At 38.6% G+C, this 288358-nt stretch overlaps 4 protein-coding genes and 2 pseudogenes across 7 annotated transcripts in view; 1 reads left to right on the top strand and 5 right to left on the bottom strand.

The window, feature by feature from the left end:
- Positions 1-13510: 13510 nt before the first annotated feature.
- On the bottom strand, positions 13511-42068 carry GPR63 (G protein-coupled receptor 63). Its single transcript, XM_077174734.1, has 4 exons — positions 41700-42068; positions 26234-26319; positions 21613-21690; positions 13511-18537 (listed from the first exon to the last, which is right to left on the bottom strand). The coding sequence occupies exon 4, from the start codon at positions 18393-18395 to the stop codon at positions 17136-17138; it is 1260 nt and encodes a 419-aa protein (XP_077030849.1). The 5' UTR covers positions 18396-18537; positions 21613-21690; positions 26234-26319; positions 41700-42068; the 3' UTR covers positions 13511-17135.
- Positions 42069-63461: 21393 nt separating this feature from the next.
- Positions 63462-70970, bottom strand: NDUFAF4 (NADH:ubiquinone oxidoreductase complex assembly factor 4). 2 transcript variants are annotated; one of them, XM_054629567.2, is made up of 3 exons: positions 70793-70970; positions 70093-70190; positions 63462-67970 (listed from the first exon to the last, which is right to left on the bottom strand). In XM_054629567.2, exons 1-3 carry the CDS (start codon positions 70917-70919, stop codon positions 67656-67658), a joined length of 540 nt encoding a protein of 179 aa, XP_054485542.1. In that variant the 5' UTR covers positions 70920-70970; the 3' UTR covers positions 63462-67655. The 2 variants fall into 2 exon arrangements, with proteins under 2 accessions (XP_054485542.1, XP_077030848.1); XM_077174733.1 differs by lacking the exon at positions 70793-70970 and adding an exon at positions 70640-70725 and having other exon boundaries at positions 70093-70186.
- Positions 70971-83350: 12380 nt separating this feature from the next.
- On the bottom strand, positions 83351-84396 carry LOC143693679 (kinesin-like protein KIF11; annotated as a pseudogene).
- Positions 84397-84538: 142 nt separating this feature from the next.
- On the bottom strand, positions 84539-86965 carry LOC129118351 (kinesin-like protein KIF11; annotated as a pseudogene).
- Positions 86966-87104: 139 nt separating this feature from the next.
- Positions 87105-210226, top strand: KLHL32 (kelch like family member 32). Of its 3 annotated transcripts, none has more exons than XM_077174730.1 (11): positions 87105-87411; positions 113868-113950; positions 116482-116662; positions 135918-136025; positions 147718-147816; positions 170648-170863; positions 192118-192844; positions 202299-202357; positions 204751-204943; positions 207001-207095; positions 208880-210226. In XM_077174730.1, the coding sequence occupies exons 2-11, from the start codon at positions 113928-113930 to the stop codon at positions 209039-209041; spliced, it is 1863 nt and encodes a 620-aa protein (XP_077030845.1). In that variant the 5' UTR covers positions 87105-87411; positions 113868-113927; the 3' UTR covers positions 209042-210226. The 3 variants fall into 3 exon arrangements, with proteins under 3 accessions (XP_077030845.1, XP_077030847.1, XP_077030846.1); XM_077174732.1 differs by lacking the exon at positions 87105-87411 and adding an exon at positions 87996-88012; XM_077174731.1 differs by lacking the exon at positions 87105-87411 and adding an exon at positions 101863-101915.
- A 7274-nt stretch (positions 210227-217500) lies between these two features.
- Positions 217501-288358, bottom strand: part of MMS22L (MMS22 like, DNA repair protein) — an 88527-nt gene continuing 17669 nt past the window's right edge. Inside the window, exons 10-25 of the mRNA XM_054629919.2 lie at positions 287878-288057; positions 282394-282456; positions 276973-277092; positions 276333-276553; positions 273395-273904; positions 242290-242480; positions 239725-239875; positions 236852-236994; positions 235941-236083; positions 235632-235791; positions 232570-232739; positions 225670-225881; positions 223209-223375; positions 221773-221869; positions 220476-220643; positions 217501-218211 (exon numbers count right to left, since the gene is read on the bottom strand). Coding sequence (XP_054485894.2) covers positions 218127-218211; positions 220476-220643; positions 221773-221869; positions 223209-223375; positions 225670-225881; positions 232570-232739; positions 235632-235791; positions 235941-236083; positions 236852-236994; positions 239725-239875; positions 242290-242480; positions 273395-273904; positions 276333-276553; positions 276973-277092; positions 282394-282456; positions 287878-288057 — 2781 coding nt within the window. The 3' untranslated portion in view covers positions 217501-218126. The remainder of the gene's footprint in view (positions 218212-220475; positions 220644-221772; positions 221870-223208; positions 223376-225669; positions 225882-232569; positions 232740-235631; positions 235792-235940; positions 236084-236851; positions 236995-239724; positions 239876-242289; positions 242481-273394; positions 273905-276332; positions 276554-276972; positions 277093-282393; positions 282457-287877; positions 288058-288358) is intronic.

The following is a 288358-nucleotide window of genomic DNA, read 5'->3' as shown; positions in this document are numbered from 1 at the left end:
TGCTGTTTTAAAAAACCCAACAAATGAAAAAATGAAAAGTCAACCAACTAAGTAAACAAACAAAAACAATACAACCCCCCCACACACAAAATTTCTGGACAATTTGATTGCTTCTTATTTGATTTGGACAATCCAGTGTTCACTCAAAATATTCAGTTTAATCTAAGGGAGATAAATCACTCCAGCATAATGCTAAACACTGCCTGTGGTTTCAAGCAGAGGAATAATTATTGCTTTCCAGGTCTAACCTAGATGGGGATATTAAAACAAGTAAATTTAGACTAGCATGTAAAGCAGAAAAGTTCAGTCATCCTGAGGCAGACCAGAATAGCTTATAAATTAGGAAGACATATGCACTGATTTAACATTTTCTGCTTCTGAGACTTTCAGTTATAGAGATTGCCGTACTTAAATACGTCATTACCATTTCATTCACTGCTTAAGATAAAATGTGGCCAAAAGCATCCATCTGTTCATCTTTAGCACCCACCCAGACAGAAACTATAGTGCCAATTTCTACTCAGAAGTACACTGAGGTAAACCAGTAATAACTACTTTGACAGTAATATATTCAGGTTTAATATAGAATAAAATTTGTTTCCTGTTTGGCAGCTCTGGAAAGACTAGAAAATCTCCTTGGAGCCCTATCTAATATTTCTTCTGAAAAAATCTCCCTAGAGACCTTCCTATTACTTCTGGGAAAAATAATGCTTATCTGCAATAGTGTTTAAATCATTGTTTGGCAGATCAGTGCAAATGCTCTGACCATTGTTTAACTGCTGGGCACTCTGCTTTAAGGCATCATATTTAGAAAAGCATCATATAATGATTCCACAGTTTATTAAATATGTAGGAAAAAACCTCCAAACAACATTTTCTCCAGTATCAGGTTCTCTAATTAGACAATAAGATATCTGTGGGATATTATAAGAAGTTTTGAATGTTCTTTTTCAAACATCCAGTTTCACCCTGCATGGAGCAAAGCTACAGAGAGTTAAGGTCACAACAATCTTCAAATCAATCCACTCTGTGTCTCAAAGGGCTTCATAAGCATATGAAATCTCACATGAGACTCTGCACTCTCATGTTCAATGGAGATCACAAGTGAAATAAAGTTGAGAGACCTTAGAGTGCAGCTAAAAAATCTGTGATCATTTTCAGTCTCCAGCAAAAGCTGGAGTCTGTTTCTTAGTAGAAACATATTAAAGAGTGGAAACAAGATGAGTTGATTCTGTTGCCCATATCAAGATCTGGGAAAAACCATATGAAAATTCCATTTTGGGATTTTTCTAGTAAGAGTAGTTGGAACTCATTATCAATTTCTGAGAACATTAGTGGTTGCTGAAAGCCCTCCTTATCTTGGTCTTTGATGCCTCTAATCTAAACTATTCATACAGGTTCAAATTTATAATCCTAATTAGAATTTTGTTTCACTTCTGCAGCTTTCAAGCTCTCTCAAAGGCAATGGCATTTCTAAATGTTAAGAAATAAATGTGTTTGTAGTAAATGAGTGCATCTCAAGTTCACTGCTGTACTTTTTACTCGGCTACAGAATCTATATATGAAATGAGTATTAAAAATAAATTGATGTTACATTTGGAAGGCCCACCTGTTATTTGATAACTTCAGAAATCTACTTTGAAACCATGAAACGTATCCACTACAATTCATTAAAAATTTATTAAACTCTGTTCAGCCTGAGTATTAGAAACACAGTCACCATTTCCTGATGAGCTGTGACCAATGGAAATGTGTGCTGTGACACAGTGTAATAAGTGAGGTTAGAATGGCAAGGTCTGGAATTAAGAAACTATCCTCACTGCATTCCTACAGGGTGACTGTTGCCTTCAGTGGGAGTCATGCAGCAATATCTGGCAAATGGGTTTGTCTACACATTCCCATGGCTGACACTCACTAATAGGATTGTGCCCACAGAAACATTGATTATCCTATTTTATTATGATTCTCCGATATAGCAGGGTAACCATAATATAATTTCCATTTCTGGATAAATAATTTCCATCTTCACACTTACCTTTGCTCAGACAGTAAAGCTACACTGACAGATCAGAAACTGCTTCCTCGTGCACAAGTAGCTTTCAAAACAATTTACTTTTAGCTTCCACACTTTTCAAATAATTGTACCAGTTCTTGCATGAGCTAAAACCAGTCAGGCCCTCAGCATCTCTAGCAAGGAAGAAGCTCCTGCCGAGTCACTGACCCCCATTTTGACCTCTAATCAACAGATGAAGCCCTGCTCAGTGCCCTGGACAGACCTGGCAGGAAACCATTCTGATGTGTCTGCAAACATGTTGATGGCAGCTTGTTAAAGTTTAGAAGGAGCTGTTGGAAACTCATCTTGCTCACCCCACACGCTGCTGGGAATAACTCTCTGCTGTGATGCTGGACAGTCTCTCTCCTTCCTATTTAACACAGCACTAGGTTAAAGCAACCTGGGCTGAGCACCACGGTCCCAGAGTACATTACAGCAACTATTATGGTACTCTTGTACCACAGTACATCACAAGCTGTGTTGTAGCTATATTTAGGTCCTGCATTGTGAGGACAATTCTCTGTAGGTGGAATTGAAAGACTGATTTGCTGAAGATATCAAAAATATCATCAGAGAGGGTGGATGAAAGAGACAAGTGCTGCTGGACACAGCTTGGAGCTGAGAGAAACTTTTAGACAAGTTTTCCTCTGGGCTGTATTTTATATCAATATTAAAAAAAAAATATTTTAAAAATTATCACATAACTGTACCATAACAGGGAGAAGTACAAAACAATCTAACTAAATGTCACTAACAATACAGTTATTAGATACAGAACATGACAGTAGCAACATTTTTGTTATTATTATAATGCTGAAATATCTGCCATAACAGAAGCTTTGACTTATTTTTTTTAGCAACTGAAAGTCAAAATCTTAAGGTAATGATGCAAAGATACAGTAAGTCAGCTACAGGTAAAATTAATGGATTGAGTTACTGTAAGAAAGTAAAATATGATGAGTACTGAAAAAAGGGTGAGGGTGAGTGCAAGGCCTATCATAAGAATCACACTGAGGAGTCTGAGAACTCTCGCCTAAAAATTTGAGGGGTCATTTGCAAGCTTTAAGTAATGTCATACAGGAGGAAAACAAGGTGCTCATTATTTCCGCTGCTGACACAGAAGCAAGAAAAAACAATGATGAGACAACACTGGCCAGTCAAAATTTGAACTAAAGCAATTTACTGCCTCTTTATACCTCTGAGTAGAGGGGACTATTTTATATATTCAAAAGACAGTGGGAATGCCATATCAGGTACCTCATTTGCCTGCTCACACAGGATTGATTCAGTAAAACTATTAATTAAGTACCATGGGATAATCACCATGGTGTAATTCTGTGCTTCTCTCTTTCTGAAACAAACACTGTGATAAAATAAATCACAGATGAAGAGAACCAAACTCTTAACTTCATCCTACCACACTTTGGAGATACAAAAGTTAAACCCCCCCCAGTTTAAGTTTACCCTGCTCAAGGGTGACTGGAAGCAGGTGGACATTTCTGAATAATGACTCATCCTCCTAAAACAAGTTTCTTGGATAGAAGAGATGATTCACCACCTGAAGACACCTAGAGAGCACATGGGAGTAGTTTAGATTAGATGTCTAATCTTTTAGTGCTGAAAGTTAGGCAAAATGAATCCATAATACAGTAACTATCTGATATTTCCCAGAATCAAGAAATAAAAAAAAAAAAAAAAGCCAAAAAAACAACATAAAAGATTCATTAATTTGCCTCACTCTCCTAGACCTACATTCCTGCATTGCCTTTCAGAGCTGGCAAATAGTTACAGTTCATTCTTGACAAAATTCAAAGCAAACGCTGTTGAAAGACATGTACTGAGCAGATAAATGCAGTAACAAAGTAAGATTTTACCATTTCTTTTATTTCTCACATTGCTATTGTGTAAAGGAGGCACACAGTTCAGGAAACCATAATGAGTCCTATTATTAACTTCCAAATACAAACCTCTTAATGCAATGCGCATTTCTCTGTAAGACATAAAAACCAGCACAAAATCATGCTGGTCCAAGACACTGGCACCAAGAACTTCAAGCAATATCCAGCCTGTCTGTAAAACCCATCAGCCTACACTGACTGAAGAAAAAAAATCCAAATTCAATTCACTGCCTTGTCAAATGAATGTGTCAAAGTGGTAGAACTGAATATATACCCCCTGCAGGTTTAACAATGGTGGATGTTTCCCAGCCCCTAATCCCTACTGGAGCTATAGGGCCTTTTTTTTAAGCAAAATATTTCAGGATATAATATAGAGAAACTGGAAGTAATAGGCCCTTATTCCCAAAATGAAGCATCCTCTGTATTAGGTTCACACGAGGATATTTCATAGCAATGTGTGTCTTGAATTATTTCTTCAGCAGGAAGAGGTTTCATTGTACATGCAACTCTTTTCATGGGACAGGAGTGACCTGGCACCAAGAGGCTGCCACAGTCCTTGTGTTATACTGATCCTCCTGGAGGCAAGGAAAGAGCAGAGACATTAAAAAGTCACGTATTTGTTGTTTTTAATATTCCCTTGAAAGACTATAATCCCAATTTCTGGCAAACATGTTTAAACTAATTTCTCAGATGCACAGATGCAGGGGAGTATCAGGGAACAGCAGGAAACTCTGGGCAAAAGCATGTTCTGACAGGCATATTTAGAAAAAAGTTTATTTTTCCAGAAGTTCAAGCACATTACTACCTAAGCCATAATTTCATTTACTCTCCATTTGTCAGGAATGGTTGCATTCTTAGTATTGAATTAAAGGTTCAAAAAAGCAATAAAAGCACAGATTTTACTATGCATATTTTACTATTTTACACACTTGTAAACCAAAGTTTTCTATTGCACTCAGAGCTCAGCAGAGTATCTTACTGTTTGAAGCACAGTTCATATAGAAGCCTATTATTAAATATTCCTGACTGGAAATGAGTTACATTAAAATAGCACTGGCTAGATAAGTTCATTGGAAAAAAAAAGTCAAAATTTGATTTCTTGAGACTTGTTCACTAAGAAATTGTTATGAAGTCTGGATAAGAAAAGTGATATATAGGTCATGAATGCATTACAAATACCAGGGTTTTTTTGCTCTACAAGAACCATTATACCTCCATGTCAGAAATATCAGTCAGGTTCATATTTTCTTCAGCATGCTTGCTTTTAGTCCCTCTGTCTAGGGCAGGCCTCAATCAGAAGATTGGTTCTAGGGGGTAAGAGCACAGTGATCATTATATGATGATATATCATGACATATCATGATATCATGATATTATGTGATAGCAATTGATCTGATATGATGATTCAGGCTCTTTACCTTCCACCCCAAAATAGCTTGAGTTTTGCACATCAGGTCATTTGAAAATGGTACCACCTTCCTTGGGCAAGACATGCATTTAACATCACCATGAATGATGGCTTTGTCATTTTCCACTCCAGCTGGGAAGAAGGCCAGTACAAAGGACTGTAGTAATCTCATTATTTTTACATATTCAAGATGCAGTAAGAAATGTGTAGCAGTAGAGCCTTCCCTTTTCCACTGTGGCTGCATCTATCTTTGAAGACCAATTCTAAATTATAGGATTAATTTTATGGAGCTTAGTGTAGATAAGTCTGTAAACATAAATGACAGCGATGACATTGACAACAACAACAATATGTAAGTACATGCACACTCAATCACAGGCCACAGAATATTCTGATTTGAAAGGGATCCACAAGGATCATCAAGTCCAACTCTTAAGTGAATGGCTGATATGAGGATGGAGCCCACAATCTTGGTGTTATTAGCACCATGCTCTGTGTACAATCATCCAAAAAACTATTTCGTTCTGGAGAGTGTCATACCTTTTATACTGGCATCTGCTTAAGTTCAGAAAACTAGGACCTACTGCAGAAACATAACCCAAAATCCTCCATGCCAAGTTATTTTTGAGAATAATTACTCCACCAGCAGCAGAAATAAGGAATTCTTGTTTCCCAGTTTACAGATTATGCATGCTTATGCACTTCCCTCCATATTAACTACATATTTCTCTTTGTTCCTTATAATTTTGGATATAACAAAATGTACCGAAGCCAGTAAAAACAATAACTGCTCTATGTCACTCTTACACTGATTTTAAAGTGGTGCTAGTATCAAAATTTTGAAAACCAATAATTTTCTCAACATTTTAATAAAATACAAGCATCATTCCAGATATGCAATTTGACCTGTGGGAACACCACAAAAATCTTTACTGCTGTAAGATAGTTACTGTAATCAATTAATCAGACTTCTCGCAACTTACTTATTCCAAACCCTTGCTTAAATGATTTATAGCCAACAACATAAAACAAAGATACAATTAAAGAAGAGAACCTATTTCTAACAGCATATTCATTTTTAAAAGCCTTCCAGTCACCTGCTACACATAATAGAAGCAGAGACAGTGGTGATCTTTAAACTGAGCTGCAAAATTTCTGCATGGATTGGGATGGGAGAGATATAATGGGTTCAGATTCCCAGGCATTTTGTCCCTGATTATTTTAGGTTTATATACTCTCACAGAGAAGTCATGGGGAAACAGATTGCCCTTTCTAAAATCTCAATCCCTTTACACTGAGTAAGGTTTAATATTCAGAATCAGCCATCTGGAAAAAATCCATCATGCAAAAGTTATGTACAAGATATAGAACGCTCTGGAAAAGGTGTGAGCCATTTCAGGTCTGAAATGAGAATAGACCTGAAGTTGAGCATAGCCCTTATCTGCAGCTTCAGGTCAGTCCAATTCTATTTTCAATTTATTTACCTGTTTGAGTACTGAGATAGTGCTTCATGGTGGTATTGCCATTCTCATGTGACAAGGCATCTCCCAGAACAGCCAGCCAAACATGAGCTGCAGAGTATTCCTGGGACAGTGCTGAACTGTGCTGAGATGCTCATTAAGCCCAAAACCAGTTATTGCTGCAAGGTGTGATGGCTGCAGGGGCTTTCTGTGGAAAGAGAGAGACGTGTATTTAAGTCCTTGTGTAATGAATACATGTGTTTTATTAAAGTCCTGGGTTCTTGAGGAAAAGAGTGGGCATAAGAGAACTGTACCACCTCTGTAGGCAGGAGTTGCATTAAATGCCTGGACACTGGCAGGGCTTTGCTGTGACTTAAGCACCTCCATCACAGCCAGATGAGGACACAGCTGCTCCTAGAAATGTCCAAGGAACCTGCTTCGCATAGCTTGGAAGTGTAGACACCTACTGACCCTCAATACCTCCAGGGACCTCAAGGAAGCATCTAGCTAGAGGTTCTGTTTAGTTCATTTCTCTAAAAATTAGTGTCTCTTGTGCCTCACTGGTCACTTGATAAAATTCTGGATAATAATAAACCTTTCTTTCATGGTGTCAGAAGATATATTTTGAAAAAAAACTGTGAATGTAATGACCAGAGCAGATAGAAAATACTTGGATTTCTCTGCTAACGACTGCTTTCTATATTCTGTTCCTACCTTTGGGGAGACATTTTTAACTCAAATATTTAGAATATTTTACTTATTTCCAGATTGTAGATATCCTACGTGTACCAGGATTAGTGGTTCAAGTTGCATGATATTGTAAAGTTCATTAATTCTATTGATCAAATATTGAAATTCACCTCATGCAAATTCTACACCAGTAAATTACACCACTTACAGAGTCACCCAAAGTGAACACAAGAAAGAAAAGAACAAGACCAAATGAGCTCAGTCAAATATTTAAAAGGTTATTGGAAGTAATCGATGGGTTTGGGGTTTTCCCCCCTTTATCGTTTGTACCTTGAATTTAGCTAAGCTGGTGGATAAAGGCAAATTAAGAGGACAGAATGAAATTTCTATCCTCAAAAAGCTGAATATCCAGGTGTGCTTTTTTACTTAAGCAAGGTGCAAATACATATTTCTACTCGGACACAAAGCTGCATAGAAGATGACACCATCTTTTGCGACTCAAAAGAAAGCACTCCTGTATTTCATTTCCCTCTGCTCTCACAGCTGGAATAATCCTTCTTCTTTTAATATCACTAAAGTATATTACAGGTGATTGCTTTTCTCCAAAGAATAATGGATGCTGAAATATATTTGAGACTCGTTCTTTTTTCCCCTTGGTCATGCTCTGGTGTACCTCTACATTTGAGTACAGGCTGAACCTTGCATTATGTTCACCACAGATGGTGATATGGTTTATGCTGATCTTTTGCTCCTGCAGGAGCTTTCCCATTGGTCAAAAAGCAGCTTTCAAGGAAGGATACTCTAAAACAGGCCCTGGCCATGGTGCTATTTGTGGCCTCTGTGTCTGGGGATAGTATTTCATCATTTTTTGTGCTGTGTTTTGCTTTACTCTTTGTACATATTACAGTTTCAGCCCCCCAGGAGACATTCTGCAGAATCTGTTGCTTAGTAATAGTAACCTTGATGGAAATTAGCTGGAACTTCAAAAGAACAAAACATCTTTCATTAGTCACAGGTTTTCAGTTAATGAATTCCTCTGAGAAAGTTGATTAGAAAAGCAAACTTTCCAGAATCAAGTGCCACCAATGTTCACCTAGGATGAATTAGCCTCTCGAAAGTGCAATTTCTTTGTCCTCTTTAAATTATGTTTGAAATTCTTTCTATCAATAGTCAGGCTTACCTTGACAATGGCTCTAATAAAACTAAGTTTCCTGTAGGTGGAATCAGGCTCTCATATAGAATACAGCCAGAAAAAGTTACTACAGTCAGGTAGTCTGGCCTCCTGTGTAATATAAATTACATGAATTATTATTTTGCTAACAAAAGCACCTCTCAAATTATCTAAATGTAAAATACTTATAGAAATTTTCTTTTTTCTTGAAGACCTGCTTTAGTATTAAAAAAAGTCACCTGTCGTATGATAAAAGATGAGGCATTAAGGACCAGAAGGGCACCAGAATTGCTGCAGCCTCCTATTGAGAAGGTCAGAGGTAGGGACCTACAGCTGCTGCCCTGTGAGTGAAGTCAGCCACCCTTGAAGGCTGTCTCAGGTCCTCCAGGAGACAGAAAAGCAGCTGTCCAGCAGAAATAGCGGGCAGGACTGACACCTTCCTGCTGAAGTCCTGGTTTCCATCCCCCACAGCAACTACCTGAAACCCTACATTTCCAGTTCATGTGGAGGAAGGCAGGGATCTAATGACAAAAAACTCATCTCTTTTAAAACACAGACACATGGAAAAGGACTCAGCAGGATGGTTCAGCAGGAAGCAAAGCAAGATCAAAGTGCCTCTCCCACGACTTACCTGGCAGGCACAGCACAGTGCAGGAGGCCACAAAACTTTGTGGGGACAGAATGAGGGGAACAGGAGTGAATGAGATGCTGGTGCCTGGAGATCAGGACATGTAAAGCTTCAGCTCCCACTGACATTTACAGGATTGCTCCTGCAGTTCACATCAGGTAATACCCAAACAAAATCTGAAATCAAACGGGCTGTTAAGACTGTCTCCCAGGATTCTGACTTGCCCAAATTAGTAGGCTGCAAAGTCAAGTCCCCTCAAGAGAGTCCCTTGGCTTTGTTCTTACTTAAATTTAGTCTTACAAATCTTCCACTGCTCCCTCTATCTAGTCTAACAAAATAGATCTGAGAGCAGCTCAGCCTATGCAATGATGTCTTCTGGATTTTTAAATTTGACACAACAGAAATGGTATAATTTAAAAACTCATGCTAGAAGGCTGGGTAATTTTAGAAGTGACTTTATAAAGTCTTGTCTACATTGGAACATAAGGAATCAAAGACCAAGTAATTAAAGGTACAGGGGCAATGCATTCTAGTTTAACAATACTAACTCTCATTGCAGGGCTTCTCACATAGAAGCTAAAGGGCTCTAATTCCTTCTGAAAAATTAGACCAAACCAGGCCCAATTTAATTTTTCAGGAGAAAATCCAAATCATGGTTAGAAGTACAGGAATTTGCATCTCATCTACAAAGAAGCACTAGAGGAAGTGCCCAATCTTTTAATCTTTTTTTCCAGTGAAATTATCACTAGAGATAAAAAAAAAAAATGTTTAGGCCTTTTTCATGCAGTTTCTCTCACTCCTTTTGGAAGGCAGCCTTCCAGAGGAGCTGCTTAAAACTTCACAGCATCAAATCATCACCACTGGCTGCAAAAGAGCCTCAAGTGATTGGTGGAGCTATCTATGCTGTAGATAGCTGAAGTAACAGAGATGTATCTCATCATGTACACCTGCTTCTGCCTATGTCCTGAAATGCTGCAGCACTGATGGCAGTAAGCCATGCCCATCTCAAACTAGAATTTACAAAACAGGCTTTACATTATCTATGCCACAGAGAAGATCCAACCATAGGCATTTTCAGAGCTCAACCAACAGCTTAGGCTGCAAAAAAAAGCCCATAAATTAAACAGTAAGTCTTGGTAGACCACACTACTCCCTTAACCTAATAATTCAGTAGTGAGAATATTAGGAAGATGTGGTTTCAGTTGTTCTCAGGATCACAGGGGATTTTCAACAGTCTCTCCTCACCTCTTGAATCAGTGATAATCCTATTACCTAATCTCAGTTAGGAACAGAAAGGGCACCCTCCCTCACCTCTGTAAAAGCTGTTCCAGTTTTAAAGACTACTTAAAGGTTCAGCAGAAGGGAGACACCTGGGCTGGGGTAGTTACTGCACTGATGGAGAGAGCCTGGCTTCCACTGCTGCTCTCCCAACAGCCAAACTGTGAAACTCTACATTATCTGGTACCAAACAGTGGCTGGAAAACATCCCCCCACTCTCCTCCCACAGTCACCCTTTCTTTCCAGCCCAAGGAGTGCTAAGTGTGAAGGAATTCACAGGAGGAGCTGATGGTACCAATCCTCTCCTCTAGATCAGATGCAGAACACAGCCTGATAAAGGACAGCTTCAATTCCCCTTCAGTGAGGAAGAGAAAGAAACCCAAGTCCAGGGAACCAAATTTAAAATTACTATTCTTACAGTTAAAATGTCAATAAAGAAGCAAGAAATTATGTAAAGAAGCAAGAAATTATGTAAGAGATGCCATTTCATCTCTCTTCCTTTGAAAGAAATTACTCTTACAGGAAAAAGCAGCACTGACACCCAAAAGCACAGCGGGGCTCAAACTGTAGCAGTGAGATTTTAACATGGGCTTCAGTGGCTCCCTCTTGCCATCCTGGGTGTTCAGGCAATACCCTCAGCCACCAAAAACTTCCCTGACTTTGACACAGAGCCTAAGCCAAATAAATCAAAGGAAGATATTGTTAAATTTATTACAGCTGTGATTACATCCCCTCTGGAGTTCAGATTAACTGACTCTTGGAGGAATTGTCATTTATTTCACAAGACCTTCTCTTTCAAAAGACAGGGAAATGTTAGTGAAATTTCTACTCATGATGGCAAAAAGGCTTAATTTTATTTCAGGTCAACCACAGAGGTTTGGAGTGCAGTAACCTATTGAAGGCAGAGCACCGATTAAATGAGGAGTATATCTCATTATTGCTATGTTCTGTGCCCGCACATTGCCAAAGCTGGTTATGCAGTCAGGAAAATAATATAAGCCAGAACAAGTTCTACTTTGGTATTTATGAACACTATGTTACTTACCAGCAGTACTGTAATGATTTGGTATAAAGCTGCATTCACTGTCACACAATGAGGCAGAACAACACAACCCAAGAGTCTGTGCATAAATATCCATACATCAATTTTAAAAACAAACACCATCTCTGTAAGGGGCACTTAAGAAGTCCCATCACAACTCACATTTTCCCCCACCATACAGTGCAGCCACTGACTTATGACTGTTCCACCACTTACATCTGAGCAGAGTTGTGGTTGTCTCCATGTATGCCATTTTGTTTTGAGAGCAAGCTGCAGGAGCTTTTGTTATGCTGGAAGCTCACTGGTGGATCCCGTGCCCAGAACACTCAGAGACACAGGTCAGCTCAGGAATTATTATTCAGTTGTGAACTGGCTGAGGATGGATGAAGCTCAGTTGCTGAAAGATGAGGTAGAATAAAATTTCTAACACTACTGGGGATAAAACAAGGATCCTGCACTAGCACTAGAGGCAAGCCTATGTGCTCCTGTAACCTCTCCTATCCTGGCATGATGTTAAAACCAGAGGGGGTAAAACTCATCCTCAGCCTGCCATTGATGGTCCAACCTGAACTCCAAGACAGGAAAGGGTGGCATGGGGTGAGAGGTTTTCTGCCTCCACAGCTTGCCCAGGGACCTCCACTTCCTCCTGCCACCACTGTACCAACCTCCTGCAACAGAGCGGTGCAGAAGGAGCCACCTTGGGGACATGGGGGGCACCAGGAGAGGATGAGGGAGGAAAAAGTGGCTGTTGCAGAGGTATGGAGTCTCAGAATGAGGCACTCCAGTAGCTGAGCACAGCCATTTTCAAGCAACCAGAAATATCTATCCCCTCTCAGGCATTCTTTGGGAACATGTCTTTTTTCATTTAGAGAAACTACTCTAGCAGCATTTCTGCTAAGTCATTGTCAAGCTGAAAGTTTTCCCCAAAACAGCTGATATGCTTTTTCACTCTATTAATATGAGGAATAATCCATCACATACAGACATGCAGCACTTGAATCATAAAGGTCACTGTCTTGTGTTGATATGAATCATGCCCTGCAGTACTACTGCCTGCTTTATTTATTGCACAGCAAGATGATCTTAATTACTTAGTGCAAGCTAAAAGGTGGGACACCCAGTTCAGGTAGTATTTTAGGAAAGTTACTTCCTTATTAGGCTCTCTCTCTGCTTGCTGGATACTATTCCAATTGTTCTAGATATCTTGACACGTCTCTACCGCAGTGTCTCAGAAAAGAGCACTTTGCAAATGCTTTATCCAAGAAATATTTTGGCTTAAACAAAACCCCCTATTATCAGGCAATCCTGGTTATTTCATAGACAGATAAAAGAAGTGTTTCAAATTATGCAGGTAGGCATTAAATACAAGAAACAAGTTCATGTACTAACAAGACAGTCAATTCTAAAGACTTCTGCTACATTTTTGAGAATGTTTATTTTTATTTTCTTTTTTTTTGTTGTTGTTTCTCAGGTATTTTCATGGGTGTATTATATACAGAAAAGACAATGCAATTAATGCAATTCTACTTAACAACTTTTTTTAAAACAATAATTCAAGGTTTCTCCACATCAGAAAATGACTAGCCAAAAAAAAAAAAAAAAAGAAACCAAATTAGTGGCAAAGTAGTGGCTCCTGGAAAACCGGACTTAAGATATTTCTCACCATTCCTACCACAACAAACTTGTGCTCTGAATTTTTTGTTTTCACACTAAAATAAATTAAAATCTCTTTCAAGGAGGGCATTGTTGAATGATTTAGGAATTAAAAATCTCAAATGGGTTCAGAAAGATCACTGAAATCTCACAGTTATTTATGCATATGCCCAAAATAAAATATAAAAGCATTAAGCATACAAGTGAAAAAAATAGTGACAAAAAGCCATAAGAGGCAAAACAGTTTTCTTCTCTATATACAGAAATATCTTTACATAAGTAACAAGAAATGTCAAAAATACACAATTTTGAGTACAAAAGAATCATTTCAGCAATAGATTTGTACAATTGAGACCTGTGTAAGTAGCATGCTTTGACTAAATGAATTAAACTGCAACATACTTCAAAATACATTCATTTAAATCCTCCATACTAAAGATGTCTGAAAATAGAACATGGGGGAATACAGATTAGTAATGACTATCATCTCTGGAGAGGAAGAAAATGATAATTTCCCTTTAAAGTCAAGAAGGATCAGTCTGAGTTTTTAAATTCCTTGGTCTTGGTCAAGACCATTCAATTGCCTCAGGAGACCCACTTCTGCCAGTATGTATGTGTTTTAACATTACAAATCTCAGTGAGGTTATGCAGGATTCTTGGCAGGATCACAGACAGCAAGACTGAGCAGTTCAGAGGTCTTCAACTTGGTCCTAGGACTTCAGCTGTAATTATCAAGGCACTGCTCTCAAGACAGTACATAGACACAATAGCTCAAATGATTCTGTAAACACATAATTACCCTGGGGATACTTCTACACCACACCTTGTTTCTTTTTTTGAACACACTTTTGTTCACTATATGCTTTGATCATCTCAAAAAACCTGGCAAGTGTGAATACTGTATCATTCTGGAAACCACCTCTGAATTTGAGCCACACAATTTGGGTTTCTTTTCTCCAAGGATCAGTAGATGCAGCTTTGACCAGAAACCTTGTTACTGTCAGTGTAAACAAGTGCTTAATTACCAAGACAAATTAACTGTCTGATGTTTGCAATTTATACTTCACAGACAGTACATATCAGAGATCACAAAAATCCCACAAAATGTTTTTCCCTCCTCCTTCAGGAATGTAATTTCATTAATTTTCCTGTATTGCTCATCTTCTTTCCTTCTTGAATTACTGTGTTTTACAACATTCAAATCTCTTGCATCATAGAGCTGGAAGACAACAAAAATACCTGTTCCTGCCATTTAGACAATGTACACTCACTCTGTTACATTAACTCTAAGCACAATTTTGCTGCTTTCAGAGATAAACATGTATGACAACTTTGAAACAGAAAAGTCATACTAACCAGGTCATAAACTTGTGCTATCAATGTAAATGTAATTGAAAAACAAAAGCTTTACTGCAAAGACATACTAAAACATTCTGCATTATAGTGGAACTCCTTTAGATCAGAAAAATCTATACCATCATCAGTAAAACTGACAAGAAAGAGAAAGCATGGCCATCAATAACACTACCACTGCCAGATGCCTTTACACATAATCCACAGTCTCAGCTGGCAGTTTGTTGGGTTTTTTTAAATGAAATTACAGAATTCAAAATTGATCCTTTTATAGTCCTAAAATTTAACAACAACAGCTTTACCAATAGCTGTCAATGAGAAGAACAGAGCTAACTTAGCTTAAATTAGTTCTTTATTGAAGACCTTTAAAAAAAAATCTGGGATTGAATGCTTTGCTGCTGTCAGGAAGCAAGCAGTTCCTGGACATCCACATAGGACATTTCCTTCATACACACATGTACTGTGCAGATACACAGAAGCAGATAAAATTGCTATTATTTTTGCTCCTCTGGTACAAGAACAACAGAGAGCTCCCCATGCTTTGGGGCACTGAAAAACAGATGGAAGCAAGAGAAGCCCAAACCCTAGCTCTGGTTGTTCTTTGTTGTACATCAATCCCTCTGCTCTTGGTCACAGCCCCAAAAAGCTGATTCTGCAGGTATTCTTCCCAGCCCCAGAGCAACTGGGGATCTGGCTCCAAAGCCCAAACCTAAGTCTTAATTCTACTTGTCTCACAATAAGTATTTATTTAGCTGATTGGAAAAAAAAAAGTATCTGAGTTTGGTTTGCTATCATCAAGGAAAATCCTTGTTTTTCTGCTTTCCAGGAGGATACCAACACAGTCTGACATTAATCAGAAAGATAGTTTGGCATTTTAGGGAGAGAAGCTGATACCTAATAGATGAGAACAGTGAGTAAACCCTTGAGGCAGCAGCCACTAGAGAGACAAAGAGGTAATGAAAAATTCAGTGTGAAGTAGTATCAGAGGAAAAAGGGGAATTTAACTTACATCCCCAGCAAACTCTGCTGGCTGACTGTTATAAGGGGTAATGGCTGAAAGAGAGTAGATTTAGAAAAGATATAGGAAGAAATTCTTCCACGTGAGGGTGGTGAAGCACTGGAACAGGTTTCCCAAAGAAGCTGTGGATGTTCCATCCCTGGAAGAGTTCAAGGACAAATTGAATGGGGCTCTGAGTAGCCTGGTCTAGTGAAAGGTGTCCCTGCCCATGGCAGGGGTATTGGAGCAGGATGATATTTATGGTTCCTTCCAAACCAAGCCATTTTATGATTCTGTGACTGTTTATGTTTTGAGCCAATACTTAAATTGCAAAACACATCAAGAACTCTTTTTCTCCCTGCAATTACTATGTAGACTAAATGCTAACCTCAACTATGGTTCATTTGGTATCTGTGTGCTGGTTTACCCTACTATTTCTACTCTTATTCCAACAAATGCCTGACAGCATGATTTCAGCTGTGTAGAGCACACCTAGCCTTATACGAGCTCCAAGCAGAAACAACATTACAGCAACACAGTATAAATTGCAGGCCCAAAAATCACTATTTCAGATAGGTTTTCAGGCACATCATGAGGTTTGGATAACTTGTAATAGCCTCAAGTAACAACTGCAGTCACCCTTTACCCTGCAACAATTTTAACACGAACACTATTCTTCTAAACCATGTGTGAGCCTAAATCTCAGGTTATAGTATTTTTCTTTCTTTCTCTTTCATTCCTCTGTTTTCTCCTTCTACATCTCCCAATAACAGAGCAGGTAATTTTGATCAATTGCTAGAAAACAAGAAAATCTATGACTGTACATGTAGCTATACCAACATAAATCACCATCCTAGAGCTTACATGGGTCTTTCATTGAAATTCACTGACTAAACAAATAATAATAAGCAATAATAATACATCTTCAATACAGAACAAAATATTCAAATGAACAAACTATATAGTAAATTTTGTAAAGTGCACAAAAATATTAATGGAAATATTAAAAAACCAGGTTTTTAATGTTACCATGAAAACTTCCGAAATATCATTAAATTAGATAGAAATAATCTAATGAGACTTTTTGGCTCTAATATACTGGCAGACAGCAGCAATAGTTTTCCAGAAAATTACACCAACTAAATACACCGTATCTTAGCAGCATAAAAAAAGTTCCTACAATTAGGTAACATTGTAGGCCTAGTAAGCATAAACCTGACAAGATGTTCCAAATATAGTTTTCATTAAAATAATGGATTTCCATGGAATCCTAGAGGTAACATTTGTTATTCTGCTTACATTGTATTCTGGTAGTAAGCCCAACTATAGCCAATCACATTCCCTCCCTCTATCTTCCCAAAATTGCACAAAGTACTGAAAATTTAATCAAGTTATAAGATATGGCCACACTGAAAAAGCCATATGAAACAAAACAAAATTCAACCTAAAGCCTAAAAAACAAACTACCCCAGCAAACAACAATCATTGTCAAACAACTGCAGTTTCAAACCACCGACCGATGCTCCCCACACACGTAGATGGCGCTGGGCCGGATGCGCCGCCTCGTATGGCCAGGGAGCTGTGGCAAGAACTTGAAGAATCTGGGCATCAAGTCTAAGCATGCATCATGAAACTTCTTAATCCTCCAGTAGTAAATCAGTGGGTTCAGTGCAGACTTGAGGTAGCAGAGCCAAAGGAGCCAAGTGCTTATCTCAAAAAAGTTGTGCTTGTAGTAGAAGTGGCTGTTGAACGTGGCAATAAGGCTGTAAGTGGTGAATGGTGCCCAACAGACTATGAAGACAAGGAACAAAATCAGGATGGTTGTGAAGGCACGAGTTTTAAAGCTCATATCAATATTCATCTGAAAAGGTCTCTGTAAGCTCATGAGACCAAGTTTGCTGGCCTGGCTGAGACATATGCTATCAGGGTGGCTATGGATACGAACTGCGTTGTGGCGGACAGTGTTGAGTATGCCCATAAAAGAATACAACATTACCAGGAATGGAATAAAAAAAGCAATCAGCAAGATAACTATCACGTAGGCTCGGTAACCTGGGCTTGTAGAGTAGCCAAAAACACACTGAGGAGCTCTCGAGGGTATCTGCAGATTAGGATTCCCTACTGATAACGGAAAAGCAACAACAAAGGATGCTGCCCAGGAAATCACAATAAGAATCTTTGCACGGTAGGGGTTCAGTTTATCTTGCCTCTGTACTATGATAAGAAATCGGTCAATACTAATAATAAGAAGAATGGCTACCCCCTCTACAACAAAAAGCCAGAAGAACATGGCAGAAACTCTGCAAAATATATCCCCAAAAATCCACTGAGTGGTAATGATTGTTATCAGAGCAAATGGCATGTTCAGCACTGCCAGCAGCAGGTCTGCAAAAGCCAGGCTTGCTAAGAGGATATTAATTGCAGATCTCATAGCTGCCTTCTGGTAGACCATCAGGCAGACAACAAAGTTTCCAAGGAAAGAAACCAATAGGATAAATATCATAGCAGCAGAAAGAATGATCTGGAGTGGCAAACTCAAGCTCCTGAAAACTTCTTGTGACGGCAGGGTAGCTGTGGTGTTTACTAGCAAAGTACTTCTCTCAGTGGTGAGCACAGCACCTGAACCATATCTCAATGGCTGTGTTGTGCCACTACGAAGCAAGAACTGGGGAGTGGTAAAATTCGTATAGGCATTTTCATAAACAATGAAAGTAGCATTTGAGGTCCCAGAGTGGGCCAGCGTCAACATTGCTGAGAAAACCATTGCTTCAAGAAAAATGAAAGCAGAACCAAAGGTCTTCAAGGCATTTCATCTTGTTCAGGCAGTATTTTGAACTGGTCATTTAACAATCAAAATTCAAGGTTTGAAAGCATCAAAGTTCTTAAGTTCATGTCACTATTTCCATCTGAAAAAGAAGAAATAAATGTAAATACACAATATAAAACTCTCTGAAACCAGTGGTAACCTAATGATTGCTCAGCTTTCCTTAATGAGAATAGTATCCTTAATGTATGTTTACACTTCAGGCTGACAAAATTTACTTAAGCACCAAATATAGGAGTCTTTTAATAGTTGGCCTTTCTCTCATAGGTCCTACTCCTGCAGTCCTGCTGATACTGTACAACACTCTCAAGTCACCATGCTTTTTTCTACCATAACCAAGGCTGGAGAACTTTTGTGTTTGAAAACAAACTCTACTGATTAAGAATAATTAAACCAAAAAAGTATTTTTATTTGAATCTCGCAATTTTTGAACTAACTTTATTTTGTTTTGAAATTTGCCTGCAGATAGAAACTTTAATAACATTTCTAAATAGCTTAAATGGTATCAGTATATTGCCTATTTACCTGCTTGGTAAGCACTGAAAGCCTATTTATCTGAGTTATTGCACATAATACAGAATTCTTAGTTCCATGTCAGTCATCCACATCAGACACCTCAGGAAAAACATGTAAAATATCCTAACCTGTTATTATGAAATAACTTGTCCACAGGATACAAGAATTTTTCTATTTGTTTCATTTAGGGGCTGACTCACATTCAGGTGCAGGAAATCATCACTTCTTTGGTTACTACAACTCTTCCCCTGGCAGTAAGCTTTTCTGCTTCCACTGGTCTGGGGATGTTTTTGTTAATTCATCTTGGTATCCCATATAATCTAACCATGTGCACTCTCTTCTTCCTTGTAAATCTAATCCTCACACATCCTGCTGAACTCCCTCCCTTGTCATTATAGCCATAGAATGGTTTGGGCTGGAAAAGCCTGTAAAGATCTTTTAGTTCTGACCTCCCTGCTCTAGCAGTGACACTTTCTGCCAGACCATGTTGCTCAGAGCCCCATCCAACCCAGCCTTGAACACTTCCAAGGATTGGACATCACCAACATCCATAGGCAACCTGTACCAGTGCCTCACCAGTCCCACAGTAAAGAATTCCTTCCTAATATCTAGTGTGAATCTCTCATCCTTCAGCTTAAGACCATTGCCATGACCTCACATAAAGTCCTTCTCCACCCCTCCTGCAGGCCCCCTATAGGTACTGACACAATCCAACATTTCTTTAGTTCCAAGCACTGTCTTGTTGCACTATTACTACAAGTATTGTATTGTTACATATATTTGTATGTACATATTCTTAACAAGTAAAATGCTAAGGAGTTGAGAGTTCCCTCACCTCTTCAGTGCTAGCTTCTCCCCTTTGTCTTGGACTACTAAATTAAACACTCTCAGAGCACACTGGCATCTGATCAAGCTGGAAACTAGAAGGATTCAATGCCCTTTTCAAAAACGATCACTACAGTCAGAAACATAAAGTGGGCTTCACCTCATCCATTCTGGATGACTGCAATAGTCCCTTCTGGCTGTTTTCATGTTTATCATTAGAAAAGGGATAAAGGCATCTTCAGAGGGCAATCTCCCTCCTCCATTTCTGCACACGATGACAAGCTTGGGCTACTAACAGAAGCAGCTTATGGTAGCACAAATCCTGCCCACAGTATTTATGCAGGTTCTGTTTAGTATCAATGTCAGTCAAAAATAAAGGGAGAAAGTAATATTTTTATGAATTTACACAAGAACCACATGTTTTGTGTAGGATAAAAAGTTGACTTTTTACTGGATAATACTTCACCAAAAAAGAAATTAACTGTAAGACAACAAAATCTGATTTATGCCCCTAGTTTGGACTTCTAGCAGTCTGAAAAGAAACCTGCTGAGGCTGCTGTCAGGAATTCATCAAGTAAAATCAGCACTATGACCTGCTCCCTTCATTCCCTGACTATCTGCAAGCTCTATCACTAGATGATTTCCAGGGCCAGACTACCATCAGCATTTTTATTTCAGATAAATGATTAAGCTCTCTGTGTCCTTAAATTTTCAACGGTATCACAAAAGATATTGTTATAAACATCCTAATTTAATTTACTCTTGTAGTGGGCTAATCCTGCCTGGACACCACATGCCTACAAAGAGCTGCTCTTTCACTCCCTCCTCAACTGGCCAGGGGAGAAGAAGTATTGTACAAAAGGCTTGTACGTTGAAGTAAGAACAGGGAGATATCACTCACCTGTTACTATGACAGGCAAAACCTCAACTTGGGGAAATTAGATTAAATTATTACCAATTAAATCACAGTAGGGTAATGAGAAAATAGAGCTCAATCTTAAAAACACCTTCACCTCATCCCTCCCTTCTTCCTGAGTTTAAGCTTCTGCCTAATTTTCTCCTCCCCACCAGCAACGCAGCAGGACAGGGAGCAGGAGTTGCAGCCAGTTCATCACACGTTGTTTCTGCTGCCCCTTGCTCAGCAGGGGGAAGACTCAAACTCTTCCCCTCCTCCAGTGTGGATTCCTCCCATGGAAGACAGTCCTCTATGAACTTCTCCAATACAGTCCTTCTCACTGTAGGGGTGGGAAGGCTGCAGTTTTTCTTGAACACTCATGTGTGGGTCCCTTCCACTGACATTGGCTCGATGGGTCACAGAGGAAGCTTCTGGCAGATTCTCACAGAAGCCACTCCTGCTACCAAAACTTCGTTACACAAACCCAACAGAGATTCACACAAATTCCACTTTCTAGAGGTCTTACTGCTTGAATGAAAGTTATAATTTTCTATTCTGTCCTATTATATTTCAAAGATTGTATAACCCATCAGAAGTATATAAAGTTATGTACATTGACATTTTTCAAAAATGACCAATTCCATTAACTTAATTATAGATTTTTCTTTCCCTCCATTATCTCTCTTTATATTTTATTTTTACACTAACTCCTTTAGAGAAAACCTCAATGTTAATTACAGATTACAGGCTAAAGCATATATACTAGCCAAAGCTCTTCTTTCTTTGATCTATATAAACTTTTCCTCTACTAGTCTTCTTTAACATTTTTTTAGAATAAAGTATGTAACCAACAGGAAAAAGGTTAAAAGAACTTTCCAGAATAAACAAGAAATAGTTTAGCAATGAACAAGAAAATCTCACCCAAAGTTCCACTGAGGTTTATGACTCCACAAGCTGAGAACACTATGAAGGAAAGGAAGCTGTAGCATTCTGCAGGAACTGCAAAAGAACATAAATTCAACAAATAATTCTGGATTTAAAATCTTGGAGCAAGAAAATTAGATCCCCAGGGTAGTATCTTTTAGAGCTGTGTAAGCAATAAGTCAGCAAAAGCAACTTCTGTATTTCTGATTGGCCTTGTACAGGTCTTTCTACCAAGGCTCTAAAAGAAACTAATCTGCCCTTAGATAAATGTAAAACCCTCCTACAGACAATAATAAGTTTCAAATAGGAAACAAAAAAAGGGAGTGTTTAGTTTTGTAGAGAAAAGAGGTCACCAGAATGATCCTAAAAAATAAAATCTTTACCAGGGCTCAAGCTCTTTAATCTATAGAGGAGAAGAGGGAAATGCAAAACCATGACATTTGCTGATGATGAACATGAACTGTTTTTCAGGTCAATTTAATAAAAAAAAGGTCAACTATAAAAAGGTACAGAGGGATCTCTCAAGAGCTAGTGGCAAGCCAACAGTCTACCCCATAAAATTCAGTGCTAGAGATAAAGCTATGCCTGTACTGAAAACAGTTATCTACACAGTAACAGATGCTAAACCAATAATTACCATCCAGAAGAAAAACAGATCTTCAAATTTTCATAGTCTGCTCTATGAAAACATCAGCCATGTGCTCAGAATTGTTAGCAAAGGAACTGAGAAGAAAACCAGGAGCTAGCTATATACACTGTATATTTAGATACACCACCTGCTACAATACACATCTATGGCATCTATCCAGTACTATGCTCAGTTCTGCACCACTTGATCTCTATTAAAAAGCAACTGAAAAAAGCTATCATAGAGGTCTACCAAGTTTTTAGTGACACTTAAGGGAAAGTGAATGATTGCTGTCTCTAATAACAAAAGAACAGGAAAAGTCAAAGAAATCACAAAACACCTCTGGAGATCATCACCAACCTCTCTGCTCAAGCAGGGCCACCTACTAAAGGGCCACAGTAGAGAAAAACTGTCTCCAGATATTCAGGGGAATTTCCTGTTTCAGTTTCTGCCCACTGCCTCTATCACCTGGCACCACTGAAAAGATCCTGCCTCTGTCCTCTTTGTACCCTCTCCAAGTATTTATAAACATTGGTAAGATCCCCCTGAGCCTTCCCTACTTCAGGATGAATAGCCCCACTTCTCTCAGTCTTTCCTCACAGAAGGGATGCTCCAGCCTATTCATCCTCTTTGTAACCCTTTACTCTCTTCAGTATATCCATGTCTCTCTCAAACTGAGGAGCCCACATTTGGAAATTATTATTTCACAAGTAATTATGAAAACACTTGTTACAGGATGTTGTGGATGTCATCGAGCTTCTGTGAATTCATACAGCATTTGGGACATATTTCATATCATTATACAGATGTCCATGTAGAAAGAGGTGAATCACCCATCTCTCTCTGCTGACTGCAAAAGATACATGGCCTTCTGATTTGAATACAGACATCTGAGCACATACATGGAGTTACCTGACTAGCTTTAAATTCACATAACAGAATTGGCTTATCAGGTAAAGTTTACATCCATTATGCCACGCAACCTCACACTCCGAAGTATGAAGTTCAGCAGAGGCTTAGATGATAACATGTATCATAAAAGTTTTAAAGAGGAAAACAAATCAAACAAAACCTAGAGAAACTACTGCTAATGTTTTATAGTAAACAATCAAAGCTTCAGAAAATACTGCTATATCCTAAATTTTCCTTCTTAACAGAAGGAACCAGACAAGTGGAGAAGGAGTAAAAGTGTTCTGCATCCTTAACTAAGCTGAAAAGATTTGTGCGACCCTGCATTTCTCAAGTCAGTAGCACACAGTATAAAGCAAAGGACAAAGGACCCGCAAGTGTCTATAGTTTATTCCTAACAAACACAGAAAAAGAAAGAAAAATAATCTCACATATGCTCTCTCATCATCCCAGCTCTATGCAAATAGCTACATTCCCTTTTGTGCTTTGTCCCCTCTGTGTGATGTTTGCATGTTTCTCTATGCAGCATTAAGAGAAGAGGAGGACAATGACCTCATCCAAGCTGCTGCCTGGACCCAGCCTAATGCCTAAAGTGGAAAGAGCACCAGCCATTGGGCTGTTGTATAAGTCATCAGCCCTATATTTTCAAGAAGGATGAGAGAGTGAGCACTGATCAGCTCTTGCAAAGAAGACACCTAACCTAGTAAGAGAACTGCAAGCTTTGGATCCTGTGTTGCTCCTGTGCTCCTTTCTTCCTGATGGTTTCCAGCAGCCACCATTCTCCAGGCTCTGTTTATCACTCTGAGGATGAAATATCTGTGTGCAGTGCAGACAGAATCAGCATGTTCAGATACTGGTTTGGATTTACATTTATTTAACCTGCAGGCAATGCTCTTTCTCGGCTATCATCCTTCATCAAAGTGACTGACCAATTCAGCCAGTAAACTCAAGAGGTTCCCTTCTGTTGCCAGCACATAAAATTTTTTCTCCTTTTTTTTTTCTCCCTACTTAAAGGCCTTCTTCCATGAGCATGTACATGATTATTAAACACGTGCCTCCACCCTTCTTCCTACCCTTCCAACTTTTCCAAAATTATGTAAAGATAGAAATATAAGATGAAAGAAACCAATAAGACAATTTCAAGTGACAGCACTTCAGTCCTCACTCACTCTTTGAGAAAGGCAGATCCTGTAATTTCAAAGCCCCAGTCCTTGCTGAATGGTAATCACACAGCTTGTAAAAGACAACCATGCTTTGATAGTTTAAATGGGTAAGTCTACTGATGGTCAGGTACTCAAGCAAAAGGCAGATAGGCACCTTTTTCTCCCAGCATTCTCACTTTTGGAACATGTACTCTCACAGATTCTTTTCAGCTGCAAAAATGCTTCATACAATCACTTTTTTCAATTTCAGTGCTGAAATTTACTGTGTATGCACATTTTCTCTCAAGCAAGGTTCTCACTCATATACAACTTTCTTTTTATGGAACATAATAGACACAATTATTTCAATGAAGTACATACTTAAAGCTAAATAACACACAAATTCCATTCATCAAATATAATTATTGCTAGAACTGGGTCTGTTTATAACAGCTTTAGAAGCTAAAAGGTTCCTGTTCAAAATCTGGATAGCATGCTCAACTGAAAATAAAAGATTATATGTTATATGCAAAACTGACATCAGTCAAAGCCAGGAACTCCAAGAAAGATAAAAGAGGGAACATAACAGTGTCATAATAACAGTGAAGTTTAACGCAGATCAGAACACACTATGAACAGCTGCCAAAATGTTCAATGACTTCATCAATTTGTCTGCTAGAATCAAGCATATTTTGGCAATACTGACCACCACCACGATTTCATCCAGCACACAAAAATAATTCAGAAACCTGAAATCAGCACTGCCTGGTACAGTGATCCTATTTCTTTGGGATATTTTAAGTGGTCCCAGAAGCTTCTGCATGCTTTATAGCTACTATCAATGGTTTTATTTTACAGGCAAACTTCGGCAAAAAAATATTTTTTACAACATAAAAAACATTTAAAAACCAAAATATTCTTAGGGGAAAAACAGTAAAAATAAGCATGAAGGACATGGGCTTATTTTATTTTCAAGAGAATTTATGTGCCATGAGAAAAATACTCAAGTATGTGCTCTCTGACACCACATTATTGTACAAATAAGCCCAGGACACAGCCCTCTAAATACGAATCAAGCATTGCTTCCCTTGCAATTAAGCAGAGGCAGGAACATGTCACAATGGAATCCTTTCTGCTAACACCAGTGAAAAGAATGAGTCAGAGCACAAAGCAGCAGGGACGATGGTCTTACTCACCTAAAAGAAACCAGCAGTTTTCAGTTTTAATACCTATTTACATATAACCTAAATTGAAACTAATCAACTACACTGCATGAGCAGATGACCCATAAAACTATTCACAAGAGGCATTACTTTAATTTAGGAAATTGTTCTTTTTTCCACTCTATAAACACTGCTGTGGCAATTTTCATAGGAAAGTACTGTGGGAAACAGTCACCTCTGCCTTGGGTCATTTAGTACAACTAATTGGTCTCTCGATGATATTTCCTTATGACCTTCATTCAGAGAGCCATTAACTGTCAAGAAACGTTAGTCATGGTAATCATTATCACCACTGTAAACCACAAATATTCAAAACGTAAAAAATAATTCTGTTTTCTTAGCTCTCAGGAAAAATCATGTTCTCAGTTTGCAGATCATGTGAAAGGACTTGGGCAGTTCTAGGTTCATTTCTAGTTCTGTCATATTTCCCCTGACTTCTAACTTTTCCACCAGTTCAATGGTCACATTAACCATCATCATGATGAAGAGCTGAGCGAGAACTGTAGTACCTTGGGTAAACGTTGAACATTTTTGAAAACATACTGAAAACATTCATAGTCTCCACCTAGTTATTAACATGCAACTAACAAGTTGGTTGAAAGCTTCCTAAATTCCTAAATTTTAAGTGAATCTATGTATGTAATCACTGTATGTCAGTGTAGCAAAAAAAACCAAAAAACCCCAAAACAATTCCACACAAAAAACTCAAAGCATACCAATCCAGACAGGCTCCCATGAAGAACAGGAATCATAAGTCATCTTGTGCTGTTTTGTTCAGCTAATTATTCTCTTCCCAAATAACCTAAAAAAAAAACAAACAAAAAACAAAAGTGACATTCACATTCACATTCAAGGCAGGACAAGAGCAAAATAGCAAAATTTTTCCTTTAACAAAACTTTATTTTTATTGGGAGAAGTAGAATATTTTGTGTCTCTTGACAGAAGGCAGACTGCATGCCCCCTTTCTGGCAGAAGGTACTAAGGCATCAAAGTTTCATCAAACCAAAGAAATCCTCAGCTACGTCATCTATGGATGGTAACAATCTCAGCATTTCATACTAGGATCTGTCAGGGCTGGAGTAACACCTTGTTTCAGGACTCATTCAGCTGTGTTTATTTCACTTGTAGACAAGCACACAGCAGCCAGCTGCTGTAAGTCTTACCGCATCTATCAAAATAAATTCTTACCCTTAACCGTCAGGATCCTGATCTTTAAATCCCTAAAGCAGCTCAAAACAATAACATTTAAATCTACTACTGAGCATCATAAAGAAGACAAATAAATTTTCCCCAAACAGCAAAGATAACAGCATTGGACAAAAGACAAGAAAACAGGTCTAAAGAGAAGAATAAATCATTAAAGTTTCAATGCAGGATCTCAGCACTTCCTTTATGTATGATTTTACCAATCAATCATCATCACACTGCTAATATACCTCAGATAGCTAAATTATTTCTGCAAACTGGACCTAACATAGCTAAAAAGCTGCATATTCTATCACAAGTTCATGACAGAATCAGTTCTCATCAGATATCATCACTTCTTATCTGAGAATGTCAATTTTCGAGGTAGCTTTTCCTTATACTCTTAGACAAAAGCCATAAAATTTCAGTGAGCCTTGAAAACTGAGTTTATGTCACACTAATAGTTTTAAGTGACCTAATGAATTTATAAATATCTATATATCTATATCTATATATTGAAATCTGTATCTATCTACATCTTTATATATATATCTAGATACATATATAAAAAGGAAAAATATATGAGACACTTTATATGCTTGCTTTTAAAAGGCTACACAACTTTTAATTTCTGCAAGAATAAGCTAGGAACATCTCTAAGTCACCTCCACACTGGAACAAAAGATACCAGGATCCTTCAGGAACAGATTTCTAAATAAATGATGCACACAGGGGCTGAAGGACAAACCAGCCAATGAGTTTACAATGGCCTTCAGCACGGGAAGCAGTAACAAGCTGCACTCCAAGACCTCCCATAATGTACTGACCCCTGCAATCACTCAGTGCTGAGTTTCTGTATCTGCAGCCAACTCAACATGGACTTCAAACACCCAAAACATAAGGGTTGATTTGCCAGACTGGAGTCTGCTGAAACATCTGCCTTCTGCAGAACACATTATCTAGCCACAAGGGAAGCTGGTGTCTAAAAGATTTTTCTGATAATCTACAAATACAAGTTGTTTTCCATGAGCACAAAAATTTGATCTTTGCATTTATTCCACAGAACAAAGAGGGAAGGAAAACAATTCTCAGATATACCTCGGTATAAAAGAGATAAATGCAGCCATTGGATTATTATAAACTTTCTCCATTTGGTTTGTTCCCTCTTTAGTGAGGTAAGGAATATAAACTGGTAATCTTCCCTCTTCTGCTTTTTGAAGTGTCAAAGAAGTGAATAGGTCTGCAAGGAGGCAGAAAACTACTGGGAGCCTGGACAAGATTAAATACCTCAATAACCTGTAAGATCTTCCCACCAGACAAGCATATCCTCTGACACAAGAGTCCTTTCCAATCTCTACTTATATGATCACAGAAAATATTCCTAACTCTCACTAAAATAAAAGTATCTTTAAAATCAATTTAGACAAGTATCTGAAACACCGTGATGAAATTCTTTCACTTCCAACCTCCAAGAAGAAAAAAAGAGAAGTACTTTTCCAAAGTAAATCTGGAAAATTTTATTAAATTGGAGTACATTGCAGAGCTTGCTGGGCAAGACTGCTTTGGGTAGTTTTCTGTTGACAGCTAGGGGTTAAAACTGTTTCGTAATGAAATTCCCTTTTTTCCACTCCATTACAAATTACTAATCAGGCTTTTTTCTAAGAACAGAGGGGAAAAGCTTTGTAACCCTTCATGAAATTTGAGTGCAAGGATTCCTGACCCTGCAAAGAGCTCCACCTGTGGAATTACAACCTTGATGATATCAGCATTTAGACCTGGCAGAGCTACTGAAAGGGTAGTCCTGACCTTTTCCTTCTTCATTCACTCATTCCTGAACCCAGCTCCCCAGTCCCAAAGCAGAAGGAATAAACTGAACTAAAACTGACCCTGGCAAGCAAATTTAAAAGCTTCACATTTCTGGCCTGAAGCTGTGAGATGCTGGGGAACACAGACCAAAGCTTAAGATGTAGATTTAGATTCTACATACTAAGAGATATTTTAATTTAACAGTCAGTCCCGTGCCACAAGCAAGAATGGTGCAAAACCTGTACTTACAGATGATCATAGAAAAATCTGCACCTTTGATTCCCCAAATCAGGAGCTGTCATTTACAAAAAACTGAAATAGTGGAACTAAAATCACAAAGATTTTACACATAATTAAACTTTAAGGTGTTTCCCACAAATACCCAGATTACAATAAAGACTTAGCAAGAGTCTAGAGAAGATCAGAAATATTATGAAATTGCTTTTCAAGTGAGTTGTAATTTTGTTACATACTTTACTGACAATTCTCTATGTCTCTTCATGCCTAGTCTATAGCCATATTTTATCAAATTTTTCTAACATTTTCTTGGGATACTAAGTCAAACCACAGGCAACAATGAAATGAAATACTGAAAGCTTACTTCCTTCACAAAAGAGTCAGTCCATCAGAAGATAATAAGGAAGTAAAAAAGTCTGCTTCAAGTCAAAAAGCTTTAAGAGAGTTGTCCTAAGGCTATTTTGGCTTTTCAACTACAGAAACTTCTCCACTATATTCTCTGAGCTCTCTGAAAATGTTTCACCTTCATATACCTTAAGGTAAAGATCTAAAGGCTCCTTGCATTACATCATTCTTACTTCCTCTGTAGTGCCCCAGTATACCCAACATACACTATTGCATTGCCTTCTGCTAAAATCAGGGGAAGATGAATTTTTCTGTCAGTAGTTTGGACAACAGCTGTTAGCACACTGTCTTCTTTTGTAAGCAAGGGCTTACAAAACTCAGCCTATAAAAATGGTAATGCCAGCAGCAGCACTCTACACTGGTGGAATTTAAGCTGTATCTCCCACAGAAACATACCTGCTTGTGAAACAAAATTTATTTTAACAAAAATTCATCTCTTTATGAAAAGATGCAGGGATGCTAATGAAAAAGTGATTAGAATGGCCAGATGTGTGCACTCTTCACACAGTGTGCTGCTCACAAATTCCTGGGATTTGATTTAGCTCCCAGAGCAAAGCCATCAGCCCTGCTTCTGCTTTTGCCTCAGGGATTCAGGCCATGCTAGAGCCAAGTTCTGTGCCTGCCCAGGATCCTGCTGCTGCAATACAGGTGTTATGGGTCTCACTTCTTGGCTCCCATGAAGAGATGCTGGTAGCAAGTTAAATGAGGCCACTCCCACTCACAGCATTCTGCTCTGGGAGTGCTCAAAGGCTGCAATGGCAAGATTCAGCTGAGAACTAAGCAAAGATTTACTTTATATGCCTATTTATATTATAACCTTTCTTCTCATACATATACACACATGTGCATATATTGCCAATAGTTATTATCACCTCTATTCAACCAAAGATAAACATAAAATGTTTAATACAAAAAATCATCTAAGTCATAAGGTTCCTCTGATTCTTTCCCCAGATTTACCCTATACTTTGCTTTTAGACTAAATTAATCTATTAAAAATCAGCTGCATGTTACAATAGTAACTTATTTTTCCTAATACAGAAACGGAGAATAAATAAACAATCAAATTATTGATAGTTATCTGTGTCATCTCATTTGATAGCTTCAGAATTATTTTTGGGTCATGTCAGCCAACTGGAATAAAACTTCTAAGACAGCAGCTATTTTGGAGATACAATCCTAGTCAGAAATCTATTCATGCTAGGAATTAAAAGACAGTTAAATTAAGAGTTCCCATCTGGACACTTCTCAGGGTGAGATGACATATTGCAGACATTCAGACCCTATGCAACGCAGGCACTAATAATTTCTGTTCAGACCCAACAAGCAGGGCTTGTAACATATATCCCAAAGAGATAAAAAAATTGATTACATTTGCAAGCCAAAAACATTTAAATGAGCTAGTCTAATGATTTTTAAAGCACACTTTTTTTCATGTAATACAAGAGATCAGTACTTAAATTTTTTCCAGGCTTTTTAATCATAAAAATGCAACATAAATATCAACTGAAGAATTCAAATCCTTTCTAGGAATGATTTTTTAAAGTACCTTATAATCCCTTGTTACAAATAAATTAACAGTTAATCGAATGGACTCTGTACTACTAATTAGTTCTGTGCTACTTGGGACCTTTTAAGCAAACAGAAGACCAAATCAAATGCCTTCTATAGATAGTTACAGCAGTTCTGAGTTCATAAACTTCATATTTAAGAAAGGTTTTTTTCCATGGAAAAGCTCCTTCAGTAGTAAGTTAGGGATTTTCACACTATTTTATTTCTCTACTAAAAGTAGAGAAATAAAAAACCAAAAATCTGAAAAAACACATACCTCCAAAAAGAACAACAAACCAACAAAAAAAACCCCAAAAACCCAACAACAACAACAAAACCAAACAAACCCAAAAACAAACAAACAAACCCAAAAAACAAACCACTGAAAAATTAAAACATCCCAAATCCCTCCAACCTACCAAGTATTACCTTACCAGAAAGGTGTAATCCATTAATTCCTGTTGTCTTCCACTTTGGTAGCTAAAGATCATATCTCCCTACTCCACCAAAGGCTGTTTAAATATGCTCAACGAATGAATTTTGCAAATAATAACAATGTTTCTTCTGTTACAGAGAAGTTTATTCAGTCTCTCTTTAGACATGAAATTGACCCTGAGAAAATACTGTATGGAATTTATCATCCTGCAACCAGAATGACTCTGAATAGCATAAATGTAACATATAATTGTAACATACAATTTCTAATTCAATTACAGCTACTCAGTAACAGCTGAAAAATTCAGACCAAGGGAGTTGTACCAACCTTTTAAAACACACAAAAGTTAGAAATAACTCAAAGTTATAGGCATGATTTATAGGAAAACAAGTGCAATGACATCTGCCATGAGACCAGAAAACGAAACCCTTGTCTCCATGCTCTCTGTAAACCTCTTTACAGACCATAATGATACTGCTGAAATTAACATTTTTCAGCCTAAGACATCAAAAACCAACTCACATAAAATCAGAAGTGATGCTTCTCCTGTATTTCCAGCTCAGGAGAAAAAAAGAAAAAAACCTCTTTATTGACACCTTTCTCATGGGTCCTACTGCTCCTTCCACCACACAATGAGCACAGAGAGAGTGACACAGGAAGATTCAAGGCATCAGGAGCAACCAGCCACCAGGACAACTGAACCTGCTCAGTTCCAAAGCCCCTCAGCAAAGGAGTGATTTTAGAGGAAAGGTCATGAATTACATGCCATGAAATTCTAGTCTGTGCCTAGCTACTGTTCCAGTGAAAAGATCCTGATCTGTATGCAAACTGACAGCACTCAGTTGTCAGTACAAACCCAATAAATCCAGTCATTTGACAATCACGGAGGGAAAAGTTATAGTGCTTTAATTCCATCTCCACAAAGACCTCTGTTGCCTACCTGGCAGAAAAGACCAGAAACAGTTCTCTCAAATGTACTCTAAATAACAGTTCATATGCTGCATGTTGAGAAGGTTTTACAGTGCTGGAACAAAGACACATCTTCAAGAATGTGTTTTATTGGAAACAGTTTAATTTCAATTCACAACACATAGAATGGAAATTCTACCAACCACCTGTACATACTTGAAAACCTTCCTTAGCCTTCCACTTCATATTTAGCTTACAAACTATCTTTGCTTGGCAAGCTCTTACCATTTTCAGTCTTACTAAGAGCTCTCCAGACCTTTTTGTTACAGAAGTAGCTACGGCAAGTTTCTGAAGCTCCACAGACTGAACCACTGCCTGTCCTCCTCCCAGTCCACCTTATCAACAGGAGAGGTTGCTGTCTGTCCTGCAGGCTCAGCTTACTTAAGTCTTTATCTATTAGCTGCATGCTTAGCTAGAATGGCTCAGGTATGCTTGCCCTTTTCACCGATAAGGAAAGAAAAACCAAAAACACCACCTCTGATGTATCAGTCATTAACCCTGGTCCGGAAATCTGATACATTTTCATTAAAAGCACTAGGAAAAAAAGAGCCAGGTATTTTCTTGGGCACAGCAAGTATCAAAACCACAACTCAATTCCCTTGCTCTGAGCAACCTCATGTATGTGTATCAAATAGCTATAATATATATGTTTATACATGAAGTTCAAAACCGGTAACTTCACCAGGTCTGTAGAAGCTCTGTTCTTTCCCAAGTACTCTGAAGCAACTCAGCTCACTTCCTTATATCAGTTTTTCAGTCAGACCATACTGCTGCCAGGTCTTTATACACTGTTACCTATCCACTAGTCAGTAGTTTGAATGATTATTTTAGAACCTGTGTCTCTGTACAGCTTCTGTCCATTTTCTAATTCCCATAGCAATTTTTTGTTCAGTGACCCACATGCTAGGTAGTGTGAGTGGGAAGTTAAGGTACCTTTTGTAAATACTAATAAAGCAATGAAAATTAATGAACCATAAAATACAGGAAATTAACTTCTCATCACATCATCTAGCAACCCACCTAAATGAGTTTAAAATACCAGCTTCAAGCAGTCTGATATTCTAGGGACACCCAGTTGCCACTTCATTTATAGTCTGTTTCCTTAGCAACACTATAATCCATCTGGCTGCAGAAAGCTAAATTCTCAAACCATATCCTCCCGTACACCGGAAATAGGCTCAAAACCATTTATATTTTAAACAGTCATCGTGATTACTGAGCATATAAATGAATCTGAAAAGGCAATAATGTCCTTAAAACACACACGCAAGTTCTCACTGCTCTAGTTTGAAAAGCTGGTTCCCATACTGAGAATATCTTCCACCAAGAGTTTCAGAAATGAAAAGACTTCATCTTTGTTTCACCATGTCCAGCTGAAGAGGCTTTTAGAATTGCACCTGGTCAATCAGTTCTCTTAAGATTTTTCAAAGAGAACTAATTTGCAAGACTTAGGATGCAATGCCATTAATGATGGCCAAAAAACTCCTGATGAAAGTTGATCACATTATAAAGTAGAAGCCACTTGTCTTAGAATTTCTTACTCTTCAACTTTTTGCATCTAAAACTATAAACATCATCTATACAAACTAAACTAAAAATCCAGTCCACAACAGTAACGGTGTATAAATAACAGGGTGATAATATTCAAGATATCCAGGTGAAGAACTGGATAGTAACTAGCAATTTCCCAATGAAACTGGATAACATCAGACTTTCTATCACAGATGAATGGATACAACTTAAAATCACAGAATGCATCTTAAACATACACCATTTTGCATGAATTTGGCAACTTCAACCTTGCAAAGTTATGTAGAATAGAACCACCACTGCCTCTATCTCAAAGGCTCATCAACAGCAAGCCAGTCTTTAATTCACAGAATACCTCTGGCATGCAGAGAACCATTTCAGTTCTTCATAACTTTGCATGACTCAGCTGTACAGTGGTGGCACACAAGTCCTCATTGCTGACCTGCTGACAGCAATGAAAAGAGATTTGAGCAGGCTGAGCATTGAACTGGGTAGCCCTTTTGGGAATGTGTGACAAAATTGTAAGTGCTTATCAATATGAAGCCCCTACCTCAGACCTTAGGGAATTCCATTTCCTTACCACCATCTGGTTTTACACACACCATCCCCCTCCTCCTTTTCTTCCTACTAGGCCTGAGACTGATCCCACCTAATTCAACACAGTTTTGAGGTAACCACATAAGCTTACTCAGCAGTCAGACAGAACATGCATTTCTGGAAAGTGAATTCACCTAAATAATTTCATGTACCTATTTTATTACTCTTCTTTTGTAACAGTACTGTATATGAACACCTCTAGGTACCTAAAATGGTACACACATCTGCCTGAAAATCTGACTCAGGATTCCATATAAGAGTAGCATAATACTTAATAGGTGCATTCTGCAATTCTGTAGTTTCAGCAAACTGCAGAAATTGCCCTGTCAACAGCTGACACCAGCCTCCCCAAGGAGTGATTCACCAGGCCCCACTCCCTGGAGTTCAGATGCTGAGATCCTTAGTGTGCTCTGGAGCTTGCCAGGATCCCACAAACACTGTAACTGAATCAAGATAACCCATCTTTCCCATCATTTCAGAAGCGTGAAGTCTTGGAAGACCACCAAAGCGACAGGTGAGTCTCTGAACCAATGCCTAATTCACACTCATTTACACTGGCATCAAGAAACAAAGAATCTGATTGTTTATTCAAATAGCTACATATCCAAGAACAGAGACAGACTTTGCAAACAGTGCAGAAAAACCAGAGAGAATATTCCAGGGCTATTTTATTTTCAGCCTTGCTGAAAATAGCTTGAAGTATATCACCATATTGGCACTGTACCATGAAGATGCTTTTTCAAGTCTATCATTTGTGGCAGCCTTGAAAACACATTTAATCCAGTTCATTTGGATCTAACAGTTTAACAGCATAAGTGCTATTACCTGAGATTTCATGCTTTGATTTGATATCTCCAGAAAAGATGAATGCAGTCGGAAATTGCCTTCTTATCAAAATGAATGGAATGGAGAGGGAAAACACTCCTAACTTCAGTCAGCAAATGCACTCAACCCCATTCCTATTGCCATAATAAATGCAATGGAAATTTCTGACAGCAGATGCAGATGTCCCAATATCAGTAATGCATAGTACAACTTCTCCCTGTTATAAATACTCTCAACATGCCTTATGAGTCATTATTAAATATTGCCAAATTTCTTTTAAATGTCACCTCCTTATCATAACTGACACACTTGGAGCTTGAGCAGACACGCTGAATGAATTCAGTTGTGTAAAGGACAGAATTAGCTTTTCTCAGCTCTACCAACTCACAAACCCTTCAAACCAGAAATAAGGCATGTGGTGGGAGGCCCTACTGCAATTCAGTTGATTTTGCTTCAAAAATAAAGAGGAAGTTCCTTTGCAGGCCACATGATTTTCCCAGAGTACTCAAGCATATGAAGGTCTGGGGTACTAGTGGGCATGTGTGCACTGTTGAGAGAATGGAAGCACAAATACACCACACTCATTTCTTCTACATTTTATAACGTGTCATTGGCTAGATGTGGGAAGTTTGGATTTTTGTTTGGATATTTTCTTTGGTTCTTCAAGTCATTTTGGTAATAGGATGAAGCGCAGGAAATTTGGGTATGAATTTTAAATCATTATTTGAAGCTTATATATGCAAAAGCATATGCACATATAGTTAGTAATATCAAAATATGTGTATATGATGTACAGTGCTTTTAAACACATCCACAAGTCTCAAGTAAGACTCAAGAAAATGGTCTAGAGAAAATTCAGAAGTGACAACTGACAAAAGAGTCAAAATCAAAATGATCACGTAATAAAAGGCTTGTTGGAACATCTACTGAAAATAAGAACTTAATCAAGATATATAATGTGTTTCCAAATTACATTTCAAGTCTTTGACAAAAAGAAAGTAATCTCTATTTTTCACAAGATATCAGTCTCTTTCTATCATTATACAAAATGAACCTTGTACAATCCTTTGAAAGGGATAATTTTATGAACTACACTACTGATGTGGAAAACGAGTAGCAATAACCGCTTCTAAGTAGTAGCAGGTTTTGAAGTTCTAAGACAGCATTAGAAAGATAGGATTATTATTTCACAATTTGCATTAAAAACACGTTTTTTCTTCTGCTTTGTTGCACAGTTTTCCCCTTGTGCTCAAAGCAATCAAAAACGCTTGTTTGTGAAATTTTCTGCCCTCGTCCCATCAACTTTTTGCCTTTTTGAAAGGCAGGATAACTGGCACAAGACAGTAGGGTAATGAAGATAATTTAACTTTTCCTGAAGAACTAGGATACAGAGATGAACATCACCACAAAAGAAATACACATTGAAGTTAATTATTAAGCATTCAGAATTGGCTGCAAGTAAGACATGTGATCATATATTGAGCAATGATAAGAAAATAAAGGACTGGAAAGGTGCTCACTAAGGATTAACCTTGCCTTAACATAGCTGGATAGAAAGGCTAAGAGCCATTGAGACTCTAATGATACAAAGCAGAGAGACACTGAGCAAATAATACAGCCATAGGTAGAATAAACTACTTTCTGAACAGACTCATTTTCTCCCCACTGATTGTGCCTGAAAGGCTAGTTGAGACTACTTCAGTGTCAATGTAGTACTCTGCAGATCATTTCTAACAGAGCCCTCAAAAGTAGTCAGTGGGTTTAAATTTGCTATGCAAGGGGTCCATACAGCTAATAAGGTGGAAAAAAAAAATCACAGGATGACAAAGCTGTCTTTCAGAAGTCCAGCTTGAAGACTTAAATTTACCTCCTAAACCACTGGCATCTATTCACTACACACAATGAGGTAGTCACCTGATGGAATATACAATGCACGGTCATGTGTGAGAAAGGAGAAATTCCAAACATCTCATCTGATTCAAAAAGCAAGGCTAGCAAAAGACTTATTTTGACCCCATAAACAAAAAAGTAATCCAACTGATTTGATCAGCCTGTTTCTGAATAAGGTGTGCAACCATGGCTGGAACAGAATTGGTTTTTATGTACTTGGCCAAAGTTATCCATATTCCTAACAGAAAGTGAGCTATTAAGCATTAGAAAAACATCTGTTGCTTTTAAGAGCACCAGAACCTCATTCTTCTTGGAGGTTCATAGCAAAGGACCAGGACAACTGACACAAGCTACAGTATGGTAACTTCAATTAGGCCTTAGGGAAAAAACTTCAGTGACAGTGGTCAAACACTGGAACAGGTTACTCACACAGACTGTACAATTTCCATCCTTTGTGATTTTCAACACTCAAGTGGACAAGACCCTGAGCAACCTCATCTAACTTTCAACCAGACTCATCTCTGAGCATAGAGGTGGCCTACATGACCTCCAGAGGTCTCTTCCAACCTCAGTTATTCTGTAGTTCTGTGCCACAGCCTCAGTTCACCTAGGTTATAAAGTGATTATTTCCTCACTACAGCCTGCAAAAGCCAAGCACTGGGTCTGAAAGCCAGTTTCCTCTTTGCTTTCTAGACCTGATCTGCTTGGCCAGCTTACCTGACCCATGCAACTACAGGGCTGCACGCTAGATTAGGACAAAATAGTCACACTGGACACATGAAGTGAGTAGCAACTACAATTTATTAAACCAACAAAGAAAAGGATGTATCAGAAAAATGTAGAAAGCAGCAGGGCAATAAGATAGCCCAGGAAGAAAAAGGTAAGTAGAATATTGCAGGGAAAACAACAATAAGGTCACCAGACAGACTCGCCCACAGAATGGGCAGCCAACAGAATTGGAACTGGGCATCAAAGCTTCAAGTCAGTTATATTACATGACATAAAAAGTAGGAGGGTTATTTCATAACAAATGTATAAAGGCTGGTATCTCTCTTAATTGCCAATCCACCTATGGATCGTGACCTACCACTACATTTTAGACAGTTACAGCTGAGCTGGCATTTAGAGGTTCTCACTTTGCTAATGATATCAGAAATTATCAAAGATACCCCAGGAAAAAAATACATCTTTTGCTTCTATTTCTTTTAGGGATAAGGAAAAAAAAGCACTGAGAAAATTACACCCAAAACTACATCCAAAAATTATGTTAAAAAATTAGTCAAGCTCTGAAGACTTGAGAAGTAGCAGTTAAACCTTGTGACTTCAATTAAACCCTGTGACATAAGCTTTAACTATGTGACTTAATTCTGCTTATCCACACAGAATCCATCTTCTTTTGGAAGGTCACCAAGACAAACAAGAGTTCAAAACCTTGCTTTCTCCACAATTATTGTATGTCACCATGTTACATTTCATCAACATGATTCAAGCCTTGCTTTAGTAACTACAAGGAGGAGAAAATCCAGGAGAGATGCAAAAGTCATAACCAGTCACTAATTTTGGTTGCCTTATTCAAGATGCAAAGCATTCTGAAAAAAACTGGGTCCTAGATAGTATAAGGCACAGTTCCCATAGGCCACATCAGCATTACTTCAAAGCTTTAAATTTCCAAACTCTTCTGTGCTTCTGTGGTCTTGATAATATTCTTTTAAACACAGCTTGTGTATAATAAACATCTAGATTGAGGTAAATTAGGTTACAGTTATGCAAGAGATTTCTCAAAGTGCCATTCAAGCCAGTGGGACTCCTCAGATACCTCCAACACTATTTAAGTGTACTACACCTTACTGAAACAGTGCTTTTATCCAGGCAAGGAAAAAAAAAAAGATAGTTCACCTTTCTCCTAAACTGCACACAGAAATAGCTCAATATTAAGAATTGTATTTTATGAGGTTTAATTCTAATGAAATCAACAGGAATTTGACTGTGTCAAGCTGCCTGTTTGGGAAAGTACTTTAGAGCATTAACCCAGTCCCATCACATACTTCAGGCTTACATAAGTATCTAAGTATTAACCTCAGCTGGAAATGAGATGGTTAAGCAATTTCACTATTCAAGTCCAAACTGTGCTACTATCTAGGTTAGCAAGATAAAGGTTGACAACACATTACAGAGATAAAAAGTACACCATTCTATTAAAGTATTTTGTATGTCTATGAGAGGCAGCATGATCTGACAATTTTTGACCTGAATTCTGGATACTACAAGCAGTATTTCTTAGATGGTAGATACACTGCCTCTTGCCTCACCTCATTTTTAACAACTAAGTCTGACATCCTTTGAAGCATTAAAAAAAAAACCCCAAAAAAAGAACAAACCCAACTTGCTCTGCCCAACTTGCTACTTGTAGCAAAATAATTATGGAAGTTCCATGTGACTGCAGGCCAAGGACCTTCACATCTAGCCATCAGGATTGCTTATGGACATGCATTGCCCTAGGAGTACATTCCCAGACAACCAGAACAAGTCATGTAAGCCTCTTATGGACAAGTGGGAAAACCACCAAGCCTTCACCTACTCCATCTTCAACCATATGCACAAGCAGAGAAAAAAGGAAGAGAGCAGTCCTGGCACTTCTAAGCACTGACTATGAAAAGCAGCATTGTATAGTGCCAGAGATCCTCAATGCAGGGAAATTAAATCCCTACCATTGAGTACAAAGTTAAGGGAGGCTACCTGCAGATAGACAATGTTACAGATAGACTATGGCCACACCAGTAAACCCAGCAATGCCAGGAATCGCTCCCTGGAGATGGAATTCACACAGACTGCTGAGCTGCCACACACCAGCACAGCATCCTTCTAACACAGGGCAGCTACAAGTCTCTCATGCAAATTTCCTGTTCTGGAAGGCAAGAGAGTTAAACAGCATTGACAAGGGCTAACCTACAGCACTTAGCTTCAGAACCAGAAAATGGTCTTGGGTGCATTCCATTAACTGCAGAGAAGCAATCACAGCCTCTCCAAGCTTTATGTGCTACTATTCCTAGAGGAATATTTTAGAAGTGGCAGATGCAATGATGAAGCACACAAGCAATGCCTGATCAGCAGCACCTGACAAAAGTCACCTACGCATTGTAGCGCACAAGAAGAAAATTAGAAACTTGGAGAGCTCATCTTGCCTTCTTCCTGTTTCCTCTGAGTAGGCAGACACTGCATGTGAACTAGTAATTTCCAGAGTCTCATTTATTTTCTCACTTAAAAAAAAAAAGTTTTATACATTTAGAATATGTTCTTACAGTAAGGCTGCTTCTAACAAAGGAGTAAGGTAGAACAGCTAAGAGAATGTACTTTAGAGTGCTGATCATTTGTCAGTAGATATTTCAAAGGGAAGTTATTTAGAAATTACTCTACTTCTAATTATTAGTCATTACCAAATTTGCTTCTGTAGACTAGGAATGTCTAGTGGGTCTATACTGTTATGCTGGAGCTACAGCAACATTGGTAAATACACTTTTATAACAGATAACAAAAACCCCCATTTTTAACACCTGACAATACGCAGGTATTCTATGTTACCAATCTTGAAACAATTTCTTTGACATTTCTTTACATTTTCAGTTAACTTGAAATGGTCTATTTAAAACTGCCCTTTTCATAGTCTGATGCCTCTGACGCCTTTGCTCTAATGTGCAATATGTCCCACAGAAAATGCGTTATGTAAAACCCATTTGCCACTGCTTAAGCATTCATTATCCATTTCAGTAAGGACAAACAATTTTATTTAACAAGCTTCTTGGGCACAGATCTAACTTTCCAGCCACGCCTGGCTCTGACCATTGAAAATTCCTATGTTATCTGTTTCTTTCTGTAAATCAACTGTTCCCTTCGAAAAGTGTTTTTGTTAATTTACAAGAAGAAGTGTTTTTGTTAATTTACAAGGAAAAGTTTATTGTACGCTTTGTTATATACATATATATGTATATATACATATCTATATATATATATCTCTATATATCTATACCAGTACTGTATCATTTGACTTTTACAAAACAAGTTTGGAACATCATGTGGCACACCCAAACAAAAACTACATACGCTTTTAAGTAGATAAAAAAACAATCAAAACCCAGCGAGGCGTTTCTATTTCTTATTTGCAGGAGCGACACGCACACACACCGTACCGACACCGGCGGGCTCCAGAGTTGAGCAGAAGCAGCAGCCAGATGAGCAGGTGACAGCAAGCATTCAGCTCCCCCGTGCCTCTGGGCAGTGTCCCGGAGAGCAGGTCCCGGGAGCCAGGGTGGTGGGAGCCGGGCACCTCCCGGGACGGAGCCCCGGCCGGAAGCGCGGCCCCCGCCCGCCGCCGGGGGAGGAGGCAGCCCCCCACAGGCGGCCCCACGGGCCCCGGACGCGGCCGAGCGCGCCCACCCGGCTCCGGCAGCGCTCCTGCCCCCGCTGCCCGCCGACGGCTCCGGCGGCTCCGCCGGGAGAAGAGACGCCCGGTGCCCACGCAGCCTCCTCGGGGCGCCGACCCCCGAGCAGTCCTGGCCCACGGGCACGGATCCCCGGGGCTAGGACGCCGTCCCGGTGGTGGGACCGCGGCCGGGGGAAGCGGCACAGCCGCGGGCGCTCCCCAGCGCAACTCTCTCCGCGCTCCCGCCGCCCGTCCCGCCGCCCTCGGCCGGGCGGAGCAGCAGCCGGTCCCGCGGAACGGCCGCGGCGCGACGCCGCCGCTCGCCTCGCCTCACCTCACGGTGTGGCCGGAGCCCTGCGGAGCCCGGCGCAGCACAAGCCCGGCCTGAGCCCATCCCTCCGGGAAGTTTCCTGCCATCACAGCGGCCGGGGAAAACAAAAGCTTCAGAGCCGGGAGCGGGAGGAGGAGGAAAGGCAGCGCAAGCAGAGAAGTGAGGGGCATTGCTCGCCCGCCGCGTCGCTGCCCTCGGCTACCGACTCCCGCGGAGGGCAGCCCGCTCAGCGCCGCCTGCCCATTTGCTTCGGCGGCGGCTCTGCTGCCCGGGCAGCGCCGCGGAACCGGCGGACCGAGGAGCAGGCGGGCGAGCCAGCGCCTCCCCCGCTTCCCTCCGTCCGTCCCTGCCCGCCCGCCGGCAGCACGCCCCGTCCCGCCCGCCGCCGCCGCAGAGCCCCGCCCGCGCCGCGGCTCCGCCTCCCGGGGGCGCGCGCAGGCTCCGGCCGAGCGGCTCCCGCCGCCCCCGGGGGCCGTGGGCGCTTCCCGGCGGAGCGGCCGCGCCACCCCCGTGCCCCGCGGGCTGCGCTCGGCAGATCCGCAGCCGCCCCGTGCCATTTCTCATCGCCCAGCAGGCTGTTCCTGTAAAGTTGAAGGCGTCTCCTTAAAAATCCAGGTAAAAGATGCTGAGGAGCAGGATTGGCAAATGTAGAGGAGCGCCAAGCCTCCTGCCGGGCAGGTACATAAATATGGTATGCGCTTAGTGGTACTGCAGTCCTGGTGTACATAAAGGGAAAATTAATTAATTTCTGAGCATGGCTTTACTACACAGAGTTGTTCCAGCTGATTTTTAAGGACCAACACAAGGCGTTGTGTCTCCTCGTTGTCCACACAGCTGACTTGGTAAGGAGGATCTTCCAAATAAGATGTAGTTGCAATGCTAAGGTTGTATAGTATGTGGCATTGGTAGCCATATCACTTCCAAACTGGGATAGGGTGACTCCTGATTCTGAGAAGGGCAAGGCCATAGATGGTCATTTCCGGCCAAAGTCTACATGGCTCAGGGTAGCTAATGTAGTTTTAAGTAATTGTTTTAATATATTATTATGTATTAGTGCCAAGACTCACTATATCATACTAAATGGCTATAAAAGGATGCAAACTGATACGAAAGCTATCTTTTCTTACAAAGCCTGGTGTCTGAAGGAAGAATCTTTCACGATCCCTATTCCTATTCAAAGTGCATTTACCTGATTGCCAGCAAACACCTTTCTCTCTACATCAGATTGCAACTGCACAAAGCAGACTCAGACCATTAAAGAAGAGAATAAGGAAGCTTCTCGTTCTCCCAAATGGATCTGTTAAGCACACAGCTGATGGGACGTCAGCAGAATGCTAGCAGCTACATCTAATCAAAGCACTGATACTGCTTTGATTTTTGAGGAGTTCAACTCTTGATTGAGTTCAGCAGCCCTGCACCCACAAGGCTATGGCTGGGAATTTCAAGGCAGAGAAAAAGCAATTCTTTCTGTCTTCTTTACAAAATTCTTGACTGAGTAAAATTATTTCTTTATTCTTAAATTTTCTTTTACAAATGGGTGTGAGCACTATTTCTTGGTTGCAATTTCCCACCAGAGTCAAGTTCAGTTCTCATCACTGTTAAGTTTTGCTGCTCATTTTGAATGCTAAAGACCTAAAGGAACCTGTGGGCTTTGTTTTTTGGGATGCACTCTGAACTCCTCTCATCTGAAATAGCCACAACTAACCTGCCCTGCGGGGGCTTCTGATTTGTCTTGCTGTGGTTGAATAAAGTTTTGAGAGGGTTTTTCTAGCATAGGGGAGACATGATATATTGATTCAATTTGAAAATCCTCAGATATTATCACTGCACTCCATCTTGTGGAAGAGAAAACAACATGTTTTTAAATGATTCTGTAGTGGTTTGAGTAATTAAACCTGACAATGTTTGGTTCGTACTGCCAAAGCAAAGAACTACATATAGCAATGGATATGAGAAGTTGCTTAAGTCTTAATTTGCCTAATTGTACCCAGTGGATTTCTGTAAATGTCCCTTGATTTTAGATATGAGCTTCATGTATTCTCTGTTTTGGAAAGGAGCTTTAGGAAAGCATTCGAAGAGCCTAATTTGAAAAGTGGAACTGAAGAAGAAAAGACTCTGCTTCCTAGGTGAGGCTGCCAAGGAGCACTCCAGATTTGGGAGAGATTTGAGGGTGGTGATCCATTGGCAATATGTGGCTGGGGTGAAGACTCTGCTAAGCAAGATTGCTCTGTAGGGAACTTACTGGGTTTGGGGTTTGGTCTGTGTGGTTTTGGTGGGTTTTTGTTACCCCTGTATTAAGTACAATAATCCAGTTGTATCTGGACACTGTTTTGAGGAACACTGTCTTACCCAAGGAAAAAAAAAGAAGTGATGAGATTCACTCATGTATTCCTGAAACTACCTTTCATGGCTTGTGACCTTTTTCCCCTTGATGTCTAGTGCTGCTTTGGGAAATCAAAATAGGTATTGAGGCAACAACTGTGAACCATCGCAGGGGCATAGTCATACATACCTGTGTCTGACCAGATTCAGAGAAAATTGAGAAACTTATCTGAATTCACTGCTAGAAAAAGGTTAACCTTATAATAGTTGCCCTAGGACAAGCTTGAAGATAAAGCCATTTAACTTTAATGAATAACTTAAAATACAAAGGGCTAGTTATTCTAACTGCTCCTGGGGCGGAAGCAAAAAGGTTTTATTGAAAAAAGCCTGTAGAAAAGCTTAGTCATTCAGACCCAAAGAAGCAGGGGCAAACAGGTCTTGCATGGGAAGGATTTAGGAGAAAATTCTGTTGTACAAATGAGAATCCTCTGAATTACCTCACCCCAGAAGTAGGTTCCACAAGGAGACTGAACTTAATTAGCAGCCATGAACTATGCTTTTTGTTTTCTTTTTCTTTTTTTCTCCCCCATAACTCTCCAATTTCTTGCAGTAGCAGCAATGAAGCACTGGCCTTTCCTGTATCATTTACCAGGGAGGGGGTTGGACAACAACTTGCTGAAGGCTGGTGTGCTTTACTGCTCCAGACTGAGCTGCCTAGAAAGGTTGAATTGATCTAACTAATGCCTCAGTGCAAACAAGGCCTTGAAGGTGGAGTGTCTATGTCTACTATTCTAATAGTGGAGACAGGTCTCATTAATTCCTGATGTATACTAAAGGCAGGCAATCTTCCTTGCCTACAATGTTTGTTAGCCTTTTCCAGACTCCTTGGTCATTTTCCTAAAGCAATGACTCACTACTCCATCACTGCACTGATTACATTAAATCCTTATTATTATTACAATGAAAGTAACATAATGTTTATGTTAATTCACTTTGTGCGCAACTGTCAGAATTCTTGTAACAGTCCTCAGTTAAAAGAAACCTACACAAGCATTTTGGCATTTAGACTCTTTCAGATTATATTTTTCAATATTGTAGGTAAAAACTTGGAGCAAATAACCAGACCTATTGGTGAAACCACTAGTATTGTGTGAGGGGAAATCAGGACATTACTGCTCTTGAGCATCTACTCCGGTTCAGCCTCACAGATTCATTTTGCTTTCTTACAGAACAGGCCAAGAGTAATGTTGGGGCAGGGGTAACAGGGAAGATTTCCCCAAAATGAAGTCTACTTTTCCAAAGTATTCAACATGGATGATAAAACAATGAAGTTGTTTGGGAGTATTTCCAACAGTAGCAAGAAAACATGCAGATGAACAGAACAAAAGTCAGATGTTAAGCGAATTTATATTTGCATTTATTTGATTAAGCAGAGAGTTGTACACAATCCCAATAGAGTCTTGAGTTTCAAAACTGCCTCTGAACTCTGTGCCCAGGAGAGTAGAGATTTTAAAATGTAGTTTCTGCTATATGTAACATAAAAAAAAACCACCTTATCATCCTTTTTGCCTGCTTTTTTCTTTGTAATGGAATGAATTTGAAGACATGAAAAAACACGGTATAGTGTAACAAGGGAGAGACAGTACTGAGGTCTGACCTTTGTGGATTATTCATGTGCTTGAAGTTACACAGGTATTTTGTTCTGCTTACCACAGTAACTGGAGCAAGGGAAGAAAGACTGGGTGAGTAAGGATTGTTGTGGAAAAACAGGCTGCTATTTTGAAATGGAAATTTATGGCATTGACCTGAGCATTGGTGCAGAAGGCTGGCGAATTGGAGCTCAGTTTGAAATGTTGCACGAAAATGCTTTCACACCTTTTGTCTAGAAAAATTAAATCCTCTAGAGCTGTGTTTGCAATGGAGCACATGTCAACTAATCATTTCCTCACAGCTTCATTACTTGTTTTCTATCCTGTTTTCAGTCTAGAGGAAGAGAAAGAGAAAGCATGCCAACAAATTTTTTTCTCATTGCCAAGCAAATATGAGATAGTTTAGTATACAATTTCAGGTATTGCCATACATTCAGAGTCTCTTGTCCTCTTTTGGCCATCTGACTGCTATTGAAGTAATTCCTCTTTTATTTCTTATAACAAAGATGAAAAGATGGTCAACAAACCTCACAAACTCACCTGCCTCTCAAAGGCCATTTGCTGCTTCAGCTGCTACTGTTTGCCTTTGAAGCAAGGTAAACCAAAGCTCTGTTGCATCTGTGCACCATCCACATCAGCACAAAAAGAATGTTTTGAGAAAATTCAGCGTTCAATTTCCAGTCTACAAGACCCTGTAATGTTTGGGCTGTAGCTTAAGTAACTTAAATCCTTCAGTAATTATAATAATTTAAGGAGCTTGGGGAAGTGGAGGACATAGCACAGAATAGACTCCAACGTGATATTTTGCTCTTATTTTTTTTGCTCAGTTCTGAGAACCATGTATATTCATCCCACATCCTAGTTTTAAGGAAGGAATTCATCCCATATCCTGGTTTAAGAAAGAGACTCACAACACTTCTCTTCATTTGAACTCTCCCATAGTAGAACCAGCAAACTTCTTCTTGCAGTTAATATGCTGGACAGGGAGGCTACATCCAGTATTACTGAAACTGATAAACTCTTTTAATTTGTTTCCTTTTGTTCTGTCATACAGGAACTAGGGGCAAATAATATTTCCTGGATTTCCTAGAGAGAAAGTATAAACTTCTTTCCCCTCTCTCTGCCCTCCCCTCCTCCCAGTTCAGTGTTTTCCATGCTTCCATGATTAGGGTGTAATAAAAGCAGTGTAGTCTTTTTCCCATTCCAATTGCATCTGTGCCTGGGTTTGGAAATTTGCTATTGTGTCACTTTCAGCCTAAATTTATATCTACTTCAGTTACTTGATATAATTTTCTGTAGAATCTCTATCATACATATTGGTATCTCTGTTTCAAAACAGTTTTTTTTTTTTTTTTACTGATAACATAGAAATTAAAATTAGCAATGTTAGTTTTCAGCAAATCCTTTGGGATCCTTACACTGCAGACAGTCTAGTGAAACTGGCTGGAATGATTTTCCAATGTCTTTGTGAAGGAGAGTATTTACAGTGTAGTGTCTGAGCGTGTCCAGTTTTTTATTCAACTACACTCTAAGAAAAGAGTAACAAAATAGGACTTCTGCCACAAGCACCTTTCTCTTGTCATGGCACAGATTTGTTAATCTAATTCTGTGTGTGTTAGAATTGTTGCCATACATTCATCAGCAAATTTGACTTTTAGAAGAGGCTAGAAGTGAAGATGGACAGCATAGATGATGTTTATTAGAAACATTTTCTTTTCTTTTTATTCAGAACCAAAATCAATGCCCCATGAACTTAATCTTATGAAGTTATCTTTATAATAAAAGAGGTTTCTGAACTGAAGGTTCAATGACAAATCCTTCACAGATCCTGCAGTTAAATAAAAATAATGGTGAAAAACTAATTTATCATTGAAAGAGATTAATACATGAAATAATATATTATTCCCATTTACCACTGGAAAATACCTGGGTTGGAATCCCCTTTGAACTGGTAAGTAACTTCAGCAAAGAATGAGCAAAACAAAATTTTCTGTTCAGTCAGTTTAATGAAAATATAAGAATTTTACTGAGATGTTGCACATAAGTTTTAGTTCTCTCTTTAAAATAGTTGCTACCCTATTTTAAATGCACCTGGGATTATTTAAGTTTTCAAATTCTCTGTAAGTTCTCTTTGTCCTAAATATGCCATACCAATTTTTGAACAGCACTAGTAACTCAAGAGTGATTTTCACCTGTGGAGGCCTTTACAATTCACACCCCTCAAGAGGAAAGAAATGTCCTAAGAACATCCATGAGTGGAGAAAATGCCCTATTGAGTTGGACTGTGGTTCTTTTTTTCTCAAAGAGTGGCAAGAGACCTTAGCACACATCAGGTATTTTGAGTGTACATCAAATGCCATCTCTCTTCCAGATATACTCATTGAAGTTCCTGCTGTGCTTTTCCCTCTGCACTTTTTATTTATACACTCCCTTACCAAGACCCTTTCAAGTTGCAGAATCTCCTCATCAACCGCTTCCAGGTCCTGTTGGTTGTTCGTGTCACCAGAAGAGGGAAGCTGGATGGAGGGATCCTGGTGACAGTGGAACCTGTGTATGTTCATGTCATCATTCTCCCACATCTCCAGGCAGAGCAGCACTGGGCAGCATCCACCTGCTCCTTGGTTAACCTTCAAGAAGTGATGAGTGATGTCTGGGTTTCTCTGCTTCGTGCCCTCCTCCAGTTCCTAGCTCTGTATTTTCAGTGCTGTAACTTTTCCCTTTCTATCATTTGTTGTTTGTTGTCTATTCTTGTCCTTGTTTTCATTACCTATAGCCCTCTCCTTCCCTTGGGGGTCTTCAAAGTTTTGCTTATACAAAATTCTGTTTTTCTAAACAGAAAAGTAAATAGAAACAGCAGCAGTAGGAGAAGCTATTTACAGAGTGCACACAAGTTTGGACACCATCCTCAAACTCTTTTCTTTGTACTCCCCTAGCTTCTGTGGCTCTTACAAAGGTAAATCCTTGCCTAGTCCTTTCACTGTCCTTTTCTTGGACTTGTTGTACATGAACTTACCTAATTCCTGTCCAAACTTATTGCTGGGATCTGCTTCCACAACATCTTTTGGCAGCAAGTCCAGAAATACGCTAGCCACTGTAAAGTAATGTGTTCTTTTTAGCTGTTTTAATTTAATTCCACTGAATGAGCCTAACTCTGAAATTTGATGAAAAATATTCATCCTTATAGCCACCTTCATGATTTCATAAAGCTTGAACAAGTTTCACCACTGCCTTCTCCCAGTTGAAAATTTTTGAGTCTGATCTCCTAAGCCAGCCTCTCCCTTTAATCCCTTTAATAATTTCAGTTTTCTTCTATGTATCTTTCCTACCTTTTTCATGTCCTATTCCAGATATTGAGACCAATTTCTTTTTAGGTCCTGTGAACTTTTACCATCTTCTGTAAAATGCATGAACATGACTATTGATCCCAGTGCTGTAAGTCTTCCAAAGGAACAGCTTTACCTGGAGTGAAGAGGAATTCTTATTCAAATAAATAATAACGTATCTTTGTTATAAGGTAGATGAGGTGAAAAAACAGTAGGTTCCAGCTAGGAAGACAGTAGAGAGAGCAAATTTGGATTAGTACCTGAGACCTAAGATTGAAAAGTCAGCTGCTTATTTTGGGGCTGGTTATCTCCATGCTGAGTATGGAAAGGGTGTTCCTTAAGCATCATTGAAGTCTTCATAGATTCTGGGTTTTTTTCTTAATTTCATTTCCAATTTTTAGATGCAGAAGTGCCAAAAGTAAACAACTGGGAGAGGTTTTTATCAGAGATTTCATGATATTGAGCTGTTTGTATATGTATGTGTGGAGATATCTCTCATATGATTCACTCTTTGACTTGACGGCCCTGCAGTAGAGCTCAAACAAAGAGGTAAAAGAATTTTTTTTTTAAAAATCAATTTCCTTAAAGTAATTGCTTTCTAGAAATGAGACATTTTGCATATTACATTTTTCTTGGCACATTAGCTCTTGTCAATTCACTATTCATATAAAATAGCAATGTAGGGCACCTGTAAAGGCAATTGCACAGACAGCAGACTATTCTTTTATAAGGTTCTTTGCTATTTTAGTTTTGTATTTTAAAAATCCAGACATTTAAAATCCCATTTTATAATAAATAAAAGAAGGTACTGTCTTTTGGGGGTTTTTAGGGCATATTGTAAAACATCCAAAGAATACATAAAATACCTATTTAAAAATTAATATTTTCACACTGTTCTATTCTTATGAATGCTGATTACTGGAGAGGAAAGGATTGGTAATGTGAAAGCCCTGTGTCCTTTTAAAGCAACTCTGTGTTATTAAAAGTAAACAAGTTTGAAGAATGAATTTTTTACTAATGATCAGCATACCCTCTCCATTTTTGTATTTAAATAGACCAGCTGACACCAGATCTTATTTTTTTTTTTATGCAGGGAGGCAATGATTACAGCAAAGTTGTGTTTTAACTAAAAAACTTGATAAAGCCATCCTTTTTTCAATTTCAGATCATGTCTACTGAAGCATATTTCTCTGGATTGCTCTACATAAAGTCCTTTATAGTATTATGATTGATGCCTGTAAGTACACTGGCAGTGAGATGGCAATCACCAAAGAGGGAGAAGAGCTATGAATAAATTTAGAACGTTTCTAATAATCAGAAGAATCAGGTTCTGGAATAGTTTTTCTGCAGAAGTCTTGGTGGGATGATCTTTCACTACAGAGATGACATATGTGACTTCTAGCTCTGCCAACTTAATCACAAGACTGTAACACAGCCTGCAGTCTTTATTTCTTGTGCAGAACCAAAAAATAAAACCCCCAATCCTGAATTCCACAGCCTAAGCATCCTGCTGTCTGTGTGGGACATAGCTGCATTTCTAATTTAGGGATTGAAAGGAAAAAAAAATCCATATTCTTGTCCACTACACCTTGCCTGTGAGCTCTTCCTGAGCTGTGGATTATTTAACGTAACTTTGGTGAAAGCGTCGGTGGAAGTTTTAGACACGATTGTTTTTCTGCTGGAGGGCACTGCCATCAGAGTAGAGCTGGCAGAAAGGCTCATACAAGAGTTTCTTCTTTTCTTCAGCAAAAGGTCAGCCAAGATTAGATCAAAATACATTAAACAGTAGGTTAAACTATGCCAGCTGACTTTGTGCAGAAGTAGATTAGGGGTGCCCACAAAGGCCATTCCACAGCTGAGCTCCAGAGGCAAGTGAACTCAGAAGGAAAGGACAGCTTCTGCCATTTCTGTGGTGACTGACACAGCTCAGTAGCTGTATCCATGCAACCAGTTATTTCTGCTTCAATCTGAATTACAGTCTCCTTGCAGAGAGGCCATTGAAATATTAGGCTTGTAACATTTGTGGACAGGTTGAAAACGCTGTGCTTCCAGATATATGCATTCTGAGATGCTTTCCTGTGGTGCACTGAGAAATGCCTGATAGATGGAAGGAAAAATCAAAGGGCAATACAGACTTTTGCTTGCTTCCTTGCTGCCCTGATGCCCATTTCTTCTTGGCCTGTTGGGATGGTTCTGTACCACACTGCTGGTCCTTGCAAGTGCTGAAACACTGCTGAAGGGATGCTTGACACCTTGACCAATGAAAGTCAGTAGAAATTTACTGGAGCAAGATGTAAGAAACATGTACCAAATGATAACATCTGCTTTCCAGCAGTGAGTGACTTATGAACTTCTAAACCACTTGTTCTTCCTAGGAGTTACATCCCATCTGCTGTGTTTATTAACTACACATGAACTTCTACTTCAGTGTTGATTTTTTGGGATGTTTTTCTGCTTTGTTTTAAATCTACTTACGCTTTTGACCTCTGTAACATCTCATGGCAATGAGTCCCACAATTTAATTACACATTAAAAGAAGGACTTGTTTGCAGGACTCGCAATGCACTGTAGCTACACATTTCTCAAAGCCTGTTTGCCATTTTAGTGCCCTTGTTGCAAAATTCCAGCCTACAGGGACACACAGAGAAACTAGAAATGGAAAAGGTCTGTTGTATCACAGTGTTAGCTCCAGCCTTAATAGAAAATGTTTCAGTCACAGCTTGACATGATAACATCAATGTACTTAAAAGATACAGCAGGTCTCAGAACAGTCTGCAGGGTGTGAAAACAAAGACTTCTACAGCCTCCAGGGTGTTTTTCCTCAACAGAATGAATAGGGCAGGATTCAGTCAACAAGGCTAGAGCTGCTGTGAACATCTCTATTGGAATAATTGATATTTTGAGTAGGCTTGTCATTTTCCTCACCACTGTAGTTCTAAAGATATTTCCTGTCCTCCTTCAACAGTTGCTAGACTAACACTGTGTGCATTTCCTTGTTAGGTAGTACAGAAATTACATTAATGTATTAATGAACCACAGATTGTAAGTATCTTCATGGAGAATACAGTTACTTTTCCATACCATAAACATTGGTTAAAGAAGAGGCAACAAATTGGTGACATTTTACCACAGTCAGTCTAGAAGTAGATCTCAGTCTTGAAACAATGAAGGTAGTAACTCACTATGGCAATTTTCTAAGAATTATGCAGGATTGTTTCTCACTGGAAATGACTTGATCAATAGTGGGTTTCTTTTCCCCCAAGCTTCTTCTGTATTTCAAAAGAAATGGGAAATTAAGGAAGCATTACATCACTTTATTTTAGATCACATTAGAGTATCACAGTGGTCATGTCTAAGATTATATAAATTATGAAATAAAATCAAAATAAGAACTCAAAATAACAATGAATGATTGAAAACCACAATTTCCTCTGGAATAATTCAGAATAAATAAAGATCAGCTAGTTTAAACAAAAACTCCTTCAGTAACCTACTGAGAGCTTTTCCTTACAAACAACATCAACACTGCAGATTTATATAATATGTTAATTTAGTGCAGTCCAAAGTCGTATACAGATGATGTATGGGACTATTTCATACATCTCTAAAAAGCAATCTCTTCTTGAGTAGAAAAATTGTAATTATCAACAGTAATACACTGTATTCTGGATCAGCAGTGTGATTTCTGGGTATCTGGATAATTCCATCTGTAGGCAAAATATATGACCTGCTGTCCATTCTCCTCCTCAGAAAATAATAGGAAACCAATGTTGAAGAAAATGCCTCACTATATGCTAAAAACATTCCTCCAAATCAATCCTCAATATTTGATTATGATATCCTAGATTTTACATTAACACAGATTTTTTTTTCTCAAAGATGAAAACTATATTATGGGTTTTTTTACTCAGGAAGTTTTAAATCTTTCAGTCCTGTTATTGGATGAAAAGTTTTATTTCCATCCTTTTTTAAATGGAAGCTTCTAAGCCTTATGATTGTAGAGAAAATATAAACCTGCAGCAAAGGTTCAGTAATTGTAAACCAAATAAACCCTAGGATCCCCATACTTCTTTTAAAATTCTTTGATGCTTGAGGGCAGTAATACAATTCTTGACAGCTGGGACAAAAGCCTTTTCCATGCTTGGAACTGAACAATATTGTAATTCCTACCTCTTTGTAGCCATTTGTTGTAATGAGAAATTACTTAGATGGTTTTATAGCCTTACTTTGCATTCCAACAAACTCATACAGATTAGGTGACTTCAAAGTGAAGATGTTACTTATTTTCACATGTATATCCTTTGTTCCAAAATGCTCTCAATTAATGGGAACATTCAGTGGTATGCTGAACAAAGACAAAAAACTTATGTAACAGATAAAATTTTGAAAAACTCAGTAATTCATCACATCACCTGCCTGAGTTTATTTTACCTAGATAGAAATGTCATACACATTTTAATTAGCACAGTATATATTATTGCTACATTTTAAACCAGGTTCAGGTTTTTAATATCTGATAATATATGTAGCAGGAAGAATAAATTGCCAGTTTGCAGTTAGCTGAACACAAAATTGGCAAAATTTGGTACAGGGCAGTTACTTAAAAGAACTCAATTCTATTGACCCAGATCTTGAAGCTCATCATAGGCTTTTTATACACTTTTAACTGTTATAAGTGGCTCTGATTTATATACATTTCTAACTGAAGCAAGCCTTCCAGACTGCACCCTCATGAAATCCACCTACCAGGCATGTGGGGACTGTGGAGCAAATAAGATACAAGCAGCTCCACAACTGTGCATTGATTGGAGGAAAAAATGGATGCCTAGTGAACCATTAGCATCACCACAATAAGTTCTGCAAGTCTGGTCAAAGCTGCCCTTCTACACATCCACTGAGAATTCACATAGTTAAAAATAGTAAAATGGTTTTATCCAATATTCCTATTCCTTTTTTTTTTTTCTCCGATACTCAACATTAATTTTCGGTGTAATTCTCTTCCAGGTGTTTGTGTTCTACAAAAGGTTTTTGTTTCTAAGTACATGTTCTGCTCTGGTAATTATCCCTCCTGCACTGTAATTCAAGCCTGAAAGTTGATTTATTCTCCATGTGTTCTTTTTACAATTAAATGTGTCGCCTTTGTAACTGACTTACATCTGACAAAGCTGATCTAAACAGTTGCAGAAATGTCTCATTGCCTTCACAGTTATGAGCCCAATTAACTTGTCAACATTTTGCAATGGTTATTTACTACAGCTTTACCACAGCTCTAATCAGCCACAGAGGCAGGAGAATGAAGGACAATTGGGGTAGGGAGTGTCTTTCCTTGCAGTTTTCTAGTAACAAGTGGATCCTCATGATGCAAATATTCTAGGATCTGTAGGAGTCAAAATGGTGATGGGTCAGAAAATCACAAAGAGGTTTCTTCAGTGATTTTGATCTGACTCTGAAGCCTACTGAAATTAGTTTTTGTATGAATAATTATTTCATTCTTGGTTATTTCTACAGCCACATTTAAAAATGAGATTATCCCATCTGTCTTAGCATACTTCAGATGTCACTGGCATGCAGTTTGCTACTTAAAGAACAGCTTCTGCTATCTTTGTTCATCATATCTCAGAATACCACAGCTGCATAGAAAAGGTGAAAACAGAACAAAATGACAACATAAACTATTGTTCTGATAGCATTAATCCCTTTTATAATTTGCTTTTTGCATGTATGCTGTATCACCCAAACTAAATTACTGTAGATCCTCCTAGGGAAGTATCACAATTAAAGTTGTGTGATTTAAATATACCTAGAGACAGCAAGGCACCTTGCTAGAGAGCAGGTCAGTGCACATTGCACTTTCTGCAGATGTTGAAAAGTGCAGAGATCAGAAGCTGTTGATCTAGCCTGACACCTTTACAACAAATACTGTGTTCAAAGCACTTTCATTCTTTTATGAGACAACAGCAACTACTCCCTTGGAGAGGGCTCTGCTCTCACACTGCAGATCATCAGAGCAGCAGAGCATTCCCTCCTGCCAGGGGGCCAGGAGCAGCAGCAGCACTGGTGCTGCCAGAGGTTCCCAGCAGCCTCCTCCAGCTCTTAGGTCTGTCCCTGCCCACTAGTGACATGATGGTACCATGGTGTTGGTGGTGCCAGATGGATTGGGAAACACATTGGCTGTCAGGGTTCATCAAAACCTGTGATGTCCAGAAGGTTTGGCACTCTTTGAAAAAATGTGTCTGTGAGTGTGGTTGTTTTCAAACCTTGCTGTAGTGAGAGGAGATGCTTTGGGTCTGGGAAAGTATATTGTGTTCAAACACAAAATCATGTTGATCTGTCCATAGATAGGGCAAGTTGTTATTCTGGTTTTAAGATAATTTGAGTTGTAATTTTGGTTTTAAAATACCTAGGAGTTATATGTAATGAATATAAAACTAAAGTTGTTTCTTTTCCAAGAGGGCGCTGTGGCTGAGTGGAAACCATGGTAACTAGGGTGGCATAGTGCTGGTACCTTGCTCCTGAGTGATAAAAATGCAGGTAGAGTAGGTTTTGGGCTTAGCAACAAAAAGGTTGGGTTTTCAAATAGCTACCTCTAGCCCTCCATTACAGCTGCCACCCTTGTCCTACGCAGTATGTATCCCAAGCTTCATACTTTGATGTTCATTAAGCCTTTAGGCATTCAATAAGCAGCAGAAAATACATTTCACACAAAAGAAAGTAATTTAATTTTTTTGGCTATTGCTTTAGAAGAATACAAAACTCAGATCTCTTCCCTGTAGAGCTGTTGTGAAGTATGACTCATCCTTGCCCAACATGTTGGATGTTCACTTTAATTAGATATGTGCATCTAAAGATTGTTGTAAACACTTGCTGTTAATAGCATATTACTCCCTGATTTACAATGGGAAGAATAAGCAATCCTAATGCATTTAATACATTAAGCTGTACATTTTAAGTCATGTTAGGGCAGCATACTTTCAGAAATTAATTAGGAAAATTCTCTAATTAGCATATGTTGGCTGCCTTACAAATCATGTTGGCATGAAAAATTGGAATAATGCAAATTTTATTCTACAATGATGCTTAAATATTTTATAAACACTAAATATTGTTACACAAATCTTAGATATCTACCTATGTGGTAAATCTGGATGGAGATCCAGTTTATTTATACTAATGAGTGAAGAGATAAAGTATTGCTACTTTCTTGTTGGTGATGGTACATGTGAAATAGGCTAACCTTTATAGAATCACAGAGTAGTTTGGAAGGGACCTTTAAAGGTCATTTAGTCCAACCCTCTCCAATGAGCAGGGACATCTTCAACTAGATCTGGTTGCTCAGAGCCCCATCCAACCTGACCTTCGATGTTTCCAGGGGTGTGGCAGCCACCACCTCTCTGAGTAACTAGTTCCAGGGTTTCACAGCCCATGTCCTTATATCCAGTCTACACTGACCCTCTTTTAGTTTAACACCATTCCCTCTTGTTTTATCACTGTCTGCCTGTGTAAAAAGTCTGTCCCTTTCTTTTATACAGGCCCTCCTTAAGTACCAAAAGGCACCAATAAGGTTTGCCCAGAGCCCTCTCCAGGCTTCCCCAACCCCAACTCTCTCAGTATTTACTCATTAGGAGAGGAGCTCCAGCCCTCTGATCATCTTCATGGTCCTTCTCGGGACCCATTATAACAGGTCCATGTTCTTCCTCTGCTGAGGACCCCAGGCTGGATGCAGTACTCCATGTGGGGTCTCACTAGACTGGAGTAGAGGAGTCCTCCCTTGACTTGCTGGCCTCACTTCTTTTTCATTTCACATACACATATTTTCCTCAGTACAGGCAGGTGAAATGTCTTTATACTTAGCTGGGATCTAACCAACCCACACACCAGTGCCAGCATATGACACAGCACAAATTGATGATCCAGAGATTTTACAATCTCTCTCTTGGGAGATTGTAAAAAAAACCAGGACTATTATGTCTTTCCAAATGTGGCTTAGCATACTTGAGTAAGCTTGACTGCTCTCAAAGTCTAATACAACAATGATAAAACCATGTGGTTTTTTGTGTATGTCTTTCTCTGTTGTGCAGAAATGAATCATACTTGTCTGTAAGCAACATATCTTTTTTTCTCTTTTTAAAGTTCACTGACATTTACTGACTCAGGATGTACAGTATTTCATAACCATAATGCTATATCACCATGTGTTAAAAGGAAGGCTCTAGGGTGTTAGACTGACTTTATTAACATCATTTGTAATTTAAGAGTGTTTTCACATGGTCAGATCAATAGCACATGATTTAAACATTATTTTGCCTTTTACTGCTCAGAAATCTTCACAGGGTACCACTTCGCACTTCACAGAAGAGCATATTTCAATGTTTTTATCTGTCAGCCAGAAAAATCCCTGAACAAAAAAATCTGAACTAGTCTTATCTCTGAGAAATTTATAGACACCTTAGTGTTAATCTGAAGACCTAATTGTACATACATTTGATCACATGCATCATTTGTTTTGGTGGAAACCTGACCATTTATGTAAATAAAGACTCATATCTAAGCTGCACAATCAGGACTTGAGAGTCTAGGTCATTCCATTCATTTAACGGGGATAATGGTGCACCCCTGCACTTCACCTTTTCTCCTACAGCCTTTCTGTGGCAGGTCAGAATTTTTTGGCTTTCTTTTACCTTTAGTTTGCACTCAAACACCTGCCAGAAAGACAAATGTGTATATGTCAGAGGACTATCAGAGAGTCTTCCTGGAGTGATTTAAGTGACATGACAACAATTTAGTGTATGCTCCTAAGGCATTGATCAAAAAAATAGCAGCCACATTTCTTCATGTGTCTGATGTAGACCTGAGGCATTAAGAAATTGTGGATTTTTTTGTGTTGTGTCATTAAGAAAATGTGGGAGAACTTGAAAGTAAAACGTCACCTCACTTATGCCTTTCAGTACCATTAAAACATAGAATCAAGGCATCTTAAGTCTGTAACAGATTTGTTTCCAAATATCTCATTAAGTTTGATGCCTTAGAAAATGAATAACAACTATGGATCTTTTAAGCATGTAATAAATGGAAACAATTTCCAGAAAGTGTTGAGACTGTAATGTGGATCCTGTAACCTTATTACCAGAAAATGTTACTACCGAGGAGTTGCTAAGAGAAGAGGAGCAGTTGTGAGCTTATGTATAATTTTTCTACATTACTGTTCATTAAATAAAATAAAGCAATATTATCTCCATTGGTAAACCACAGAGAAAAAACAGGGACAAGTTTTGCCTGGATTTTTGCTCGTTTCCTTGTTCACCCACCCACAGCCCTGGCTGCTGCTTTCCAGAGACAAATGCATTGCCTGGTACTAAGTAGATGTAGAGAAAACATGCAAACTGACAGGAAGAGTGATGGTGTTACTATTGCAGGAATAATCCTTAAATTGTATGTTTATATTCTGTTGAATAATTTCTTTGTCTTTTAAGCTACATTATAGTGCCTTTTCCATCTATTCATGTTTTATAGATGAGGTGGTAGAGTTAGCTCCCAGTAGAAACAGGAATTGGAAAGATGACATTCCCACCAAAGGAGTAAAGCACAGACGGATGGAACCACGTTTCTGTCTGATAATTGTTAATATTCTGGTGATGCTGAAAGGTATTTGGTCAGGCATAAGCAATATGGAGAAACTCTTCCATCTTCCAGTCTTCTAGCAGAACAACAATGGGCAACAGTCACAAGTTGCAGCAGGAAATTTTGCCCAGCTGTACAGAAATTTCTTTTCCCACAAAGACAGTTAAGCCCTGGAATGGGTTGCCTGTATTGTAGAATCTACAGGTTTGGAAGTATTCAAAACATGACTGCACAAGATAAATTATTCCAGTTATTAAAATCTAAATTACTCTGTGATTCTATGAATTAAAAAATGTTTACAACACAGTGCCTAGTGTTTTGGGGTAGCAAGTGGTCTGCCTCATTCCCAAATGAAATGCTCAGTTCTTCTTCCAAGATCATTCCTCCTGCCATTAGGTCCCACCTCTCTCGATGGTGTCCTGCAATTGACTTGGAAGCTGCCCAGCCATGGTTAAAATTGTCACCTGGGTCCTGCAGGTCAGTAAGACCCCAGTGCTCCTTATTCCTGTTGCCTTTGTGTAACCTTGATGGAACAAGGACAAGCTTTGAAAGTATTACAGACCTTATAGATGCTGTTAATGACCTGCAACTTTCTGAGTAAAATTAAAAAGTGAAATAGAAATATTTTGGTAGCATGGCAAGAGATGCATATGTAAAAAAACATGCCTAGGAAAAGTCTATATTGATTTCTCATACCTGTAATTTTTTATTCCTACTCTGCTGCTAGCAGACCTCAGAAAAAATAGGTAATATTATTCCTAACAGCAAAACAGAGAAAAACATAGCAGTAAATCAAGTAATGTTTTGTGTGATAACTTATCCCAGAGCTATGGAGTGAAGCGTCCTTGCAGAAAACAGAGAAAACAAATATTATTCTTGTTATCATAGTTTACATTTAGTAGTTGATCCTGGTAAGTTACCTTCCCAAATGATCCAGACAGGTCCATTGAGATGTCCCTGCATAAATTTAATGATGTTCTTATAAAAATCTCTGGCCACCTGCAGCACATATAGATTTGCCAGGGCTTTGGGGAAAAGTTTGATTTGCAGAGAGGGGTTATTTGCAAGGATTCAGCAACAAAACCATCTGCCTGCATCTCCTCCACAGCCTGAAACTCTATTTTTGTCTAGTGTATGTACTGAAGGGACACAACAGATAAGCTCTTTTCTCATCTTCAAGCCACATTTTTTCAGCTGCATCTTTAGATAACCACCCTGCAACTCCAGAGACAGTTTGACCAATTGGAATGCACACTGGATTTTTATCTCTTAAGTAACCATTTTTTCTTATCATGAAAATAGCTTGAAAACCAATAGAATGTGAAGGTAGTTCAGATTCAAGCTGTCTTCCATTTGAAACAAACCTTTGATGAAGACTGGAAAAATACAGGGTATCCATGTCTAGCGCCGGGTGTCGAAAGGACATAACATTTGAAAATCCTTCATGACACATTCTTCAACCTGACATTTGAATATTTATCTACCATTTCCCTCTCTCTTCTCTTGAGGAAGCCAAGATAATCTGTGCAGGAGAAGGCGAAGGAGATGCTATCATTTCACCAAAGACAAAAGATGATTTTAGAAAAGGCATTTCATGTTGTTAAAAATTAAAAACAAGGGAAAATGTCACAGAGCCTGTGTTAAATTCAAGACAGAAAGGAGTAGTAGCACACATCAAGAGCTCTATGTAATTTATATCAGTATATCCTGCATTTTGACTTTAACTACATTTAGGTTTTCATCTTTCATTTTCAGAAGTATTGAGCAGTTAAGACAGAAGAAACAGTTCATTTTTCACAGTGTGTTTTAAGTTGCAGCAATCTCAAGAGGATTTGAGTAAGCATGGCTTACACTCATTTCAGCTCTTGTTTTTGATTGAGAACTAATTACACGTTTTGGCAACATTAAACATGTTATGCTAGAGTGCAGTGTTGTAGCAAGGGCTGAATTCTGTAACAAGTTCCACAGCAGCACCATGGTAGCACAAATTCTTGAGCCTAGAAGTCTAACAAGGGTTTCTCATACTTCTCTGTCAGTAAAACTGCCTATTTCCTTAGCCTCCCAAACATTGCAGTTTCACTGCTTTCTGAAGGCCAGAGAATTACGTATGTATGTATAGGGTCATGGACTGTATGCATCACAAGCAGGTATTTATGCTACCTGTTGAAGGAACAGACTTGCTTTTAGTACCATCTTCTCTGCTTTTAATCATAGCTATGTGTCCATGGTAAAATTCAAATAATTTTATTCAAAATGTACTCAGCAGTACATTTATTTCAAAGGGTTAAGAAGCCATGATTAAATGTCAACCTATTAAGAGAGTTACAAGAAAAATGGCTCCATTTCTCAAATTGCTACATTAATGACAACTTTGCAATATAAAAAGGGTTTAATATTGAAGAATTGCATGTGCTGAAGTGAGCTGATAGAATTTATCTTTGTTAAGTGATGACAGCTGTGAATTTGTTCCCACAAAGGAAATCTTTAACTGGTGACGCCTAATTGAGAAAGGCAGAACACAGTATGAAATTTATTTCCACTTTCCTCCTCTGCAGAGAAGCAAAGCCAAGAGTCTGGCATTATTTCCTCCTGAAGACATCTTCAGTAGCCTGTTTTACACTGATTCATTGCTATTCAATGCACTTGCTTTCTATTTATTCCAGTTTCACTATAGCTTTAGGTAGACAGTAAATCAGCCTCACTCGATGTACACAATTATTGCCTATCTATGAAACAGGACTAGAAACCTACAGATGATGCTAGTCAGCAAAGTAGAGGGGTATGAGGAGGACTGGATTTAGGTAAGGGTAGGAATGGTAGTAACTAGAATGTGACAAACTTCGTTTAACACAAGTCTTAGCATTTATTTTGGAGATTGACCAAAGGAAAAAAAAAGCCTCATTATTTTGTAAAAAAAACCAAACAGGTGTCTGAACAAAATATTTTGTCTTCAGTTTGAACTGTTCTTAGAAATAAATGTTATCTTATACCACCACACTTAAAAATTTAAATTAAAATTAAAAAAAAAAATGTTTCAACAGTATGCTTTTCAAATAAATAACGTAGGATAATGCATTTCAAAAAATTTGTAGCAGCATTTTGGTGCCCCTAAATTTTGTGCAAGAAAAACATACCCAATTTTAATAACTTGCTTCTCTCTTGTAGATAAGTCCAATAATACAAGCTGAATATATGGTGGCTCCAGCCAAAGGATAGCCACTGATGCTGAGAATGGTAAAGACTTTCTTCTTCTCAGTTATAAAAATATCTCTTTTGCTTTGTTTTCTGCCATGTTAGTGAATTAAAGTGGTCCATCAAGTGGAGTGGCAATTGCCTGAGCTAGCAAAAAGAGAGGAGGTGTGCTGTGGTGGGCTGTAGCACTGGAAGGGGGTGGGTGGTAAGGAAGAAGGCTTCCCTCCCTGAGCAGCAGTGAGCCCCTTCCTCCTCCCACCAGGCTGTAGCCCCTACCAGTGCCCCACCTGAGCCCACCAACAGGGACTTGAGCCCTGCTATGTTTGGTTCTCATGAAGAAAATTCATGGAGTGGAGGAATTATGCAATTGAGATGCACAGGTTCCAGCTTTTAGGGGGCATGGAAACTGCTAAGATAGGCTCTATCTAACATTCCATTTCTGCTTGGCCTTAAGAGGGATGGAAATCCACAACCCCACTTTACAAGGGGACACCTAGGTATCAAGCCTGTGGCATCCTTTAGGCCACAGTGTTGTCCTGTGAACCCCAGAGGCTGGGAGAGAGGGCAGGGAAGGGTGACATGCAATGCACAACTCCTGTACATATGGCAGCTGAACAAGGATCTGACTGTCCAGGCTTACTGTGCTCTGCCCCTGCTTCATTGCTCTGCCTCTATTTCACACTCCACACATTGCTGAAGTTCAGTCATGAACTGTGTTGATATTTTTTTGGAGCAAAGCCCTGTGCAGTTAACAAAAGGACATACCTTAGGTCAGAGAAAATGTCTCAAAGAGACTCCACTTTTATCTCTTTTCCCTCTGCCAACACAGGCAATTATAACCAGCTCTGCACTCCCAGTGCACCTAAGTTACCAGTGCTATCTGTTGTCCTTTCTCCAGACCCCAAGCTCTGTGTAACTAGAGCTTCCAGTTGTGACTTTACACTCAGGCTTCCAGTTCCAGCAGCCCTGGCAGGACTGACTCTAGCTTTCACCAGCACCACATGCAGCTCATCCCACTCAGCAGTGGGATTCCTCAGTCCCTGTGTGATCCCAGCTTCCAGGTGTGGGTGCCACTGAATGACTTTTGAAAAAGTAGAGATTGATGCAACCACACCATCATTTTCCTCAGCTTACTAAAAACAGTGGCTTCATGCCACTCATGCATTTTCATTTCCTGTGTGAGGAATCCTTATAGGAGATATCTGTGTGGTCTGTCTGGCCCCACTTGCTTCCCTCCAGGGCAGTGCAGCACTACTCCTCTCAGGAGGCCAAAACATCTCACCTAAAACCAGCTTCTGCAGTTGAAGTAACCCACACTGAAAGGAGATTTTGCAGAACTGTCACAAAGGAACCATCTTGGCAGACTTTTTTTAAAAATTCTTTTCCTGGTGGCAGACACATCAAATCCCACCCCACCTTGCAGAGGCACAAGAGCACCACAGTGCTCTCCCTCCAGCATGATACAGGAGATGTGCTGCTGTTACCACTGCTGCTGTGTACATCTAAGTCTCTGTTTCAGACCAAGAAAACCAATGTTAAGTTTCTAAGAGACTTGAATCCATGGGATTTGTGGCTTTTTTCAGAAGAAAAAATTTAGCTCTGGTAACAACACAGCAGTACCTAAATTATGAAAGGTTAACAGAATTCATCAGACTTGTAGATTGTTGGAAAGAGATTTAATAACAAGCACCAACAGGGTGATTTGCTTGCAAGTAGCACATCAGTTGGTGTACAACTTGCTACAGTCTCAAGTACCAAAATCTGTTTGCACCTGAAGCTCCCCTGCTCTGGTCATGCTGCCCTGTCAGTTCAACAGTGGCACCATCTGATTAAGAGCCAGGAAACTCCTGTATAAAGGGGCTTCAGAAAGAGCTGTGAAATGTGAAGCTTCATGCAATCTCAAACATGCAAGCATGATGCTCACATGTAACAAAGCGAGACAGTCACCCTTTTTTAAGTTTTGCATTTTGATCCTGTTGTATGACTACTTGAGCTTTGATTTGATTATCCAATACAGAAATAAGATGTTCCATTTTGTAAGTTTAATACACATATCACACATACGCTCTTCTTTTCTCCTTGAGCAAAAAAGGCAGCTTAAAAGACAAGTTCCCTGTGCTGGGAGGCTACAGAAAATTCACATTTTGTACAGAAGGTCCCTCTTACTAAACTGCATGGGGAGCAGAGTTAAAACTCACTCCTGCCTCACAGCTCCAACCTTGCTATCTTGCCATCGGTCTGCAGGAACCAAGCTACAATTAATACGTATATGGTGAGACAGATTACTTACTAGGTTCACATATCCCTACAGAGTAGCTTTTGAAGATGTCAAAGCTAAATTCCTTTTGAAAACCTGTCCTATTCATAAGTTCTGCAGTGCAAAATATGCTCAGTCTTTTCATCTTTATCTCAGCAGATGTGCTACTCTCAGAAAGCAAGAGAGCTCTGCAGAAATAAAACAGTTGTTACTGAAAGGGCAGAATACAATCAACATTTGCATGTGATCTAGAACAGAGAAAGAATGCAACTGCATGAAGTTTTCATAGCAGCAAAGACTGGCTGCAGAAGGCTGGGAATAGACTTATAGATAGAACAAGAGCACAGAAAGAGGAGTATGTCCAAGAAAACCCAGGTAAAATAGGTATTTGACTACCCCTAAAGAAATTTTCTTTAAAAAAATTCAAGCCAGGAATTCCAGTATACCTGCTGGAACTCCCTTGAAGACAGTCAATTTTATGACTCACCAGGAATGTAACCCTCATTATCAAATGAGGCTCAGCCTGCTCCTGTGTATTCACTCTGCACTGGTGCTCAAAGTGGTCTGGGGTTTATTCAGTGATGTTTGAAGGACTGGTAGAATAATGTCACATGTAAGAAGTTTGTCCCACACTAGAAATGAAACAAATCCGCTACAGGATCACAAAGTACTTGCAACACATTGCATTAATTCCATAATAACAAAGCAGTCTGAGTGAGACAGGTTGTTCTCTACCAAATGTAATGTTTCTGCATGGTGGCCATAACCACCTTAACTAAATTTGTTTCACAATATGCATGGCAATGAGACATGAAAAATTCTTCACATAGAAGTACCTGAAAACTGAACTGCATGTTCCCAAAAAATCCCCATAATTAGCTCTTCAAAAAAGAGTTGCTTGAAGAACACCTATTTCTTAAGCTGACAGCCAAACAGGAAAGGGATATAAAGGGACACAGACAAAACCATGTTTCAAGTGTAGAGAAAATACCATTATTCTTCCAACTAGAAACTAGTAACCAGGCAAGATAACTGATGTGTAAAATGTCCCTTGAAACTGGAAGAAAGGATATAAGTAGTTGTAGAAAAGATGCAACAGTGGAAATAGTCTTGTTCCATACATCAACCCTAAAAGACAGCATTACCTTCAAACACATACTGGAGCACTGCAGGCACACACACATGCTGTGGTCAGTATCCTACATGGGACAAGATTGTAGTGTTGCAGAGCTTCATCAGGCTTTCCCACCAGATAAAGATCCATGCTCCTGGCTCTTGTGAGCTTTGGGGAACTCACATGCCCCATGTTGGAAGACACAGTGAAAGCTAAACATTCACACCTCAGATGATTTGAATAGATAATGGTACAGATTTTTACATGATCCTGTACCATTGGCAATACCCTTGTAATAGTGGTTTGACACTGCCCAGCAGGTGGGGCAGGTGACCAGCAGAAGAACCCTTGCTGACAAATTGCATTGCATCCAATTTTCCTGGGGTGAACACACTTTGCCAGAGAACTACCCTGCTCCAGAGAAGCCTTCTGGGCCACAAGTTCACCTGCTTGCAGGGAGCTGGGATCCCTACACCAACTCTTCTGTGGGACATCTACTTTCCCACTGTGGATAATATTCTGAGGAAGAGATCCTGGCTGCACAGAAACAGGGCACAGCTTTGCAATCATCACAGTTGTGGATAGGATTTTGTCCTGAAGGTATGGCTGGGGCACTGAATGTGATGACACCAAACATCCCAAAGTACAAGCCTGCTCTTGGAGGGTGTAAACACAGTAGTGTACCATGAAGTGAAACAGAGCACTGTGATGGTGCAGCCACATCACAAGACTTTTCATGAACACAGACAAAATACATATCAAGGTGGTCAAAGGGCATGGTTAAACTGTTGTCTGGTGCTGGTTGTAGTTGTTTTTAATCAACTTCAATCCATAATAAAATTCATTTTACAGGAAATTGCAGCATCTTTTCAATATCAACAGTATCTGTACCAAATGCATTCCACAGCTGTTTTCTGAGTGTTACCTTAAATATTACATTGTGTTACCTACAATATTATATTATAACATTTTATAAAACAGTATTTTGTGCAAAGCAATCTTAATGTGGTGCATACCTCAGATGCATGAGTTTCATAGTGCAGCTCTGTATCCCATTGTATTAGACGATAAAGAATAAGCCACACATCCTAAGACTAACAATTTTGAATTTTTATACAATGCACATAGTGACATCTTCCACTATCGTACAGCGTTATGTACTTCAGAAATGAATCAAACATAACCTTCAAATACACTGTGGCAAACTGTACTGGAGATACTGTGTTCCAACTCAAAGAAGGTGAAGGAATCTTGCTGTGAAATAACAAAGTTGATTATCTTCTCGGCAAGACATTTACCAGACTCCAAATCAAAGACTTGGCAGAAAGGTTCATGAAAAGAAAGTTACATTGTAAGCCTGGCACAGACTTATACCCTTTAAATTCACCTTCTTTGGTGACAGGCATAAAATTAAAGATTCTGGGTTTGTTTTTTAAAGGAAGGCAACCATAATGCATTTTCAAATATCAATTCTGACCACATTTTGCTACAGGATTAACCATCAGTGCAAAACTTCTTACCTACAGACATGACTAGTCACAGTATCAGGGTTAAAATCCACCACTACCTCACAGTTTGTGTTACCCACATGTCATCTCTATAGATGCATGCTGTGAGTAAACATGACCTGATCTAGCCCACACTTGGATCAGACAAGGCTTCCACAGGGAAAAAGGACTGTTGTAACAGGATGGGCAAACATTCACAGAAGTTTTCCTAGTGGGTCTAATTAGTACATCCAGTTGTATGTCCTTGCTACCTATTAATATGAAGCATTGCTCCTCATACAGCAAATGCCATGGGCTGCTGCAAGACACTTATGCCAGAAGACCATCACTACAAATTCCCTGACTAACAGCACCTGGAGAGGTGCAGGCATTTAAGCTAAATGAGAATAGAGTATAAGAGGAGTTACATATGAACCATTGCTGTTCCAGCACCAGAAAGAGGCCTTCTTGCTGTTCACTTTCTTTTTATTTTATGTTTGACACAGCTGACTTTTCCTTGTGGTTAACCATCTTTACAAAGTATAAATACCATTCCGTTCTTACACAAAAGAAATACAGCTGTTTGTTATATCCACACACCTTGACAGCAATTCCTGGAAAGAGCAGTGCAACATGAAATTACAGAGCCAATGCTCACAGAGCACCTCTTGAGCTGCAGGCCAGGAAGTCTCTGCTGAGAAAGGCAATCTCTTAAGGTAAAATGCTTTAACTGAGTTCATAACATTTGAATGGGGTAGTCAGAACTGTGTGACATGCTGTCATATCATCAATTAGTCATATTCTGGTTTACAAACTGTAGTTGCTGCACTTCACTGAAGCCATCCAATGCAGAATGGAATTGCTTGAATCCATCTCACTGGCATGAGGAAGTAGCCTTGCTGGATGACACGTTATCGACTGAATTTTCAGACATGGAATATACTTGACAGTAAAATGAAGACACGAGTGAGATCACAAAAGGTTTTGGCAAATATTTTTATGTTAACTTTTTTGGTTTATGGCTTGTTATAGCTTTTTTGCTTTCTTTGGGAAATTCCTGCACAGCGAAAGGAATGAAGAATTCCAGAAGAGAGTTGACCTCCTTCAGTTCCAGACTGTATTCTGCTGCTATTTTCTCTGCAGTCCATATTTGAGGTTGAAGTTTATGATTATTAAGAAGTGTCAGAGCCTCCACAAGGGAAATTTTGCCTTTGGGAACTTTCTTAACATCTAGACCTTCCAAGTGGCCTAATTTTGTAAGTCTCTTTTCCTCCTGTTTACTTGGAAGATGTTCACCACCTCCATCTTTTACCTAATTGAGGGAAGGAAAACAAAAAGAGCTCAACAGCAATTCTGTTTACTATGCATACTGTAAGCAGCTAAGCTGCTTTCCTAAATATTTTTTCTGTTTAGCTTTTCCCGTTAGCTTTCCCCATTTTTTAAAAAAAAACTTAGCCAGCCTAGCTTCTTCCACAGCCATTCTACACAGAGTGTCAGCTCCCAACCAAATGCTGAAAAGCTCCTATTCACTGCACTCCAAGTGTTGTATTGGCTTGGCAGCCCTTCATACAAGGCAAACTACAGATTCTGGTAGGCAAATGTAAATCCAGATATGCCAATATTTGGTACTGATTCATTGGAAGGGACAAAAAAAAATCATACAACAAATCGGTATCCTTCTGATACCACTGGAAAACTTTTTTCATGTAGTCTCTCTCCCCTTCCTTTTGTTTTCAAATTTTACTTTTCCTACTAAAAGAAATTCCTTCTTTTGCTCTGTCTAGAGAACAAGCTTTCCTGCTATTTTGCAGCATCATATGGAGTTTAATTGCCATGACTACTGCAACATGTAGACACACAGTGTCTTCTCTAAAGTCCCTTCATATTTCCAAGTAATCTCCAAAACAGCTCTCACTTCCTCATATTTCCTTTTATTAACATTTAATCAGTGAATCACACTGAAAAAAATACCCAAACAATTAATCTTAACTTAAATTTAGAAGTATTTATATAGTAATCAGAGCCCACAACCACTGATTATTACACAGGCACTCTGTATTAACTCAGATACTGAGAAAACTGATGTGGATACTATAGCACCTCTGTGTCTGTTTCTGAGCTACAAGGAATGTCTGGCCTGTACTCCATGTCTTCTACTTTTTGCTAAAACTGTGCTTGGATAATGAATGATTTTTCAACTCTTAATTAGATCATCTGTCTCTGGGACTCTGCCACTTCAGGGCTCCCAAGCTGGTGCTTTTCCACTTACCACAGGCAGACACCCCAAACACACACAGAGGTGTGTACACATCATGTACACAATGCACAAAGTCAACAGGATAACATCAGGCATGGGAGAAAGCTTTTGTATTGCTCTGCCCACAAGTCTCTGTGATTACACTTCAGTTGTGCTCTAACAGCTGCAAGCAGACACAGCACAAGGGCAAGTCTGTGGCAGCAAACTCAGAGTAGGCATGGAATCAAGCAAAGATCCGTTCCACTTTGGCTTTTTCTCAAATCTCTCCTGACAGGTTTATACATGAATATTGAAAGATACTGAAATTAGACCTTCAGCACTTCAAAGAGTCCTAACCTCTGTGATGGACATTAAGGATAGAGATTTCACGTAAAGACTGAAGAAATCTATTTGCATTTAAAATATTTTTAGACTTGAATACCATGTAAGTGGCAAATTAGAGAGACTTAGGGATTTTGCTAGATGACTATAAAAAAATTTACTGCTGAATAAAGCAGCTGGAATAAAGTGGTCCTATAATGAAACAGGTAAAATACACAAGCCACAGCACAATATGATGGAAAAGAAGATACTGAACCCCAGTCTGCATTTTACAAAGGAGTATGCTTTGCCTTTCAAGTAAAAGATTGCAGCCAGTGGCAATAAGGAAATGATGACCATACAACCCACAAGATTATGTAGAAAAAACCTAAGGCGCTTCCATTAACTGGATAAAAAGAGTCTCTGCACTGTATAACATTTAATGGAGTTAAAGACTGCATTAAAGAGTAAACATCTTTGTCCTCAACCACATCCCTGCTCCCTCAACAGTCCCAGTCTTTTTTAACAACTCCACAAATGATCTCTGGCAAACTATCTTTGCAAAAAGCTTGAGAAGTATCCTGTCTCACAGGAAGCAGAAATAGGAATTTAGGTGAAAAACAATATAAGAACAACACAATGTTAAAAAGGAAGACTCTATCAGCATTTAAAACTTGCATAATAATTACGATTTGTCACACATTCAAAACCTGGGGTCAGACACACTCGGTGCTATTGATGTATAGAAGAGTAATAAAAACACCACTTTTATCTACTGAAAAAAGGTAGCTTTTATGCACAAAGAGCATTTTTCTTGACCTAGACTTTGTGCTGAGTTTGAAGGCCACTGGTATGGCTGGTACAGAGGTGCACTCACCCGCACCGGTGGATCTCTGGACTCGACATAAACGTCTTTGAGCAAGGTGAGGAACCTATCGTCCTTTCTGAAAACTTCTTCTTTTATCTCTGGGCTATCTAAAGGCAGTGAGAAGAAGGGAAGGGAGAAAAAAAAAAGGAGGAAAGATTGATCTGACTCAAATAGTTTCCTTTTTGTTAGTTCTTCCCCAGCGGCAGGCATGGCCCCCGCAAATGCACCTGCCTTCTGGGGAAGGTGTCGTCCCTCTCACAGCCCTGACCTCAGCGACACGGCTTCACAAGGTGGGGCTGGGCCCGCCACCTATCACAGCCCGGCGGGACACAGTACCCACACGCTCGGTGCTGCTCAGCCACCGCTCCGTGCCACCATCCCTGCCACCACCGATCCCACCGCCTCCTCCAGCTGTCCCCAGAACCACCCGCGCCATCAGCTGTCCCCAGGTCCTGTCCCCACCAGCCACCTCCACCGACCGACCGTCCCCCCCAGCCGTCCCAGCAACCGCCCCCATCTGCCAGCCCACCAGGCCACCTCCACCAGCCTCCCTCACGCTGCTGCCGCTGTAATCGCCCCGGTCCCCCACAGCCGCCCCATCGCCACCGCCGCCGCGGCTCCCGGCATGCCCCGCGCGCCCCGCACCGCTCTCAATGTCACCGGTGCCGCTCCGGGAGCCGGCGGGCGGGCGAGGCCGGCGCTCACTCACCGGCCATGGCGTCCAGCCGGGCGGTGCGGTGCCGCGGCGCCGGCGTGGGCTTCTCCTTGCTGATCTCGCGGCTGGCCCGGCTCTCCACATTGAAATTCCGGAACACGCGGGTCACCCGCCCGCCCATCGCCGCCGCGGGCCGCGCCTGCGCACGGGGCACGCCGGGTAGGGGCGGTGTGCCGCGCCGGAGATGCACCGGAAGGAAATGAACCGAGTACCGCGGGCAGGCAAACAAACAAACAAACAAATAAACGAACAAATAAACGAGTGAACGAGAACACGGACAGCGCGGTTCGCTTGGCACTTCACGGAGCCCCGGCGGCGCTTTCTCCTTGCCCTCGGCGCTGCCGAGGCTTTTCTAAAGGCGTGCGTGAGGGAGCCCCGGATCGGGCGGGTCCCGCCGGGAATGCTCCCGAAGCCGCGGGCTGCCCCAGAGTTTCCTTCTCAGCCGGGGCGTGATGAGACCCCGGACACGTCATGTCGTGACTGGGGCTGCTTGTTTATCGGCGGGTCGAAAAATAAGCGGCGAGGGACAATTCCCTAGTGCTGCTGAGAATTTGTAGGTTACACAATGCTTTCAGGGCGCACACCCTCTTTTTTTCAGCTCAGCCAAATAACCTTTCTTCTGACTTTGCAAAAATTGCAAAAACTACTTGTGAGAAAATATTGAAAAGGCCTTAAGCCATGCATGATAAGAAAGATTAATTTGTCGACAGAATCGAAATTGAGATAGAAGCAGCAGTTCATAGATTCAAGTGTGAAAAGATACAGAATCTGAGAAAGGAGAAAGGAAGGCAGAAGGAGTAAGAGCTACTGGCCTGATGCAAAAAAGCAATAAAGCCTGATGGTTGACTACTTTATTCAGCCACGACTGATAAGGTGTCTTACCAATAGAGATTAATGACTCGTTCATTCCAGCTGTTGTGTGAATTAGCCAATAAGTAATTCCCTTATGGCTTTAAATTGTGTGTGTGCTGTTTGCAGAGTCTTAGTGCCTTCTGGGCCGCTAGCTACTTCATGGTAGTAGTTGCCTGAATGAAGTAATAAAGTCACCTGGAGTAGGAGTGTTAATGAAGGACAGAGAAAAGACCAGACTTCTTGTGCTGCTTTTTTTTTTTTTTTTTTTTTTTTTTAAACTGGGAACCTAGGGTTTCAGAACTTGGTCTCCTACTAGTAGCATAATTTAGTAATAATAATTATGATATGATAGTTGTCAAGGGTACAGTGTGCTTTAATGCTGGATTAATGAATGGCTGTGTTTTCCTTAGAGAGAAGCCAAATGGATTTTGAAAGGCAGCAGAAACAAGGCAGCATAAACATGGTGTGTGCTGGATTTCTGCTCTCTTTGGGAATCAGGAAGATGCAGTTTCTCCACCTGTTTATTTTACAGACTCTCACAGTCTGTAGGAGAATAGAAACATGTTTTTGCTCTCTGGTAATAAGCTTACTGACCCTGTCTTATTTTAGACATTGCATGTGAGTGTTTAAGGAGACCAGTGATAATAGGAAGCTGTTAAAATGTGCTGAAGTCAGACTTATGATAAGTTTAATTCAATATCTATAGTCAATTACTTGCTGCCTAAACCTGTGTTCTTGAGTCCAGGATTTGATACTTTTGTAAGTGGTGAGTCTGTGTGGTGTGGCTGTAATGGAGAAATCCACATGGATGCCTTTGGTGGTTGTAGACCTTTCATAGGTACTTTAGATTTATATTCTTACTGATCCGTCTGCAGATCAACTATTGTGGCAAATTTGAAATAAAGTTTCTCCTTCAAAAGCTAAGAGCTCCCAGCTTGTGGAATCAAACTCAGCACAGGGCTTCTGTCTTTGTAAAGCCTGAATGTGATTAACACTGCTGTAATATGTACTGACAGCAAAATAAATTCACCAGAAAGGAGTCAGTTAAAAATAAAAGTGATGTCATGCTCTGCCTGTCATTTCCTACGACTGAGGATGGCACAAGGCTGTTCTTTTCATGTATAAAGATGCATCAAAAGTCCAAGGTTTTTATTCTGAAGAATCTTTCTTAGACTGTAGCAAGCAGAAGAACTGAAATTGAAAACAATATTTTTAATACAATTTGGTATTTTACCAATTTGACCATGTTGATATTAAATATCAGTAAGCAAGAGGTTGGATTTTTTTTCCATATAGAGCATCTGCAAGTGAGATGATTAAAAAATGAATGTATGTGTACTCAGCTTAGATAGAGTTTCAAATGGAATGCATTTTTCTTCAACGAGGAGTCTGAATTTTTCCAGGGAATTCAAAAATAACAAAACAGCCCATGAGAAGAACAGAGACTGTCCAGCTGGATTCATACGCACCTGTTCTCAACAGGTTCTCATAGCAGCCTGTTTCAGAGAAAAATACTGTAAACCCTCATGATATATGTCTGCCATAGGCTGCCACACTAGATCTCCTTGTAATCCTTTCATATCTCTTAAGAGAGAAATTTCTAAAGCTACTGGATATCTGGGAAGTAAAAAGTACATTTGTGACTATTCTTTGAATCTTTTTTGTTTTCCATCTCAGTTTTGATTATATGTTGTGTGTATTTTTTTTTTCATTAGTTCTGTAGCTGAGTGGAAAATTAAATATTAATTTTTGTATTTAACTAGCATGAAAAGTCTGATTGACCTATTGAAAATTCCCTTTAGAGAAGGGAGAAAAGGAATGTCTGTCACTAACTTGTGTTACTGTGTGGTACTACTAAAGTTTCTTTGCTGTCTTTACTACTCAGAAGATCAGGAATCAGAATATGAGTCCAGATGGGCAGGTAATCTCAGTGAAATAAGAGTCTTTTTATGTAAAAGGTGCCCAGCTGGAGAATTTTGAAGAGGAGGCAGGTGAGGTTTGCTTTGTGATTTGAGGTCTGGGGATGGCACAGCAGTTGACCACAGAGGAAAATGAGGAATGCCCTCATACAGGAGCAGCACAGGTTTACATTTGATTCTGTCCACATTTTCTACCTCTGAAACTGTTTTCCTATTCTCATCTTTCTGTTGTTGTTTGTTCATAATTGATGTCAGTCGAAATGGATGCTTGAGCAAATTCATGTACCATTAGGATTCAGGGAATTGAGTCCTCTATCCTGATTACTGGTTTAGCAGCAAACACAATGAAAGCATTGATCCTTTTGTTCCTTATCTCATCAGTGTTAGGCAGAACCAGAGAACATAGCATTAGCAAGAATTGATTATGAGCCAAGTAAAAATGACTGTCCTGCACTTTGTAAAGATGAACTCAAGAGAGATGGATTTACTGATGGGTCACATTCACCTTTCAGTGATTTTTGGTTGTTCTGTTACCTAATTCAGATTATTTCTCTGTTACCGGTTTCAACTGATCCATCTTTTACTGGCTTCTGAAGAATCTACAGAAAGATCTACATTGAAGGATTTTGCTTAATTCCAGTCTGTGATCAGAGTATTCCTGAACACTTGCATATTTTCAAGGCTAGGTGGCTGCAGTGCTTTATTTAAAGCAGTTTTTATCAAGTCCTTATGTGGATGAAGTTTATGGCAAGTGCAGCAAGCTCAGTGTTACAGACTCACACCAGCCCAGACAGATCACTAGCTCCTTGTCAGATAATACTAATTTCAAAGACATTGCACTTAAATTCTCCTGATGGACTGTGGCTTGATGTACCTGACATCATCTTCCATATTTTCCCTGTTTGATTGTTGTTTCTCAATTAGCAGGTTATTTTGACTTGGAAATGCTCAGTAGGAGCCAGCATATTTGAGAATGAGGCAGCCTGGTACTGGAATTAATTAATTTCATCAGTTACTTCATTTTACTCAGAGGGTTCAGTACCCCCTGTTCTCCTCTCAGCTGCAATAGTAGTTGAGACAGCTGACATCCCTATTATTTCTTGTAACCCTGGCTTCAGTTCATCCCTCTTGCCAGCATGAGGGTGTAGGAACACCTCCAGAGCAAACAGCATCACACAGATGGTCTGATTTAATAATTTTTCTAAGCTGTATCAATCACACAGGAGGAACAAAAAAAAAAAAAAAAAAGAAAGAAAAAAGCCTGTGACAGGAGGAGCAGGAGGAGTATGAATACTGTGAACTGCTATTGCTGCCTGGTTGGTTGGTTTGTTTGTTTGTGAGTTTGCACTTTGCTCCCAGATTGTTTCCCTGCAGCAGTGACAGAAACAACTCTACCAGCTCCAGTGAGGAGGAGGAGGTGAATCAGGAAGAGACTGGATGGATGGAGTGGTGGCTGCCTCATCTTGGGCTGGCTTTGCTGGTGCTCCAACAGCACCCAAGACAAACAACATCCTTGTACTGAGTCGAGCTGTAACAGTAGCCATGATTTTACTGCACTGCCCCTGCAGTAGCTCTCTGATAGTCCAGAAGAGAGTTGGTGAATGGATTCAGAATATTAGCTATCTGCTGGAGTTTCTTTTATGAAATATAACACATAAAAAATAGCAAATGTATAACCTAAGTGTGCTGACAAGATTCTCTTCTACAATAATGTAATATTTTTCCCTCCCCAAAGGATATTTCTAGTCTCTCTATATGGTTTTAATTTATGATTATACATACATATTTATACAGGGGTGATGCATTTTTGCATATATAACTTTATAATTTAGTTGTATTGTCTGTGACTTGATGTATCAAATTGATTTTCCATGCTTTTATAAGTAGTTGCAGAACCAGTTTTATTTATTCATTTTACACTTTAATTGCATCCATCTGCAATTTACAAATTGGGTATTGGCAGGTGTGAATTACATGAAAAAGTCAAGTCTTTTATTTACCTGTGGGGAGCCAAATTTTCTGTAGAACAGGAAAGCCAAAACGACCTCCGTGAACACTACTAAAACCATTTTATATATATCTCAGTCCTAAAGAAGGCTTATATATAGATCTTAAGAAGCTGGAGAAGTTACAGTGTGGTTTAATAGCTCAGTGGCTTAATCAGTGTTATGCTGGGTAAGTAGCATTTGAGTCCATGTCCTATACCTGTATTTTTTTAGATGCAGTAGCTAAAAATCTGCCTGACACGTGCAAAGGATTCTTTGCAGATATTCAAGGAATACCATACTGAGATTGCATATCTTTCTTGGCAGCTTCCACAAGTCATTTCAAGTCCTCTAATTTCTAAAAAGCAAATATATCTTCACTAATTCTGGAAGAGGATTCTATCAGGGGAAGATACCAGACTGCAGAGCAAAGAAAATGTGACCATAGGATTACAACCTACAACCTTTAATTAAAGGCCTTGGAGCAAAGATGAACGTGCAAAATTGCATTACCAGAAGACTGGAGAAATACATTAAATTCATTTATTTTTTTTTAACATTTAGTCCAAGAAACAAATGAATATTCTGAGATGTGCAGTCTCCAGTAGAGTTACAATATTAAAGTCTGGCTGATTTAAGCACAATTTTTCCTTAAATTTCTGGTTGAGATAACTTTATTCTAAACTCTAAGTTTAGGAACTGATCATAAAACATATAAAACAGATAAATTCCTATTGACTTCAATAACATTTATACAGAACAGGATAAATAAGAATTAAAATATTGGGAAAGAATCCAAAGCTCTAGACAAAAATGTTCATTTGAAACAAATCAAAAATTCTTAGAATTTGGAGTGTAATTCAGTGTGAGTCAGAAAAGAAATCTACAAGGGAAGATTTTTCATAATTATGTTCTGTCTACTACATGGGTTTTGTTTCTTTTACATCTTACTGTGAAATACCCTGTGGAAGCCCTTATTAGAGACACAGTTTTAGATAACATGTATTCAATATTGATGATTGGGGAAAATAGATTTATTATCTATTTTTATTATCTACTTTATTTACCATAAAATATTACATTTTATTTGATTTAGGATTATAGCAGTATGGATTATTGTAGCAGTGTTGTAACAGGAATAATGTCCACTACAAAGGATTTGGTCTACACCTAATACAGCAGTACCCATAAATGTATGCCACAGAGAAGGATATAGTTAAGACAAATAATGCAGCATTGTTTTAGTTAATTTTGCATTGTTCCCTAATACTCTATGTACAATAATACAGAAAATTAATTACATTCTTCCTGGAGCTCTTCTGAGTATTTTCATTTGTGTGTATCCCCATTTACCTGAGTGATTACATATCCAAATTGTGCTGGTAGAAAATGCATTAAAGGACAAGAAAAGGTTTCAATGATACCAACACATGACTACCAGTATTAGAGTTCAAGTGGAAATAATTACTGAAGTTAGAGAGCCCTTTTGTGTGCCTCTTCTTCCCACAGCATCAATAATCTAGGGGCAGCATGTGGGACACAGATGTATTTTAAACAGTTACATTTACTAATTATATAGAGAGATACAGTGTTGAAGTATGCAAGTGTCAGGTTGCTCTGGGGGCTACTAAAATAGACCATTAAAGAGGTCCCCAAATATTTAAAGTATTACCTCTATATACTAAAAGTTCATTTTTAGATTGTATAATAAGGACAGGATTAAGCTTCAAAGCTCCAGCATTTTAATGTAGACTTACTGAGACTCCTTGAAGGCAGAGTTCTTTCTTTATGTAAGATGTCTTTGTGATCATGATGAAGCTACCACACTTTCCTGTATACATAATAAAATACAAAACCAGTGTTCTCAAGCATTAATTTGGGAACTCTGTAGGTACTATTGTACTTTTTTGGGCTAGAAAATGCTGAAAATGGTCACGTTCTCTTCAGTTAATAACAGTTTGTCAGAATGTCTCATGTTTTTCAAATATAAATTAAGGAATTCTCTACAGAATATATGATGAGTGATAACGTGACAAATTTCACATGCACAAAATTGGTAGAAGTTGGGTGCTCAGAGAGATTTTTGTAACTTTCTGTGGGATTAGGTGTCAGCATATAAGAGCTGCTGGAAGATGATGTTCCTTGCTATACCTACAAGTAGCAGGTCTCAGCCTGTGGATGACAGAGACTTTAAATAATTCAGTACACTGGGTTACTCCAGAAGAAATGTCTGTTGATGGCCTGTCTGAATTATGGCAGCAAAGCTTTTCTTGTCAGAAGTACTGCCAGACTCTCATCAATGGATTGTGACATGGGCCAGTTCCACCCTGGTGCCAAATCTCCTGTCAGACTGTAGAAATGATCCCTGCAGGGCATTTCTCTTTGCAGCACGAGGAAATTCACCTCTCACCCCAAGAACAATTGAGATTTTTAGATTTCTGCAAGCTGTTCCTGTAGTCTTTCAGTTTTTGTTCAGACATCAGAGGAAACATGCTAAGTTCTTTGTTCTTGTTTAATACTTTAATCTGCTTGGAAAATGTGGGTCATCTTGTAGTGGTTAATTGCTACAACAATGAGGTGATTTCAATTTTTTATGACACCCCTGTGGATGGACTACACTCTGTTTTTTGGGTATGGGGTCAAGAAGCAGAACTAGAGACTCTTCACATGGGAGACAGAACAGCATTGATTTCAGAATCTGTTCTCTCTCTCTTCAAGTGCTGAAATGCATATACCAGTGATCTCCACAAGCTGTTGCAGCTCTCAGTAACAAAGCAAGATATATTCTTCTCTTTTTAATGGATGGATTATTTCAACCACTGCCTTTTTCCTTTCTAGTGGTTCACGTGTATTTCAGGCTCTTCCACAATATCCTAAGACAGTAGTCTTTGGATATTGTGGAGTGGAAAATGGAGTGGAAAGTAACACTGCAATATTTTTAAAAGAACAGTTACATTTTTTGCTAAAACTAAATATTTTTTGTAGTGCAGTGTATAAATTGAAAATAGAGAGTAAGAGGCTAAAGTATAGTCAGCAAATGTATAAGAGCTAATATGAAAAATTATAAAAAATTAATAAAATGTGTTCCTGTTTCCTAATAATAGGGGAAACCTGAAAGGTTTAAATTTTCATACTTTTCACAATTTAGCATTTTATTAATGCATTTAGTGTGTTTGCCAGAGGTGACCATCCATATGTTATCTTAACTGCCCCTGTAGACTGGGGCTTAAAAGGAAACAATATTTGGTTTAATGATAAATTTTTTTCTGGTGTTTCTAATTTTGCAGGTTTTTCCCACTGGGCAAAACAGAAGATGGCTTCAATGACTCTTCTGAAGGCATCTTGCTCATTTGAATTCTGTTCCTTCCAGACTATATACATAAACCCTTTTTTGTCTGGGCACAGCAGGAAACAGGAGACAGTTTCCATGTTCAGTGCCAGGCCTACCAGGCAACATTCACACACACATGTACACAGACACACAATTGGATGCTATTGTTGCTTTTGTGGACAGGAGGGGCTGTTGTCATCTATAGCCCTTGCTGTCACAACCCTAATTTTTCATTTAATGACTCCATAACCTGTCTCCATCCATGCTGCTTTTTGTATCTTCATCTCAGACCTACAGAGTGACTCCCCAGACAACACCCAACCATCCTGATTTCAGACCAGATTATTCAACTTCCACTCCATGCCTCTCATTCTGGTGAATGATTTGGGCAGTGACTTCAGTTGTTTTGGATAAAATAAATTTTAAAAACCCCAACAATATTTGACAAGATATTTGACTGTAGCTGGAAGTAGGCTATCATTCCTAGTAACCTTAAATAGGATTTAGACTTTTCATAAATCAGAGGTGCATTTTGTGAAAGTTAGTTGCAATCTGCCTTTTAGTGTCTCCTGCACCATTATGACTTTCTGTCTATTTGAGAAGACAAGTGCCTGCTTCCCAGAGTGGAATCCATCATCCTGAAATTACTTTTGAGCATCTTTTTTGTGTGTTTACCAGAAGCAATTTAAGTCTGCAGTCTAACAGTGCATTGTCTCTAAAGGAGAATCTTCACCCCTCAGCCCCCTTGGTAAGAAGGGCTCCTCTGCCTTCATGGTAAGCCAGCTCAACCTACTGACTGTGCAGAAAACCTCTCACTTTCTTTCATTCTATTTTTTTTTTTTTCAGATACCTCTTGTTTAAGAAGACGAGTAAGAAGCATAGCACATATGTCTTCCTCAAGATCTCCTTCAGGAAACTATTCCTGATTTCTACTGTTCCTTAATTAAGGAGTTAAGGATTGGAATGTCAGCCTTTGAGGGTTCAGTTATGCTGTGTTAGGTGAATCTTTGGTCTGAATATGTATAGTCACTATTCTGCCACCAGTATGACTAAGAAAGCTCTTCCTCCACTGACTTAACAGCACCAGTCATGCACATGAAAATAACAGGCTTTCAGAACTAAGGTGTTCATATTACCCAAGTACCACTGTGAGTGGACTCATCTATTCTGTGAATGTGCTGACTAGAATATCTTCTGCTTCCAGTGCACAAATCCTGACAGAGCTGCAGGGGTCTTAGTCCAGACACTGAGGAGCTCAGTAAGCTGTGACCTCGTATTGCTGGTATCTACAGAATTTCATTACTTTGGATATCTACCTAGCCTTCCTGCCACTGTCTATGAATTCATGCTCTGACAACATAAAGCCATACAGAACTTTCAATAATGCCCTAAAAACCACAGAGAACTGTTAGAACACATACTGAGAAGGATAAAAGGCTGGTAGCATTTGCTGAAACAACCCAGAAGGTAATAAACTTCAAACTGTAAGTGCTGGGAGTAACAGCCTAAGATTTCTGCAGGTGCTTTTGCATGGGGAAATAATGGATCAGATCCTTGATCAGATAGGGAATCAACTATTCTTGGGATGGTGCCTGGAAAGTGAACAGTCCCAGGCAGAGGAAGATTACACATGCTCACTGTCCCATGTTGTGTTTCTAATGTGTACCTACTGGCTCTTCTTATTCTTTTCATCCTCAGAGGGTTGAAACTGGGAGAGTTTTATGATTAAACAGTTAACTTTTTTAACTTCATGAGGAAGGAGTTGCTGCTGTGCATAGTTAGCATAGTGAGGTCAGCTCTGCCAGCTGTAGTTGTGGAAGGGATGATAGAAAATCCTTTGGTTCTGCAGACAGACTAAGCTCAATAAATTACTTTTATGAGCTCTCACTCTCCCTGCAGATTTCTAACACCTGCATCCTCCCTCTTATGAGGAGGAGGACTGGTTGTCTAATTGTCCTAAAATTAAAAGTGAAGTAAACATTCAGTCATTCTTTTAGATCTTCGGTATCCCCATGCTACTTTCCATTACAGAAAGGACCTGAATATAAAAAAAGGCTGAAGGAAGAGTAATCTAAAGGCACTGTTATACAAACAGAAGTCAAACATTAAAAAAAGAAAGGAAAAACTCACTGGTTTTGAAAAGAAAGACATGCAGAGTGCTCTAGACAAAGGCCTACGCTTTTGTTAGCAGAGTGGCAGTGCCAAGGCTTGCAACAGACTCCATAAAGTGCTACATATACAAGCTCATCACAGTGTAAAAAGCACTGCAGGAGTGCATGGTCCTTCTCCCTCTTCCTGACCCCAGGTTCTACCCATACTCTTCCTTTTGCAGCCATGTCATGATCCCTTTCATCTGATCATAGAGGTATTCACACATCAGAGCCTCCAGCCTGATGTTCTTGCAGCAGGCAAATGCTGAATGGAGCAGCTACATTTTCAGAGTACTGGCAGTAAAAATGTTTCCTTGATGTTAGAAACATACCTCCTACTTCACAGAAATAAAATCTGTGGAGTATCACATCCAATGTGCCAGACTATTTTGATTTCAACAGTTTAGAAGTTGAGAATGATTTTGTTTAAAGCAGCCTCAGGCTGAGCCATGCTCAACTGTTCTTTGGGCGTAGGGGGATCTGGGAAAGGAGATGGAGGAATAATTGTTAACATTCAGTGGCCAGCAATTTACCTACCAAAAGTATTACACAAGTTGCTTAGAGAACTGTTTTTTTTTAGTTTCTTGTCTAACCTCCACTTTTTCCCTTTCTGTAAATGTTAAGGGCTGCATCCAGGGCTGTATTCAGGAAAATATATGTAGCAGAGGAAGCATTGCAAGGTTCAAGCAGGACCTTTCACACCCTGCTACCTGTCAGGAAGTTTCTTTCCTCCTGTAGGGGATGTCACCTCATGTGACTACATCTGTTCCAAATGAAAGAACCGGGTCAAAGCAGTAACCTAGACAACTTCAATGTTACAGCTAACACTACTATTTATACAGCTTCTACTGATAGGGGAATAGTTACTCCCTTACCTCTTTTAATTTTCTTTTGCCCTTACCTGTTTTTAATTTTCTTTTACTGGGCTTCTTTTATGCCGATGCTCTCGTGTAGTTTGTGTTTGTTAGCTCCATCAACAAGCAGAAAACCCGAGGCACTTAAGGGTTTTCTCCTGGCTCCAGTTGCAATGAGGATAGAGGGTGGGATTGCAGATACTATGTTTCCTTCCTTTTTAAAGGACTTTTATTCCGTTTGATTTTTTTAGAAACATTTATTTGTGGTACTGACATTTGATGTTTGTGGTAATGACATGTAACCTAGAAAACGCTCAGCTGAGAGAACTGCACAGAACATGATGTAGTGTTTGATGTTTTTGTGTTTTTAATCAAAATAGTGGTGCTGGGTATACTTTCAGATGTAACCATGAAATGCCTGTGTTTATCTGGCTAATTTTCAGAACGTTGAGATAACATGCACCACCTGTACAGCAGGTTTCCATTCAGCTTTGCAACTCAGGAAGAGCACTGTAAGAGGAAATGATGGGTTAAGTACAGATGAGTTGGAAAAAACCTCTGAAGAGAAGGTTTACACAAACATTGATTGCATACGATCGATCAGAGATTGCTGTAACTTTTGGCTATGTGGGGAACTCATCATAAATCACCATAAGATGAGAATCTTGTGAACCCATACTGGAATCTGAACTGCAGAAGTTTTCAGTACAGATAGCTGAGTGATACATGATGCTGACACAGTGACTGTTAATCATTTTAGATGTTATCCAAAAACTAGACGGAAAAAATACTTCCTAGAGTGACTGGAATCCCAAGGCACTGTAGTGTTCATAGAGGTTCCAACAACATAAATTTTATATTTACTTTTCTTCATAATGTCTGAAGGGGTAACACAAAATTCTGTATTTGTGTTTGAAAGCAGTCTCAGTTTTAAGTTCAAGCCAGCTGTACCCTGAGGCTGAAACATGGCCATGTTTTGGCAGCAGGGAAGACTGCCATATGTTGCAGTGATAAAAAAATTACACTGATGCCAATCTCTGAAGTCAGTCTTCTAAAAAATATATAAGAGAGCATATTTGTGGCAATATAAGCTTTTAGAGAGAGAGAGTAAAAGAGCTTTACAAGCCTTTATTTAATGATAATTTTTCTGTCTCTTTAACAGTAAATGCTGCAAGTCATAATTCACTGTTGTTCTTGAGAGAAGTTGTATATAATACATAAATCCATTGCATCTCCCCGTGACATAGCATTGCTTGCTGTCTAGCTCCCAGCTTTCAATTGCCACAGGACAATTCCATTCATTGAATAAGTTCTTACTTATTGACTGGCTTTTAGTGAGCACAAACTGGAAATCTATAAGAAGACCTTGTTTTTAGGAGTCATTCAGGCAGGCCTCTAAATGAGAGCAGGGATGTGGACCCTGGACCTAGCTGGCAGCACCATGACATACTCTCTCCTTTTTTAAGGTCAGTATAGGCCATTGGTTTGTAGCTCTCATGGGTGAATTCCAATGCTTTTAAAATTGGCAATTAGTTTGTTTTAGTTCCAGCAGTATGTCAAGGATCTTTGAACACAACTATTTGTATTCTTGGTAGGCATATAATAAAATGTATTGTAGGATATATTCTCACAGTGCAGTAGTTCCAAACTGCATCTACTGAAATCTTAATGCAGAACATAATATCCAATAAAAAACACAGATCTCAATCATAAACCTTCTGTTCTCTACTGCAAACACTGAAGCTGCTGTCTCTTGTTGCTGAAGAAGGACTGTTACTGATCCATAAAGCTGACTATCTGAGCAGTTTTAAATTCCCTCCATTTACCAGTATCCTGAGATGCATTTTTTAGATTGCTAAGAAGTTGCTGAGAACAGAATATGGATTCCACCAGCATCTTCTTCCATGTCCATGAAACATATGGCCATAAACTACCATTTATGTCCTTGAGCTTTTGAAAGAAATTATCCAGAGATGCAATAAATTTGTTTTGAAGCAGAAGTTTTACTATTGGCTAAGTCAGTGGTTTCCAGATAAACATTTTCTTGCCCAGCAGTGATGGTAGTCATCAAACCTGCATTTTTTGGCAGTATGCAAGCTAGAGTTCTTCTGCGCCTCCTGTGCCAACAGGTTCAGCTGGCTTTGAAGTGAGGACACTAATTCATTCGCATTCTTTGTATATACATACTTTTCCATTTCCACTTCTCCTAAATTCCCACAGTACTTTGCATCTGAGAAAAAAAAACCACAGGCTGTTTCTGTATTTTTTTTTCAGAGTGAGACAAAGATCTCCTAAGAAGATATTAATTGTTTTTATGGTCCTCGATCTCATCAAGCAGAAAATTTCCTTATGTTATTCTGAAACAAACAGTTTAGTTCCAGGACAATTTCTACCATTGCTGTCAAGATATTTAATGCTCCTCCTGATCCAGATATTTGCTTCTCAGTCAACTTGACTGAATGGCACAGCTTTACAAGCAAATAGCACAGTCCTATTTTGTTACACATTTTCAGGCACTTGAGAAAGTTCAGTGGTCTGCAATTTTTAACAGAGGTAAAAGACCCTGATACAACTAGTGCAAATACATTATCTGCTGAACAACTGATAGATAGGAGGACACCTATAAATTATGTGTAAGATGTTGCTGCTTCAGATAGTTCTCACTGAGTCTTGTACTTTATTGTCCAGAACATGAATTTCTCCTGCAAATCCATTTGGATGATAGCACTGTGATGATCAACAGCTCTCTTATGATACAGTTTTGTAAGCAAAACTGTATTTATCTTAACAGTACTGACCAAATGGCTAGCTGTGCCGTGAAGTTTTTTTGTATTCAGAACTGAAACCATAAATTCTTTTGGAGCTAGAGAAATCTTGGTTTCTTGCAGATCTGCCTGTGCTTAATTTCAGTTATTTCTCCTTGAGTTGCAGATCTGTTTTCATTGTTTCATTGCTTTTATTAATTGAGAATGGTTTAGTGATTGTTTTCACTACTTTTTCCCTGTTGCTCATTATCTCAATATCCTCTGTAACTTGTTCTTCCCAAACTTTCATCTTTCCTTTTAAGGGCTACACAAATGAAAATACAGATTCCATTTTACTCTTGTGCAGCAGAGGTCTCCTTTCAGGTGCTTAATCTCTTCAGTATCTTCCTCAATAACAGCTCCTTTTGGCAGCTGCTGGTTAACTTAAGGTTTCATCACATTCTTTGCTCTGTGAGCATACTCCACTGTACCCTTGGGATTTATAGATGTGGGAGAAACTCTGGCTATTACTGATGTCCTTTTTGTTCTCTTAGAGTCTTGAAAGGTCCTCTTAGGATGTCTTCTGTGTCTTCATCCACAAGAGCAGCAATAAGTCTTTCATGGTTTAGGATAGATCACTTGGTATTTCCAGCTTCATAAACTCTTTTATCAACTGCCCCAAACTGAAGTGTTTTTACCTCATGCAAGTTTATATTCCCAGTTCTAACAAGCTCTTGTTCATCTGCTCAAGTTACTTTCACACAAATGGTAAAGGAAAAACAGGGTCATCATTCATGTAAGTAGCTGCAATAGTTGTTTTTGCACCTTTTTCCAAGATCTGGTAGGCTTAATTTTTGTTGTGTTCAGGTATTTCTTTGGAGCCTTTCACATTTACATGCATCTTGTGTATGGGATCATCGAACATCTGCAGTCTTTCTCTAGAGCTGGGAATAGAAGTAAGATAAAAAAGCTCTTCGTTATATATTTCCAGAATAGAGAATTTTACAAAAAAAAAAAAAAAAAAAAAAAAAAGAATAAAAATCATTGTCAATCTCTGTGACTTTTTCTAATACTTAACATGTTGTATTGCCAGACTCCTTTCAGTGGTGTCCAGCAACAGGACAAGGAGCAGTGACCATAAACCAAAACACAACAAGTTCTACCTCAACAAGAGGAAGAACTTTACATTGAAGGTGGCAGAGCCCTGTAGGAGTCTGCCTAGGGAGGTATCCCTCTCTGGAGACATTTGAAACCCACTTGGATGCAATCAAGGAAAGGTACCGTAGCCATAACAGTTTTGTGTTGCACATGAATTAACTGGTTCTAATGAAGCACTGGCCGTGCCTTTATGCCTCTGTTTTGTAACTAAAATGGGCCTCTCCCTGGTATTGCACTGCAGAAGCACCAAGCTGCTTGACCCTGGACCTGGGGAAGATTTGCATAACTACCCAAAACACTCCATAGACTGCATCTGGTGCACTTTCTGAACTAACTTTCCAGATGTTACTGTCTGCTCTGCAGATGAGGAATTGGGGCATTTCTAGATACCTTTCACAAACACCTTACAACAGAACAACTGTTCTGTCAGTAGGATTAACTGATGGCCCATATGCTGTAAAAGGGTCTTAAGGAATTGTCATCTGAAAAAGATGTGAACTCCTCTGATGTGACACGTATGTAAAATATAATACAGAGGTGTGTTGGAGATGGAGGCAGAGATTTTTGGGATCTACTGGTTTTGTATTAACTTCACAGATCAGAAAACAGAAACTAAACTCCTAAGAATATCCAGTAGCAAGATGAAAACTTCTCAAAAGTAGAGGTACTCTGTGCAATTCTCAAAATTGTATTTTCTCCTATATATTAAAGGACATTCCAGTTTTGCTGATTATGAGTGGATTGCTAATGATCAGATTTATGTTTTAATTTTCCTGAATGTTCTTCATAACCATGGGATCAGTTAGAGGGTGCAGGAAGAAAAGTTCTCACCACCTGTCAGTTTCATGAGGTGAAGCTGAAAGAACAGCATTGTTACTGAGCCTCACTGCAGAGCTGGATCCTGCGTCCCTGCAAAGATGGCATTTGGAAAAATACACAGTGGCACAGCACTTGTATCTCAGACAGATGTTCCTCATCACTTTCACACTTAAGATTTTTAAAAATTCACATTAAACCCCATAACAGGATGATAAAGCAGTGATGCCTTAATATCCTAGGATGTAGTGCTCTGATCCTGACGCTGCAGAGACCTCATCCTTTCCAGCCGTATCTCTTGTCCTAAAATCCTTCTTCCCAAATGCCCCCCTGCCAGCCCTCCTGACCCCGTCGTCATCCCGCCTCGCAGGTGCTCTTCCTACAAACTTAGCGCTACTTAAAGGGCTCACTCAACCAGGCCTTTTCCCCTCCAGCGCTCCCGCAGGGCCGTGGCCCCGGCGGGTGAGCAGCGCTGGCGGCCTTTGCCTCACGGGGGCACGGCGGGCTGCGCTGGCGGCCCTCCACGGCCCCGGGAGCGGCGACACACCGCCCCTGCCTCCTCCTCCTCCTCCGGCAGGTGCGGCCCTCCCGGGCCGCCGCTGCGCACTGGGCGGGGCGGGGAAGCTCCTCCTGCTCGGGCACCGGAGCGGCACAGCCGGGACGGCGGCTCTGCGGCGCGGGAGCTGCTGGCCCGCAGCTCGTCCCCCCGCTGCCGTCGGAGCGGAGCGGAGCGGGGCGGAGAGGAGCGGAGAGGAGAGGCGGCGCCGCCGCCACCGCCGTGCGCGGCCCCGGCACCTGCCCGAGGTGAGCGAGCGGCCGGGCCCGCGGCGGCGCCCGCGTTACCTAACCGGGACCGGGGCGGGGGGCGGCCGCCGGTCGTGCCCTGCGGCCCCGGGCGCTCAGCCCCGCTGCGCTGGGGAAGGGGGCTCCGCTGGGGAGCAGGGGGTGGCGAGGGCGAGTGTCCCCGTTGCCAGGGAGACGGGTCAAGCGGCGGCTCCGGCCGCCGGGGCGCCCCCGGGCAGCGAGCGGCGCTCCCGCCGGCCCTCGGCTCCGCGTAGGAGGCGGCGGGGAGCGGCCGTGGGGGGAGGATGAGCCCGAGCCCGAGGTGGCTCCGGGACGCCGTGAGTGCCGCTCCCGCGGGGTTGTGCGGGGACGTGCCGCAGGTGCCGGGCTGGCGGCGGCTCGGTGAAACATGGATGGCTCTGCCGCCGCGACACGGGCGCTGTGAGGCAGCTCGGTGCGAGCTGCGCTCTCGTGTGCCGGCACTCGAAGCTACTCGTTTGACTGACAAAAATCAACCTCTTGCTCCTCTCCGGCGTTTAAATATGCGGGAGCTCGCAGCTGCAAATGATCCAGGCACCCTGATTGCTGGAACATTGGATCTGCAGCCCTCGCGATTGAAAAGGTGCTGCTCAGGTGGTTGCAGCTGATGGTGGGGAAAGATTCGGTTCCCGGCAGGAAATTTCCCGTTCGTTCGATCTGGAGCAGTTCTGCCGATGCCGCAGGTTGCAGATTGCTCAGCTCGCTGCTGCCGCTCTCCCCGGCCACCGGTGCGGGGTGGATTCCGCCCGCGGAGCCAGCGGGGTCGGGGTGACGGCTGATCCGTGGCTGTCACACCGAAACACGGGGCGGCAGCGTGCTTGGCACCAGACACCACAATAAAATGGGAAAGAAATGGAATTATGGTTTGAGTCTTACCGCGGGGAAATAAGCTACAGACGTTGATCATAGCAAATCGCGTGACTATAGTTTTTAAAGCTTGTCATGAATTTTTCCAGTTTTGTAGGGCTGGGAAAGTATCTTGCAAACGTTTCAGAAGAAAGTTGGGGTTAGTCTTGTTTGAGTAAATGTTCATGGCAGCATTTGTTCAGTCGTGAAAAGACCAGGAGCAGACCCAGAGGCCACAATCCTGTTAACTGTAGCACATAGGGTAAAGGATTACTGGAGCCCTGCCAATTCCTGTTGATTCTGGGATCTGCCTCCATAAAGCAGTTGGCAGGAGCAAGACCGCTGAGGCGTGTTCAATTCTTCAGAGTTTTTATCTGAAAACCGTATTTGTTGTTTAAATAGATCCTACAGAAATCCAGTGATGTGCTGAATAAGTAATACAGTTACCACAGATGCTTAAAAAGCCACCCATATATATATAGCTACTCAGTCACATCTCCTTGTATTATCCAAGTTTACAGATGATTACTGAGAAATTTTTTCTTTACTTTGGAAGTGCTCCAGAAAAACTCCTTTAATCTTTTGCCTGTTTTTCAGACTGTGAATAATTTGACACTGTGACACATTTGACACAAAGCACTTTACAGTTATTATGTACAAAGTACTATGCTAGGTATGGGTATTCTCAGAAACTGTTAGAGAATAATAAGCTCTTGATTAGTAGGACACTAAAAATAATACAGTTGTACCAATTAGCATCTCCTAAGCACAAGATCTTAAATTTTTTTTAGGTGTCTACAATGTTTATAAAAATATTGTGTTATACTGTACATACAAGCAACAAAAGGCCCTGTTAATTCCTGTATAGGCATGCATGGACAAAATGTACATTTGGGCAGCTATTGAATTGGCAGATGGGGCAAAGATTGTACTCCTAATATGTCAAGAGGGAAAGAAGTTGCCTTGGGGTTTCTTTGAAAATGGTCCAGTTAGATTGGCAGGTATACCTTTCATTCAAATCTAAACGGGAGAAAATGCTGTTAGGGAAGGGAATTTTAATATGGAAATTGAAGTGTTCTTTATTTAACACTTTGTAGCTCAGCACGAACCACACACGAGATGAAATTAACCACTGTTTTTAGTGTCAGAATACAATGGAATATTTTAAAAGTAAAGATGATCATGCAGAAACTTAATTTATGGATGTGTTTTTATGAAGGCGAGCTTGGAAGTGACTGTGCTTCAAAGTGACTCTGAACAAATAGAGTAGAATCTTGCCTTGGACAAGAATTATGAGATTCCTCTGATCTTTTAGTGGAGTTGTAATCTTTCTTCAGTCTTGTCTTCTTTTTAAAACAGGACATGAGCAACTGTGTTTAAGATGGCAACTTCTGTTGAAAAGTCTGTGTATTGCTGATTGTGTAAGTGAATTTCACCCAGGATTTGAATTTGAACATACAAAGAAATTTGAGTAGCATCAAGGGAGGTGGTTTTGTTTTGGTATTTTTCCCCTTTCTTTTTATTAAGGGGAGCAGTAACTTTTGATTTTACAGTAAGGAGAAGTATGGTTACAAGATCAGTAGCAGATGGAAATTTACGCTGGCATGGGTCATTTCTTCAGTGGGCACTTAAAAAGTAAAGTAAGTGCAATTTGAACAGAGAAAATGCTGTGTTCATTTTAAAAAAAGACTTTTTTGTTGTCTATTTTTGATTCAGAATATATTTCTTTTGCCTGAAAAGTCAGAACTTGGTGTAACAGCTTCTGACACTGATGATCAGCTTCTACAAAGCAGCAAAAAGGAATGTATTTAATAAGAAATCCATGGCACTGCTGTGGTATTTTTGATTGATTCTGCTGACTGGAATATGATGTGCTTAATGGTCAAGAATGACGGCAATTTAATGCCACACTAGCATGGGGAAGTGATGATTATAAATTGAACTAGAAGTGGAAATTGGATTAAGTGAAAAATGAAATTAATTTAATCACTTGTGTGAGAACAGATGACAGTTATTGGGAAAAACTAGCAAAACAAAAATATCATGCAGTGTAATTATACTTACTTACAGCAACCATGTATTTGTTGCATTTTAATTCTTTTATTGAAAAAAAGAATTATCCTTCATATGTCCCATCTATCTAAGACTTTCATATGATACTTGCCAGTGTTCTCTGCTCTTAGGACTTCAATTACTCTGACTACTCTGATTGCAGAAGTGGAGAGAGTCTTATGTTTGAATTTTTTCAAGGCTAAAAATTATAAGATTTTCCTAAGAAATTATTGAATTTTTATAAACCTAATTTTTAATTTTTTTACAGTTTATTCCCCACACAAAGAAAAAAAAGCCCAAACCCACCCTCATATTACTAACTGGTAGAAGCAGTATATCCCCTCAAATTTGTTGAATTAACTGATGCTTATACTTAGTAGTGAAAGTCAGGATCCTTGACATAGTGATTTCTAAACCCTCATTTCTTTGTGTTCAGACTGTGATGGCTTTTTGACTGCTTATGAAATAAAATGAGGTCTGCTGCTCTGGCATTCCATGTACACACTATATTGCATGACTGTCTGCTTGTAGATGGGATGCTTTTATTCCCAACTGATTTTTGAAATTTTAGGATCAAATTCTGATTACTGAAAATAAGTAAAGAGTAGAAACCCTTGGGTCTTGTGATTGTTTTAATTTTTTTTTAATTTTGTCTCGTGTGTGGGTTTTAGCCCTGGCTGAATTTTGGACTTCGAACAGTTAGAACCTTCAAATTGAGAAGAAACCTACTTAGGAAACCATTTTTTGAGGGGCATTCCTGCTAAGCCTGAAGAAATTTCGGTGACTAGAGGCTGCTCTGGGAGGTAGCTTCAAGAGAAGGAAATGAAGCAATTATGTTGGAGTTTGACAGTTTAAAGTGGGAGACCAGGAGAGCTTTGAAATTCCTGGTTCTGTGTGTTCGCATGTGGATCAGCCACCCCGAGTCTGCCTGACCTTTATAGAAAGGGAAATTCCTAATGTAGGCCAGAAAGGATCTGGGCAGGTGGTAGTCTGTGTTCTAGATGCTAGAAAAATGTTCTGTCAAGATTTATTGGATATGTTTTAATTGCATTTTAACTATAAAAATTTACTCTAAGCTAAGATTCAACACTGGAGTCCATTGCTGGGCTTGCTGTGGACCTGCAAGGTTTGTCTTCCTTTCTGGGGCAGGGGTTTTCACAGATGAGGTACCTGCATTAGGAGACCTTTTGTGCTCCTTGCTGTTAGTGGCAGTGGGGTCGCTCAGGGCAGAGAGCTTGTAGGAACTGGGGCAGTACCAGGGGGTCTTTATGCCCCTCCATCCACTGTTAGATCTTTGAAATACAGCTCTCCTTTGGCTTGAGACGAGAAAGATGCTGTTTCAGAAAGTGACATTTCAGTAGTGAATGCTGTGCAAATTCCAGTCACACTCATGCCAGTTGGAAGCTGTTGACCTTGCTATTGACAGTTGGATATTTCCCTCTGATGAGAAAGCAATGAAATATGTAAATAATTATGAATAAAATAAATCAGAGGCTTCACAACATCAATAATATTTGAGAATGCATTATTTTTCTTGCTCGAATTTAGGTGACTACTCTCAAGAGTTATGTAAATTAAGGATTTGTTCTGCCAAAATTTCCGTAGCAATATGCTGTGGCAGTTTAGAAGAGCTTTAATTGTAGGGAATGAGCTCTGTAGGGGGATAAATATTGTAAATATTTTGATTCGTCAGTACGTGAAAGTTAAGGTTGTTCTGAAGAGTGTCTTTTTCTACAACCATCTGTCTTTGTTTTTCCTGACAGGAATGATACATATAGTGGTGGTATTTGACAGTATAGATATTGTAATGTTGGAGCCTAATTTACTTTTCTGTTTTTTCTGAGTGCTGTGATTGTTTGGGATGGATCTTAAGATCGTGGATTTTTCCGCTCAGTAGTCAACTCTTCAATTTTTTTAACCCCTTATGGCTTGAGAATAACCTTTCATTCTAATCTTCTGTAAGAAACCTGTTGGAAAAAATTCTCGGCATCACTAGTTTGGATTACAGGGGGGTTTTGTTTTGAAGGTATCAAATCTCAGAGTTATTGAGGTCCATTTCTGCATTGTTGTTAAGGCTTGATTTCCATCCTGTATGCTTTGTTAGTTTTCTTAAAGTGATTGTTTAAGTGAAAACAGCATTACTTAGATTAATAACACATTTTGAAGAAGATGTGAGCAAGCTTATGGCCTTATTCTGTCTGAAACATTTTCCATCAGGTTTCACTTCAGGTCAAATAAAGTAAAAGGGCTGCTGCCCTTTGTAAGCTAAACTGTGCCTCTACCTGGCCTATTAAGACAAAACAGATAAAAACCTGTGGTTGAAGAAATGTCATCAGGATATGTGGAATGTATATTTCCCAGGTTTATTTTTGAAGTTTTCTAAAATTGGTCTTAATGTTTTTTCCCCCAACAACTACATTTATAAGACAGTGTCTTTAATAATAGCTTTTTCCTGATCTAATACAGATTTTAAAATTATGTCTTTAAAACAATAAGAAGATGGTTCTCCTTTTGAGGGGATACATCTCCGGTGATTTTTGCCTTTTCTCTGTTAGTTTTGAAAGCCCCCTTTCAATCAGTGACCTATATTTTAGTTGCATAAACAACAACGAAAAAGAAAGAACTGAGGTGATATTTTCAGAACAGAACTGGGACTTTGACTTCAGTGATCTGTGGAGATCAAAATAGAGGTCTCAAGAGGAAGGCTGAACTGACGTGCTGCCTTCTTGTGGGGATAAAAGTACCTGTTTTGTGAGTTTGGTGTATTCCTTAGCTGAACTTATTTTTTTTCAGTTTTTCTTTTTCTGTTTCTGTAGAAAACTCAGACAAACAAACAGGAAGGGAGCAGAACTCCTTTCTGGCAGGGCCTTAGTGCATCAGCACTGTGGAGTGCACTGGAGAGTGTGCCATGCCCCTGCTGTGCTGGGCTTCCCAGCCCCAGTGAGGTTACATTAAAGTACACTCGGCATTTCTTGTGGTCTGGGGTTACTTTTGCATATAAATGCTGTATTTGCTTGTAGAGAAAGTGTGTAGGAAATTGAATGATGGCAATGCAAGCAAAGTCTTGTCCATTTGCATTTCATGTATGTGGCTTCATCCTCCAAACACACAGAATGGCAGAAACTTACATGTTGCTGAAATGTAAATAGAAGAACTAGATGTGCTTTGCTTGCTTGCTTGCTTACTTAGGGAGGGTAACTATGAATGGAGGCAAAACAAAAGTAGGAATTCAGCATTAGAGAGTAAGTCAAACTCCAAAATGTTTCGGTCGCCAGGGCTGGCTACCTATTACAGGAGGAAACTCTCCTGCACCAGTGTGACTGGGTCCTCAGGTATATATTCAGTTTGAATTATGCCATTTCTTTTTTTGTTTGTGTGGGGTTCTTTTTTTGTTTTTGTTTTTTTTTTCTTGGTTGTTAGTTTTTTGTTTTGTTTTGTTTCTTTTTATTAGATTTGTTCAATATCTTTAAGACCTTTTGATCAGGTCTATAGTGCACAATGGCATCAGATTCCATGCTTCACATCTCTGCATGTCAATGACAGCAGATGAGAACAAGTCATACACAAAATTAGTGGAGTTTATATTCCTTGCAGCTGTTCACATTTCCCCAGGCTTCCCAATCCACCATAGTGCAACTTTACCTTAAAGGCTGGAAAGCTGCTAAGACAGGCTGTTTGAATTTACTGTCTTTGCTAATTAGAACTAACACTTGCACTATGGACTTGCATTGATTTTTAGTGGTGTTGCTGGGTTGGTGAAGAGAGTTAAGGCTCTAGTAGCAGAACCTTGTCAGTTGTAATTTGTAGCAGTTTAAGACATAAATACCTCCAGCCTTCCACCTCCCTCTGCACACACTGCAGAGCTGGAGGAGCAGAGCAAGTGCCTGCACTTTGTCTGGTTGTGGGCACTGTTGTGGGGTGTCACTTTGGGTTTGTACCATGACACCAGTGGCAACACAAGTGTCACCTGTGCACTGGGGCAATCCTATGGGGCATGCAGGGGAGAGGAGTCAAAGCATCTTCAGTGGCATAGGCTGATTCTGTGAATTACACATTATGTTCCTACATTTTGTCCTGTTACTGGCCTGTGTACTTTGAGTGTTGAAAATCGTTGTGGGAAACCCAAGGAGTGAATTTTCATAGGCTGTGTCTTTAGTTCCTGATGTATTTATTCTTTGGCCCTGGTAGTGAGGGAGATTACTGTGTGATCACCAAGTAGCCCATAGCAAACCAGATCAAGCCCTGAACATCTAAAAGGAAGAAAAAAAACCCCCGTGGTAATATAACTACTGGGATCTAAAGATATTAGAGAGAAAGCTGGGGTTCTGCTGTTTGTTTGGGGTTTTGTGACTTTGTTGTGGTTTTTTTGTTTTGTTTGGTTTTTTTCTGAGCTAGCTGGTATAGTCTATGGGAGGAAAGAAAAAAGTGTGGACAGAAGTGTTTCTTTTGCTTAGACCTGGAGAAGGCACAGAAGTCTGAACACTTGTCCATTCTTTTTATAATTCAATTTCTGCTCCTAATTAAAGACCAGAGATTAAAAATTATTTAATATCTTCATTTGACGTATTTCTCCTTGAAAGAGCAATTTTTCTCTGAGTAAAGTTGTGTCTCAGACTAAGGAGGGCTAGGGAATGGTTGAAGAAAATCTTGAACTGTAAATTCAGAACCTTCTATTTGAACGGAGGAAAAAGCCCCTCTATCTGTTGTCGACTAAGGTTATTTTCCATCTCTTTATCTCTGTTACACACATTTGAAAACTGTCAGAAGAACCAGACTTTATCAGAAAATTCCATCTAATGGATTTATGACACCTTATGCATCTTGTTTTGACACAAAATATTCTGCAGCTGTACTGGCTTGAGGTACTCCTGGTCCCTCTTTGCTCCTGCTGCGGCTCGTGTGCTTTGCTGGCACCACTGTTTGTGGAGGCACACTGGGGATTGGATCACCAGCCTGTCTCTTAGAGCTTTAAGAAAAAATAAAGAAACCCTCCCCCTAAAAATTAAAAAGCAGCCCCACAGAAGTCTTTCTTACACTCTCAAACCAGATCAGGCAAAAGAAGGAATTATGGAAGCTGAACTTGTACCCATTCTATCTTGAAAGAAGAGAAAGTTGCTTTGACCTGTGATGAATATATGCAGACTAGAGAAAGGCATGTGGACTGTAAGTGTTTAGTTTTCTTTTATATAGTCGGGGGTAAAAGGTGTTAAAACAGTGGGTTTATTTAGCAGTTTCTGGCACTGATTTGTAGTAAGCAAATGTTTACACTTCAGCTTGCCATAAATAAACAGAAGGGTGTTTGGAAGCCCTGACCAGCTTTTGTGTAGGAGAGAGCAGTCATAACAAACTGGTTCTGTGAGAAACTGAAAACAAATAAAAGATGGGCTGTTATTCATGCTTTGCAAAGGCAGAAGAGACTGTGAACAAAAGAAGCAAGTAATTTTCAAATACTGAAAAACATTGTTTGTGTACCTGGGATGAATTTCCGTAACATTTCATGTTCTCCTGTTTTCAATCTTTAGAAAATCTAAAGAGAAGAAGGGCAAATGATTTTAACCCACTCCAGCCTCAGAGAAGGGTGAAAATCTTCACTGCATTCAATACTGCTGTGAGTCTTTTGTATCTCCCCAAGATATTCCCAAGAACATTTGCTCCCTGTTTCTGAGTGTTAACAATCTTACAGTCACTTAATATGTTGTATTAAGTGTGTAAAAATGCCCTAACAAACCTTTTCTCACAAGGAAAGTTCTTCTTTTAGTGCTTAATGAGATTATTACCCACTACAAGGAAGTTATTTCCTTATTATTTTGTTTTCTTGGGATTTTTTGAGTCTAACATTGCAGTATAATGAGATAGGTAGGCAATAGGGTGTTTCCAGTTGGGTAGCTGAAGGATAGATTTATGGATTTTTTAAAACAGTTAAATAGTACCAAACCCCAAAATCAATATTCTGTTTTTATTTGTACACATAGTTTTTGTGATTGAGTAAAGTCTGAGTATCTTAGTAGCTGATAACTCATACTGACTTTTTTGCAAATTTTTTTGTGGTTTTCATACAACTACAGCAATATACCAAAGAATCTCTAGCCTTAAAAGATAGACTAGACTCAGACTTGGAATGGAGCTGACAAAATGGTAATAAAAACAATGGCTAAGGCTGAACCTTTTTCTTAGTAATTCCTTGTGTGGAATGGAAATATAACTTCAGCAGTCTTAGGGTCTTCACATAGAATCTCTTGGTTGTAGGGTTCCACTGGAGCCAAGTAGGCAGAGAGATTGTATTAATAGCTCAAATCAAATGTCTTTGTGACTGTGATGGTAGGAAAAAGAAGTATGTTTTACAGAAGGAAGAGATGAGATGAAACCTTCTATATTAGGGCATACAAGTTGACTGTGCTCTGTAGAGATACCCACTAAGCTGGGAACAAATTAGCAAAGTATGTAGGAACACTATTTGTGGTGTAGTATTTTGTGTGAGTAACGTGTTGAGAAATTACTTGTATGGCTGCAGGTCTCTGCATTGGGCTATGTGGAATGCAGGTGAGATCCCTTGGGAACTGCAGGTCAGTAAACTGCAGTCCAGATTCAGAAATTTTATTCTCTCTCTCTCTCTGTGAGAAATAGACTTCAAAGGCCACACTTACATGGTAATAAGTTGGGGAAACTTTTGAGTCCTAATAGTATTGCTGCATCAGACTTTGATTCATCTTTGAGATGTTTGTGTTGTCAGTAGCACTTACTGAAGGAACTTCATAAATAGCTTTTAGTTCTAGTTAGTGTGCAGATTGTGCTCTTTCTCTCCTGAAAAAAAGGTGGCAAGAGCTTTTATTTGATTATCTTGAAATTGGTATAAATACAGAGGTAAAAACTTGCATCTGTTTTTCAAATATAACCAGGAGTTAGCCTGAGAGCAAGCTAGTGGTGAAGCCAGTCCTAGTGGTGATGCAAGAGCCTCTATATGCTCAGTGACTGGCAACACTGTCAAATCAACAGGTTAAGGTGCTTTCAAGGTGGGGAGAGATCTTTCTGACTTTATTTATTTATTTATTTATCTATCTATTTATTTATTTATTGGAGATCAGTTGTCTCCTGATTCTTTCTGGGGGCTGAGTAGTGTTGAATAACTGAGGTAAATGAATAAACCTGGCTGAAGTAGTCCTGCAATTCTTGGCTGCATTAGGCACCTTACTGTCCAAAGATGGAAAAGAAGCAGTGAATGTGTGCTTAGAGTGCTGGATCATGTACAATGCAATGGCTCAGTTCCTTGGCAAGGTGAGGAGCAGTCTGTCCCCTGCAAATTCTCTGATTCAAATCCAGCTTCTTGTGTGTGTGTGCCATTTGGTAAAGAGAAATCAAGCACAATTTAATTATCCTCTTAGTCCTTGGATGTATCTGCAGTATCCTTGGGCTTTGCCATTGGAGGGAAGGAGGGGGTGCTTCAGGCCATCTTTATGCCAGGCAGCAATTTTTGGGCCAGTGTGTCTCTGTTCCCAGCTCAGGACACTGATGAATAGCTTCTGCTTGTTATATCATGGAATGGCTTTTAATCTTAGCATTGTCATTCTCAAGCATTCAAAGTCTAAAAGTCAGTTCCCAGACATAAGTAATCACATTTATTCAGACATTCCCCAGAAGGAGTCATAAGCCTGGTGTTAGATTATGTTTTCAGGCTTCTCTCAGTAATCTTCAGCCTTATAAACTTTATTCTTTCTTGTGAGGTGAGAGCTTCAGGTACAGATTAATTCCAGGAGATGCATTTGGTGACAGGGAAGGAAACCACTATGACTGGTTTATTTTGGCTATTTCAAAACTTAAAATGTGTATATTTTCTGATCACAGATTACCTGTGGTTGCAACAAAGCTATTCTCTAGTGTTAGAGCCTGAATTAGAATTTTCCTGCCTAAATCAGTCTGTGTCTAATTTTGATGTAGAAATTCAATTGATATTAAGGATCCTGTCCCATAGAGGTGTACTAACAGTGATATACTTAAATTGTATTATTTGCTGTGGTCCAAATGTAAAAGCAACCTAGATAGCTTCCATGTGGGTTAGAGGCTGGGAATCTAAACTAATGAAAACTAATGAAAAAGTAGCTGGAGTAAAAGTGATGTGGAAGTGTTCTGATACATCTGATTCTGAAATAAGTCAGAATAATATAGGAAAATACAGTAATTCAGATTTCTCCCAAGCAAGTTAACTTTTTTTGAATTTTGCCAAGTGTGTAGTATAGAATAATACTGTTTTGTTGGACATAGGCAGTTTAATTTTGTCACCAGTCTTTTTTGGAGTTGGTTGTCCCTTTTATGTCAGCAAATGTTGTTTTTGCTTGTTGAAAAGTTCATAGCAGCTGGAATCAAATGCTTTGCTCTCAAATGAGAGTGATTATTAAAAAGTTAATCTCTGATCTTAATGTCTTTTAAATAATTTAAGATACTAATGTGAGATCTTCTACATAAAGTGCGCAATTAAAGCAATAAACAGCGTAAGATCTAGTGAAATGAATTGTTTGATGAAAGATCTCTTCCACTACCAAAAAAATCCAAACCAGCCAGCACTGAAGTGAACACCCCTACCCAAACCTGTGTAATACAAGCTTGGTAACTCTGTGTTCTGCTAAATATATTGTGGATATTTTGATTTGAGTTAGAGCTTTGACTTCTTTGAGTAGTTTAATAACATTTTTTAGGAATTAAGGGATTATTTTGGCCTTACAAGTGTCCATGAAGAAGAGATTTGGAAGAAGAAATCTCTTCAGGGCTCTCTTTTAAAGTTTTGTTGCTACCATATCCAGGAAAATATTCATTGTTTTCTGGGATTTGGTAGTAACAGTAATAGGCCACTGTTGTCCCTTTGGTAATTCATGGTTTCATTTTGTTTTGATTTTCTTCTCTACCTGGCAGTGTGGTTTTGATGGAGATGTCCACTGTGACCTCTAAGAGCAGTGGCTTTCCCAGACATCATAGTTAGCAGAATTATCTTTCCAGAAGGCTTCTTAGTGTGACTCAATTCTGGTGCATTCTAATTCGTTGCCTTAACATTTGATTATCAGAAGCATTACATTTAAAAGCAAAAATTTTATTGATTGATGGAAATTTATTCAAGATGTTTTAAATTGCTTGGGTTTTTCTTGGTTGATGACCATCTGTTGGAAAACTTTGAAAATACCCTCAATGGAACTTAGTTAAGGGAAATAAATTCTTTTGCTCTTTGTCAGGAGTCATTCAGGGCTCAGCTTACTCTCTGGAATAGGAATGTCTAGTGCCACTTGAGATACTGATGCAGAGGGGACTGGATGTCCTGTGTGTCCTATGTCCTCTTTCTTATCTACCCAGGAAGATGTCTTAGATACTCTACAGGGTCTGAAATAACAGTAAATTTCTGTATATTATCAACTGAATTCACGTCTTATTTGAGTTTAATTGGAAAAGTTTTTTAAAAGTGCATGCTTGTATTGCTTACAAAGTATTATTTTTGGTTGTCAAGTGAAATAATCACCAAACTTCATATACAATAGTTGCACATGTATTGCCACCAAGTTTTCCTATCCTAAAAAAAACCCAAAAAAAACCAAAAAGGAAAAACTACGCGCTTATGACAAAAGAAGTGTTTAGTGCTACAGTACATTTGGTTTGGATTGGTATTATTTCTAGACGGGAGTTTAAAGGCAGTACCAATAAATGGAAAAGACTGAAACTCATAAATGTGCCCGACTGGGACACCTAACAGAGATGTGGAGGCATGTGTATTTGCTATGGTTTTGATAGAATTTCCCCCTTTTGCCCCTTCTGTTTCCCTTTATGAGATAAAATGTCTTCAAGAAGATTGGAATGTGGAATAAATAGGTCATATGGGACTAATATGCTGTTGCATGCATGCTGTACATTCGTAGTCTTCTCAGCTGTGCCACTGAGAATCTCACAAAGAACAGAATTGTCTAGGTTGGAAAGGACCTCTTGACATAATTTAGTCAAAGCAGGGTCAGCTAGATCAGATTGTCCAGGATGGTGTCCAGAGGTATTTTGAATATCTCTAAGAATGAAGACTCCACAAGCTCTCTGGGCAACCTGTTCTGATGTTTAACAATTCCTCACAATAAATAGCATTTTCTAGTGTTCAACAGGAATTCCATGTCTGTTAATGTGTGCCCATTAAGTTATAGAAAAAACAGTGTTTTAACTTGAAATATAAGTAGCTATTTGTAGCACTTCATGTTTTTAACAAGGTAATTATTGCCCCTAAAATTAAAAAATAAATGTTATTTTAGAAACAAGGAAACAAATGCCTTTTTTATTTTTTTTCCTCCTGCTTGGCACTGTTTAGCTTTCTCAAATAGGGTGGGATTCTAGTGATTGCATTCAATTCACAAATTTCAGTGAGGCATGTAGGTCTGTCTTAACAAATCATCTGATGTTTGGTTCTAGGAGCAGTAGTCACAAACCCTAGAGACTTGCTGAACTCACCAGTTCAATGTCCTGGTAGTGATAGATGTTCAGAACAACAACTCAACAAGTTGCTTGCATGTATATAAAGGGAAGAACAAGATGTCAATTTAACTGATAAAATCAGAAGTGTACAAGTATTAAATTCTTCACTTCTGCAAGTAAGCACCTAACTGTAGCCTTATGCAGTCTTTCATAGGTTCCCCTGGGAATTTAAACAGCAACTTGTTTAAAAAAAAGTTTTTACTTCTGTTTTGAAATGTAGCTTTTGGTTTGTTTGGTTGGGTTTTTTTTTGTTTTTTGTTTTTTTTTTGTTTTGTGGTTTTGTTTTGGTTTTTTCATTTGTTTAAATAAACTAAGAAGTATTGATGCAACATTTGCCTAAAAATGGATCTGAGTCTGTCTTTGAATCTGTGTGTACCCAAAGGATTTAAAGTATGATTTCTTGGATTGTCTCTGAAAAGCAGAGAATAGAGTACATTTAAAAATCTGATGTTTCCAAGCAAGAACTTACATGTTTCTCTATTAACCTATATGATAGAGCTTAATTAGAGGCGATATTTTTCTTTAGGAAAAAAGCATTTCCTTAAACTGAATTTCTTAAGATGATGTCAAAGTATGACTCATGCTACAAATATATGCATCTTCACTGTGAGATTTTTTAGACTGTATTTCCTGTCACCTCCCCTCCCTGTCTGATTTGTCCCTTCTGCTCTGAGGGAATTTTTATTTGTTGTATTGACACTGGGTTTTAATGACAGTGGTCAATATCAGAACATTTTCTAGGTAGCTGGTCTGGTGGATTGAATAAAGTCTGTATTAGAAATGAAATTTGTTGAGTAAAGGATGAGAGAAAAAAGGAGATCTCCTATTTCAGTAAGATACTATAATATGAAATCTGGATTCTGGATAAATCCTTGGAGAAAAGAATCCACTAACTCTATCATCAGCTTGGTCAGGGCATTCAGCTGTTTTCCAGCATGTGAGGTTGGGTGTCCTGATGTTTCCCCTTGTGTTCCCAGCAGGTGTGTGAACCACAGCTTCCTCTGGTAGGAACTGTACCATTCCCAACTGTCCTAGTGCTTCAAAAGCTCACACTCTAGCAGATTGTACTCACAGGGAGCAGGGAGAAGGCCACAGTTCCTTGAGTAAGTCTGCCAATTGATATCCCTCTTGAGCTGAGAGCATTTTTCCTTCTAATATGGTAAGAGCTTTCTCCTTTGTCCAGGTAAGGTTTGTACAGTCCTGTGTGTGTATAGCAAAGCTCCTGCAGATTTTTGTTTATGGGTCAGAAAATCCATCTGACATTTTCAGTGCCACTTTGCTTATCCCAGACCAGGCTTATCTGTGTACTTGTCTAGGTTATAGAGGTAGCAGTGACTGTGTAACCATGTTGCTGCTGGTGAATATAAGAAATCATGGTCTTACAGTAACAAAATATGGACATGATGGAAATTCTATCTTTCCTAAAATACAATTTTTTTTTTTTTTTAAATCTGCAGAAGGCAGTGTAAAACAGGGTAAAGAGTTAGAAGCAGAGGTGACTGTGCAGGCTTCACTGCTTATGGCTTTTGTAATTGCACTGTATAATAGAACTTGGAGAAGGGCAACCCTCTCCACTCTCTCCCACTGCTTCTCACCCACAAATAGAATTTATCTGTAAATATTATTTATCCTGGTCATCTAATTAGTTTTGATTTTCTCTTTCAATCTAGATTTCTTTAATGCTTAAATCAAATATATCTTTTTAGTAAAGAAGTGTTTCAATTGATCTGAGTCCCTTGTAAGGAAAAGGTCTAAATTAGATGGATTCACTTCAGAGCTCTAGCTAACTTCAGGTCCTGTCACTCCTACTTAAACTTCTAAGTCAATTATGAAAAGCTACATGTAGAAATTCCTTTTATACTTGAAGCACCTTAAAGCTAAGCAGTAACACAGGCATCCCTGTAATACAAGAGTTTATGCTGGAATGGCATTAGTCAGGCTTTTAGAAGTTTTGATGCAATTCAAGTGTAGAAAAAGGGCCCTAAGGGAGTTCAAACATTCATGTTTTAAGAAGTGATGGAATTAGGAATACCTGTGCTTTTCCTTGTAGTAAGCTGATTGTAAGGGACTTCAGTTTTGGTATTGGAGCACATAGGTTTTTGCCTTTTCTAGCATTCTTAGTTTCATGAGCATGTAACCCTTTGACACTTTTTCAAAGGTAAACTAACTAAAAAAATCTTGAAGAGCTGTACCAACTGAATGGAAGAGCAGCATGATTGGAACCATTAGCACTAAGATAAGTAAACTGTCAGGAATTATTCACTATGATCCATCACAGTCAGCAGAAAGGGAAAGCAAATGTTCTGCAGCTGTTTCTCCACAAAAAAAAAAGGTGCAAAACTTGGTGATCTTGATTTCTAGTCCAAAATCTAGATGGAATGGACTTTAATAGACATTGATTCTTTTATTTGCATTCTTCTAAATCTGATGGTTTTGTCATGCACACATTTTAGCCCAGGATCTTCCCTGCCCTTGTCTCTTTGCCTTTGTTCTGTGTGCTTTCACAGTCTGCTCTCCTGAGCATTCAGTCTTCTTGTCCAGCAATTAGAATTGTTCCCTGATGACCTCTGGCTTCTCTTCCTACGATTGCACTGTAGAAAAATCCATTATTTCTACTCTATTTTCTCAGATACTTATCTGATTTTAGTACTGTGTACTGTTTCCCTGTTTCCACTTCCCCTTTGCAAAAGAGGAAACCCAGGAAATAACTGTAGTTGGTCTTCATCACCAGCTTCCTCCATTCTGTTTTTATTTCCTCTTCCTACTTCTTTCCCACTTGACATCTCCCTCTTGGCCTCATCCAAATGTATTTCATTATCAAGGTGAATCACACTCTGCCCAATTTGCTTAAAGCTGTCAGAAATCTTTTGATGCCCTTTTCTCATAACAGGAAGGAGTTTGCAAATATCTTTGTTCTCTTACATTGAAAGAGTAGAGGAAAGTCCATAAGCCAATTATGTGTCTAGTTTTGAGGTCCTTAATACAAGGAATGATGACTTGTTAGAAAGGGTCCAGGGAGGGATCACAAAGGTTGTCAAAGGGCTGGAGCACCTTTCCTGCAGAGACTGGCTGAGCCAGCTGGGATTGTTCAGCCTGGAGAACAACTTGGAGCCTGGCCTCACAGTGGCCTTAGAGTAAGAGGCTTTATAAAAAGAGGGAGATTGACTTACACAGGCAGGTAATGATAGAAGAAGGGGAATCAAGGTTTTACAAGGTTTAGGTTAGATGCCAGAGAGCAATTCTTTATTCAGAGGGCAGAGACGTATTTGAACAGGTTGCCCAGAGAAACTGTGGATGCTCCATTCCTGAAGGTGTTCAAGGCCAGGTTGAATGGGACTTTGAGCCACCTGGTCTAGTGGACTCTGCCCATGGGAGAGGGGGTTTGGAACTAAATGATCCTTAAGGGCCCTTCTAGCCCAATCCATTCTGTAATTCTTTGATTCTATATGGGGGAAAAATGACTGGGATTTTAGTGATCAGTTACTCTATGACTTGAATATTTTTTCAAAATAGAAACATGGAGGTCAGTAACCTGTTGCAGTGTTTTGGTGTTTATAGACTGTTGTGTAGTTGTACTTTTATGTACAGACATTTTTTTTCTTTCTGATTTCTGGTTTTGAAAGCACCCACTGGACACTGAGCAAGTATTTTACATTATTTTAATTATGCTCTAAGGGGGGAAAAACCCACTCTTTGAAATACTGTCACTGTCCTGGAAGTACAAGTTATATTGAAGTATAGTTCTGCCACCCTGTGGCTACTGAAGGCCATTTTTAGAAGGTATATGTTTACTTAACTGCTGGTAGTCACAGCCTTTTAACTTCATGAAAGCTATTTCACAGAGGAAGTTGAAGGGCTATTGCAGGTCCTGTAGAGATGTATAAACTTTCTGTGCTTTTATTGAAATATATAAATAGTTTTTCACTGGAAATGCCATGTAGACACATAACTGATCACCTCAGTTATGCAAGACTATACACTATTAAGAAATAATACTTAGTATTTTTATGTGGTTTTTTTTATGCTTCAGTCATAGATGTGAAAAGGCCCAATTGTCAAGATTGTAGACTACAGTACTGTATATTCCTATCTGATGTAGTCTATATGCAGATTTGAAGTAATTTCAAAAACATGTTTATGTATTTTTGACTCTTAATACTCTAGAAAGGAGTAATTGTTGTGTTAAATAAAAGCATCTTGATGGTTGTGAAAGTTGAAAATCTAAGGCTTATCTGAGTGAGGTTGACCCCATTTCCAATCACACCTCACTATTGTATGTCCCTTTCCATGTTTGTTTCTAGAGCATTTTGTTTCTATCAGGAGAAATAGTGATGAGCTTTCTAGTTAAATTTCTGTTGCATTCCACTGTAAAACATTCTGACTTGCTTTAGAGAAACCTTCCACATTTGTGGACCTATTAGAGCAGATCCAGAGGAGGGCCACAAAGATGATCAGAAGGATGGAGCACCTTTCCTATGAAGGCAGGCTGAGAGCTGGGGCTGTGCAGCAATGAGAAGGCAGAGTTCCAGGGAGACCTTCTAGCAGCCTTCCAATACCTCAATGGGGCTTGTAAGAAGGTGGGAGAGAGGCTTCTTACAAGAGCATGTAGTGACAGGACAAGGTACAAGGAGCAAAAGGTTTTAAACTGCAAGAGAACAGGTTTATTTTCGATGTTAGGAAGAAATTATTTACTCAGAAGGTGGTGAAGCACTGGAACAGGTTGCCCAGAGAAGTTCTGGTTGCCCCATACCTGGAAATGTTCAAGGCCAGGTTGGATGGGGCCCTGAGCAAACTGGTCTAGAGAGTGGCATCCCTGTCCCTGGCAGGTGATTGGGACCTAGATGATCTTTAAGGTCTCTTCCAACCCAAACCATTCTATGACTTTGCAACAAACATGACAAATTTTCTAAAAAAGTAAGTTTAGACTGGAAGAATGGGGTTCTTGGATTTTTTTAATCTAATGAAAATGCAAATCAAATTCCAAAATAATATGCAATTATAGATTGCAAACTAATAAAGTCCCCCTGTCTTTTATTTCCTTTTTATAAGATCTAGAGGAAAAATCTTGAAAGCATAGTTTTGCAAAATAATAAAGATTTTGGTTTGTGCCAGCAGTAGAATGCCTTAAAACTGACCAGAGACTTTTTGGCTTGTCCCTTAAAACAACTGTGAACTCAGTGTGTGGATTAGATACTTCATTTTGAGATTGCTTTGCATATTTGTTGCCTAACTTTCAGGAAGATGAGAAAATAAGTTAATAGAAAAATAGAATAATTTGGGTTGGAAGAGACCCTTGAAGGTCTTCTAGTCTAGTCTCCTGCCATGAGCTGAGATTTCTTCAATGAGATCAGGATCAAGTTGTAATATTGTTTTCCCAACCATGATAAATGAACCTGCTGGAAGTTATGTCCTGCTCCTTTCAGCAGGTGAGTAATTAATATCATGGCTTAAATGACAGCAACAGTGAGTGCTCTGAAAAGCTAAGATGATAGTGCACAAAGGCTTGTTACTACAGTTGTATAAAACTGTCATCTTTTTTCAAATGAAATGAGTGAAACTGTGTGCACACATCCTGGAAGCCAACTTTGTCTTCAAAATCACCAGACTTCATCTGTGTAGTTTCCAGTTAGTTACATGTTTGTCTATGGCTTTATCACTGGAATGCTACAACCTCTTTCTCAGGTGGTAGTTTAGGTAAAATATGCCTTAAATTACACAGCTGACCATGAACCTGGTTTTTTATTTTATCTGAAGGTGTATTCAGAAGAAAATCTTCTGAATGCTGATACATTGAGATATGTCAAAGATATAATGCCACAAAGAGGATATAAAGACATAAAGATGTTGTTCTACTCATACAGCCTTCAGCCTTGTTATTTCATTTTATGGTTTTGTGGCTTAAAATCTTAATTCTTCTGTGAAGTCAGATGGTAATTTGGTAGTAATATAAAATAAACCTCATTATTCTAATTGACTATAGCTGATGGCCTGAAGATAGCAATGACCTTGCCAGTCTCACAAGAAACTAGTTTATTATTAATCAGAAGACTGTAACAGTTTGAATTTTTTGTGGTTTTATTTTATATTTACTTTGCTGAATTTTTTCTTGAGGTGTTTTGACTGACTTCTGTTTTCCCAAACAAGTCCAGGTTTTCAATTTTTTTTATTCCCATAATTTTATAGTTTACATTAAATCTAAGGGGTTTTTCAGTACTTTGAAAGCTTTTTCTTTAAATTCACTGTATTGAGGCTCTAAATTAGTTGAGCAGCTTGTGTTTGAGCTTAGTGATTATTTCACTGACAACATTGAGGAGTGGCAGAGTTTTTCTCACACTTGACATTCTTGAACATTTTTATGGAATGAGAAAAATATTTCAATTCTCAAAGATCCCAATGAAAAGAGGAAAAAGTCTCCCAGGCATGTGGGAAAAGTGTATTAATATACTCAAAAAAACAGGTTTGCAGTCAAACTTTAAATCTGTTTCCAAGTGTTTTCCTTTTGATAAATTAATCCGGCAGAGATGTGATTTAAAAAAGTAGAAGATAATGTTGTCCATTATTTTCTCTGAATACTAAATCCACAGTTTTGTTTCTGAAGAGACTCTGAGAGAAAGTGAAGCATTGCCTGAAAGGATGATTTATTTTGACTTAGTAAAACCACAGGCAGAAGCAGAAGCTCCTGTGAATAAGGAGCCAGGCTAGAACAGAGAATTGCCATGGGTAAATCTTAATGGTCTAGTTCTGTATCCATGGCAGCCACTGTCAGGATGTGTTGTGATGCCATTCTGGAATGAAATTAATATAGTGTACTTCTGTTAGCTTCTAAATGTTGTATTTTCTTTTTGAAAAAAGGCCAAATTTAAACCTTTTTTGGAGCTGTCAAAGTGAAAATCCAATTTCATCTTCACAACTTATCCAGTTGGTTCAAAATTCTACTTTTTTGCAAGAAAGAGCTCATGATCCCTTCAGTTTGTCCATGCATCTAACTTAAAGTGATGTGGGTTTAAGTGGAAATGTTTTCCAATACTTAAAATACACACTTGGAAAAGGAGTGACTAGAAGGAAAGAAGATAAGTAATTAAAGATAACTAAGATAATTAATTAAGTTAATTAAATAATTAAATAAAATGCAAAATATCTTTAAAATTATTTATATATTCAGTATTTTTAGTCTTTTTAACCAGTTATTGAGTGTGAATTTAAATAATTTTCTATGTAAAATAGTTTTGCACACAACAAGTTTAATGTAAGTAATGTTGAGTTACTATTTTCCAACATATCAACAGTCATAATTAAGAATGTTAGTAAATATATCAAAATGAAATATTGCTATCTGAAAAGATACATTATCTGTACCCAGAGAAATGGAAAAAAATCCCTACATTTAATGTGGAGTTTTATGAATCAACAGCTTTTTATGGTTACTGACAATTAAAAGAAGTTTCAGAATGTAACTAATAGCTACTTATGTGAAATGAGATTAAAATCTGTGTTTAAATACTCAGGGTTTGGCTTTATGGTTAAAGTGTGAGTTAAAGTTAATTATTTGAAATATATTTTTGATTAGCAGCATTGTTTGAAGTAATGTGGTAATCGATAAATGAGTAGCTTTCCCATTCAAAGTAAAAATTTAAAGAAATTAGAAGGCTTTTCATACACTGGAGTGTAAGGAGATAGAATATAAGAAAATAAAGATAATGTAAAAAGTAATCTTACCCCTAAGGAGTTGCTGCTGGGCCAATTATCAAAGATAAGGAACAGGCCTGACCTAACAGGCCACAGCTGTAAGCAATGAGAAGAAGAGGGCCATAAAAGAGTGGGGTGGGTGGTTAGGAAGGGAACTGGAGTCAGTTGGCTGCTTTGTGAAGAAGAAAGAGTCAGGGCTCTGAGGAACTGCCCATGAGAAACACCAAGAAGGTATGAAACTTTTGTGGTAAGGAGACAGCAGTATGGAACCCTGCAATAAGGTGACAACATTGGAGGACTTTAAAGGGAGAGCAGTACTTAATAATGCAGTGCTATTCTCTGAAGTTTAGTGGTAAACAAAAGATCAACAACTATGGAATATTAATCCCAGTATTTCTGGGTGGGACGTGCCTAGGCCCGTCTGACCCTTGCTGCTGGGCCAAAGGCGGCAGCTGTGGTGTTTCCCCTCAGAGATCCCTCTGGCTGGCTGGGTGCTGCAGCTGGGCACTTGGAACAAATCCAGGCATAGTAGGAACTCAGTTTACCTCTGGTGGAAAAGGTTCAGGTGACAGTGAAGAGAAAAAGGAGAGGATTCTGCTGTAGAGTTGTAATCCAGAGTTTTATTCCAGGATGACAGACCTCTGAATGTGGTAACAGCTCCCAGTAGAATCCAGACCGTATGGTCCCGTCTCCTTTTAAGCCCAGGGACAGGGGAAAGCAGAGGTTGGCACACCTGGGATAGGAAACAGGAAATGGCATCACACTGCAACAAACAACTTTATTTGTGATCAACTTGGTGAAAGTTGCCCTAAGTGGTCCCAGGGTAAAGGACTCCACAGCTCCCAAAGCCAGCCTCCTGTCACTCTGTGAGGGGCTCTGGAGCAGCAGGGGCTGTTGTGAGGACCAAAGTAGTGGCTGTTTCAAGACATCCCCGGGGGTTCTTGGTGCTTCTACCTCCCTCCAAACGTGGATCATCACAAGAACAAAGATGGCATCTGGCTGCAGTGGAGATTTATGTATGTTGGCTGCCTGGATCTCAGTGAGCAGTTTGAAAGATATTTAGCTCAAATTTTGTGTTGCAGCTTTTCACAGTTAAGCTATTTTCTTTATGTGGTATAAAAGGCACCAAATGCTCTGTAATTTTCCACCCTGTCTTTTAAAGGTGTTCTGATCCTGGCCATGTTTGCAAGAGAACATTTCTTCTGTCTACAAAAGCATCTTTTAGTATCTCTTGAATCTTGTATTAAGCTGAACTCTGTGAAGTGGTAGTTGCCTGTGTTTCACTTTGATTTTTCTCACTTTTTTATGTCAGTCTTGCCAGAATATCTGAGGAGGGCAGAGTCTCACCTCTCTCACCACAGCACAATGTGTTACCCAGAACCATGGAGGCAGTCAAATGGGTTTTTTTTGACTCCTACATAGGTCATAGAACCCTTGCTTTCCCCTAAACCTTGGCTGGGGCTCAGGAATAGTGGAGTGGAGTGGAATAGTTTAGTAACTCCTGCCAAAGAAGTAACTACCTTAGTAAAGCAAAGAGTACAATCTTTTTGTCCAATGCTATTTTATTTTTGTATTAAGACACATTTAAAATCAGAATTTTTAAATAATTTCATTATTGACCTAACAGAAATAATGCTTATATCATGTTTTGTGAGTTCACTCTGAGGTTCATTGTGACTCTGTTCTTATTTACTTAGAGCAAATTGGGAAAATTATTGATGAAACCACTGAGGTGGTAATTATTTAATATAAGCTTGAATTATGTAGAAAACCTGCTTGTTTTCAGGCATTATTAATAGATTGTCATTTCCATTATGAATATGCATTTTTTACTAGTTTGCAAGACAAAGCAAGCATAATTAGGGTGGAAGAAATGTTTCTTAGGTACCCAGTATAAAATACAGAGCCTGTTTATGCAACAGAATAAGTTTTGTGATGATCTGGACTATAATTTGGGCAACTCTGTAAAATCAGATATGTGAACTAGAAAAAAAAAAGCTTGCTACATCAAGGGGGAGGAAATAGTGGCTTTTGGGACATTTAAGTTATTTTCAGAAAGTAGATTGAATATGAATTTTATTTTGATCTCCTACACCCTTCCCCCCTTAATCTAATCTGTATTCTGGTGGTTTGTATTTTCAAGAATTAATCAAAAATATGTTATTGCCTTCAGTTTGTTTCTAAATGACACAAGAAAAACAAATAAAGCCCCCCAAATAAACCCACCGAAAGGATAAGAAATGATGTAACTGAAATTCTTTAATGCCTCATGTGTTCTGTGTAAACTAAGAACGTGGTATTGGCTCCTCAAGATTAACTTAAATGAACAAGACTTTTTCTGGAAAGGGCAACATGCATTCTGCCAATAAATACTTTTGGATACTAAAGTACTTTGTCTAATATTTCCAAACCAGTGTTATATCTGATTAAAATAAAGGAAGAAATACTGCCTGCTTAAGTGCTTTTTATTTTAGTGATATTTGAACAAATAATTCCTGAACTCCACTGATAATTTAGATTAAAGCAGTGGCATAGCCTAACTGTGCAGTGGATGTGGCAGAGTGACACTTCATTCTAAGATTTCTTGAGAGTGCACAAAACCTACTGTTTATTTTGCTGTGTCATAAGACTGTGACAAAAATATGTATAGAAAGACTGACATTTCATCAGGCAAAAAGAGCAAACTCTGTTTTGATGTATTAGTTTGTCATAATCATTTGCATGGACAGTGTGATTTCTTTTGAATTGCTTACCTTTGAAATCTTTAGGTACACTGTGTTTACATAAGGAAACTACTGTTTTTCTTTTTTCCATTTAGGAATGGTGCACCATTCCCTACCAAAATAATATGTTCTTCCAGTGCTAGCTAGATCATTGCTAGTTTTATTCATTTGCAAATTTTTAATTTTAGCACTTTTCTAGGATGTGAAAAAACTAATGGAGCAACGAGGAAATAAATTTTAGTTGCGAAATACTATGTTATTGGGAATTAGTGTTCATCACAAAATCATAAAGAGTGAAATAATATATTATTTTTAAAAAACGCTTTTTGGCAATTTTAGCATGTATCTCAAACCTAGGATGTAATGAGCATTTTCTGTCTGGCCTGTATTTTTCCTGGTAATTTCCAGCATTAAGGAGTATTTCACTATAACAGAAGGATTTATGTGGATATAAAGTTTTCCATTTAAACCAAAAGTCTTATCCTTAAGTTTATAAACTAATCTTTTAAACCGATTTGATGACTTAAAGTAGTTAAATAGAAAGACAATAGTATGTCTCAAACATTCTAATGCAAAGAATTTTCTTAGGTACCAATCACAGTTTATATAATGGACATGTATCCAGCTGTCTGAAATAGAAATAAACTCTTGGTGCAAATGATTTTAGAACTGTTCTGGCACAGCATATGTATACAACAGGTGGAAGTGCCTCCTTAATTTATTTATTTTTTTGTAAGAATAAATAATTCTTGCAAATTTCCTGTTATTAAAGATGTTTTGCTGCCTTAATTCTATATGGCTAAATAAAATCAGTGCAGTATTAGTTTAATGATTTACACACTGTACATGGTGTACATTTAAGTGAGGCATGCAGTGCTGGAGCTTTGGAAGAGAAAGGAGTGCTGAAGTTTAGGGAAGATTGATTTGTTAGGGTAAAACTACTAAATGCAGCATGGGGCTGTTTGAATATCTTGTAATTCTTTGATGCATGTGCCTTAATTATTGTAGAAGGAATGCTTTTCCCTGCAGGTCTTCATCCTTCCTCTGCTTGCTCTCACTGCTGCTTGTGGTTGTTTTTTGTTTTGTTTTGTTTTTCCTGTGTATGGGCCAGAGAGTTTGGACCTCTTAAAGGTTGAATTTGTTCTCTACCAGTCTCTGGATGGTGTAGGATTTCCAAGGGGCAGGCATCAGTATTGATGTATGGGTGTTTACAAGAGCAGGTGTGTGACCGTGGTCACAGGGGTTTTCAGGTGAAGGAAGAGACAAGAATGTTGACTCCATCATCAGAAGGCTTGATTTATTATTTTATGATATGTATCTATATTACATTATAGCTATACTAAAAAGAAAAAGAAAGGAAAAGGTTTCCTCAGAAGCTAGCTAAGCTAAGAATAGAAAAGAATGATAACAAAGGCAGCTCTCTTGGACTGTGTCTGAGATAGCTCGGTCCTTGATTGGCCATTAATTATAAACATCCAGATGGGCCAATCACAGGTGGTCCTGTTGCATTCCACAGCAGCAGATCACCATTGTTTGCTTTCTGTCTCTGAGAAGGAAAAATCCTAAAGAAAGGATTTTTAGTGAAAAGATGTCTGTGGCACAGGTAGATTGATCAGAAGTGGTTTTGCTTCCTTAGTTGACAATACCAACTTAATATGCTGTGTTTTTCTGTCTCTTGAAGGGTAAGGTGAATTGTCTTAACAGAACTAGAATGGTGATCATTGATGGAGAGAGTGATATGTTCTGAAACCACCATTGGAAAGCACTGCAAACCCATTTGCTTAGTATCCCACTGAATCATCAGAATAAGTTTTCTATGACCTCACCCATTTGCCCAGAATTGCAGTCTTTTTGGAAAAGAGAAAAATATGGAAATTCTTCAGATTTTGCTGCATTGTAATACTTCAGTGTTACTGAGTTAAACAATCCACACATGGTTTAAATAAGCAGTCAAAGTAGTGTACTTTTCTTTTTTGACTATTCAGTTAAAACCTATTTTTTCTTTTATAATTCTTATATGAAGTTTAAAGGTCATGTCAGCTGTGCTGGCTGCTACACCACTGAAAAATTTGCTGTACAGCCCTGTTTTCAATAACTTAGGTCTTTGGACACTTCAGCTGTTCTGTGTTTGTTTATATGGTCACTTTAGTATTTTGTCTTTTAAAAAAAGAGCTGTTGTGTTTATAAAAATGATTGTACTTTACTACTTCTATTTGCCAGAATGATTATAGCATCATAGAGTCATTTAAGTTGGAAAAGACCATTAGGATCATTGAACATAAAAACTGTGTGTTATTCAGGAAAGTAAGCAAACACTAATACATGCCTTTGGCTTGCTCTTCATATTGAAGGAATTTTGGTACAGTTACTTTCCTCCTCGTCTTTCTTCAGCTTTTTTGAAATTATATGTGTTCCTGAGTTTGTGGAAAGTATTCCTCAAGGGCAGCAGGTGCAGGACATTCAGATGGCAGGATGTGAAGCTCTAAGAAAGACTAGAGGAAAGGCCACTTTCCTTACAGAAAGACTGTACTCAATTCTAGACAGTGAAAGTTGCTTTTGAATTGCACATCCTGAAAGTATTGATCTTAAAGGCTGAGGCTGTGTATGCTTTGAATTTTAATGTTCCTCTCCATTCTCTTTTTCTAGCTGGAACACTCACAGCTTTCCCTAGAGGATTATAAGTTTTGATATTCAGAAGACTGAAGGATGCCATCTGAGAGGTGCCTGAGGTATAGTACTTGGTAGTGTGTAGGAAGTTATTAACATTTAGGATGATGTTTACCAAAGATTCAGTGAAGAAAGTAGAAAAAAGTAAAACTACTAGTTTTGTTCGTTAGATGGGAATTCACATTATTAAATACATATCCCTGTTATAATCTGCAAAATATTACCTTGTTGCTTCTTATCTCAGGCAAGGAAAACTGTGCCTGGGATCGATTGGAGCCCCACAGGCTCCTCATACCTTATTTATGCCTTAGTCTATACTTGGAATTTTTGATTGTGGAAACAACTGGCATTTTTTGCATCTGGAACGGTGGCTGGTGGTAATTTTGGGTCTGTGCAGTTCCACTGTTCGGGACATATTACTTTTCCAGTTATGTGAAATGTCTTCCAAGATTCTCTCCAAATTCATCTTTCTGCCTTCCCTTGTGTCTTCTTCCCAGTGTAGCCTTTCTCATTTGTTTGTACTACCCATTCTTGCAATAGAGAATTTGTCATTTATAATTTAATTACTTTCTGGGAGCAGAACATGGTTCTTTCAGACAGAACACTCTGCAGAATTTATTAACTGAATTGGTTTTCTGCAGAACTTTGCAGTAGTGTGAAATGCTGGTGGTTCTGTTTTAGAGTAGTTAACACTCTGATCTGGTAGCTCAGAAAACTCCCTGATATGACTGGGACACCTTATCATTCCAGTTCTGTTCCCCTTTCCCTGCCATGCTTGTGCAGCAGAAGAGGATCAGAACTTGCTTGCTTTTATAGCTATTAAATTTATCAACTGACAATATCACTACAAATAATCGGTCATGTTAGGTTTAATTACTCTATGTATTTTCATTCATAAATTCCAGTTAAGTTGCCTTTCATGTGTATTCATTCTTCATATGTGATTAGCACAAGGGTTACAGGCAATTAATTTTTCACTTTGGTCACTGAATTGAAAAATGGATTATGATAGAACTCAGTTTAAAATCCCAGCTGTGTTCTCTATTGAATGAAATAGTGCTCTGGGTAATGGTGAAAAAAACAAGAGGAATGAAGGTCTTGATTTACAACACTGGGAGAGAGACTAATAAAAACAGAAGAGAAACCATCTCAGGGTATCATTAATGTATTATACTTGCCCTAGTTTTAGTCACTTTGCTGTAGAAATTACAGAAGAGAAATAACCGTTAAAAACAATTCTCTTGTGTTTAGCAAGTTAGATTTCTTGATAACTGTTTTTTAGAATGAGTTGGGTTCTACAAACAGAACAGCTGAAGAAAAAAGAGTAATTTGAATGAGTCCTTTTGAAATGTATTTAGGGCATGTCCATATGTGAAACCTGAACTGTCAGAGGAGTAGTAAAATTCTTCTGTTCACTGAAAATTCTTCTGTTCACTGAACACTCTGTTCCTGTGTTATTTCTCTTTGGCCAGCCTTCTTCTAGAAGTAATGTTTTAGTTGTTGACTTTCTAAAAGAGCAGCTTAGATTAGGGCAAACAGTCTGCAAGGCAGGTCTGCAGTAGTTTGCAGGTGCCCAAGGTGCAGAAGTAGGATGGGCAGAAAAAGGAGAATATCACAGCCACACAGCTGCTGCATATTACATGTATGCAGTGAATTACATGATTGTGCTGGAAAAATGATGGGTTATTCACCCCTTTAAAAAAAAATCTTCACTTTGATTTATGCTGAGATGACTCTCTGTAAACTCACCTTCTATAAACACACATGTGGATTCTCTGGCAATTTAAATTGGTAGTCTCACAGAGCTCAAATCAATTGCATTGTTTTGTACCAAAGAGGATTTGCTGATATATTTTGATTTGTTTCTATTTGCATGAACAGTTGTCTTGTCTCTTCCTTTTACTACAGAGAAAGGAAGCTGCAATCAGGCAGTCCTAGCCTGGATTATATGTGAATCTTCTATTTGTACATGGAAATATTGAGGTGGAGAAGGCATTGGCATTTTAAAATAGAGCAAACATCCTCTCCCTATCCCTAACACAAAACAGACAATCAAAAAAACCACTACAACACTTCATAAACATGAATAGTCTGAGGTGGTCTGAAAACATTCAGTTTTCAGACTTAAGCATTCAGCATCAGACTTAAACAGGCCACCTGAGACTGTGAAGCATCATATTTTTTAGTAGAACTTCTTGCATACATACATATACCCTCCTTTTCATCAGTGCTTCAGTTTGAACCACTTAAAGTTTTCTGGTGGTCCATTGACCTAAGCCCTCTATTGTTCTCATTTAATCCTAAAATTAATCCTGTGAGTTCAGCTGACTTCTGGTACAGGAAATGAGAAATCAGAACCATTGAGGTTTTTAAATTTGAGTATATAATCAGTTTTCATATGCTTTGTTATATTGAGCTTTTTTTCTGATGTCTATGCTGTGTAAAGGTTTTTGCCTGACAGGGTTCATGACTTTTTTGCTTTCCAAGAATTATCAAACTATCTTGTCTTGTTCTGTATTCCTGACAGAATGTGCTTGTTTTGTACTTTATTTTTTTTTGTTTTTGACAGAGTGTTTCCCCTTTCCCCTCTCAGTGTTCAGGAAATGCTGACAGGTCAGAGGCTCTGTCAGTCTAGCTCCCACAACGATGCTGTCCTGGCAGCTCTGAACCAGCAAAGAAGTGATGGCATTCTTTGTGATATTACCCTTATTGCTGAAGAGCAGAAATTCCATGCACATAAAGCAGTCCTGGCAGCCTGCAGTGACTACTTCCGAGTAAGTCCCAAGATATTTCTATTTATATAATTATATTAAAAGTTGTCATTGTGGAGGATGGAGATAATTATAAATATAATTATAAATATCATATTGAATAAGATTTAAATCTGAACCTTTGTAAAATGCAGGATTATTGCACACTCTGTAGAGTATGCAACTTTAGATATCCATAGGAAAGAAATGTTGAGAACATAAATCAGATTTTTTTTATAATTATTTATGGTAAGTCTTCTTCTCCCTTTGCCCCTAACAGAGATAGTCAGGGCACATCTTTCTATGAATGTAATGCCCCAGTAAAGTGAGAAAGTGGAAGATATTTTAATATGTAGAATTTTTTGTAGAACGCACGAGAGCTGTGATTAGAGGATGGTGAAGAAGAGACTGAGGGAAGACCTCACTGTGGTTTCAGCATCCTCACAAGGGGAAGCAAAGGGGCAGGCACTGATGCCCTCTCTGATGACCAGTGATGGGACTCGAGGAAATTGCATAAAGCTGAGTTGGGACATTTAGGTTGGATATCAGGAAAAGTTTTTCACCCAGAGAGTGTTTGAGCACTGCAACAGGCTCCCCAGGGAAATGGTCTCAACACCACACCTGACAGAGTTCAAGAAGAATTTGGACAATACCCTTGGGTATGTGGTGTGACTCTTGGGGTGTCCTGTGCAGGGCCAGGAGCTGGACTTTAATGGTCCTTATGGCCCCTTTCTAAGTCAGCATGTTCTATGATTCTATGATTAGAGTATGGAAGTATGGAGTGAGGGAGTTTAAATTTGATATTTACTATAAGGCTGCTGAGGCAGTGGAACAGGCTGGTCCGAGAACTTGTGGCTGTGGAAGTTTACAAGGCCAGGGTGGATGGGGCTCTGAGCAACCTGGTCCAGTGGGAGGTGTTTGTGGCAGCAGGTTTGAAACTAGGTGATCTTTACCCTTTCAACCCAAGCCATTCTATGATACCATGATAAATACAATTTATTTCAACTTGAGATTGGATTTTTGTCAAATGTAAATGGTTGCTCTCAAAGAGGAAGCTATAATAATTTTAATAATTTCTTTAATGTGATAAAACTTATTTTCAGAAACAAGTGTTTCCAAGACATAAAATAAAATATTCCCTGGGAAGTGTGATTCAGGCAATTCCAGTCTAATTCCAGTCTAGAATTGGAGTAACTGAAAAATCGTGTTTGCTCATAGGAAAAGTATCCTTTATATGAGGCAGTTCTACTAACCTTTATTACAATGTGCCCACTCAAAATATTGGACCATCTGTAGCTGTGTAGTTCACTGGTATTTTTAAGTGTGAGTCATCCTGTTGTTAATCAGAGACTAAAGTTGAAATTAATTTAAAGGTCTGTTTTCTCTTACAAAGTAAATTTATTAAATATTTTGTCTACACAGTAATTGTAGCGTGATGAACTTCGTTATTAGGATCTTTTTGTCTTGTTACAATAGTAATACAATATATGACAACTTCTCTATATCTCTGATTACCTAAGCAGGCTTTTTATCTTCCTGTCAGCTCTCTCTGACTTTTGGTTAGAATTTAGACTTAATTTATTCTGTGTATTTAAGAAATGTTATTAACCTTAATGTGACTTTTGCTGTGACGGTGTTGAGCCAATTGATTGCTCATTTTTTGAGCTTATCTGCATGCTTATGGGTTTTGCTACAGCATTGTTTGTACTGCCACATTGCTGATGTTGCTTCATCATGATGCCCAGGCCCTGCTGTAACAGAGATTGCTTTGCTTTTTTATTTCCTTTAAGCCCAGTGCACAGAGAGGGATTCTGGACCTTTCTACTTGTAGCAACTGCTATGTATACTTGCCAATTATAAATATAGTTCCTGTTCTGGTTTGGTTGAAATATTTTCATAAGGGTGCCATATCATCTGTACCTGTGACACTCTTTCCAGAGCTTATGGTTCCCTGTGCATAGAAACATCATGGAAAAAAGAGCACCTCTGCCCGGTGTTTCAACAGTGTGGTAGGAACAGCTTCTACTTTGGTCACTTATTGATTGATGTTGAGATTTGGGGCACTGTGATTTATCCTGTTATTTCCAGTTGAGTTACTTGGTAATGAGTGGACAGTAATTGCAAGTTAAAATCTTAATGCCCTTTATTGCTACATAAATATTTTTTATTTTAAAAGTGTTGAGAGAATGCTTTATGCAGCATTGAGTAATTTGATCTGCCTCTAAACTTCTGTGGTTTAGTAGGATGCATTTTTCAGACTTTAGATATTAGCTATAAATATGGAACTTGTGCTTTCTGAAATCAGGAAAACAGGTTTTTATAAATAGACAAAAATCTTTTTTTAGAATATTGTGAAGTAAGATCTATATTGTGGAGGAGGATGGCAAGAAGGTCACACTATGTTCCTAATTCTAATAATTTAGAAAAGCAAGAGTCAATTAAAAAGTAATAATGTTTTCAGAGAAGTTATTGATCTTTCTATATCTAGGGAGATTTTACCTAATTTGAGCTACTTGCGTATTCTTTTTCCAAGAATTAGAAGAATTAATCAAGCTTAATTTTAGAGTTGGTAAAAAGAAAGAGGCATTTCCAGAGGATGATAAAGGAGAATAGCAGATTTATTCAGAATGACATGAGTGATGATCTGGAAGTGCTGGATCTCTTTTAAGTGGTCATAAAGGCAGGGTCACATGCTTCAAACTTAGCTGTTATTATTATATAATATTTTTAGATAATAATATTTTTAGCCTTATTTTTTTCTCTGGAGGAATTCTTAGACAAAACTCGAAGGTTTTCTAACCCTAAAGTCATTTATTGCCATGTGAAACTTGCCAGGATGGACCTGCTGCTGGCCCAGGCTGAACCAAGCAGGGGAGGATAGTAGCACCTCTGTAATCTGTTAAGGGGAAAAAAAGGTACTGTACAGACGTAATTGTGGCCAGAGAAGAGCAGGGTGAGAATATGGCAGAGGAAATATGCACAGAAAGAGAGGCAGGAGGTGCTCCATGTGCTGGAGCTGATGTTCCCCTGCAGCCCATGGTGAAGACCATGGTGAGGCAGCTGTGCCCCTGCAGCCCATGGAGGTCCACGAGGATGCAGAGATCCCCTTGCAGCCCCTGGGAGATAGCCTAGCCAGAGCAGGTGGATGCCTGAAAGAGGTGTGTGGAACCCTGGGAAACCTGTGCTGGATCCTGGCAGGGACCTGCAGACCCGTGGAGAGAGAAGCCCATGCTGGAGTTTCCTGGCAGGACTTGTGACCCTGTGGGGAATCCAGGCTGGAGCAGCCTGTCCTTGAAGGACTGCACCCCGTGGAAAAGTGACCCACATGGCAGCAGTTTGTGGAGAACTGTTGCCTGTGGGATGGACTAACACTGGAGAAGTTGATGGAGAGCTGTCTCCCCTTGGAGAGACCCCACAGGGCAGCAGGGGAAGGACTCTCCTTCCTGCACAGTAGCAGAAACTGCTGGTGATGAACTGACCATAACCCCTTCCTTGTCTCCATGCACTGCTGGGGGAGGAGGGAGAGCTGACAAGGAAGAAGAGGTGCAGGGAAATTGTTTTTAAGGTTTATTTTACTTTTCACTATCCTGTTCTGGTTTTGTTAGTAATGAATTCTGTTAACATCCCCAGTTTGAGTCCATTTTGCCCATGATGGTATTTGCTGAGTGATCTCTCCTGTTCCTTATCTCAACTCATGAAATCTTCATAATATTTTCTCTCCACTTTCTCTCCATTTATGAGAGATGCTTTCAAATGCTTTCTCTCCATTTATGAGAAAGCAGCTTTGGTGGGTACCTGGCATCCAGCCAGCATCAGTCCACTACAGTCTTTTTTCCAGGTCTCCAAAAATATGTTCAATTCTATGCAGGACTCTATCAAAATGAATAATTTGTTTTTACTTTTTTGCCACTATTGTAAAATAGCTTCTATAAGAGTCTGGATGTTTGCTTTCCATGGAGGGTTTGTATAATTTTCTGCAGTTTTGTTCTGTGTCTACTTTGATTAAATTGTAGTGTTTTCTTGAGCAGTATGTTTTCTTAGAAATTGATACTTATGTCTTTCTTTTACTGGAAAGAAAAGTTTGTTAATGCTTTAGAAGGATAACTAAATGTTATCCTTCTAAATGTCATTTTACACACTGGGGCTGTTGGACCCACTTGTGTGAGGAAGAGTGGACAGAGAAGGCCAGAAGTTTCCTTATCAAATTTTTTTTGAGATTATAGTTTGGAGTAAAATCTTTTGCTTTTCTAAGACAAGCTGGAGACCTGAGTTTCAGCAAAATACTTAAAGGCCAGCCTTCTAGGGTACCAGCAGGCCTTACATTCTTCCTGTTGGTATAGTTAGTCTCACAGTTCCAGCTGTGCAGAAACATTGACATTTAAATCCTAAGAGTAACTCCTTGTTTGGATGTTTGTTACATTTGTACACCAAAATTTTGTGGGTTTTCTCTTCATGAAAAAATCCCTTAGGGTATTGGATACAAAGACACTGTACACAAAGTTAAACTGCAAGATTAGACACTTGAAATTTAGGAATTTAAATTTATTTTTCTGCTCCTGAAGTGCTACTTCTTTCAAAAGGTCCTACGGAATATAATAGTTATCTCCATACTCTAAAAGACTACTATAAAGAATTGTAAATATCTATTTTTTATGTGTTCTTTTTAAAGCAAGAAACATAATTTTAGACAAACTTTTCCATATTGACATGCTGTGATTTGCCATTTGTCTCAATCTATTGCACTGAGACAAGGCAGTTGAGTTAATATGTGTAACTGTGATAGCTCTAGCAAGCTAAGTCATTTCCAATTAAAAGATTCCTCTGCTTTTTTCCCCTCTGGGAGCAAGATGAAATGTTACTGCATGACTTCATTAGTAGGCATTTACAGTGTTGGCAGGTGATTATATAACCTCAAGATTTTCTTCTACAAAATGCATTGGTTTTACAGTCAGAAAAACTCTTCTTCCCTGCTTTTCATTTGAGTGGGTTTTTAGTTGCAGGACTTTGATCTTTCTCAAAAAGATGCAGATTTTTCATATAATTTAGATGAACAATTATATCAATTATCTGGAATAGATTTTTAAATGTCAATAATATTCTGATTCTTTTTCCACAAGGAGCATGCTCAACTCTTAGAAGAATTTTTCTTATCTGAAATGAACTAGCGATAATAATTTTGCACACAGACTTTGTACTAATAACTGCCACAGTTGGTTCTTAAGCAGTTTCTTCTCAGGGCTTTTCTGTGCTCTCTTTCCTGCCCATTATCAGATAGTTTCCTCCTTTGTCCACAACATTGCTGATTGTTCATATTTGACAGTATATTGCATTGTTTCATGATAAGGCTAAGGAATTAATTTTTATAAACCAATCCCTGAGGACTGAAAGGGTGATTGATGCAAATAGCTTTTGTAGTCCTATCAATCATAAAGAGGAAAAAGCTCTCCCTGATATGTCTTAGAGATAGATCTACAGACCCAGTTCTGAGAAATCAGGGTTACCTGCTGCTTTTGCAGTATAGTGTAATTTTGTCTTTGAGTATTTTACAATTGCTATGTGTCAACTAAAAAAACCAGTATCTTCCTTTCTATCATACCCTGAAAGTGATGCTACTTAGACATTGTCTTTCCAGATAACCTTTAAAAATGTAAGCTCTTCCCATTGGGCCAAATCAGCTCTGTTCTTCCAAACAAAGAGTAGTTCTGCTTGCAGTCCTTCCCTAGCCCCAAGCCACATATGGATAGGTATGGCTGCTTCTAAACTTCCTTCCTGGAACACAGGATAAGGAACAATGGCCAGAAATTTAAATAAGAGAAGTTCCACCTCCACCTGAGGAAAACTTTTCATTGGGAGTAGCACTAGAATGGGCTGTCCAGGGAGGTCTTGGATTTTGTGTCTGGTTTTGTGAACATGTTACTTATATGCCACCTGTTGAGAGTGAGAACTCAGTGCTGCTTGCTTCTCATTAGAAAGAAAGGAACTTGTCTAAAATAGGAGGAGGCCTGGAAAAAAATGGAGTTAATTTACTAGGATAATATGAAAGTTTAAATACAAATTAGAATGTTACTACTAATTATTCAGTTATTCCAGTTACAGTTAAGTGTCAAGAAAGCTGCACATTCCTTCACTTCTCAAAATATTGTTTGATATAGGCAATTCAATTGTTTTACTACGTTAAATCAAAGCATTGGAAGTAATATAGCATGGACAGGTGTGAGGTGTCTTTTATAATGTTCATCTGAACAAACTCTTTTACTTCTGCAGTATATACAAAAATGGTTTGCAAACTTTTTTAAGGTTTCTAAATAAATACTTTAATATTCTTCGAAATGAAAAAAAAAAAGGAAATGTATCTGGGTTATATTATTTTGTTCATCCTTATCTTTGTATTTAATGAGTTTTTATTCTGTGAGGCTCTGAAGCAATTTTTCTTTGCTGCAGACAGAATTCCCACTGCTCAGCAGTGTTGGTTCTGACAAAAACATCTACAAGAATATTCTCTTTTCTGAATTCTGTGTTCAAATTCCCAACAGTTTTTATTCAGCCTGTGTAAATATGTTTCTGTTGCAATTCTCATAGTTCATGAATTAATTCATTGCAGTTGTGTTGGATGATAGCCAATATGTGGTGGTATCATCTTGGGTTTTTTAACTTTTCCTTTTTTGAAGACCCTGTATGGTAAGTGTGTGCACCATGGCTGTATATGGCAAATCAGCTCTGCAGTTAGTGAGATAAGCCATAGCATAGCAGGCTGTGGCTCAGTGTCTCAGACTGGTGTGATAACAACATGTGCTGTTTGGCTACTGAACTGATGCCTTCTCTCAGTTTAAAACCAGGAGAGAAAGGAGTCATTACCGCCATGTTCCTCTGGTTGTCCATTTTCTTCACCATGTTCTTTGCTTGCTTCAGGCTACCTCAGTTCAGTTTTGCAGTGCTGCCATAACAAGTATTCTGACTGTGGGCTGGGCTCAGCTGCATTTCTGTGTGGCTTAGTGTTTGCCCATGAAAACCAATTTATTGGCCTGTGGCAGAGAAGCATTTTGTACCTGTGTTCTTCTCAGTCTCTATAGTCTGGTGAGGAAGTCTTGTGTTTCAGAACATTGTTGGATGCAGTAGATGCTCTTGTATATCTTGTAGTCTCTGTCAGTATCTTCCTACACAACCTTGGGAGAAATAAAATTATTCTGTGGGTGTACTGAAGCTGAAAATACCCGAGGGAATTATTTGGGCAGCATATCACTTTAAGCTTCAGTGACTAGGACCCACATACCATTTTGATAACATGAGAAGTATCCAACAAAAGAGACAGAGAGGTGTTAGAATTTTTTAACATTCTTGAAATAGCTATTTTTCTTTTGGATACCCCCTCAGGGAGTGTTCTAGTCTCCTCTGTTTGTATAAGAAGCCCATTACAACGCAGTTCTGGCTTTTGTGTTGCACAACATGATTGTTTGAAGTTTAGAGGAGATACCTGTCTTTTAATAAATTCTTCAGTTGCTTCATTGTCAACAGTGCCATTATTTTACATCCTTTTAACACCTTCATTTTAGTAGACTGAAATATAATGTTAGCTAATTGAATTCATGTCACTGTAGGCAGTGAATCTTGTAAAAGGTTGGATTCACTTTCACAGTGAATCTCGTGAAATCAGTGGAACCTTTGCATTTGACTGTCCTGAACAGCTTTGTAAAGTTCTGCTGGTTGCTTATCTTTGGCAAGAGTTAGTCTGTTTGAGTCAGCCAGGTTGCAAACTTTAGACATCAAAAACTTCTCTAAATCCCAGTCCTCTCACTGAATGACCTAATGTGTGAGTGGTGAATGGATCAAACTGCCTTTCAATCTAATCTCAATCACCTGATAGGTAATAGGTCAAAGGAGAGAGATGCCCTTAGCAGCCTCAGGTGAGAGCATAAGAACAGCCACACTGAGTTGGATCATTGGCTTCTTGCTTTAGCAGCAGCTCTTTGTGATGTCTGGTGAAAAAGAGTAAATCCAGGGTAAGTGTATGTGGTCTGTTCCAGAGAATTCCCCAGCTGTTTTCATCTCAGGGATATTTCAGAGCAGAGTGTGATTCCTGTCTGTTCAGCAGTCCTTAATAGGTCTTTCTTCTAAGCTTTTATCTTCTTTCCCATTGGGCCTGTGTAAGATTTCTCATCCACCTTACAGGGTGGCCAACTGCCTGCTGTGTGAAGATCTACTTATGTTTCTAGTCAATCTGATTTCTACCAGTTTAATTTGTTTCCTTCTAGTTCTTCTATTGGAAAAGATAATCATTGGTTCTTCTCATGTCACTAAGTCATCTCTTTCCCTGAAAACTCTTGTCTTAATCAGATCTATTTAAATGCAAGCTGTGCAGGATGCTTGGGGAAGCTTCTTGCCCTTCTCCAAAGTTTTGACAGCTCTGGTATATGTTTTGTGAGCTGAGGGTAAGAGAATTGCATGCAGTAGGCAAGGTATAAATTTCTATACAAGCATAGGATTGATTTCTGTTTTGTTGTCTCTTGCAAAAAAAATTTCTAAGCTTTGATTACCTTTTTAAATTTTTTTCCCATTTTTATTGCTGAGGACTGGGATGATTTTTTTATTGAACTCGTATGTTCATTTTTATAATTGCCATTTTAGAAGCCAGCTGCTTAATCCATGCAATCCTTTTACAGTTTATCACATTATCCATGCCTTTACTACTTTGCACAGCTTTGCCTCGATGGACTTTCTACCTGCAGTGCTCTTGCCCTTTTCCAGAACTGCTCTGCATATGTTAAACATGAGTTGCTCCACAGGAATCATCACTCCCTGTGAAAACTTTCCCATCTTTCCTTGTTCACTGTTTTATGTATTCAGTCATTATGTACCCAGGCAAAGATCTCTCCTCTTTTCTCTCTTGCTTAGTTTGCCTTCCAGGCATTTAAAGGCCTCTGTCAAAAGCTTTTTGTGAATCCACATTGTGAAAAAGCAATGGTTACAGCCCAGCATAACATACTCTTTGCCATTAGGTTGCATCCATCACTTCTATATGTATAGAACACAAGTTTGTGTGTGTGTGTGTATGTGTGCAAAAATCAAATTATCATCTCCTCAGACATGTGGAACATTCTTAGCTACTGATGAAATAACCTGCCCTTCCAGGGCCACAGAGTTCCAGTTTTGCAAATAGGTAACAAATGCACACAAAGCCCATTTTATATAAAAATTAGGAATATTAAGACAATGTATTACATGTTCATCTGCATTTTCAGGAGCTCTTGTACCTGGCACTTAATCATCTACCTTGCCAGGGTTAGCTTTCAGCCAAGAAGGAATAGGTATCAAGCCTGTGGAATTTATGGGAATAATTAAATTAATGTTGTTGTGGTCTGTTAGCTAGGAAGCTCTGTTAGCTTGTTTGTTAGAGTTGAAGGAAAAGCCAAAGGATAAATGGGAATGGTTAAGTGCAGACAACTAAAAATAAAGTGAAGAGATGATTTTATAGAGGCATTTTTTCCAAAGGAAGTAGCTGATGGAGGGTAGAGCTTAGCTGATGATGAAAACTACTGTGACAAATGACTGCAACATTAACACAAGCTTGGTTAGTCAGGTCATTCTTCTTTTATTTTGCAAATTGTTAAAATGTTTGTTTACTTTTTAGGTTTTTATCAGTAGAAGGGTATGAAAGAAACAAAGAAAAATAGTCAGTAAGCTGGTTTTATTACTTTGCCTTTGTATGAAAGAATTTAATAAATATGTTGGTGGGAATTAAGGGTGGCACTTCAGCAAAATTGTACTATATTTTTAATGGAAAACAAGATTTAGAATCATAATGGAAAATAGAAATATTTTAAAGGATATGAAGGTTATCTAGTTCAAACCCTCATAAAATGGGCCAGATGGGGAAGATATGTAGTGCAAACTCTCATAAAATGAACCATTTAAAATTTCAGCATTAGACTTTTCACATAACAAGTGTGCTTTTGCAGTTAGGATGCAGAAAAGAAGTAATTGCCATAGTTTACTATTGCTTGGAACATTTGGATGTCAGTGCCTAATGACATTGGCATCCCATTATATAAATGGCTTCTTAAAAAGGTAATTATAATAACAACTAAGATTGTTACTATAGTTCTGTTAGATTAAGCCTTGCTGTACAACTGTTATAGTAGAGCCTGCATTCACTAAGGTGGGACACTTGTTCTCATGGTATTGTATGAAATATGTTTTTAAAATGAAGTTCCTTAAAGGTGTCCAAGCTTGGATCATGGTTTTTCCTTGGAGACAGGAAAAAAAAAATCACAAGAAGCTTTGCCTTCCTGAATTAAATGTATTGTGGTAGTTAAAATGCTCGTTCATAAGCTAAGTGACTTTTATTGCAATTTTATTCTGGGCTTGCTTTTGATATCACTTGCTAAAATCATCGAAGGATGTGAACAATAGGCTTATGCATTCACTGGGAAGCATTAAACCAATTTAGGCCAAAATTTGCAAATGTGACTCATGCCTTTCTGTGCTTGACTGGAAATGCTGGGAAAAAAATCTGGTTTTAGTTATGCTGCTTTCTTCATTCTCCAAAAGGCAGGCCTGCTTATGGGTGTCTGTTGTTAGGATAGACTGTACCTTATTGGCGTTTTATGCAGTGCTTTGCACAGCAGTGTCCTTGCAATTCAGTTTTCTTGCATCTGCCTTAAAATAAACAATAATCTTGATATTCAGGACCACCTGTGGTGACTTATTAATTTTGAAATATTGGGACTAATCACTTTATTGTATCCGCAATAGTTCACAGTTTTGTGTGGTTTTTTATTCAGATACCATGTTGCACATGGAAACTGTAGAATTATTTTGTTTTTATGGAACTACTTAGATTTTGAATATAAGTCTTTTACGTGATGATGCAGCAACTCATTATGAGTAGCATGCTACAGAATTCCTTCTTCCATGTGGCTTAAATTACATTTGTGTACCTAAGCAGAGCTTGGGGGAAGACACATGGCACTGTTAAGCTCTGACTATCAAAAGATGAATTATGTTTAATGCAGGTTCAATCAAGGATATAACTTGCTAGCAACACATTTTCGGGGATTTTTTTTGTTTAATTTGAAGTTTTTGTTTGTTTGCTTTTGGTGTGTTGTTGTTTCAGGTTTGTTTTGGTTTTGGTTGGTTTTTTTTTTTTTTATCTTGAAGCTTTTATTTTGTCCAGGAATAAAGACCCTCTGTGTTGTTACAACCAAGAAAATCACTTTGTTCTTGATGGAATGTCCAATATACAAACAGGAAAAAAGTCTCACATCCTTAGGTTCTCTAAACAGTAAGGTAGTTCTTTATTGCAATTTTCATTACTTATTTTGAAGACTACTAAGAAAGTAATATCTTTTTGTATCCAGAGTGTGACATAATAAGTGCCTTGTACATATCCTTGATTTGGTAAGCTCTTTGGGGCTCTGTAATTATGTATCACTGTCTGACACTGACGTACTAAAAGAAACACCAAAGGTTCAGTGGAATTTGCTTTACTAACGGTAATATATGACACTTGAATACTGTGTATAAAATTGTATTGTTTGCTGCTCAGTTTTATTTCTTTAACTATATATTCTCTTAAACTATGAATGATGGCTGACCTTTCCATTTCATAGGATTCATTTTAGTTGCTTGGCAAATGCTTAAAAACCAATATTTAGGTAAATTTCATAGAGCAGATGAATTATTGCAGGCTCAGATATCAGTGACTGATGTTATGTGACATTTTCTTTGTGAATTTATATGGAACTTTTTTCAGAAGAATTCTGTAATGAGCCTCTTAATCATATTTCATGCAATTGGTATTGATGGATATGTTTTTCAGTGTTCAAGAGACTCCAGAGGACATGGCTGATTGGCAGATGATTGATTTAGGATAGACAGGCTTGAACTGGGAGGGAAACAAAGCTAGTTATAAGAAGAACAAGACACGTTTTTACATGCTGTAAAGAAACATTTGCATATTAAATTGGTTATTTGGATAAGTATACATTGCACATCTAGAGCATAGTTGATATTTGATGTGGGCATGGTCATCTGTCAAAGCAGTGTTTTGACTCCTGTTCATAGATTCTGAATGTATTCTTTTTTGTTGTGATAGGTGAAAACAGCAAAGGAAAAATGACATGGCTTATGTAATGAAGAATAAGAACATGAAGCTAAGGACATCCAAAGGTTATTTCAGGAGTGATGGAACAAAGTAGATGAAATAGATTATGATTTATTTATTTAATATTACTGTTACATGAACAGGGAATTGCTATCTTTACTACAAACTGCAAAGTGTAATGTTTTGACTCGAAAAAGTTTATAGCCCAGATAGAAAAGAGTATGTCAGGACTGGATATTTAGTAGCCCAAGTGACAGATAAGCTGAGGTCCCAAATCAGAAAGAATGTGCCACTGATCAACAGATCATTGATGCCAGTAAGATTTCTCACAGGATTAAAGTTATACATGAAATGAAAACAATCTTGAGGTATCACATCATAACTGAGTTCCCTGAGCAGTATGGGAAATTGATCTGAGGTCTCTGAAGTGTTGGTTTACTTTCTTCATAGCTTTTCTGATGTCCAAGATGAGAAGTACAATCCATTTCCCGTTAAAAAAAAGGCTATGGAAAAGATGAATGTAGAATTAAATGCATTCCCCATATGATGTGGAAAGTAAATTTGAATAAAATACTGCCCTTAATGAAGATGCCAATCTATTTTAAAATATTTTTTGAAAGCACTCAATCCAGTATCATTTAATTGTGGAGGTAGAAATTTGAGATGACAAACCAGCTCATTCCAGAATAAAACAATACTAGATAGTGTTAATTACTTAGAAAATTCAATGCAACAAGATGAATAGCTAAGGAAAACCTTGGTGACTTCATCGATCAGTTCTTTAGCAATTAATTTGCAAAGTGGAGGTAATTCTGAAGTATCCCAGGACATTATTATTGTGCAACTAAGTCTGTGGTTGAGCAAGAATTTGTGTAGGTCAGGGCTATGCTTTGGTGGGAAGATCCAAATGTTTGTTTTGTATTATAGTAGACTTGGATCTAGGGCTGCTGGTTGTTACCAAAGCTGTGTTTGAGAAATCAGAAGGAGGAAATGTTACTCTCGGAGTTACTGTGGGTTGCTGTAGCAAGCTCAGCTTACTTGTCTGTTTTTGAAAGCTTAGCTTTCTTTTGAGTGTTGCATTTAAACTTGAATAAAAAAAAATGGAAAGTGATGAACCTCTCTTCACAATCTTGCTGAGGGAACTTTGAGATATTGTAGAGGTTATTGCTATGCATTGATGCCGTGTACTTCTTTACTCCTAGAAGAGGGAAGGTATTTCTTGAAAGCCTCAGGTCACAGCAGGTAGTTACTTATGATTTCAGTTACAGAGCTGTCTTTTTAACAGCATAAGGCATAACCATTTGTTCATTTAACATAATTTACCTGTCTCCTGACACTGCATATGTTTTAAACCGTTTCTTGCCTTTAAAAGGCCACTAAGATATGTGGAATTCACTGGCAAAATTTGCTTGTTTAAAGTATGTACAACTTGGTTAAGTTGTTTTGTGGTTGTTTGCTGTTTGCTATGACTGACATGGCTGTAAGGCTGATGTGTACAAATGAGGAAAAGCTCATTACTCTCATGGATATGGAACACCTGAGTAAGTAAGAAAATGACTCAAAGGCAAGGAGCAATTTGTATGTCACCACTGTGACAGTGAGCAATTTGTATTTTGGGGATTTTGACACACATCTTGTGTGTCTGTTACCCACGTATGTGTTCCTGGAGTGGTATGTTGTGAAGGAGTCCATATATGTTGCTGCAGTGCTACCTGACTGGTAAAATCAATGCATCTGAACATTTTAACAGTAATACATTATTCTGATTTGGTGTTATTTTACAGCTATTGTGCATTTTGTTTCTGAAAGCTAAACAACATGCTGAGCACGGGAAGTCAGATACAATGACTGTGCTAAACACCTTTTACTTTGACAATTTTGCCTGGTTGCATCAGATCTGCTCACATCTAAGTCTATACACCCTGTGGTTGTGTGTCATTCAGTTTTGAGCTCTTGTTTACTTTTGTATCCTATGTTTGTAGAAGACATTGTTTTTATAAAGGTGCCTGAGACTGCTCAGGGCCAAGCAAATTGTGTAACTACAGGTGTGCTCTGTGTTAAATGCTCACCAGCTTGCCACATTTCTTTGAAGTCAAGTTTTCAAGAGTCTGAGAATTTTTTTATGGCTTGAATATTTTTATCTAAGGACTGTGTGTTTTGTTTTCTTTTTCCTTTGGGAAAAGGAAAAAGCTTTGTTCTGTAGCTTTGTTTCTGTTTCAGGCCAAGATTAGAAGAAGAATGGAGGATTGATTCTTTCCTTCCTCCAAAAAGAGGAGCTATTAAAGTATCTGCCTGCCTCACAAAAATAAGGCCATCCAAATCTGTAGCAACTGAAATAAGTGTGACCTCAGGTGGAATTCCACAAATGGAATACATCCATTTGTGTCAGCATGTTGAGACCTGAATTTTGGAGGTGGCAAGTGGATTGTACTTACTTTGCATTGGGGCATTTGGTTTACTTACTTAAAATCTTAACTGAAATATCAGAGTATAAACAATCAATCTATTTACCACAATGTTGCCTAATTATATGATTGGGTGGCAGACCTAGATCTGTATTATTAAGAAGCCAGAAAAAATTGTAAGTCCTCTCATCAGTGGGTTTTATTATAAAAGGGATCTTTGGTTAACAGTGGCAACTTGTACTTTCAAGTCTCCTGAAGGTCTTGAAGCAGAAATGAGGCATAATCAAATAGATTTTATTTCAAGCTGAAATGCTTTAAAGTAAAGTGTAATAGCATTGTTGAATTAAGCCAATAAATAACATTATTAACATTTCATGCTTAGTCAAATTTGGTAGCTTTTCTGATAGGGTTGACTTTGAGTTGTGCATTCGTCCAAATATTTTGTATTTCATTTGTTTTTCTTGTCTGTCACTTCTGCATTCACCTGAGATATTTATCTTATTGCCTTGTTTTTAATGTACCCAAGGGAAAAAGAAAGTAGTCTAGTAACCTTGTATTAAAAACATGACTGATGGATCTATATAAGCTCACAAAACCTTAGAGTGTTTTCAGGGATGCGTCTGAAACTGGAGTTTAACAGCTCAACTGTAACTCATTCTCCAGATATTGGTGAAGTCTCAAATCTGAATGTAATGGTCCATATTTTTTTTCAGCTGAAACTACAGTATTCAGGTACAGGAGTGCAAATTAAAGGCTGAGTTTGAGTTCAACTTCTGCCTATGGTAGAACAGATTTTTTTTCATGCTGGATTAAACCTCAAAAACTATCAGGCTAACAAGGAAATTTGCCTGCTGGTGAAGGCAGTGTGGATCAGTGAGCAGTACAAAGTTCATTTAAGTGGGAGATTACTTTCCTGGAGGCTAATCAAGTTCAGCTGAATGTGAACTGTCTGAGGACTGTTTCAGGCCTTGTCTTTTGATCAAATTCTTTGGCCTTGTTTCCTTAAAAATAGATGTAGCTCCTACTCAGTTTCAAAAGCCTTCACAGAATATTTGAGGTGTGACTACCCCGGTGGACAAGGGAAGAGCTACAGACATCATCTATCTGAACTTCTGTAAATCCTTTCACCCAGTCTCCCACAACATCCTTGTCTCTAAATTAGAGAGAGATGGATTCAATGATAGGATTGGTAGATGGAGGAGTAAGTGTTTGGACAGTTGCTTCCAGAGGTAAATGGCTTAGAGTTTTGATGGGCATCAGTGACAAGTGGTGTCCCTCAGGAGTCTGTATTGGGACCATAATTATTTAAAACCTTAATCAAAGTGATTGAGTGCACCCTTGGCAGATTTGCAGATGACACCAAGCTGGGTGTTGCAGTTAACACACCTGAAGGATGGGATGCAATCCAGAGTGGCCCGGACAAGCTTGAAAAATGGGCCCATGGGAATCTCATGTGGCTTATTAAGACCAAGTGCAATGTGCTGCACCTGGGTCTGGGCAACCCCAGTATTAAGGCAGGCTGGAGGCAGATGGAGAGCAGCCCTGCTGAGAAGGACTTGAGGGTGATGAGAGGCTGGACACGAGCCAGCAATGTGCACTCACAGCCTGGAAAGCCAAACATGTCCTGGGCTGCACCCAGAGCAGTGTGGCCAGCAGGGAGAGGGAGGGGATTTTCCCCCTCTATTCTGTTCTCATGAGGCCTCACCTGGAGTGCTACATCCTGCCTTGAGGTCCACAGTATATGAAGGACTTTGACCTGTTGGAGTGAGTCCAAAAGAAGGCCACCAAACTGATTGGAAGAAAGGTTGAGAGAATTGTGTTTGTTCAGACTGGAAAAGAGAAGGTTTCAGGGTGTGTGTCCTTTCATTATGTAGAGGGACTCTTCAAGAAAGCAGGAGGGGGGACTTCTGATAAGGGCATGTAGTGATAGGACAAGGGGGAAGGCTTTCAGTTTAAGTGAAAGAAAGTAGGTTTAGATTAGATATTAGAAGAAATCCTGTACTGTGAGGATGGCCAGAGAATTTGTGGGCACCCCAGCCTTCTAAGTCTTCAAGGCCAGGTTGGGTGGGGCTTTCAACAAGCTGGTTTAGTGGAAGGTGCCTCTGTCCATGGCAGGGGGGTTGGGACTAGATAATCTTTATGGTCCCTTCCAACCCAGACCGTTCTGTGATTCTCCACAAAGCCACAGTTTTGTGTCTTACTGGCAGCTTCTGATAGCCCACTGTACTCTTAGGCTGTATCTGTAGTTATAAATAAGGTGAATTGAGGGCTTGTTTTCTGGCCCTAAAAAGACTGGCATAACATGGCTTGAGACAATATGGCCTCTGTGAACATTTTGGCTTTGTCCATGCTGCCTATTTGGAACAGCCATAGCTTGAGTTATGTCCTGGGCCATAGTCTGGGCATTGCCTGGGAGAGTGCTAATTGGCAGGGGTCAAAGCTCTGCTGGAACTGTGCTTTTATGCACTGTGGGTGATTATGGACAGTGACTGAGTTAGTTGTCTGATCCTGCTGAGTTTACTAAATTATGTGTAGTAATAAATCCTGTGTGAAGACCATGTTGGAATCTCTGGGTTAAAATAATCTCCTTAAGGTAAAGTTAGTAAATGTACACAGAAGTCATATAGGAATGATTCCTGGTTTACAGATAGGATTCAGTCAAGTGTTTCTTTGTATTTGTAAGCTTGACTCATTGTGTGGAATATTATCCCTTGACCAGAATAAGAGATGTATTAGTAACCACACTGTCTTTAGATGGTTCATATGCACAGGTCTGTAGTGTGCAGGTTGTTTCTGTAGCATGGTTGGAAGACATAATAAGGCACAGAGCATCTTTTACCTCTCAGCATTCCCAGCCTTTCTGCAGGCAGTTGGTGTTGGGGTTGAGGGTATAGAAGGTGTGCAAATCTACCCCTTAGCAGACAGGTGTTCCTTTGAGACTTTACTCTTTATTCAGGAATTGGTGTGTGAAAGGAATATTTTCCAAAATACTTATCTAGTGGTGAATTTCTGAGAAGAGAAAGAAGAGAAGCTTATCTCTCCCAGACAGCGACTGCAGGTCTGCTTTTCCAGAGTAGGTGGCTGATGAGTACCTTGCAGCTCCTGGCAAGCTCTGAAGCCTCACATTAGCTACTAGATGACAACAAAATATTACATTTTTAATGGGTAAGAAAAGTGGCTGAACTTGTTAGAAGTTTGGGGTTTTTTTTTTCTCCCTAGGTATATTTCATGGCTGTGTCTTACTGTATCTGTTTGATAAAGCTTTTAAACTATTTGTTGCTTCTTTTCTGTTGCCAGTTTGGAAGAAGCCCTGATATCACTTTAATTCAACAGAAATTGCAAAATCAGAAGGAATGACTGTGTGATAAATGTCATTCTTGTTTATATTGGATGATTTCCAGGAAACATATTTATGCCAAATTATGGTGTTTTAATGATGAAAAGTACTAATATTTTCTGAAGAAATTACCTATTTGCAGGAAGCACTCAGTTCTTGCAATCACCTGAGTCTAGGTGAAACATGGAATAGTTTGGGTAAAGATGATATAGTCATTCATATGCGCTAAATAGTTATAGAGGGTAGGGCTTATTTTTTCCCTTCAAATTCAGCACTGCTTCTGGACAGATTGCACATATGAAATCCAGTGAGCTTGTTGACTGTCTCAGCTTCTACAGGTATCAGCCAGAGTATAGAAAGAAGATAGCAGACACAGTTATATCCATGAGAAGGGCTTTGTTACTGGAGTTCCCCAAGGTGTAGTGTGGTAGCCTCCCTAAAGACATTGAGTATAGCACAAAACCTACTGGGGATAAGTTTAGACTTTCTTTAGTAATGGCAGATGGCAGAAGTGTTCAGTTTATTTGTTCACAGTTTACTGCTTAAAAACTCTGAGTGGTGTGTTTTGTTAAAAAAGTGTGGGAGGGTGTCAAAGAATGGAGAATGGGGCTGATAATTAGGGAAGGAGTGGTAAGCAGAGGAAATGCAGCAGGAGTGCAGGTTGGGAGGGAAGAGTGAAGGGTAAAGAAGTTTAATGGGGATGAGAAGAAAAAGATTCTCACAAGGATTCACAGGACTGAGTATGATTGCTTCATTCCAGGGGGACAGGGAAGACAAATGATCTGGAAAGTAAGGCTGGATGAAAGGGAGAGTTGCTCTCCTCAGTGGTATATTCAGGGAAATTCCATAGCACCTTGCCTGTCTTCAGTTTAGACTTTATGATGTGAGAAACTGAGGCAATAACAAATAAAGGGAGGTTGTAAGTTTGGTGTCTGCATCTCCATCATTCCTCTTCATTTCATAAATTGACTACTGCATTGCTCATATTGCAGTCTAAGATGCTGATTTGAAAAGGATTGCTTATAAAAGATGGTTTTAACTGCCTCTTCTTCTCAAGTGGTTGTGTATGGCCTATTCCTCCTTATATACAGTGATACTATACATAAGTATTGCTTTTAGTGGTTCTTGTGTAGATTATTCTTTTCCCAGAGTCCAGTTACCTTTTTTATTGAATGATACCTTATTGTGTGACTGTTCTCACTGATTTCACCTGAATTACTTAATTAAGAAATATACGTATATTGAAGAAAATTATTTCTCTCAGTTTATCTAGAATAAGTATTTATATTTCTTTAATAATAAAAGGACTGAGTTACAAGACTGATTGCTCTGGTGTTGCTGAAAACTTGGTATAGATCTCATTCTGACTCTCAAGGCTGTTGCTATTTGGAATTCTTATCCAAAATTGCTTAATGGCATTTCTGTTTTTTCCCATAGGCAATGTTCAGTCTCTGCATGGTTGAGAGTGAAGCTGATGAGGTGAATTTGCATGGTGTCACAAGCCTTGGTTTAAAACAAGCCCTGGACTTTGCATATACTGGACAGGTATTGTACAGTTCTTCAAATTAAGCAACACAATCAAAAGCAACTACATTAAAAACTGAGTATGACCTTTTCAGAGATACTAGAAAATATTTTTCTTGTGCACTGCTCAGTACATGCTATTTTGATTTAACAGATCTTCATTTTCATGTACTGTGGGTGGATTTTTTCTTTAGAAGGATTGTTTAATAAAAACTGCTTTATGTGCATCATTGTCAGGTAGGAACCATGAGCTTGCAAGCCCTTTTTATGGCTCCCTGACTATTCATAAAATCTTAATGTGAGTTGAATCTCCTTGCTAAATTAAATGTAAAGAAAAGTGTCTCTCTTACAATAAATATTTATAAACTCTGCTGTGTTTGACAAATTATATAATTGAGGGGAAAAGTAGTCTCTTATTCTCTGGACAGATGCAGTTGAGGCATCTTTGTAAATGCTTATAGATACTATATATCTGCATTTTGGCCCATTCATTATGGTACTTTAGAAAATGAAGAGTGATGCTCCTTTTCCCTCTGCCTCTTACCAAATAAAAGCTGCCCAAAACAAAAACAAACAAACAAAAAGAAATAGAAAAAAAGAAGTATTTATGGCATGCCATATCTCTGCACTGCATGCTTGGAGAGTGTTGCTGCGTGACTTTGTCTCAGTTCAGAGTTCATGGATAGTGAGCTCAGAACACTCAGCTATTTTTGCTTTGGACTTGAAAATTCTAGATAACCAAACTATTTCTGGAATATCACTACAGCAGTTGTGTCCATTGACGCACTAGTGACGTTTATTAGTTAATTTTGAAAAGGAAGGCTTTAATCCATACTGTGATATTCTGAAGAGTTGTTGGGTTATAAAAATTTAAGGCATCTGCTTCCATATTGTGAATTGAGTATATGGCCTTATGTGGGGCTTTTTGTTTTTTTTCTGTTTTTATTTTTAAAGGAAACTAAGTAGAAATAAGGGGGGAAAAAAATTAAAGGGGCTATTTTTGTCACCAGCCCAGAAAACAGTTATGCTTTAGCATTGGTCTTGGAGACTAGCACTTGAATTTCTTTGAAAGAAAATTGAGTTTGTTCTGCTTTGGAAAACATTGTTTATTCAAAGATATCTTTGATATCAATGATAAACAGAGATGCCATACTATATTAGTGAATTAACTACTTGTCATCAGTATGCTTTTCTTTCTTTCAGTTGAAAGCTTTTGTTAAAAATGGAGTGTCTGATGAAAATGTTAGGTACTTGTACATTGTCATATTAGTAATTTAAAACTATAGGTTGATTAAACTCCCGTTAAATGAAAGTATCATTTTAGAAGACGGGTTGTAATTGATTTCTATCTGACCCATCCCATCTGCTGTGATTAGAGGCATTCCCCATCTTTCTGCAAAATACAAAGTCTAACAAACCTGTGTAAAATACATTGAGAACCTTTGAAAGGATGGATGTGGCTTTTATGTAACCCAGCAAATGACCCCAGGTTGCTTCCAAGATAAAATCGTCAGATCCCTAGGAATTATGTACCTTCTGTCATTGGTCCTTAGAGACTTTTGAGTCTCTCATTTTCAGGCATAGCCTACTTTGAATAAGTGAGTGGGTTTCCTGAGTCAAATATAGATGTGCACGTATGTAGCTGCTCATACATAGAAGTGATTATAAGGCGAGGCTGGCTCTGTCGTGTCTGTCAGATGCACCAAGTTCTACTTGGATGCAGAGACAGGTGAGAAGGATTCTGTAAGAGTTGTTCAAAGATGCCTTTGAAGCACAACTCAGTGAAATGTGGGTCTGAGAATTAGCAAAGTCTGGTTTCCCTTTCATCCTTGGAATTCTCTTCTGGCACTGTGTTTGTATTGAGCATTGCTTGGGGTCTGACTCAGACTGACAGAATCTGAGTAAATATTTCAAGGTAGTGAGTGGGAGTAATCCACAAAGGCTATTAATAAATAACTGGATTACTCCATGTTTATATCAGAGAGTCCTGAAAAAAGAATTGTCTTTAGCTTGGTTTGCAAACTCTTCCTGTTTTTATAAGACAAACAAAATCTTTCTCAGTAATCCAACAGTCACTCATGCCAAATACAACCTTATATTGCTCTGAAAATATGAGTATCAAGATGTGAAGAGACTCTTAAAAGCGAAAACCATGAACTCTCTCCTTTTTTTTTTTCCAGTCATATTTGGCCAAAATGTTAGTTCAAAAAATTGGTGTTTCTCTAGGTAACTGTGGAACTCCCTAAAATATCCATGTCTAAACAGAGAAGTAATTAGTTGCAGCTTTCTTCTCTTTACTTCTTTAATATAGTATGCTTATATTTGGCACATTACACTTCAAATTGAGTGCAGCTTTCTGTGTAAACTAATATGCTGGAGACATCTGGTGGAAATATTTAATATTGCATGATGGCAATATTTGGTGTCTGCAGTTTTTGAAAGTTATTAAAATGAAGAAATTTAATTTTTAGAATGACCATGAAATCTGTAATTAAACTCTGTCATCCTTGCCTCTTTTTGTTAATTTGAAATCTTCCTGCAGACTTCAAATACAACCTTCATCTTCCTGTCCACTTAGGTAGACAGTACCTTATTGTAATTACTCTTGAAAATATTTTGCTTTATAGGAAAAATTGATTGTTCAGAAGAAAAGAATATATCAAAAAGATATCAAAATTCAAATTAAGTATAAATAATATAACTCCAACTGAACTAATCTATAACTATGATCCTTAATAATTACAAAGAAAGAAATTTTGGTACAGAAATAAATAAAAACTGACAAAAGGAATGGCAGTAGACTTTGATTTTGTTCTTTGCATGTATGTTCTCAGTAATACTTCAATAATAAAATCTACAGGAAAAGATGTCTTAGATATGTTTCATCTTGTCCATAGGCATTTTACTATGTAATCCCCATATTCAGAATTCAGAGATACAGCTCTTCTTTTTAGGTGACTCTTTTCCTGTTGCAGTTGCTGTATCCTTTCTTCCCAAAAGGGCTTTTAGGTCATTCTCTCTTTTCCTTCATAGCTGGCAGTGGTAAGGCCAGGCAAGAGTCTCAGCAAGTGGATCACTCTCCCTTTCTTCTCTCAAGGGCATTTTTTGAGTGTCAGATGTGCCTTGGAAGGGAGATTGATCAAGTTACAAATCAATTTACAAACTATATGTTTTAGAATACTCATGTAGAGAAGCAGTTCTAGGCAAAGAGTTTGGAGCTCACAATTCCTGCTGTCAAAATAAGAGCCTATGTCACTGTGTCAGAGACTCATGGGCATTGTTGTATACTCTTTTTGGCTACTTCTTAAAATTCTAACCAATTTGTTAGAAAGAGACATAATCTTAGAGGAATGGAGTAGCCACTAAATAGGCCAGTGTGGTTGTCTGATAAGTCAGGGGAGCACTGGCTTTAATTTGCAGTGGATGATTGTGATCCTAATTCAACAAAAATATAAACTAAGTCCCATGCATACTGAAATGCTTCAGACTTGGATCTTGCTTCTTTGTTAATATATGTTCTATCATATGTCTTTAATCTATGGTAAAAATATTTTGTATTTAGTTAGAATTTTATTTGAGGACTTCAGAACACATTGCAAAAGCGAGTAATCCTCATCCTTATTTTTTTGCATCACAGGCAGGAAATTAATTTGGGAGAAAATAACTTTCCAAACACAGCACAGGACACTTGTGGCTTCTTCGTACATAATACCAAGTTCTCCTAAGACCTATTTTCCTAAGTGTTTATTCCCCTAAACTCTAACTTTTGTTTTTGTATTAATAGAAATTACATCTTCCCTAATTTATAATATTATCCTGAATTAGTAAAGCAGAAATTAGTGAGGAAGAATTAGTGAGGAAGCCCTTATACATGAGGCTTTTTATGTTCACCTCTTTCTCCCATAGTGGATTTTGGGGTAATTTGTCCTGTGATGCCTTCTTAGCCCAAGATTAACACAGCCTTGCTTCCTAACTACGGCATGTTGAAATGTTTCCTTTTATTGAAAGCCACATACAAAGTTGCACTTACAATGATTCAAAAATAGGCTTTAAACTTTGTTATTAGCATATTTAACAGGTTTTCTTTTACTCACAAAATGCTAATGTAGAAGCAGTGTTTCATTAAAGGTAATATCAGTATATTATTCCAGTTGCAAATCTAGAACTTCATTTTATTTTCAGGTATGTTGCTCCCAATATTACTTCAATGCATTTCCAGTGTGATCCTATTTAACTGTTGCCTTTACTTTGTATTCAGTTAGTTTGAAAACTCTCATTCTCCTAACAGCTATTATTACTTTACCAAACATGTTTCAGGTATTGGTAGAATACCATCACGTGATTTTTCAAATTCATGCACACAAACCCCTGGTTAGTTAAAGTATTATCTTACAGCTCCTTTTTAAAATTGTTCATTTAGCTTTGTTATTTCTTTAAAAAAAGCCATGAAATAGTAAAAGATCTTAGATAGTAAAGAAATAGTAGAAATAATTATTATTTCTAAGTACCACTATTTCTCCTTATGATTTCTTGGATTCCTTTGTAGAATCTTGGCTTTCATCTCTCATCTGCTCCCCTCCTCATCTGATGCTGGCAATTTTTCTAGCAATCAACCAGTATTTCATCTGCTATTTTTAGTTAAGACCAGGGTGAGGCAGCTGTCAATATCTTAGTGCTCCTTATTGTGTTGATCCTCTCTAGTGGGTGGAGGTGTATTGTAAAGCTGTATTGTGATGGTTGATTTTCTTGGGTAAGTGACCCACTGCATCCTGTGCACAGCAGTTCCACTGGCTGCTTTTAGAGTAAAATGATTCAATTCAATTACCTGCTGTCCCTAGCAAAAGTGAATTCAGTTCTTTTCTACTGGGGGACAATATGCCAAAATGATGTATAACTGAATACAACAGGTCTGTGTCTTACTGTAAATACTTAATATAATTTTTCAATGCAATTTCAAAGCAAAAAATGTCAATTTGATACTTAGATTTGGACACTTCATTTTTCACTTCTCTCAGGATAATCTTTTTTCTGTATCTAGCAATAGGGGTTACAGCTACTAGGTCCTAGGTTCATAGTTCAGCTGCAGAGTGCCTAAAAGGCTTAGACTAATACGGAGATGTAATTAACTCACTTTATGCAGTTCATTGTAGAGAAAATTAAATACTTCACTTTTTTTGCTCTGGACATAAATTTAGCTAGGGACAAGACAGCTTTTCTAATGCTGAAAGTGATTAAAGTAATGAAACACCTTCCCAAAGAATAGTGAATTTGCTTGGAGTCTTGCTTATCCAAACCCTCTTTAATTACAGCAATGGTACTTAATGGTGGTGTGAAGCTATGTCAGGGAAAGTTCAGGCTGGACATGATGAAAAGGTGACAGGTCACTGGTACAGGTTCTCCAGGGAAGTGATCATGACACCAAGCTTGTCAGAGTTCAGGGAATGTCTGGAAATGTGTTTAGTTTTGGATAGCCCTGCAATTAGCAGGGAGGTAGGACTAGATGATCTTTATGGGTGCCTTCCAAATTGATATATTCTATGATTTTATGATGTGTATTCTGTGCACTTAATGGATTTTCTTGGATTTGCACACATGGATTTTCTTCTAATTTTCTGGAAAAATATTATGATGCATCAGAGAAATGCTGATCATGATGCTTTCTGGCATTGGCTAATGAGACATCTGGATTTTGTAGCAAGTGCTACCAAAAATTGTGTGTCAGGGCTTTGGGCAGTTGCCTGCAGGGGACTAGGACTTTCTTTCCTCACTCACTTTTTTGAAGCAGCACTTGTCAATGTGCAAGGAGCTCAGTATTCAACTGAATCATGAATGAGCAGGGAGACAGGCAGAAGTGCTATCTGGTTGGGAGTGAAATGCAGTCTAAATTACTTTAAAAGAAAAGTTAAGGTGTTTGATTGCTCTTAAGCACATGGAATGATCTCCATCAGGCAAAAACAACTGATACTTGTGTTTGATGCCTGTCTTGTTTGAAATGCTGATCACTGCAAGTGGAGTTAAGGAGGAATTTTTTTTTTTCATCAGAGTGGCCGGAATCAGAAATTTTTTTTCTTGTTTTCTGTGTTAAATTCCATACAGTTTACTTTCTAGAATTTTCTGACAGGGCTGCATCTTTCCTTATTCATGGAAAATGGGATTTAGGAGAACTTGGTATTAAGCACTAAGAAGTCACCAGTGTGCTGTGCTGTCTTTGGAAAGTTATTTTCTCCCAAATTAAATATGGCTGCATGTTTCCTTACTGTTACAGCATAATACTGGGGTATTTTTAATGTGAATCATGCCACCATCTCACTTTTCCATTGTCCCACAAACAGCTGTATGGAAATGAGAAAAATATGGGGATATATGAGTAGCTGGAATGAAGGTGATAAAAGTGCACTTCAACCTGCAGTTTAGCCTTCTTGGGCCTAAAGCAGCTATTGTTCAGTGTCTTTGAAAATGTGTGGATAAATATAGTGGCCTGCAGTATTCAGGGAATAGAATGTTCTAGTTGTTCTTTCCAGATATAAACCTCATGAGACTCCACAGATGTGACAGTTAATCTGGATCTTACCTTCTCCCTCAGGCTCTAAGTTGATTTGCTGGAAAGGACAGTTTAAGGAGTTTCCTTTTAATTCTTTTTTGGCTGTTATTGCCCTCTTTGCTCGGACCTTAATTTTTTTTTTTTTGGTAGACCTGTAGGGCTTTGTTTGCTGTAGGAGGGTGGGTTCAGGGGGCATTAAAAGAGTAGGAGGACATTTTTGATCTGGACAATGTGGAGGTGAGACCTGAGTAGTTGTTCTTAGGAAAGGGTGGTGGTTCTTTGTCATGGTTTGACACTGGCACAATGCCAGTGCCTCCATGAGAATACCCTCTCCCTGGTTTCTGCTGTGAGATGTGACCAGGAATAAGCAAAGCAGGCTCCCACCTAGGAAAAAAAATAAAATTAACTATACTACGAGGGACAGGGAAAAAGAAACACACAAGGAAAATGAAAACTTCACAAATGCATCTTCTCCTCCTCCCCACCAAATTCCCAATACAATACATCCCCCAAATCATCGACTCTCGGTCCAGCACCACCCTTCAGAATACTCAATCCTCAGTTCATCAAGAGGAGAAGGAGTCCTTCTTGTGCCAATGGTGACCTCTTCCTTTCATGTCCAGCGCTCTCACCACTGAACACGGACCAGAGCTGCTTCTAGGGTCGACTTTTAAGGATGCTTCGTCCCACTCCAAAAAGGCACAGTCTCAACTTTGGGACATCTGTCCCCCCATATTTTTCACCCCCTGGGGCCGAGGGGTACCCACACCGAACCCTTTTGGTCCTGAGGCATTGCCTCCCCATAGAATGCAGTCCCTGTATCACAAGGAAACGTGGCTCTGTCCACGGCTACACAAAAAGAGTCCAGCATAAGCTACTCAATCATCTCTTCCACCTGAGTTCTTCTCTATTTCTCTCGTGGCCCATTTCCTCTTATCTCATCTATATATCTCTTCTCATTCAACTCCAGGAGGATCAGCATTTGTAAGGTTTCCATCATCCAAGAAAAGGGTTAAAAATCTGAGGCTCTGTCTATCCAGAACTCCCACGGCAGCCCAGCTGGGCACCTTCTCACACCCCCCCTTCTCCTTCTTGGCCGGCCACTATTAAATTTCAAGGTGGCACAAGCACAGGCACAGGCTCTCTCTCTGTCTCTCCTGGGGGGTGGGCAGTGGCTGCCCGATGCCTCTCAGTGCCCCCTTCCATCCTGCAGGGGCCTTCCCCTCCCTTCTGTCCAGGGCCCGGCCTACCTCACCCGGCCCCATGGCTGCCCCCAGGCCTACCTCACCCGGCCCCATGGCTGCCCCCAGGCCTACCTCACCCGGCCCCATGGCTGCCCCCGGGCCTACCTCACCCGGCCCCATGGCTGCCCCTGCCCGCCCAGCCCGCAGCCGGGCACGGGAGCTCTGAACCTTTCCCTGACTGGAACCCAAGAGAGCCTCCCAGGGGAGAGCCCTGCTTTAACCCTGTGTTCTCAGAGGCAGATCCAATGTCCCAATGACCGCATTAGGTGCCAATATTAAAATCTGAGCATCCATTGGCCTAACCCCAGCATCCCAGAAAACATATTTCCTGTCAAACCACCACCTTCTTATACACTCTGTTGCCACAAGTCTCAAAGAAGATTGAAGAGAGAGAAAAGATACATGATACCAGTTAAGTATTTTCCCATGTTTACCCATTGTCCTAAGGTGTTGGAGGGGATGCAGGTTGAGTTGGGAAAGGAAGAAAGAAATCTTGGGCTAAGAGGGAATAAATTCTAGTTTTGAACTGCTGGCTGGAGGGTAAAAATAGGGGGCAGGGTGTTAAGGCCCCTGTGTTTCTATAACAATGGGACTGGTTATAAAATTTCTGTTTCTGCCTCACTATTGTGCCTTACAAGGTCAGGTTTAATTTACCATTTTCTAGTTCTTGCAATTGAAGAGAAGCTTTCTGCAATATATAAGTGGATAAGTTTCCAGATGGATAAATATTGTATGTCTAAAAATAGTGGATCTAAGAAATTATGTAATCTGCCTTTCTGGATCTTGTGACCTCAGCATTCTGTTACAAACAGACAAATTTTGCATTGCTTCAATCTCTCGGGCTGTGGGTCTGACTGCAGTAGGGACTGTATTTTATGCATCCTCTCTGGGGGGGTTTGTGGCATGATGAAGAGTAGAAAGGCAGCTTTGAGGAACAGGTTTCCTGTTTGAAAACAGTCATTGTAAGGGCAAAGTAGTTTGTCAAAGTAAATCAGTTTGCAAACGAGCAGTATGTCAGGCTTGATGGCTTAAGAAAGGAAGTTACTCATGTATCACAAGATCTGCCTGTTGTGTGCAGGGAAAAGGTGCTTAAGGGGATTTTCTTGGGTACCATCATATGCCAGAAGTTGAAAGTATAATGAAAATTAACCCCTCAAAATAAGGATTGGATACAGGGGTGATTGTAAGGTGCAGCCAGGTGCAGTACCTGAATTGCATCTAATGTAAAAATACTACAGCAACCAGTCTAATATAGCCTGTGTCATGAGAAAGCACATTCTTCACTGGTGAAGGCTGCAGTTTTTGTCTGAATTTGATGAGTCCAAATTACTCTTAAGTTTCTGCTGCAGTAATTATGCCTCATAATGCTTGGGTTGAGGATGGATTACAGAAAATGATTAAGCTTCTCTCTATTTTTTCACACTAAAATTTAAGATGAAGTTTGAAGTTATGAATCCAAAGTAGACCTTAGTTTCACTCTCCTTAATTTGCAATAAGCATCATTCTTTAGACCTCAGGTCAATTGTTTTGAGATTTAGACAAGCAGAGGAGAGTCAGTCACTGTTTGTACTGGTGGTGTGCATTTGGTGGTTTTTATGTGCATTTACTGTTAGTACTGAGCTGGAAGGCCTGTATGACATATAAACACCTATGCTGGTAAGTAATAAAAACCCAGCAATTGCTTTAGTGTATAAAAGCTCAAAGGTGTGGAATTATTGTGAATTACCCCAGTTTCAGTAGAAGGAAGGCTTGCAATATTTTCTTCCTTCTTTAATTATCATTTTCTTTTCCTTGTGGATTTTACCAGCCTGCAGTTTCCCAATGGTGAACATTTAGCATAGGTGAGTTAGTATTTCTTGCCTATATCCAAATGAGTATTGAATAAAAGTTCAGATAGTTCACTTTAAAGCAAAGTTTTGTGAAAAGATAATCTAGACTTTCTTCCCTTATCTTGGGAAGCACAAAAAGTGATTCTGTTTTCTCAGTAGAATATAGCTTGCATGGTAAGGAGGGCTGTAAAAATGGAAGACCATGTAGGAAATACATCTGCCACTTTGATATGAACTTTTGTTGTTAACTTTGTGCAAATAATCTCTAGACAGTAGCCAGCCACCCTCCTTGCCTCTTGTCCTACTTCTTATCTCAGAGTGCTATTAGTATTATTTGTAAATAGATTGCTGTAGCTTTAAAATACATGAATATTATCACAGTTAGATTTAGTTTGTCTATGCCTACAAGGTACTAATCTGCTAAGGGTTCTGGTTCTCTGGCTGACACTTAGTAAGTAATGTGCCAGAGGATGGCAGCTTCCTCAGTGTCAATCATGTCTGAATGAAAAACACTGCAGGGTCTATACCAGCTTGTTTAGTCTGACCTTGAGTTCTCACTTGAAAATACTTGAGAGTGACATGCTTTTATTTTTGTTTGTTTGTTTTTAATATCTGTGTCTGTTGGAGATATTTTTGTTACTGAAATCCATCCTAACTTTCTATTCAGCTACCTCTCATCATTCATGGCAACCTCAGTAGCACCAGCCAAAAACCTGGAATGTTCTGGGCCTGCTTGTTGTTTACAGTAGGATCCTTACATGAATTTCTGGCTAGATAAAGAACCTTCATGTTTTATATAGTATGTAAATGACATATAATGTTCACTTAAAACCTAGTATTAATAAATGTAGTGATTTTCACAAGCATTAAGGATTTCATATGTTGCCAGAACTCAATGTAAATGAGTTCTTGGTCTAAGCAAGGGTCAATCGCCTTCTTTGCTCCTCCTAATATATCCATTATGTTGGAGATATTCTGTGGTTTTGCTTGAAGAAATGCATACACTTTTTTTCATTTTCCCTCAAAAATAGTTAAAGTACAAAAGATGGAGTTGAGTATCTTTCCTTTTGTTTTCCATTTTCCTTATTCCACTGCACTTTGAGGATGCTGTGAGATGAAACTGAATTGTGTGAGCAGAAAGAAGAGACTCTGAAAGCAAGCTTTGCTTCCCTGTGGAGCAGTGAGAGACTGACCTCATGTGGTGTGAAACCAAAGTTGCCAGGGGAAGTACAAGGATAAAATTTAATATAGCAAGCAGCTTTGAAAATTTAATTTTTATCATGCATTTCTGATTTTTTTTGATGTTGTGCTACTTAAAAGATTTTAATATAGATAGTTTGTAGTCTGATTGCTAATAAGAAGCTGACCAGTGTCCATATTCCCAAAGGCATTTTTGTGTCCCAAAAGGAATGCTCTAACAAGCTGACCCCAAGACAGCGGTCTATGAGCTGTGGCCCAATTATCCTTACTGCTGCCTGTACATGATTTTAATTGAAATGAGTAGGAGTTTCATGTGAGCAAGTAACTGAATAATCAGTCTTGGTTTCCATGCCCTCTCTGGCACTTCCCCAGCAACATGCTCATTGTGCTTTCAGAGCCCTGCTCTCTAAAATGAAGACAGTGGTTAGGAAAATTATAAAGTGGCGCCATGCAGAATAGGCAGGGTGTTCCTAGTCTGTATTTGTTTTACATGCATGAATAATACTATTAGTGAAGACTTCAGAGTCAGTTCTGTTGGTCTGATTCATCAGTATATGTGGAAGGATCTAAGTATACAGATAACAAAAGGAGCTTCTGTTATTTTGAAAAGTCTCCTTCTTAAACAGCACACAGTTTCAAAGGATTTAGGGGGTATTGTGACTTTGGGACTATCACAGGAAAAAGAAAATAACAAAAAAAAAGTTTAAAAATCATTTGAGAAATTCAGATGAACTTTAGAAAAATCTGTCCCTATTCTGTAAAGACTTCCCTATATGATTTATTGTATTCTGTTCTATATGTTGACTTAAATATCTGAAATAACAAAGGTCTTTAATATACTCTACAAGTACTCTAAGTACATCTTCCAGATGACAAACCTTCCATTTTCTTCTTTACAGATCCTCTTGGAACCAGGGGTGATACAGGACGTCCTAGCAGCTGGGAGTCATTTGCAGCTGCTGGAGCTTCTCAGTTTATGTTCTCACTATCTCATTGAGGTGAGGCTTTTTGGCCTGATCAGCTGTTTCTGTTTGGTACACTTTTGTTTCAAGCTGAATTTCAATAGGAGACTATTAGTACAATACTTGGTGTAATCTAAATGGAAAAAACTGGATTTCAGATCTGCCTTTTGGGTGTAATTTGGGTTTCAGTTTGTGGCCAATGCTTTATCCCTCCATCCATTTGGTCCATTTCATTCCTGAAAGCAAGAATGGTCCACAGCACATGATTCCCCCTTTTACCAGGGAATTTGCCTTCTTCTGCTTCAGTGTACTAAATGTGAAGATATTTCCCTATTAGGATCATGAGTATTGTGACAAATTCAGATGTGTAATTCACAACAGAATATTGACATTTATTCCAGGGCACTACAACCTCTCACTGAAGGAACAGGGCTTGTTTTAATGGCACCTTATTCTCAAAGAGCCTTATGCCTGTAATGCCAATGCCTTTATCAAACAAAAAATTTGAGTTGTGGTAAAGATTTTTTTTGTGTGCTTGTCTTGTATAGGAAATGGTAGCAAGAATGATGGTAGGATGGTAGCAAGAACATGGCTTTGACGGGTATCTGTGAAAAGCCTTCTAAAAATAAAATGGCAATAGCAGTTCTACAGAACTGTTTGCTCCTCTCAGTAACTTTTCATCACTGTTTCTGAAATGGGATGTGTTAACTGCACCCGGGCAGCACTTGGGCATGGAGATGCACATCAGCACAGTGCTCTTAGTGTGCACTTGCCTTCCCACAGTGTAACTGCCTTTGAGCAGTGGGAGTGTGCTTGGCAGCATGCTGAGCGCCAGGGGCATGCAGCATCTCGTGCTAAGAACTTCAGGATGTACTTGAAGGCTTTGTGTCTTACAGGGAAAGAATCTGTTCTTTGAGTTTTAACCTTAGGAAACCCTTCAAAATGTATATTCAGATAATAAGTTGGTATTAATTTGTGCTTTATATTTAATTGATTTAATTTTTTGTTTAATTGATTAGAAAGTTAAAGGAGCTGACAGAGGGCTGCAATTGGTCTAATTTTTTTTTTTTTAGCAATGCAGGAAGAGGTTTAATTTTTCTGAGAAAACAGGCATGGGTTGTGATGGGAAAGATGGTTGGTTTGAGAAATAAGAACTGCAAGATACCAAATAAGCCACAAAACCATTTGACCTACTGATTGTCAGGCAGGCATGGGAAGGGGTTACTGTAATGAGAAAGATACAAATCTAACACTGGTAGTCATATACCATGTATTTGATGGTCCTCAAACACACCAGTCAGTGTGAGTATGTCTTTGATGCTTATGTCGCTCTTACTTTGTCAGAAATTGAACTAAAGAGATAATTACAGCAAAGAAGCTACAGAAAATATTAAAGAGTAGGAAAAAGGTTGTTTGTTGTGCTCATCACGTAGGGATGTGAGAGGATATAGTTATATACTCAGCATAAACCCTTATGCTAACTTTTTCTGTTTAGGCTAAACTAAAACTTCTTTTCTATTACCTCTGTTGAGTAGCTTCTGGTATTTATAGCTCTTCTCTTAGCACCACCTTAATACTTTTAATCCAAAGGCCATTGCAGGGGAAAGACAGACAACTACAGAGTTAGCAGTGCTTTGAATCTCTTCCTTAATATGCAAGCTGTAGTCAATTATTTAGAAATAGATTGCTAATGAATTTAAAAAAAAAATGAATCAACCCCAAAATCACACTAGCGCCATAAATAAACCCCAACACTTTGGAGTTAGTAAATATTTCTTCCAAATGACTCTGTAATTAATAGAGCAGTGAAAGTTTTCTGGACATGACAGTCAGAGAAACCTTTAAGTTGGAAAAGCCCTTTAAGATGAAGTCCAACCACAAAATAACTTGGAAAAGAATCAGAGGTGTTTTAATTCCTCTCCTTGTTGATCTCATGTCTTTTGATGCATTTTGTCTCATGCATATGTTTATTTGCATGTTTTTTCCATTTCTACAACTTACAAGATTACTGTGTCTTTCATGAGTCATAGAAACCACAACTTTGTGGTCTGCAGTTGCTGTGGGATGTGTGAAAGATGTGAAAAAGCACTGTTGTGCCTTGAATAGTGTGCCAGGGTAGGACAACTGGAGCTACACTGTGCTAAAAATAAAGAGGAAGTGGGACTCAGTGGGACTCAGAATCAGATTTACAGTAGTGGAGGTAGGGAATAAGGCAGTGGACGAAGGGGAAAAAAGAGGAGAGTATGTGTTGGAAGACAGAAAGCAGTGCAAGTTCTGTAACCTATTTTTGAATCAGGGTCTCATCATAAAGGTTTGGAATCTGCCTGCACGTCTGTGAGGTGGCTGTAGCTTATACCACATTGGGATTTGGGCGGTGTTTTACTCTTTTTACAATATTTTTTTTACCAAGTTCACCTCAGCAAGGCATACATGTAGACAGATCTGCAGTCTGAATAGATCACAGTAAGAATTTACCTGTCTTGTTTGTATGGTTGCAGTCCATGCAAGTAATCAGCCTTGAGTGGTTGCTGCAAGTCTTTTTAACAGAGGTCAGCAAGGTACTGCGCGTTAAAACTGTGATATGTTTCAGGTCCAAACTAATTAAACCAAATATCTGTTTAGGTTTTACATATTATTGTGGGACTTTAAAAAATAGCTCTTGCTTTATTTTAATACTATCTGCAAATAAAATCCAAGTAGATAAAGAAGGCTTCCTTAAAACTATTTATCCTCTCTGCAGTTGGTAACTGGGGTATCTTGTCACCCCATGTGCTGTGATACAAATGCTGGAAAGGGAATAGTGCTTGCCCTTTCCCTTCTCTCTGATGAATGAGTGTGCCAGAGTTCTTCATTTAGTGCTACTGACTTTCTTTCATGCTGTTTTGAATTGTTCAGATATTATGAACTTAGCTTAGTTTAGCCTGAATTCAGGAAATACAGTGTGTGGGATCTAGCTGTCATTTATTGTTGTGTAATGATGACACAAAGTTTTAACTTGTTAGGATTGTCTTTAACTGTTTTGATTAGACCAAGCTTTTCCTGTGTGAGTGCTGCTCTTATTGTTAGCACTTGTTCCAGCTCTTCTCTAGATGTTCCAGCCTGACAGTTCATTGGAACTGTCTTGAACACTTTCATCTCTTTTTGATACTTTTATCTGGGACCTGTAATAATGCCATGCATTTCAATAAGGATGGATTTTTTTGGCTACAAATGCAATTGGCATTACCTGTTCATCTATCTGTCTCAAGGCACACTGTTAGTCTATGAGATTCCAAAAAATACTGTAATGATCTGATTCATCTAAGGTGATTGCTGAAGTATCTGATTGTCAAGAATTATTTCTAGTTCACTGAGGACAGAATAATTTCCAGCCAATGCTGACTTTTATATTGACTGGTCTTTAAGGAATTTCCTCTTAGTTGTCTCAGAATAAACAAAATGTTATTTTGACTATGACAGATCCTCTTTTTTACAGACTAAACAGCTTAGAGGACTTTAATATTTTGATGAATTAAAAAAAATTCTTTAACAAATTGTTTAAATTGTATTTATGGCATTTTTTAGAAAGAGTTCTCAATCAAAGCAAAGACAGGAAAAATGAGAGGAACATTTTCTCCCTACCCTCAATTAGGCAATGCAGTGGAGGTTTCTGACAACACTGCTAGTTTATTAAATGCATTTTATCATCTATAAACTTCTCATTATCAAACGTTCTGTGGCATCTAATGTTGATTCAATATTTTCATTTGAAAACTCATGCTCATTTTAGATTTGATAATTCACTAGTTTTCATTTTAAAACTATGATTTTATGGTAAATAATATTTTTATGGTAAAATATTATTATGGTAAATAATATATTCTTTATTTGCAAACAGAGAAATGCCCAAGTATTCCTTACTTTTGGTCTTAATTCCAGCTTTGTGTAGTGCAGACTTCTCCCACCACATCAGCATTGTCATACCTTGAATTATGATTATTCCACAACTGCTGCTGTTTGGGGGTTTTGTTTCTAGCTTCATTTGTAGAAGGGGACTCTTTTGAAGCATGCTGATGTATTTTATTTGAGATCCATACATATTCATGAATCTCTCATGTCATCTGCATAATTCTCAGGTACATTAAACATTGAAACAAGGCTTGTAAGAGCACACATCTGTCTCGGGCTGAACAAACGGTAAGGCAATGCATTTTCCCTAACTGCTGCAGAGGTGTGGGAGAGCTAAAGACTTGAACTTTGTGTACCTTCAGTGGCACTAAGGTCTGTGATCACTCACACAGCATTTGCTTGCAGCCTGCACATCCAGTTCTCTTAGGTTCTTGTGTCCCAAGTTCCTCCTCCAGCTCAGGTTGATTGTCAGTTTTGGCTGAGGTTTTTCGAAGAGAGCTAATGCAGAGAGCTGCAGCCAACAGGCAAACTTTGAAATATAACAGGAATGGGTTATCTGAATATCTCCTTTGCCTTTTAAAAGTGGACCATATTTGTCATGTGATATAGGAAAAAGCAAGAGATAAGTAGTTAAAGGCACTAAATGTGGTGGCCATCTGAAAAGGGACTTTTTAGATGGAACTGTAGAGAGCATGGTATTAGGTAATGTGTTTGTGATGACCTATTTTGCACTTTAAAGCTTGTGAATGTTTTTCTGAAGGATACGTGACAACTTTATTCTTATGCAAGAGAATAAATGTGTTAAAACATTTATTCAGAACATAAAAAATGTTTGTTTCATGCGTATGTCTGAGTTACATAACTGGTTGTAGATCTAAGAAATTTTGTCTTTTTCCTCAGCTGTTTGTGTATTCAGTACCAAAGAGCCACAAACTGCAAATTATTTCAACAATCAAAGAGTTTTGATAAGGAGGGAATGCTATTGAGCATATAAGTTTTTAATGGAATTTCCTTCTACTGATCAACAACAGCTCAGTATTGTGTGTGTAGTAATTGGTTTTTAAAGCAGAGGTTGATTTCCACTGGCATTCAGGGATCTGGGATATTGGACTGCCCATAATTGAAATCTCAAAGCTAAGTGATTTTTATGTATATTCTGAAGTACAATATTTTTTTTTTTAGTGGAGTTCTAGGTACATCCTAAATTACAGTCAAGGTATGATAGTTGTGGGTGAGGAGTTTAGAAGTTGCAGAGCAATCCAAAGCAAAGCTTAGACTCATTTCTGAGAGGCAGGATGTGGCATTACTGCTAGATTGCATGTATCCCTTTAATTTTCTGCTGCCAGATTAGGCACCTTTTGTGAAGAACAAATTAAGTTTACACAGTGGACAGAGTCAGGGATGTAATTTATGTTATGTATATTGGTTGGACAGCAGCATAGTTTCAGTACAGACTTATTTGAAGTGACTGTACTTGTACTTAATTCTGGAAATGATTTCTTATTCTCATAGTTCCTTAATTCTGGAAATGATTTCTTATTCTCATAGCTCCTATGAGGAGCAGGTATGGTAGACATGAGCAGTGATGATCCTGATTGCCACTGAAGTTATTCTGACTTGTAAAAATTCTTATTGGGATCCTAAATGTTTTTTGTGTCAGGTGAACTTGAAGCTTTGATGCCAATTCTCCTTTTAGTTTTAAGTGCTTTAGTTTCCCTGCTAAATGGTAAATGTACCAGATTACTTTTTAGAAGCTTCATGACTTTAAATGGAACTCTGCTTGCTTGCTACTGATGTCAGTCATGCCATCTTTGAAGACAGCTAATTTAAGATAAAAAGAAAAGAACATTTTAGGTGAGTGACTAAAATAAGCCTGGGCCCAGCATCATACAACAGCAGTCAACTGGAATTTTTTTGGAACTGCCTCTGTGCTGTCCTGCTCTAGATTCTTGTATACAAAAGTAGACAGTGAGGAGGATCAGACCTGGGATACAAAATAAGGTTAATCAACTGACAAATCCTTCTGGAATAATTCATAGTAATAATTGGAGCAGGCAAATTGTCTTGGGTAGGGCATTTGATTTTTAACCTTCTACTCTAATGGTCAATTTAGGCTTAAAGAACAAATTTTTCTCCTGGTGTACAAATTCCTAATGATCTAAATATTTTCTTCTTCTAATTTTAAACTATCTGAATGTGTTGTAGATTGAAATATGTTACTGTTTTTAAACAGAAGAAGCTACAAATGAATTTGTGTGTGGCTTAAAAGGAGTGTGCATTGTTTATTTATGTGGGTAAGCCAGAGCTTCAAAGCTATTTATTTTTCTTAAACCAAACTTCTCCATTTGGAACGGTGCCAATGACAATCCCAACTTTCACTAAGATAAACTCCTTCAGAGATGAATTAATTCGTACAACAGAGATTGAGAGCATCACCTTTGTATTGCTAGAAGCCCCAGATCAGTTGGGATTTTAGCTCCTGGGTTTTTCATATAGAGTGAATTAAACTGCTGGAAAGAAAATCTAAAGGTCATCTAGCAACCAAGGCTTGCTTTTTTTAACTAATACTGAGTTTTTAATCTAAGTACATGCATGCACACTCTGCACGCTCCCCTCAATCCCCCAGAATTAGTCACCACCAGCAAGCTTAAGTCTACCAACTTTATCCTGTGGTGAAGTAACCTTCCCATGCTAAGAATACAAAGTAGACAAAAATAATGTCTTACATTTCCCTGGTTTTAAGTGTTACACAACCAGTTGTTGCTGTGCTAGCCTGCTATTTTTTGAAGGAGCAAGTTTTTTCAGCTGTTGTCATTGAGCTATTGATAGTCATTAGAACAGTTCTTGGACAAAACTCAAAAATAACTTGGGGATTTTTTTTCTGTTATCTCTTTAATAAACTGATACATTACAGAGATAATAATCTATAAATATGAAACATGGTTACACTAGTGAGGATTCCAACTTAAAATGAGACTCAGGAAAAAAATGATGGTGGTTTTTTTTTTCCATTTTTCAGTTGGTATCAGTGAGGAAGTTGAAAATATACCAAAGTGACAATACCCAGTCACTTTGAATCCCATTCTTACTGTAATCCACTTGCTGCTATTTATCTGCAGTGCGTATTGAAACTGATGATGGATGTGTAAAAAAGTGATGCTGCAGCATCTAGGTTAACTATTGCTGGCAAGATCAAAGCTCCCAAGCTGTCTAGGTAGTTGTATGGATACACATTGCCAGTCCCCTGCAGCACAGTTACAGGAGAGGTAACAAGTTGGGAGGGGACAGTTAGTGCTGGATCTGCCATCTCTTTGCAGGTTCTGTCCCGAAGGGCAAGCAGCTTTAGTGTGTGCTTTAAATAGGAGCAGGGAAGCTGTATTGCTTCACAATTTCCCTCCCTGCCCTTCTCACGTTGTCATTTTAGCCAGTGTGGACTCTTTAGATGACCTTTCTGTCCATCATTCCCTGAAAGATTTCTGCTTCTGGAATCTTTCCAGTATTTTTATAAAGCTGTAAACAGTGGCTGATGAATGCCAGAATGCTTAGTGTACAAAATTCTTCTTTGGTTTTATTGCCATCTGATCGATACTAATGTTTTATGTTCTTCCTGTCCCTCCCTGTCCTCTGTGTATTTCACTTTAAATTCTCCTTACAAGTTGAGGCAGTTTGGATGCACTTCTAAAATGGAAATATTTGTAACTGGGTAGTGCAGCTATCTTTATCTGCTTGTGTTTTCAGCGACATGTCCACTTAGAGGTCTGGAGGAAAATTTTGTTTATTGCAAGAAATGACACCCAGAATGGCTGAACTGGACTTGAAATAAGGCAGTCGGGGCCCTTCCTACCCGGGCCTGAGCAGCAGGTGGCAGTGTGAGTCCATAACAGTTTCAGCAGAGAAATTCAAGCTAAAATCAGAAAAAATGAAAAGAAAAATTATTTATTTTTACTCCGTATTAGTCTTCTGACCTAATCAGTAAAAAAGTCATTATTCACACAACACTGGGCAATATGCATTGTAATTTTTAACAAATAATAGGAAACTGTTAATGTTTTCAAAGGAAATACAGTTCTGTCTTGTGCAGCAATGGTCATTTATCACTGCACTTTGTGAAATCACTCATTTGTTCTAATTTGAATGTAAATGACTCTAAGGTTTTACAAATAAGGTGACAGACTCACATAAATGTAATTGCAGGGTTCATCTCTCTCTTTTTATATATCACTCATTAAGTTATGAATTAAATACATCGTATTAAACCAGGGGCATGTCCAATGATGATATTGTAATGGCAAATTACTCTATGCTATTAGAGGTGTATTTTTTATTCATGGACATTAATTTGTCATTAAGCGGCATTAGTTTAGCACTTTTATGTGGAAGACGTGACCTGAAAGAGGAGACTCACAGCTCTAATGTGAAAGAAGAGGAATATAGCACCAGACATAGAGAGGGGTTTATTACCTCCTGGAAAAAAAAAAAAAAACCTTTTCTCTGTTTCTTCCTGGAAATAAACAGAGAAAAATTTTACTTAAATTTGTTTTCATCTAAAGCACTTTGAGTTGTATTAAGCCAATTTAGTGAAGGTATTTCTGAAACAAGAAAATCCTTTGATTTTAAAGTATTATAAAATATGAGAAAAGCCAGAATGCTAAGTATGAAATGGTGACTATAAATCATTTGTAACCTATGAACCTGAAGAGAACACTAGACTTGAAGTGAGTTACAATCTGATTTTATCTCAGAAGTATCACTGTGGTAGAGAGCTAATTGTTCATCTTTTCTTTCATCTATACAAGCTTATACAAAATAGAACTGATATTTTTCATTCTTCATTATGAAGTAAATAGCTTTTACCTCGTCTCTACTCTATTTTTAGGTACACTATTATTATTTTCATGGGAGTCACTTTCAAATTCTAAATGAAATAGCAAAACCTTTCTTAAGAAAATGAATGAGAAAATGTATTATTTCATGGAATTTTAGGAGGCAACTTAGCACCTGAAATATTAGGCTAAGGAAAATAGTGCATGATTCAGTCTGCTCTATCTTTAAAAGATGTCTAAAAGACCTTGTCAATTTAATTTTAAGTTTTCAGTCAGTTTAATAGAAGAGACTTTCAAAACCGTGTTTATTTAATGGTGAAAAAGGACAGAAGTAATGAAGATCCAAGTTGATACATTCTCCAATTATGCAGTATTTGCATTTTAAGTCTTTTTTGTAGACTATCTCTCATTAAAGACATAAGAAATCTGAACTTGATACAAACCTATGTATTTGGCAGTTGATACCCTGACCCACCATTTCTTATGTTTTTCTGATGGCTTAATTGCTACTATGTGATCCATCTACCTGAACTGCTGACAACATACTCAACTAATTGTGCTAGTTAAGAAGAAGGGTTTATAAGGAAAATAACCTAAGCCCACATTATGTATAAGTAGCTTTAGAAATGGAAGTATTCCAGATTATCATCTCTTTTTAATTACTGTTAAATACTGTTAAACTATTTGTGCTTATAGGGGACCACAAAGAAAGAAACAAGTTCCATATAAGGCTGTTGATGTTTTCCAGTAGATCTTGTAGCAGCAGTAGATGAAGCAGCATTTTAACACATTCCATCATTTATGGTATTTTGTTTGCACAAGTGCATTAGTAGAATTTGTATTTTGCTTTAGATTAGTGATGTAGACTGACTCCATTTAGAATAAAGAGACCCTTCTGGTCCAAGATATTGAATAGGCCTTGAAACCAGAATGAATATAAATGTATACATGCTGTAATGACTTACTGAATCTTCAGCCAGTATGATCAGAGCTTTAAAAGTTATAAATTGTCCTCATTCTTCTCACAAATTCTAAAAATTAAAGATCCACGCCTAAAGATTAGTGGCATCAACTTTATAAACCATCAATAACATCCCGTGAATGTGTTATTTCAAACATGAAAAACATCAGAAATGCCCGTAACTTCATTCACCTGTTTTCTTGTGTAATATATTCAAAACATCTGTTTACTAATTTGGAGGAAATTTTTGCTAAATTTCCCATCTGTTTAATCAGTTTTATGGAATTTGTGATTTCTGTCACAGAGTGTGTCTAGCTGTATAAGCAGTATTAGATCTTGAACCAGGACTTTTATTTAGAGTTCAGTAGGAACTGAACTGGTAACACATAGAATTCTTTCTTCCTTGTAGAATGTTTTCTCCTTGATAATTGGAAGCACTGTCTATTCTAATTATGTAAGTAAAGGGCCTTGAGCTTCCATGGCATCTCAGCACACCTGATTATCATGGGAAAGTATTGTAATAACCTCAGGTATGTTCAGTTGCCAGTGGTCACTAGGATTGGAAATCCAACTGACTTGGAATGTTGTGGACATGAAAAACACCAGGGGGACAGGCCTACTGTAAAACACCACGCCCCAAATCATGTTTATATGTATTTGTATTTGGGTTTGCCTGCCTCTCAGTATTTTTACTCATATTTGAAGCATTACCATCTTTGTGGGGAACTGAAGCATGTAGGAAGTACATGTATGCAATGATGATGTCCAGGACCCCCAAGACTACTATTGAAAGTTTACTGTAACCAAACACTTGAAATTATTTGACTTTCCTAGGTACTATTGTGAGTCTTAACTTCCATGTATTCCTAATCAAGTTCTGGACTCACATTGCACCATTCAGCCCTGGACCAAAACTTGTTAAACAGGTTAAAAAAATTCTTGAAAAGGAGCAAAGCAAGTAGCAAAAATGATCAATATATTAATATTTTGAGGTGGGAGAAAACAAACAGTATTAGACATATGTAACCTTTTATAAGCTGTTGGTAGGGTTTTGCTTATAAGTGTGGTTGAAATCTTTTAAATTTGAATGTTTTAGCAATGTTTCTTACTGAAATTCCTATTTGAAAAGGACCAACTTTTATAACATTGCATGGAACAATCATTGGCTAAAAACTTCTTTGGTAAGCTGTAGTTAATTTTTGAAAGCAGTGACTTTTCTGCAGAAGTACATTCTTTTTGAAGCAACTCAGCTATGTCTTATTTATAAATGCCCTTCTAAGGTTCTGTGAAAGAGTGTTACAGAATGGGTCAGGTTGGAAGGTAATGTGGGTTGTCTGGTCCAGCCTTCCTGCTCAAGCTTGGTCATCCTGCAGCACAGGGCACAGGATTGTGTGCAGACAATTCTCAAATATTTCCAGTGATGGAGACTCCGCAACCTTTCTGAGCAACCTGTTCCAGTGCTCAGTCACCTGCACAGTACAGAAATTTTTCCTCCCCTTCAGGTGGAACTTCCTGTGAATCAGTTTGTGTCTGTTGCCTTTTGTCCTATTGCTTGGCACCACCAGAAGAGCCTGGCTCCATTCTCTTGGCACTATCCCTTCAGATGTGTTGTTGAGGTCCCCTCTCAATCATCTCTTCTTTAGGCTGAACAGGCCCAATTCCCTCAGCCTTTCCTCATAATAGAGATGCTTCAGTCCCCTAAACATCTTTGTAGCCCTTTTCTGGGCCTGCTCCAGGAGCTCCATGTCTCTCTCTCTCTCTGAGGAGCCCAAGACACAGCTCTCCAGATGTGGCCCCACCAGGGCAGAGTAGAGGGATAAGATCACCTCTCTTGACCTGCTGACAATGGTCTTCCTAAAGTACCCCAGGACACCGCTGGCCTTTTTGGCCACCAGGACGCACTGCTGGCTCATGGACAGCTTACAGTCCGCCAGGACTCCCAGGTCCTTCTCTGCAGAGCGTTGCTTTGCTTGATTCTATTATGTTTAAAGGGAAATGCTGGAGAGGTGCCTTTCAAACACCACAGGATTGAAGTCCTGGCACGTATCTGTAGTTGTGAACACTTAAAAACTGAGCCTACAATGAGTTGTTCAGCTTATAAAGGTGGTGTCTTTAAAGTGAAATCTTGAAGTCAGTGAGAATTTTGTCATTTGGTTGTGTTAAATGTAAGGTGCATTGATTAAATGTTCTTATCTTCTCTGTGGAAAAAAAAAGGCTTTATGCTAAACAAGAGATTCTGACTGTAAGCTGTTTGAGATTTGAAAGCGACTGATAGAATTATTTTTTATTCTTGGTAAGAACTGCTAGAAACAAATGGACCAGAGTCATCATGATCTTTGAAGGCTCAGGCATTCCTGCTGGTGCTTGGCACCTTCAGCAGTGTGAACATGCACAATTGTGACTTGTTTAGCACTACTGAAGGTCAGATGTAGGAAATCAAACTGGATATTGAGTCAAAGCCCATTTTTCACATTTGGCCTTCACCCTTTCCAGGTTTTCTACTTTTGAAAGTCAGACTTTAAATAATTTCTGACTAAAAGAATGACAGGTAAACCCCTAGTCAATAATGCTTAAAATGTGCTTAGCCTGGAAAAAAAAGGAGGCTTAGGGGACACCTTATCACACTCTACAACTACCTGAAAGGAGGTTGTAGCCTGCTGGGGGTCCATCTCTGCTCACAGGCAACCAGCAACAGGACAAGAGGACACAGTCTTAATTGTGCCAGAGGAAGATTAGGCAAGACATTAGGAAACAATGCTTCATAGGAAAAGAGATTTGCTGTTGGAATGGGCTGCCCAGGGAGGTGGTGGAGTCACTGTCCCTTGAAGTGTTAATAAAAGTCTGGATGTGGCACTTAGTGTCTTGATCTAGTTGACAGGGTGGTGTTAGTTCATAGGTTGGACTTGATGACCTCAAAGGCCTTTTCCAACCTAATGCTAATGCTGTGATTTTGTGAAATACAAGCAAACTCCTCTTGATCTTCACATGTCCAGATTTTTTTTAAATTCAGTGATTCTTCCAGATTTTTCTCATTCTTTTTTCTTTTCAGTCTATTTATGGTCTACCACTATCCCTTTTAATGCTGTATATCTCCTGAAATCACTTTTGATTAATACATTGTAATCCTACTAATAACACAGCTCCTAGTTGTGGGAAAAAAGAGATGTTCTTTTCACTGAATAAATCTGGGGAAAGAGAGTTGTAGAGAGTTGGTTTTTTTTACTGGGGGTATAATGCCTATACAATACACATTGCAGACATTTTGCTAATATATTGAACGGTATATGTAAGTTAAAATTCTGTTAAAGTTGGTAAAGACAGGAATTATCTAGCTACTAGAGCACTGGAGTAGGTTCCAGGCATTTGAGGTTCTCTTCTTTGTATATTCTGCATCATGGGAAATCTTTTTAAATTATTTGTCTGCTTCTCCTTTTCTCCTCTGTAAAATGAGAATTTGCCTTGGTTTAGTGCTATGAGCAACAAAAATAAAGTTCTTAGTGATTTTTGAGCTGAGGTCAGATATTGCAGGAGCACAGGGATACCTGAACAAATAACAGTTTTCCAAATAAAATGGAAATGTTGCCTTTTTATCATTCACATACTTACAGTCAGGTTCTTTTAACTGCTGAGTACTCTCATATCTTCCTGCAGCTGCAACAAGTCCCTTGCTTTTGAAAGGAATGAGAAACCATTATAACCCCAGCAGTCAAATTGCACAAATATTTCCTTCTTTACCTGTACAGACAGTTGTCAAAAGAACTAGTTTTATTGCAGTCATTTTTTGTTAATGCAGAGCTGCCAAATGTACATAATCCCATGAAGCCAATGCAAACAGTCCTGTACTTTCTAGTTCCTTGTCCAGGGAAGCTCTGATCCTACATTCATGCACCAGAAACTATTTTCTGAAAATTTAGTCAGTGCTATTTTTCCTTTCATTTATTTTCTCTGTGTTATAAATATCTTTGCTCAAGATCAAATCCTCCAGGAGTCTTTCTTTAAAAAACTAAGTTGAGCACCTGAAATCTTGCAAGGTTGGTTTTCCAACCTGTAGGTTTTAAGTATCCCTAAAGTTTGGACTTCAGAACTGGGACCAATAATTGAAGATTAGATTTAAAATGTAATATTGAAGCAGCAAGAGGGCTTGTTTCTTTTATTGTGCAGAACTAGGTGTGCATTTTATGACATGAGCTTTTTTCTTTTCTTTTTTTCCACAGCACTGTTCTGAGAACTGATGTTACTATTTATGACTGCTTCTTAGTGCCTCCTGATGGCTTGTCAGTGTTGTTCCAAATAGAGCCTGGTATATTTTCTATATTATGTTACTGGTTCCCAGATAGCCTAACGATACTCATGTTGTCTTTGAAGAGTCTTCTGCAGACTCTGCAGACCAAACTTATCATTCACTGCTTCAATTAAACTGTTAACAGTATTGGATCAAAATGGATTCCTTGAGGACTTTTGTCTATCAAAGTTATACTCATTATTGAGTTATCCTGCACTGGATTCAGCGTTTCAGCACATGGAGTATCAAATACTGCCTTAAAAGTCTAAGGAAGCTTTGTTGCTTTGAGTTCTTTTGCAAACATTTCTGAGACTTGAATTGATCTGTGTTAAATAACCTGTTATGCCACATATTTTAGGCAATTTGTTTAATTCTCTGATGTTATTAGATGACCAGCTCACTATAGTTACCCTTTTCTAAAAATGTGATGGGATTTTGGACTGAAAAGTTCAAACAAGGTGTTACTGAGCATATCCAAATTATTTTTCTAGAGGCTTAATGAGGGGTGTCAGTAGAAGTTGTTCACAGGGTTGGCAGCTCCTATGATCTATTTCCATTCTGAATATTTTTAATATGGAAGAGCAATGGTCTTTTCCTGTCAGCCTCATCCTTAATAATGTATAATATGCTTTTAGGGATGTTTTCAAGAGGTTTCAAGTGATTCATCTTGAAGCTGGAAAACTTCAGCCTAACTTATTAAATGTTGGCAAAATAGCAAGTTATTTTTAAAAAGGCATTGGAGAGGGAAACTGTCAGGTACACTAATACCTCTATTAACAGATATATCAGGAATGTTGATTTTTCATTTTTTTTCCATCTCTATCTGTCCTCCATGCTGGTAATGGAGATATGAATTAAGAGTAAAAATTGCACTTTAATGTACTGTGAATTAGAAACAATTTTTCTTTTTCTATTTTCTATGTCTAAAAGTTTTCATACTTAATACTGTTTTAAGACTTACTTTGGTTTTCAGTGTATTAAGGAGGATTTACTTACCTACTTTTCACAGAACAGAATCATAAAATCATTAAGGTTGGAAAATACTGACCTTTGACCAAACACCATCATGTCAATTAACCATTGCACTAAGTGCCATGTCCAGTTGTTTCTTGAACACTTCCAGAGAAGATGACTCCACCACTTCCCGGGGCAGTCTGTTCCAGTGCTTTCAATGAAAAAATTCTTCCAGGTGTCCAACCTGAACCTCTCCTGCTGCAGCTTGAGGAAATTTCTTCTCCTGTCACTGGGAGAAGAGACCAACCTCCACCTGGCAACACCCTCCTTTCAGGCAGTTGTAGAAAGTGACCCCCAATGTAGAAAGTCACCCCCAAGCCTCCTTTTCTCCAGGCTAAACACCCCCAGCTCTCTCAACCACTCTTCCTATCAGTCACTCTCTACACCCTTCATCAGCTCTGTTGCCCCTCTTTGGACTCTCTCCAGCCCCTCAATATCTTTCTTGTGAGGGGCTCAGAACTGGACGCACCCCTCGAGCTGTGTCCTCACCAGTGCTGAGAACAGAGGGACATTGCCCCAGCCCTGCTGGCCACACAATTCTTTATCCAGGCCAGGATGCCACTCACCTTCTTGGCCACCTGGGCAGTGCTGGCTCATGTTCAGCTGCTGTTGAGCAGCACTTCCAGGTCCTTTTCCACTGCACAGTTTTGCAGCCCCCAGCCTGTAGTGGTGCATGGGGTTGGTGTGGCCAAAGTGCAGGACTTGGCCTTGTTGAATCTCATACTGTTGGCCTCAGCCCATTGATCCAGATACAATTTGAAACAAGTTTTAAAAATCAGTGAAATAATTTCTCCCCAGTAACTGGTATGGAATGGGACAATTACAAGATCAGTTAATCAAAGACACAATGCAATTAAAGAAGTGATTGGAAAATATTTTCTGAGCGTCCTCAGTAGAATCTAATCATAATTTCCATTTGTAATATGTTGCATTATTTTTGTCTTGCCTGCCAGAGTGGCTCTTTCTGAGTGGCTGCTTCTGTGTCTCACTTGAGGACCAAGTTCACAGACTTTTCATGTATTAAATCATATGAGCTACTAAGAGCTAGTAGTGTCATGGCATCAAGAAAAAGGCATTTTGACTTTCATACAAGTTAATTTATAAAGCTAAGGAAGCATTAATGCTATTTTACAAGGTACTGCTGAAAAATCAGGAGTACTGGGAAGAGTTTGTCCATATAGAAGAGTAAGTGAAATCAAAACTGTGAGGTGTAGAAAAGGTGAGCTAAGATGATCAGGAAGACCTACTGTAGATGAGGAGATTGGACCTTTTCTTATTTAGTCTAGTAAAATGAGGGCTGAGGAGGAATATCATTGTTTTCTGTAAATATATCAAAGGATTTAATACTGAGGGAGGGAGGATCAGGGGAGAAACATTGTGCTGTTAAATCTAAAAGATCATTTTGGCACAGAAACAAAGGTATATAAAGTGCTTGAGTAAATGAAATGAAATTAAGAGATGAAGTCTCAAAATCAGCTGAGCCTTCTTGTAATACTAGTTGGGAACAAGATAGATCTTTCTTAATTTATGCTGAAGATGTTTTAATGAGTTTGTGGCATAGTAGAGGAATAGACTCCCACTTCTGTACTCTCATGGCCTTAAATAGAAGCCTGTAACAAAAAAAAAAAAAGTAATAGTATCATACAGTCCTATTTTTTTTTCTTCTTCTGGTTTGTAATTTTTTATTTTGGCTGCTACTCCTGTAAGCTTTGGGTTTCTAAGGGACAACACTTTCTGGATTTGTCAATATTAGCAACAAAACCAAAAAAATGAGAACACTCACCATAAAAAATTACTGCTTGTTGATGCATTAGCCAAGTAGTTTTCAGCTTTCCTCTTACAATGTAGCAATTCCAAAGAGCTAGCAAAAATATAAAATGATAAATCATCTGTAGAGACTATATTCTGTGACTTCTGCTGGAGTAAAGGATATATGAATGTGTATGAGAAATGTTATTCCTCACAACATTTTTGAAGAAAAGGCAAGCTCCTATAATTGGCAAAAATGGTAAATGTTGATAAATCTCATCAAATCCTTGCTTTGTGTTTCTACTGTGTGAAATGATAGAAAAGTGCCAGGTCAAGGGTTAGAAGATCCCCATGTTCCTTCATCCTTGTACTTTTATTTGCTAAATACAATATATTGCTACATTTATATTGCCAGGAGGAACTGGTAAGATGTGAAACTTTTCATGTAGGGGGTTCCTATGCCAGGGACACTTAAAATAATTTTAAAAATTCTTATTGCAGCATCTGATAACCAAGGGAAAGCAGCTGTTGAAACCTCTGCAGAATCTTACCTTAGTTCTTCCACTGGTAGTATGAAAATTAACTGTGTAGTCTTAATATTCCATTATTTTATTTCTTTCCATGATACACATAATTGTATATGCCGATTATAAAAGTTATATATAATCAGTGTCACCTAAAATATTTAATTGGATTTGCAGTTGAAGATATTTGTACTATTTAATAATATAGATCAAACTGAGCTTCTAGAAAATGTTTTCTTTTTTTAGTTTTACATATGGCATGCTTCACTTCCTTTTTTTTGAATACCACACATTTGTGTCATCACATGAGCAATCTGAGAATGTCATGTCTTTCCTCTGTGCTTGTGAAGCTCACAGGCCTCCTCTGTGCCTTCAGAGAGGATTCTCACTAGCAGCAGCCAGCAGGATTAAACCTGAAAACTGAGCAGATATAGAGAAACAAGTAGTGAGAAGGGAAATGAATTCTCATAGGGTATAGGAAAAATAATATGGCTGAAATGTTTCGATATTGTTGGTCTTTTACTTAGCTCTAGACCTACTTTGAAATAGCAGCAAGGATGCAAATTACCTTTTCTTGCTCAAAGGAGAAAACAAATGCAAGAATGACAGGAAGTGGTGAGAAAGCAGTGATCTATCAGAAAAATTAATTGTATAAAACAAGTCACTTAAAGCCATCTTTTACTTTGTCTATAAACACATCTGCAGCCTGCACTTATTTCATAATAAGAGTAATCAGTTTAGTACATTGAAAAATTCTGATCCAGCTGTTCCACTGTGACCAGGCTTCAGAAAAATGCTTTTAATGACTCAACTGGATGACTTTGGTGCTTAACAGAGGCAAATTTCAAATAAGATCTAAAATATACTTTTTGTGCTTATGCTTATTATGAAATGTTTGTGTCTGTTGCTGTGCTGTTGAGAATGTGCCTGATCTGTTAGCTCTTAAGTAAATGTGTGAGGTTTTGCAAAACCAGAACCTTTGATATACAAAGAAAGAGCTAGACCCAGCAGAGCTGATTTTCTTTTATCTTAAAATTGTGTTGATCCCTTTTTTTGTCATTACTATTTTTCATTTTGTTACTATCCCTGATCTATTTAGGGCCCATCTTTGCTATGATTTTTGTCAAGGATTTTTTCTGAATGGTGCAGCTGGTTCATAGTATTTAATGTGGCAGAGAACCTGGAGGTGTAGGGTCAAGACCTGTGCTGCTTAAGGATTTTGAATAGCTATGTCCCTCTCTCAGAGACCTCACACTTGGGCTTGGTTTTTTTTTTTGCTTTAAAGAGGCTGAACCCCTTTTAGAAAAGGGGGGAATAGTGTCACCATGCAACTCTTCCCTGCTACAGCAGCAGGGCTAGTCATTTAATACCTTGATTTATAACAGTATTGTAATCTAGGAAGCAGGTGGAGTTACAACTGGTTACGGTACTTTGGATATTAATGGCTTGGCTTGGCAGTGGAATTCTAAAGCTGTATATACTTTTGCTGTTTTAATTATGCATTCATTAAAAGCTTTTATACCCAACAGAATAAAGTAAATATTGTTTGATCTCCGTAGTGTGCTCCCAGACTGTAGATTTGCACAGCAGGGTCTTGATAATCTGAATAAATTGTATTTCCCCAAGGAGTTTATCTTTCAAATAAGGTCATAAAGAAATGCATTCTTTCCCCTTAGTTCTCCTTGTGCTTTTTCTGCTATTTATAACATAGAGCACAGGAATAGAGGTATATTGTAGTCTGCTGTGTACTTGGTTATGATTAACTCTAATTTATCAATCTGTTACATCCTTTTCTGTGGCTTGTGCAAGGCAATTATTCTTTAAAGTACGAACGAATAAAGATGGTTTTGGAAGCAACTTAAACACAATGTTTATATCTATTTTTCCTGTTTGACAATTTAGCATATCTCTATACTGAAAAACACCTCTGTATCAAAATATTCACACTGTCACATCATTTATTTTGAATATTTAATATTGTCATCTTTCAGATTGTTTGTTTGTAGAAGATATTTTCTTTTATGAGGCTTTTAAATGTCAGCTCATTGTTGAATTGGTTTGGCATCTAAAGGTTGATACTACTGAATCAGAAGACCCTTAGTGAGGAATAATAGATTCCCTTGCTTCAGTGGGGGGATGCACACTAAGTAGAATGCATGGCATCTAAGGTGGTTTCTTATTTTAGAAGTAGACGCTGATAAATAATTTGAACAACTTACTAAATTGGTTTGAGTTCACTGTGAGATTTCAGAACTATTTAAACTTAGTTTTAAGTGCTGTACCTGTAATTTTATACATATTTTCTTAGCCTGAATGTGTTTCAGCAGTGTAACATACATCATATTAGAAGAGATAGGATCACTACCTTCAGCTCTTAGTGACAGTTCTGCTTGTGCCCATATTTCATCCTTCAGTTCAAAAAAAGATAAGTGGCATATACATAAAAGTTTATGAAAAAGGGGTTAAAAGTTTCAAAAATTTACATAAGCCTGGTTTGTAATGCCTGTTTTCAAAGAACATGTACTGCAGTACAGTACCACAAGAAAGTCCCATACTACTTCAAAATTTTGTAGTTGCTCAGTTAATGCAATATAATAAAATCTGTGGAAAGCAGAGACTGCCAGTACTCTTACTCATGAACACACCTAAATTTCCTGTTTAGTAACCTATTTCACCATTTACCAAAGTTTTTAATTCAATAAAGGTTTTAGCGTGAAAAGTTTATTCAAATCAGATTGAGCTGACAGTGATTGCTTTGATCATTTCTGGGGGACTTTTTTAAAGCTAGAAGATAAGGTGCATTTTTCTTGCAACTAATTTTATATACTTAATTTTAGACTGTTTTTGAAAATTTTACCACTTGTAAGAGCAAAGTTCGTGATCTAGGGTATATATGGAGCAGTCTTGATGTGACATTTTTGCCTTCTAGGATCATAACTGAGGCAGTAGTGTATAGTACTGTATAAACCTGATTTTCATTTGTAAAACCTAATGAAATATGTACCTCTTCTTCTGTGAAATACAAACCTGTAGATCAACTCTAACCTTAAAAAATCAGAAATTAACATTACTGATTCCAGGCCAAGGCCAGTTTTAACAAAACACACTTTCAGTATTCATTGACAAGTAGACTGTAAGTTCAGCAGGTAACTAACATTATGTTAGGAAGCATCAAAATCATCTGAAACTTAGCAATGAAAATAAGTTAACACATAACCCCCCCCCCCCCAAAAAATAAAACCCAAAACAACCCACATACATAAACAAGCATCTGAAATAAGTCACTACATGTAGTATAAATAACTGGTGAAATTTAATTATACATCCATAAGTATATTTGGCCTCTTCAACTGTAAGACAGCTTCCATAAAAACAACTTTGATTTCTTCTGATTTGAGAGGATAGGGGAGTTTGGAGCTCATGAAAAATATCTATACCTAAAATGAAGGCTTACCAATGTCTTTCAGATTTCACTGAAAATGTGAAGATTTTTCAGGGGTAGATTGCATTTGTGTGTCTCATTACTGATTCTCTCTAATAAGGATCCTGTTATGTTATCTCCAGTATTTTCCTCCTCTGAAGTCTGCTAAAAGCCACCTCTCCTTCTCAACCAACATTTAGTGGGACTGTTGATCTTCAGCTCACAGAGCTTGATTATTTATTTATTTATTTATTTATGTCCCTAGACATAGCCATTGACCACAAAAGAGCTCAATAAATACACTCTGAGCTCTTCTAAATTTCTTTCTGACATTTGGGATTTATTCAATCAGTGAGTTCTTTGAAGAGATAGTTTTCTGAGCCAGAGACAATAAACTGTGGTTGCTGCTTGTCAAATACTGTGTTGTTTGCTTGGATTAGACTCCTGTGTGTTGTTGTCACCATTGCATGGCCATCACAGGAGTGGGGTTGTGAGGTGCCATCTGTGATCTGAAGATACTAAATCACCAAGCAAGCACACAGACCAGATACTTTTCACGTAGAATTCATTCTTTTATCTTTCTTTCTGCAACTGCAGATTTATTCTTATCTCCTCTGTGTTAATGTGAGGAGGGGCTGACACTAGGATAGCTGTGGCTTTTGGGATGATGGCTGTTAGTGCTTGTTCTGACAATGTAAAGATCTTAGTTCGTCCAAGAAAGCCATGGGAAGCTCTTATGCAGAAGTCTAAGTAGATAATGAGTAAGATTTATCTTTAGTGTACAACTCTGCTGGGAAAGGTGAACTGTTCAGACTGGGAGATTATGTAACAAGAAGGAACCTCCACAGGAATTTGGTTCCATTTCCTCCAGTACTGACTCCTCTAAGCAGGTTAAAAAATTCTTTCTCCACTCTCCATTACATATGCATAAACAGCTCCACAGTCATCGGGACAGGCACCCAATTCACACGTTCAAGATGTAGTCCATAAAACATTCCAAAAAAACCCCTCTTCGCACTTTCCCATCTTCCCTGTTGCTCTGCTCTATCTGCCAGCCGTGCAGCTCATTTGACATTTACAAGATTTCTTGTCAGTTTCATTTGGTGCTGCCATTCCATCCAGCAGAGCAGTGAAAGTGAAATTGACTTAATTTAGTCTGTTTCTCTTCCTTGCTCCAGTCCCTGTGTTAACTCACCAGCAAAGTGAGACTGACGAGGCTCCTTGTCATTCTCACACATGGGGCTGGTCAAGGGGAAGGCGGCTGATAGGGAGCAATGCGCTAAATTGGAAGATGAGAACCGGGATTGCGGAGGAGAGGGGAGGAGAGGTGTGAGCATGCAGCAAGAACAGAGAAAATGGGTAAACATGATTATTATTTCCCAGGTGCCCTGGGTGCTTTTGTCTAATGGAGGTGAATTCTTGGGCTGTTTCCTGAAGGGAGCAGTGTGGTCTAGAACAGCAGTAGTTAGTTGTCTAAGTACTAATTTATGAAGGATGCCAAGCTGAAAACATTAGCCCATAAATACTGGTCATCTGTTAGCTGGATGGGCAAAGCTTTCTGCCTTGAGCTACTATGGCTTTTATCTCCTCACATTTTCAACTGCTAGAAGGAGAGAGAGAAGGAGTAAGAGGCCAACATCCGCTATATTTTGATGACAGTGGTTGGAGAAAAAAAAAGGGTTCATTTGTTCAATGAAGAAAAATTCATACATAATAAAATGTTGCTTAACATCTTGTATTTTGTGAGGTTTCATAGAACAAAAAGTTGTGCTACACAGGTGCTCTAGTTCAATCAAAACAGTAAATAATGAACAAACAATTGCTTCATAACAAACCATTGTAGTTAAAAAATGCATTTTTTTAGTCCACTTGTTAGCTCCTGTCAGCTCTTGTCATACAGTGTAAATCATGCTGGTTTATTATATTATGTACTAATCCATATTTCTTACAGATACTTTATGCATAAATAACCTTAGGAGTTGAAATATAAATTAGTGCTATCATATATATTTGCATATGCAATGGTAACACATATACATTTTGAATGAGGCTGTGTTAATTAACTTCAAGTTATATTGCCTTCCTTCTCCACAGCTCCAAAAGAATAACCTTTTTTCATTATCTGAGACCTGTAGATTTTTATATTCTCTGTTTCATCTTTGGGATATTTTTGTGACATGTATTTTGTTTGCTTCATCCATCTAGGAATTAAATAGTTTTAATTACTTGGACCTGTACAAGCTTGCGGATCTTTTCAACCTCACTTTGTTGGAAAATGCAGTCATTGGCTTCTTAGTAAAGCATCTCTCTGAGCTATTGAAGAGTCATCCTGAAGAAGTTCTGGCACTCCCGTACTGTCTTCTTCGAGAGGTTTTTAAAAGCGATAGACTCACTTCACTCAGTGAAGAACAAATCTGGCAGGTAAGAGGATTGGTGAACAACCAGAATGTGTGACACTCTATAAACCATAGCAGTAATCTGTTGTTTTGAAACCCTGGAGCAATCTCGAGGGAGAATAAGCACTTGAGCAAAAACTGTGAATAACAACTGAGGGAAATTTCTAAACGAAATTCTAAAAATGTTGTGTTGTGTTAATGCAATTACTTTGTTTGAGAGAGAAATTTGTCATGCTGTTTAACTTCTGCTACTTAAATACAGACAGAGATTTTCCTCCAGATCCAACTTCTTTGATAGGAAGAGATGGCTGATGCATACAGCTCAATTATAATTGCCACTGATGAGGCTAGTGCCATGAGTTTGGTGGCAAACTTGCTTCTGCAGTCTCTCTCATTCACTTCAGACAAATTTAGCTGCATAACTTAAATAGTCATTGAAATTGTTTGGGCCACCTCAGCTGACTTTGCCTGAAGGAAATGAGAGAATCATCATACAGGCAGCACTGCTCCAAGATGAGTGGAAGTTTTGATGGAAGGTTTGTGGTACGAAGCCTGAGATCACTTCCTTTTAAAAAGCTGGATCTAGAAAAGGACCAAGTTGCTAGCCATAAAGTATTAACAAGATAAAAGCATTTTGTTGTGACCTTTAGTGTGCATGAGCTGGGAGAAAACCTAATGTGAGAAAAACACATAGCCTGTTAAGAGAAACACAAAAACTAAACTAAAATTTGTCCTTGGAAATGTTCCCATCGAATGTCTGTAAAAATTCACTATGGAGTGGAAGGAAATCTCTGTAACATTGATTACCCAAAGATATATTTCTGTTTCGTTTTTGCTGTCATGTTTTAGAGAGGAAAATATTTCAGTGTATTTCAAGGTAGAAAGAAACTTGCTTAAAAGAAACCTGTGCATTCCTTTTAGGAAGTGGGTTATATTGGTCCAACAGAGAAGACTGTGATTCAGAAAACTGATTTATTTTTCAACCCCTATTACCTATTTATTATCTATTTATCTTTTGGATTATTCTAAGGAGATAACTACTTTTAGATGCTATCAATTTCTCAAAGTGTAAAGTATATATTCATCAGTGAGATGCTTTATGTTCTGTGGATGAATAATGTCATGCAGAATAAAATATTTATTCTTTAAAAAATAAAAATGTCAGGTTAACCAGTATGAAGATGTAACATAACCCTTCAGTTATGTAGCAGGCATATTTTTTAAGTCTTTACATTATAGAGTGTGTTACAAAGGTGATATTTTCTGCAAATACCGAAATGAAGTTTGACTTTTTCCTGTCCTAGTCCCTGGAGGATGCCTGTACAGCAGAACCTGCAGTACACTACACATGATGATGGGTTGTGTTTGGTTTAGGTTTTTAAGGCACACCACACTACTCTGGAGTCCTAGTCTATATTCCCTTTATCAGAAGCAAGTTTTGATGTACAAGTTTATGCATGGAGCATGGATGATTGGCTGATTGGGTTTCATCATCATTTCTCTGCAGAGCCAGTGGAATCCCCTAGCTACATGCTTGGGTATGCTTCTGCTAGAAGAGTTTCTGTGGGAATACATACAAGTATAACTTAATACTCGCTCAAAACCTGCTATAATGATGTTTGGGAAGTGGGAGTTTTCAAATCCTAACTGTCCTGTTTTGCAAGACTCAGACTCAGAAGTAATTTTCTTAATTGTGTGCACCCCAGTCAATGAACACTTCATGAGGCAAATATGACAAAGCCTCTGTTTCTGTTGCAGGGTCATACTGGGGAGAGATAGGTAATATGCTGCTTTCTGAGTGACAACAAATTCCACACTGTCCATTTAAGTGTTATCATAATAGCCTCTCTAAAGGTTACTACTGCTGTTCCAAAGAATTTTTTTAAACTAGGTTTCTGCTGCAGGCAAAATGTGCATGCATCTTTTTAATTCAGTTTGTAAAACCAGGAATAAATATATATTTATAAATATTCCAGGTTCCCAGAATGGATTAAAAGACATATATAAATATTTACCAATTTGGGCATTCAGAAGGCAATAAGAAACTGGTTTCTTGCTTTATCTTAGTAAATAAGTAATTCCCTCATAGTCAACCCAATAGAAGAAAATCAAATCAGACCAGCTATATTGCCTCAAGTGTAGTTAAGTTCATCATTTTTGCTAAGGTTATAGTGGTAATGCAATATACCATGGAAGAATCTAATATTCAGCCCAGGGTGAAGATTGGGTATGCCAGAGGATTAGTGTCAGGGTGCTTTATAGACGTGAAACTTGATGGACAGGCTGGAGACAGATCTACAGAATCTCATTAAATTGCTGAATTGTTCATTACTGAGCACTCTCACTGTAATAAAGTGCTCATTGACTTTGACAAATCCCCATCCCATATCTTAAGGAAGAACAGCAAAGCAAGAGGTGTTGGGGAAGCTGGAGGAAATTTGTACAAACTGGGGCAGATAATAGAAAAGCTGATGGGGGGATGCTACCATTTGATTTATCTGTGTTACCTGTGACTAGTGTGGCCTCTGCACACACACATGGCTGCATGTCACAGCAGTATGAATTCAGCATGTCCCCAAGGCACCTTTGCTAGTAGGGCTGCCATGAAGCCCCAAGCACAAATTAAAACTTCCCTCAGAGAACCTCTGGAAAGGGTGCCACTGTCTGCAGAGTTTTTTATGCCAGTTTGAATTCCCAATGTCCACCAGGTGATCTGATCCTAGTGCACATAAAGATTAAGGTGGTTATTTTAATGAATCAAAAGGTGTACATGGAGGGATGCTTGAATTTTATTTAAATGAAGTGATCGCAGCTCTTACCTGTCATACTTTGGATTTTTCTAGGCTACCAATTCACAATTGGCTAGTTCTAGTGAATATGGTGAAATATAACTGTGAACAAATCATGTCTGAGAAAGTTAAATGGTAATATTAGTGGCAGTGTGCTAGGCTGTGGGTTACTGCCAACTACTACAGAAATTCCTGTTGATTTTTCAGACTCTTTGGCTTGATGTGTCTTATTTTAAGTGGACTATAGTGATGTGTTTCTTAAAACAAATAAAAACCAAAAGCCCCACCAGAAAGCTTGTTTAGGCTGTGAAATTGGATCAATTTGTGAGCCTCTTCAAACAGGTCTTTCTTAGGTAAGCTAAGACAGTGATTATGATTATTCATTGACATAAGATGTGTTTTCATGTTGATTTTTACATTTTAGTAGCACATGAGATTATGAAATATTTTTTTACACAAGAAATTTTTTATTTGTCAGCTGCATTAAAGTGTGTAAAGTTAAGTCAGTGACATGAAAAAAAGGATTAAATTAAAAAAAAAAAGAAGAAAAAAAAAAGGAAAGAATCATGAAGAAGATGGGGAAAAGAAACTTTTTCTTCTGGTTTGTTCTTCTTCATCATGACCTGTGAAGCACCTTTCTTTTTTTCCACAGGAAGCAGTCATGACAAGGACATAAATGTCTAGTTTATTGTGAAATGAAAAGTGAATCTTTTCATATTTAGCCATTATAAGAAAGATTCATTGGCTGTACTTTAGGACGCAGGTGAATTCTTTGCCTTGGTAATTGAAAAAGTAACCAGCCCTGTAAGATGGAACAAGTTTGCCAGAGAAATATAGTGGTAGAGGGCTTGTTGTTGGAACCTTAGCAAGTAGAAAGCAAGACAAAGATTTAAGTAAAAAACTAATTTTAGCTTTAGATATAATTATGCCTTATATTTGTTATTAGAAACTTCAGTGTCATGAGGCTTAAATATGCATATTTCAAATATCCTACTAATGCTTAGAGAGAGAAATATTTACTGGATTATTCCGTCTTCCTGCAGTAGATTGGTCAAATGGTTCTGTATTAAATACTGCACTCAATCCAAGGTGGACTCCTAAATCATATTTGGATAAAAATCCTAAGTGAGATCAGTATAGATTAGTTTCTTCCATCCCTGCTTCTGTTTAAGTAGTTGTTAAAGGATACATATTATTTTTAAGCAGCTAACAATAAAAGCAGGTCTGTTTTAGTGTTTGTCAATACTTCTTCAGAAGCAAGGTTAGAAGTTTTCCCTTGGCTTTCTTTGGCTTCTTTTTCTTTTTTTTTTTTTTCCTTTTGCTAAGCAACTTGGTTACTTGGTAATCAACTGATAAACATGCAATCTAGGAAAAGCTGGTAGATAAAACTGCTTGAGTGGTTTATTCAGTTAGGATGCATGCAAATATGTTGTGCCTTTTCCAAGGCATTCCTAAGACATTCTAGCCCTGTTAAATTCCTTGTGTGAACTTCTGAACTTGTGTTCATGAAGTAATATGTTCCATGTGTCAAAGTGTAATGCTAGTTATTCCTTTTATCCCTGTGGATGTGCAAAAACAGTGTTTGGTCTCTGTATTGGAGAAGTATTCTTTGCTTGAATAAATAGAAAAATGAAGGACAAGAAGACTGCAGTGTTACAGGTCAATATGAGCTTGTAGTGTATCTTTTATAAAAATAATAAGTGTACAAATCCAGTTTTCTTATTACAGTTCTGTTTATCCTCTTCTGTGCCCTATTTTCAAGAGCCTTTTCTTACAGTTGAGCTTGAATTTTAGATTTTTTTACACTTGAATTTTGGATTTCCTGATGGCATTTGTGAAGGGCCAAAATTTTTCTTCTGCAGAAATCCCACAGTTCAATGCTGTAGGAAATTTTGTGGTGTACACATTGTGGCAGCCTGCCATGATGGAACAGTTCTGTGCTGATGACAGATCCAAAGACATCCATGCATCTCCAATGGTGCACACATTTACCTGTGCAGAACAGCAGTGTCTAAAGTGGATTGTCATTTTCTGGTACAAGCTTGCCATTCCTTTAGATCAGTACTTCATTTTTTCTTCTGTCAATCTTTTGGTATTGCAGAGAAATTTTTCATATGGAGAGAGCAGAAGTCATTTTTCTCAGGGGTATATATATATATTTTAATGAAATGTGGCCTAAGTGCCTTGCTAAATGTGAACTTAAGTTTTACTGCCAAACAAGTAACAACATAAAATATATGTGAAGGAAAGCATCTCAGTAATCAATGTTGTGTTTAAGCAGTATATTAGCCTTTCACTATTCAAGAAATAAGCTTAAGTGCTCTCTTGGGCAATAAGTGAAATAATGTCTATTCTAATGCCTGTTCCTAGTGAGTATTTACCCTAAGCAGAAAACTACCTCTCTAGAATGTGGCTGTCAGCCTCTCATCAAGAAGGGCATAGAAGAGAGAAAAGGGGCTTGATGCATATCAAGGCTGAGGTGAATAGGTGGGGCTAAATGAGAAAATTAACATATTACCCATGTGTGTTTTGCTGTGCTTTTACCTCCTCTTTTGTACCCTTTTCATGAAAGTCTACATAAAAATGCCAGAGAGAGCCTGTGAATACCAGTATCCAGTGTACTACATCTGTGATGATTGTGCTATGTGTGTCATGACAAGCAAAATCACACAGTTACCCTCAAATAAAATTAGTATGGAAATATAACCTCTGATAGGCTGCAGGTTTCCTTTTCCTTAGTCTAATCCTCATAAACATAGGTATCTCACCTGAATTGACTCTGTGCAATGGTGTATTTCTCACAATCTCTCCAGACTGGGGGGATTAATTTTTATAAGGAATGTGCAGAATTGGTAGGACATCCATTATAGGTAGGCCAGGCTGGTAGTTGTGACCCAAGGTCTGCAGGAGGTTGGTGTCCACTGGAACTGCAGACTGGCCAGGGTTCATGCACAATACAGAGGGTCAAACAGTGGATGTAGGCAGCAGGAACTCAAACTGTTCAGCTGGTGTGCTCAAGTCACACACTATTTTCCTGATATAATTTCTGTATCGTTTGTAACAGTGATGGCACTTTGGCTTATAGGGAAAATGAATGCTGTCCCTGCTGGCACTGTTCCCTCATTTTATGAAACACCTTTCCCCTTTGTCTACTTTGGTTTAATTCAAATGGGCTCTTAATTTGTCCTTTACAGTAATATCTTGTGAACGTTATATATGCTTTTGTTCTGAACTTTAAAAAGTTTCCTGTTTTTTGAATGCTAGCTAATATATTTACTGTTATTTATCAAGTATAACAATATAGAAAGTGATTTCCAGTATTAAAGCTATGCTAGGAGCAGCTGTGTGTTCTTCTAATGTTCTTTTTGATACATGTCAGAAAACTTGATTATTTTGCTGCTGTTGTTGTGAGCATTGGAGAATTACTGGAGAGCATTACTTTGGTCTTGCTGTCCTACAGTAATGTTGCCTCAATTTATTTATCCCAGATTACCTTCAGAAGTGCACAGAGCATCACACCAGTATTTAGGAAACCTGTGTGCTCACAGCTCTTGGATTTAGGTCAGTTCTTCAGCTAAGCAGTGGATGTGCGTTTTGATTTAGAAAAAGACACCAAGGTGTCCACACAGCAAGACTTCTGTGTTACTGCATTCTATGTTTGAATTTGTCTGCTGTGGGGGGATTTGTATTGACTGTTGCACTCTTTGTGGCTCAGATCTGTTGGATATTATCTGCAGTATAAGTGTATAAACATACACATATATATGGTTACATTAAAAAAAAAGTTGCTGAAGCTCTTTTGAAAGCCAAGTATGCTTGAAAATATACATCAATTTTTAAGTTGAAGAAAATAACATAAAGTCTAAAATCCACAGATACCATGGATGATCAAATATGGCAAGCTGTTGTTACTATCTTAGTTAATGTCTTCCGTTCAGAGATATAAATATTCGTAATCTTTACTCTTTCAAAATCTTAGTAAAGCTGTTTAACGCTGTTTCCAGTGAGTTTAAGCTTGTGGAAAATGATAGGAAATTAGAATCTCTTCTGAGAATTCCCAGTTCTGTATTTCAACAAATTTTCCTTTGGGAGCTGATAGAAGCATTACTTTGTAACCACAAAGCCAAAGAAGACGGTGGAAGAAAATTGAATTCCATGTTTCCTGAACCCGTGCACATGGTCATCAATGTGTTAAGATAACCCCAGAATGAGATTCCAGCTAAGGGCCCAAAGTGTGCCCAGTGAGATGTGGTGAAGTCTCACTTGTGTGTCTAGACCTGCAGCAGGTGTGTTGGTTCAGCACAGCTGCTGAGATCGCAGTACCTGGTGCCCTGTGCTACTGCTCCTGCCCCAGGATCAGGGCACCGGTGGCTCCAGGAGGGTGAGGAGGCAAGGAGATGGAAAAGCGGTGTCACTCCTGCACAGCCTTTCTTACTCCAGCTGTGGGACACCCTTGGCAACTTCCAGATGTGCAGATGAGCTGCAGAGCTGGGGGTTTCCTTGCCTTGTGACGAAGGGTTCCTTTTACTCCTTTGATCACTTTGGACTCCCTCATGCCAGGGAGAAATGGAAGAAATTATGACAAATACACTTGTCAAAAAGATCTTAAGAAGATTTCCTGTGAAGTGGCTTCCAAGCTAAAGGCCTATATGGGATAGTAATGACAGATTGAAAGATCACAGTCTCTGAAGTGAAGATCTGTGCTGAAGAGCTTTCAAAGTGCTTCTTTAGGGTGGAGCCTATTTTGATTTTTGAGTGAAACTATAGGTCATAATTTTACAAGGTTTGTCTTATAGTAGTTACAGGTGTTTTAGTTTGCTGCAGGTATTATTTAGTGGGTTTATATAATAAATTCTTGTAATCTTAATCTTGTAGTGGGGAAGCTCTGACATTCCCAATTCATTAGATACTTTTGGGATCTCAAATACAATAACAAATGTGGTTCAAAATGTTTAAGTCACTTTTTGAAAGAAATAGCTTTCTTAGAACAATTAGTTGATTTTGAAAAATTAATGCAAGACTCATTTGTTTAAGCAGTGAGTTAAAGCTGAAATCCATCATGTGGGGATTAAATCAAAGTCAGTAAAACTGACTGAGAGAGTGGGGGTTGTTCAGCTTGGAGAAGGCCTCAGGAAGACTTTATAGCAACTTTTCAGTATCTAAGAGGGCAGACAAGAAAGATGGAGAGGGACATTTTTGAAGGACATGTGGTGATAGGACAAGGGGAAATGGCCTTTAAACTGAAAAAGGGTAGGTTTGGATCAGAGATACAGAAGAAATTCTTACTGTGAGGAGGATGAGGCACTGGCAGAGGAGTTGTGGATGCCCCATCCCTGGCAGTGTTCAAGGTGAGGTTGGATGGAGCTTTGAACATCCTGATCTAGTGGACACTGCCCATGACAGGGGGTTGGAAGTAGGTGATCTTTAAGGTCTCTTCCAACCCAAACGTTTCTGTGATTTTGGTTGGAAAATTTGACATCAGAGGTTTTGCAGTAACACAGTGTGTTGAACACATGCATATTTATAAACCAGCTAAGTAGAGCATGTACTTTGAAGTACATTTTTGTGCATGACCAAGGATATTGATGACATACAAGTCCTGTATATCTGTTGTAAAGATTATTATAGAAAATTATACATTTTTTGTGATTTGTTGGATTTGCTTATTAAATCCCTAGAAAATTATAGCCTAACAATAGGGAAGAAAGGAATAGGAATCCTTTTACATTCAAGAACCATTTAGACTAATTTTCACAGAGCTGAATTGCATTTTTATAGAATTTTTTCAATTTTGTGCCTATTTCATTTTCTAACAATTTTTTACTGATGAAAGCTTGTAGATTCTTGTCTCTGGAGTGAGCTGCTACACTTCTAAAATATATTTCAGAGGGGAAAATAGCAAGAGAGGAATAGCAATAAAAATGGTGTGTATCAGATTGTAAAAATTGTCTTTTCCACTTATTAATTATATACCAGCAACTTGTTTTAGTGCTAAATGTGGCTATGTAAAGTTCCAATACATTTGATGTCAACCTGAGTGTTTTCTTTAAAAATAAAAATGAGCAATTCCAGATTTTGAAATGATGGCTGCTGGAGGTAGATCCTTTTCCACCTCCCATGTTCTCTGTTCTTTCCCTGTTTCAGAAAAGATAAATCCTATCATAAACCCTAATCTCCTTAAACTGAAATCAAATCACATTTAAGATCCCTAGTTAAACAGCTGTGTTTATGAAGAGATAAATAAACTTCTGTTCTTTACATCTTCAGAAAACTTATCAGATATAAAGCACCTAGCAATGTTGGTTCTACCATCACAACAAATGATGGAGGATCCAAACTTGAGCATTTTTTGATGCATTTGAAAAGGGACAGCAAGAAGTTTTTACCTCGAGCTTCTTGCCATTTTATCCATTTATTAAAGAGAGGCAGGTTTTATGGATTTATGAAGCTACATTTGAGGAATGTTGATGTGACAATGCAGAGCAAAGGAGAGCTGCTTCATTGCAAAAACCTGGCCTTTTTAAGCACTTTGGCCTTTATCAGCTACACAGTTTTAAATCATAACAAACAGAATTCAACCAACCACCATACACCATGATGTGAACTCACAATGGTTACAGAACTTGTTTTTCTACCTCTAATTCAGCTGAGTCACTTTCCCTTTTCTGCTTAGCCAAAGTAACAGGCCTAAGCCATGGTTTTACCAGGCCTTCCCTTTGTAAGGTTTTACCTAGATGCAACATGTTTATGGTGACGAGATTGATTTCCTTGTCAGTTCTAACTCTCTGTGGCTGGACTTGTTTCAAAGGAAAAAGTTGAGATTGTGTCTCTGGAAAAAGCAAGATTGAGTCTCTGGATGCCATATTTTGGATTTGGTTTTATTACTTTGCTCTGGTTTCGTTGGCTTTGCATTGTCACTCTCTGCACTCCTTTTTGATGATCTTGTTTAAAACAAACAAAAAACAAAATTTGCCTTGATTACAAGAGTAAGCAGAGCCTTTCCACTGTGATCATTCCCAGCTGATTTATTTTATGTGTGTAGACTCCCAGGTGTGACAGCCATTGCAGTGCACAGAAAACATAGTGGCTGTGATTGGTGGGGTAGCTGTGAACTCTGTTGCAATAGGAGCTGCACACAAGCTCATACAGCTTTTAAACACAAGCTTGTACATGTGGAGTGTCACTGAGAAGGATTGCACAGGGCCTTGCTTGCCCCTTCTATCTCAGTGGAAGAACCAGTTGGGTGTGAGAAGCACATTTGTAAATTTGCCTTGGTAGAGAAGTGCCAAGTGACTGTGGAGGAAACTCCTCTGTGGTTTGAGGACCTGATCACACAAGAGTAGACTTCTCTTGAAGCACACTGTGGGACAGTTTTGTCTTTGCTGCTCCAAGGTTAAGAAAGGATGCAGTGTTCATTGCCTGTATTGCCTTGCACTTTTCAGCTTCAAAAATATCTCAAGTATTTTTGGAAGATGATACTTTGGGAATTGTTTTGTCCCCACTTTCAGATACCTGCATATCACCAGACTTTGTTCTGTAGCATGAGCACCAAAATTTCAACTGGATTTTTGGTTGTGGAATAAAGAGACTCAGTTGGACAGACTGAGGGGACAGATTTTGATTAAGACACCTAATTTTTCTCTTAGTTCCCATTTTGAGATAGTGGTTGAAATGTAAACTTCTCCTGGGGAAGCCTGGATTTTACCTATAATTTGCTCCTAGATACTTGGAAGGAACGTTCTGTATAATTTTGAAGTTCAGATTACCCAGAAGGTGTAAAATGGCAAGCTTTCATGAGCTGTGATAATTTACAACAGCTGTTTACCTTCTGTCTGTACCTTACTTCACTTTGAACTCCAGTAGATGAAAACAGTTTTTCTATTATAGCAACTCATTGCTTTAATAGGATTACTTACCATATATAATGTTATATATTAATGTAGTTCAGCTAGCCTTTTGTAAAGCTGATTTGCTATCATAGTTATTTTATTGTAAGTCTAAAAAGATGGAATATCTTTATTGAAATTAATCAGTGTCTTCTAGGTAAACTTCTTACTCTCATGACCAGTAAATATAAGAAATGGAGAAAGTGTGCAAAAGAAGTGAATACAATTTTGAATGCATAAATTCTATTTTTACTTTTATAACAAAACTGGCAATTTTTTTTGTGTTTCATAGGAAACACATACATAAAAAGATGAAACTAGCATTGTCTTTCTCTCAAACTTTTTTTGTGAAACAATGTCCCTTTTGAGAAGGCCACTATAATTATGTAGCACTAGGGGTGAAGGAAGCTTGCAGTAAAGCACTGAACTGACAATGCAAGGGACTGTGCTGGGTTGGTGGAGTTTGTCTTTGGATAAACAATTCCTCTCTTTCTCACAAGGATGCTGGGCAGAAGCAATTATTAAAAATTTCTGAGACAGAAATACAGGTGTTAAAGTTGTTACTCCTGAAGCTGTTTGATTTTGAGTAAGAAATCTGCCAAAGATGTGTGTGTTGTGTTATCCTCCTTCACCTATTGAAACACTGTGCAGGACAACATTTCTGTCCAGCAGCAATTGGTGATGGATGCTTTACTGCTTAAATGCTTTAAGGAGATAGATATTATCAGTGGTTATTATTAGCACTTGAGAAAAATGGAGGAGTATTTTTAATACATTGTGATTTGCTTTAATGCTGTGAATGTCTTATAAATGTGTGTTTTTAATACACCTGCATTATCTGTCTCTGCTTTAATTACAGCATAATATCATGAAATGCATAATTTTTGGTACTAGAGACTTTGACCAATAACTCTGCTTGCTGCAGTGTTTTTCAGGTGAAAGATCAAAATCAAATTTCTGCCTCTTGCAAAGTGGCTCACAGACTGCAGGGCTCATGTTCTGAAAGTTGCAGGTTGTCACCATGACATCACGTAAATCCCAAACCAGCAAACCAGCCAAGAGATAGAGCATTTCTTATTTAGGCCAGCAGTTCCCTGTGAGTACTCTGGACAAATCCACTGCAGCTTCTGCAGAGCCTGATCAGAGGTCAGGAGGACATACTCTAACAAGTGCTTTCACTCTCCAGAGATGATGAACCTTGGTGTACTTTAATCTTCCTTTGGGGCTGTGTATTTCCTGAAGTCAATCCATTTATATTTGGCTTCCCTCTTTATTGCCTAAACCAATCCCTCAGTCCTCCAAGCCCTGTCCATTTGTGAAGCTGAGAGTCTGACTGCATCACAGTGATAATATCTGGGTCTGGAAGGATTTATATTTTTTCTTTCCTGCCAGCTGTGATCTCAAGCTTCAGTTTGGGAGCAGACTTCAGGGGCACCCATGTACACAATGCCAGTGCCACTGCTGAAGCAGAGTTCTAGCAATAGTGTTGGGCTTGGCTGGGTAGGAGTTGGGGGCAAATAGCAGATGACAGGATCTTAGATTGTGTGCAGTGGTCCCCTGTGGTGGGGAAATGTGAGTCTGACACACCTCTCTTTATGTAGAGAAATGTTTGCTTTGGAGTCTTCTTTCTGCTGCATCCAACAAAACACGTGTTGGCAGCTTTCCAAACTCTTAGTTTCCTTATTCACTGGTTTCTGAGGAATGTCTTGGGTTTATTCCCAAGAGTTCTATGTATATATTTCATAAACAGTGTCTTTATACTTGGAAAAGTGTAGACTTCAATAATTGTAAATAGCACCCTGCGTGTCAGTACGGATGTGCAAGCCTTCTCACAGCTTCTTTTGCTGAGGGCACTTCCACTTAGGTGAATGTTGTGCCTACAGTCCCAAACTTTTAAGTAAAACTTCCCTTCTGTAGTGTGAGAAGATATACAGGACATGAAATTTCTTAAAACTGTTCAGATCAGACTTTTCTATCCACTCATCTTTCAGACAAATCGTAATCTTTGCTTCTGGGCTGTTTGTTTTGTGGTTTTGGTATGCTGACGTGAACATTGGTATGAATTTTGTGATACTTGACAAACTAGAAAACATCTGATGATGACCAAGACCTCAGAACAAAAGATTTATCACTCACTACTTGAAATTCTTGCTTCTTTCAGAGGTACAATTCAATTAGATTATTTTTATTTATCTTACCTTCCTTGCAGCAGCCTTGTGAGAAGGGGAAGCTTTATGGGTGGAGCAGGGTGAGTCTGGGAGAGGAAGTGAACCCAGCAGAGGAGGTGCAGGACACTTGAATCTTTCATTCTTTTCAAATTTTCTGTAAGCAGACCCTATATTTTTTCCTCCTTTTTTTTTTTCTCCCTGTTCACTTATGAGACACTGAATCAGTGCTGATAAGTAAGGTAAGAAACACCTAGTGGGATTGATTAATTTCCCATCCTTTAAAATGTGGAAATGAACAACCCAACCCACCAGAAAACTAAATATTGATGCTGTCAGTGGCATGATAATTGGTCTCTACTTTCATCTGCAAACAAACCCTTGCTTGGATTCTATTATTCATTCAAAGAGGAAAAGGGTTATTAATGCAGTGTTCTTTAATTTATATTTTTCTTTTGTGTGTGTGAGAGAGAGAAAACAGGAGAGCAATAATACGATAAATATATTGGCTAAGAGAAAACATTTGAAAATGATCCCTTCCCATTTTTTTAAAATCTTCTCTTATCATGAAGAATGTGAACTGTGATAAATTGTTCTGCTAATCAAACAGCACTGAAAGGTTAGGTCATTGGAAGTCTTTAGTCATTTTGTGCTTTTCAAGAGTGAATTTGTTAAAATTATGCTGAATACCCACTTAAAGCCTGGGCTGAAAACCCTACCTGTGTTTTATAACTCTGCACTGTCAGAACCCATAATAAGTCAAACATTCTTTCAGAGGTACTCATAAGGGAGAAAAAACCCCATAAATTCAAGAGTAATTTCAGATTGTAAATGAAAAAGAGAGGCACGACTGTTCATTTGCACCAATCATGCCTTCCTTTCATCTGCTCTGATTAGGCCTGGTGCGGTTTCATCAAACTACTCCATCACTGAGCTGTCACTCCAGTCGTCTGTTGATTGAAAACAATCAGGGCTCTGATGGCACAATTATTCTGACCCTTTAACTAGAGGCTGCTGTGATAATGAAAGGTTGATTATGATAGTTTGTGCCTCTTTCAGTTTGCCAAGAAGGTTAATTTGGGCATCAGACGGATGTTTAATGGGCGCTTGCTGGCTACACTGAGGTAAATGAGAACGTGCAGTCTTCGATATTGCACGGATATAGTTTGGCTGTCAATCATTGTCATTTTGAGTTTGTGCCTCACACTCTGGAAATCACATTTTATTTTTTCCTTGGGATTTAATTTATTCTGTGCCCTGAGGAAGTTCTTTCACTCTGTGACCTTCACAGTAGCTTTCTCTGTCTTTTTTCGCTTCCCTCACACGGAGCCCAAAGGCATAATACATCTAGAGGAACGTTTTTCTTTCATTTTTCACATGAAAAAAAAAAAAAGTAAAATTTAAAATCCCTGTTTATCAGCTCACCCTGAACAGAGCAAATGTTTTAATTCTGATTGTAGAATCCAAATGTGCAAATGGAAGCACGCCTGCTTGCTAACGCAGCGCCACACAGGGAGCTGCTTACGTAGACACACATTTGTAAAACTGACAAACAGGTAATTTAAAAATGTCTCTGTGTTAAGAGGCTGGGGGATGGCACGGCTTTATTTTCACAGGCTGCATGCATATGGCTTAGCTCAGTGCCTTGTAAATGTGGTCTCAGTCACTGCATTGCAACTTTTTGCGTTAGAAAGTCTCTCTTCAGGGTTCAGGGCAAAAGGTATTTCATTGCTGATTCATAGATTATTAATATTTACTGTGTTCAGATTGAGAGAATCATATGCATGATTTTGTAGTTGTTTGGCTCAAGGTGCAAAAGAAATGCAAATACCTCATAATTTTGATTGTTCCACATGCAGCTCATTAGAGTCTTATTTTTATGCACATTTTAAATTCAAAATAAAAAGAAGCAAAAGATTTCTATCTTTAAGGCTGTCTTGCATCTAGGCTCAAGACACTTATTTTTCCTCCTGTCCACAGCTGTGTAAGATAGTACCTGACTGATAAAATTGCAGGAGTCTGGAGGCTGTGCCTGCATGGTTACTAACTTCTAAAAATATTCATGTGTAACTCATGGCTGTGAAAAATTGTGTGCGTGTGTTTTGTTGTTACATTTTATGTTACATTTTACATTTTTCTTCCTAAATGGATAATACAGACAAATTTTGTTCATCCTGCTTAAAAAACTTCAATGAGTATCCTAAACCCCCTTGATTTTGTCCTTTGTAGCCTCTAGAGACAGAGGATGACAAAGACCCTTTAGAGATCCAAATTCAGGCCCTTTGGAAACCCTTGTTCATTTTAGATTAGGTGAAAGTTTCTCCATAGCCCTCAGTGGACTTTGTTCAGACCTTTGGTAAATGTCCTGGTTTGTTCATAGATTCTGCTCCTGTACTTGAAATTTGAAGAGTCAGGATGTTGCTGACAATTGCCAACTGAAATGTGGTTTTGAGACAGGAGGTCCCGGTCTGGAACACCTCAGACTTGCTGAGTTAGATAAAATCTAATAAAAGGCAAAATTATGTGCAAGTTTACAGCTAAAATATATATTCCTAGTGTTTCAAACACCCAACTAGTAAAGTCCAAGTTTTGCTTTTTGAAATTCACTTGGTGGTTCTTTAATGTGATTACTGCAGTAACTGTGTTGCTTTCATGAGTTTTCTTGGCTTCAAAAATCAATAGAATCAGGTCTATAGCACTGTCCAATATGCTAAGGATGCAAAGATATTAATTTGATTTCTTTTTTTTCTGGCCAAAGACCTTTGCTTCTGTTAAGGAACAGAAGAACTGTTCAGGTGAGATTTATAGTTCTTTCTCTTCCCCTGATTTAATATCATTATCAGATTGTCACACACAAATTGAGTCACTTGTGTTGCACATATCTGATCTCAGTCCAGGAAGATGCATCTTTCCACTTTTGTTTCCATATTTAACATTTTGTTTTCTCGTAAAACGAGAACGTTCACTAGGTTATTACAATTAGGATTTCCATTTTATTTAATGAGACAGTGTGAATTGTTTTAAAACCTTAGAAAACTTGCTTTCGTTCTTTGTTGTTGCTAAAACAACCAAAACACAAAAAACCCCAACACTCCAGTTGCCTTGTTTTTTCCACTGCTGTCACTTTTTGACTTCATCTCATTTGCTAGACGCCTTGGACAATATAAAGTAGCATATTTGCAATCCATTGGGTTACAACGTGAATACATCAACTAAAGAGCAGGCCAAGATGACTTTATAATAGAGTTCCTGTGACCCCTCACAGAGCCCAGGTTTAGGTAAGTTTTTTCTTTCTTGGAACTCTGTCAACAGAAACTTTCCCTGACGTTGGCTTTGTGACTTAGATTAGTTTCTAAGTGAACCTGAGTCTAAGAAATACGAGTATGTCAGGCTTTTTGCACCCATGAAGTGGTTGGCTTTTCTGATTAGAGGACTTGGTGTGGTGTCAAGTGCAGGTCTGGCACCTTTCCCAGCAGAGTGGCTTGAGAGGGACTGCAGGGGATGCTGAGCAGGCAAGGCACAGGCATGATGGGCTCTCCAGCTCCCTGGGATAGCTGGCAGCCATAAGGACCAGGCAGCTACTTCTTGCAGGGCTATCTTCAACTGGAGAGAAATTCCTTGTTCAGCTTTAACCTCCTGTGCCTCTGTGGCCTCTCTGGCTGTAGGATGTATGTGGTGTGTTCACCATTAACAGCAGAGAGGGAAGGACTGTGCTGCAGGCCTGTGTGACTTGGACTGTTCAAGCACTGTGCTGGAAACAGCAGCAGGTGTTGGAAAAACAATGAACTCTCTATCCAACATGCAGATGTACTTTGATGTGTGCTCCAGCTGTGCCACAACATATTCTTCCATCTCTTTTCTGCTGTTTTGAGAATGCACTTCATTGCTAAATCACATAATGTAACCTTGGAGAAGAAAAATCCTTTGGGTTAGGGCATTAGAATAAGAGAATTAATCTGGTTTGAAAATCCTGCCCTTCTGAGGGTCTACTTTTGTCATTTACTTAGTTTAGAAGATGAATATGGCAAAATATATTATTTATTAAAGTTGATATAGGCACTAGGCTGTAGCTTCCTTCACTCACTCGTACATTAAAATTAATAGAAAAGAAGCTTCTAGCAGTTTAAACAGAATTTGCCTATATGGGAGTAGGAGTAGGAGTCTTTCCTTATTTCTGTAAATTATTTAGCACTGATACAAATATTTTAAACCTCAAAATTGTAGATTATCTTTTTTTTTCTGCTTGCTTGCTTGTTAGCATTTTAAGCACCGTTGCAATTTCAAGTGCTATTGGTATTTCCTTAGAGAAGCCTTAAAGGATGTCTTTTCTTGCAGCATCATAAAACCTGTAATGGCTTTGAGTTTATTTTGCCAGTGCTGATTATAGTTGTTAATTGTTACTGCCAGAGAGGCAAAAACATAGGCACAATAATCAGTGTATAGATGGGGTGAATTCTGGAGTTTTTATGTAGGCACCAGGTTTTTGGGTCTTGATTAAACAAAACCTGAGTAAAGGTGTTAGAAATTGTGTTGATAAATATACAGATGTGTGCTGGTCTCGTACATGAAAGTTTGTGTCTGCCATATGTTGAGAGTTACGTTTGCCTCCTTTGCACTGAAGGAAAGTTAGAACTGTGTTACAGTCCACCAGTGACTACTTCTGCTGCAAGTGAAAGATGTGTTTGGGAATTGAGTTTTCTTTCCTTTGAACTTTTTCAGCCCTCCAATAGCTGCTAGATTCTTCACCCACACCCAGTTTTCTCCATAGCATGAGACATCATGTTCTGCTAGAGAACATGATAACAATGTTCTGCAAAACCAGTGTAGAAGTCTAAGGCTCAGTTGGTGAGTGTTCCTGAAACCAGGTGACCTGTTCCATAGCCTTGTGTCACAATTTAGGAGTTTGTCCTGTATTCTCTAAATACAGATATAGATACCTACATTTGTAGGTTAAATTCCTAGCACTTATTTTTAAGTAGTGGCCCAAAATGAATTTTAAAACTGTAATTGCCACAAATAGCAAGACAAGGTGATAAAAACAATATAGCATTTATCTCTTAAGGCCTTTTTTCTGCCTTGGAGTGTCACAGATGAGGTGTGGGTCACACAGGGCACTGTAGTTAGATTGTGTTTAAACAGTAGCATGAGTTGATTTGGACAGGAGCTTCTAAACACCTTGTGATTCACAGACCTCTGTTGCTTCCCTAAGACTCAATGAAGCTTCTCTGTGTTCTGTAAAATGCCTACAGAGCATTTTACAGAGCATTCCAGGTGGTGTGCAGAGTTCTTAGCCCTGCTTTTTAAACTCATACAATAAAATGAAGTCTTCCACAGCAAGCTGACCTCAGACATGGAGTCTGGTAAGAGCCAGTAGCACCCTACACGAGAGACAGCCTGGGATTCACGTTGCCCTCCCCACTGCTGCTGCAGCTGCTTGTCAGAGGGGAAAGGGGGAAGTAGCCCTTCCAAAGATACCTTGGGGTGCAACATGTAGAGAATCACAAGCGGGCTGCAATAAACTTAATTTGGAAAGGTTCAAAGGTTTTCATAAAAAATGATGCAGGACAGATGAGTGGGGATAAAATAGTGTGAAATGGATAGAGAAGGTTTAGGTTCAAGACTCAGAAAAGATTGTACATCTCATATCAGTGCCAACAGAATCTTTGGATCACTTTGCAACCATCGCTGGAGTGGTTTAGGGAAGAGTTAAGCATTTCATTTCAGTGGAACAGTTTTTTACAATTCCAGGATTCTTCTCAGTAGAGACATAACAGTATGAACCAAGTTGCTTATGCCAAACTTCCTATAGCAGAGAAAATGTATTGTAATAGAGATGTCCATGCCTTCTGTGCAGATCATGACACATCCCATATCCAGAAATGAATGCAGGTACCATTTCTTTGAAGTTATGTACGTGGTGTTAGTTAGTATGGTGTTTGGGGGACCAAAGGCAGGACAATAAAACAAAAGCAGATGGATCAAGTCCTAAGATATTAATAAGTCATTAATATTAAACTTCCTCTAAAAGGCTTATGGTCACCAAGTCCTGGTTTACATTAGTACCTGTCTTTTACGGAGTCTGTAATGTCTGTCATTGCAGCCCAAGTGACACCTCTGTGATTCCATTTTAGATGTGAGCAAAGGTATGAACTTATAGTTCCAAAAGTTGGTTTGATGCAAGGGCTGACAGATAAGAACTCAGTTTTTGTAAATTCTTCTATCTCAATATAGTAACCCACATATCATTTAGTTGATGTATGCTGAAGATAGCCTGAATTTCCCCTCAATTTCAAGTGACTGAATGATGAGCACTATGCGCCTTTCAGGAATCATTCACATGGCTAAAGACACGGAAGTTGCCTGATAAAACTCAGTAGGAGACACCTGACACGTGGGTTTAGTGGATTTAGAACACCTGACTATAAAGCTCAATGATTTCAAGTCCAAACCCATTTTCAAATACATTTAATTTTTGTCTTTTTTACTAGCAAATCAAAATACATATAGCTAATGCATGTATTTGAAACTCAATACAGCATTTAACTGACTGTACTGCTGTTGCATTTTTGATGCCCTTCATTGATTCTTTGTTTCACAGGTGTTCACAGTGAGGAAAAAGTGTTTCAAATTAATCTTAGCAAAAAGGTGGTTTTGGGTTTTCATGTTCCCTCTCTGACAGAATACAAAAACAGTAATAAATTTAATACATCATATATGAAAGCTATGAATAAGAGCAGCCTTTATTCTCAGCTTTTTTATATGACATTCCCACAAACAGTACAGGGCCATAAGATTTAGCTAAATTTTTTTTTTATCGCTCAGCTTGTTAGAAATGCCCACTCCACGAGTTCTGTTAAAGTATCAAGCAGAGTTAGTTCTTATCTAGAACTAGTCAATGTCTTTGATAATAACTTGTATGAAAGAATAATAAGGGATTTATATTTCCAGAAAGTCTGAAGGTGAAATGGTTTTCTAGCACTTTTGAAAATACAATTTGGATTGAGAATGATCTTGACTGGAGCAGTGACCTAAAGTAATAGTAGAGAGTTGGGTAGTGGCAGAGAAAGCATGACACTGTGGAATTTCTGCAGAAAAAACCCCTAAACAAACAAACCCCTAAACAAGCAAACCAACCAACCAACCAACCACAAAAAAAAAAGTACTCAGTCATAAGCTTAAACATGGATCATCAACATCACAGTGTACTGACAGTCTTATGTGATGATGTACAGGCAAGAATGGCATAGATTGTTACATTCAAAGGGATTCTTCCAACCTATTCATTACTACTACAGCCTTAAGAGGAAGTTTGTGTCCAGTTTTCAACAGCAAACGTTAAAGATTTCAGTAACAGAGAACTGTAAACCAAGCAGCAGAGATTTAGAAAATATGAAACCTAAGATGCATTGAAATACTTTCTTTGTTCACTGAAGAGGAAACTCACACCATTATTAAAATGCATCTGAGGTGGAGAAGAAAAAAAAAGGTAACAAAATACTTTTCATCCTGTATGGATGAATAATTTTCAAGGGTTGCTCTGGAATATGAACCCAAAGGTGGAAAATGGAGCAATGAGTTTAAGCGTTTAAAGCTTCTGTGTATGTAAGAGGAAAATCTGTCTGGAAGGATATCAGGGTATGGAAATTGTTTTCCTGAGGAAGTTTTGGTATCTTCATTACTGGATATTTTCAAAAAAAACTTGCACAGCAATTCCTGAAATGGTTTAGGCCATTCCTAACCTCTTTTTAGGACCAGTTGGATTCAATAAGCTTTATGTGATTTGAATGCTATGTTTAATTTTGAATGTTGATACTAACTGCAATTGCTGAATTGTTGCTTTCTGTCTGCCCCAAACTAGCAGGCCTCTTCTGTGCTTCTGTCTTCTCTGACTTAATTTTTTTGTCCCACTTACACCTTTCTCCACTTTATAGATAAAATAAATGAAGAAGAAAAAACATATTGAAGGATTCAGTATGTAATGTGTTAGATTTCTTCAATACTTTGTCATAAATAGGATGAAATAGGGAGGGCAGAAAAGGCTTTTCTTTGTAGTCTTCTGACATGAGTCTTCTTTCTAGTGTCCAGTGATCCCATAGCCCCTGTGTTAATATTATTTTTCCAGCAGCTTGACTCAGGGATAGTATGGTCTCCAGCAGCACTAACAGATTGCACAACGGGAGTATTGCATAGCAGCTGATACTGCTGTGGAAATTGTTTAGGGGAGCTGGTGCAGTACAATGCTTTTGTATATACACTGTATCTTTTTATGTGGACTAACAGGCTTTCACAGCTGCTTTTTAGATGCATAGATACCACGACTGAGGCAAGTATATATATCTGCTTTTTGGAATGCAAGCAAATTTCAAAAGACCATATTTTGACAGAATTGTGTGCAAATAACATGTGTCTTGTTTTTCCCTTCCTTCCCCCCGCTTTTAGCTGGCTGTGAGGTGGTTGGAGCACAACTGCCGCTACCAGTATCTGGATGAGCTTCTCCAGTACGTCCGCTTTGGCCTTATGGATGTGGATACACTGCACACTGTAGCTCTCACTCATCCTCTTGTCCAAGCCAGTGAAACTGCGACCGCGCTCATTAACGAGGCCTTGGCTTACCACCAGAGCGTCTATGCACAGCCCGTTTGGCAAACTGCAAGGACAAAGCCTCGCTTCCAGTCAGACACTCTTTATATCATTGGTGGGAAAAAACGAGAAGTCTGTAAAGTGAAGGAATTGCGATACTTCAACCCGGTGGACCAGGAGAACGTCCACATCGCAGGGATCGCTAACTGGAGCGAGCTGGCGCCCATGCCTGTGGGGAGGAGCCACCACTGCGTTGCTGTCATGGGAGACTTCCTTTTTGTGGCTGGTGGAGAGGTGGAGCACTCCACAGGGCGCACGTGTGCCGTGAGGACTGTCTGTCGATACGACCCTCGCACCAACTCCTGGGCGGAGATCGCTCCGATGAAGAACTGCCGGGAGCACTTTGTGCTGGGAGCCGTGGATGAGTACCTCTATGCCGTAGGGGGCAGGAACGAATTGCGCCAAGTGCTGCCCACGGTCGAACGCTACTGCCCCAAGAAGAACAAGTGGACCTTTGTACAGTCCTTTGATCGGTCGCTCTCCTGCCACGCGGGATATGTGGTGGATGGTCTTCTTTGGATATCAGGTAGAAAACGTTTCACAGAGTTTGAGGTACTAACAAAATACAAAAATACTGTCTTGAATTAAAGTAATAAATCTTTGGTTTATATGTCATGATAACTTTTCTCTGTGGAGAGGACAAAGAACTGAAGCCTCATTAGAAGTATAGGAGCGTAATGTATCTTATACATTACACTCGGTATTTCAGAGCTGCTGATATCATGTGTGCTATCTCCAGCTGCCATTCATAAATCACAGTGAACTGGAATGATAATGCACCTCTGGACAAATTTCCCATGATAAATTCTGTGTGCTTCCTAAAAACAAACTATAAAGGACATTGTTTCTGTAATATGATCTGATACTTTTAACAGTCACAGGACCCGAGGGAACGGCCTGAAGTTGTGTCAGGAGAGGTTTAGGTTGGATAACAGGGAAAGGTTCTTCACCCAGGTTGATTGGGCACTGGGACAGGCTCCCCAGGGAGGTGATCATAACATCACTCTGACAAAGTTTGTGCAGTGTTTGGATAATGCGTTCAGGCATATGGTGTGGTTCCTGAGCATGTGCAGGGCCTGGAGTTGGACTTTGATGATCCTTGTGGGTCCCTTCCAACCCAGAATATACTATGATTCACTTATTCCTGATGATGAAATGGAAAATTAAGTGCTCGTTAGCTTGTGTTGTTCCAGGGCTTGAAGGCAAATGTATGATTTGCTCCCACTTGCTCTTCAGAATATTGAAACATGCTGAGATGATGATTTTTAGAAATCATCCATGGCTCTGTCCATAGTAAGTGCACAAGGCTGTCTGGATGTAACCATGGCTTTACGGCACAGATAGATGAATGTATAGACCCTATAATCCTAAAAGAACGTGTCATTTGCAACCGAGTCTTTAGTTGTTATGTTTCATTATTGGGTGTGGGAGGATTTAGTTACCTCAGTCCTTGTAGTGGGTATTAGTTATTTTGGAATACATCTAATGCTGTCTACAGAAGATTTGACAGAAAAATATTCCCCCTTTACTAAGAAGTGTGCCACAGAAGGTTATATAGTTATAATATTTATTAAGGAAGCTAATGAGTAAATGGGGCCAGCCCTTGAGGTAAATGTTCAGTGATTGGCATCTTCACCGTAGATACCCTCTGGGGATTATAATATGGTCTGGAATGCCTGTGGTGAAAGGATGGAATATGAATGGAAGATTAAGTTAGCTTCTTAGGCCTGCGCTGTGCTTCTCAAAGTGTGTCGTTTAGGCTAGCAGATGTACCTTTCTGTCCCTATGGATTAAGTGTCTCATGGGAATGGATTCCCAAGCATTGGCAGGGGAATTAGCAGGTATCTCTTTTAATACATATGCACTAAAGTCATGAATGATGACTTTGGAATTAAAAGCAGGACAGGACACAGCAAACCACCAAGATCCCTGGCAGGTACTTTGGGTCATTTTCTTTAGTGACCATCATTTAGGGAGTCTTGTAGGGTTCGTGCTGTGTGAATGCTGAGGTGAGACCCAGGCAGAATACAGGAGCACGATTTCTGCGTTAGGCTACCAGCTGGATGTGTTTAGAGCATTATCATGTTTATTCACTGCTTTTCCTGTTTTATTAGCAGAGAGGGATGTGTGTCTGCAGTGGGCACTCCAAATACATGCATGTTACTACTGCTGTGTCTTGATAGCTGGTTTATTTTTTCTTTTTTTGTGGTTTACATTTGTCAGTATTTATGAAGAATAGGACCTTTTAAAAAATGGTGTTACTCATTCTCACATGAAATCATTGAATGTGAAATCCATCAGTGCAGTCTTTCCTCCAGTAAATGAAAAAAGTAATATTTTTTATCTTAATCTCATGAAAAAAGAATCCCAAACAACAAAACAACCAAAACGCAAGAAAGTATTTGATAGCAGTTTTTAAGTCAAACAGTGGGCTGGTTGAAGATTAAATTCGATCTTTCCAGATTTGCTAGGAAAGGGGAAATTATCCTGAGGATTAATTCATGTGCTTAGTTATGTAGGTGAAATGCATGCACGTCTGTGTGTTTTAAATTCCACTTTTGTTTAGAAAATGATGCAGTGTGATACTGTGTTCAGGGATATGCCTCTAATAGAGCTGTAGAATCAGTGGAAGAGGTAAGTGGAAGCCTACTGGATGAATTCTTTAAAACTAGGCAAAACAACAAAATGTATTTTATCAGTATGGTTCCGTTTATATTTGAAAATGCTGCCAACAGTGGAATAAGGTAGACATAGCTTTTCATTTTGATAGGTTCTGAGAAAATGCTTATAAAGTTTTGAGTTGCTCACTTATGACAGGTTATTTATGAAGTATGAGAGCGCACTTACTGTGCTACACTTCAGTAGATATTGATCTGAATTTTGTCCTCTCACACTGAAACCTGGTTGTGTATTGAATAGAGTTAATTTAAAAAGAAAAGTGGATGGAGATGTAATAATTATAGCTAGCTTTCTATTATTAATTAATTGCTTAGGACCAGAATGTAGCTTGGGGTACATGTACATTCAGGGGCAGGGGAATAGAACAGAGAGATATTTTATTTTATCATAGTCACTGCTGGAAAATCCACTGTTCATCTTTGAATATAAGATGTTAGCATAAAAGTAATTAGTAATGCAGGAGGGAACCTAATTTTGAAGTATGTGGCCTAAAATTAAGTAATTAAAAAATTAGTCTGAGTTAGAAATGTTTCTAAGCTGTATCCCTGCTGCTTTTTCTGGGAAATACAGGTCATCAGCAAAGAGCTCTCAAAGTCAGTCTGCTACTACCAGCTGGCAAGGGAACCATGGAAGTGTGCCCAATTTTTTAGTGAGGGAATAAATTAAAGAGTGATAATAAAAGTTTCTAGCCCTTCTATTTGTGGAGAGCATCGTCAAAGCTTGATCTGCACACTGACCATTTACTTACTCAGTGCCTCTGCTACAGCCCTGTGCCCTCTTAAAGGCTTTGCTGATCAAAAGCTAACTAGACTTAAGGGATTTCTATTATTATTGAGATTCATTTTCAGCTTTGCTTTCATTCTCCTTTGGGACAAATATGATAAGGATTCAAAACTAATAGCTAATAAAATTATGGCAAAGACAGCAGGAAAAGAAAATGGACAAAACAAGCCACTGTATGAGTTTACAGACTGGCAGTAGTAGGTGGGTGGCTGGTGTTCAGGTGGCAGAGGGACTCCTAAGCTGCCAACAGCTCTTCAGGCTTTTTAACCTGACAGAAGCAGATTAAAAGAAGGAGCCTTTTGCATACTGGAACTAGTCAGTCCCTCTGCTCAGCGCACATGGGTTCAGCCCTTGAGTTTTTCGAGCTCCATATTTTCATATTTATGTCATTATTTATTGTTTTTCCCCCACAGTCCTAATTTCATTTTCTTATTTAAAGAAAAACAAAACATGAGAAGTTCTTAAAATAATGTGCTGGTTTTGACTGGGATAGAGTTAATTTCCTCATAGCAGCTAGTCTGGGCAATGTTTTGGATTTGTGCTGGAAACAGTCCCCATAACACAGGAATGTTTTTGCTATTGCTGAGCAGTGCTTCTACAGAGTGAAGGTGTTTTTTACTTCTCATGCCACCCCACCAGTGAGGAGATTAAGGATGGGCAAGGGTTTGAGAGGGGACAGAGCCAGGACAGCTGACCCCTGCTGACCAAAGGGATATTCCAGATCATGTGGTATCATGCTCAGCATATAAAGCTGGGGGAAGAAGGAAGAAATGGGGAGTGTTCATAGGGCTGATGTTTGACTTCCCAAGTCACCATTATGCTTGATGGATCCCTGCTCTCCTGGAGATGGCTGAACACCTGCCTGCTCGTAGGAAGCAGTTAATTAATTCCATGTTTTGCTTCACTTGTGTGCATGGGTTTTGCTTTACCTGTTAAACTCTATCCCAACCCACAGATTTTCTCAGTTTTACTTTTCCAATTGTCTCCCCATCCCATTCTGGGGGAGCAAATGACTGGCTGTGTGAGGCTGAGTTTCTGACTGGGGTTAAACCACAACAAATAAGTTCTCTGTACTGACATTGCACTGGGCAGATGGTTTGGAAATTTTATAGAAAGGTGATTCTTCCAGGCCCCAGTTAACATCTGGTGCCATGACCAATTTCACAAACGAATTGCATGCCACAATCCTTGTAAAGTGAAGTATTTCAGTGAAAGAAAAACTGAGTACACTAAACACTTGGTAGTTCAACGTGACTAACAATCACTATCTATAAAAGCGAGGAGATATTTTCCATAAGAGCCAGGACTTGAACTCTGCCCATTTCCCAGCATCCTCTGTGGAGTGCACATGCAAATCTGGAGACCTCCTTTTTTATCCATGTTAACCTTCCTCCACCTGTATGGGTCTAGTGCCCCTGGGGACATCGAGGGACAGGGAACCTCTGCCAGGCATTCCAGCTCTGGGTCATTCCTGCACCTGCATCTTGGGCTAATGACACTTCCCCTTGCCTTAGGTGCTCCAGAGATTAGCACATGAAAAGTCTTGTTTAAAACGAAGTGTTACACTGGTGTTTTGCAGAGGCCCAAGTTGTCTGACCTTAAGTGTGTCAGCTAAAATAACATCTTGACATGCACATAGAAACTCAGCTTGGGAGAAGGAGGTAAACAAGCCATCCCTCTACAGTTGCTTTGTACTTAATATAGGACATAATTTTCTTTTTCAAAATTCAAGGTTCATTCTTTTGGTTTTTAAACTGTTGGTTTTTTTCCTTAATGGTGGAGATTTTGACCAAGGAAATGGTGGTGATAACATATCTTGAAGAATTATTCTGAGTTTGCGAGGTTTTTGGGATGAAAAGTATGACCTTACTATCAGTATGCTGTCGTGAAGTAAAGATTTTTTTCTCAGGAAAAGTCTATAAAATTATTTTATGAAAAATAGATCTGGAATAATAGGAGTTTACAGGAGAATCCATCCAAATCAAGTTTTACAATGTGGCTGGCACAGGTTTTACTGGGAATGGAAGGTTAACAAGTGCATAAAAATTCCTTAGTGGCCCAGTCTTAGTCTTTATATGTTCCATATATATACAGACTTCATTTTTACTGTATTTGAATGAATGATCCCACACCTTTCAGTGATAGGACATTATTTTTTTGATGCCATTGATTCACCTTAGACTGAATGTAAACATCCAGCTTTAATGATTTAAACAAAGCTGAGGCTTGTGCCCCCTCTTGTTTGTGGCTTGATTGCATCTGGAGTCAAGGAGCACTAAGCAGTGCTGCTGTTGGCCTCTTCCAGGGGACTCCTTATCTTGGGGGAATGTGCCCCAGCTCAGCTGTCCTCACTGCACCTGGGCTGGCTGCAGTAAGAGGCAGCAGGTTTGCTCTGCACGTTGAGGAAGGATTATCTTGTCTTTAACGCACAGACACCTGAGAGAGGAGAGATTTCTGGTTTAAAATACCAGAGCACCTTAGGGTACATGTGGTGGGTTTCTGTATATTCCCTGGATTTGCTGCAAGGAGCACACGTGGGAGCTCTTTGCCAGCACGTTGTTTGACACGTCTCCCAGTGAACTCAGATTTCTGCACGCAGCCTCGCGCTTGGGGACTGTGGGGAGTTGTGATACTTCCTGGGAATTTGGATTGGATCAAGTTTCTCAAGTCATATGGGGGCTTGCTAGGCCACGTTATAAGTATGGTTTATAATTTGTCATTGAGGAAAAATGTGGAATCTACTGCCTCCTGCCCTTGTCTTTTTAGAAGTGTGTCTTGAAGGTGTTTCTTGGAGTGTTTGGGAGGACTGTAATAATTCAAACTGTTTATCAAGTGTGGGAAAGGGATGGACGAGGTGCATTTTGGAATCCTTGAGCAATTTCTTCATGTAGAGGAGCACTGTTGCATGAGTTGGGAATTTACAGGTCTTGAAAGGCTTAAAAAGCAACACTTACAGCCTACAAGGGAGTGAGAGATAGTTATTGTGGCAGTGTAAAAACATTGTGAGCCCATGGGTTGCATGATGGCCTTTCCATGATGGTGTGCTCCTGTCTGTAAGAGCAAGAAAGTCTTGTCCTGAGGGTACTCCTTGCCTCCCAGGAAATGGAATCCTCAAAGCAAGCTGCTCATGTAAAGTGGTGTAATCATCACTCTGTTCACAAAAACAGCAAATGCTGATCAAACTGTAAATTTTCTGTCATTTAACCAGACAGACAATTTTTTCTCTTTCTCTAACTGTTGGGTTACTACCATATTAGCTGTTATTGCTTGGCATCAAAATTAATAGCATAGTTTGTATTTTTATCTACTTTCTCTCATTATGATGGCTCTCTATCCTATCCTTTCCTCATAGAAAACACAACAGAGAAGTGTAAGAAATTCTCTCAGAACTACCCCATTTCTTTTCTGAGAAAGTATGTATTATTTTTAGTACCATTTAAACTCCTTTCCCCCTTCTTTTCTTATTTTTAAGAGACATATTGCTGCTCTTTTGCCCTTTCCCAGCTGTCTGTAGTATTAAAAAAAAAATAGTTCAAGAGGACATTGCAAACTTGTTAAGTCTGAATTTTGGCAGAAAATTTTAAACTTTTGCTATAGCACTTCAAAGTTAGAAGGAACTAGAGTTTGAAAATTGATGCAGATATAAGATGGCATATTTAATGACAGATGTATCTATAGAAACCTGTTAAGATGCAGATTATCCCCCTGGGGAGGGGAGATCAAAACTGCCAATCTATAAAATATACTTGTTAGGGGAAGGCATGGAATCTATCTCTGCGAGCACTTTGATTGCAGGGGACAGTGTAGCAGCATGTGGCATCATAACCTAAGAGCAGACAAATCAGCTTGATGACTTTCAAAGCCAAGAATACTGCTGGAGGCAAGGGTACTCCAGTCTAGAAGAAATTAAAACATATAGAGACTGTTATTAATTCCAGATCTATTTTTGTGTAGTCAAATCTGTATGCAAATCCTTAGCATCTCATTTTGGCAGATTAATCTAAAAGTGAAGAGCGGTATGTGAAGGGAATGTAATGATAAAACACCAGAGATGAGCAATATTGCAGGGGAAAAGATGTAAGCTGTGTACTTGGTGTGAGGGGCCCTTTGTGAAGAGAAAGAAATAATTTTGCTTATTTTATTATTTTATGAGGAAACAACACTCTTCTTTCTCTTCTTCCTTCACATCTTTCTCCCCAAATTAAGGTGTCCTTTCAGAATGGAATGTATGACCCAAAATTGTGTTTCAAATGTGTCTCCTGTAGTTTAACATTCTGGAGGTAATAAACCAAATAACTATGGTTTTTGTTTTTCAAAGTACTAATATGATGTCTCATTTTAGACATTGTGCTGGGAGTGAAAATAACTATATGTAAAAAAAAATCAAATTACAAAACAGATACTAGAAAAGATTGTTTTGTCTGGCTGGCTGATGACCACTAGGAATGTGAAGGCTGCACAACAGTGTAGAGACAAATAACAGATTGTGAGATCAGACACAGGAGCAGTCTTTGCTTTCTAATGCCTATTCCTGTGTGTGCATTTCACATGTGCTGTGATGGGCAGGGTGTGGCATAGTGTGATGGAAACAGTTTGGAGAGACTGCATCTCATCCCAGCTATCTCAGCCTGTGAGCATCTCTGAGCTGGGAGTTTGGGCTGCCGTCCCTCTGGAGGTGCCCAGCACAGGCTGGTGCTTGCAGAGATGCACCCAAGTAACAGCATCATTTCTCCTTGCTGCTGCAGTTGAAGAAAAGACTCTAAAATAGGTGCATCTGTAGTTTCTACTATAGATTTTTGGCCCCACTCAAGTTTTTCTGAGTGGTCAGAAGGTACTTCTCTGTCAGCAAGTAGCTCAGTCCAGTAGGAGCAGATCAGCAGGTAAACCTTGGCACCAAGTTCTCTGTGTTCATTCCATGTACCCTTCATATTTTTTTCTTTGGGCTAAGTTTGTTCTGGTCCTCTGGCTCAAATGTTCCCAGTGCTCAGATGGTACAAAGCCAAAAGACCAGTTATTATTTCACACCCTTATGCTGCCATTAGGAACTGGAGCATGGCTGGTGCACATCTGGAGCAGAGCTTCTGGTTTAACTTGAATGCACACCAGTCCCAGCCTACAGCTTAAAATGACATGGGGGAGGTGGCAGAGTTGCTTCAAAATCACAATATGGCTCTGAACCAAAAATCCTGCCCTCAGTCCAGCTGGAGGCTGGCAAAATGAGAATTCCCCAGCACAGAGCTTGGGGATAAAAGGGAAGAAACCAACCAGCAACCTTTGTGGGACTGGGCCATAGCTCAGCCAGCAGGAATGTAAGTCACTGTGCTGCTGTTCTGGCTGAAACAGGAACGCCCTGACAAAAAGGGAAACATCAACAAAATGAAATGTAATAAGATGAAAATCTTTCCTCTCATTGCCACGGATTTTGTCCACTTCTGGTACGGGCCATTAAAAGTGTAAAATAAATAGTTTGTCTGTCAGTTTGAGTGTCACTGGCGTGTGGCCACTGACATGCCCTAGTTCTGCCAGACCTCGTGGCAGGATGAAGGTGAGGAGCAGCTTGCCTGTTCCTTATTTCTGATTCCATCTTCCCATGGGCCCAGCGTGGTGACAGAGGGGGACTGGGAACTGTGGCAGTGCTGCAGTGATACCATGTCCCCAGGAGGCTTCAGCACATTCAAAAACATGTTTGCAAAGGTAAGATTACAGACTGAAGGAGTTTTCCATGTTTACTTAGTGAAATTTGCCATTTTAAACAAAGCAAGAAGATGATTGGGCATTAAATATCTCTTTGCTGTGTTGAGGTAAACAGCTGGTTTGCAGCATCTAGTTGGGTCAGAGTCTATTCTGAGCTTTTCTAGATGCTTAACACCATGATTTCCTGACCAGTATTGAAAAGTAAATGGTAGGGCTGTTTCTCGTCACTGTGGAGGGACCTTCCAACTTAAGTTTACAACTAAATTAGTCGTTCTCTATAATACAAATTAAGTACAGAATTTCTTTCAAGTGTATAGATAAGCACAGTTGCACAGGCTTAAACTGTGCTTTTAACTGGCAGTGGTATCCCCTGTCATGTTTTTGGTAAGGTAGAGATTCTCTCTGACCTCTTCCTTCTCATTGATGCAAGCCCATCTCCTCCTCTTTTAAACCCTGTCACACACTGGATGTTCCTTTGAACAGGAATAGGTTTTATCTTTGTGTCTTGATGAAGGCTAAATGCACAGTTATGTATAAAGAGATCCATTTTTTACTCATTTTTGGCCCATAGAATTAGCTGTACAAAGGAAGTGTATGGGGGCTGTTATTGATGCTGTTCTGTGTTGCTTTATGTTAGACAAATGGGGCTGCTTTGTCCCTTGTAACCAGATTAAGAGGTGCAGTGGAATGTAAGCAGAAGTGGTGGTATGTAATGTAATTATTATCTGCAGATGAAGTCTAGCATTGGTTATTTTGCTGTACCTGATCTTGGTCCTGGCTTTGCCTATATGAAAAAATGTAACCTGTATAAACTCTTTTTATAGGAGGAGTAACAAATACTGCACAATATCAAAATAGACTCATGGTCTATGATCCTAAGCAGGTGAGTATTTGTGTTATATGTTTTGTTTTGCTTCAAACAGATCTCTTGGCAAATACATACAAGATTTTGTGAGGCTAAAAATGCTGACCATTTGAATTAGTGGTGTTTTAAATTCACTTTGTACTGATGTGTGAGTTTAACAGAGTGATGGAGATCCTGACAACTTATTACGTTTTTTAAGCCTGTAGGAATTAGAAACATCCTAGGTTAAATACAGAAATGTGCTTTAAATCCCCTGTATTTATCAGTATTTATTTTGCTTGGTTTTTTTTTTTTTTTTTTGTAATCCAGCAGCCCTGGGCAATGTATACTCAAAGTCAGTGTTCTGAAACTGCTCCTTGTCATTGGGATTTCTGGTTTGAATTGCATATATGGGCTTTTTGTTTCCTGAATACTTTGAGAACTGTACTACCTGGCCGTGACTTACTCTGCTGACTGCAAGGGTGCCTATCATTTCATTACCCAAGCACCTAAAATATCTTTTAGGGATTATTTCATACATAATGTATGTGTTTTGATTAGGTTAGCACGGCTCAGTAACCATTTCAGAGGGTTAGGGCATGGTTATGCCCTCTTGCTTGTATTAGGAATTAAAAGTCCTAAGCTTGCAATCAGAGTTGCATAGCCTGATTTACACCCACGTGGAAGAGTATTGACTTTTCTGATTGTAGGATAGGGGCTTTGATTGCTGTATTTGGAACAAAATTGTGCCAGGAGATACTGCTATGTGGTTCCCACTGACTATTTAAACCATAGCAGATCCAATGCCTGAAGCAGGAAGCAGGAGATGACGAACCTGCCTCGTTCTTTTCGAGGCGCAGTTTTGTCATTGACTACAAATGCTGACTGTCCTAAATCCAAGTAGCAATTAAAGGCAGCAATCCCACTTTGCTTGTGAGGGGGACACATATTTGGATACCCTGTCTCTACTGTGTACCTTTCACTTGGGATTCTTCACTTGCTGGTGTGAAAGTTGCCCTCCAAATTACCGGTGCTGGGGCTGCCTCAGCGTGCCGTGCTGATGGCGAGGAGCCCGGCCCGGCACACGAAGAGTTACAGAGGAACTGTGCACTTGCATTCTTCAAACAACGTCTGCTTCGTGTTTGTACACACAAGCTCTCTTTAAAAATTCTGCTGGCATATTGTTTACGGTGGGTACTGGAAACCATCACATCTGCTCGCACCTCGCGCGGAATCTCAATCGCTCCATCACGGAGCCGCAGCGCCCGCTGCCGCGCGCGGCCTTTGTGGCGAGTCGATAATGCCTGCCATCTGCCAGCGAGCACACAGCTACCTGCCAGCCAGCCTCCTGCACTGACCCCTGCCTCCCCACCGCTCATTAGTATTCGCACGCCGCCTTATTAGAAATGACCCTGCCAGGCCCCTCTGCTTCGCTGCCTTTGCAGTGCTTTGAGGCTCACCTGGCAGGCACTGCAGTGGAGGAAGCTAAAGATATAATCAGGGGATGCAGGCAGGCTTTGCAAAGCAGATGGTGTCTATAGTCTGGTGTTAAGAGACTGGACTACTAATGCAAACATTAATGCCTAATATTCAACTATTACACATTGAAATGTATAGCTATATATTGTGGAGGTTAAAAGGCAGAAGGCTTAGAGACTCTGGAGTTGCTGCACATGTATCACAAAAAATTTCCTCACAGATTTTTAACTTCCTCCACTTAAATTAATCTTATCCCTTGCCAGGTTGTTTGATTTGGTAGGCATAGCAGGAGTAATTGTTTTCGCAGGTATAAAATACTCTGCTTTATTCCCTTGTCTTCCATATCTTCCTACCTCTTCCCTAAACAGGTAAAATTCTTGAATATTGTTAATGAGTAAGAAAAATATGCAAAGGGTTGGAACTTTGTAAGTTGCCACAAATAAAGGGTTGACATTAAACCAAATGAATCATTTGAGAAGATTCTTTAGGAAATTATTTTCCTGTTGCTTTATTCCCCAAGGATAAGATCAAATAAGCTTCTGAATAACAAAAGGCAGAAGAATCTCTCTTCTCACATAACAGAGCTCATTGGTACAGATAATTTTAGCACTGTATACAAAGGAGACAGTTAATAGTCTGGTTTAAGGAGAATTTGCTACTGAGTTATAAAGGGAAAAAAAAGACCTTTGAAACCTGATGAGCTAGACAAAAAAATTAGAGCAAGAAATGCCGTTAAATTAATGAACTTAAATGTGAGAACTATAAACCATGTGTTGAAAGTCCACTATCCTTATTCAGAGTTACAACCAACACACATGTCTGGCCTATGACCAGAACCAGTATATGCACTTGTGGCTCCTCACCAAGGGTAAGAGGAAACCAGCACTGTGCTGCTGCACTAGCACTGTAGGTGTGCCTTTGAGCAGTGCTGGACCAGCTCTCTCTCGTTCCAGAACAAGTGGCTCAGCCGCAGCCCGATGCTGCAGAGGAGGGTGTATCACTCCATGGCGGCCGTGCAGAGGAAGCTCTACGTGTTAGGGGGGAACGACCTCGACTACAACAACGATCGCATCCTGGTGCGTCACATCGACTCCTACAGCATAGACACCGACCAGTGGACCCGCTGCAGCTTCAACATGCTGACAGGTGAGCAGTGGTCAAAAGGGGAACTGAAACATCTTTTCCCTTTAGATGCCTTTAGTCTGTGGAAATCCATGACTTTGTGACAAGTGCTTCCAATTCAGGGACGGCTGTAAGCCAAGAAGACACTTTTCATTACAGTTCTGGCATTCAGTGGTCTACAAAACATTTGTTTTCATACATTGTACATTAAATTTTGAAAAAGTTGCAGATAAATTTCATTTCATTTAGCAATCAAAAATAATTTGTCATAATATTACCAGTAATGTTTTTTAATTCTCCAAAAGCTTGGGTGTGGTATTGGTTTAGCTCCCTGTGTGAGTGTACAAGAGACTGATGTGTCTTTACCATGTAACATCGTTTTGTAGTGGTTTCTGCTGGCATTATAGGGCAAAGCTTTCACTGAAATCTGTTAACTCTTGCTTATTTCTAAACAGTATCTTCTTAATAAATTACCCAAAAGGACGTGTCCTTGTTGGAATTCCATCAAGTCAGAAATTATTTGAGCACTTAGTTAACTACAGGATCTGTAAGGTTCTTCTTGACTTATTAGGAAGAACTGTTCTAGCTGGAACTTGTAAAACACTGCAGCTCACTGTGCCTGCCACCCAGTCCACCAAAGTTCACCTCCACCTGATACAATTCCCAGATGTAGTATCCCCTTGAATCCCAGGGAGAAACATAGAATCGTAGAGTGGTTTGGGTTGGAAGGCACCTTAAAGATCATCTAGTTCCCACCCCATGCCATGGGCAGGGACACTTCCCACTACACCCATGTTGGTCAAAGCCCCATCCAACCTTGAGCACTTCCTGGGATTGGACATCCACAACTTCTCTGGGCAGCCTCACCACCCTCACAGTAAAGACTTTCTTCCTATTATCTAGTTTAAACCTACTCACTTCCAGCTTCCAGACTTACCATTGTCCTGTAACTACATGCCTTTTTAAAAGTCCCTCTCCAGCTTTCTGGTAGGCGCTCTGCTGGTAGTGAAAGGCCACAGGTAGGCTGAAGCGTTCTCTTCTTCAGGCTGAACAGACCCCAGTCCTATCAGCCTTTCATCCTAGGAGAGGTGCTCCATCTCTCTAATTAACTTGGTGGCCTCCTCTGGACTTGCTCCAGCAGGTCACTATCCTTCCTGTAGTGAGGTCCCCAGAGCTGGACACAGCACTCCAGGTGGGGTCTCACCAGAGTGGAGCAGAGGGGCAGAATCACCTTCTTGAACCTGCTGGCCGCACTTCCAGACAGGCATGTGACACATTCTTGGAGAAGCACCAGCAGAAGGGTTGCTTGGTTTCCAAGTCAGCCCATCAGAGTACTTGATGGACATAGGGAGAGAGGCATAGATTTAAAAGGAATTACACATGGTCAAACAGAACTAGTTTTTCATGAGTCTTTTGCTCACTAGTTAATTATTTTATAATGTGGAGGAACTGACAGCTTTTGAGAAAGATGTCATCTGATTTGCAACTGCAAAACCCTGGCACTGCAGACACCCTCTCATTCTGGAGCTGACCCTGTCCCACTGAATGCTGTGAGGCAGCCTCCTCTCCACTGCCTCCAGGTTCTTTCCACAACCTGTGCCTTAAGAAGCTACCTAAGCCTTTCTTTCTGTCAGTACAACTGGCACTAAATATGCCAGGTGAACTGTGTAGTGCAGATTTTTTTTAGGCTGTATTTTTCCTTCAAAACTTCCAAACTTGTTGGGAGACTGTTGCTATGGGGATGAACTTGAGCAGCAGCTCCTGTGATTTTCAGTGTCCTTGTACCTGGAGGAGTGTGGGCAGCACGGGAGGGGCACTCGGTGGGGACGTGTCTGTCACCTGTGGCACACGGGAGGGAGCTGATGGTCCCCTGCACAGCCACATCAATGCTCATCTGGGCAGCACCAGGCAGGGCTCCTGTAGAGAGCAAAGAACTGCCCCTGTGCCTCACCTTCACTCCGACACGATGGGAATTCTGAAACTGCCAGGAGTGTTTGCATGCCATTTCAGAACTCCAGCATTCGGTGTTAAAAGGGTTAATTAAACACTGAAAGTGGTTTCTATTTCCTTCTTTGCTTTAGGTCAAAATGAGTCTGGAGTTGCTGTCCACAATGGTAGAATATATTTAGTTGGTGGCTATTCGATTTGGACAAATGAGCCTTTGGCATGTATCCAGGTGAGCGATTTAGGTTTCAAGTCTTTTCCAATAATCTTGCAAGTATAAGTTTTGCACAGTTGTTATTAAAAAAGGAAAATACATGTGAAGAGGAGAGATTAAGGATATTTCTTATGCAGCCACTGAACCTGCATAAACAGAGAGGAAATACTGTAGAAATTAAAAGTATTTCCAGATGAGCCAAGAGATTCAATTCCTCTAAGAAATTCCAGTAAACTAGGGTAAATTGTCTTTCCTTTGGCAAGGTTTGGATTCACTGATTACACAATCAAGTTCAAAATTTAAAAGGTTGCAGAGATGGATGATGGGGCTAAGAATTTTTCAGCCCATATTGGGATTTTTCTTTTCTTTCCAAGTTGTGTTTCTGAAGGGCAGCCAGAGTTGACGAGTTGTTTATTGACCAAGTGCAGTCAGCCTGCTACCTGCCCTACTGCTTACTGCCTTAAAGCTTCAGTGGAAGTTTTTTGATCCCTGCCCTAGGCAATAGGTTCTCCTACAAACTCATCTGCTCTCCCATCTTTTATAAAAGCAGCTCACCCACAGATCCATGGCTTTCAGGTATTTTGGTACAGAAATTAGGAATTCTTATCTTTCTGCATGTTTCTGAGTGAAGCAGTTCAGCATCACAGCCACTGCTTTGTCACCAGCTGGGCAGTTAAAAGCAGAAACTCCTGTTTATATCTCAGTTTCTGCACTTTTGCTGATAAACAACATTTTTATTAGCTTCCAACTTTTTGGATTTTAGAATTTCACCTCCAAACTGTCCCATAAGAATAGAGGTTAGGCTTAGCATAAGAAGGGAGTATATTAGGTTGCCAAGCTGCTGGTCTTACATTGAACACTTAGTAGCATGAATTTGTAAAGAGTAAGATAACACAAGATAAACAGTTAAAAACATGTTCTGGTCACTGGTATAATTGTGTTTTCGCAAGTTGTTGGATACCACACAAAAAAAAATTCTTGGAAAAAGTCATTCAGGCTGGCTTGGATATAGCTGACATAAAATGCTTTGATGGAGTAATAGCACCGTGTAGAGGTAGCAGCTGTGCTCCACCAGTGGGCTCGTTTATAATCAACAGGTACTCTGCAGTATTGCACCTGGGTTTTAACATGGCTTAGTGACAAGCAAAAATAATCCTGGGATCTTGCTTTCTTAAATGGACATTTGTCCACATCCCCAGACTGGTTGTGAACTGGCAGCCTGCCTGACACAGTCCCCACATAAAAGGGAAAAGAAATATAATGAGTGATTTGGCAGAGCTGTGTGTGCTGTCCCTCCTCAGCTGTTGGCAGTGTGCCTGGCTTTAACCAGCAAAACTAGCCCTTTTATCTTCCAATTGAGGAAATCTGAGGTTGCTCTCTCCTTTGGAAGAAAAAATTCCATTTTTTCTTTAAATTTCTTTACTTACTTTAAGTCACTCATATTTGGCATTCCCATCTTCCACAGAGCTTCTGTGCCCCTTAAATACCTTGGAGCTGACAAGCGATTTCTGATCTGTGCTAACAGGAGCCCTTCTGTGCAGAGTAACCCACTTGCATGGCTGCACATTTTCCTGCCAGCAAGCAGGATCCAATGTCATTGTTTGCTCCTGAGTGCCTGAGCACTCAGGTTTTGGGTTGGGTGATGAGAACAGCAAATGGATCACCAGATCCATAAATAATCTAACAATTATCTGAAACTACCTTTATGCTGGGATTAATAGTAAATACATGAGATGGGTGCCAGCAAATTTGTTTCAGCTTTCTTCTGTGATCCAAAAATATTTGTATGCTTTGCCATGCAGGTGCTGGATGTTAGCAAGGAGGGGAAGGAAGAGGTATTCTATGGGCCTACGCTCCCCTTTGCTTCCAACGGAATAGCAGCCTGCTTTCTTCCAGCTCCTTATTTCACGTGCCCCAACCTTCAGACTCTGCAAGTGCCTCACCACAGGATCGGCACAATGTGACACATTCCTTGTGCTTCACGGAGTCGGAAGTGGAAAACGTCAAACCCCACAGGGTTTGATAGAAGGGTTTCTCTGGGTCAGTGAGAAGAGTCAATCCACTTGGGCTGCTGCTTTACCATCACACATTTGTCTTAAGGCCAGATCCCAGCAGGCAGGAAGGAAGTCCCAAAGGCTGCGTGTGGTTTCTCTCCTGGGCTCAGAGGTGGCAGCGGATGCGTGAGCGCGTTGTGCAGTTCTGCCGGTGACCACTGGCTACGTGTCTCCTTCATTTCCTTATGCAACTTCATCAGGCATTGTGGATGCTCTCAGCTCTTCCTGGGCCGCTGCTCTTTGGAGTCTGCACATTCAGTTGTTCACCAGTGGCGCTTTCAAAGACAATAAAAAAGCTCTGTTTATGTTGACAAAGATGATATAATACCGTGCTAATTATGCAACTTACTCAATACCTTTGGCAAAAAGAATAACAAATGTGTTGACTTCCAATTCTGAACTCCATCGTTTACAGTTTCTCATTTAATAATACTTCATTTGAAATTTAAATACTTCAAAACAGATTAAAACAAAAATAAAAAACAAACAAGCCCTATAGGATATGAGGAACAGATAAAAATTGTCTCAGCTGAAAGGCAAAGAAAATGAAGCCTCACGGTTAAACTCAAGTCTGAACTGAATGTGTTTGTCTGAGACTCTAAAGATTGTTTGGGATGTCATTTACCAAGGTCTACTACCAAATAAATGTTACCTTCTGTCATATGATCAATTCTTCCTGACAGCTGCAGTCTTTTAATGGTGGAGATCAGCCTCTTTACTGCATAATTAAAATGTGCCATTTACTTAATATTTTTAATATCCAGTTTGCAAGGGGTCACCACATTTACAATTATCAATGAACAGTCTCATTTTGTCCAACATATGGTCCCACAAATCACTGGTCTCCAGAGGCTAAACAGGTGTAGAACAATGTCAATATTTATTTATTTATCGTTTCAGTTTATATAGTGTGTCTCCATTCCACTCTCCAGGCATATGCCAGTTCACAGCAAATACTCTAACCTGGTGTATTTTGGCTTTGCTTGGCTACTGCAGTCCCTGTCTCTTATCTCTGTTTTATTTACATATTGAACAAAAATGTCAATGTTTGTAAATATTAACCAAGCATGTAATTAAATCTTTCTCTATTTCTGATTTATGGATACTCTGCACTTCTCTGCCTTACCTACTGATCAGCTCCCTGCCACTGTGCTGCCTGAGCAGACCTATCAAATTCCTGCTGATGCTCCTGCTATTCCACATGAGGAATGTGCTGCAGCAGTAGCCCGTGCCTGCTGGACAGGAACAGGTTTGACTTCATCCAGTGAGCAGAGCTCACTATCTTTTAAGGGTCTGATTACAGGGAGGTAACTTTATTATCATTTCTGTCTGGCGCTGGGCAGTGTACTGGTGGAACATCCCCTTTTCCATACTTATCAGTTTAGAATGTTTTATAGTTGGGTTTTTGTTGTTTTTTTGCTGAGCTTCCTCACTTTCATTGCCTCGAGCAGAGCTGCAGCTGCAGTCTTTGCCTGGCACACTGACTCGAGTTGCTAACACCATCTCACTCTGGGCACCAAGCACACCTATATCTAGGCAGCACTTTTCTCTATGCTGTGTGGAGCTGGATAGGCTGTACATTGAGACATGTTTTAATTTCTTGGTTTAATTTGTTTGATCTCCTGGAAATCTGCACGCAAGGGATGGATCTCTCAACAGTCCATTTACAGAAATTGTTTTCCTGTGTGGGCTGCAGGGCCCAAGCCAGGCAAGTACACAAACTTTGACTTAGGCGTGGCTTTCAGGGACACAAACGGAGTGCATGTCTCATTTTCAAGAGGAGGGTGGCTAAAATAATCAAAACCTGTGCAGGGGCTTTGAGTCTCATCCCAGATGTACCATACCAGGTGAGTGATCTGCTTTTGTTTCAGGGGCAGAACCGACACCGTTTGTAAAGCCCAGGGCACTTCTGGGCAATTGTGCAAAGTGTGTTTTCTGTGTCTGTTTAGTTTGGAGACTTTTATTCCTAGGTCTCATAGCTTACTATGGCTGTAGCTATGGAATCATTTCTAAACTGCTGCTTCTGGAGAGCAGGGGGAGGGATTAGGATGGATCAGGACAGCTGCTGAGCAGCGGCAGAAAGTGGCAGCAGTGGCCTGGGTTTGAGAAGCAGAGGGGGGCAGCTTCCTTATGCAAAGCAGCATGTGCCTCTTGGTTCGAGGTCTGAAAGGCAAGAGAGCTGTTTATCATGTTTGTTCTGCCCTTTAGACACTTCTACTGCTCTGGTTGTTGTCACCAATTGTCTGCACTGTGAATGGCAGTTTTAAACAGCTGTGCAATTGCATTATATTGGTTAGGGGTGCCTCTGCCACAGAGCCTCAGGACAACACATATGCTCCTATAAGTGTCAGGATCCTGCTCTGGCTCTTAATCATCAGGCTTCACTGATTACAGAGGTCTTTCACAGCAACCTCTTAGTCACTTAAGTTTTTGTGTCACACTTTCCTATCTGGGTCTTTCTGCTTTTGTTGCAGGACCTACAGGACAGATGGAGGGTGCTTTGCTGCACCTTAAGTCAGAACATAGCCCTTGCCAGATGAGCAAAACCCAGTTAATTATTGCCAGGTAAGAAAAGAGAGGAGTGTGGATGCAAAGAGCAGACAGAGAGCACCCTGCTGTGGCTGAGAGGTCTCAGCTGAAGGAGTGAGGATGGGAGAGCAAGGCTGGCTTCACCTGCCACCTGCAGCTGTGCAGGTCTCCTGCAAAGGCTGCCTGGTGAGCTGAAGTTTCTGAATCATCATGTCCTCACTTTGCCATCCTTCTATTGAATGTCTCTGGCTTCTCAAACTGCCATGGTTGCAGAATCCTGTGTGTGACCTCCTGATCCACCTGTGATGTTCTAAATTTTGTACTATTTTGGGCAGACATAGGACTCTGAACCCAACCTTCATACCTACCCAGTCTGCTGGTTTTTGTGCGTACCTCTGACACAGTTTAGCTCAGTTTTTCCACACAGCCTTAAAGCTGTCCAGAACAAGAATATTATTCCATGCTTACTGGTTCTGATCATCACAGTGGGAGAGCAGATGCCAGCACAAGTCATTTATCCAGTTAGGAGTGTGCAAGGTAAGGGGACCAGTTGCAACCAGTGAGAACTCACTACTGCTTCAGGGAAATAAGTGTTCTTACCAGTGAGTAATGCAGCAGTCACTGACTGTCCTGTTTGGAAAAAAGTGCAGTTCTGTGCCCTGAATTCCTTAGATTTACACATTAAGGCTATTTATATCTGCAGCTAAGACTTTTGGGTCACAAGGTCTTGAAGAGCTGTACTGAAGAGCTATTCTCTGATCTTTTTCAGGCCACACCCTTAAAGAATAATATTCTATCCTTTATATAGCTTTAATTAAAGTATATAAATATATACTTCACAAGCAGCAGCAGCACTAACAGCCTCTTCTGCCACTTTGGTGTCTCTTGAGCATTTCACACCCAAGTGCTGACTAAAGGAACACTCACATTTGATAAGCCAGTGTGCAGCAGTTCTGCTTCTGTACAGTAATGTTCTTGTAATCCTTTAACTTCTAGTTGTGGCTTACGATTTTCTTCTTAGTTTAGCAGCTTCTGAGCCAAGTTCCTGACTTTCAGAAGAGCTGAAACTTCTGTAACTCTTTTTCATCTAAATTTTGCCTTCCCCAGTTACCCTCCCCCAAACCTGTACAGACATTTAGTACATCAGTTGCAGAATGGTGGAGAAACAGATAATTGAATATTCACACATGCAGAAACAACCCAGGCAGAATGTGGAACAATGTGGAAACAGGCGCGAAAAGAGGCGGCATCTGTTTATTGAAAATTAAAATGTAGAATAAATTAAGAGGGCAAGGTTAAAACACTTCATCTGCAGACAGAGTTTGTAGGGGAAGAAGACTGCAGGAAGTTTAGCACACAGATTGTGTATAAAGGACTTATGCAGTTCTATTTTTGCAAAATGAGGAGGTTTTCCCCCTCCAAGGACATGTTATAAAGGGATAAAGTGTCCACATAAAGAATGGTTTTCCAATAGAGATGATTATATATAGCAGTTTCACAGTAATGCCAGAATTAAAATGCTTAAAACGTTAATGTTGCAATGCTTCAAGTGCTGAAGAACAGAGTAAGTATTTTTAGCAATACCCTCAATTCATGTAAGTAAATGCTGTGCTAATTTTTCCACCGGTGCCTCTGCAGGTCATGCTGGGCCTTTCTAAAACAAATAATGAATTTAGCAAATTTGCATTTTTAATGCCTGTTTTGGTGTCATTCTGCAAGAAGGGTAGAGCCAAGATAGTGTTTGATGGACTGACAAATGCAGTGAATTCAGTTGTAATGTGGAATTACTCTGCTGGCATTTCCAAAGGCCTGTAAAGCTAGCACATCTATGAATAGAGCATCTGAGCTTTTTCCTTTTTTTATTTTTTTTTTGTTGTTGTTGTTGTTTTTGTTCTGTACATACCTTTGCACTTTGTACATTAGGCTTACAAAAGGTTTATCACTTTAAAGCTGCTCAAGTAGACAAAAGCCATATCCTAGTCATTCATCATAAAACAAGCTTAATTATGCTAGGACATATTGACACTGCATCAGATTTTTAATCTTCAACATAATTTTATAAGCATTGCTAACAGATGGGCTGATTACACTGAATTTGAGTTTTAAGTAATAGTTAAAAATTCTAAAATATGATTAAACTGGAAATACCCATTGCATACCTAATTTTCAAAAAGCTTCTGAAAGAAGGAAAACCAGAGTGCAGTAAAACCTCTTTTTTGTTTCCTGAGTGAACTATATTGCATTTAAGTGCAAAGTTATCAAAGTTCCTTAGATGATCAAGCAGTTTATGCTAGTGGCAGCTCCTCTTCTGTTCAATTACAACAGATAGGCCAGGACCTTATTTTTACCATGGGTCTGCTGCTCTATTCCAGCATAAAAGACGTGAACTTTTCTATTTCAGAACCTCTTTTTTATCAAAACATGTACCCTCCCCTCTTTTTTTTTTCCATTGAAAATGAAAGGAAAGAGTAATTAAAATTAGGATGTTTCTGCTCTTCAATAACAACTACAAATGTAGAATTCTTATGAAACAGAGGGACAGCTTTGTGGGACTAATGGAAGTCACATGAGAATTCTGAACAGAAGGTATTTTTTTTCATGTTATCTTTTTAAGGTTACTAAAGGAAAGATAAGCCAGTCTTCCCTCTGCCTGCCATTGTTCATCATGTGCTGGACATGTGTTTTATATCACAGGGGTGATAATGGGTCAGAGGTGATTGGTATCCTGAGTTCTGGAATAGGGGAAATACAAAGATTAAATACTGTCTATTTAGATCTCAATTCTATACATTGCAATAAAAAAAGGGTGCTTAGTATATATATACACACGCATCACAAAAATGTGTCCTCTTTTATTCTGGAACAGTCCTCTGGCCAAGGAGATAAGTGTGGAAAATTCTGGCAAGGCTTATGATGGCTTAGTTTCAGACAGGTCTCCCATCACCAGTATTAACATTTCCAAATGAAAGGACACTGGTCACAGACTGAGGGCAAGAAAAAGCATACTGAAATTAAAAATTTTGTTAAAACTCCACTGACCGTGTGGCTGCATGAACCTGCAGCCCCAGAAGGAATCTCAGAACCTTGGAAAAGCTTTAAGGCAGGTAGAGCTGTGGATGCATAGCTCTCCAGTGGACACTAAGCTGCCTTAAAGCTTTTCCAAGGTTCTGAGATTCCTTCTGGGGCTGCAGGTTCGAGCAGCCCCACGTTGGGCGCCAATATATGGAATATTAATCCCAATATTTCCGGGTGGGACGTGCCTGGCCCCGTCTGACCCTTGCTGCTGGGCCAAAGGCGGCAGCTGTGGTGTTTCCCCTCAGAGATACCTTTGGCCGGCTGGGTGCTGCAGCTGGGCACTCAGAACAAATCCAGGCAAAATAGGAACTCAGTTTACCTCTGCTGGAAAAGGTTCAGGTGATGGTGAAGAGAAAGGAGAGGATTCTATCGTAGAGTTTTAATCCAGAGTTTTATTGCAGGATGGTAGGTCTCTGAAACAGCTCCCAATAGAATCCAGACCGCAGGGTCTCGTCTCCTTTTAAGCCCCGGGGACAGGGGGAGGGGAAGGGACAGGTGAGGGCCAACCAGATGTGAGGAGGGGAAGGCTCAAGGGGTATAGACACTTGGACAGGCCAATGAGCCCGGACCCGAGGGGCATCTTTTGAACTTCTGCCAACCACACAACGCCCTTGCTGGAATGTTAAGATTGCTGGCAGCTCTTAGCAGGAGGGCACAAGGGGAAAGGAAAGGTTGGCACACCTGAGGAGTTGGAACAGGTGAAACAGGAAATGGCATCACACTGCAACAACTGACAAACACCGATTCTATAGTTATGAGTAATTAATTAGATGTCTACTAGTTTTGGCTGGGGTGAAGTTAATTTTCTTCACTCTATCTTCTTCGAGATGTTTTTGTTATTGCTGAGCAGGGCTTACACAGAGCCAAGGCTTTTCTGCTTCTCGTAGTGCCAGGCTGGGGAAGGGGCTGGGGGTGCTTGGGAGGCTGGAAGGGGACACAGCTGGGACAGGTGAACCCAAACTGACCAAAGGGACATCCCAGAGCATGTGACATTTTTAAACAATGTACTGGGAGACACCCTCACCATCCTCTAAGTACAACAGCCCTGCAATGAGTAGCAATCTTCAGATGAGTGAGGTTGCTTAGAACCTCATCTTACCTGACCTTCAATGTCTCCAGGGATGGAGCGTCTACCAACTCTCTGAGAAACCTGTCCTAGTGTTTCACCATCCTCATAATAAAGAAAATTCTTTCACAGATCTAGTCTGAATCTACCCTTTTTTAGACCAAACTCTTCAGTGTAAAATACTATAGAAAGGTTTAATTTAAATGTTTATTGCCTTAAGCAGCCTCTATACAGACAGCATCTAATAAGATATATATATATTTTTTTAGCCTTTAGGTTTTTTCCTACATTTTAGTTAAAACCAGCATTTTCTTCATTCCTTCTGACTGGTTTGGGACTGCTGTTTAGTGTATGCTTGGTAGGTCAGCATAAACTAGTACTCTGCAAGTCTTACTCTCATTAATATTATTGGAACTATCATTCACATTTGCAAATGTCCATACCACCCATCAGATCCCCCATTTGGCACTGCTTGATGACTATGATGCAAAATGCCTTGTTTCTGTTTGCATTAACTTTGTGACAAAGAAGAATTATATTTTCCAAACTGTTTTAATTAGTTTCTTATGTGCCAGGAGCTGCTATGCATTTACATAAAGTCCTGTTGCTTTTTCAGAAACTTCCAGCCACCACAGATAATATTAAATATGTCCTTAATAACCTACTAAACACATCATTAAGTGCTTCATTGTAATGTCTGTTCTATCCTTTAAAATCACAGTTTTTACTTTCAGGAAGTAATGCTACAGTCAGACATCTGTTCTGGGATCTACTGTGTGGTAGGACTCAAATTTCAAAAGCATCTCAATTAATTCCTCATGGAGAGGGGTGTTTTTAATTTTTTTCAAAAAAGCTTTTCAGAAGCAGAATCCTCCTGGGATGAATAAAACTCCCAGGTACATAAGCTTGCGAGAAGCTACAATGCAAGTTCAATAAGTTACTTTCATAATGAAAAGAACCTCCATGTTCTGCACTATTAAGTAGCCTAAAGAGGCTTTTAGTTACTGCATTATCTGAAGTACCGATAGCTGATTTAGGCAAGAAGATTATTTAGTTCAACTTGATAAGATTACTGTAACGAAAGGGAAGCTGCTCTGAACAAGATTTTAGGGATTTTTGTGGAGCTATTAGACATAAAAATAATTTTTTCCTTCCCGTTAACATTGTAAAATTAAAATATGAGTGACTTTAAAAGTAAGAGCCTGCTCACTGGTGTTGCCATTAATGGCAAACCCAACCCACTCCAAAGTCCAGTAAGTAGTTTCAGAAATTTTCAGAAAGCTTCACATTATTAAGGGAAGTGAAAAGTGTGGATACCATAGCCATCAATGAAAGTTTCCTGAGCACTTTGAGGAAAAAAATGTAGAAAAAGTTACAGAGCTAGATCCACCCTGGAAAGACCCATAACACTGCAAAATATTTGAAAGATCCAACTTTCCCAGCAAACAGGAATAATTACTAGCCTATTATCAAATTATTTTAATTAGAAGTCTGTCCTCTCTTCTTTTTCCCTCCCACCTTTCACACCTAGTATAAGTCTATAACTAATAATGTCATGACTAATTAAAAGACCATTGGGACCCCTGGAAAATATAGATCAATTTTAAGAACATAGCATTAAAAAGAAAGGGAACAGGAAATCTAAACCTGCCTTTTCTTATATTATCCATGAAGAAAACAGAGAGGTTTTACAATGGAATATGAAATACTGAAATGTTTTAATACAGGTGGAAGTCAAAGACAGCTATATACATTCTGTGCAACACAAACATATTAAAAAAATACTCTCTCTTTACACAAGCTTTATCACACCGGCACAATCCCTGGTGAACGCACTGCATTCAACAAGTTGAGTACTAGAGAGCACACGTTTTTCCCATTCTACTAAAATAATAAATTAGAAATCACGAAAATATGATTTTCTTAAGAACAGACTGAATAAGACTTTCAAAAGTACACTATTTAAGAGAGACAGGTCTCATTCAATTGACTAAGTTGCAAAATTCTTTGAAATTCTGTCTTGTATGTTGCAATATAGACTCTATTTATACAGATATTTGAATCTGTAATAAATTAGTTTTCAATTTTTCTATTGCTATTCATCAGGATATTGAGTCAATCTTCAAATGCATGACAATAAAATACCAAAGTTTTTTTTTTTTCAATTAATACATAAATTGGGGGAAAAATTGTGGAACAACCGCAAAAATTGATACATGTATTTCCATTGTAAAGATAAACAACTTGTCTAGTGTGTTGTAGTCTGTAGTTTTAGGTACCAACAATGTCATAATGTCCAAGAGGAAAGGATTAATCACCAGCACATTACTGATCTGTCTCATTTTCCAGTTTTTGTATCTCCTTTTGTCCAGCCTCTGCAAGGTGAGATAAGAGTCTCTTATACGCTTCTCTGTTGGGGGAAAAAAACCAAAACATATAACATGTTACATGTTACTTTAATAATCTCACACATCCTAGGAATAAAAGTGTGTAATTCCCAAACACATTGTTTAGATATTGAGATATTAAAACATTTTAGCTCCCCCCCCCCCCCAATTCAACTGCTTTTTTGCTGTGACTCTTTAGCATGGCCAGATCAGAGGAAGAACAGGGACTGCACTGTTTACAGCTAGAAATGTAGCGGAGCTGCTTAGAAGCCTACTTGATTAGTAAACTGCTGTGAAATACAAGTTCCTTATTTAAAAACGTAGAGTTTCCAAGGCCTAGATGATGTTAGCATTCAGTCTTGATGATGTTTGCTCTCTCATTTCTGCCTAAGCAATCCCTGTGACTCTCACCACAGCACAGTGATGTGAGCCCCTCACACCCAACCAGATGCAGACCACCATCCTCAACCAAGGACAATAACTGTTTAAAATAAACCTGGAATTCAGAAGGGAGCTGTCACTCAAGTGGATTTTCCAGAAGAGTGCATATGTGTTGATGAGACTTTTCACCTTAAGTTCATTCTAATACTCTCCAACCCAAACAATGTAATTATTGTTAAAGTACTGCCTCTGACATTTAGGTCTTTTCTAATTATCTATTTTTGTCATGAAATATTAACTTGAGCAAACAAAACTGCAGTTTTCATACTAGTTCCTTGCAATTACAACACTGGACATCACCACTATAAGCATTTAATGTAACTTCTGAACCTTACTTCTTTTATAAATACAGATTTGCACTTTAATGTCTACAGTAATTGCACTGAATATGTTAATATCATGTTATTTAGAGTCTAGGACCAAAGAGAGAAAATCAGGTGTTCTTGAAGAGAGAAAATTAGTGTTCTTACAATAAAATGATCATGGATCACCTCAGGCTGCTGGGTAATGGAGCACATTCTAAATACAAATTACTAATAGAAAACATCAACAACAGGTTAGCTAATATATATGGTTTAAGTGAGGAGGATAAAGGAAATGGAGCTCTTCAGTAATCTCCAAGCATATATTTCAGGAAGCTCAAACAACCTGCATGCTTTCAGCACTTTGTAGATAATGGGATGAATGTTACCATATTAACAGTATTTAGCAAAAGAAAAACAAGCAAAAATTTTAGCTGTGAAACACATTATCAAAAGATGAAAAGCAGGTTGTGTGGAAATCCTACATATAACAGTACATCAGGCTGATCCTGGGCAAATTCTCTTAAATAAAAGCAAATGCAGTTGTTGGTAGTGAATAGTAAAAAGTGAGTAATATAATTACAAATTAATTAAATACATTTTTCATTAAATGGAAGATGATACCCTGTGACTACACTTCAGTGTGTCATGAATTAGTCTTGTACAACTCTGTCTTTTTATAGCCCAGGCCCTGCTGACACACACCTCAAAGCTTCCCCAGTGTGAGGCATGAGTGGATCCTCTCCTTTGAGTAGTCCCAGGATGTGCAGCAATGCAAACACTGGGGCCAGGGCCAGTTCCTTGCCCAGACCACAGGAGAGTCATGGGCAGCCTTCAAGTGAGCAGCACTAACAGGAAGAGCCCTTTTGGCTCAGGTGCCCCACAAGGCAGAGCTTCCTGGAGTTTTGTAGCAGTACTTGCATAGATGCTGAAAGGTCAGTGCTGCATTTGCACTCAGACACCACCATCCCTGCAGAGCTGCTCCCCTCCTGTGCCATTTCTCCTAATGCCAGATGGATTCAAGTGTCAAATATTTCTGTCCTGAGTTCCTGGGGGGCAAACCAAGGAATCGTGAGCCTGCTGTGCCTATTGGAGCCAGCCACAACTCTTCCAAGTTTAGATTATGAGAGAGCTCTTGATATTCAGTTGGGGGTATTTATTTTCCAAGCATCTCAGACCATACCTGATTATAGAATAATTTCACATATGACCCATAAAGTCCTCTAAAACACGGACTAACAGGAAAATTCTTTGGGTAAGTAATTCTTAATTCTCTTTTGCAATGAACATTGTAGAGACAACCTGGCTTCACAAAAATTCTACTCCAGCCTGTGGACCCTAGTATCAATACATCTCTAAAAATATTTAGCAAATATAGATGGCTTTTAACCATGAAAGGCTTGAGTTAAGGGAGATTTCTGGCTAAAAACACTTAGAAGTCACTCATATTTGAGTGTCTGTGCTGCTGTCTTACCACTGCTTTCTTTCAACAGAATTATCCTCTACTATTCATTGTGAAAAGTAATGTAAAATGAAAATCAAACCTCTGTGCAGCATTTCTTCCAAGGCCTTGTTTGTGCTCAGAGTCCTTCAGAGACTGTGTGATTGTGGGAATCAGGCTGGTAACTAAAGTCTGATCCAAGACTGCCACGGTCTCCAGTATGCTGAAAACCCGGTGATCATAGACAGCAGTGTAGTCCTGGATAAACTGCCTGGGGGGATACAGGGGCATTTAATGCAGGGTCAAAACGAGATGCAGAGAACATGCCAACAACAACTGTAGAGTCCAATCAGAACACACAATCTGGCTGCATAGCAATTTTACTTTGTTACACTGGAATACTCTACCTGGAATGCTTTCTCTAAACAAAGGATGGTTTTGAAGCCTAATGCTAAAAATTCCACACATTTATTTTCAAGTAATTTGGCAGATTCTGCTGCTGTTTCACCAGGACTACCTTGTTTGTAATGTGTGTGAATGCAAAACTAAAGCATACATTTCTTATTTAATAAATAATAATTGTAATAAAAAGACTAACAAAACAAGAGTTTTAGATTCAAATTTGCAAAAACAATGTTGGCATTTCTTATAAAGCTCCCCTGGACCTTAAATAGGGCAGACCATTAGATGGAAGTACATCCATTTGCCATCCTGAGGACCTGAGGACTTTAAGGCTCACAGATTACATTCAAATCAAAATTAGCACCCTAGGGATGCCAGATCCCATGAAATTGATGTATCACATATGGACTGGCATTCCCACAAACACCCTTTCTTTTTTCAGTGAGTCTCTCTCAAGGCTTTCACCTAGACCTAGCCCAATACAGCAGCAGTGCTTAAGGTTTGCAGAATGTCTTTGAGTGCCAGGTGATGCAGCTCTGCTACTGTATCCATGGAAGACACAGGATTCATTTTGCAGAGCTATGAAATAAGGATAATTTACATTATAATAATCTATTATTGTCGCAAAATCAAATAAAAAAGCTAAGCTTGTTATATGAATATTAGTTGCACTTCAAATTAGGCACACACATCTTTCACAGCACCATCAGCATTCCTGAGGAGTTTTTCCCATCACAGGAGCAACACACCTCCCTACTATATGCCTCTCAAAATAGTACCTCATCCATGAGGAAGCAGGTATGCCTCTCACTTCTGCTTTTCTGCTCAGGCTTTTTGGCAAAGCTGTGTTCAAATCCAGTGCCAAAAGTATCATTACTAAAATACCATAAACAAGCAACAATGCAACATGTTAGGATAATTAGTTATTTTAAGAAAACATGTTTGCTGTCAATTGGGTTGCAGCAGCTTTGCTGCCAGTTGGCATATTTTCTGGTTACCTAAATACAGAAGTCAGCTGGGTGGCATGTTCTCCTCCTGACCCTGCTTGGCAGCCTTCTACCATGTACTGTACAATGTCTGTAGATATTTTTTTAACTGCAAAAGAAAAATCACAGGATTCACACAGAGCTCTTGAATTGACCATCTGGAGAATGTCTTTCATGAAGACAAAAATTTTTAAATGAGAAAAAAAAAGGTTTAATATTTCTTTGATGCAAGTGAAATGATTGTGAGAGCACTTAGTTAGATTGGCTATAAAGAACAGAATGAGTCACGGGTTTATGCAAAATCTTATTTTCACCACCATTATCCTTTAAACAGATTTTTAAATACACTATGTTTTTTTAAATTTAAAGCCAAGATATATACATTTAGAGGAAATAGAGATTTTATTTAAATCTAAGTTCTGTTTATATTCTTTAGGCATTCCTATTTGATTCAAAAGAAAGGTAGTTACAATATTATATTCTGCTCAAAGCTGTGTGGATCTAGTCTGTAATTTCAGTAGTGGAGGTTGTTCTGAAATGCATCCTAACTCTGTTTTTTAAGGCAAAAAACCTCTAAAAAACCCAACAACCTGTCCCACTGTTTTCTCAGTAATTGTTTCCAAATAAATATCCAAGTTGCAAGATACAGCTCTTCATTTATAAATGTGGAACTGGGCTGCAAGGACTTTTCTAGAATGGTGTGGCAGAGCCCTGTCCAGGCAGGCAGGGAGCTGGTGGCTACAGCAGCCCAGGACTTCCAGAGCTCATTGCACCAGCACATTGCAATGTGGGTACTCAGATTTTAGCAGATATGGCTGTGATGGCAAAATGGGGAAGAAAATTGGTGATGACTGAGCCAATTTCCTAAGCACATCTTGTCCCTGAAACTATTATAGACCAGATCAAACAGTACTTTATCAGAGAAAATTCCCAGGAGAAGTCAGAGGTGAATCCAAATTTTGCTTAATGTCTCTCTAGCAGCAAGAAATGGAAATTTTGAGCTCAGATACATTCATTATACAATGGTGGGGTGAAAAGAGTGCTTCGTTCTCTAAGTACCTAAAAATAAAGATGTTCTTGCTACAAAACAAAGCATGCTAAAAGAAGAAAGAAGACTCAAAGATACCTTCAGAGAGCAACATGCTACTTTTAATCCATTTATAATGCCTCTGTTATAGGGGAGAACATAACATAGGGAAAAAAGGAAATGCCTTCAGATTCCTGAGAAGCTGATTAGTTCATTAGAGAGTTAAATGAGGCAGGATTTCTCTGCCTGAGAGGCAGAAGTCCCAGACCAGTTAATGAAAAAAAAGCCTCATCCAGTTTATCTGGCCAGATTGTTTTACTCATCTCATCTGAGAGTCTTAAATACTGGGATAAAAGATGCTCAGCAGTGCAGAAATCTTGCAGGCGTGGAGAGATGTACTTAAAGCAAACAAACAGCTCACCTTGCAGCTCATTAACCAGTACCAAGCACTTCAACACAGCTGGGAGAACCAAGTCTATGTCACACAGTTCAGTGCTCTGGGTTCTCTGAAGTACTTCAAAAATGAAAGCAAGAACAGAGGCCAAGCGAGGAGGTGGAGCATGCCCTTTGAACTGCAGGTAGTTTTCCCTGGGAAGACAAAGCAAGCCAGAACAAAGTCTATGATTTGGGGTTTTTTTCCATGTAATGCAAGCACCACATACCTTAAAATAACTGTGATATTTCAGCAGGAGGCCTATTACATAGATTTCTATCTTTATCTAGGCTTAAATAATGGCTTCTATTTATCTTAGTTGTAGCAATGACTCCCATTTGTCAGAGGACAGTGATATCTTCTGACTCTTCTGTTCAGAGAGGAGTGAGAAATAAGAGCCATCATAATTAAGGTTAAAACCCAAGTGTGACTATTAAAAGCTAAATACAAAGGTAGCTTCATAATACAATTGAATTAATGAAAGAATCAAGATTCTAAAATACTAAACCAACATGCATAATACAGCTGTTATTTAATTACATTATTTAGCTTTATGTGCTTTTGCAAACTCACAATCATACTTGTGGTAACAGCTCTGCTGTTACACTGGTACTGTTATTTGATTTTTGTAAGCAGTGTGTTGTAACAGGACAGCCAGTGACTGATTTTGTTCTGTCAGAATTAACACAAACATCTCCAATATAAAATCTGGCACAAGGATAAAAGGTGACCTGTCAATCTGCAACAAGAGCAAATTTTAACATCACATACATGGAGTGTTCCAATTTTAACACATTGATTTGTTCATTTTCTACAAAAGAATACAAGAATATCAACTACTGTTGGTTTGGCACCACAAATTAATGGAATCTGAAGACACTAAGTTTTGCAGGTGAAAGAGAACACAGCATTTATTCATCAGTCAGCAAGAGCACTCCCAGAACCTTCAAAAAAAGATTTAAAATATTTAATATTAGGTACTGCTACCTACTCAAACAAGGCACATATATTGGCCGAGCAGTGTGTCAATTAAAAACCAGCATCCTTATTAAAAGCTCAGTAAAGAGTGCTTCTACAACTTTCAAATGAAATGTGACTTTCAGAGCTCTGTGTACTTCACTGCACTGCTTCAGAGCACTGGTGTGACTTGGCCAATGAAAGCTGTGACACCCACAGTTCTTGTATCATGTGGTCTGTCTAACTTTAATATTAGCAACTCTGAAATCTTCTGTCTCATTAATTGCTCTGAAAATTTCCCACTTTTTTTTTTGTGTGTTCTTCCACTACAACAGCTCTGTGAGCTGGGTAATACAATCCTGATGGTGAGGTTCCCTTTCCCCCTGCAGCAGCAGCAATATATTCACTGCTTCCATATGGCAAAGTGGTGAGCAAACTGCACCTATTTGTATACAGACCCCATGACTGCCTCATGACCACCCAGCACTTTGTAAACCAGAGTGCTGCTCAGTTCTAACACATTCTTCCCAGATCACTAAGGAATGTTTCACATCTTAAAAATCACCAAGTGCCATTACACCTTCAGAACTTTCCACTCTTAATTCCCATGTTCACACATGCATGCACACATTCAAAAATAACTTTAATAAGATGACAAAGTTTGGGTATCCAAAAACATGTCAGAACTAAGATTGTGAAATCTTAATTGACTCCCTTAATAGCTGATAATACAGGCTTTACTTCAAGATTGCCTATCATATTTACCCAAGATTAGCACTGACATTATTTTTCTGATCAACATGTATACCCACTCTTTAACAAATAAAAAATCCAATTACCATGGATATAGGCCTGTATTTGAGGGGGTTTAAATCCTTTCCCAACACAGAAAAAAAGTACAGATTGTTCACTACTCTGCAGTACATAAAACCAAGTGTCAGCCTCTCAGCAGCAGGAACAGAGATTTGTAGCTGCTGTTGACATCGTGCGAGTGGTGACAGCGCAGTGAACAAATGTCTCCCTGCCTCTCTGTCTCCCTCTTCTCAGTTTTCCATGTCCCCTGGGCAGCTGGCACACCTCTGTATGCCCTGACACTTAGAGAGCAACAAGGCCCCCAGTGCACAGGTAACTGTGGCAGCTCTCAGCACTACAACTCAGTACCCCTAAATACAGCCTGAGACACACACATGATGATGTCTATTGGAGCATAATTTTTCTAGAAAAAGACTTGCATTTCACATGACCTCCTGCAATATTTTTTGTTGTGGCCTAGGACTTTTATCCTTAATTAATCTCTCACAAATCTTTCCAATTTTACTCTTCTGATATATAAACACTGTCCTTCCTTTGCTCCCTGCCCGGCAACTCCCAGGCTCTTCCAAGAGCCACACCATCAGCTGAGAGGAAAGCAGAGGCCTGAGCTCATGAGCTGTTTGTGAAATCTGAATCTGAGACCTGAGTAAGTGATGACTGATACCCCAGTGGTCCTTACCTGATGACGTGCAGGGTGGTCCTGCGGAGGCGGAGCAGCTGGGGGGCGGTGATGGAGCTGCCTAAGGCAGTGAGCAGGGGATGCTGCCCAGCCCCAGGCACAGTCGGGGAGGAAGGCAGGAATCGTCCAAAATAATGGCGAATGATGCTCCCAAGGAGCTGATTTAAATAGGCACCCTGTGTTTGGGACTGACAACATATGAAGGACAGGCCCTGTGGAAGAAAATTTTAGAAAGTGAGGAATTAAATAAATCTTTAGCAATACAGTTGAATAAATCTTTAACAACTGTATGGTAAACACTCACTACATGCTGTGTAAACTGCTGCACACAGAGTAACTATGCCTGACAAATAAGCATCGCTGATTTGCTGCAGACATGATGATCTGCAAATGAAGACAGAGGCAGGCAAGACTTGCAAAGCAGAGAAAAATCTTTCACTAGACTAATATATTGGTAGGTAAGCTTTGGGACATGCAAGCCCTCCTTCAAATTCAAAATAAAACTGTGGCATTTCAGACCTGAGAAAGCTTCTGCGCCCAAAAGCTTCTCATTTCTGCTTTCAACCCTGTACATGGTCTAACAAAATATGTTAATCAGGTAAGATTTAAGATGGGACAGAAAGAATAAAAACCTCATCTGCTTGTAAAGGATTGTGTGAAATTTTGCATAAATGCTGCAACAGAAAAATGAGCACTTAGAATTGAGCTCCAACAAGAAAAGATTTGCTCATAGTATGAACAAATTAGGGTAAATTAGGCACCATTTATAAGGGATTTAGAGAAGGTTTTAAACTCTGTTTAAGATAAGGCTAAAACTGCTGTGATTTATCCAATATAAGCTATATTGATCCAGAGAAAAATCTATAATGAAAGTACTTGCCCAGAAAGTGCTTATCTGAACTCTACCTGTAGTTATAGAACATATATATGGTCCATCCCTGAAAAAAAGAGTATTCTTACTGGAATGGGTTCCCATAAGAGAAAGTTAAGATCTTGTTTCCTTCCCCCTCCTCTGATTACTGAGAGCAAGAAGAACAAATCACTAAGAAAAAAATAAAAAGGTCCCGTGATCTCCTATCTCAAGGGTCACAGTCAGCAGCACAAACAGAAGCCTCTTGAGAACTCAGTTTTCACAATAGTTTTGTCCAACAAGAATAATGCTGTAAAACAAGGTCAAGCACAGAGCTCCCTAGACAGCAATTTCAACAGTACTTCAACTTTCCATTAGCATTGCAGTCCAGACTCTGGTTTTGGTAGGAGGAGTATCTGTCTGAATATTTATGGTTGCTGAGGTAAACTAATGCCCCTAATAGGAATGAACAGATCAAGTCAAGCTGCTTTTGTTCCACAGCTATGGGAAAGGTGTATTTTTGTTGCTTTTTGTATAGAAGTCAAAAAAAACCCCATTTCCTGACTCCCCATAAACATTTTCATCTGTACCTGTCTGTGTGAACATGACAGAACATTCAGGGGAAGAAAAAAAAAAAAAAAAAAAAAAAAAGTAGGCTGAGGCATAGCTGAGGGTCTTGAAATCCTGAGTTCCCACTTTTGGTTCCACAGTAAACAAATACAGGAAACATGAGATTTCAAGAAATGAGGTGCCTGAAGACTTGGTGGCTCTCTTGAATGCAGATTTGGCTTAAGGTTTTTACCTCACATACTTTTGTGGTTCCTTGATAATTCTGGCAAATCTCAATGATAAAAAACCACACTTTCTGAACTGAGGCTTTGAGTAAAACTTCAGATTTTCTCCTCCTTTTGTGCACATAGAGTAAATTATTGTAGGAAAAAGCTGCTGCTGCTGTATCGGAATTCTTAAATAAGAAGTGATACTTCTTGGCAAGTAGCAGACTCAGAGACTGTTAGAGATGACAGACTATTTAGTGTATAAACTTTAGTGTTTGATGTTTTCAGTAAGATATTGCAGCAGGCATAAAGAAGAGTTGCCTGTGCTTTCTGTAGTAAAGCTCGTACAGAAAGACAGAATGTACTCCATAATCCCAATATTGGAACTGGCACTCTTAAGACTCTAGACTGTTCTTAACACTAAAAGAACCCAGACATCTATGACAAAGTGTATTAATTTATTGGATAAAAGGGACACAAAGAGCATCACAACCTTACAGAGGATACCTGCAGGAATACATGAAGGAGGCAGCACCTCTGAAGAACTAACAATGACAATTGCTAAAATGAGACAGTTCTTCAAACTGAGGATCAACAAATGATACATAGTATCAAGAAGACATCAGTTATTAACTAGTAAGAGTTACTGTTTGTAAGAATGATCCTAGAATTATTAAATGGTTGCAATAAAAAGAAAAGAATATTAGAATTTAGATATCTGAGGGAATGCTGACTAATTTTTGCAGGTCTAGTAATTTCATTTCAAACAAACCTAGCCTGATCCTTCATAAAAGCATTTTCATTTTTTGGGTTGAAATAAATTGATTTGGAAACAGCATCCCAAAAAATTAGAAAAAAACTTGGATTTCTCTCTTGGACAAAAAGGCCTACTCACTTCAGGTCAGCACTGTGTTCTTTATTTTGGACTCCTCCTTTTCCTTTCAAAATGCAGAGAGTAACAGACCTGCACAAGGTCTGACAACACCATATCCCAAGTGGCACAAGGCATGAATTACCAACACTGCACAGTAGGTGCAAATCTCCAGCTACAATGGCAAAACACCCTAGGCAGTGCTGGCCAAGGATGTGATTGCAAGGTAATCACACAGAAATTTCTTCTTTTAAATCCCACCAGTAATTAAGCGAGATAAAGGAAGCTGCTGTTCAAATGAGAGAAAAAAGAAACACACATGCAACTGGACTGCAATTCTGGAGCAGAGATTTGAAATCAATCACATCAGACCCCCAGGACAATCCCTACAAAGCAGATGGACTTTAAAGGGTTGGATAGAGTCGCTTTCTTTTCCTTAACTGTGTTCTTCAGCCATCTTCTGAGGTTAAGATTAAAAAAAAAATAAAATTTTAAAGGGAGCAGAGAAGCATGACATCATCTGCTCTTCATTTTAGCAGAAAGGCAACGGATTCCTGTGTGTGTTCACTGCAGGAACCGTTTTGTGGCCAGAGCTGCCTCTCCTGATTTATCTGTATATCTGTAAATCACCTGTGGAGAGCAAAGAACTGATTAGTGTGGATTACTGGAACTATTCACTGCAGAAATGCCAAGCTACCTAATGATGACTTACACTGCAAGTCCCGCTGTTGGAATAAATCTGCTGTCCACCAATTAATGTTGTACAATTGCTATTAAACACATATTATAATTCACAAAATGTACTGATAAGCTTGCTCAAATATCGGACCACAGATGTGGCTCATGGGAGGGGTCTCAAGGTCTGATCTCTGACAAATGCTGAGCCTGCACAGAGCCATTAAAATCACTGGGAAGTGCATGGGCCAAGCACTACTAAGAATGAAGCTCTTTTGCCCTTCCCAGTATTTAGACAGAAATCAACAAATTGTCTTTATTTGGACAGGATTAATACTGATAAATCAAGCAGTAATTAATACTGATAAATCTTACCTTCCCTGTCATTATGTATACAGTGCTTATTCCATGCACCCACACTGTATTCTGCACGATGGATTTAAACTAATTTCTTCTCCAAAACAAGTTTCTTACACTGCTTCAGTCTTTTCCCATATTACTGGTAAACATGTACTAAAATTCTTCCAAATCATTCTCCAAGAAATCCATCAAGAGCAATATGAAACTTTCTATGAGATTTTAGCAATCCGCTACCACACAAATCAACTCAACTTCTTTTTGCAGTAGTGAAATACCTACAGTTAAATTTTACATACCTCACTATTTCATAATTAGGAACAGTCTCATACTATTGTAAACTGGCTGTTCATTCACATTCTTTGTGCTTTACTTTCCAAAGTCAGTAATTCAAACATATCTGAGGGCAATTTTTATATCTCAATAAAAATCTTACTTAGGTCATCAAGCATTACCAAAACACATGTGCAGTGAAAGAAATAGTACCCAGACAGTAACCCTTTAGGCAAGATAAAAAACCAAAAATAGTTTAAAAGTTGCTAGAGCTAAGCTATTTTAGCAAGGCAGTATCAGTGACTGAGTTTGAAAAAAAAATCTTGATAAGCTCCCTGTACAGTAGAGACCAGACCAGCTGCCCAAAAACTGTCAAAAGGCAGGGGATATAGCCCAAAGTTCTATATAAGCACAAACATAACAAGTAAACACAGTCAATCTGAACTGATGAGAGAGAAATGCAACAACTAGTCTTAATTAGTGCCTTTGACAATTATGTGTGCTTGTGTAAAATGAAGCAAATAAATTTGTAGGTTGGGGTGGTGAAGGACGGTGAAATACAGCCATTGGTTCTGATGAATTGTGTCGTAATAAACTACATTGTGTGGAGAGAAGGAGCTCTGTATGTTGTCCTAAAAGATTAAAATATTCAGGAATTCTATAGAATTTAAAAAAATTGTTGCATCAGTGGATATGTAAAATAAACTGCTACTAGGACTGACTTCAAACTCCTTTAAAACCCAAAAAATGGATCAAGTAAACTAGATTAAGATTAGCTGTTAAATACTCTGGAAAGAGGGATTTTTTTTCAGGTCATTGCTAGCAAAACTAAAATGTTTTCTGAGATCTGAAGCAGTTTTTTTGAGCAAAGCGGGAAAAGCCTACACTGTAGGAACTGAAGAAAAAAAAAATGGAGCCTGGAACTTTTCAGAAGACTAAAGAAAAAAAAAATTAAAAAGGAAAGGCTGCTGAGTAGAAATTCCACTCAAGGGCTTTTATACTTTGACTATGAATAAAGAACTCGCATGTATAAGAAGATGTTTTGCATGGCCTCCAAATTCCTGTTCCTTTATTTTCACGTAACTGTTAAAAGATTAAGTTGTAAGCTGGAGTATGAACAGGGACAGATCTACAGAACAATGCTTGTCTAACATCAGGGTGAATTAAGACTCCTGTCCTAAAATACCAGTGCTCCATCTCCACAAATGAGCACCAGGCACAGGGCAGCTCCCCAAGAGTGGCCTCATCACACATTTCACCTGCAGTTTTGTTAAGTCAAGGTGAGGTTATTCCCAAAGATTTCTGTTTCTCCATCTTCCCTTCCACATATACTGTTTGATCACTTTTCTGATATGCCCATTAGTGTTTTTGGGTTTTGTTTGTTTTGTGAGGCTAGTTATGATTTGATTCAAGTCAAAAATTGCTATTCACAGAATCATTAAAGGAAATTAAATGAGAATGTGTATTGGGGTGAAAGGGAATGAATGTAACTTTAACCCAACTGTGAAACAATAACCTGAGATGTCAGAGAGTGCCTAGAATCCATTCAATCTCAAATGATCTCAGAAGAGTTATTTTTTTGTTGCTGTTTTTAAACTGATCTTGAAATATTTTTGAGTTGATTCGAAATTGGAATTTTCCCACTTTTCCACATAAAAGAGGAGGAAGTATTTTTGAATAAATGAAGCATTTTCAGACACTTAAAAATATTGGAACCTTGCAAAGACAAACAAAAATTAATAAAATACAAAAAGTGTCATATTGAAACAGGAAAAATAACTCACGAATTCTCCTCTTTTCTCCCCAGAAGTGTCTATCAAATTTAAGAATTACTTGTTTTCAAGAAGTAGTGTTTGTCTAAAATATTTTGTCACACAAGATCATCTAGCATAGCTGGAAAGCACATGGACAATGCAGCAAACTGATGAAGAGAACAAAAGTGAGGTCTGGAAGTCAGAAACTGGCAAATAAAACAGGAAACAAGGGTACACAACACTCAAGACTTCAAAACCAACTCAAGTGGTTTCATCTGAAGGCTACATCTGTCTCTGCAGGCTCCAGAGAAACTGGCTCTACAACAGAAATACCAAATTAGTAAACAGACACTCACAGTCCATGCTAATACCATTGTCCAGATGGCCCTACATGTACACAGCTTCTGAAAATACCTACAGAGCAATAAAGCAAAACATACTGTGCAGAGCATTGCACAACCATATTCACTTCCATATGACATGCCTTCGATCACAATGAGCTGCTTTTGAAACTAATAAATCCAAGTGATGTTTACAATGTCACCACTGCACTGTTTCACAATACAATCCTGCAAAGTAGTGAGTTAAGACTGCAATCAAAATGAAGACTAAGAGAGAAGGGGAAATGCTAAGCAAAAAAGACACAAAGATTTACAAGGAAAACAAGTCAACTTATTTATTTTCAAAATATAGGCCTTTCCCTTTCTCACCAGCAGAAATTAGTCTCTTTCTACAGCATCAACAAGCCTTACAGAGTTTCAAGAGTGACAGAGTAACTGAGAGAAGAGTAGGACAAATAATAGGGAAAAAGGCTTTAGTCACACAATCCGAAGCAGCAGGAACCTGATTTAGCAAAACATATTTTCCAAGTATTAAGACAAACCAGTGACATGATACACCAAGGATTTTCTTTTGTTCCCAAGAGCAACAAAAAAGGGGTATCTCATTTATAACTATCTACAGTTAGCCAAGTCAAGGATGATTTAAAATATTTGTTCTGTCAACTTAACAATTTTCTCACTCCATATCATGATTACTTGATGCACTGTTTGAGAAATCTGTCACATTGGAGACCAGTGTAACCAGCAGGTTGGCTAAAGGTTTTCCATATGCAGTGATGAGACCAGAAGCTCTGGAGTGTACCACAGCATAGCTGCCTGTAATGAGGAAAGCCAAATGGGTGGCAATTTTCCTTTCACTTCTATAAGAAGAAAAAAAACTTTCCTTACTGCTTCGGTAAATTCAGTCAATGCTTCTTGACTAGGGAAAAAGAAAAAATCCCCTGCAATGTTAACCTTTCCTGAAGATTCATTTGTGTGCTGATAATAGAGCTGAGATATTTACCTGGAGATAAAGAGGCAGGCTTTCCTGAATGGCAGACAGCAAAGCCACAGGCAGCTCCTTGTCCTGCTGGAGCACAGAGTGTGGCAGCAGTAAGCAATCCACAATGCGAAACAAGAGCTGCTGTGCCTTGGAAGTAGCCAGTATTGGTGCACAGAACTTTACCAGACATCCTGTTGAAAAAAATCCCGAAGTAATTTACAGTAATTTAAGAAAAATAATTAAGAAAGCCTTAAGAACCAATTATGTTAAATTAGATAATCTGAGAGGAGCAAAAGCAACTGAATTGTCTCACTCCATGTACTCATTCCATGGCATCCCGTTAAAAAATCCCAGTCCAAACAACTCAGAAGTCCATTTACAGTTCATCAAAATAAAATACTTCATGGATTCAACACAACACAGTTACAAGTTTGTAGGCAAGTGAAGATGCTTTAGGAAAAGTACAGCAATGCTAAAGATAGGATGAGTCTCTTAGATCCCTGCAGAAAACTTAATTAAACTTGATCCATAACCCTACTGCAATCAGCACACGTGCACTTGAACATTTACCTTGCTGTGTGCACTCATCCCTTTTGCAGAGAAATGCTGCCTCTGCCTTCCCTTTACATTTGTCTAACACCACTGTGGCAACACCACATCAGCAACTACTCACACAGCAATTTAATGTTAGCAAAACATTAAATATCCTTCAAATTGCATTTAATTTCAGCAGATTAAGAAGAACAAGGGCCAGCCAACTCCATTAAGTCTTGCCAGGTCTTTGTGAGCTCTCAGTTCACAAACTGAGAGCCTCAGAGAACAGCTTTCTTGTTTTCAGCACAATAATGTATCACTTGCTCAGCTTTGAGCCAGTTTTAAGATTGTTCTTTTGAATTTCAGAAAAAAAAAAGTAAAAAGGTGTTGATGTGCAAATACCCCAACTTTGAAAAACATCTTTATTGCAGGCAAGGTGTAATTCTTCTTGAAAAACTAACTCCATACTCAGAAGTGTTAATACTCAAAACACATTAAATAAAACAAGATTCTTATATAGACATTTTCAACTTTACATATTATTAGAGGGAGGAAGAAGTTTTCTGGGTTGAAAGTACAGGAATATCCCGAGGAAACATGTTTAAGACTTTGAAAATAATGGAAAATCAAAAGTAGGCCGTTACAAGATATTATTAATCTATAAAAGTCATTCATTATCATCTCTAAAAACAACGCAAAACAACATTAATCTTGTGGAGTGAAAGAAAACACAATGATCAATCATAGAGAAAGGGAACGATCACCTAACAATACTTCTAATAATGTTGTCTAAGCTTCCTGCTTTGAAAGAAACATGGTCATTCCAGCTCAAAGCACTCCTTCTATTATCACTGCTGTGATGTATGGGACAGTACAAGACACAATCTGACTACAGACAGGAGGTGTTTACATTTGTTAAGTTTTCTGCTTTGTCCTTATAATTTAACAAGCCCACAGAATGTGAAGTAGTGATCGAAATACACTTGATTTTTCTCTTCTTTTAAACCTTCTTTATGTTTTCTTAAATAAAAAGAAAGGACATTTTCTTGCACACAACAGCATGATTGAAGATTAATTGTTTCCTACTGCAAAGAACAAAAAGGACAATACCAATCTAAAAAGGAAAATACCAATCTAAAATTACTTTCCAAGGCTCTGACCCACATCTGGGTACCTAAAAATGTTTAATTTTATATACATCCTGTGTGTCAAAGTATGCTGGTCACACAATATAAAAACTGAGTATTTTTAAAAACTCTAATTCCAGTACATTTGGTTCACCTTCTGCATCTTGGTCATGCTTTCCCTGTGCTCCTTAAAATCATGATGTTAACTGTGTGTGCATGCAAATCATTATCTCTGTTTTAAGATACATAAAGTTTACTCTGTTTTTAAAAGTAAGTGGGTCAGACTGGCACATTTTAAAGCACTCTTCTTTTGCACCCTATTAGTGATTCCACATTTAATGAATAAATGCTAGAATTGCATTTTAGTAAAGTACAGAGTGCTTGTCAGAGAAGGAGTTCCAAAAAAGAAGTGAAGTACATACCTACGCCGATTTGGCCACTAACATAACCCCACTACATAGGATGTAGCCTGTCATAATACTGCTTATCACAGAATATCCTCAGATGAAAGGGATCCACAAGGATCACCAAGTCCACCTCCCAGCCCTGCACAGGACACCCACCAAAGGTCCCACCATGTGCCCGAGAGCATTGTCCAACCTGTGACCACTTCCTCAGGGAGCCTTTGCCAGTGCTCAGTCCTCCTCTGGGTGAAAAACCTTTTCCTAAACTCCCTAAAACCATAGTCTTAAACTCTACCTTACCCCTCCACATTGGCCCTAACAAAACCTGCCTAGAGTTTGCTGAATTCTACAACTCCTTGGCACCACTTCCACTTCTTAACTATACAGCGATTGAAGAAACCCATTCAAATCAGTGACTACTACAGTGTTTTCTTTGGTGAGTCAGGCTATGCCCCATAGCGTGGATACCTAACACCAAAGCTGCATGTTGTCTCAATCCACATGGCTCAAATCTTGGAATTCTTTCAGAAGGGTGGACACCTACTTTTATGTTCTACAGGAAGAACTCAAGAGTTCATCACTTCTGTTTAAAATGAGTGGGCAGAGGAAGGAAACAATAAGAGACCTCATACAAAAAGATCTCATGACCCTCTCTGGGAAGAGCAGATCCACTGTGGGTACAAATGCTCTAACTTCAGGAACTGCTATGACTTACAACAATCCTCACTACAGCCAAAGAGCCAGAAACCAGCTCTTGTCACTGTTTCTGGGTTTGTTCAGGTAAAACAGGTGGTTTTCAGTAATGAATGATACAAAAACATTTTACTTTTGAAAATACTAATTTGCAGGGGTAATTTAAAAAAACCCATAAAAAACACACAAGGAGGTTAGACATCAGGATCTAGAGAAAATCTGGAAAAAAAATACGGATAGCATAGAGGGGAAAAAAGTATCATAAGTTTATTTAACTGATTCTTTAAAATTATTTCCTAAAAGAAAAGAGGTGTAAAATAATTACCTATGATCCAGTATGTAAGCTGCAGGCCTTCTGGAGGTCCTTTTGCCTTCAGATAGGGTTTTACATACTTTAATACATCACCTAAATACTCCAGAGTCTTTGCTACCATGGCAGATTTCTCAGGGAGTGTCTGAAGACCACTGTAAGTTCTACCAACAGCCTGAGAAAACAAAAACATTGAAATAAATATAAATCAGTCTCTCATGAGACTTTTGTGAGTAATTTCTTTTTCAGCACTCTAAATCTGATACATAGTCTCTTTTCACTAAAACTGTCTTATGAAAATAACATGGGGTAGATGTACAGTACCTTAATGAACTGGACAAGAGCATTTTTTGGGTCTTGCTTGAAAACTGACTGTCCAACATTAGCTTTTAAAAGAATGTTTTCTACTTCTGAGAGCTTAAAAATCAGTCTTGTCATTTCCGTCAGCTGCTCCATATAGGCTTTTCCTGATTATTACAAGAGATCACATCAGTAAATATAGTATACAGTTATGATTTTACATTTAACTTAGTCCCAAAATCATGAAGTGAAGCATTTTTAAAAAATATCTAAACCACAAGTATTTGGCAACCAACTGCATCTCTCCAGACAAATAAAACAATTCTAAACCAGTTATTTTTCTGATATAATTTATAAGAAAATACAGAGTTTTAAGTATGGCTTAAGCTCATGGGTTTCCTTTTTTTTTTCAAAATCCACAAAATGTGTATGAGAAATAGTGACTGGAAGACAAGTTCTACAGATAATTAGAACTGCAGTGGTTTTGGAAGAAGGGATAAAGTATTGCTCTAAGAAAGCAAAGTATCCATTGTAAAAAAGGGGAGAATTAATTGCAGCTAGATCCCCCCCATCCCTCCCTTTTATTTTTCTTTTAGGCCATTCACAGCATGATTTCTGACTATTTACTTCAGATTTTCACTTTTTTTAGAGCAGTTTCTCCATGGGGGAAAAATAACTTGTCTCCTTGGGAGCAAGTTTTTATTCTTTGCTTCCAAGGAAACAAGCTCTTTTATCTTTGTTTGTGATAAATTTGTCATATGCAGAGCAGGCAAACTATCAATAAATAGCACAAGCAGTGTAAAGAAACACATTTTGTAATTAGGTAAAAGTAAAGGAATACAAACAAAAATACATTTTGTAATTAGCTGAAAATGTTTGCCAGCTTTGCAATATAGCCCTGTTACTGCAAACATGAGGGAAATGTGAGCACTTACCAACTGTTCTCTCAGCATCTGTCTTGGCCAAGGCGCCACTTGGTTGATCGAGGAACATTTGCAAAACGCAGCGAAACCACGAACGTACTGTCAAAGCTTCGTAGGATGTATAGCCCATGCTAGAAAAAGCTTCACACAGTGAACTGTGTAGGTGGAAGAGAAAGAAAAAAGGTACAGAGATCTAATAAAAGTAGCCAGGAAGGTGATAGAGTGTCTCATTTGGCTGTAGATGCACATATACTCGTGTATAGATGTTTTGGCTACAAAAAAACAGAGGGAGGAAAATTCACACAATGGGAAATGCCTTACTGTAACAATGGATAATTTGCTGTATTGTCTAACTAACAATGTACAATGCTGGAAATAGTTTATCTGAATCAGCTTGGAACTTCATATTGACATTGCTCACGCTGCTCCAGCCTTTCATATAAGGCCAGCCCAGGTGTCCCACGCTACTCTGAAAGAGTAAGAACTAAGTCTGCTTAGTTCTAACTACATTAAAGATGGAGAAGAGAAGGTCTGCTTTAGCAAATAAAGATATGCCATGTTCAAAACAGATGCAAAAGGGAACCATAAAAGGGCACCTTGGAGATAAGAAAGGAAACTGCTGTACTTGGCAGTACACTTACAGACATATTCATTTAGGTACGTATACACACACAAGTATATCCATTCCCACATAAACGTGCTATATACACTTTCAAACACTTGCTACCATTCTACCAGTCAGGTGTCAGACCAGAGTCACTCAATGCACAGTCCCTGTACTCTACTGCTCTGTAATCCCAAAATTTTATTTGCCTCACCACCATGAGTAGCTGCTGCAGTTGCTTTTACCAAGCATATCAACCTTGCATCATTAATTCTGGAGAAACTCCTTGCAAAAAGACAGCAGGTGTGTGCTGCACTCTGTTCCCAACTACTATCAAATGAGGTGCATGTGTGCTTCAGGTCAGAGATATTTCTTGAAAATAGTTACACCTTTTATTTCAGAGACTTCTTCCCTGGTCAGTCCTAGATACTTCAGCTTTAATGAAATACACTTGTACTCTTTCTTGATATGTGTACATGTAAATCTACCTATTTTCTACTCATTTTTTACTCATGCTTACAACAGAATGTCAACAAAGGTCTAGATGGAAACCAAACTGGATTCTACTTCTCACTAAACAACATTAATGAAGTTGAGGGGCTTTTCTGTTTCACTTAAAACTAGTGATATCTGTTGTGTATATTTTGTCTGAACAATCCTGCTGAAGTACTATTGACAAAATAAGTAAGGAGACCAATTGACAGCAAATAAAAAAATTAACACTGAATTCCAGCATCAAAAGAGAACAAATAGGTTGCCTGTGGACTTAATGCTACTTGCAGTATCACAAAGAAATTCAGTCTTGTGTAATCTTGATGTACACAGCCAGTCTACTTGGTCCCAAAGGCTGACAAAACCACTTTCTGTTGTAGTCTCACTCTTGTTCCTCTTGCTTGCTGGTAGGTGGCCACTTAGGCATCTTCCTAGAACTGGAAGGGAACATGCTCCTAATCCTTAGAAAGGAAGGAACAATAACTACCTGCTGGAAGCAAGGCAGGTGGTCCTTTTAAAACAGTGAGCTTATTCACATGCTCAAAGTTAGTTTGGACAGGTTCCAACTCTATCATGCACTACACAACATGGGTCTGGAGAGGAAGGTTTAGGCTCTACTGCAGAAGAAATTCCAAAGCTCATGTGTATATTGTCAGAGCTTGCAGGGTATAACAGTATTGGAAACAAAAAAATCTTTTTACTTTTTAACTGAGAATATCTGATGGGAAAATTATCACAGCACAGTAACCATGAAGTCTTAAGACCACAGCACTTGGATACTTTGATAACTTTTGCTATAAAACTGTGTAAGGTAATTAAGTACCTGAATCATGCTAAAAAAAAGTGTTTTCAAGACAACAGTGATACCTCTTTATTCTACTAAAAATATATATTAACTTAGGTACACACAAGGTAAGCTGAGCCAGGATAACAAGTATCATTGTTAACAATATGTCAGGTGCTTAATGAATATTGGTGAAAAATACTTAATTGCTTTCAAATACCTGCTTGAGTGAAGAGAATTGGTAATTTACCTTAAGACCTAAATAATACCAAAATTCAAGTTTAAGAATCAAAATTTTTTTCTTGATCTCACCCAAAGAGCAACAAAATTCAAAATTATAAAATTCAAATTATAAAAGGAATTTAATGTGCCTAACTCTTTCATTCAGCACATGCTAGGTATCTGCAACCTTGAATGAAACTCTATAAAAATCATAAAAGAGAAATTTTGCAGAAGATTGAACACTCCTTTCCCAAGTTCCAAACTGACACACAAGGAACTAAATTCAACCTTTTCTAACACCTCCCTGCAAGAAGGCCATAGCCTCATCTTTGTCAACCACACTTAAATAATCTTTACCATATCCTGATTTACAGTTACTGTCCTTAGTACACTACGTACCCTAAAAATGTGCAACATTTTTCACTTTCAAATACAGTCCAACACAGAAATATTCCCTCTTTCTCTCTCATTTCTCACCTCCCCTGCTTCCAAAACCTGATTCAGAAGCAGGCAAGGCAGGCAAAAAAAAAAAGCACACAACAAAAACAACCACGACCCATCCATCTTAGGTTCACAGAGGCTTACTTAGTGAAAATAAAATATCTCAGGTATATAAAAATTTTACTGGATTGTCTTGGGCAATCTGCACTAGATGATCCTCTTGGAGAAGATGCAAAGCATCTGCACTATTATAATGAAACATTACATTCTGAAGCAAGATTTTCTTCAAACCTAATGAAGGATGAAAAGGTACTGGAAGAACAAATAGTCACAACTTTTCACCTGTTTTCAATTAGATGACTTAGGTATCTTGACACCAGCTGAGGCCACACCATGTCATCCCACCCAAACAGCCTCATCATTGACAGAACAGGCTGTGGCTGCAGATCTGACAGGGCTTTGCTGGGTATATCCAAAGCTAAGAGAGTAAAACCTGTTTTTAAAGAGAGAAAAACATGGCACCATTTTAATAATTTCTCAGTATAACCCCTGTTCCACAAAGAGCACTGAAAATTAATTACAATTACTAATGTGCAGTCTGGAAGTACCAGAAATCTCAATTAGAACAGGGCAACTGTTCTAACAGTGATTGTTTGTATCCATTTTGTTAAAAATGTAGTTTCTATCCCAAGCAGTTTGTAAATCATCAAGACACATGGGTGGCAAAGGAGGAAAAATAGATCCTAACACATGCAATTTTAAACAGATTCACAAAACCACAGTTTATAAATCCTGAAGGCATAGTTTTGCCACCTCTGCAATGTCTTAAAACCTGCTTTTTCATCTTCTTGACTTCCTTTTCTTACCTCCATCCACTATATCTTGCCCTGTACACTTAAGTATTACTGTGCTTTACAGGGTTGAGTTTTATTTATCTGTTTTGTTGTTTTTACACACTTCTCACAGTGAAAAACTGTATCTGGGAAGAATTCACTCAGTAAAAGCTGGTACCTCTCTATTTTTAGAAGACTTTCACGTATCAAAAGTTACCATATAAATAAAGCACTACGGAAAAAAATTACTCTTGCCAAGGATCTCCATATAACTGCTACAGATCTAGAAACTGGGGCAGTACTTTGTGCAGAATTTTGGTAATGAAGCATAACCTTTTGCTGTTTCTGTTAATTCCACTGCAGATTCTGTATTCAACAGTACCAGAATAAAAATATTAATACTGCAAATGACAAGTGCATAAAAACTCAGAAATTTGATGTAATCTTAAATGCTGAGCAGTTATTGGGTTACAGGAAATGAGAAGCATCAAATCAGTCAGGAAAACTGACTTTGGAGGGCAATGAAAAAGGGGCTCATTAGTTCCCAAATTCTCCAATTCAAATAAATATAAACCTGCATGCACTGACAAACTGACTTTGAATTAGACAGAAAAGGCTAGTTTTCAGAAATAACAATAAAATTGTTTTAAATTAACAGTACAGGGACAGACCACCTTTAGCCATGAAGGACTTCCCATTTCCTTATGTGCCTCAGAATAAACAATAAGGTCATACAGAGTCCCCACTCTGCCTTAGGTGAGGAAACAATTTGTGCCAGCCTTCTTCCAGATTATCACCTCGTTTCTGCAGCATCAGCCTTAAGAGAGGCTGGGGAGAAACAGGAGGCAGAGCAGTGCTGTGAGGCCCAGGCTGTTTGCCTGGCAGGGGGAGCAGGAGAGCTGTGACAGCTGCTCGCTCTCTCCTCTGGGCTGCAACCTTCAGGCAAGAAGCTCAAACAGCATGGGAAAGGTTTGCCTGTCTCTGTAGTGCTACCTAACACATCTCTATAAAGCAGGTCACAACTGCACTCCCCTCCTTCTCAGAGGAGTTTATAATAGCTTGCTGCTCTTGCTATTTCACTGTGCTAATATAAAATAGAAAAAAAAATCTATGTCACTGTAGGAAATGAATGAAAGTTTTGACATTAACAACCTTCTCCTTTGATTTGTATTGCTGTTTCTCACACAGGTTTCAGCAGTGTGAGACCACTACTGTTGCACACTGCCTCTTTCATTAATGCTGCCTCCTAACTACCACAGAGCTGCTTCAAATGAAGGGTCTTTTAGCTTTTCTATTACCAGCTCAGTACTCCTGAGCTTGTAACTTTATCTAATTCATATCATGATGGGAAAAAATATTTTATGTTTCACTCTTCTGAATTTTAGTTAACTGGATACAAGATTTCATTGTAACTGCAGAATGCCATGCTAGCTACTGATGTGAAAGATCAAACTGGGATATCTTTCTATTCACTGCCGAGCTGACTCGTTGCATGTGGAGTTCACACACATATGGAATGTTGTACTTCAAGATTAAAAGCCCTCAGTGTAAAGCAAGACAAATAATTAGAATGAATCGTGAAACAGTTTTATGACCACAAACACAAGGGTTTGTCAAAAAGCAACAGTCAACTCACTAACCTTTTAAAAATTGCTTTCAAATGAAATATATTTTAGAAAATTTAGTTTGACTCTCAACCATTATGAACAGTTCAACACAACTAAACTTCTACAAAAACAAGTAAATTCTGAGTATAGTGAAAAACAGTATCCTTATTTATACTGTATAACACTTGCATGTTGATTATAATTTGTGACTAGTAGTGAAAAAGAAGTCAGGTTTGTGTAGCTTCAAACCCCTTTGGCATTCTCAATGTGTTTGTACCCTATTAAGGAATTCAACACTACAATACTTCCTTCTGTCAAAACATTTAGCACAGATTCTACTTTTTTCATTTCTACACACTGAAGTTACTACATGGAAGGAGAAATATCCCAAAGTACAAACTCCTTGAAAGTTTGTGACCCAGAGAACAGCACCAAACCCAGTAGGTCAGAGCAGGGTCAGTGCTAACCTGCAGCTGTATCAGCAAGCTGTGGGGAAGGCAGCGTCTGTGACATTCTCTGGCTCTTCAAGTAGGGAAAGAAATTTCTCCAGAGAGCACTGGCGACAGCAAGGTGGTGCTCTTTAGCCACTAATGGAAGCTGTGCATCTGGGGCTGTGTTTCCCAGTTGAGGTCCCTGGCTTACACGTTCGTGCACGCTCCTAGGGAGAAACAAAACAATGTTTACGTACAATAAATGAAAAATTCACATCTTTTTAAACAGTATTTACAGCTACTTTAAACCGTAGAGTCTGAGAACGGAAGGATCATTTTGAGCAATTAAAACCTTTATGCAAAGACATTATGCATACCAGTTATTTGATGGATGAATGATGGCATATTAAGCACCATAAAGTTAATGTTAATTACTAATGTCAACCATTAATTATATGCTTTTTAATATGTCAGATCAAAATGAGAAATTGGCAGCTTTAAAATTAATATCTGCATTTTGCAACTGTTAGCATGACAAGCAAGTCTGCTTCCAATCGAAAGGCAGGTGCTTCTTTAAAATTTCTGTCACTAGGATTTTTAGGATTGAGTTGTGTACAGCCAATAATGGCAAATGATTTTGATCAATTGCAAAGCTTCCTTCTGAAATCTACTTCTCACTTGTACAATCTTACTAGGTACGAGTTCAGATAAAAGATTCATTTTATCCTGATGCACTGCAGACAATTAGGTTTGACAGCAATGCCCACAGCTTTGTTAGTACAGTAAAGACAAAAGTTACCACTACACATAACTCCCATCTCTTCCTCAGACAATGTGGCATGAATTCAATAACACACTCAATTTTCTTTGATTCTTCTAGTACCATTCCTGCTACTTAATCTAATTTGGAAGTTGTGACTTTCTAGAGGTTTAATAGAGATATGTCTTCAGGGAATCAATGTTCTCTGAGAAATGGGGGGGGGCATTAATAAATTTGTCTGGTAGAGCAGGATAGGAGGCATTATAGTAGCAGGCTGATCAACTAAATAACATGCTTATTAAAAACAATCTGTAGGAACGCACTATCATTCCTGTTCCTATTTATCTTCTGGTCAACCCAATTGAGATTGTGCATTAAAGCACAAGCAGCATTATTACATTTGCTTTATTAAATTCTATAAACAGCACTGTAAAGTCAGAGTCAAGATATTTATAAGATAATGGCAAACCGCAGAGGCATCGAGAATTGCCTTAACACTAACATTTCTAGACTACAATGTTTTTTTCTCAACTGCCATTCTCACAATAGCAAGCGTTTCACAAAAATCTTCCCCTAGATCTTTATTTTATGCTTACCCTAATTTGAAATAGACCAAAACAAAAATAGAAAAAACTCCAGCTCCTAGTTCCCTTCTGGGAATGGAGGAAAATTATGAAAGAATTACACAACTCACAGCACTCATTAGGACATCTGAAATGGAATAATTTTAAATAAAGAGTAGGTTGGCTGCAAGGCCTTCCCGTACTACAGTTGATATTAGAAGCGCATCTCATTATATCAAATTAGTATCCAAAAATTCTGCCCAACACATAATTTAAAACATAAAACATACTGGCTGTCAAAGGTAACGATACCTTATGCCTGCCTGCAGGCATTCATTAGTTTCAATAGGACAGACAGAGAGAATTGAGTACCAGCTACTCTTCGAATGGCTACATTTAACAGACAAGGAAAGGTATGCAGCATTAGGAGGAATCAAGGATTTCTTTGAGAGATGGCATGAGTCCAAACACAGGAGCAGAAGCCAGGAATTCTAAACCCAACATTTATTCCCTCTGTGGCTTCACATAAATCATACAGCCTTTGTTAGCCTCAGTTTCCCAGCCATGATATTTGGATAGTGAGACAGCTTACCCTTTAAGGATGCTGTGAAAACAATCAATGCTTAGAAACTGAGGATTATATTCAGTATGCCAGTTGGTATTCCTATTTACAAGGCATATTCTCCAAGTCAACATGAACTGAAATAGAAGCAAGATTAGCATAAAAAGTCAAGCAACACTTCTTTGGGAGCATCCCCTTATGAAAAAAAATGGCAAAGAAAAGGGTATAGAAACAGTGAGGTGTAGAGGTCAAATGATGAGAAAGTAAAAGCAAGGCAAAAGACAAAAATTTAAAAAATTATTTTTGTCCGTTGCAAAAAGAAAAAGTTTAACAGTAAAAACAAAGGGCTTTTCTGTTCTATTTTGTTAGGAAAGGAAACATGATGCCTCATAATGCAGAGAATAAAACTTCTGGGACCAAATTCTGCCCTACTTACACCCAGACTACACTGTAAAACTGCACAAAGACCTTTTTCTCTCCTCTAAATTGCCTCTCCAAAGACGGGTGCCTTGCATCTCCTTTAGCCATCTATGCAAAGTAGAAGGGTGTACAGACTTCCAAAGTAAGGTAATATATCTCTGTGTCAGTGGAAGGGCAACACGTACAAATCAGTATTTATGTTTATTCATAGTAACCTACACAAATGCTGGCAATAAGGTAAATGCTTGGAATAGATGGGGCATCAATATATGCTGCAGCTGAAGTAGCCAGCTATTTCTACAAACTAGCACATTTTTTAGCTCTAATAAAACATGAATAAATGCAATTTTACTTTTTATACAGGTTTCTACTTTTTTCTAACACTAGACAAACATACCATCAAACATTACTCAATTTCTAAAACTTTATACATTGAATTTTCTATTCTGCTAAGAACTCTGGAACCACCAGTTGCCTTATTACATTGGTAATAACTTGGTGTGGTTTTTACTTTTTTTAAATAATGAATTTTCTATTTATTAAAAAAAAAATTGTGGTTTTTTTTTTGTTTGTTTTGCCATCAGATCAAATAAATCCTGGGTTTATTAAAGAAGGGTAGGCTTGTGCTACCTGAATGAGGATTGTGCTGGATGTGTAGGTATAATACTAGCATACAGGATTTTTTTCTACACCTAGGGTAAGGAATTGCAGTCATTTATCTGGATGTAGATACTGTAATCATAAAATATGCCCTTGCAAGCCTGCATTACTAAAGTAGAGCCAAACTTTAGGTCAAGCCAGAAGAGTAAAACACAAAATGCATCAGCCTGCCTGTATAATGGAAACTTTCAAGTCACTACTAGTCTGTAATCTGCACTGGATGCATAATAGCATCCAGATTTAATGCAATGTCATTTAATTTGATCTAGAAGGGTTCAGAACTCCCCACCATGAGAGAAGACCTCTCTCCTACCAGCACTGCCAGGGGCTACCACCCTCAGGGTCTCACAGGCTATGAATACAGACACTGGTTTCTTCACAGACAGTATTCCCAGCTCCTCCACTCCCAGTCCAAGGCAGGCCAGCCACAGCATCTACAAATCTCAGCTGCCCAGTACAGCCTAGATTAAGCTCAAGAAAGTCTTTTTAAAGGACCTGAATGACCTTTTGATGTTGAAACAAATTAATAATGAAAACCCACCACCTGAAGAATCAACACGCTTGGATAAAACTAGGGAGACTGGGAAGAGATATATGAGTATTTCTAAAATGGTGAATGGTTTTGATGCATAGAATTTCAACTACAGTCATCAGTTATTTCCAGAAAAACTCAGGCAATGTGAAAGGAAGCAAAGTGCCATCACAATCAGATTCAAAGAGAGGTAGTAAGTGCTTTGTGCCCTTTCCAAATCAATGGAACTTGCACAATATCTCTTTTATATCAATAAGATTACCAACACAGTTCATGGAATCATAGAATTCTTTTAGTTGGCTGGGACATTAAAGATGATCTATTTCCCACACTCCTCCATGGACAAGGACATCTCCCACTAGACCAGGTTGCCCAAAGCTCCATCCAACCTGACCTTGAATATTTGTGGGGCATCCACAACTTTTCGGAGCACCCTTTTCTAGTGTCTCACCACCCTCACAATAAAGAATTTCTTCCTAATAGGTAACTTAAATTTCCCCTCTTTTAGTTTGTACCCATTACTCCTTGTCCTATCACAACAAGTCCCTCTGTGGCATCCCTGTTGGCCCCTTCAGATACTGGGAATTTTCCATGATGTCTCCACAAAACCATCTCTTCTCCAGGCTGAACAGCTCCAACTTTCTCAGCCTTTGTACAGGAGGTGCTCCAGTTCCTCTTGTCAACTTTGTGGCCTCCACTGCCCTTGCTCCCACAGGTCAGTATCTATTCTCTGCTCAGATCCCCAGATGATGCCATGATTGACAGCTCAACCAGGGCTTGGGCAAGGCCTGGGGGTGGAGCAGGGCACTGCCTCACCTTTAGCAAAGCCTGGCGTGCCCCTCCCACCAGACACAGACACTGGGATTCCAAGGTGTTTCAAGACACAAAACATCCAATTTCTGACAAGCAGTGTGATGGTGTTCACAGGGGTCTTAGGATGAGGGAAGAGATGAGGATCTCACTCCATGTTTCAGAAGGCTTGATTTATTATTTTATTATATATATTGTATTAAAACTATACTAAAAAAATAGAAGAAAGGATTTCATCAGAAGGCTAGCTAAGAATAGGAAAAGAAGGAATGATAATAAAGGCTTGTGGCTCAGAGAGTCCCAGCCAGCTCACTCTGATTGGCCATTAATTAGAAACAACTCTATGAGACCAATCACAGATCCACCTGTTGCATTCCACAGCAGCAGATAACCATTGTTTACATTTTGTTCCTGAGGCCTCTCAGCTTCTCAGGAGAAAAAATCCTAAGGAAAGGATTTTTCATAAAAGATGTCTGTAACAAAGCAGTACACTCAGCTTTTAGCAACCAAACAACATTTAGCAAACAGCACTGCAGAATTACTTAAAAACTACACATTCAATTTCACTTTCTTCAAATGCCATAAAACACCAATACTTCTTTAATACCTCTACTGACTTCTTCCTGTCATACCACCAGAACTGCTATTTACAGTGACCAGAACTGCAAGCAAGGTTTCAGAAGTCACACACATTTCCAGTAACTAAATCTATCCAAGATCAAGCTGAAAAAGTTCCTTGTGTGCCTTCCATACACCTTTGAAAATCCAGTATGAGTATTCAATTAGTTGACTATTATGTCATTTAATTAAGTTATAGAAAATTGCAACTATAGCACCTATTTCATCAATACCTATGGATACCAACTCTCATGTTAACAAACTCACTGTTCAACTTCTACCTGTTCACAGGCATTTATTTATTTTTTGTCTCTGCTTCAAAAATGCAGTTAACACCAAATACATGCAACATTTCTGAATCACAACCACTTCCGATATCATAAAATATCATACAAAGTGTAAAGAAAAACACACTTTTAGAATGAGTGAAATACTTTTATACAGGATTTTTTAAAACATTAAGAAATAAAAACTAGTTTCAATCTGAAGTATAGTACTGGCACTCAAAAAGGCAAAACCAAAATGGCTGCATCTAGGATCAGGTCTGCTTTCAATGCAGTATCCTAACACTGTGCCAAGATACAAGTAACAAACTGTATGATCCTACCTCTTATAAATGCAGATTCATGCAAAAGAAATGGATCTGGATTCACAGAAAAGGCACACTAACTGCATGGTGGTGCAGCTCAGAGAGTGGGGGCAAGTCACAGATGTGGGTTTCAGGTATCTCATGATAAAGGCTTCTGGCTCTCTTTTCACTGGTGAATGACTGTGGCCATCTGACCTCATGTGTGAAGAGGTGAACCTCCTTTCTCTTGGCCCCAGCTATGAATGCAGGTGTGCCAAGTGGCAGAGCTCTGCACTGAACTCCTGGTTATCAGCAAGTTTTGTAAGGGCACTGACAGCATGCTTACAAGAATTTTAAGTGCTAGAACATCTACTTTATGGCCTCAAAGTGCCTAAGCTGGATGCTAAACAGCTAAGGTCTATGAAAACAGCCTTAATGCCTCTGGGCACACGTTTTGGTACCTAGGGAAGCTGGGTGCTTAAAACAGAGTGACCTATATGCTGTCAGACACTTCCATATTCAGTCTGTATCAGTGAGACATGCATGAAGGAAGGTGACTAAATTCTACCCAAGTCTTATTCAAACATCCAAGCCTTCTTTTAAATCTGTTTCTAAGCTCTCTGGGATACAGTTTACTTTTTATATCCGTTTATATAGCACCCAGTTGTATTGAGACTGGTATGACTGCAGTAGGAGGTCTCAGAATTTTCACCCACCTTTGTGGAATTAAAAACTACATTTCAAAAAGCTAAGCAAGACAGGAAACTTAAGACCAAACCCACATTTTCCCATCCATTAAAAGAAACATTTGGTAAAAGATCCCACAGTTTATATAATGTGTCAGCACTGTGGAAGCCATAACAATAGCACCACCACCACAGAGCTGTACCGCTGTACAGCAGTGTATAAGCAGAAGTGGAAAAATCATGACACAATATTATCAAAGATCAATTTACCCCTATCAGTTCATTATTTATTAAATTATGTTTTAGTGTTCACCCTTCATTTTAATTTGCTTCTATAAACCATTTGTTTAAAAGGAAGTTGTTAAAAAAGGAAGTCCAAATAACATGCCTGGTTATGAATGTGTATGATGATTACTAACTTATGCAATGGAGTAGGGAGGGCTAACTAGGGAAGAGGGATGTTTCTCAGAACTCTCTATAGATAGGAATTTTATCAAATGCTTAAATTCACTCATGGTGCTCGAGTTCTTTATAGTGGATTTGCACAACACCATCAGCATTACAGCACACCTTCATCAGGAACAGGAAGCATACACAACATGATGTCTTAGATGTTGGATGAGATCCAAAGGGATACAAGGATGTAATGGTTAAAAGCAGGGCACAAACAGATATCAGACTCCTGAATAATAATTCCCAAACTGCTCACTTAGTCAGATCACCCTCTTTTGACCAGAAAGTTCCCTAGATGCCAGCAACTAATCTACACAAAAGCCTTGAGCTAAGCATCTGATTCAATCTCTGTCTACTGAGGCCTAGAAAATTTGATCACAACTAATCCAAACCAAAAAAACAGGCAGCTTGCATAAGGTGCAGCAGTAGCTACTCGTATTTTCAAACACAGAATACACTTTTCTTTATGTAGCAACCAATGAATCACAGCATCAGGGTGGAGGGCAGCTGGGTCCAGTTTTGATACTATTTTGGGCTCTGCTTTTGATTGAGTTCTACATTAAGTCAGTTAGTGGATAAAAATGTGAAATCCTAGAACAAGGAATGGACACTCTTCTCTCCCAATATTACATACTAATCACTAGAGAACAGATATCATCACTGCAGCTGCTGCCTGTGATTTAAATGACAAACAAACAACAAAACTAAACAAAACCCCAAGACACTTAAGCACACATCTTCAGCCACTGGGCTCTAAAAGCGGTTCCAAACATACAGATTTCTGTTTTCATGACACTAAATCAGATGTCTCTGGGCCCACCACACACACGCTGGATTCAATTCTTTACATTTCCTGTAGGTTAACAGGAAACAAAATCCCAGAGAGGAGGCAAGAGCAGTTTGTTGTACAAGACATATATACTACATGTGTCAAATGTGCTGCTGGTGAGCTGGACCTATTACTGTAGGTCAATTAACCATTGTATCTTGGAAGACCCCTACACCATTTGAGCGCAGGGTTCTTCCAAGTGCTGGCAACCTTTAAGCTCACCTGAACAGAGCTGTCAGGCAGAGAGATACCCAAGAATACAAGGTCAAAAGATGCCAACATCACCACACTGTAGAAAGAAACTGATGCACAGAAAATTCCACCTGAACAGGAAGAACTTATTGTATAGGTGACTGAGCACTGGATCAGGTTGCCCAGAGAGGTTGTGGAGTCTCCCTCACTGGGGATACTGAAGAACTGCCTGCACACAATCCTGTGCCATAAGCTCTACAATGATGAGGCTTGAGCAGGGAGGTTGGACCAGATGACCCCACCGTGGTCCCTTCCAACCTGACCCAGTCTATGATTTCAATCACCACTGCTTCCCTGTAAAAACTTAGCTAAAGGACACTCTACCTTCCTCCATCCATAACTCCCACTCACAGTGTTTGTTTGGTTTTTTGCCACACACATTGGGAATACATCACCCCCAAACATCTTAAAACATATTTTGCATTGTGTTGCCTTAATTGAAAAAATGTCTTTTAACAAAATAAAAAAGGCTACAGATCCTTTCAATTTATCATATATCAATCATTGCATGTGTAGAAGCAGATCACATACTCTTTCTTACTAAAGATACAGCAGGTTTAAATAGAGCCATTCCAGTTCTTTCATTGGGGGTATAAATCTTCAAATCTCAGTGGAAGAGCCTAGTATATTCCTATTGTTAGTGAATCATTGCCAGAAGAGACTCAACAGTTAAGAAGATTCTAATGTGACAATTTATATAAGCAGAGTAATTAAAGTATATTAGAAATCCAGATAATCTCTCCCAATCAAGCCAATGAAGGGCAGCCCATGGGCATTCAAATTACACATTGCAATTTAGCTCAGGGTCACCTTCCCAAGTTAAATAATACCAACAGAAAATGCCTTCAACAAAATGATCCTTACTTATAACTAAACCTATTCAGGAAACTACGTAAAGCCCTTTGAAGATATACACATTTTAAGAAGTTTAAACCACTTTAAACCACTACTTTTTTCCTTCTGCTGATTGGAAGACTAGGGCCAAATTTAATTTCTCAGACATTATTTGAAATATTCACTAAAACATAGGGAAGAGAGGAGAAAATGTTTCAGATCCCTTTACATGTTATAGTGAAGTAATATTTTCTCATATTACCTGAGAGGGTGTTAAAACAGATGATGCAAGATGTAGTAATTAATGAATTGCTTTACCAAAAGATAAGGAATTTAGTGCTTATGATTTTTTTAATATTCTCATAAGCAGTTTTTTTTACTGCTTTTAATTTTTTTTTTGTTTCATGCATCTTCTGCAAATCAGTCTATGGATTACACAATTAAAAGCAATTGATTACATTTTGACATAAAATTAAATCAAAACCAGTATATATAGTTTTCCAACTTTAAGGTTACAAAAACTCCCCCACAAAACATAACCATTGCAACTGATCCCATAATACATAAAAAATTGCAAACATACACTATTTAAATTTTAAGTCAAAGTTCCTAAATTTTTTAATACACAACTGCTACTTCTTTACAGAAATACAATTCAAGAAATGGGGCTCTGTCTGAAACTAATACACAAGAATTTGCTAGATTTATGTTCTTCACTGAATTATTTATATTTGGATGTAACAGAGCAAACAGTATGTACCACAGAAAAAAACTGAACTGGAAGTCTCAGGCTTCTAAGACAGCCATTTTTTCCACAGCAATAGGAAAACAATAATGTGCTATGATATATAACCAGCAAAGCTCTCACTGATTAAATGATCTTCCCAATCAAGGAATCACTAAAACCAGCAAAAGCAGCCATGACCTAATCCTCTTCAAAATTTTCAAACCAAGCATTCAGAGTAAGGGATGTTAGTTTGTCAAACTGAAACATTTCTGAACACAGTAATCCCTTGAAACTTCAAATATTCTTTGGGAATTCACCTTCTGGACTTTTAGAAGGAAACTGCACATTGGCATGACAAAGACTCAAGATCTAGGTGTCATTCATACAGACTCCTTTACGTTTTTCCTACTGGATGGCAGAAGTGGCACAAAGGCCAAAGTGGTACTAGCCCAAATATTCCTGTCCTTCACTGAAGAGCAGTGAAAGTTCCCAAGATATCACCTACAGACTTGGCAGAGACAAGAGAATAAAAGAAGATGGTATTTTTAAACTCATGAAATTGCAGGAAGAAATGTGGCTATTTTTCAAAGAGGAAAATGGGCACACAGCAAATTCAGTAGAATTTAACTAAGAAAAAAAAAAAATAAAACACACAAATGAAGTGTCAAGCAGAGACAATTCTCCCTACTGTATTATACCACTTCTTTTACCCCATTCTTCCTGCAGTGACCTTTACCTCATGCACTTACAACAGAAGAGAGACTTGGATCCTCAGTGAGACTTGCAATGATGCAGGCCAAAGAGATGAAATAATCATGAGATCCAAATGAATACTGCATATAAACACTTAGAAAAACTTTCCACTGATTGCTTGATGAAAGTCTTACAAAAATGGAGAAATGGGTCAGCAGTCTACCTGAAGCAACTCCTACTAAACTACAAGAAACAGCAAGGATTTGGAAAAGAACTACCATAATACAATCAGGGACAAACTAAAGGAAATCAAACTTGGAATTCTTTTCTACTGACTGGATTCTCTTTACTTTAAAGACACGAAGTACAAGTGTCACCAACATTCTGATTTTATAATCTGTAATATTTAAGATGAGGGGCAATAAGTTCCAATGATTTTTCTATGCATTTAGCATCAGATTTTAGAGGAAAGCTATTCATTAATGTATTAATGACAGAAAATGTCAACAAATCTTATGTTGCTCCTTCAATCCACTGATTCATAGATAATTTGTGGATGGGGAACACTAGGAAATGTTTTTTTTTAGTTACTCCAAAATGTTCTCGTGTATTTCTTTTAGAATACATATTTTCCAAAAGTGATCACTATTCTGTAAACGATTAAACAGCACAACAACCTCATAGTTAATCACTAATTCATTCATCAATAAACTGTTTTACCATTTTTGAATGGCTAGGCTTGATGATTATTCCCCCTATATGCCTAAATGAAGAAATGTCTGAGGCAATAGTTGCAAGACCACTCTAATAAATAAATAAATTTTTAAAAATAGAAAAATTATCTGCCCATCGAGGGACTCAACTTCTGATATAAAAGATTCTAATCTTCACTGGGATTGAAAGTGTTAATGCTGTGAATAAAGTATTTTCAACTGCAAGTGAATCATGTGAAGATTATCAATATAGCAATGTACAGAGGTGCTCCAGCAAGGTTACAGAGTTTAATATAATCCTCTCTATAGCTAAGCACAGGAATAGAGAATCCTGTGTTCACTGTGACAGCATGTTGTGTGTGCTCAGTAATACTTTTAAAATACATGGGGAGAACAAGAAATCCCCAACATCCTTACCATTCTCAAAGACAAAGTAAAGATATTAACAAGAACAGACACACAACTCTAAAACACAAAGGTACAGAAAAGCCAAACATTCAAAGCTGCAGAATATTACTTAGCACTTGCTCCTTAACCCTTCTCAGTGGGTTTAACTGCATCACTGAAAAGACAAGTTGTTATGACCGTAATTTAAATGCAAGCAACAGAGCCTGAGCTTACTTTGTTTAGGTCTGCTGTGGGGGAAAATTACATCTGCCACAGCCACCCTAGCAAATTTGTGTTAGAGAGCTGTTTTCTTTTCCTAATCACATTTAGAAAAGATAAGGCTGCAAGAGCAGCAAAGACAATGCAACCTGTGTTAATTCAGTGCAACTAGTTCACATTTCAGTTTGTGGAATAGTGTTGGCAAAAACAGACACCAGATTTGAGCCCAACTGCAGTTTTCCTTCATTACCTTCACTGGTGTTGTTCAGCCATGCTAGCTTCTCCCCTGTACTATGCAGGCATATGCTAAGATTGCAGTTTCCTTTGTGTCTGCAATGCAAAATACAAACTGGAAGGCATAATGCCCACAAAGTGACCCTCTGCTGTCCCAAAATCTGAAGTCCTAGGAGAGAGTGTCCAGGTACTCATTTTAACAGAAGGGATTAGCCATTCACAGATCTCACCAAGTGGTCTCTCTTAGATTCAGCACTATTCAAGGCACTGGAAGTCATCTTGTTGCTTTGAACAGGTGCCTGCTCAGTTCTTTTGAAGAAACAACAGAAAAAGTAGAGATAAAAAGACATTTAGTTTCCCTAAGCAGACTTTCAGTATAGGTCAGACACGGAATTTTTTAATCCACTGAAAGAGCAAAGAACAATAAAGAAAAAAATGTAACAAGCTGCATTGAAATTGATACTATTCTAGGCTGTTGTATTCCCCTTTTTTAGTTCACATATATGCAAAAATCCCCACCTAAACAAAATTTAGTATCTACAAGTCATTGCCATATCACAGGACGTAAAATAGCTGCAATTCAATTTTTAAAAGCCTTATTTTGAATAGAAATCTTTTGCAACACTACAATTAGTTTTTTTAAAAGAAAATTCCCCAATAAATTCCCTGTCACCTCACAAAATTAAGAGTTCAAAAGAAATACTCGTTCACCACTGATGGGAAAGAGAAGGCTTACAGAAATCATTGGAAGTTCTGTGATCTGCTCTGACCATGAGACACTTCAGCCTTTGGTTTTGAAGATTTTGTTAAATTCCTTGTTTAAAAAAATACTAGTAATCTTTTATCTAAAATATTTCTTAGAGAACTGAGAAACTGTCACTACACTTCTGTAACTTTAAGTTATCAGGGACAAAAGTTCTTCCTATTTTTTTTAACAGGAGATTTTGTTTCCAAGCTATTTTATATTTGAAAGAACTGGGAACCCAGATCACTTCAGGTTATATTTACTCAAGTTCAGACTTCATTAGGAACATAAATTCTAATATCTGTCACATAGGGAACAGAAAGTGTTAGCTGTTAGGTGTCTCTATGAAAATAACACATCACTGCTGGTACCATGATTCTTCCTTCTTGCAGAGGAAGTTACAATCAGAGCAGAACTGCTACAATGAAAGACTCAAGGGTCACAGCTAATAAGTTTAGCACCATTTGTTCCCTGTTTAAAAGTAATAAAATAATTATTTCAAAATAATTAAAGGAAGATCTACTTCAAAATAAATCAAAAGAAAGATCCACTCAACCCCATCAAGACCTTCTGAGTGAACTCCTTGCTTGCAGAAGCTGACTGCCCACAACCACGTCCAGATGGCTTTTGAATAATTCCTAGTATGGAGACTCCACAATGTCCCCAGACAACCTCTACCAGCGCTCAGTCACCCTCACAATGAAAATAAAATTCAGAGGGACTCACCTGTGCCTCTGGTCTTGTCACTGGGCACCAGTAATAGTCTGGTTCCATCCTCTTCACACCCTCCCCTCAGTTCTATTTGTTGATAAAATCCCCCTTCAGCAGTCCAGGCTCTCTCAGCCTTTTCTCACAAAAGAGATGCTCCAGTCCCAAAATCCTCTCTGCAGCCCTTCACTGGACCCTATCCAATATGTCCATGTCTCTCTTGTATTGAGCAGCCCAGAACTTCACACAGCACTCCCAGGTGTGGTCTCACCATGAGCACAGGGGAAGGGTTCCCACCCTGGGAATGCTCTGCCTGCTGCAGCACAGGATGCCACCAGGATTCTTGGTGGCAAGGGTGCATTTCTTGCTGAAATCCCCAATGAAGGCATATGGAAACCTTCCACATCACTATAAAATGACTCATACATTAATATAATTTATAGTGAGAATCAGAACGCCAGATTATCTGAGAAACTGAGATGCTGAAGTGAGAAGCAAGTGTTTTTATAAGCCATGTTACTTAATAAACAGACAAACTGCAGATTGCTAATAGGTATTTTTCATAAAACTCTTCCATTTAAGCAGTACTTGTAAAGTTAATCATACTTTAAACATTGTGTTAAACAGGACTTCCATTTGTATTTTGTCACTTTTTGGTTTTCTTTTGTGTATTTTTTATTAAAAGCTAAAGTCATAGAAAAAACTCTTTTTGGAAGGGACCCCCAGAGGTACAACCCTTGGCTCAAAGAAATGCCAATCTTCAATAAACTAAGGAGAGAAATTCTACAACCTGTCTTAGAAATTTGTTCCAATGCCTGTGAAAATGTTATCCTTATTTCTAATAAAAACTTATTTCCTCACAATCTCAGTCCATTGATTCCTACAACCTGTGTGACAAATCTGAATCCATCTTACCTACTACTCTCCTTTCCTAAGGATGAAAAACTCATCTTTCTCTGTCTCTCCTTGTAAGAGCATTTGCTCCTGCCCCCTAATGATCTTGTTCATCCTCTGCTCAACTTAAATTGGTATGTCAATGCTTTTCTTTTACTGGGAACCCAATATGCTGCTTACTTATACAACATAATTTATTTGAACTGTATTCCTGCAGAACACCAGGAGGGCAATGAAATGTAGCTGTCCATAGCTACACAACAGCCCAGACACAGATACAACATATTTTCTGAATTTTTACAAGTTAAGTCTTTTTTACCAATTCCTTACTGTCTTTTTTTCTCAGAAAAAAAAAAAAAATCATGAGAAACAATAACTATATAGTATGACTGGAATGCCAAATAATGGTGCTGAAAGGCCAGCACTGACATCTAGTTTTAGGGAATTTCCAAAATCCTGCCTTTAGCTCTTCCATGGGACTCTGAGATCAGCAGCAGCTGACAGAGAATATAATGATGGGACACGTTCATCTCTTCTCTAAACTATTGTTTACACTTTTAAAAGTAATTTCTTACACAGTACAGAAGGCTGAAATAAAAATTAAAGCTTAAAGGCTGACCCTAAACAAATAATTTCTTACAATTCAGACCCCAGTAGTTAATCAGACTCTCAGTGCTGGATGGATTCCCCACACTGGGGAAGAGACACCCAGACTGTACTAAAGTGGATCTCTCTTTCAGCTAACAGTGTTTCATTCAAATATATCAAAAGAATACAGATAATTTTGAAAGTTTACAATCTTAGAAATGTGATGGTAAAATCTGGCTATGCAAAGATCATTAAAATTCTATTTAGCCTTGATATAAAAATTTTAAAAACTAAAATCCAAAGTTCAACAAATTGTGTGAAACATTCACTCAGGACAACTTCTCCAATTTCTTCCATTATCTAGCACAGCTTTAGAAATGCAGTTTCTCTCATTGAGCATGTCCTCACCCAGGCTCAAGTACAAAGAAGCAAAGACAAACTGGTAAAATTGTTATTCTGGCTGCAGATATTCATATGCTGAGTTGGTGCCACCTCCCTTAAAACTTTCTGATGGGATCAGGAGATGTGAAATGGACTCTGAGGATAACTGCACAAAGTCCTGAGGAGAGTATCAAAGTATCAAATATTAAAACCCAAGTACTGAAAACAAACTATCTAAAAGTACTACTACCCACAGCTCTCTCTTCAGACCTTTTGAAATAATTTCCAGTAACAGACCTATCTTACCATTACACCTGTAACACTGTCAGTATTATCACACAACTCATTTTTAAGGCAGGAAGCCTGAAAAATACTTCAAAAATACTCTTAATTTAAAACAAGACTGTAACAGACAGAGGAACTGTAGTTCAAATAAAGTTTTTCTTTTCTAAAATGAAACTCTCTTGGTCCAGCTTCTCTAGCTGTCTTTGCAAAAAACCAAAACCCATATGCATATGGATACCCTCTAGCAAGCTGCTTGGAGTCATACATTCTAAGTGGTTTAGGAAAATCTTCTCAAGAGAGAAAACAGATTTTGGAAGGCAGGGAAACTTGTACTCAAGATAATGAACTAACTTGTTTCCAAATTCCAAAACAAAGTATTTCATTTCCTTCCTGCAAAATCAATTTTGTTCCTTATGGAGTATCTATTGCAGGAAAGGATGTTGTTTGTGTAATACATCTTTTTAGCGGAGGTGATTACTTAGGGTACAAAACATCCCATAGCAACATTGTTCCCAACACTGCATAATACAGAGGTAATCAGTCATCCAGGAAGAATGGCAGGCTTGTTAAACTTACCTCATCATCCTCTCTGAAACACAGTAAAAATCATTGTTAAAACTGATCATTTATTAGATCAAAGGTATCATCAACAATATCAATTCTGCCTGGTAGTGTTAACAGGAAAATGTTTTACAAGTTCTACCACTGGGCATCCATTTAACTTCCAGCACCAGCTCCGCTGTAAAACTGTGCACATAATTTATCTTGCAACCTGTGTGTGTGGGAAGCATTATCCAGGCAAAACTTCTCAGTCTGACAAAATGCTGTGATTTGCACTGTTCAGATGATTGAACAGACTTTAAGCAATCACTGACAATACTTTTTATCTCCAAACATGCTAAAGTGTAACACTACATGAGAGCAACCTATTGCTTTAAGACTAGATTTGATAGAATACAAGTAAATGAACAATTACTACATTTGAAACTTGTCCACATCTTATCCATTAGGCTTAAGTATTATTAAAGTTCAAATTTATATTTCACATTATTAGGAATTTTGCCACAAAGCACTCCTAATGCTTCTATGGTAATATCTTTTTTACATATAGCTTAAATAGGCATTCATTCCAATTAGGTGAAGTAAAGAGAAAAGAGCCATTCATAATTCCTCAAGTTATTGTCATCTTTTCTTTTACATAGCAATCAACAGCTTTCCCGTTTAAGTTTCCAGTTTGTCATATGCAATTGATGACAGATAGGTGTGCCAACAAATTCTGTTTTCGGCATCGTGGCAAAAGCAATTTAATTACTCCCAATAATATGCACAATATAAAAAAAAAAGTATTTAGCAATGATTCCAACAATGTAGATTTGATAACTTACCATGTTTCTTTTCAGTGTAAATGTATTGCTACTACTGTGCAAGGCTTCCTGAAGCTTAATCTAATATTTTTCTATACTATAAAAAACATTTGATTATTTGACACATGCTATAATGCCTTCCAAAAGACTCAGCTCAGATAGAAAATATGCACAATAAAATAGGATTGTATGAAATTGTGCTGGTTTTGCAATATTGTATTGTATTTAATATCAAAACAGACAGTGATGCTGTTTAAAAACCTGCAGCACATAAGTTTTTAAAACATTCTGATTTTATGTGCCTGTTTGTTACCTAATTTCTTAAGATGCATTTGCCTAGTTTGCAATATTTGTTTTTTCACTGAGAAAGTAGCTGATGAAGGTGTTTTCTGATTTTTTTTACATAAAAGCCACTAGAGTGAAAAACAGCATGAGCCCTGGAACACCTACCAGCTCCTACTACTCTGCCTATGTTCAGCATGTCAGGTCCTTGCCATGCAGCATCACTTAACACAGGTAGACAACACATTGTTAATAATGTCACAAATAACTTCAAAAGTTTTCTATGCAGCTGCTGAAAGAATTCAGAGACAACTTCAAGACAGAGTTAAATGCTGCAGCTGTTTTTCTTATTTTGCTCTTCAAAGCCCTAAACGAGAAAATCCCTTGAGTGAAAAGTCAGAGAAAGGCTACCATCCCTTCTAGGGTTAAAAGATGCTTTTGTAAGATTTTTAGGTCAGATTAACCTTTTGCTCACAATAGGGCTGGTTATTGGTTTTATTTTTTACTGTCTTTAACACAGGTAAAAAAATCAATATGAAGCGAGACAAAGGGCTCTGGAGGCCCTGGCTGCACCAGCTTTTGGTTTGGCTCATACACAATCCTACAACATGCTGAGGCTGGGAAGGATTAGCCTGCTTGTGTTGAGTAAACCGATGATACTCAATAAACAGTTTCTGTTGTAAACCCCTTAGGACGTGCAAAGCCACACTAGTTGGCATTAGACCAGATAAGCTGCCGAACCAGCTGTAATCTCATTTAGACCTGAGCTGATCCTCCTGTCCTTTCATTCCACAGGATCAAAGCAAACCACTGAGGAGGCAGCTGTATTATAGCAGCAGTGCTTGCTGGATGCAGCAAACATTTCATAAATTCCTCTCCTTGAAGCAAGCCTGCACATAATCTACCCAGAGCCAGTTCAATCAATGGATTTCTGAATTCATTAGTCTTATTATTACAGGATAACTGTTTTCTCCACATAGTGCTGTAGCTGTTGCAAGCCAACTTTGCAAAACAGCTCTTATTGCTGACCATTTCTTTCTGGTAATGTGCCTTTGCATTTTTGCAGTGCCACATGAAAATGATTTAAATCGCTCCAATGCAGTATTTTTTTTAAAGACTAGAAATAAAACCAATTCACGAATATTCAAGTAGGGAGCCTTGAAATATAGTACACTCTTCCAAGCATAATTACTGGCTACCTGTTTGAATGCTTCCATGCATCAGTAATAATGACCAATGTTTTCTGAGCTCAAATGATAACAGCAAAAGTAGAGATTATATCATTGTAGCAGCATAAATACAGACAAAAAAATACAGATGCGAAAGCAGTAATTCCAAGAAAGAGATTTCTATTTGTCTTTTACTCTTCGTGTTCTCTAGAATTAAAAAGAAGAAATATTTTCATTGTTGAAGAAATGAATAGCACAACTTAGGAAAACTGGAAAGCCACATAAGCAACAAGTCTTTTTAAACTAAGCAAAAATGAAAACCAAGGCACTGGATCAAGTAAGACTAGAAGGTGCTACATTTGATTTCTGTATCACATTTGGAGTTTTCACTCCAGTTGCAATTATAGATAAAAAATATTATAGTATAACCTTAGAGCTTTAGAAGAACAGAATGTGCAATTCAGAAAATGCATCAGCTGATCCATTTCCCACCAGTGAACTCTGCAATATAGCACATATTCATAGACAAAGTAAAATTAGATTTTTTTTACTTACAATGGAATAAGGAAAAATTATTTTAAATATTTTTCAATCCTTTTAATTGCTAATTATATTAATCATTAATGTAGAGACTTAAGTTTTCTAAAACAGCTGCATTGAAAAAAAAAAGGAAATTGATGTAATATTAATTATGCACCACAGCAGCAATTTTTTTAGGTCATATACAAGTAACATTACTGATTCTTGCATCACTCCTTGAGTAATGAGTAGTAGCCAGAGAAAAAAAGTTTGGTCTGAAAAATAAGGACGGCCAGGTAACCCCTACAGTTAAGGTAAAAATAGCAGTGTTTGTGACTTATTGCTATTTGCAGCCAGTATAAATATGCAGCACATTCATGCACAAACTGAAAAGTCAGGAAGATCCCCCACAGAGAACTGCTCCAGGTTTACAGAGCACAAGGGAAAGATCTGTATCATCTTTGCAGGCACACCCTACCCTACACTGCACAGATCTATTGAACATCTGTATCTGGCTACTAATGTTTTTATAAGAGTATGAAAAAAAGTTCTTGTAATAAAAAGGTTCAATGAAGTAGAATAAAATCAAAGTTTAACACCTACAAATGATTTTTAACAGATTACAGAGATGTTTAGTATGAAACTTTTTCAAGCACTACAACACAGATATGCTGGAGGATGTCATAGGCAGCTGGCAAAGATGAACAAAAGGTATTTGCACCTATCATCTACAGATGTGTAAGAAACTCACCACACATCTCTTCCTCAATCACTTAGAAACCATCTGATGTGCTAGTTAATGATTCCCCTCTCTCCACTTCATTCTTCAGACATAAAGGGGTCCCATTTAACATAATCACTTAATAACAGCAAAGTGATGGGTATCAGAACTCTAATTCTTCTAATATTTGCAAAATCCAGCTCTTTGTAATAATAATAACACCATGATAGCAAACTGTAAAACTGTGTAATTATACTTTAATTGTATTGTGAGGCATGCATTAATCACAAAGTTTAAGTACCAAGGATGGAATTATAATAATTCTGTAAAACAAATTTAAGCTAGCTAAGTAGGTCAGAACCACTAGCATGCAACAGGAGACCTCTGGGAATTTATCAGTTAATGGCTATTTATGTGCAAATGAGTGCCCTCCAACCCTCCCAAATCCTGTGTAGCTGAAGGGTATTTCTGTTAACCAGGAGCATGCTTAACTGCTGAGGCATAAATTAAACCATTTATTGGAATGATTTTAATTCTTCTCTCCCCCCACCCACTCTTACTACTCCCCTCCACCCTCACTAGTAGCACAATTTACAGTATTAATTTACACGGAGATAGGACTGCTGAAGAGTTTTCAGAAATTACTCAGTTTCAAGAAAGAGCAGGAAAAAGAGAACGGGGAAAAAAAAAGAGTGAGAGACAAACTTTTAGTAAGAGACACTAGCAATGCTACACTTAATCTTCAAGTCTTGGCAGGTTGAGCTATTAGAGATTCCAGAGGTTCAGTATCACAGAAGTGCAGTGCACTTTCATAATGAACTTCAATGAAATGAAATTCTGTTTTACATCCTCACAGAATCATAGAACCTTTTAGGTTGGAAAGACCTTTAAGATCATCAAGTCCAAACATTAACTCAGCACTGCCAAGTCCACCAGTAAACCATTTCCCCAAGTGCCACATCTCCTTTTTCTAAATACCTCCTGGGCAGCCTGTTCCAGTGCTTGACAACCCTTTCAATGAAGAACTTTTTCTTAATACCCAATCAAAACTTTCCCTGGTGCAACTTGATGCCATTTTCTTATCTCACATTCTAAATTTGGAGAAGACAAAGAAGCTCAAGGGGGACTGCATCCACTGTATTTTCTGTCGTAACATCCAGACTGTACACATATCAAAGGTTTTCTTTCAGGAAATAAAACAACAAAAATTTCTTGGCTGCAAGAAAAGAACACCTTCAATTTTTGAGTTTGACTTGGAAAAAGATAGTCATTTTTCATGTCTTGGGAAAATAGATACCTTTACAAACTACTCGGAATCAAGATGTATTGAATTTTCACTGTGATGTGAAATGGGGATGATTTACAGACAATATAAATGATTTCTCAACACTTATAATCATAGCAGTAATTCAGTACAGCAAGGCAAGATAATGTAAGCATAACTTCAAGATTCACTTTTAGGCTTATAATTTCTTATGCTTGGGGTTTCTTTCTTTTCCTAAGTGCGTGCACACATACTTGCAAAGCCTAGGGTCTCAGGACAATAAAACAGCAAAAATCTGATTATCCTAGCATCAATTAACCACAGCTCCCTGTTACCCTAAACAGGGTCACATCTCCCCAGTGCCTAATAATTATATTGTAAAATCCCTTGATTGTCTGAATATATTCACTCTCCCCTATGATGTTTGGATGATCATGGTTGTGTTACAGTTAATTATTAGATAAGACATGATTGCAGTACATGTTTCTGACGTCATCTTTGCACCCAATACAGAAGTCCACATAAATGTAACACACTGGACAAATACACACAGTTTTTCCTCAGCAATTCAAGCTATTGTAGAATATCCCTTCAATATAAATAGGTGCAGTGTGAATCAGAGAAATTCCCTGGGAGCAAATCTTTAGCATCTAAAATATTTTTAATTGGGAGACATGTGGAACACTTACTGAAGTATTTCCAAAGGCACATCTCCAATAGCTAAACAATATATTCATGTCCAGAAAAACAAAAGAATAACAATGAAAATACAGGTTTATTCTTATGGCTGACTTTTTCTAAGGAAAACAAGACTGCAAAAAGCAGTAGAAGGAAACCTCATTGTCCTGGCAAGCACATCTGTACTTGCCTGTTCTTCCCTTCTCCTGCCCCTCAGTGAAGGTTGACACATCCCTGGCAGCAGGATGCTCCTGCTGTGTGCATAATGGCTGCTGTGGCTGCCTGTGCAGCCCCTTCATTACCACAGAGAGAGCCAGGAGCTTTCTGCCTCTTAACACAGATTTGCAAGCATGCACATTAAACCAGACACTTCATACAACTCTTTGATAACAGCCAGAAATTAACGAATGAACAGAACTATCTGACCAAAAATAAGTTCATGCCTGTATTTTCAGAAGCATTAGCACATGTGCATTATCAGAGCCTGTGACAAGCCCATGGTTACCTCCCCTTCCCCACAGTGAGGGGCTGCAGCCTGGATCATGTCTGTACCTTACAGTCATTGGCAGGGGCTCAGTATTGCCCTCAGGCTTTAATTAACCCTAATTAGAGATAAACAGGGCCTTCTGGTTGTGAAAGAAGGACTAGACAGCACCTTCAGCTTATCAGACAACTATGTAAACCACAAACTGCTTTTACCTTTCTCTACTTGCTCGTCCCAAAACAAGAAATGTTAGAAGAGGTCCCCACAAGATCCTGAGATGAGGCACAATAAACATGTTGCAGAGCATGCCTTGCTCTTCCCAGTTTGTTTAGGGAGGATATATATGGTGGCCTACTATTTTGGGCTCATTTCCCATTAAACACATTTTCACTGTCCCTGTTTTAGTGCCACTGTAAAGAAAGCTGGAGCATTTAGCCACAGGCAATTAGTGACACTTGGACTTGCTCCAAGCCAAATAGAACATGGCAATGCACATCTACATGCCCTGTATCAATGCCTAAAAAAGCATTTGCAAAGTGATTTTCTAGACAGATTTCAAAACTTAAACACAAAACCATTAAAAACCCATCACATTTTTCAGCAGGGCCACTGTTCAATGCATACAGTAGAAGCCATCTTTACACTCCCACCCCAGAAATTCCAAGAACAAGTAGGCTACAGTAGCACTAAACAGGTTCAATTTTTCTCCTCCAACAGAACAGGGAAAACTTAAAAAGATCTAAAAAAAGAAAATAAATTAAGTTTGGTTCCATAAGACTCTCTTGAAGCCTGCAAGTGCTACATTTGCAGCCTACTCTAAATAACCACTTTAAACTTCTGTCCAAAATTAACCAATTCTGTCTTCAGTAGCATGAAGAACAGCAGAAAACCTGTAACATCCTTTTACATACTGACTGAGTTCAAGCATGTCTCCCCTCAACTCTTCCTAGCTGAAATCACTTCCAAACTTATACAAACTTCCTACTCTAGTCATTAATTTCTGTGACTCTCTCCGATTTTCAGTTTATTCATAAATATTTTGTAAAAATGACATACCCAGAACTGCATACAGAACAATGCAGCTAAAGACAGAATAAGCAGCTCTTCTCACCTGCAGGAGTTTTATTAACACACATCACAACAATATTTTTTTTCTTTTTTGTTTTTTCCTAAAGCAGAGTCACATTAGGTCCTGCTTTGTAATATCACACAGGCTGTGTGCATAAAAATGTCACTGTTAAAAGTTTGTCAGCCAATAGCTATCAGTCAAATTTGAGACTTTTTTGCAGATACTATGGTCTTAGAAACTCACATAAATAAACATCCTGTGAACAGAGGTGAAAGCATAAGTACCAGGTACACTTCACACTCCTTGCAAGATGCGAGGCAATCAATCCACTTCACAAACAATTCCAATTCACAAACAATTCCAACTTTTCTCCCTGCAGTAGGTGGCAGCCATGCTAGTGCAGGGACAATACTGACCTTGCAGGAATGTGTGCTGAGCAGGCAGGCAGCAAAGTCTACAAACAAGGGCAGAAATTGGGTAAGAGCAATGGCAGCTACCTCACTTCAACCAACCCCAGACATGGAGATCCCCGGTTTCTCTCACCTCCCCATACTTGGACAATATGGCTGCAAGTCAAGCATTCCATGTTCTATTTCCATGTGTTCTTCCTAATTTCAGTACTCAACCTTTCCTATTTCCTCTTGTTGATGGCAATTTATTTCAAAATATCAAAGTAATTTTAAATCCTAGCTTTGTTTTCCATTTGAACACAGAGAAATACCCTCTAATTTCTGACTACATACAAACTCAAATCCTAATTTTTTGCATCTAGTACAACTACTTGTGCTAAACAGGTCTTCATTTTCAGTGACCTGAACAAATGCCTTAAAATACTAATTATAATAATACTAAGATTACACAAGTAACACTGAAGCCTTACACTACCAATAATTTTTGTGAAAATTTTCTCTCTCATTCCCATAGTCACACCATTTTACAGAAAAATTGTTTGTACTTTTAAGGCTGCTGTTTTCTTTTTTTCTGCCTTTTTTTTTTGCTTAGAATACCCAGGAATGAGTACACTAGAAGTTGTTTACGTCCAAGAAGAAATTCAATCATAAGTAAAAGCATCCTAGGGGATGAAGAATCAAACAGCATATACCCAGAAAAACACTGAAGAGTAAATAGAAAACACAATGTATTGAGATTCATCCCTTCACTTGGTCATTGCTTTCAAGAAAATGCACCAAATTGTTTTTGCTGATTAGACAGTCCCAGAAGTTAATAGCAAGAGTTGATGCTGGTAGGTTACAGCTGTCAATAACAGAATCTGAAAAAAATTTGGAAAAAAAGGAAACAACTGCTATTTCTCATCATTGTAACCAGTTGTCCAATATGATGATGGTGGCGGGGAACCAAACCCAAAAGCTTGTTCTACTTAACCACTGAACTGAATCTTTCAGAACTGCACCAAGTGCTTCCATCTATGCTGTCCTGTCCAGCACCCAGCAGGTGCTTTCCTTACTTTTCATTTTCCTCCATTAAGACAAGTACATTTATCTGTTTGGTTAGCATAAGGATTCTCCTTGGAGCTGGTTCAGATTTTTTCCTCCACTTTAAAGGTCAACTTTCTTTAAAACACATAGGCACAAATTAATTCTCCTCTCCAGAGGTATCAGCTCCCATCTCAGGGGCTAGCAATGGAGAGAAGAGCACAAAGGGAAGTATTCTGGGTGAAGCAGAGCCAGATGTGTCTGGTTCAGCGCACATAATTGACTCTTCTAAACATTCTTGACACATCCAAGACAGGGGTTTGCCATTGTCCCAAAATGTACACTTGCTCTTTAATCAGTCAGGTTTCTGATTCTCTGCTGAGAGCCCAGGAACCCCGGGCACAGCTGGGCACAGCTGGGCACAGCCGGGCAGGCAGGGCGGCCGCCCGTGGCTGCTCCATCCTCCTGCGCAGGCTGGCAGTAGGAGGCAGCATCGGCTCTGCCAGCAGCGGCTCCGCTCCGCAAAGTACTTGGGAGCGGGCTTCATTCTTCTGTCATTATATAAGCAAGATGACACTGTTCTCTAATCCAGCCAAAGCTGATAAGTACCATCAACCTGTCACTTCCTACATTTCAAATTCTAACATTGCAGCATCAAAGAGTTTTTACATTTCGATTTCTTTTGCTGGCAGCGGTCGGTAGCCTCTCATTCTCCCACGGTGTTCTAATGCAGCATTTGCACACCGGGGTTACTCCCAGCCTGAATAGCAGGTCATCCCCTACTCACTGAGCTCATCTGCGGCCCATGTGCTAGGCAATTTAGATCCAATCAGCCCTTATTTAGCTCAAGAGTAATGAGCAGCATAGTGACACAGACTTAAGCCTGACCCTCAGGACACTGCTCATCAAGCAGTAAAACTGTGACAAAATCATTCATCTTCCACCCGCTGGCAAGAAATAATACTCGCACTCACTGTATTACTTTTTCAAGACATAGAAAAAAAAAAGGTCCTGAATTTTCATGATGTGAGACATTAATTTGCAGAAAGCTGAATTCCCTTAAACCCCCCTGTTGCTATGAGCTCACCAGGGGGAAATAGGCCTTAGGAGACTGAAATGGAATAAAGAAAATTGCTTCAGCTTTCTGTTCATTTTAAATAAGCCTTAAATCTGACATGAGATATCCTAAAGAGAGAAGAAATATAGATCTTGTAAGGTAACGAAGAAACAATCAAAATTAAGAGATTAGAAGGCTACTTGCATATAATGATTTTATTGGCAAAAATATTTCTTTTGTTTAACATCCACAACAACAACAAAAAAAAAAACCACTCCATATGAAAAGCCATTTTCACACCTCATGTGAAGAATAAAAGGATAACCGAAATGAAAGTTAATTTAGGGAAAATAGTTTCAGAAGTGAGACACTTCCATCAGAAAACAAATCTGTGCTTTATGTCCTTCAGGGAGCACATATTTCTCTAAACAACTGCAGGGTCCCAAGCAGCAGGTTCTCAGTACACCTGGATATGGTTTTACTCTTTTTAACATGGATTTACTCTTTCATAACAGAAGTCTTGTACTGTTGCCAGGTAGGCGACAGAAAGCTTATGTGGATTAATTTTTGGAAGATAAAATGGATACAATGGAACAAAAAAGTGTTTCCATCTGTAGCACAGGGGACTGAACTGTGTATCTTTATGATTCATGTCTGAGTACTAGACTTGAGTGAATTTCTTTAGCTTTGGGTGTCTACAAAGACTGACTTTTTTTTGGGTATCAACAATTAGAAGGTTTTTTGATAGCTTTTAATGCCTCAATTTGTTCCAAACTGATTCTAGAATAGAACAGTAGAATAGAATATTCTATTATAATACAATATTCTAATATAATACAAGAGATGTAAAATGACCATCTAGTCCAGCTGCCAAGTAATTTAGAGCTGATCAAGAGCTAAAGCAAATTATTAAAGGCATTGCCCAATTGCCTCCTAAACACTGACAGGCTTGGAGTAACAACCACTTATTTAGGTTTGTTCCAGTGCCTGACCACTCTCTCAGTAAAGAAATGCTTCCTAATGTCCGGTCTAAGCCCTCCCCTGGTGCACCTTTGAACCACAGCCACATGTCCTCATAGTGGAGGCACAGGAAGAAGAGCTCAGCACCTCCCTCTCCACTTCCCCTTCTCAGGAAGCTGTAGAGAGCAAGGGGGTCATGCCTCAGCCTCCTTTTCTCCAAACCAGACAAGCCCCAAAACCTCAGGCACTCCTCACAGGACATGCCTTCCAGCCTGGCTGCCCTCCTTCCAAGGGAGATGCTCTCTATTACATCCTAAACATCAATGTGAAATTAATGGTAATTGTTCAACTTTCACGTGTCCACCTATTGATTCAAGAAAATGGGCACTGAGAAGGGGAGGTGAAAATTCTTGCAAACCTGAACCAGTGACATATACAGGAACTTTCTAGATGCAAAGTATTTAGGGACACATTTCCAGTGCCTGCTGCTGTCCCATTTCATTTCTTTACACAGTAATACTCTCAGAGCAGAAGTGAAACAATCAAAACATACATTAGTTTTAGCTAGTCAGCTTTGAAGGTCAGAATACAAGGGACAAATTCGTAGAACATTATTTTAGTCTCCAATAAAAACCTGAAAAAAGACCTCAAATCCCTCAAAGTAAGAAGAAAGAAAATTCAGTGTTAATTACCAGAGCCACACCTTAAGGCAACAACTGTAGCTAAGAACACACACTATTTGCTCAGAAGGTGGTAACAGATTATTTTTAAGGATTTAGACACAGGAATCCTCCCAAAATGCTGCTATATTCTAAATCTCTGCTTGCTTCTCATGCATTAGAGCATTTAGAGATTAGATTTTCATTACACTCACTTTAACACCAGTTTTGTTAATGGAATACCTGAACTTCAAAAATAACCAGGAGAAATACTTTAGCAGATGGTTTAAGTTAGCATAGCAAGGCATGCTTGCTCCCCAAGCATAGGATATTTGCTGCAAAGTGGAAAAGGAAGGATTTATTTCCTTTATTTCACACAGGTGAACAAAGTTCACAGCAACTTCTAGTGGTCATTCATTAAGAGTGGGAGTTCTTATAGCTAAGCTAACATCTTCTAACTCTCACTTCAGTGCCTCAGTCACAGAGTTGCCTTCACTGCTTATCAGGACATCACAGCTGGCAGCTCTAAATATCCTCACAGGATGGGAGAGGTAAGTGAAGACTCATGATCTTCCAAACTCTTCTGAATACAGTTTTCAGAAGCTCAACATCAGAAAAAAGATTTTACAAAGACTAACACTATAACCCCTGAGGGGGAAGAAAAGAAGGAGGGTGGACCTTTCTATTCTCCTCCTGAGCTTATCTACTGACTTACACAGTAACAGAGAGGGGGAGAGATGCTTCTGTTGGTCTCAAAAAAGCTTCCCACAGGCTGTTTTGATGGCAAGTATAACTCAAAAAAAATTACAAATGACTGTACATTTCCATAGCAAAGATATACTGGATAATCCATTCCTATTGTGGTTTCTCTCACAACCTCAAGGCTAAACACACTCAAACAGATAGGAACATTCAGTTCTCCTATTACCCATGGCCCAATTATTAATGTAACTTTCTACTAGAGACAGTTTACTTGGGCAATATTGCTGTAAGAGCTTATAAAATTTATACATTGAAATTTTCAAACATTAGCAAAAAAGTATAAATGGGCACAAATACAGTATTCAAAGTAAAATTACTACTTATTATGGTATTAGGTTAGTGATACTTCTCATTTCTCCTGCAGGAATCAGAACCAAGTCTCCCTGCAACTAGGCAAAGATGTTTGGAGCACAGCAGGGTATCTACTCACATTTTATAGTCTGTAACTCTGTGCTAACACCCAACAAAACCCAAATGCCAGGATGACAATAATAAGAGAAAGCTCATGTCAAAGCAATACCCCATTACAATACAAGACATTTTAGCATGTTTCAAACACTTCTTTTAAGTATAACATATTGCAGTGCCAGCACCTACAGCCAATTTCTCTGAGCCTTGTATCCATTTTTACAGCAAGTTCTGTCAAATCTATTTAATGCCTGTATTTTTATTAACCTAGGGCTTCTTCTTGTGCCATGAGGCACTGAGATGACAGATAGTGCTAGAGATTTGGAACAAATGAAAGCACACATGGGCAAACATCCCGCATTTACCTTTCAGTAAACACAAAGAAAATAAAACCAAAACAAAACAATAAGGATTTTAAACCATTGTCTAAAAACAGGGGGAAAAAAGCTTACGTCTGAGCTAGAAGCAGAATAAGTAAACATAGGAAGGAAACATTTCATGTTTTGTTTAGGGGAGTTTCTTGATTATTTACTGTTTATTTTATATGCTTTTTAAAAGGAGACTGTATTAAAACACAAATCTTACACTTCACAGTGAATCTTACTATGAAGATCAAATACTTGCAAGTGCCAGCAAGTAACATTTGTTCCAATTACCCACTCACCATGTATCAAAAACTGATAAAAATGAATTCTCCTGCTAAGACATAGTTCTATCTAAATATATGGATCACAAAATAATCAAAATGATAACAGTCAATTAAAAAATTTGATAAAGAAACCTTATTTAAAATAGTCTAACCATAGGTAAATATAACAATCAAAAGCTACCTGTACTTTTCTAGAAGACAAGAATAATACAAGAAAAAGCTGGAAAGGATTATTTTAAAACACTGTGGTGTAAAAATAGTGAAGGTGGAGGTCTCTTTTCAGATGTCTTTTAAGAAAAAAGAAAGAAAGAAAACAAGTGCACTTTCAAATCCTTGTATGCCAAGTTTTAGCCCAGAGCAAGTTTTCACTGCTATGTTACAAACCCTTGAAAATAAAGGTTTATAATGGAAATGCTGACAGACCCTTAACCACAGCAGCATGAATAGCTATAATTAAAGAAGAGCTTTTGGCTACACCTCACTCTGACAATGAAAGACTAGAATTTTCACAGTATCCTCAAATAAAAACAACTGGGAAACCTGGAATGAGATTCCAGCAATCCAACAAGATATGTTAAAGGGGACTGCTAAAACTATTTGACATTTAAAGCTTTAAATATTGAGGCACTTAGTTAACACAACCAAGTCAGTATTTTCATAATGCTACTTAATCAGCAATAAAGAATGCTCCTGTGAGCCATCATCTGGGGTTAACAGAAAGTAACATATGAAGTTATTATTTCCTAACAGCCTAGAGGGAGCTGCTTGTCTCTTTAATCAGTGATCTCACTTCCTTCCTACCTGCAAATTCCCTGTCATACAGTTATAAAATTATTAAGAGTGGAGTGTACAGAAAAATTATATTTATGAAAGGTCTACTATCTTACACAAGCCTGGATTTTAAAAACAAGCATTTAATCTTTTTCTGAGTTTGAAAACAGACCAGGTCTAATCAGTCTGGTCAATTCAGTAACCATAAATTTTAGAATCTGGTTAGCACAAAGTCATCCATATCTTCTGAACCAAAAAAATGGTTTTAGTGTTATTTTATTTGCATGGCAACAGAGGATTGACTGATTGACTTCAGTGAGTCTGTCAAAGCAGAAAAATCACTAACATTTTCCTTTTCCATACAACCTGAAGATCAAAATGTTTCCTAAGTGTTAAGGAATTTAATTCCTCTGAAGATAGGATAAAACAGGCTGGTAGCAGTAACCAAATGTATAAATAAAGAAACTGAAATAACTGTTAAAAGCAAGGTTCTAAAAATCTCTGTCATACCAATTACTATTTGAGCATGTTGGTAATTCAAATATTTCAGCAGAACTACTTTTTGCAAAAAAAGGTACTAATACTGTCCTGTACCTTGTCTGTGATGACCTGAGAAGTCTAGATTGAACTTCCATGCCCTCTTCTCTGTGTTACAAGAGGGCCACATAAGCTCCAGTCCTGGAAAGCTTAAAAATAATGCCAAGTTATAAAAATAGGCAATTTTTTCACCAGTCTGAAATTTCTCCCTATTTCATCTTTAAAAACAACACAACAAATGCTGTCTATTAGCTAATAGAGAAAATGTCAAAGTATTTTTGAAGTCTCCAATTTATTCCAGGAAATACATTCAGTTGAACTGAAATAATAAATAATAAATCAACTAAACTTAGTTTTGTGCTTCATCTTTTTTCAAAAGACTGCCTGAAAAACAGTTGTCTTTGGATCTATAAGCTATTGACAGCTGCAGTCAAACTACTAGACAATAACAAAGAACCTACTTAAAGTGAGATCTTGCATATGGGCCTCAGAATTCCTATTATGTACTCTTCCACAGCTCTTTACACATATTTCAGTCTTGCACATTTGAAGTAATGGCAGATCAATAGCTACCTCTTAATATCTTATGAAAAAAAAAACAGTTTGGGCTTCAAACTGGAGGACTGCTTCTCAAAGGCATCAGTAGAGAAAAAAATATGCTTATTGAAGGGCACTGTGGATGTTGAAAAATGAACTAGTACATCAAAGCAAAATTGCTTGAAAGTGGCAAAATATGATTTCCTTCTTTCCTATCGAACCCCAGACAAGTATTTAAATCTCCATAACTGTAGAATTTGAATGCAACCTTGGTAAAAGAGAAAAAAATAGAATGAAAAGTCCAAAAACCAGAATACATTCAATGAAGAAAAAAAAAGCAAAAAAACCAACACCCCTCCAATTAATGGAATTAACAGAGACAATAATTTCCAAGTTTCCTGTACCAAAGATGATATTTTCTGGAATAGAAGCAACTGGATGACTATCTAAGGAGACACTAATTCATAACAAAACATCAGGATGTCAAATCTAATCTCCTGAAATAATAAGGAAACATTTCAAAGATTCTGTATGCACTGAAGTATTGGTGAATTTTGAAATTTAACGTATCATTCATAGCCCTTCAGAGATTTCTCTTTCCATTTACTCAATTTTGGTAAAAAAATTATTAGGAACTACAGTTTAACCCTAAAAACAAAATGTTAGTCTAAATCCACAATTTAACTAAATAACTTACCGAAGTCTGGCTAGAACAACCTGAAGAAAATTCAGCACCATGCTCAGCTCAGCTCCTCGACATGCAGGCAGCAGCATAGTAAAGCCATCATTTAGCAACTTTTCCTCAGAAAGGCTTAAGTAGCAGCTGGTCTCAAACACTTCCTGGACCCCATCAATGTAGGTTGATAGCAGAGTCCAGAGATTTTGTCTCTGTGTGTAGTCATTTTTGGTCACTAAAAACTCCTTTGCCCTCTCACGGAAAGCATTTGAGACTTTCTCGGCCAGGGCACTAATGTCCATATTCTTCTCAACATAAATTAAAAGGAAAGCAAAATGCCCTCTCCAGATGAGAGCTCTCCGAGCCGTGGTGATGGAGGATGGAGTCAGGAAATCCAAAAGATCCAGCACCCTACTCACAATATCTTCTGTCTCCACAATAATTGCCAGCACGAGGAACAGGCTAAAAAAGTTCTGCAGCCCCACCTCTGTCAGCTCCTGCATTCTCTTCCGATGGAACTTGGAATAAATTCTACATTAGAAAAACAAAAAAAAAACCCAGGAAAGAGAAAGTTTCTTAAAGTATGCAATTTTCTATCTTCTTGAGTGACTAAAATTGTATTTTCATGCTTTTAGTTTATGGTTACCCTCTTTCAGTAACCCTTAAATTTTAAATACTCTTTATTTCTTATTACTCTCGTGATTACTGGAACAAACATGCTCTTTCAGTTTCTGCTTTTGATTTAAAGAACACATTGTTTCCATTTGGAGGTGCAGCCTAGCCCTTCCCCCTTATCTAACCTGTAGTACCAAGCTGAGCACAATGTTACTACTACTACTTCTCTCTCTGATGGATGTCCTCCCCTATATACCTTCAAATCAATCAAGTTTAGCCCATGAGGGCTCCTAGGAAAGGGAGCTGTCAAGTGGCATCTCTTTGCAGCAGCAAACCATTCCTGTACACCAACTTCTTTTCTGGAAACTTCTTCATTTCCACCCTGAAATCAGCTACTGGTTTCTGCTATTATGTTATAGTGCTGCAGCTGCAGTGATCAAAGTCTCACCTACCAAACCAGCACTGCAGTAAAAGGAAGATTTCTGCTGGAAAATTCCTTTTCTCCACAGTGCTTTGCCACAGCCTGTATCAACTTGTACTGCTCACCTATGGTATGGACAGGTTTGAAAGAAAACAGAGAAACTGAGGCATTTGGGAGAGAAATGTCTCTCCAGGTACGAAGATATTAGGAAACTTTATCTGCATTGCTTATAGGACAATGCTCAAGTCATACACAGCTGATGGTGACAAGCACTGCAACTTTGAAACTTTAAAGTGGTTGCCAAGAAGAAAAAAGCTTATACAAAGAGATCTTTTCTGGGACCTTTGCTTGGATGTGAACTTTAATTTAAAAATCACCATTCCTACAGCAGAGGAGTAAGATGATAATGGAATAACTTTTTGATTATTATGTTTAAAACTTTGGGTATATCCTTCACCTTTAATTTAAAATAAGTTCCACCTACAGTAGTTAAACATCCAGAAATGCTGTTTTCCTATTCTGTCACCTGGAAAATAGTTGGAAGTTGAGGTTATCAAATCTAGCCACCAAAAATTACAGCAAATCCAATTAATGTTGTTTAGTAGTAAATTACTACTGACAGGCATTTATGTTTTTCATGCATCAATTAATGCTTGGTTAGCTACTGAAAACAGAGTTCATCCCAAAATCATAGCTGTAGGCTGTTAAATTTTGCTACTTGTGTAATTGATTTTTTCAAGGTAGAAATGAAGAAAACTGGTTCAGCAGACTGATGCACTGTGTGTTCTATGTTATTACTCCCCCTCTTAAATTAGGGAAAGTAACAAGCTATAAGAGCACAAAATTGTAAGTATAATTTTATTTTAGTATGAACAGAGTAGGCTAATTAAAATTTAAAAAAAAAGCAAGACACTGATACAGAATCCAACAACATATTTGTTTCTACGTAGTTGCAATGATTCATAAAGCCAAACTTTAGTGACTATAACAATTTCTGAAGTGTACATAGACATTAGGCATACTGCTCTTTTCTGATAGCCAAGATAACCCTTCTTTTCTGGAAGAAAAACACTACAACTTTGTGAGGTGTGTATATATGTGGGCATTTTTTAATGCTTATTACTTGTGAACATGAAGATCTTACTAATGCTTAATAAAGTTTTAATTAATTATATTAATATTTAACAAAATCTTTTCAAAAACTCAAAAGCCTAAACCAGAACTATATCTGTTTTCTCTATCTAATGAAAAAAAATTTAACAAGTCTGTACTAATCATTACAACTGCTATCTCATTACTATAAGAAAAGTCTTACTTTTTTACTAAGTAGTTACTTACTTTTGTACTAAGATTAGTACACATCTAAAACATCAAGGGTTTCATTTAGAGCATATATATTTTATGTTTTTTTTTTATATCATGACTGACTGTACTTAATTAGTATGTTCCACAATTAAGTGAAATATTAAAATCCTTACAAAAATATTATGAGAAATTTAGAAAACCACTGAAAAGAAAATATTTAAATGAAAATGCAGGTCTAGCAAGTGTCAGTCTGCATGTTCTTGAACAACACATGGCTTACATGCAGCTCAAACACAATTTCTCTGCTTTAATTACATTATCTGTCTGGCAACTGGGTTGTACCACTGCACTGGTTGCCAGTCTACCAAATTCCTGGCCTGTGGGACGAGGAATCATCCCACTCTGTGGATGCCAAGGTAATTCTTGGACCCAGTTACAGCCTCAGCTGGCAACAGAAACTTCAGGAAACAACTGCTTCTTCAAACTATGAGTCACCCTGGATCCCTCACCCCCTTCATTTTGTCATGAGCAGAGTGCCCTCTGCTTCACATGTGGCTGGAAGGGCCCCTAACCCACTACACTTGTTACAAAGTGAGACAAACTAAATAGCATCCATACCGTCCTTTAATTTGTTTCCAAGGATGCACACCATTGTTTTCTTCTTTCATAATCCGTGCCAAGATGCTGAGGAAAATGAAGTAACTGTTGCTGGAGTTGTACAGAGAAGAGACCTGCTGTTCACAGCAGCAGCGTTTCACCAACTCAAGCATTGACAAAGAAGTCTTACTAATATTTGCCAGATCCTTCAGACCAAGCCAAGGAACAGTAAAGCAGCTGTTCTAAAGGAAAAGATGAAAACAGAAAATATTATAAATAACAATAAATGCCAATATTACAAAGGTAGTAAAATGCACTCCTTCACAGGAACAAAAGGATATATACCTACCATGGCTAAAACAAAAATGCATTGTAACTGTGTGCAAAGTATTTTAACAAGATCTTAAACTGTGTAGTCCTGATGAAAAATAGGACTTAAAATATATTACCATATTGTATAATTTCATAATGTAATGGACCATAACAAATTTGCACATGATTTCATTACACAAACATAGCAAATTTAAGGATACTGTCATTGATTAGGTAGTTTTACACAAGTATAGCAATCAAGCTTGGCTACAGGAAAATCAGAATTAATCTGCAAAAATCAAGGACTGCCTACATGCAATTCTACATTTTTATATATTCATCTACTTACCAGATTCTTGCTGTAATAATCCCAGAGTATGGTGACAACAGATAGGTTCAAATCCCAGAAACTACACAGAGTCAAACAGCACTGAAGGTGCATTCGTAGGTGTTCCTCCAACACACCAGCCTTAAACAGGAGGTAACAAATGAGTTGTAGGATACATAAAACCAGTACTACCAGACTAATCAAAGTAATTTCTTAATATAAAATATATTTTTAATTATATACTGTTGAGTAAATGTGTCTTCTAATGCAAGCAATGAACTTGAAGTTAAAAGCTGACAACTGCACCCCGCAAACCAGCCAATGCTGGTTCATCCCATAATCATAGAATCACAGAATCATTTAGGCTGGAAAAGACTTCTGAAAAGGTTCATAGGACAATTTGAACACAGTGAAGCATTCAGATAGCAATTGTGGGATAATGAAAGTGGAGTTATTCTCATCCAGCTTTTGGTAACAAAACAGAACTTTCATGGGAGGTAGGATATTAAGAGCTTCATGTTCTGAAATAAAACCATGTGTTTAACTCAGCCTATTTTAGGCATCTACTTTAGGGTGATAATTCCCCTAAGGGCTTTATTGTCTCCAGTGCCTGCAAAAGTGGTTTAATGGACCAACCTGTGTGCAGTTGTCTTAAGAGTAGACTTTTACATGTGTGAGTCAGTCTAACACCTCCACCCCATGGCAGGGGTGTGGGAAGTAGATGATCTTTAAGGTCCTTTCCAAACCAAACCTTTACATGATTCTATGATTTACTCACAGTGCTACTTCTTATGACTTATTATGTCTTGAGTGGTTCTTTTCCTGTCTTCAATGCCACACAAATGAGTCTAACTCCTTAACTTGTCTCTACCTGGCTATGCATTCACATGGAAAACTTGACTTGCTACACTTTATCACAACACTGCAAACAAGTATACAATCACCTACAAGATCCTCTAACCATGTCTACCTTCTCTTCTCATGAACAATTAATGTAGGGCATATGGCTTCTAAAGTGGTAAAACAACTTGAAAATTGAAAAGACATTTTCAGTTGTCACAGAAAATTATATATTCAAGACATTACATGTAAGATACAAAACCCAATGAAATAGGAAAGTAACTTTCCAGTAAAGACTCATTAAAAATATCCAGAATAGTAATTCAAATGTAATAAAAATGACTACAAATGAAAGGTGATACTTCAGTATTTTTTTAATATATGACATAACTATTAATTGAACCGACTTGCCAAAAAAACCCCAATCTTGCACGAAAAACAAGGGACAGAACAGCTGCTCTTTTTTTAATGAATAAAAGCAAGAGTCTTGATGTAAAAGAAAAAATCCTACAGCTGAACATACCTATTTCTCTAGAGGGATCTACCCAGTTACAAGGTTGTAAAAAAACCAACCAACCAAAAATGAAACAAAAAAACCAAAACATAAACCATTTGAAAATTCCCAGAAAGGGAATGCTTAGTCTTGAAGTTGTATTTTGAATCTAGGGTTATGTTTAGGTTCTAATTGAACAAACAATGACTCCTTCAGTTAAATTAATTCAACAATAAACACAGCAGTTGAGCATCTTCAATTTGAATCGTTATTTATCTGTCCAACTATAGTTTTAGAACAGTTTCCAAAACCATGATAGCACTGAAGGCTTTATCTCAAATTTAATATAAAAGAGTATCCAGACTTCAAATATCCCTGGGATTAATGGATTCTCTCATTGCTCTTTTGCTTAAAATGGTCTCTTGCACTGCTGGAAATACTATCAGCACTCTTGAGGTAGTCAGCTTTTAATTTATCACAGAAGGGAGGAACACCTGATACTATCAAAATGATAGTACTATCTAAACATAACATTTTTCTCTTATGACCTCCTACTGTAGTAACAAAATTGGTTTTCCTAGAAACCCAAGAAATACTTCTCTATCTCTCTTTAGGCAGAATTAAACAAAAAATACAGTGAAAGTATAACAAAATTGAGGCAGAAATGAAACAGCACAAAGCATTTATTTTCTAAAATGAGAAGTCTAATAAGACAGACTGCTATTAGTTCTTGCAAACTAAAAAGCTTTTGATTCTCACAATAAAACTTCATAAACACAAATTCCTCTTATACTGACAACCCATAAATCTAGTCAGTTTGATGTTGCCTAGTAGACAAATACAATTATGATAATATTACTACTACAACAATTTTCATTTTGCAGTACAAAAAGAATTGTAAACCAGGTTTTTTTCTTCTTTAGGATGAGAATTCCAAATTACAAAAATGGTAGGAAACACCTCATACAACTAGTTTCCCCAAAAATGCTCTTTTTTTGTGATAGACCTGGGAGTTTTTTCACATGAGCAATTTTCTTCAACTCTTATCTACCTGGAATTTTAAGAGAGCAATTTGTGGCTGAAGAACTCAGCCATTGGTCAACTGTTTGAAGCTGAAAGGATATATCCAAGGCAGAAGCCCACTGCATTTGCCCAGGTATCCATGACTGCTCCTATCTTCTCACAGGGTGCTTTTGGGTCCCATCACTACTGATCCTGTAGGATGAACAGCACCTTCACATCTTTTCCTTGCTCAGCAGCAGGCTGACTGAATCTTAAAGGAGCTCCTGTCAGGAGCAGGGCATTATAGGGGCACCCCTCAACCACCTTCACCTGGACAGGCAGCACCATCTTCTGAAGGTCCTCATCACACCCAAAATGCAGCATATCCTGGATTACCATGCCTTAGGCTCTTGACTGCCTGCATGTGGACCACTAAACACAACAGTATTATTGAAACTACCAAAATGCTGCAGATTGAACACTGGTTAGGCATTTTTGTACTCCAATACTTAGCTGTCCTAAGGATGTTAAAGCTAACTCCAGCTTCTGCTGGTTCATGATGCTCTGGTACCCTCAGTGGCTGCAACAACACCTACTGAACCATCTTTTCACAGCATAGAATTTGAAGCTCACATGAAGAGACTTTAACAGTCATTGTTAGGAGATTATCAATTTACCTTACAAATGTATGTTCTGCACCTTTTTCAGATGCTTTTGAACACACAAAACTACACATACTTTATTTCTTCTTAATTTCCCCCCCCCCCCATTCAGTGTAAATTGCCATTCTTCTGAGCATGCACAGTCTACAAGCTATAGGGAAATTAGGGAGCAACAGGCACAAGATTATGAGGCTGATGAACATAATACTAAATATGGTTAGTTTTTAAGTTGCCATATACCTAAAAATGAAGTTGCCATATACCTAAAAATGAAGTTTTTCAACTCCTGCCCTCTCTAGCAAACAGGCAATTCGCACTATTATTTATTTTAATTTATTTCGCACAGCTATTGCTGTGCATCTTTAGTAGATAACAGGCTATATGCTGAAAAGGATGGCTCAGATAGGATTAACTAATAAAGTCATGCCAAGTGTTAATAGGCAGTATCATCAATTCTGTCCTGCTGTTCATTCAAAGAATACTATTATCAGTTTTGCTTTTTCCCCCTTTTCAATGCTCCGTTTCACTACTGACTTCTTGATATCTCATTGTGCTCCTCATTACTACATTTTCTGGACTCCAAAATACTTAAGAGATGCAAAAGGATAAGATAAAAGATAGGAGTGGCCACTTGAAGCTGACAGATCAACAGAGGAGATGGACATGTCTACTGGCAAAAGAATTTTCCTTCCTAGGCACTGTCAGGAAGGCTGCTGTGCAGGGATAGGGAGCAGGATGTGTGTTTTAATAAAGTACTCCATTCACTCGTGCATGCACATATAGGAATTAATGTTCCCCCAGGAGCACTTCCCTCGGGCAGCTAACTCCATAATGCAAGAAAAAATAATGAACAAATAAAAAAGGGAAATAAACTAGATGGCTCCTTAGATGGTTGGTAATAGTTACAACCACATCTTTAGCAAATGAGGATTTGTTTTAATTCCAACAGTGGTTGCCTTTGGAAATTAAAACACATATTTGCTTCATATTACTGTGTCATGACTGACTCAATATGCAAATCTTCTGAACTTGGCCACTTAGCTGCCTTTCTAAACTATCTACAGTTCAATACTTTTCTAACAAAAGCATTAAAACCCACATATTTTATGTATGTTCTGTTTCAAAGTAATCTTTATTCAAAATAATAAACACTCACAAGAAAAGGGGATTATTTTGACGAAAAGAACATTAACTACAAATATGTGTCTCAGGTTGCTGCCACACAGAAGATGCAAAGAGGAAGGTGGCTAATAAGCCACTCAGTTTTTATGCATCTTATCTAAATCTCCCCAATTTCTCTCACAGAATGGTAAGTGCATCCAATAAGTAATGTCATCACTTGGGGTTTTAATGTATATGCACAATTTGTATTTTCAGTCATATACTGTAAAATCATTCAAAAAGACTTAATCTTTTAAGCTGATAAAGTACAATTACATAGCCAAACATTAGAGTTTATGTTTAGAAATCTGAAAATTCATGCTATCATTTCAACTCTCATAAAAGCCACAAATATTTTCTTGTCAAATAGTTGTAAGAAGTATTGTTCCATATTCCAGCTTTAACTACAGTTGTTGCTACTCCATGAGCAAGAGTTTTATAATCTAAAAAACTGAAAGAACTGATTCCCTTTCTGCTTTCAAAAACAGAACTTTGCAGGATTTTTCTTAATTTCATATGCCAAATGAAAAAATAAACATGTTTATTCTTGTCTTAAACATACAGAAATAAAGGAATTATTTTTACAGGCATTGCTGATACAACATTTGCAATTTGTGCCATGCAACTTCAGAACAAATTTACAGAGCTACAATGTAACTTATTTTAAAAACTTGATGAACAGCATATTTAAAAGCATATTAAAAGGAGGTCAATTCTGACCTCTGGGCCATGAAGCATTGCATTAACAGTTCTGCAGAAAGAAAAATGATAAGGTATGAAATGAGTGCTCAGAAACTAGAACCTTATCAGTAAGAGTTTGATTCAAGCCTGTAAGACAAATTGCTCAGCAAGGCAAGTCACCTTCCCGCTGTGATGAGGATATAGCTGAATTTTCAATGCAACTGACTATCTCCTTCATCATGTCTCCTCAACTTGATATCCTTACATTCAGTATCTGATTTACATTTTCTAAGCATCCAGTTCTTATTCTGAATACATCTTGTCTAAGAAGCCATATACTACCCTTCCAGGATAATTATCTTTTTTCTTTATCTGACAATTTAGCATCAGGCACAAGCACTTTAAAGCAAGTGGAACTGCTAACAAGGAGGGAACTGTACACTGTCATAGTTTAGCTATGTCAAGGTTGTTCATTCACCAATGATAAAAACACTACAACTCCAAAAATACACTTGTTAGTTGGACTTTGTTTCATGCACTGTCTTTTCCTGAAAGCATCCCTGACACTTTCCTTGTTCATTATTCTTTCTTTTATGCACTTACTTGAGCATCAGTGGATTTTTTAAGCAGCTCCTCCACAAATTTCCAATTGGATTCCTTCTGTTTCTGAAAAATAATTATCAACATGAAATAGCATTTGTATCCCTTACAGGAAGCACTATGTAATAACACAAATGTAAGTAGACAAACTATTTCCAGATATATTTAATTTTATGACAGAATACAGTAGTCATCACCAAAAAGAGCTTTTCTGTTCTATGAACGTAATTGATATCTGTCCTAAAAATTAGCCCTCAGAAAGCTAATAAAAGTAAGAAGTATGCAACTTGAACCACTTTAGGTGACTCATCTGCAATCCCAACCTTCACTTTTAATGGAGATGCAAAAGAATCAGGCATTTGTTATTAGCCCAAGCAGAATGCCTTACAGTTTCTTTCTTTAATGTTCTGTAAAAAGGAAGCTATAAGGAGTAAGAAGGAAGAAAAGGTATAATCTCACAGTTTTTTGCTTTTTTCCTTTCCATCTATTTATGCAAAGCAGGAAAGAAAAGGGTAAAAGGCTTTGCAACTAAGGCCATTTTCTCAAGAGAAAAAAAAAAGCAACAAGGCCAATATACTTACATTTCTAGGAGATTCAACAATCATCTCTTACATACAGCCACATATATAGCCTCTGTAGATAAGTAGATGTGTGAACATAGTACTTCCATCATTGTCCTGCCTTACTTGTTCCCTCCACTACCACAGCTGTTCAGCCTTGTACATTATTCTGCAGATTGCTGTCCTTTAAACATCAGCTTAGAATTTACAATAAAAGAGCATTTTATGCTTTGGTAATTGAAATATAACTACTTTTCAGCAGCAACACCATTGTGCTCCATCATCCTCTGCTACTGATTAATGGTGTGGCTTGGTGACAGATTCACACAGAACTCCAGAAAGTACCAAAATAATTTAAAAATTAATTCTTTTAAAAAATGCACTAATACTCATCCAACTATATTTGACTACTTGGTGACTTTACATTTACACCACAAGAAAAAGAGAATACTGAACAGACAGACAGACAATGATAGCAAGTCACAGCCCATAGACTGTTTATGGAACAAATATAAATGAAAGGACAGATCTACAGAAAGTTACACTAAAGCTGAGATTTCATGATTCAGGAACTTGACCTGTATCAGTTAAGAAATTCCGACTGCTTCTTCCTCACTCTGAGCTCCTCTTTCTGCCCTCACAGTTACAGCACGCCACTGCTCAGTTATTCTGGTACTTCTGTTTGTACTTTTGTTCTACAAGCCAGAACAGTGAATCAACACAGAGCTTTAGGAGAGTAAGAAAGAATGAAAAAGGGAATAGGGCCTGACTTAGGTCACAGGAAATGGAGAGCAAAAATTGTGCCAGAACAGCAGAGGGCATATCATGCCTAGGGTGGTGAACAGGATTTAAGCTGTTACTGATGCCAAAGGCTCTGTATCATGAAACCAGAGCTAGCATCGTGTCAGGAGGACATTGCATCAACAGACAGTCAAGGAGTAAAGGCAGCACTTCAGTAACAGGTAAACCCAGGGTTAGGAACAATCAGCATTTCTGGACAAATCTGGCCATTATGTACATTCAATTTTTGACTGTGTTTTAGAGCCTGATGTTATGTGAATACCTACACACGGGCAACATCCTACTGCAGATTTCAAGGAAAGCTAAGGAACTGCTAAAAGACCAGTTTTGGCAGCAATAAGTAGCTATTAGAGTTATGCTAAACTCATATATGTCTATGAGAGGACTGACTGTTTGAATCAGCCTGCTTAGAACATGTTTTTAGCAGTTCCATAGACCAAGGACACATGTTTTATACAACAGGTGTTTACTGCCAAAGTTCCAGCTTGTCTGCAGTATGCAGATCACCTTACAAGATCTTGGAATAATCTAGGGCAAACTCCTGACACCAGCTGGGATTGATTACAAGAGTGCACCCAAGTTCAGTCCAAACTCAGGAAAGAAGGACACTAACCACCTGCTGCACTCTTTTTAGTTACAATTCTATCTATATTTTAACAGACTTGCTTCATTCAAATCCCAATAGATTTATATCCAAACAGTATTCCCTACTGCACTGGCAATATGGCACAGCACCTGTTTACCATTGTTTACAATCTGTCCCTGTCAAAACATACACAGAACCTATATCTTTGACTCCAAACCACATGTCTTAAAACATCCTCCCTCCACCCCAAGAGAGTCCTAGAAATCAACACAACCCAGAGACCTCACAGTGCATAGAAGTGCTGCTAAAACCAAAAACTTGAGCTGAGTTTGCAGGAAGAAACTTTTGCAAGGACTAACAGCTGAGTACCTGGAAAAGCCATATTAGGCTTCTTAGCTGGAAGTCCACGTTTGCATATCTTGCCACAGTCATTTCAGATTATTCTATTCAAAGGCAAGAATTCTTAGCCCCAAGTAACTCTGCCTATATTACCTTAGCCTACAGGATATTAAAATTGACCCCTGCAATGTTCAGAAGTGGCAAATTTTCTCATCAGGTCCCATCTGAGTTTTAAATATACAAATCCTACTTTTCAGAAGAGTGAAGTGGGACCTGGACTGGGGAATATGGAAAGAGACACGTACTGTACATCCCTCAGAACAGTCTCTAAGAAACCTGTCCAAAAGTTTCTAGTTTAAAAATGTGGTTTCATGTATGTGAAATATATATTCAATATATATGAATCATTGCATATTTGAAATCGTGTTTTATGAGCTAAAGGGGGAAAAAAATAAAAAGAAGCAAGTCTGAAACCTATTTGGAATTTTAAAAGCTTTCATAACAACCTTACAGCCATGCAGACCACATTAAAAAATTGAAAATCTTCCACAGATGACATAGGCTTAGAGGCAATTTTTGCTACAGAGCATATGAATAACCATCACTATGACACATCACACTCCCACCTCTGATCAGAGTTAATTAAAAGAAGGCATGTGTCACAAAGCCATTGCATCATATGTTTAATCAACAAAACAGGACAAAAGAGTCCTCATGTAATTGTACTGACTTCACAAATTCATATCACAGACTGTTTTACCTTATGATGTTCAAAAAATATTTTGAGGTTGCAATTCAAGGAGGGGAACAGGACCTGAAGGGATGGTTACCATCAACCTGTCTATGACAGATTATATTACTGTGGTGGGTGAAAAGGCCCTGATGTTACTGGTAAGATTTTTTTCGTATGAGAACAGGGATCCCTGGACAAACTCACAGTAACTCAGAAATGCAAAGCAGAGCTAACAGTTTGAACATAAAGACTACTGGAAACATCAAGAGAAGCATGCACAGGATGGTCTCATGATTTACAAATCAAGACTTGGAAATTCTCTTCTCCCAGGTGGGGTCTAAAGGAAAAGTATTATTTAATCTTGGGCAAGTCACTTCCTGTCACTGTGTCTCAGATTCCTATTTTAAAATAAGAACAACAGGAATCCTTTTTCCCATTCTACATTTTTTTTTGGCTTGTGTAAATAATACAGTGCCTGGGGCAAAAAAAAAAAATTCAGTCTCTCATGAGGCTAAATACAGAGTATCTATCAGAGTGAGATACAGGAAAAAAGCCCCAGTGATAAAAGTAATCAGTATCACTGTATTTGGATTAGGGCATTAAATATAAGAAAACCAGTATATATGTGTGCTTCACACAGATTTCTGTATTTCACCTGGGAATAACCTTTTATCACTTCCTAAATTCCACTAAGAAGCAGAAGTGTAGTAATGCTATCTTGCAAGGTCCCTCTATAATCCGCTCTGGACTGTGCCCCTCTCCCCCACCAGGCAGTAACATGCAAAACCAAGGGAAGCTTGGGACAACCTTCAGTGTAACAATCAGACCTGGTCTACAACTTTACACTGTATACATGTGCAAGAAGTTGCTTCACTTTGCCACATGATAACAAGCAGCCTGCCATGGCCTCCTAAAGGGTTTGTAAACTGGCAAACAGAAGCATAAGCATGCCACATTCCAGCAAACAGACACGGTCATGAGTTTTTCAGTGAAGTATTCAAGAACTGAATTAACACACCTTTGCTACATTTAAATTTTTTAAAATAAATTTGCAAATTAGAAAATCCAAGTAATTCTAAATTTTTTTTGAAAGTCTAATTTTACTTAGTATTGTAAGCATTCTCAAAATTTCAACACTTTTCTTTCATTTTCTATTTACAGACTTACTGCATTTAAAGACAAAGAAAGGGATTTTAAGTTATCAAAATTGCTCAACCTGCATTATCATTCTTCCCTCCTTACAGATTTGCAGTTCACAAACACATTTCCAGGTTTTAAACTCTCATCCTAAATCAGGAATGGAAATCACAGTACCAATTTTAACATAAAGAAGGTACAGCCTTTGCAGTTTAAATATGCATTGTTAAATTACAAATAGTTAAAGACAACTCGTAATAAAGGGCAATTAAGCCTAGTTTGTGGAAGATGCCACACAGTTTATGCTTGGAAAATTAGGAAATATGGGCAATGCAGCCAAAAGGTTAAAAAAGCCAGCATATTAAAAAACTCGAAAATCAAACAAAGAGACTTCCAACACCCCCCTCCCAAAAATAAAAGAAAAACCACAACAAAAAAAAAAACCCAAAAGAAACAGAAAAAAAGAGTAACAGTAACAGCATAAAAGAACAGAAGGAGAAATGACAGAAGATGGCATGACCGGAGTCCCCCTAGTGCAAAAAACACTGCTAGGGAAAAAAACCCAAGCAAAACACACTACACCAAAAACACCCCAAACCCCACAGTTTCTGGGTCCTCATCCACCTCATTGGCTTCTAACAAGCTTCCTCTATAGACAATTAAGAAAAATTGTCCACTTTTATACATCTCAAAATGGATTAATTGCCTCAGCATGTGCAAGTTTCCTAAACCAAAACTTGAATTCAAGTCATTAGACAGTGTCTATTAGTAGCATACCAACATAAAAAATGAAGCTGGATAGACAAATATATATATCTCTTATGATGTTATCGCTGTGATGCAAAGGTAATGCAATTAGAGAGATTTAAATTTATCCAGAGCAGAGCTATCACTTTAGAAAAATAAGTGGCATTAATAATTACACAGTCAGCATTTAAGGTTTATACTTCATAAACCACAAACTCATGTGCTCAATTCCTAAAACAACAAATCCAGTGATTTGTAAACCATAAATGCTACAGGCAGACAATCTTAAAACATATGCTACATCATTAAGTATATGTGCTACTGACTGGTTGGGATATTTCAAGTTTCCTTCACACAGTTCTCTACTGAATATTTGGTATGTAACATGAATATATCTGGGACTCCTGGAACATTTACTGACTTGTACAAAGTACATCTTATCACTTCCAACCTAAAACCAACTTTTTTAAAGAGTATGAAAATTCCTGCATTACAAAATGAATTGCTTTCTGTCAACAAAAATAACCAAAGAGATCAAAATCAATTATAGTAACTCTTAGATATTTAGAAAAAGGTATACCCACCTTTTCATCTAGATTCCCATTACGGTCAAACTGGTAGAGTGGTGCCAGATGACTCATCATCCACCAGCTAAAACTCAGTGGGTCTTTACATTGAACTGTGTCAAACCCAGACACACTTTCAGAAGTACTTGGCTGTTCAAAGATATTCTTTAGGGTTGTGTTCACCAAGCTCCAGAAACACTGTAGAAAATGCAAAAGGTAATTTGAACTGTCTTCAATAACAAAACCTACGTTAACAATTTTCTCTACAACACTGTCCTATTGATTAATTTGCTTTTACAGAGAACAAGCAAGATGACAGTCATTTAAAGAAAATAACAAAAAGCAGTTGTGAGTATTACCACAGAAAACTCAAGGCTACCTTAGAAAGTCCTCTCTCAAATGTCACTAGAAAGCATTGTGAAAGGACAAGCTTGGGTCACCAGTGCAATACTTCACAGGCAAAACTACAAGCTGATGGACTGATGACATGCAGATAGGA

This window comes from Agelaius phoeniceus, chromosome 3 (genome assembly GCF_051311805.1).
Source record: "Agelaius phoeniceus isolate bAgePho1 chromosome 3, bAgePho1.hap1, whole genome shotgun sequence".
NCBI classification, from domain to species: Eukaryota; Metazoa; Chordata; class Aves; order Passeriformes; family Icteridae; genus Agelaius; species Agelaius phoeniceus.
The sequence above is the reverse complement of the archived record's forward strand: the minus strand, read 5'-3'. Positions and strand labels throughout refer to the sequence as shown.

Coding starts and splice junctions, on each gene's coding strand:
- NDUFAF4 (XM_054629567.2), bottom strand. CDS start 70,919: ATGGGCGGGCGGGTGACCCGCGTGTTCCGGAATTTCAATGTGGAGAGC. Junction 70,191..70,792: donor CCGGCTGGACGCCATGGCCG/GTGAGTGAGCGC, acceptor CACTGCCTTTAG/ATAGCCCAGAGATAAAAGAA. Junction 67,971..70,092: donor CCAGAGATCCACCGGTGCGG/GTGAGTGCACCT, acceptor TCCCTCAATTAG/GTAAAAGATGGAGGTGGTGA.
- GPR63 (XM_077174734.1), bottom strand. CDS start 18,395: ATGGTTTTCTCAGCAATGTTGACGCTGGCCCACTCTGGGACCTCAAAT.
- KLHL32 (XM_077174730.1), top strand. CDS start 113,928: ATGCCATCTGAGAGGTGCCTGAG. Junction 113,951..116,481: donor CCATCTGAGAGGTGCCTGAG/GTATAGTACTTG, acceptor TTCCCCTCTCAG/TGTTCAGGAAATGCTGACAG. Junction 136,026..147,717: donor ACTTTGCATATACTGGACAG/GTATTGTACAGT, acceptor TCTTCTTTACAG/ATCCTCTTGGAACCAGGGGT.